Source organism: Serinus canaria, chromosome 24, assembly GCF_022539315.1.
Source record: "Serinus canaria isolate serCan28SL12 chromosome 24, serCan2020, whole genome shotgun sequence".
NCBI lineage: Eukaryota > Metazoa > Chordata > Aves > Passeriformes > Fringillidae > Serinus > Serinus canaria.
The window spans coordinates 6,800,684-7,018,764 of record NC_066337.1 but is presented as its reverse complement, the minus strand read 5'-3'; the positions used below and the strand labels follow the sequence as shown (position 1 = coordinate 7,018,764).

Below are 218,081 nucleotides of genomic sequence, written 5' to 3'. Positions count from 1 at the left end.
TCCGCTCGTGAAAGGGGGGAGAGACGGAATACTGCTGGGGAAAACGGGCCCGCTTGGTGCTCCAGGCCGCCCCGTTCCCAAAGGAATCCCACATTGTAATGGTTCTGCCAAAAAACAGCAATTAAAAAACAAACGCACGAAAATGGCCCCCCCCCAAAACCCGTAAAAAAATCCCCAAACCTGACACTAAGATTAATGCTTTCCTTAAATAAATCAGATACATTTGCCACATAAACACAATAAAAAAGTATCGCTCGAAATCCATGATTACTCACCAAATAAAAGTCAGCATATATAACTTTATACCGTCTTCCCGCTGCAGTTGGCTACCTGTCGCTTACAATTCCAATTGAGCCAGAGTCTCCTGTGCACCTATGGCTTTAGTGGTCATTAGCACGCTCGTTTCAACACAAATTCCCGCGTTTTACTCAGCAGGTAGAAAAAAAGGCAGTTTTGTTCATCTGGCCGCTCTCCAGGTCTGGGCTCACGCGTCAGAGGAGCTTTACCTGCTGCCTCCGTGGCCGCCAAGCGGGGAGAGGATGAGGAGAAGCCCCCGCATCTGAGAGGGCTCTGCCTGCCCAGCAAGGACCCTGCTCCTGCATCCCCACGGCCGAGCAGTGCCTCTGCTGAGCTCCAGCCCATTTCCCAGCCGCCACCATCGAAAGCACCTGAAACAGCCACAAAAGGGGGCTTGGGGGGTGTTATCCGAGCCCTGACGGCAACAGGGGAACGGGACGTGGGCACACTGAACTGCAAACTACGCATCTAAAATGTGCTGGTTCTCCTCCGATGAGCTCGAGTTCTGAACGGAAACTGGTGAAGAGAAAAAAGGGGAAACACCTTCAGAGAAACGCACCTACTCCACGGGGTCCCAGCTGGCAACTCCAGAAACAGGAAAGGGGAAACGAAGAGCCACAGAAACCCGAAGGGAACTAACGCACAGAAGCCCCTCTTCTTCCCAGCCTCCCCCCGACCCGAACAAACAGAAATTAAACAAGGCACAGAATCTTCTGCAAATGACTTCACTAAACTAAATCCAAGCTGGACTTGGCCAAAAAAAGAAAACCCAAACGAACTGAGGTGTCGAACAGCAGAGTGTACTTTACGAGGAATATTTTTACACAGCAAATCCCAGACCTTCCCGGCCTCACCGCTCTCCACCCATTTGCTTTTTTTTTTCCTTAAAAAAAAAAAGACACAAGCTGGTTGCAACTTCCAAGATCACTTTGTCTTTGTAGCATTTAAATAGGGCCAGTAGTAACCGTCCACAGTTGGACACCTCATGGGAACCAAGGCTGCTCTAGATGAAGTACTCTTTCTTTTCCTCGGAGTTGTTTTGTCCCCCCTCTGCGTTGATGATGGCTGTGTCTGCGTCGGCCGCATCATCTGCTCCTTTGGCTTCGTGAGTGAAGTATGTACCTGCAAGGGAAGTGGGGGCTGCGTGACTCCCTGGGGGTCTCGGTGTGGTGCTGAGGAAGCGCTCAGCAAAGGAAACAAGAAGTGCCGCTGGGAGAGAAAGTGGGGCGTGTGTCCTGTCAGACATGACAACACCGCGACTGAGGGGACACACGAGCCTGGCCTTTCATCCTCCAGCTTTGGTCTCTGTCTTACCTTTATGTCTGGCAAAATATCGCCCTAAAATGATGAGCAGGCAAAGCATTGCAAAGACGACGACGGCCACGACGCCACCAACCACGGCATGGTCCACGCTCCGTATGGCCCCGTCCTCACCTGCGCGGGAATCTGTTGAGATCACAAGAGAAATAAGAATTGGGGACTTACTACGATGCTCTCGGCAGGCTCTGGCTGCAGCTGCTCTCAGGATGGGAAGAGCTGCCCTCAGGCTCTCCAGAGGAGCAGGGGTGAAGCACGGAGCTAACTAGACAGATGAGTTCAGGCAGAGGAGCTTTGTCCGGAGCCGAACTGATCTGGTGGCTCGACTCGCGAGGTGTTTTCCGCTAAAAGCAGCAGCACTATGACTACGCACGTGGGAGACAGCTGGGAGAGGGGAGGAAGGGCACGTGGAGTTGGTGGGGATCTATTTTGGGAAATTTCCCTAGAGTGCTCCCCAGCCTTCTTGGAGGATGGGACATAGAGAAGAGCAGTATCATATGGGAATATTAATCGTCAGCTCTGAGAAATGTCATTAACGAGTGCCCTGTTGAAAGCATTTCAACTTCCCAAAACATTCCTTGCCCAAAACCCAACCCACCCAGCATGGAAACTGTGTTTACAACCATCCTCTGCCATGACTGAACTGGGTTCCACCGTGAACCCCCACCTTTACTGCTCAGTCCAACCCACGAGGACACAGCACTCCTGACCCAAAAGCTATCACCCAGACCAAGCCGACAGTAAGCAGTAAGTGTACAGTGCCTCCGACTGCTTTACTGCGTTTATTTAACTCCTCACCACACAATTAGTTTCCTTTCAGAAGCGCCTCTCCCTCGGGATGCCGTCACCTGGGAGAGGGATGACTGATGTGGTGGAGGAACAGCTCCGGAATGAACCCCGGATGAGCTATGGCCATGTAAAATGAATGTATAGCAGTGTAAACAATTTTAATTTAAGAACGCAGCTACATCAACCCTCGATGCAATCCTAATGGCAACTGAGATTTATAACGCAGTAAAAAACAATTATTCTCCCGCTGATTAATACATTAACATTTTGGAATAGAAGCTAAACCATTGTCTCTTTTTTTTAGTGAGTCAAGCGCGACACCTCTATTAAAATGATTTACTGGCCATACCTTACAATTTAAGCACAGCAGCAACAGAAACGGTAAAAATCTTTTAACTTTACATGATTTGTGAAGTCATATGTGAAGGATTTACCATTTAAATCTTTCACTACAAGAAGCACATGGCCCATAAATCTGCCCTGCCTGCGCCTGCCTGGACACCTCGGAGAAATGCGTTTTGCCAGGACGACTGAGAGAGCAAATGCAAGTCAATTTTTAAGAAAGATTTATCTCCGTCTCCCTCCAAAGAACAGAGCAAATCTCTGAAGCCTCCACCTCTAATAATATTTGAAGTTTATCGATCAAGCGTATAGATCCGTGACAGCTAAAGGTAATGGGGCTCTTTTGAGCTGAGACCTGATACAAAGCTTTCGAGCAGCAGCTGGGATTTACGCTTTCTATCGATATTTCCAATTCTGCTCCAAGATTAAGGACTGAGGGACCCAAGTAAATAACTGGGGACCAAGAGCACCATAAAGCGCCTTTTAATTAAAACAATTTAAGAAAAAAAGTCCCTTTGAGTAAGCTCTGAGAGCAGAAGCCCCAGTGTGGGCAGGGAAATGCTGGGATGAGCTGGGGCATGGTGAGAGACACTGTGGAGACCCTTCCAGCAGCTTGGCTGATAAGGTAAAAAACTGCAGCCAAAAAAGATTATTCCCCTGCAAACTAAAGGCACAAAAAAGGAGGACTTTCTGTCCCATCTCCAGTGGGAACAGATCATGCTGTGATCACTTCTCAGCATCTGCTGTGTGGCAAGCGGCTGAACATCCCTGCATGCTGAGGGAAAGGTGCCCACGGACACTCAAAGGGTGCTGAGCTGATCCCGTGCCCAGAGACAGGATCTGCTGCTTGCCCAGGGTGGCAGCTGGGGAAAGCAGGTCACACTGGGCATCCTGGGAGCCCCCACTCTGACACAGCCTTCCCACTGCCATTCCAGCTTGGCTGATCTGGCCTCCATGAACCTGCTCTCTGCAAAGCCACTAAGCTGGCTCATCTGCTGGAGCAGCTGCTTTAGGCATGCTTCACTCCATTTTCTTCTGATTTTTTCAGAAACTTTCGCCCAGTTCCGCTCAGTTGCATTCGGAGCAGCCAGCAGCATCCCAGCCTGGGCGGATGAGTGCCTTGTTGACATCTGGAACAGCTGAGGGGCATAAACATGCTGAGTTACGGCTCTGTAATGTGCTTCCAGCAGGATTTTGCATCAAGAGGCATTTTTTCTTCATCATCATAAATTAAGGTTCTGGAAAGACGAAGCTGTGTGCTCGTGCCGGCGGTGGCAGCCTCCACGCTGTCCCAGCGACCCACTGCCGCAGAGATGGGGCTGTGCCAGAGCCCCGTGCCTGACACATCCCTCCTGTCTTCCCTTTGCCTGGCACCATGCCAAGAGCGGGGAGCGAGGGCTCCCCCAAGAAGGGACTTTGGCCTAAAGCCTTGCCAGCTTTGCTCAGCAGAGTTTGTGAAGTGTCAGTTCCTCTGCTGAGATGTGCACGGCCATTTTTCTCAATTTTTCCTCTTAAGGAAGAGCCCTGTGAGGTGCCAGCCCCAAGTTATTGCAGGTATACACGTGGCTAAATACATCTTAAAACGTTCCTCCTGCAGCATCTCCTGTCCTTGCCTCCAGCCCTCATCAAACCCCGCGTGCTCCGAGAGCTCTGCCTGCAGGCAGGGCAAAGCCCAAACCCTGTCTGTGTGCCACCAGCACAGGAACAGCCCCTCCACATCCTGTCCCTCACTTAATTCTGTGGTAATTAACAAAGTGTCAGGTCTATGGAACAAGGAATAATTCTCCAAAGCCAAGGAGAGACTTGACCTTAACAACCGGAATCTGCTTTAAATGCTGTCTCCAATTCACCCAAGCTATTCCTGCCTCCTATCTCTGATTAAACCAGAAATCACAACTTTATTGCTGAAGAGGGAACAGTTGAGATGGCAGGAACTGACAAAATGCCACATTATTTGCTAATCCTAATATGTTATTCTTCCTCAAGATTTGCTTTTCTCAGCACCAATTCAATTACAGATGCTACAAATCCTTCTGACATTTAATTCCCTCTCGTCAGGGCGCAGTAAATGTATACATGCAGAGCTATCCCATTAGGATGTTAATATATATTGGAGCAAGCTGGATCCTGGCCTCTCCAGCCAATCACCAGGAATTTTTGCCTATTAGGGTTTTGTTTTGGGTTTGCTTGTGAATTTTTGTGGGTGGGGCAGAAAGGAGGGAAGGGCAGGGAAGGAACAGACATCACAGCATGTTGTCAGCAACATGCCCCCTCAGGCTACTCTGCAGTGCAGCTACAGTGCACCTTGGCTGAACCGTTTTTGGGTCGATGCTTTGCTTGGCACCAAAGCACCTTAAAGGAAAACTGCAGTGGTAGTGGTACAATCCACTTGCCAGCGCTGAACTCATGCAGGAAAAAAAAAGATCAATTTGTCTTTCCAAGTGCAGTGCTGCTCCCCCAGGGGATTGGCACGGCTGCATCCCACAACAGGGGAGGCCAGAGTTTCATGGGATGCAGTACTGGGCCCGTCTGCCCACGGTGCAGATCACTGCAGAGCAGCAGCAGTGCTCCAGAGCCCCTTCTAGGGTGGCCAGAAGGAGACTTGGGTAGCTTGAAATTTATTTTTGCTGATTATTTTTACCAACTGCTCATGTAATCAACAAAATAGTGATTACACACACTGCTGGAATGCCAATCTTGAAGTTTTCCTTTAAACAAAAAATGCGGCTCAGCAAACAGCACAGACAGGAGAGAAAGGGGTTTGGGACTGCTTCCTACTCATCACAGAACTAAGGAACTAATTCCAGAGGTTAGGAGCAGTACGGAGCAGATGCTGAGCTGGGGATTGTCCATCTAAGTATCAATAATCATCATCTGCATCTCACACCTGCAGGTTCTCAGCTATGGGGGCTTTGGGGGACTCTCTTAAAAAGTGAATGTTCCAATGATCTCCAGGTTGCTAACATTTCTGCCAATGTAAGTGCTAAAATCAGCTTTCCGTGGGCTCTCAAGATAAATGTTGGTGATGGTGAGAGGAGCACTCTGACAGTCTGGGTCAGTGCTTACACTGAGGTTTAGCAGAGGGAAGACTTCTCTGCTCCCAACTTCTCAATGAAAAGGTTCCACCTAATTCCACTTTAATGAGGCTTTAAATATAGATGTATCTATGAATATTCCACTCTTTTCGTCAGCAGCAGCATCTCAAGAGTAAAAGTAAGACTGGCTTGGACGGGGCTGCCTGTATTTTAAATCTCCTTTCTGCCCACACTAACATCTTCAGACCTATCTGGGTCAAACCACTCCAGGTTTACCTTCAGTGCTCCCCAGGCTCTCAGCAGCGGCTCCCGCGAGGCTCAGGCAGCAGCTCTGGGCTCACCTTGCTGACGGGAGCCCTCTGCACACACGAGCATCCTCGAGTGCCCGGAGGCAGCAGCTCCTTCCTTCCAGGGACCTGCTGCAGCCGGGAGGAGCCGGCCCCACCTCTGCACCGCCGCTGGCACCGCTCCTGGCACTGCTCCTGCTGCCAACAGCTCCTTCCCTGCGTGCTCCAGCACCCTCCCCAGCCGATTACGGCTCTCCCTCGGCCCAGGGCCAGAGGTGTGGAGCAAAGGCAGCCCTGGGAGATGCAGCCTGTGCTGCTGTGATGTGGGAAAGCCCAGGTTTTATGGAACTCCTGCTGTGTGGTGCTCCTGACTCCTGTTCTTCCTTCTCGCCTCCCTCCAGCTTCACATTAGCCCGACTGCAACATTTTGGGGTATCTCTGGAGAGCCCTGACCTTCCTCTATGTGCATTTCTGCTGTAAAAGCAGAGAACAGAGGCAGATTTTTAAGAAAATGTAGTTAAGACATTATTTTTAGCACATCAGGATTTATTGCTGCACTTGCACAAAAATTTACCTTCTATTTCTGGGTGAAAATTAAGGTCAAGCTCCTGACATTGGGCAGTGTGGGCTGAACTTGTGGGCAGGTGCAAGCTCATACACACCAACCCCACTGAAGCTCCTGAGCTTCCCAGATGTGCAGGTAACATCTGCATCACAGCAGGGGAAAGGAAACCTACGCCAACACCTTTGAAGAATTCCTAAACAACTGATCTCTTCTAAATTGGATTACAGTTTAGTTTGTTAAATGATTATCCCATCAGTACGCCTGAAGATCCCACAGGTCACGATTTGGGTGCTTAATGGTTTTAAGTCATTTGAGCACTCCTGAAAACCTGGTGAGCCAATTATTCCTTCTCCCTGGAGGCAGGAAACATCAGGACTGCACTGACACCTCCCAAATGAATCTGGGGTCAATTCTTTTGTGGAATAAAGTTTTTGAAATGATGTAGCAGCACTAGAGGTTGGACTTGGCAGGGGGTGCTGGTGGAAGAACAGGCTGCTGTTACTCTGTGAACACTATAAAGCACTTAGCCACGACATGGGAGGACAGAAATCACTGCCTGTCCATGACAGGATGAGCAATAATGTTATTCATTCCCACAGCGTGGCATGGAGCAGGCTACCCCTCCTCGAATTTATTGAGGGGCCGTTAAAGAGCAGCGTTAACCTGCCTGTCGTATCGTAATTGAATTTGGTCTAATTTAAACCAGAGAAATTTGAGGAGTTCATCCCTCTTCAATCAATAAGCTCCCCTTCAGCGACCCATTTCAAGATCGCTTCATAAAAAATACCGCGCTTTGTTTGAATAAATGTGCTCACCGTGGCAGAGCTCAGAGCTGCACGGCTGCTTCCACAGACTCCTCTCTGGAGGAGGGAGCCCCGCTCGCAGCCGACGGCCATCGATCCACCAGCATCCCCTCTGCAAAGGCCCTGATCCCTTCTGGTCAGGGAACTGTTCCCTGGCTCACAGGAGGTGCCGATGCTCTGGAGCGGGGCCAGGAGAGCTTGGGGAGTGTGGGGGTGGGTCCCTGGAGCCCACGGCAGTGTCTGTGTGTGTGCACCTGCATGCACAGGTGTGCACAACACACACACACAGACACTCGCTCAGGTTTGCCCCCTCAATGCCCGGTGCTGCAGGAACTCTGCCTGCTGGTCTGTACCAGGCTGGAATGAGGAACTGAGAGGTGCCAGGCCAGCCCTCTCCGTACCCTAAGGGCTCAGGATGTGAGGAACAAGAGGATTGCAAGAGGCACGGACACACAGAGCTCGGCCGGGAAGAGCGAGGCCGGCTCTGGACTCAGGCTACCTGAAGGGCGGAAGGCAAGGGATGCATTACTGAATTGCACAGTCGGCAGAGCCTCGGTTGAAGCTGTGGGTGGGACAGATGTACCTGGAAGGAACAGCACACTGAGCAAACACAGCAGCAGCACCCACGCCCGCCACGCCAGGGCCCCCGTGGGGGGGGGCCGTGCCCTGCATCCCCCAGGGTGGTGCCCAGGGCTCCCGGTGCCCGCTCTGCCTGGAGGGGAGGGCGGCGTTCCCGACAGAGAGCTCAACTCCAGCACTCACCTGGACCACCCATCTGAGAGCCCCCATGTGCTGACCCCGGGCCAAAAACGTGACCTGGTTTCAGTCTCCCGAAACTACGGGCAGAGACCACTCTGTCTGTAGCATGGAAGGGCCTGGGGCTCTCTCTAGTGCCTCCCCTGCAGCTCACCCAGAATGATCCTGACCACACCTGACCAGGAATGATCACCCTTTGGGCAGGCAGGAGTAACCTAAAGAGCAACAAGCAAAATTTTGAAATTCTTAGGGAAAAAATCAGTAGCCAAACCAGATGCTCTGAAAAGACTGCTTGGCAGCACATGATGGGTGCTCACTGTGGGCAGCGGCTCTGCCTGAGCTGGGTTCTGTAGGGCTGGGGAAATTCTGGCTTCCATTCCAGACTCAGAAAAAGGACTACACTGAGCAGTGTGCTCTGGGAAAGGTGTGAGCCCCTCTGAGCAGCACAGGCTGGGGAGCAAACACCCATTCTGGGCAATTCCTTTGAATTTTTTCAGGTTCTCCTCTTCATTCACCAAAAAGGGTATTTTTCCTTAATAAATAGAACTTTAAAAGGAAAAGAACTTAGAGCAAAACAATTTCCCCCATCCACTCAGGGATGTTCACCAGAGCCCTGGTGCATCTTACCTATGGGATCTGTCCCAGGCCTGCAATAATAATTGTTAGCATTGCTCAGTGTTAGAAAACATCCAGAATGAATCCATCATTTCTGACCTCTTGGCCACAGCACACCTGTAGTGGCTTATGGGATGAGACGTTCCTGCTTTGATTGGGTGAGAAGGAACCATTTGATGGAAGAAGATGAGGACTCAGAGGTTTTTGTGGCGTATTGTTTTGCCCCATGCTGAACTGAGAGGAACAGCACTGGGCTCCAACCCCTTGGGCTGGGCACTTCCCAGGGGGACAAATGGCAGCTCCTGCTCTATGGCCAGGACTGTGCACCCTGCATTGGAGGGGCCTCAAAGAGCCACAGAGCCCAGCAGGTACCAGGAGTCTGCAGGGATGTTCTGCAAGGGGGGAAAAAAATAAATAATAAAAAAAAAAAGGTGCATTTCTATAAGAAAACATGAAAAAACAAAGATTTAGGTTTGTACCTCTGGTAGAGGCTCTGCTCTGAATGCACCCAACTGCATCCACTGAAGATGCTGTTATGCTTTAATTTCAATCAGCACTAATTGGCAAGGACCAGCCATGAGGAGCATTTATGGCCCTTTCAGACCAGGGTGGATAAAAAGAGGCTGGAACCATTTACTTGGTTTGGCCTCACTGATGAAACAACCACCTCCTTTTTACTGCCAATCTGATGCTGGTATGATGAGGAACCCCTGAGCAGCCAAGGGTTAGTGCTGGCCACCTGTTTAAAGGGGGGTTTCACACAACATGGCAGAGTCAAGTGGTTTACAAACAGAGATTAAACTCAACCGGTCTCCAATTCAGCGTTCAAAAAATCCCAGCCAGGAGGGAAGCACAATGGTTGGCCTCGGTGCCCTGCACCTCCTGCCCCGAGGATGCCACACAGAAATGGGTGCCAAAATAAAATTAAAAAAAATAAAAAAAAAAAAAAAAAGGAGAGAACCCCAACAGAAAGGAGCGCACTTCCAAGCTGCAAGAGCGTGGGGGAATGGCTGCACCATAGCAACTGCACAATGCAACATGGCCAAGATGCAGAAATCAGAGTGGAACCAGTGTCTAGCGAAGGAGAGCAGCGGGTTACCTACAGACTAGCCCTTACCTGAGAGATCCCCAAAGTCCAGCTCCTCGGCCGAATTGGGCAACTGAGTAAAGCCTTACAAGTAAAAACAGACTCGTTTTTCTCTGCGTTTCTCAAGCGACAAAAAACAACACACTTAAGAACCGAGGATGAATTTCTTGAGGGGGAAAAAGAGAATGTGTCAGTCACTTGCCACCGTCTGCCGGTGTGGGCAGAGGGACCGTGTGACACCAGTGCCATGGTGGCCTTTGTTACAGACAGAAACGCTCCTGGCTCTACACTGTTGGCACACGGAACGTGGTATTGAGACCACTCATAACAGCATGCAGGGCCCCGGCTCTGCCTTTCGGCCGTCACCGGGACCATTTCCCAATTTAGTCCAGGCTGATTTCAGCCCTGCATACAGAGAGCAATGCAAAACTTGCCACCAATTTTGCAACCGATCCAATTAGTTTTGGTCATGGTGACAAGTCAGGACATTTACCAATGACAGAATATGAATGTTGTGCAGTGCATGTCATGGCCTGTTTGCAGGCTGCGGGCTGTGTCCTCTGCCAAACTAGCGGACAAACCGGCTTTCTTTCATTTGCCCAATGTGATGGATTTATGGGAAAAGCATCTGTCCTCAAAGCTGTAAAGCAATCAGGGAGGCACGTGGTCACGGCCACCACGGGCAGCCAGCGCTGTCTGTGAGGGCATTAGTGCTGCTTGGTTTGGGAGTCTGAGGAAGCGCTGGGGTCTGCAGGCAGAGCATCTCCAGGGGTGACATCTCAGCACCAGTGCCACGGCAAAGCAGAGCCAGGAGGCCACCCAGACTTACTGAAATGTGGGGTGGGGCAATGTTACCCTGTGGGCTGCGACTTCCAGGACTCACTCTTGCTGCTGGCCACTAAAAGCAAATGCATAAGCAAAGAAAAAAATTCCCATGAAGAGATCCCGTATCCCTGGGCACTGGGGAACCTGGGATCATCAGCTCACAGACTGCTACCACAGCTGACTCTGTTAAATAGCCAAGCTGTGAGTGCAGTATGGTCAATGTGCAGACTTGGCCCCACTGCAGAGCAGCAGTATGTGTATTTTTATATATACACTGCCCTTTAAAAATGAAACTAATTTTCAGTGACTGGTTTTTAAATGCATCAAATCATCAGGAAGCTACGTTGGCATTACCTCCTGAAGTGGGAAGCCATTTAGATTAATAGCAGGAAATAGTGTGCCACTCTTGGGTTTCAGGGAGTCCTTTTCAGATTTTCAGGAGCATTTTTCCTATAAATGATCTATAAATACAACAGCTGACTCACAGAACCATTGACCATGCAAAGCTGTACTTGGCAGAGGGGCCCTTCAACTTTTCCCTCTCCAGAATTGCTTCTGTAGAGAGTCCTCTTTCAAGGAACTATATTTTCTCACTGATGAAAAAGGGCAATGTTGCATTTTTTATGAAGGAAAAAAAATCCTTTTCAGAATAAAATTTGCAACAATTCCACAATTTTGCTTCTCCCTGCACCTGGGACACTCACAAATGCCACCGTCCAGTGTTAAAACCTGTGGTGAGGCATTTAAATGGGTGGTAAATAACTTCTTGATTTTTCTCATTAAACTTTCATATTGGCTACTAAAGCTCCTTCTTTTCACTTCTGAGGGGATGAACTCAAAGTCTGCCACTACTCCTGTCAGAGAAATGAGAGGGAACTTTCACTCTGCTCCATTTCCCTGGATGTGATAAATCCTCGGCGGGCAGAGCCGGCACGGTGAGCGCATCCTGCAGCTCAGCCAGGTGCTCACACAAGGACCAGGCACCCCGGGTATATTTAGGTTTCTGTGGGCTCCCACGCTACATCCAGTTCTTTAGGAAAAGCCAATTTCTCTCCCCTCTCAGGCTCTAAATAAGCAATTAGGGATTCTGTTTCATGCGGCGCTGCGCAGACCCTGTGATGTTTTATTCACCGCCCCGAGGATGGGAGCTGTAAAACAGACTGAGGAACGGATTCACTATTAGCTGCACTTTTAAGTAGGGCATTTCCAAGAGGGAAGGAGGCAGCTGGACTAGCAGAGCTGCTTGGTGATGGCAGTGCAGAAACCCTTTTCTGTGGCACCTGGCAGGACGTACGAGTGGCCGGCGCTCTGGTGCAGCCGGGCTTTGGCTTCAGCCAAGCATTTTCAGGGACTGAGCACTATCAGGAAAAGGAATGAGAGAGTAACACAACAGTGCTACCTACTCTTGTACCAAACCTGCTAAGGCCACAATTAAAAACTCACACAGGCCTTCAGGGAAGGGTTTCCAGCCTGTAAAATAATTTACCTGCAGCATTATGGGCCAAGTATTTTCTTATCACTCTTCATTTGTGACTGGGGTGTTTTCCTTATTTTAACCTTCACTCCAGGATTCCTGCTTTGCCAGCTTCAGAGGAGGCTTTTCCAAATGGCTCAAAACCCTACCTTTCCATGGGAATGAGCAGAAATTCTGCCTGTGCTGAGGCAGCACTGCCTGGTTCTTGCCTTGCCGGGGAATGGGGAGCAGCCCTGAGCCCCTCATTGCTGGGCAGATGGATGGACAGGGCCTCAAGCACTATGCCCTGTGTGGGCAGCACCCACATCCTGGGGAATCACTCTGAGCATTTAGAGCTCTCTGCTTACACCAGGGTAAGGGCAGAATTTGGAAAAAAATGGACACAAAGTCAGTGTGTCCCAGGTCACGGCTGCTTAGAGATGTCCTGTTTGTACAGGGGGCAAACATGAGCAGGGCATCTCACCTGAGGGGCTCCCCAAAGGCCAGCACCATGTGAGGGCTGAGCTCTCAGGCCACTGAGGGGCAACAGGGGCCAGGACATTAAGAACTGTCACATTGATTATGGTGGGGAGAGGGGCAGGGAGGAAAACTGAAAGCGCGTGGCAGAAAAAGTGCTTTCTCCCCAGACTGAGTGGTGCAGACACTCCAGGTTGTTACACTCCTGGCTCCACCGAGTTCTGCCTGTATTCCAGCTCAAACAGTGGGACCTGTGACTCCAGCCCCACGGGCACCCTGACCCACAGGGGCACACCGAGAGGGAGGAGGGCTGACGCTGGGAAACCCCAGCTTGGTGGGGTGCAGCGGAAGCACAAGCCTTCCTGCTGGCCATGACCATGCTGTTATTGGAGCTCTGGCAATGAACAGTGCAGAGAAAGGAGAAAGTGCATCAGAAAATTCACAGTTAAGCTCTCATTTTTCAACAAAGAGTTAACAACGTTCGTGCGTTAGGTCATTCATGCATCGCTGCCGTCAACTCCATTCCGTGAGGAAACAGGAATGGCAGGGCCTTGGCTGCTGCTGGGACATGCACACACACACAGGACTCCTTCCCCCCAGTCCTCTAGGATACACTCCAAAACTTTAAATGGCTCAAAACCCTCTTTCCCCGATTGAAGCATTGTGCTGGCTCCACACTGGCCTTACGTTCCATTTTCTTTGCTAGCAAGCTCTTTTTTGGGTTGGTTTTTGGTTTTGGTTTTTTTGGTGTTTTTTTTTTTTTGTTTGTTTGTTTGGTTTATTTTCTTTTTTCTTCCCCCAATTCATTTTAAATTGTTTTTGGAGAAAATCCATTTGGCTGTATTCATGCCCATGCATTTCTAGTCATTCACAGACATGCTCACTCCCATCGGACATCAGAAAGAACAAATGGCCAACATACAGAAACACCTGGTATACTCCATACACACTCCAGCAACACAAGCTTGGAAAGAAATCCAGAGTCTTCACAGGAAAAGCACCCCACAAGGGCAAGCAGGGAGGAATTCAGAACAAACTGGCTGGTTTTAAGGCAGGAAAGTTTGTGGCAGCTCGTTTGACTGGGACAGGTTGTCATTTCAGCTGGCCACCTCCCAGCAGTGATCCTCCACACAGAGGGGAAGTCCTCGAGTTAAGAACAGGCTTTTTATGGCTTCTTCAGAGCAAAGAAAAATAAGGAAAGACATCAGGAATTGCTTTAAAAAATGGGGCAAGGGTTAGCCACTGAGCATCTGCCCAGCTTGTCCTCATTGCAGTCTAATCCATGCCTACACTGAGCCTTTCCTGATGCAGAAATAACACCTAGAAAGGATGCTGGGAGTTGTGCCATCACTGGGGATACCTGATCTTTTTCAAGTTTGGGGATCAACATCTAGCCACAAACATGTAGCTACAAAATCAGCAACGTTGGCTCTTGACATTTAACATGCATGGGGAGATCGACACAGACAAAACACAAGTGTGCCCGAAGATTTCTGATCTTTATGCCAAGTGGGAAAAAGCATCCAGGTAGGTAAGTGATTTGGGATAAGAAGCCTAAGCCCCTCCACCTGATATGGCACATTGCTACAGAATGATTGCTTCCCTCAGTCCTGCCTCTGACCTCACCCAAGCAACGCCTCAAGGGGAGCAGGCAGGAGAAGGGGGGGCTCTGTGCTAGGGATTTCTGTCAGTAAAAAAACAGTCAATTTATCAGAGTCAAAAGTAACTAGAACAACAAAGTCCAACATGGATTAGCTATAATTAAAAATTGTCAGAGGTTTTGGTTCTTCAGCTGAAAAGTAAGCTTGTGCCAAAAAAATGGGATGCTCAACTTCCAGCCTGCAGCGCGTACGTAGGCTCGCCGGGGAATGGAGGAAGCTCAGGAAGCTGTCAAGCTGTTAGCTAGACTGCCTGGAGCAGACGAGAAGGGTTACTTTGCTAGACTGCTATGCTGAGAGGAAAGTGTTGCTATTTGTTTTCCCAATCTCCTTCTGCAGTGTAATAACGCAAACTTCCCTGCCGACCTTGGAGGCGAGCGCTCCTCTGTGGAGCATCCCAGAATCCCCAGTGCTGCCCTGAGCCAGCAGACCCGCTGGATACTCTTAAAAACTAACTCAGAATCCAGGAAAAATGCTCAAAAATCTAAAAAAAAAAAACCAAACCCACCAAAACAAAAAACCCAAAAAGCCACCAAACAAAAACCCTAAAAAAAGAAAAAATTAATTCCTTTTTCATGTGTGAAATGATTCTCTCAGTCAATAGCTGGAGAAAATTGGCATTGCTTGGACCTGGATGCCACTTCCAAGGGGCTTGTGCTTGCCTGGCACCAGGATGATCAGCTGGGGAGCTCACAGCAGAAATGACAAGAGCAGACAGACTTTCCAGCCTTAGAACCCATGTTGTATTTATGAGATGAGTCCACCTGAGACACAGTTTTCCCTTGAAGACTCCAGTTCCCTTTTTGGCCTCCCCTTCCCAGGCTTGTCTTGCCACTCAGCAGCGCTGAGAAATAAGATAAACAGGAATGTGATACCAACCGTGAACTGCCGGTTCTGTCGTCGCCGTTGTGTCTACACACGGGAACAGAGGATTGGAGGAAGGGAAGAAACAGGAGGAACAGCATGCAAAAAAAGGGAAAATGGAAAAAATGGAACAGATAATATATGAGCAAGCTTTCAAAGAACATTGCGTGACAAGCAATAATAAAATGAAAGGCAAAAAGCATTTGAAGTGAGTTGCACTGTTTAGAAGACATGCCTCCAGTTCAAAAGCTATGAGCCTGAGGAAAACAGTAAATTTTTCTCTTTTTCCAGGTCCTTGCCAGAACAATTACTGGTGGTTGCAAAGTCAGGGGAACAGGAGACAGGGGAGAACACCGACACCAACGGTTTGGTTGGTGGGGACAAAACAGAAGCTCCAGAGCAGGATGAAGAGCTGAGGCTCGGCACGTCGCTGTTACACACTCAAACGCTGCCTGCCTCATCAGAGCACCCCTGGCCAGGGAACAGTCTGCTCCTGCCTCTCCTCCAGCTTCCCAGCCACCACCTGCACCATGAACCATTTTTTTCAGCACAAAAGATGTTCTAGAACTGGCAACAGTGGACAAAAATTACCAGTCCCTCTGCTGCAGTGGGTAGCTGGTTGAACAGCTATGGGTAATTAAAAATCCTGGATGTTTTTTTTGCTGGTAAGTCTGAAGCTGACTTTACTCCATATGGACTACAGCTCACTGCAAATTTCTTGGGGGGCACTGCCTTGCCAATGGAGAGATGCTTTGTCTCTTCCAGGAGTTTGCAACAGGCAGTTTTAAAAGACTGACCAAATCTGAAGGCTTTTACTGACAGTTATTTCCACCAACAGATCTAAACCAAACGTTACCCAATTTACTGGCTTATTTAGCTGTTGCAGGCTGCTTGCTTTGCATCTGGAGGTATTCTGTGGCAGGGGTCAGTGGCTGGAGGGGGCTGGCTCCCCAGAACGTGTCACTGACCCATCCCTGGAGCCAAGCCCTGCCTGGCTGGGGGCAGGCAGTGTTTGAGTGGCAACACCGGGGGTGAGCAGCGCTGCACCTGTGGCCCCGCAGAGCAGCCTGGAGCTTGGGTTTTGCAGCACGACAGACAATTCACAGCGGCCTTTCCCCTCGCTGACATGCTGGCACACAACCCGGGCACGGGGCCCCTGCATGGGCAGAGGCAGCAGTGGAATAAACAGGACCTGTTTCTTGGCAATTTAGCTGAGGACAGCCCAGGGCTGAATTCCTGAAGCAGCAGCAAAGACAAGAATCATACAAGGAATACATAATACTTACAGATACAAGGTCTACATGCTTTAATTATGGAAGCAAAACAAATAAACCCCGCACAGTTTAACAAACTGCACCAAGATTTGCATAACAGATTATCAAGCCATCATTAGCCTGTTTCCACTGCCAATGTAGGCTGTTCTCATCTTGGCAACCAAATCAGGCACCCTCAAGGAGGCCAGCCCTTGTTCTCCTGCGGGAACTCTGGGGGCTGCAGGGGAAACCTTCCAAAGCCACGAGGAGAACAAGAGCAGGGCTTTGCTTTGGTTTTGGGTAGCAATACCCATTTGTTTTAACCAAGCAAATGGTGGAAGGGGAAATGGTGGTGGAGGTGGGGGGAAAGCCATTGTTTGGAAGGGGTTGTAAAACTGAGTACTAATTCCTGAGATAGCATCTTGGCATCTATAAATAGTCTCAATTTACTGTCTTCCTGAAATAAAAAAAGTTATGTCAGCTTTTACAATAAATAGAGAAACTGCTGGAAGCAAACTTGTATTGATGTGCTGGAAGAGATTATTAGTCAAGAAACAGTGCAAACTGGACAGTGCATCTCGCTTCCCCGTCCGGGGACAGAGACCGACAGGTTACACAAAATAAAGTTCTCAAGCGGTTGTAAGTGCGAACAAATATCCACGTCAAACAACATGTTGGCTGCAGCTGGAATGACAAAGTTATGATTAGCAAATGGTTTGGATGGTTGCAATAGGAAACACAGACCGGTTAAAGTTTAGAGTGAGCTTTCGGGGAGTCCTGTCCAGCCCCAGTCCTCTTTGGGAAGGAGGATTACACACCACGCTCCGCGGGGAACGGCCCCGCGCTCAGGACATGAACGTGCTGACACTGGTGTTCTTCTACATCATCACGTGGCAGAGGAGAGAAAACTGTCCCTGGGGCTTTGGTACCAAATCAGTGCACTCCTGTAAATCCACGTGTGTGCCAGCCCCGCCACTGCCACTCCCCACCTGGGAAGGGACAGCCCAGCCCTGCAATGCTGCTGCTCACATGACCCGTAACTTTAGGCTGGACTGGCTGACTTCAAAGGTGCTTTCCTGAATCCTGGGGTTGTGCCACCAGCTTCTGCTTTGCTTTCCAGAACAGCCACACTTCCACGTCAGAGCAGGCCCACCGCACCCCAGGGATCAGCCTTCTGCCCCATGTCCTACAACAAAAGCCATCTCCTCTCCCCAAATGCTGACCAACAAGAAGTCTTTGATACACTTCTGACTTAACTAATATTGACCAAAGCCAAGGAAAGGCTCTGCCATCACAAAAAAAGCATTGTTCTGGTCCCAAGCCATCAACATGCTACACCATCACCCAAGGCTGATAGCTATCATTTAAAATGGAAAGCTGGTGATGAAGAGGGGGCTGGTTTACCCAGTGCAGCAAAGCCAAGAGGACACAGAAATCACATAACAAAACAGACTTGGGATTCTCTACCTTAAAGTCAAGGCTTCTATTCCCAATGCCAATCAGGAAAAGAACTAAATACGCTGTTCAGGAAAAGCAGAACAATGTCAAGGCCTTCCAAAATCTTCATGTACAAAAGCTCCTCTGAGGCCAGGTTTATAGTTACAGAAGGTACCCAAAGGAGTAACCACTGGCTTCTACAAAGCTGCAAATTTCACTTTATTGGAATTTCTGTGTAGCACTGGCTGTAAGAAATAAATATCTGCCAGCCAGGACAACTCAGATGACACCCAAGCTCTAGGCACTTACCACCCCATTAGGCAGCCACGCAAGGGCACACACACATACACACACGTATTTATAAAATTACTGCATGGAGGCAGCTGGGCAACATTTCTCAGAGTTATGAGCTCCACTGCTGAGCCTCCTCGTTTTCTCAAATGGATTCTCTCCAACTTCAAACTGTTTGCAGAGTGTGACAGACCAGGCCCTTTAAACTTGGCCGTAATTAGTCCACAGCCTCAAACAGAACAAGCACGATGGAGGAATATTAAAACCCCAGCAGCAAAATTAAATTCCCCTGGTTGAATGCTGCAGCCGCAGTGCTGCAGCCTCGCAGAGGTGCTCGGTGCTGGGGCTGAGGAGCACACACAGAATTACAGCAGCACATCCAAAATATAACGGCAAAACACGCTGCTGCCTTTTAAATTTAAAGAGGCTTTAGCAAGTATAGATATCCATTCAATATATTGCTTTTTAAATTGCTTTCTGAACTGAAACCAAAAGCCAATCTGATCCCTGACGCGTGGAGCTCTTATTCTTCCCGATTTTCCAGACTACTTCACATGCACTGACCGGGGCGAGTGTGAATTCCTGCACGTTGCCTTCGCAGCAGCCCGAGGGAACAGCCTGCAGCACTGCCAACGGATCCCTGCCTTGGTTCAGTCCTTGGGGCTGATGGAAACACCTACAAAACCCTTCCCAGTGTTCCCCTGGATGAAACTTCTGCGGGACACCAGCACGGAAGTCACATCCCATAGCAATGCACGAGCTGAGGAGTGATGGGGCTCAAACACCAGAGTGCAGTGACCCACCCATCCTCATCCCTCCTCCAAGGACGGATGGAGATGTCCCTTGCATTCCTGAGCCTCCTGATCTGCTCTGTACAGCACTCCAGGTTGGCACTGAGTGCCCCGGTCCAGGCGTGCTGCAATGAGCCCTGGGGACAGCTTGATTAGCAGACCAGATGTTTCACAAAAATCATCACAATCTGTATGGATGTTGTGTGCAACCAGAACAAAAATAGTCTGAAATTAGCACAGTGGCTGCAGCCATACTTTTGCATGTTTCTCCATACAGATTTGGGAGGATTTGGGTTTGATTTCAAGCCCAAGCTTGCAAACAACCCATGCTTCTGCTCAGCAAGATGATGGTTTGTGCACTGCTTATGCTGTGTCACCAAAAGTAAGGCCATGTATGACAGGTCCTGCCTGCTACTGGCTGGACATGAAACTGAAAGACTGAATTTTATTTCATTTTATTTCCTGTGCCAGGCCTGTCAGCTCTGCCTTTAGCCCCTTTAATGCAGACACATCCTGGATGAAAATGTCAGAAAGGCGAAGAATCATCTTTAAATTAACTTGACATTTTACCAGGGACAGGCAGAACCTTCAACAGAAAGCAGAAGTTAAATAATAAATAATTTGGGGGAACAAATCCCTGGGCTGCGTCCCTGCAGAGGGGCATCAAGCACCTGAACGTGTCACAGCTCCACACCAGGCTGGGAATGCCCAGAGCAAACCGGGAGCCCTCCAGCTGCTGCTGACGTGCCCATCTCCCGCTGGCAGCGTGGGCACCTCCACATCCCCGGGAAAGCCAGAGACTGTGAGAGAGTGCAGACAGCCAGGCTGAAGCTGAGCACTCTGAGCTGACTGGGGAATAAAGGTGTTTTCACCACTAACTTCCATCACCGGGTCAGCAGCTGCAGCAGGGGCCGTACCTGAGCCGGTGTCACCATCCTGCCAGGACAGTGCTTCAGCCATCCCCACGCTGCCTCTGCCTCCCACAAACCCACTGCAAGGAAACCTGACAACAGCAGGACTGGGACTGCATTCTTCCTGCCCACCAGCCATGGGATCACTGCTGGAATAAACCTCCTGCAACTGCAGCTTTTCACACCACTGGCTGTAATTAGGAAAGGACAAACTCCTCCTGAGGATAAATAATTTTTCTTGTTTTGAGGAAGTTTTTCAACATGTGAAATGCTCCAAAAACCTGCAACTTATTTTTGCTCACAGAGTTCACGTTTCCATGTGCTATTATTTTTAAAGCACCTGGGCTGACACAAAGGTGTGCTTCTCAGGAGACAGTGTCTGCCCCTGTGGGTGACAGGAGAGCTCCACCACCATGTGCCTCAGCTCAGGAGCTGATACTCCAACTCAGCATCAGTTCTCAGCTCTGGCTTTGGAGCTCACTGCACACCTCCAAGCCAAAGAGATTTTGCTCCTGCTCGTATAAATCCTGAGCCTCAGGAAGGAACTCAGAGCTGTTTCCATAGGATGCATTTACTGAAGGGCCTGGAGCACCTCTGGGAATTCTCAAGTGAAAACCACTGCCTGCAGTGTTACAGCCCACTGAAATAAACACACACCCACCCCCAGACCTGCTACTCCAGTGGGATTTAAAATATGCTCTGAATGGGCATTCCAGGGGGGACATTGGGAGCCCCCAGCCTGCTGCTGAGGATGGAGAGCAGCGCCTTTGCAGAGCCAGCAGCATCTGCTGCAGGGCTGGCACACTGGCAACCTGCACGTGCCACCCCCAGGTCTTCACCAAAACCACTGCCAAGACACCTGTGCAATTCCACCTGTGGAGAAAGAGTGGGAAATGCAAATGTGCACCTGTGGATGATGCCCTGGTCCTGGGAGGGGGTGTGCCAGTGGCTGCAGGGAGGCTGGGACAGGTGGGTGAACCCCAGATAAGGGCTGGGCTGTGATTAAGGACCTTTATTTCCCAGGAAACAAGAGCTGCCCGAGCCCAGCATTTCCAGGAGCCACTCCAGGGTAATTCAAATGATGCTGTTTGCTCTGCTGTATCGTATTGTACATCTTAATGAAGAAAGCCACAAGGACAATTTAACTGATAAAAAAGGGCTCGGCAGTGATAAGGGCTGAAACACCAAAGGATGGCTGGAATATCAATGCTGCTGCAGGATACGTGGAAAAGATCAAGCTGTCACGCAGGAAATCTTTTCAAGCACCTACACTAAAGTGACAGAGGGAAAGCTCTAAAGGTCGTGGTGTCTGGAAACTTCACTGCTCAGCTTGTCCTTCGCTGGAGAAAGCATCAGGTCAGCTTTCCAAGAGTTCCCCCAGAAACTCCCTGAACCAATAAATCAAAAGGACAACTCCAAGGGCAGAATTTTCTAGGGTCACCTGCTAGGAACTGCTTCAGCACAGCCTCTTTCCCCATGTTTTATTCAATTAAAGCGAGACAATTGTTTTTCAGAACTACTCCATGGTTCCAGGGGACATGAACTACGTCAGGGTTATACTAAAAGTAGGGGGACAACAGCAAAACAAAGCAGATTTCAAACCCACCTCATCCTAAGGACTGGATTCCACAGGGCTGGCTCCTGATGCCTGGATTGCCAGCAGCTCAGAGAACAACCTGTTGTCTCCCACCTCTCCTCTGTCAGACAGCAAGAACGCTGGAGCATTTGGGTGAGGATGGGAATTAAGGTATCAGGTGTCTCTCAAGGCTTTGAAAAGTGTTCCAACACTACTCTGCTATGTAATTCTAGAGATTATGTTAATTTGACCTAATTTTTTCCAGCCACAAAGTCTCTTAACTACTGAAGGGGAGAAGTTGGTGTGGCTCCACGCTCCTGAGCACTGACTGGAGAGGACACACACGCAGATCTCTGCACAACAGAGGGAGGAGAAGCCTTGGCTGCTCTGGGTGGGAAAAGCACACTGAACTCATGGGCACAGAATGGTAAGACACATGTCAAGAAGACTCAGTGCCAGGGAAGAAAATAATAATTTCCCTTATCAGCATTAGCAAATCTTCTTTTGACAAATCGCGAGCAGGAACTGCTGGAATCAGGGAGCAATATCACATCATTACTTTTCCAGCCTCCTCAGCCGTTCAAAGGCAACACAGAAAAGCACCAAGAATGCAATGAAGACCCACTGAGATCCTCCACCACTGCAAAGCAAGGTGAGAGAGCAATGCTGGACAGTCACGTGCTCCTTACCCCAAGGGACCTCTGCCAGGCTGATGACACGGCCATTTCCGACTGCCAGAACCATCTCTCCCCTTATTTTTAATATAAAAAAACTGGAAAGCTATGTGAAGGGAAGCCACTGAGCATCCACAGCCAAGCTGCAGCAGGACAGCAAACAACCAAGCTGCTGTTTATTGGGAAGAACCAAGCACTGCTGCGGGACCTGGCACAGCCCGTGAGGACCAGCGAGGACAGCACCGGCTCTGGAGGGCAGTGCTGGGGCAGCCCCTAAAACGACAGGCTGACAACAACCCAGCTCCCAGAAAAAGGACAGTCCTTTAGGTTTGCAGGCACCAAGATTAACTGAAGGGGTTATCCAAGCATCAAGACACATGGTTCCATTTAGCCTTCCAAAATTCACTGAAAGCTCGAGCAATTACCGTCAGAGAAAGAAACCTGTGAGCACGTCCAGGTAGAGCCCGTGGGACACGGCCGAGCTTCTCTGCCAACAGCTCTCAGGGAGGCTGCGAGAATGCCTCAAACCTCCTCTGAAACAAAAGCGGGTTAAGTCCAGAAATCAACACCAGGGGAAGAGGGAGAGCCGTCCCGAGCAGGCCGGGCTGGGTGCCTGGAGCTGGGCTGACGGGCAGGCACCTGCAGGGAGGAAGGAGAGCACGGCGAGGGCTGGCAGGGTGATGGTGCCCGCGGTGAGGCACGGTGGGAGAGAGGCTTCACCGGCGCGTCCGTGCCAGGGGCCTGCCTTGGGTGCAAAAACCTCGAAAGGAAAAGAAGCCACGAAACGCCCTGGGCAGGGTGGTGAGAGTCAGCTGAGCAGCATCATAAAAGCAAATAAAATGTGAAGGCATTTACACAAGGGGTGGTTTACAGCAACAGTAAACGTTGTGCCATTAGCTATTCAATGGTCCATCCTCACCTGCCGTTTGTCACCTCTGCCTCAAACAAAAAACAAAAAACAAAACCAAACCAAAACCCACAAAAGCAGCAAGCAAAAGCAAAAGCAGCGGTTGGAATAGGAAAGGTCAGAGAAATGACAATGCGAATGGTTACAAATAAATCAGAAGGGTTTTCCTGATGAGTCAGGTCTGTGAGGAGGTATGAGGATGTGTCAGAGAGGTGTCATGATCTTGCTGGTTGTTTTTATTCATCTTTTCTCGAAAGACACAGAAAATCTCACAAGCTGAAAGGCAGCTCCTCAAGAAGGGGCCTATGGATGGCATTCACACAGTAAAAATGACTGGTGGAATTCCCTTTTCTGGGAGAGTGAGGGAGAAGCTTATCACAACGAAATACCAACATCTTGGCATGAGAAAAAGCATCTTGAGTCACATCAGGCGAATTGAACTGCCAGAGACCAAACTTTCTATAAATTGCTCAGAAACTGATACTAATGGGATGGAGGCTGGAATGACTGCCCATGCCAAGGGAGCTCTAAGGCTTCCTGCATTTGAAGTACCTACTGATGGCCACCAGTAACTGAATTAATCACTTTTCCTGCCATGACAATTCCCACATTTCAGGAACACCCACACCCACGGCAAGGACTGTCTGACACGCCGAGCTGCTGGACCAGGGCTCGTGCTGTGGGTGGGCGTATTTGAGGGAAAAAAAATACTGCAAGTGATTGGTTTGTTGTTTTTCCCCAGGCTTCATGCTCTGCTTATATACATAAAAGACAATAAACATTCAGGACATTTCCAATGGTTATGAAGGTACCATACCTGTGATGGTGGTAGGGATGGTGGTGGTAGTGGTGGTGGTTGTTGTGGGAGGAGGGATAGTTGTGGGGGGATCTGGATAAAATATAAAAAGGAAAATAATAAAAAAGCAAATTAAGAAAAAAACAAGCAGAACACAACAGCGGTCAATCGTGATCAGAGGAAAACAAGGATGCTAAGAAGCAGCACGGGGCTGGGGACCCTTCCCTGGCTAAATCCCAGGGGGGAGCCCAGCAGGGACAGCGGGGCCAGATCCTCCACCCATGCTTACCCAGGCTGGAGAACCTGGCCCCAGCCTCTCCCCCCTTTTGGCCTAATACAGTGCTAAAAAAAAAAATAAATAAAACCCAGCATAAATTAGTCAATGAGAGAGAGAAATGGAATGGGAGAGGCATAAGGAAAATAAACTGCACGCTTTCCACAACAAAAAGACCAGTTTGCACATACAAGGAGAGACACAGTGGTGCTTTGGTGGTTGTCTACGGATACATTTGCAAACCCAGGTGGGAGGGTTGTGTGAGAGGCCCTGCTGTGCTTCACAGCCTGAGCATTAACAGCACATGAACAGATCTCACTGTCTTCCCAGGGCCCTGAACCTCACTGCTCTTCCTCTATAAACACTCAGCAGCAGGATGTTAAAAACTACTTCAAAGATAGTAAGGGATACAGAGAAAGAACAACACTACTGCTGAATATCAATTTCCAGGTATGAGGAATTCCACCAAGATCTTTTAATTTAAAAAAAAGTCAATATTTTTCTGACAATTTCAGTTGCACACTCTTGTTTTTGCTACTAGGGCATCGTTAATGAGATGTTTCTCTCTGTGACCATTTCTCAGATGGACTGGACCTGTTGAGATTCAAACCCTGCTGCTTGTCACGGGATTGATGTTACACACAGGGACACATCCTTATCAAAACTATCGGGCAGGAGTAGGTAGATATGAGAAAATGTAAAAGAAAAAATATGTATCAATGCCCAGATGATCAAACTGAATGCACTTAGTAGTCAGAAAGACTTTGAACTACGGATTCATTCGGCAATAATAGAGCATGAAACCTTTCATGGGCTTTTGATTTTAGGTTTCCTCCATAGCACGTCAGCTGTTCCTCACTAACACATCTGCTACTCTTTTATCTCTGAGCGAGCTCCCTTGGATCCCCTAATTAAGATATCTGAACTTTAATTATATACTGCACCATTATTATATTCCATCCAACTTCCCAAGAGTTAAGGAACATCACCTCATAGTTGGCTGTGCTATGAGCAGTCACTGTCTTTCCTCTACACCCCAAGGATCTCAGCCCCTCTGCTTCTCTCTCACCCCTGACCTACACATCTCCTGGGAGCAGTGGGGACCCTCCCAGCTGAGGCACAGCAGCGCTTGGGGAGGGCCCCCAGACTCACAGTGACCACAGAAAAAAGCTCTGGAGTGCTAATGGAGCTGGAAGTTTCTAGCAATGTATCTGCCCACGCCCATGGGGACAAAAAGCATAAAATGAATTTTAGAAAGGAGCGTGTGTCCAGTGCGTGTCAATGTGATGACACATCTCCCTCCCACGTGGGCAGCTGGGGAGGGGCTGGGCACAGCTCAGCTGCTGAAGCCACGTCACACCCTGGAGCTGCAGAGATGCCCCTTGGAATGGGACTGCCTGAGTGCTGCCTCTCCTGGGGCTGTGCCAGACCCTGCTCCGTGTCTGCAGCCCCCAGCTCTCACCCTGACATGCCCTGGGAGCTGCCACAGCTGGCCTGGTGGGGACAGCGAGGCACAGCCTGCCCCAAGGCTCCTGCCATGCCCACAGAGACAGGGCAGCAGGGACACAGACCCCAGGGCTGATTTGGTGGTGCAAGGAGCCACGGGCCAGAGGTGTAAGTGCTGAGTAGGGTGAGACCCCCGTGCTGAACCTCCCCTCGGCAGCAGCTCCAGCTGGGCTCTGGACCAGGAGGCTTCAGCTGATGGACACAGCCCAAACACTCCCTCCCCACTCTGGACTTCTCCCTTTTAAATCAAGAGTTAAAAGGATTCCTTGTGCTGCCCAGAGTGGCAGAGCCCAGCAGGATGATCCCAAACGTGCAGGACTGGAGGTGGTGGGGTGTGTAAAACCCTTCTGTGCCCACGAGCAACCCTCCTCTACATGGACAACACATCTGCCAGATGCCTAAGCTGGAACCCACAGTCTCCATCCCCTGGGAACCTGCATCTCCTTCCAAGTAATGCTATCCCGGGTCTCCTCCTGGGGATTTAATCCCAAGAGGAAGCAAACCCAAGGAAGTCCTGCGCTGCCTGTTCTCGCTGACATCCAAAATGCAGAGTAATTATGTGAGATTTCCCACGAGCTCTAAACCTCAGGTCAGTAATGCTGGGGAGGTCCCCCCAGGCCTGCCCTGGCCCAGGATGGGTGCACAGAACTGCACCCACCCCACAGCTGCTTTATGGCAGCAGCTTTCATGGTCTCCATCTCGTGGGGAACTGCCTGTGTCCTATTCCAACTGCTTTGCTCTCTGCAACATTGGTTGTTTCTTTCAACACTGATGTAAACAAGTGGGTTTTTTTACATAGTGAGCATGCAAATTACCAATCAAAAATGCCTATCTGACTTCATTTTGTAAATTGGAGTCTTGTGGAGCGAGAGGCACTAGAAAAATTACCTGTATGATGGGGTACATGAGTTTTGTATAAGCTCAAAGCTGTCACTACCTTGAGTCTTTTTAGGTGAGTTTCTAAGACTGGGCTTAAAATCACTCCTGCAGAGCTGGCATTTGGAGAGGTATGGGAGGTTCTCCCCTTTGACTGGATCAGAGCAACTACCAGAGAGCTCAGACTGCAGAGCTTCAAGTGGCTGTTGCAGGGAACAAACTTCAAACCCAGTTTCTGTCCCATCTGAGTGGAACCGTAGCATCGTCCAGGTTGGAAAGGACCAAGACCCACCAGGACCTCAGCCCAGCCACACACAACCACCCTTGGCAGAGAAAGTTTAAATATGCAGCCCAAGGAAGAGCTCATCATTAAACTGGGGGATTGCTCTGCAAGTGCCTCCTGAATCTCCATTCCGTGCAACACCTCACAGCAGGAGCATGAGGCTCACAGCAATGCCAAAGTAACGCAGAGGAAGGAAGAATTAAAGCAGGTACTTAACAGCGCTTTAAAAGATGCTGAGGCATGCTTTAGTGTCTACCCAGCCACACAGGCTGAGGGCACCTCATTCCTCCAGTTTATTTACTGGATGCTGGCTGATTAACTTGCTAGTGAAAGGCTCAGAACCCCTTGGACCATTGTTCAGGCCACTGGAGGAGGTGTTACCAGAAGGACAAGAAATCAGTGAGAAGTCCAAGGAGAACTGCACAGTTCTCCCCACGCCCCTGCTCTGGCTTTTCCTTAGGCTTCACCTGGCAGCACGGGGTGGGAGCCCCCCAGGCTGGGACAGGCTCTGTGCCCGATGCACACACCCAGAGCCATCCCAGCCCCTTGCCAGCCCAGCACAGCGTCGGGGCGTCAGGAGCTGCCTGCAAATCTGGCATTGAGCAAATGTTAAGTTCTGTCACAGCTTTCCGAGCAGGGCATGTTGCAATTAGGTGTAAAGGAGTCTAGAAGAACGGTGGTTTTCTCACGTACCGTATACAAACAGCATGTAATCCGCATGTGATTTCCCCACCGCGTTGGAAGCCTCACAGCGGTATGTACCATTATCTGTTTTGTTTAGGTTACTAATGAGAAGGTTTGAACCAGACACTACAACGTGTTGAGGCATCTCATCATCTACTCTTAACCACCTCATGTCCGTAGGCCTACAGAGGAGGGAGAAAAAGAAACAGTCACATTACTATTTTCCTATGGTCAAGATGGCATCTTCAAAAGTTCATCCACAGACAGAAAGCCCAAACCAAGAAAAACTGTAAAGAAACAACACATACTTTTTTGCACTACTCAAGCCCAGATGCTGTCAGGCTTCCTCAATTTAAATTTATTTAAACCCAACAGGAAACTGTATCCAGAGCTTAAATTTTCTGAAAACACTAATGCAAGCAGGAAGAAAGTTCATTAGTGGTTAATCATTTGCTTACTCAGCAAACCTGAAAGCTCTGAGGCTACAGACTCAGTGTTCATCCACGGGGTGCTCTGAGGGCAGAGCTGGACAGCAGAACAAGTAAGGTTTTGTCAAGTTTGAACCCTTCCACAAGCTGCCAGGGACCTGGCGACCTCAGCAGGGGCTGTGCTGTGCACTGAGGGAGTTCCAGCCCTTCTCCTGTCCCCCAGCCCGCCTGGCAGCCCCTTCCTGCACCCCACACTGATGGAACGCACGTGGGCAGGGGGTCTGCATCATTCAGGGAATGAAATGAGCCTGGGTTGTTAGAGCTGGTAAAGACTGGAAGTGCTGAAGGGCTTTGTGGGGGTGTGGGCAGCAGGACCTCCTGAGACAGCCCAAATGCAGTTTAACTTCAGTATGGGTGGGAAGGGTTTGAATGCTCCTGGCTAGAGTTTCTAAAGGGCTCTGTGTGCTGTGGAGTCCCCAGGTGATACACGACACAGCAGCTGATGCTCAGAGAAGTGTGTCCCTGATGCCTCACGAGTGACCATTTCAGCATCTTCCCACTTCTGTCATAGTTTTAGGGGGTTGTGTCTAATGTAACAAAATATCTGTATTAATACCAAATAGAAATTTCTCCTCTCTAGTATTTTTTCCCTCTGAGCTTTCTTGCCCCAATATTTATGTTGCCAAATTTTGCAGAGAAATTACTTTGCTTAACTAGAGAAACCTCCCCCTTAATCTAAAACCCCTGTAAAAGATTCCATGAAATCTCTTTGTCTTAAAAAGATGGAGCCAAACCCAGCTCATTATTTTACTGTGTATTTTCTTAGCTTTGGGAGACCCAGGTGAAGTGACCTAGAGAAGCCAATTCCCAGCACATCACCAGCACCACGAAACGTGCAGCGGCAAGCTGCCAGGGAGATGTGTCTGTCCTATTCAACATGGGAATGTCTTACTCATAGCCTGCAAGGAAAAAATGTAGAGAAGCCTGTTCATTAGATTCCCAGCTGATAGCAAATGGGAGGCACTGCAGGTACCCAGGGGAGCAGGAATGCAAAGGGGCTTGGCAGGCTCTGAGCAGGGAACAGCTACTAAACGGAATTCAGCAGGGACATGCCAGCCTCTGATGCACGGGGAAGGGATTGGCCTCGTGCCCAACAGAACAAACTGGGAAGTGGGAATCAAGCAAGCACTATGGGAATCAAGAAAATACTGTGGGGATGGGGATGTAGGCTACCAGGGAGGATGAGGGCAGCCTGAGCCTCCTCGGCGCTGGGTGCCTGCCCTGCCCACAGCGCCGAGCTGGATGGGGTCCAGCTCCCCCACCCCAGCTCTGGGCACACTGCCAAGGAGGCACTGACAGATCTCAGGAATGTTTGCAGAAATCTTATGGACATGATGAAAATAAGGAAGGATAGTAAATACTTGACAGCCATAAATCCAAGTGGAAGAGAAAGTATTTTGGAAAAAAAATAAAGCCGACAAAACTTAAATTAGAACAGCAATGAAAGTGTGAGAAAATCTACCCTCCCTCGCCAGGATTTTCCTGATGCATAAATTTCTTCAACTGCCTAAGAAAGCCTCAAGGGCTTGGCAAGAAGAGGAGAGAGAATAAAACTGGTATTCTATAAAAACCACACGAAGCACCAAGGGGGAGCAAAACCATCACATAGTCAGTATGAACAGAAGGATGGACTGCCTTACCTGGGGATCCATCCCACTTCCCCAAGGGCTCAGTGCTGTGGTGCTCGGCTGGCATCCATGCACTGGCACCTCCAGGGGCCACAACTGCAGCCCCCGACCTTGCTCTTGCAGATTAACCAAACCCACGATTAATTGCAGATTAATGCCACCCAAGCCATTCCCTGGGGGAAGAGGTGTCCAGGTGGGAGCCCTGCCCTGCTGCACCCAAAGGCTGCTGCATGGTGGCCAGGAAGAGCTCGCTCAGGCGCTCTTCCACTGGAAGTTCCTTGGCCATTAGGTGCACAGGAATAAGTGCAAGTCCAGCAGCTGTTTGGGTGCAGGAAGCATCTCTCTCCTTCACTCTGGGACATTGTCTTTGCAGCAGAGAATGGCAGCAGGAACAGTGGCCACGCAACGTCCCGTCACCACCGGCCAACCCTGGGAGGGTCCAACTTACTGTGGCTTTCCAAAGGCTGTGCACGTCAGCTCCAGCGGCTCCCCTTCTCTCGTCAGGCCTTGCATGGGGTAATTCTGAGAAACCCGCACTTGAGGCTTATCTGCAGGACACAAAACACGGCAGGTGAGCCCCGGGTGGCGCCCCGCGGTGCCGGCAGCAGGAGCAGCTGGGGCTGGCGGCACCGCGAGTCCCGCGGCCCCTGCCGCCCGGGCAGGGCTCCTGCTGCACAGCTCCTCCCTGAGCTCGCTCCCCCTAAAAGGAACCCCTTTGTCCTCGTGCTGAGGGGAGGCTGGACAGTGTGGGATGGAAGGGTTCTCTGGGGTATCAGCGACTCCTGCCCCACAGCCCTGGGCTGGACAAGAGATGCTCGTTAGAGACACAAACAGAGCCACAGCCACCGCTGCCTCTGTGTGAACAACAGGAGGCTGCGTTTCATCCAGATGAAGCTCCTCTAAATCCTACAATAAACAGAGAATTAAAGCATGGATAGTTAGGGAGCCAACTCAACAACACTTTAGTAAGACCCTGCAGGAAAAAAAGAGCCAAACCACAAACCTAGAGTCCACAATTAAAAAATTCATTACCTCCCATGACTGAAACAGAGATTAAAAACGCAATCTGAGCTGTAGCTAAAACATTATCAGTGCAGGAAATCAATTCAAGGCTACAAGTGCCATTAAGCCATAGATATTTTTCAGGAATTTACTCAACTGTAAGGAACAAAGGAAGGAAAAAAAATCAGTATGCATAAAGGTTGAAACCATTTAAATGTTTCTATTTCCTTTGAGAGTAACTGCTACCCAAAATATTGGCTGGCTGCATTTTATTAACTGTGTTTAACTCATTAACATGCCTCCTATGGAATAATAGAGATTAGGAAAAAAAAAACCCGCATGTCAGGATTTAACCAATTTAAACTCTCATAATTTTCAGTAATGGAATAAGCTACACAAGTAAATCCTCTCCCGAGATGACTCTACCACAACATTTCATCAACTAATCCCTGTTACAGATGCTTCCTGCAGCTCTGCAGCTGGGGTGCCCTTGTGGGCTGGGGGTGGTGGCAGCACTTTGGGGTGTCACTGGCTGTGGGGACAAGTCCCAGTCCCACGGGACATGGGGCAGCTTCGGCGTGCCTGGAAACGCCCTCCAGCCCTGAGAGGCAATAGCTCTGCACAAGGAGCACGGGAGGACAAGTTCACCCTGGTGTGATGCAGCAAATAAATCACCTGCCACATCCTCGGCACTGCGCTCACCACTCCCGTCCACAATTCCCACCCCACAGCATCTGCTCCCCACTTCTCATGTGCTCTGCAGCAGCACCACCAGCCCGTGCCAGGAATGTGGATGGTGTTATATCCGTGCTCCCCAGCCCAGTTTACTCAGCACACGGGGACTGAAACACCTCCTCTTGCTGTTTGCCTCTCCTGCTGCATCCCCTTTCCATTAGGTGAGTTTAGTATTTCTAATGAGCTGTTTACTAATGACAATTACTTATGGAAATGAGGAGGAATACACCCAGGCTCGCTGTACTGAGCACAAACTGCCAGCTCTGTGAGCTCCCACCAAGCTGGGCGAGCCCTTCCACTTCACTGCCACTTCCCAGCCCCACGAGCTTCATCACACCAACAGTGGCAGTGAAGTGGACCCGTCCCATTGGGATCCAGGCACTGTGGAGGTGTCACCTGCAACAGCAATCTGGGTTTATCAGCACATGGGTCAACATTGCTGAAGCCAAGAACTTCCCAACAGAGTTACCACAGCAAAGGACTTGCCAGCACGCTGGGAGTTACAGAGGGCACTTAGGAGAATGGACCTGAGCCTGAAGGGTGCAGAGGGATGGCTGGACACTCCAGAGGACCTGCTGGCATTGGGCTCACGGCATGCAAAAAAATTTCACTCAAAAATCTGGAGGGGCAGTGGTGTCTTTCTCCCTCTGTTTAAGCACGTGCCTTTAGACAATCTTAAATTCTCCTTGCAGTGCTCGCAGCCTGCCTTGCACAAGTCAGTGTATTTCCTGCAGATTATGGACTCGGAGCGCGGGTCTGCGAAATGCCGAGCGCCCTGGGACCCCGAGCCAGCTCCTGTGACATTTAGCAGCACACGGACAGAGCTCCGATGGCTCCAAGGATGCTCCAGCCGTCTGCCCCTGCCCTGTAACACAGGACACGTTCCAGCAGTGATGTCTGCAGCTCTGTAACGTGGGGTGATGACCATCTCAGATGGTAACACAAGACACCAGTGTGCTGCCACCAAGAAGTGGCAATTTTCACCGCCAAGTGCATTCCAGTGCCTGAAAATCCTCAACTTGGAACTTCATAACATCACACCACTGGATTGTTGCATAAAAATAAACACTTGCATCTGTGCACCCCAGGCCCTGCGTGCTCCATGGCAGCCAATTAGACCCAACAACCCACAGCTATTTCCTACTACGCCTCTTTCTAGCAGCTTAAAAAAAACAGCCTCGTAATTTAATAAGGCACCTTTATTAAGCTAAATTCATTCAAAAGCTCAGAGTGATATACAAGGTTAAATACCAGTCGTCTAAAGGTTACACTGTAGCAGCAGCCAATTTGAAAAACTTATTACAAAGCCATTCTGCATTTGATGAGATTTCTCTCACAACAGGCACGGCGCGTGCCCGTGCACCGGGGTCTGCTGGGGGCCGCAGCCCCCAGAGGGACCGTGCACCCCAAAACCCTCACCTCCCCTCAGGATGCCACTGGCCACCGAAGCCTGCACCCATTGACTTTCACAGCTCTCAAGCTCCGTGCTTGGGAGCTTACCAAACCACTCCAGTTATTCTGCATTTGTCCCAGTTCTTCCTTTTTTAGCTGCTCGCCCCATTTTTGTGCCATCAGCAAAGATTATTAACAGTGACTTTTTAAGAACTTCAAATGTTTCAACTGAACAGCATCAGGCCAAGCACCCAGGCCCCTGCGTTCCCTCTAAAAATACCAGCACTGCTGATTACTCCCTAATGACTATCCTTTGAGATCTGCCAGTTAGTGATTTCTTAATCCATTTAAACATGCACTTCATCGATAATGCTTAGATGTCATTAATCAGCCGAGATAAAACATTACACCGAGTTCGGGGCCTTACAAAAGCCTAAGCCCATTATTTCCACCCGTTTCCTTCCATCAGGCCAGCCCAGGTTGGAGCTCGCTGCCCCCAGCCCGCAGCAGGCAGGCTGGGCAGGCAGGGCTCCCAGGACTCGGCCGTGGGACCCTCGCTGACACCCCTGGTGACAGCCCAGCCCAGCCTGTCCCGAGGACACGCTCCCTGTCAGGCTGGAAACAGCCAAAAGGCTCTTCCCAAGGGTTGGGAAAGCAGCACGTGGTGCTTTTGGCAGCGCCCGGCCCCAGCCAGCAGAGGAGCTGCCAACGTGGGCTCTGCCGGAGCTCCAGCCGAGCAGGCTCTGCCTCTGCCAGCCGAGGAGCTGCCGGGTCCAAGTCTGAAATCCCTTTTCTGATCCCTGCGTGAATTGCTGACGTACATCTTGGCAAACCTGAGGCCAGATGGCATCCCTGGGAAGGGATCTGTGGGCCAAGCCGTGTTCCTGCCCACCGTGGGTAAATCCAGCCTCAGCATTTCCCAGATAATGCTTAACACATCTCTCTTCAGGTGGGCATGGCTTCATCCAGCTCCTCATCCCTGCTCTCTTCTGTGCCAAAGAGAGCTGCTCAAAAAACTGACTTGTGGGAGTCTCTGATCTCACTTGGGGAAGAGCAGGAAAAATGTGTTTTTCAATATTAAAAGGAGTCAGCAAAGTTAACACTGATCCTCAGGTGTAAACAACAGCCACCTTTATTCCAAAATCCAGTGGGGCTGCTCATCAGGAATGCACTCTGCGTCAAAGCCAGCCCAGCCTGGCAATCCCCTGCCTGCTCCTCACCTCTGACAAGGACGAGAGGCTGCACTGCTGATTTTCAGCCAAAATACAGAAATCTATTCAATAAATAGATCCCGTGTCTAAAATAAGGAATGAGCAGGACTGGCAGATCACAGCTTGTCTGGAAGAGCCTGTCAACCCCAAACACGACTCTGCAAAAATCACCCCTAACCAAAGCAATTTAATCATTTTGCTTGTTGCAGGAAAAGGAATGCCAGAGCCCGACAGGCATTTTTGGGGATAAACACTTCTCTTTTAATATTTAAGCACACTCTGCTGCTTAATGCCTGCAAATGGCAGAGCCCTGGTCGCCCCACACGCTCTGTGCTCCCAACAACATTCCTCCGAGAAAACCTTATTAATGAGCTCACAAACGAGCACCCAACTGGGAAATGTCACAAACAAGAGTGGCTAATGCCCCAGAAAATCAAATAACTGAACACTCGGCTGATTGTGGTGCTTTTCATATTCACTAAAAGAAAAAAAACAGCTTTAAATCAAAGTTTCTGAAGGGGTCAACACCTCACTGAACAAAACAACTCATTTATTCGCTTTTAGCGATCTCCAGATGATAAATTACATTGATGTTAATAACTTCACTGCAAACTACGCAATTAATATTTGTTCTGGACGGAAATGTAAGGATTACTGGAGATGCAGCAGCAAACGTATGTGGCTGATTTTAAACATAATTGGGCACAAAAAGTTCTCCTGTCGCAACAGCAGAGGCTGCAACAAGACTCCACTGGGGCAGGCTTTAAAGGTACACATGTAGGTATTACAAAAAGGAATGCACAGGTAATTATAACTTCAGAAAAGGACAAAAAGCCAGCCCAGAGAAAAGGCCAAAATCCAGGTCCGACGCTCGCTTCCAGTGTCACGTAATGAGAGCAGCAAACACACCACAAGGGCTCAACTCACACGTCTCCCTGAATATCTGGTGCCATTCAGATCCTTAATGACATTTTAATGCATTTTGTTGCTTCATTTCCTTTCTAAAATTACACCCAGTGCACTGGTCTCCCATTGCTCACTGAGGGATCCACAGAAACTCAGCGGCTGCAGCAGAGCTGGGGACATTTCCACTCCAGAGCCACTGTGCCTGCCAGGGCTCAGGGTGCTCCTCTGTGGCACTGCGAGTGCACCAAGGCAGTCAGCCCTGCTTTGCTTTTGAGGAGTGCTAGGGGAGGGCTCCACACATGTTACACTGCTTGTTCACAGGGATTTCTTTTCAGTAACACACCCTGCAGCCACGTGAAGGCATTCACCAAGGGCCACGCTGTACCAGGGCAGATATGCAACAAATGGTTTGCTCCATAAATAGGACAAATTAACACCCATTGTTGTTTTCTGCTTTTTTTCTTGGAAAACAAACCCTACAACTTTTTAGCTGCATCTCAGAAAAAATATCTCCCTACTCTGAAATTTAGTCAGACAAAAAATACCTCATTATCTGAGCAGGCTCCATCCATCATCCTCCTGTCCTTCCCCAACACATTTCATGCTCCAGTTGGATACATTAAGTGCAGAGAAATATGACATCTGCTGAGAAAAACATTTTCTTGTGCCCTGCTGATGCTGTGAAGGGGTGGATCCACGAGGGGAGCGGGCAGGATTTGAGGGGAGAGGATGTCAGAGCAGAGTGGAACAGGCAGCCAGGTAACTGACCTGCTGCAGGGAGAGCAGCCACATCCACAGGGATGAGCCAGGAATTCCCAGTGTCACTGCAGCACAGACCTGGTAGCTGGGTGCCTGCAAGGACACGCCATGGACAGTGGAGGCACGGAGAGCAGCTGGAGAAGCATCCTCTGCTGCACAGTCCACATCCAGAATCAGCTGAGGAGGTGTCAGAGCAGGAGCCCCAGCTCCCCCCAGGGCAGAGCTCGGTGGGAGCACCGATGGAGACGCCTGTGTGCAAGGACAAGAGGCTCTTCCTCCTGCCCACACTCTCCCACTGGCCAACAAATCATCACTGTCAGACAGCAGAAGCTCCAGGGTAAGAGCTTGCTCTGAAACTGCCTTTTCTTTAAGCTAAAGCCCTGCAGCAGGTATGAAATGCAGGTGTCTGGCCTTGCTCCAGCCCATGGAGCCACAAGGTCAGAATGCAGGACAAGTTCTCGGGCTGGGGCTCCTCTCAGGCCATCTGCTGCTGCCCACTCAAGGAACAGACTGGGCTAACGGGGTCAAGTCCCCACATTGGAACATAATTACTTTTAACAAGCTCAGAGTTTAATTCAGAACAAAAACCAAATCAGTCTGAACTCCCTCCTCCTGCTCATCCCCGTTCCCTCCCGAGGAGGCTCCGTGCCTCATTCCCACAAACAGCTCTGGAACAGTCCAAGGGGATGCAAAAATCAGCACTAAGGGCAGAAACCTGTGCACAGCATGCAGCAGGGCCTCCAGGGCAGGAGCTGAACAAAGAACTGTGCTTTAGGGGTGCTGTGCCCTCACTGCACAGGCAACCCCTAAGGCTGCAAACTGAAGTGGCCAACGAGGGATTTGAGGAAGGAGAGAAGAAATGTTTGCTTTATTCCCCCCAAAGCAGTGGCATTCTCCTATTCCACCAAATCACCAGGATTCCAGAGGGATTTCTGAGAGAAGCCTCAAGGTTGTCCAATGCCCTTCCAGCCCAGCGAGTTCCAATCCCCTCTCACAACAGGGTAGATGGCATTTTTTGCTCTTCCCCGTTAAGTATTTGATCACGCCTCACAAAGGTGCTAATGTATTATTAAAGCTAATGGAGCTCTGCAAGAAATGTTAATGGACATTAAGTTTGCATAAATGAATTACACATTAGCACAGTCGCAAGAAATCTCGGATCTGTCAATTTAGGCAGTATCTGATCATTCCTGTTTTCCTCATTACAGGAACATTACTTCCCGCTAGTTTCGGAGATACGAGAATTGTAACCAAGATGTTCATAATGAAACTACATAATGAAGCAGATGAAATGAATTAATACCAAACTTCCTCTCCTCCTTTCAGTGTGATGTAGGTGAAGGGACCCTACAAAAACAAGGGCTTTGAATTGTCTCAGGGCCTGGCTTTCCAAGCACACGGCCTTGCTGTAGGGACCATCCCCCTCTGCTTTTGGGAGATGTTTCAGAACACAGGGATGCATGTACACACTCCAAAATCTCCACCAGGTGCATTTGGGACCACAGCTATTTCCAGGTACCTGCTTGCTGCTGTCATGTACAGTGGAGCAGCTCCTGAGGGAAGTGAGATGCATTATTAACAATGAACATGTCAGGAGCAGTACAGGAAATAGGCTGGCTTCAATCAGTGCTGCTACCACAGATTCCAGAGAGCTCCATTCTCTGATGTACAAATCCAGCTGATGCTGTATGTTCACAGTGCACAGCACTGGGCTTCCCTTGCACAATACCCAGTCTTTGCCAGTAAACTCGCCACGGTGGCCAGTTGCTTTGGAGGGGAGAAACACTTTCCAGAGGTAAGTAGGCTGCTAGAAGAAAAATACTCAGATTTAATCTGTTTTGACAATTAAAAAACCCGGCCAGAAACCTTTGATGCAAATTCTATGTACAGAGAGTTACTTCATCAGATAACAAAGTATTTATGGTATCACCAAGGGCTGGGAAAGTTGTGGCTTCACCCATGAAGTGTTACCTTGCACTGTGTTTATGATTTCAATGTAACAGGATATAATCGTTATCAATGCTGGAATTTGAACACGTGGGGAACGGTTCCTGCACTCCCAAGCACACAGTTTTATATATTGAGAGAATTAAAGGTTCTGCTACTCACACATGACTTCCAGGTAACGCTGTGTCTGCAAGTCCTTGACGGCAGGGTGATCCACCAGGCAGATGACGGGGACGCCGTCGTCCTCGCGCCCCACCTTCAGCAGGAGCTGGCTGGTCACCGTGTACATGTCGGACCACCGCTCCACCTCCGACTTGCCTGGGGCAGGGGACAGGGACAGGGCAGTCAGGGCAGGGGGAGCACCCCTGCAGCCAGGCCACCTCCCTTTGGACACCCATCCCTCCTCCTCCCCGTCAGGCTCCGGTGTTACTGCAACGATTAACACCATCCCCAAATCCCCAAACTCTTAAATCAATGAGCTACAAATCCCCTCCCACTCCTGAATCAACAATTAGCTACAAAAGTGATTTAACAGATTGAATTAATTAAAAGCAGTACGAATAGGTGGGAGCATTCGCAGTGCTCTGTTTGAGGGAGGGGAGCCCAGCTCGGGACTGGCTGCCTGAGGGATGCTGTGATGGAAACAAGCAGGAAGACAAGACAAAACGAGACGAGACAAGACAGCAGAAAAAGGATTTATCCAGGAACTCAGCAAGCGCCCGCTGACAGCGCAGTTCCGCTCTGATCTGTGCCTCTTTATTTAAGAATTCACAGGCAAAATTGCTAAGAGTAACTTCTGTAGCAGAGCTCTTCCAGACACCAAATATTGCTGTATAATATATGAGAGTGAAACAGGTGACACATGCAGACACCCCTTGATATTTGGAGGAAAAGCTTTCCCATGGGCAAAGCCACACTTCCTGTGATTCACAAACACAGCCAAATGTTTCAGTCTCTACTCTGTTAAAAAAAATCTGAAGACTGAGCAGGGTGAGGTGGTATTACATGAAGCTCAGCATTCTTCCCAGGGAACTCAAAGCTGGGATTCAACTGCTAACACAAGAAAACTCAATCAAGAAGCTGCACAGGTCAGGCAGAAAGGGACAAACACTTTGTCCTGCTGCCCACTGGCATGGTGAAGGGAAGCAGAACGGGATCATTAACTCCCTGCACACCACAGTGCTGGGACACAGCGGGGCACCACTGGGCCAGGCAGCAGGTTTGCATCCCACCTGTACCAGCATCCTCCCAGCTTGTGGCCTGCTCAAATGCTCTGAAGTGCTGGGCTTAAAGAGAGGATTTTATCCTGTCCTTGCAGGGGAGTGGGTTTGAAGTAATGAGTCTGGACTTCTGCAGAGAGTCCGTCAGTGTCTCAGACTGGGTAAAGCACAAAGGTGTTGTCAACCAAGCTCACATCTACATGCAGACTTAAACTAACAGCGTGTCACATGCAATCAGAGTCAGTGACTTGAATGTGCAAGTACTGGGAGCCACCAGACTTCAGGGAGTCAGAGAAACCCATCTTAGATGAATATTCAACTGAACACAGGGAAAACGCTCTACAAACAAGGGAGAGCTAGACATGAAGGTGAATTGCAAATCTTTACAGCCCAAAGCACAGACGATCCCTCTCGTACCTGAAACAGGGCAGAAAGCTACACAAGCCATGCAGAAATGAATTCAGTGCACAGCCCTGGGCTCCTCAAGGTCACCTGCAGTTACAGCAGGACTCCAGAACCCGGCACTCGAGGCTGGCAGGTAGGCAGAGGACCAAATGGAGTTCAGCCCCCTGCGTTAGGGAATAATCTGTCTGCCCACACAGTCCTTTGTTCCTCAGCTGGTGCTCAAAGAAGCTCGCTCTACTTTTCTTACTTTTTTTTCCCCTTCAACTGGCAGCAGAGAACAAACACCCAGCGTTACATAAATCACTTCAGCTCCCTGAACAAAGCAAGGGACTGAGAGGACACATCTACCCGTTAGCTCCTTGTTGCCTTTGAACCATCTGATGGTGGTGGCTGGTCTGCTGGCCATGGCGGTGCAGTTCAGCTCGATCTCCTCTCCCTCCACGGCCGTTTCTTTCTCGATATCAATTACCAAATTGCGTGGTGGCACTGGAATGGGAAACACAGCACAAACCGGATGAAAAAAACCATCTTTTGATCACTACACAGGACAAAACCTTGAGGAAAACCTGTAAAATCTACTGAAGGAAACAAGCAACCAGCATTTATTTGATCTTTCAATCAATCAAACCCTTTGATAGGCGGTTTTGCAGTAATTGGAGTGAGCACTTTCACTCTCCACCTAATAATCACCGCAGCCTCACAAATTATTACTTATCAGGGTTGTAACTTTCTGTTCCCTCTCCCAAGCAGGCACGGTTCCAGGGAGAGCCGCAGCCTCCTGCACTACTCGGGCGTGTGCTGCTATTTAAAAATCCAGCTTGACTCCGTGCACATTTCCTGACTTCTCTGACAAGGAGAGGAAACACAAAAGCTGACACTTGGCACTGCATTACTTACCAAGCCTCTAACCTCCACGGCAATTTCTCTCTCCTGCTGTTCAGCTCCACGGTTCAGCCATGAGCATGGAATCAGGCCAGCAAACATCAACCTCATTTAAGATGCTCGAAAAGCCACTCAATACAAGCCTGGAGTGGAACACCATCCCTTGGGAACAGCTCTGCCCCCCATCACACCCCCACAAACCACCCAAAGAGAGGAGGGAGCTGGCTCTACACCCAGCCACAAGTGCCATATCCTTTGGGGTGGAGATCTGCCCAAGCACACATCTTCCCTAGATCAGGAGTCTCCCAAAACACAAAGCTGGAAGACTGTACCAAATGAAAAATCATCCAGCAATACTGAGAAACAGGCTGTAACTTCAGGGGTAACAACCACTGCAGCACAGCCCAGAAATTGGACAAATGAGCTTAAAAATTAAGACATGGGAACAAGGGAATCTCTTTCCCATGAAAGCACCAGCAGCAAGGCAAAACCCAAGAAAAAGTGAACAGCGAGAGCTCTTATGGCAGAGTCACGGCTTCAGAAAATCCCAGAACTTCCAAAGGAAACTCAACTTTGCTCTGATCAATGTGATTAAGCAACTGCACAGTTCAGATGTGACTCACAGGTCTTAAAGCTAATGAAGAACAAATATGTATAAATACCATCCAGATGATCAAATGGACTAATTAGTCACTTGTGGCTTCTCTCTACAAAGAACAGAATGAGCTACATATTTGAGACTTTCACATGTTCCAATTAAGCATGAATAAATCTACATATTGTGTCACAGAAGACATGAAAGTGCTGAAGGAAACGTGCAGCTCCCCCCGAATGCCAGCTGCAAAGGGGGACACCTCAGCACCTCCCTCTGCTCTCCCGAGCTGGCAGCATCAGAGGCAGGCCAGCAAAATCAGTCCTTGATACATCTTCAGCTCTGTCAAAGGCTGGGTGATGGCCACGAGATTTTTGGTGGGGAACAAGTTCCTGGGAGGACCAGCCAATGACAACACGGAGTGCCACTCCTCCACCCTGGCTCATTAGTTCCCCTAATTAGGGAGCCAATAATAGAAAAGACAGGCAAGACAAGCCATCCCTGGTATCACAGTGCCCAATCTCTCCATGCAAGTACTAAGACCCCTCCTTCATCTTCTGCTAATAAACCTCCCTCATCCTTGCCTGCTTCCTGAGCTGAGGCTTGACCTGAGAACATGACAAAGGTGACAAGACACCACCTCCTTTATAGATGTGGGGTAAGGCAGCACACACACTGGCCATGCCACAAAGGCTTCTCAAAACCAACTGAAGTACAAGGCAAGAAAACTGACTTTTCCCTCAGTTCTAAAGCATGATTCATGCTTTAAATAACCCAACAAAAACCTGCATTATGTCTCCCACTTGAAAGACATGTGGTGCTGGCTTACAGGTGAATGAAATGAGTATTCTCCTTTCAAACACCTTCTCAGCATTGCCAGCAGTGAAATCAAATCCAACGAACTGTTTTTGCCTGTGCAGGATTAGAGGCAGGAGCTGGAAGAGCTTCCTGTGCCTGTGAGCGCTGGAAAGTGCACGGAAACTTTGAAGGTGTTGATAACTGTAATAGCAGGAGTAAAACTGCTTACAAACATCACTTAACAACGTAGAGAAACCTAAGACCCAAATCTCATTAAGCAAAAGAAGGAAGATTTAAACTAATCAGCAAGTGAGATCTTACATTAAGTCACCCTCCCCGCTCCAGGTTCTCCCACTAAGAGAGCCTCAAAAGCTGCTGCTAATCAGCAGGAACAGCTCAGACAGAGCAGGAGCTGCCTCTGCCAGCACACTGCTCCTGTGGCCACAGTGCCTGGCCACCGGCACTCAGGGCTCAAATCCTGGCTTCCAATCCCTCTCCCATTGGGACTGGAATGGGCTGGAGCTCTCCCATGGCTGCACAGAGCCCACCCCAGTGCCCCTGTGCGTGCAGGGACTGCGGGGCTCCTTACCCAGCACCGTGATCGTGGTGTAGATCTCCTGGGGCGGGTCGGTGTAGAGCTGGCAGAAGTACCTCCCCTCATCAGAGATGGACACGTTGGTCAGGGACACTCGGAGCTCGCTGTTGGAGAAGTTCACCAGCTGGAACCTGCTGTCCTTCAGTGCTGTGGGGCAAGCACAGCCTGGTGACTGCACGGGGAGAGGCAACGTCCCCTTCCTGCCACACCACAACCCCAAAGATCCCCACAGACAGCAGCACACGTGAGCACCCCTGGGCTCCTGATTAGCTGCTTCCTACCTTGAAGCTGGACCTATAAAATCTTTTGGTTCTCAGATCATTCCAAATAATCAACATGAGCCAATCACCAGGCACAGCATCAAATCTTTGGACATAGTTTTATTACCAGGTGACTCAGGGATGTGTAGGTAAAATGCTTATGGTGTCTATACAGCCCCAGCACCAACTGCAGGCACTCAGGGACAGCCTAAATGAGGAAGGAGTTGGGAGAAGTAGAATTTAAAGCTTTTTTCCTGTCCTGCTGCTTCCTGGGCAGAGAGTACAGGTGTGTCCCCACAGTGACACTAACACAGACCATTTAAAATGTCTCACTGCAGCTGCTGTGGCACTGTCACCACAGGACAGATATATCCACTGGACATGCAAGCGATGAAGAGATTTCAGTTTGGGTATAAAGCAGCACAGATTGTCCTGAAATTTTCAGTCTTTGGTCTGAAGAGATTACTCCTGAGAACACTGCGCTGTCTCGGTGTCGCCCTGCTCAATTTGTTTGTGTCAGCTAAATATTTGGCATTCAATTGCAATTCACCCTGAATTACAACAATCAATTCCCACTGCAAAGTAAGATGCTCTGACTTTTAGAGGGGACTGTGAAGTTTTCCATTAAGGGGAAGATTATGATTGTCTGTCTCACCTACCTTCACAGAACCAGTGAACTGTAAGTGCCCAGCATTGCACAAACAGGAGGGATCTCAGCAGATGCTGTGTCCTGAGTGCAAGTGGGGCACAGGAGGAGTCATGACCAGCTGAGCAACCATAAACTTACGCCTGAAATCTCTGAAATAGATGGTCTGCCTGTTGGGGTTCAGGAGCTGGATCACGGAGTCGTCGCTGTTCTTGACGCGGCAGCTGATGGTGGCCACGTCCCCCTCCACCACAGTCACATCCTCTGTCACCAAGTTCTGACCATGACCTGCAGGACACAGCAAAGCGGGACTCAAGGTCAGAAATGACACCAGTGGGTTTCACTTGGGAATGGAAAGCTCCACTCCACCAGTGGAGAAACATCAGCCAGTGAGCCATTGACCCTGGGTCCCCAGGCAGCTGGTAAAGGAGCAATGAGAAAGGAGCTCTGTGATGGGAACAGAGGAAGGAGGACTGCTGCCCTACACAGAAACACCAAATTCCCTTCCTCTCCCAACAGAAAAATCATGTTGGATTACTTGAAGGAACAACTCTCTGTAAGAAGCACTTATCCTCTGACTGGAGCAGGCAGACTTGAGGGAATCAGTCCTTACTCACTCTGTGTAATCAGCAGGTGCTATTAATGTCCAGAGGCAGGGGAAAAAAAGGATCCCGTGCAATTATGGTGTGGGAGCCTTGTAATCATTTACAGGTCACCACCCTGGAAACTCTGCTCCTAATGAGGCTGAGACACCCGCCCTGAACGCCAGGGGACACGGGGGATGGCCTGGGAACTGTGCCTTGCATTTCAATTCCTCATAACTACTGGGAACCACAGGGGCAGAAGTACTGAGACTTTGATTGGCAATGCTCCAATTGAAGCCAGGATGCCACAGGCTGGGTGGTCAGAGAATCCTCTGCTGCTCCACTGCTGCCTTGGCCACCAGAAACCCAAAAATGAAGGATTATGATAAAGTTTACACACAAGAAATCTGGGGATCATATTTAAACCCCAGGTTTTCTCTCACCCTGCATTTCCTTCGTTTATCTTTCTTTCCAACTTGCCTTTATAATTTGACATCCCTTGGAAACAAATGTTTGACAAAAAGGTGCATCATTTGGAAACAGAAAGATTGATAAACCATCAGACTCCTCTCCACACCTGATGGGCAGAAAGCTGAAGTCTGGGCACATTTTTCTGCCCTCTCAGTATAAATTTTAAATAGATTCTCCAGACTGATGAATTTTGAGGAGCAACAAGAAGATTTACTATCAAACAGTAGCACCCACATTGGAGCACAGACCCTCAGCCCCAGTCAGAGGGGCAAAGAGCCTGTCCCAGACCTCTGCCTGGCTCCTGCTCCACATTCTGTGTGTCGGGATGAAGCTGGTCCTGCTCAAAGCCCTGTGATCAGAAGATGAGCATTCAGCCACCCCACCACGCTACCAGCACCCTTAATGGGCTGTTCTTGAACCTTGGGGACACACGTTAATGGCTGGACTCAATCTTAGAGGGCTTTTTCAGCCTAAATGATTCTGTTCTCAAATCCCAAAGCACTGTGCAGACCCAAGGGCTGAGCCCTGCCCTGCCTGTGCCACAGGCTGCCCTGGAGGTGCTGGAGCAGCCCTGACAGCCACAGCCAGGCCCTGGCACCAATGAAATCAAACATCTCAAAAGTGGTTCAAGCAAAAATATTAAACATTACTAACTGCTTCTGGGGAATAATTTTATCAAACCCATTCAAAACAAGGTTCTTGCACAAGGATCAGCTTGATATGTTCTCATAAACGCAATATTCCCTACAAATCATTAACAAAGCTATTAAGATTCGATTTCCATCTAAGCAATAATTGCCAGCATATTTTTTTACATTTATTTTAAAAGACTCAATCCTATTTTCAATTCATTAAACTGTTCCTTGCGTTTACTGAATTTTACATCAGCTTAGAAGACTATTTGAATTAATAAGAATTACAGTAGAAGTAATTTAGAAATAAATTATTTGAAGTTCAAGGCACTGAAGCTTTTCACACCGGGATGCTGCTGCATTAAACCTGCCGATGGATGGCTGCAGAGTCCAGCACCTCGGCTGGGCTGGCACCAGATCCCTCTGCAGAAGCTTTTACCCGGGTTAATCGTGGGCAGGGAGCACATGAGGACACGCTGAGCCCCTCCACAGCTCGCAGCAGCCTCAGCCTCCTGGGCTCTGGCTCTCTGTTCTCCATCAAAGGGTGTCGGATCAGTCTGCTCTGCTGCCCTGAACGTGCTGCACCCAGCCAAGGCGGGCACCCCTCCACATCCTGGGGCTCCTCTCTGCTCCCAGGAAAGCTATTTCCACCAACAGCAGCAATGACAAACTGGAAATTAAATAAAAACACAAAGCAAGAACTCCTCAGACCCATCCTCATTGTCAAACCTCGGCAAGTTTCTCAGTAAATATCTACTGTCACTGTATACATATTTTGAGGAGCATTAAATACACACACAGAGCATGACAGCATTTTGGAACAGAAAGGGACAGGCTGGGGAGGGCAGATGAAATTTATGGACTCAACAGGGAATCTCAGGAGCTAAGGGAAGCAAAGGAATTACTGTTGAAAACCAACATTAAATCCCTGGCAATGCTCTGGAGGGGCACAGCACAGGGAGATCCAACAGAAAGCCCCCAACAGAATGATATGGGACAGATCTTCATCTGTCACACGTGAAGGGACTACGACAGCACAGCGTCCATGGATCAGACCAAAGCTTCCTGTTGGGACTCACACAAGGGACAAATCCTCATCCCAGAGTGTGATGGACAGACAGCAGGACAGACAGAGTCCAGGACTGGGCTCAGAGCCTTGACTTGGAGCACAAGGGATTGCTCCAGAGAGAGTGGAACAGGAAGGGAAAGGAAGCCCCATCCTGGGGGGAGTCTCTGGGGTGAGCCCCTGTCTAACACGTGCACCGGTGTTAACAAGCAAGGGAAACACCCCAATGGGGTCTGCAGTGCCAGCAGGGAAAACACAGTGTGTGCTTCCTTCATTACCCAAAGCAATTCTCCAGCCTCATTTACTGCATCTCCCTTTGAAGGTGAAAATGACACCTTCCCTTATCCTGCCTGCAAGGGGGGTGAGGAGGGGGCACAATGCTTGAGGGACGCTTCGGCTGCAACCTGTACAATTAATTTTTGCACTTGTCTTCCTGCCTTAGACCACTGCAGTCTCTCCTCCTAGGGCTGAGACAGACTCAGACGAGTAAATTGTGTTTCAAACAAGTTCCCCCCAGCTGGACACAGCCCAGGGACCTTGGCTCATATTCAGCGGTCACATTTAAAATCAATTCTTTCTCCGCCTGTAGGACACCGGGCTAGAGGGAAGCGTCAGGGAGAGAAGAGGAAAGATTAAAAATACGTGCTGGGGAGCATGGTTTTTCAATTTCTATGGAATTTCTAACCACAGGTGCCCCAGCGTGAGCTGCAGCACTGCTGGCTCAGTCTGCAGGATCCCGACACAAATGCTTTCCAAGGAAGAGAGGTTTTCATTACACCTGAACTGTGTAAGCCCCTAAACCTAAACAAAATTCCTCTTAATGGATTGACTCAGAAGAAACAACTCACACAGATACACAAACTGCCCACGTGCTCAAGGAAAAAAGCGACACTAAGCTCCATTCCCAGAATTAACACAATTTGAATGTCAACATTCATCTATCAGTTTCAAGTACCTAAAAGGAACATGGTGGTTAGAGCAGAGACAAGAGGGTTTATAAACACTGAGCATTCACCTCCCCAGAAGCTTTGTCTCCTCTGCATTCCTTCCCTCCCTGAGCTGAGCAGCTCCTCTGCTCTCTCATCCATCACTGAGAGCTTCATCTCTTCCCTTTGACACAAATATCACAGTCTGCTTTCCAGGAACAGAACCAGAACCAGAGGCTCTTGGTCATGGTTCAGACACAGGAAAAGGAGGGGACCCAAAGGCCATTTAACTAGCCTGCAGATCAGCCTCTAGGAGGGAGAGGAGAAGTGCCAGGCAGTGCTGGGAGAAGCCACTGGAGCTCTGTGCATGCAGGCTCCAGTCTTGAGAGAACGCTTTGAAAAGCTGCAGTCGTCACTCTTGAACTTTGGAAAAGAACAGACAATCCACACTGATTGTGCTGGCAGGGAAAGGCAATTGCTGCCGATGGAGTTAATTCCATGGCATCTTTTCATGGGCAACAGCTGGAGACCAGGCTGCCCAGGGAGCCCAGGGACACACGTGTGGCCCTGGTGGGCTGCAGCAGGAGGGAACAGGCTGGGGCAGAAGGCAGCACTGCCACAGCCCCAGCACAGCCAGCCTGCATCCTCCGTCCTGCTCACAGCCCACCAGGACACAGTGGTGCTCACCCACTCCCAAAAGGGCACTGTGGAAGGCTGGGCTGCAGGGAGGGCAGGAGAAGAGGCAGCTGTGCTCCTTCCACTCCTGCACAGTCCCCAGGGCAAACCCTCCGAGGCCACGGAGCCTGAGCCAGACGTGGCACCTCCGAGCAATTCTTCTGCCAATGCTCTCACCCCAGAGGAAAATGTTGTTTTCCACCAAGATTCACAACTAACCTTGTGCAACAGCAACTTTCTCTTCTAATAAGATGTAATTACCAGTTTTGTGACCCTGAGTCAAGCCTCTCTGAGATTTTTCTGTGTTCAAGTAGCTCTTATTCCCTCTTCAGCACCTTCTCCATGGCCAGAAACAGACTCAGCAACTCCAATTCCCAGGCAAAGAGCTCTTCAAAAAAAGTGATGGTGGCAAACAAATAGAATTCTAGAAAGATCTCCCTTTTGAGTTAGTTCTGTGCAGGTCTGTCAGCTGCAATTCAGCACTGGGGAGTTTTGCCCATGAAAATTCCTTGCTGAGCACAAGAGGAGCAGGGACTTTCCAGCAAGGTGCAGCTGAGCCAAACTGCCAAGGCTTGCTCAGTGATGATGGGAATGGGGTTTGGCAGCTCCAGGTCTCCCTCTGAAGCACAGACTACAGCAAATTGATACAGCAACGCTCACCTGGCATTTGGATTTTTACTTTCACATTTAATGCATGTTATCCTTCCTTTATGCCACAGCCAGGTAGAAGAGAATTGCTCTGAGGAAGGGCTCTACCAACAGAGACAACTTTGCTGTGCCAGGTTTGGGATCCCCTGGTGATGCTCAAAGCCCCAGTTTCCATTTAGGAGGGGAAGAAGGAGAGTGGGAGGAATTAGCATGCACAGAAACCGTTCCCAAAACGTTGATTTCCTTGAGTCTCCCTGGCACTGTCTGCAGGGACAGAGCCGCTCCTGCTGCCAGGATCTCATCCCTGTCACAGGCTGTGGCAGCCCCAGCAGCCCCAGGGACCTCTTTCCCCTCCTTCTCAGCACAGATTTTCTCAGCGCTTTCGGCGCCTTCCCGCAGCGCCCGCTCCTCTCCCCGCTTGCAGTCACACTTCCCCTGAGTTACTCTCCACACTCAGAGACAGCGTGCAAGATGGTGCTAAAAATTACTTATTGTGAGGAGCAAGTTTACGCTGTGAAACAGCCACTTCAGAGAAATATACGGCAAATTCAAGCGAGTTCTGCACAGATATTAAATTTGTGGAGAAAAAAAATGCCATTGCCACCTTTATGGCTTTTCTGGCTTAAAGAGGAAGAATAAAAAATGACAATAGCTCCGAAATTACACTGGAGGCTGCACTGACTTTAAACATAGTGAATATCTATGTGATGCAATGGCATCAGGGAATTCTTTCCACTGGCTGAAACCACAATGGTACAGGAACAAAAATCCTGTGTTATGCCCAAATTAAAGTATTTCTTTGGATCTTAAGAACAAAATTCTTTTTTTCTGCCATGAAAGCCTCTGTGGCTGTGGCCAGAGTGCATTTCAGACTGGAGCAGCTCCTTCACCCTGCCCTCCCCTCACACTCCTGCTGCCGCCAATCGCCCCGTCTGCGCAGATTTATGATCTGTCACTGGGCTGGGATTAGATGTCACCCTTGTCTTTCTATTACCCAGATATTGATAGATCAAACTCCCTGGCCATACGTCGCCTGTCCCTTCAAAGGTTACTGCTGGCGGACACTGAGGATCAATATCCATCTGCTCTGTCACTGACCAGAGGGACAAACGCGGCCAGGGAGAATTCGGGATGGCAGCACGAGTCTGCTGCCCTGCACATCTCAGGTTTGTATTCCACATTTCCAATACATTTCTAAGGAACAGAAGCAGCTGCTCCCTTGCCTTGTTTTCAGCAGCTGATGGTCCATTGCCTAGACAGTAAAAGGTCACTTGCTAAAGACTGTCCTTCTCCCATAAGGTCAGGGGTTTATCCGAGCATCCCCCAAGGACCCCGCCGTGAGCGGCTCCTCGGCTGCACCAGGGAGACAGAACATCTTCTGTGGGAGCACCTGAGAAGGGGAGGCTGCTGAGGACTCTGAGGGGGCTCTTGGGGGACACTGAGGGACAGAAGCAAGGGGGATCAAAAGAGCAGGAAAGGGCAAAGCTGTGAGTGGCCCCTCAGTAGAAAGAGTCAGGTGCCCTTTTCTTGTGTTCCCCCGACACTCAGCCATCACTGGCAGCCAACACCCGCCAAGGACATCACCTAAAATCCACCCCTGCCATGCCCCAGCACTGCTTGGCAGCAGCATCAGCAAGGGAGAAGCCTTGACTACATGAGATGGTCCCAGCAGGCCGCTGTCTCTGTTCAGTGTGTTTAAATAACACTCAGTTAGCATCAACACACGTTTATTATTAATGGAGCCCTAATACAGAATTCTTATCTGCATTTATCTTCCAGCTACATCGCTACCAAGGACACCCACAGCCCAGATCCCAGGAAGGAGACCTTGATTAAACCCGAGTTTCAAACACAGGTGGAATTTCCTTTCTCTGCCTTGACTTGCTCCATGGGGAGCTAAACCCTGACGAGGAGTGTAAGAGGAGGAAGCCCAGATCAAATATTCAGTTTTCACAATCAAAGAGCATGTTCTGTGCATTTCCCTGACCAGAACAACACCTGCTGCCTCACACTCCTTTCTGTCTCTGCCACGGGGGTAAAGCTGTAGCAGGCCCTGCCAAAACCTGAGCACAGGAGGAGAGAATTTACATGTTTGCAGGTTTGTCACCATCATTGTCACCTCTGTTTTTGCCCTGTGGTGGCCAGCAGCTGCCACCTGCCTCTCACAGAGCAGGGCACTGCTCACAGCCCGAGCTGGCACGTGGAGCTGTGGAGGGAGCTCCCATCTGCTCTGTGCCCACCTTGCCCTCAGCACAGATCCCTGCTCCGGGGGTGCCAGCCGGGGGCTGCAGCTGGGCAGGGACACAGCGGGGGAACGTCCATTGCACAGCACTGCCCAGCAGCAGGGAGCCCTCCCAGGGACCCCAGCACTGCAGCCCCTCAGCTCAGACCCCCTGTGCCCCCTCCAGGCCCTCTGGGATGATGCCATTGCCAGCGAGGTCTGCTCTGGCACAGCTCAGTCTCTGGAGCCGACAGCACCTGCCCCAGGTGTGCCCAGAACACCGACTCCCATTAGTCAGAGCCACGGGGTTCCCAGGAACAAGGAATCCTGTTTCAACTCAGATGATGGGTTTCATTTTACTCTAATGAGCAGATATGTCTTATATCCATACCTGTAACCCATTTCTTGCAGACTTTTTCACATCCTTTCTATTTTTTACTGTCAGTAGCATCTGTCACAACGTGCGGCTTAATAATCTCTTTTAAACCCAAGAAATCTGTATTTCCATAAAGCACCCACAATGAATTCTGATCAACATCAGCCTGGTCTCTTCCCTATAAAAAGGACCTCCTTTCAACTGCCTGCATATTTAAGTTTGAAATCTTTAACTCACCACTGAAATAAGCAATAAATAAATGGCAAAATTAATGACAAATGCACAAACCTCTAGAAAACGTTCTCAAAACAAAGGACCAACAAAGAATACCAGGAAATACTGTTGTTTTTTGGGGTATCCTGGCCTGTTCCTGCCCTTTGGCTCAGCATGCACCCAGCCTTAAATCCCAGCACTGTCCTTGCCCTGTCACACACAGGAGCGACTCTGTGAGCCTTTGACAAAACACCTGCCCAGCTGTAATCCCAAAACTGTGGTGTAAAAGCAGAAGAGGAAGCATTTACCAGCTGGAATGACCAAGAGCTTGCACAGTGACCCGTTTGCTTCCAGCCCATCTCGAGGATGAGCCCTCCTCCACAGATCAGGCTGAGTTCTTTTTGCCCTTTGAAGTTAATTCCCAGTTTGCCATCAGGGGAGGAAAGCTGATGTCACTTTTCAGGAATTCCCAGCCTTTGGAATGGCTTTGCTCACAGGTGTTATCTGTCCACTCCCCATCTCCCTGGGCAGATGGGAATGCCACAGTCCTGGATGTTGGAGCCCTGCTTGCCCACAGTCATTTCCCTGCCCACCCAGCACTGCAGGGACTCCAAGCCATGAAGATGGGCACTGTCTTTAGGGCTCTTTCCCTTCACTTTCTTTTCACTCAAGTATGTCCCCCCCTCTCAGTTTTTTAGAGACAGCAGACAAGACCTTTTCTCAAAGAACAACAGACCCCTACCAGCGCCAGACACTCCCCCACAAAACAAGTGAAAGGATCTCAGCAGCAACATTACCATCAAAGCGAGGACTCCTTCCAATTTCTACTTCCCAGAAAGGATAAAAAGGTATAAGAGAAGCCTTTAGTCTAGATCCCAGATCAGACATTATGATGAATGCTCACCTAAAGGGCAACATATTTGTAAGTTTTAAGTCTCTTGCAACACCAACTGTCCTGATTCATCCCCACGATAAAGGCAGCTCTGAGAGCTATTTTACCATATTTATTATTTTACAGAGGAGGAAGAAAAAATGTGGAATCAGCACCCAATCTGCCACCCATCGGATTTATAAATGTTAGTATAGGACCAGTGCTAATATCTTTAAACATTAATCTCCTCATTGCAGATCCTGCACGTCCCCCTTCAGCCTCCGCCCGCTGGCTCATCCAGGCTTGGGGAAATAAAATGCATCTTGGTATTTTTTCCCCTTCATCTATAGGATTTGTTTTGACTAAACCCATGAAAAGAAGAGAAAGGGCAGATGCTCCTGAACACATTCCTGCCTGCTGTCAGTGCTCTGCCAGCTGAGTGGAAGGCACAAAGCTCTGCTCCAGTGTTTATTTTTAAAGATGCAGCCTGCCTGATCCACGCTCATTCCTCAAGCCTTGTTTTCTATAGAGGCTCTGTTTTCTTTGCTGGCTGCCAGGACAAAGGCAGAGCTGGGAGGAAGGGAAGAGAAACCGTGTTGTGCACACAAAAATAAACCCTTGGGTTTATAAACTGCATTAGCCCAGTGCCTTTCAGTGCCTCTGCAGGTGCAGCAATAGGACTGTAAAGCATATGACCAAAAAAATACAGTAAGGATGAGAGAGAAGACAAGTCTGGATACAGTCCTCTTCCCACCTTCCTCAAACCTGCACCCAGACCATCCCACAGCAGGCACACCGAGCCCAGCACTGCTCTCTCAGCAAGCTCTTTGTAAATTTTATCACTTATTTCTTAAAGTTGCAATTGCCTTTTAAAATTAGATTGTATTTAGTTCTTAATTAAATCGTCATCGTTCTACAAAACCCCACAGGCTCTGAGGTTTAGATTGTCATTTTAAACAAAAGTAAAATGGTAAATGCCTTTTCCATCCAACACCATTAGGTATAATTAAGCAATGGGTAAAGCATACATCGTGCTATAAATGTCATTTAGTTTTACAGTGAAACTCATCAACATTTATCAAAACACTGCCTCGAGAAAGAACGAGACAGCTCCAGAGAGTGACTTCCATTCACTGCTGCCTTTGAAGCGTCTGCTCTGAGGGAGAGCTGCAGCAAGAAAAGCCTTCCCATTACATATTTTTATCTTTTGGGCTGAAATGCTCATTTTCTGCCAGGCTCCCATATGTGGCAGGAGGGGTGGTGTGCAGCCATCGTGCACCAGTGTTTGGGAAGGGTGTCCTGGCGAGCCCCAAAGGCAGGGCTGGGATGAGCAATCCCAGGTAGAAGGGAGCCCAAGGAAACACCAAACCCGGGGCCAAGGGAATTTATGGTGGGGCAGGACAGAGCCACAGCTGGTCCCTGGGGACAGGGTCCCTGTCACAGCACCGCGGGGCACTGGGCTGCCCAGCAGGCTCACACCTGTCCCCACAGCCCTGCAGCAGTGTTCTGCAGGCTGGAAGGGTGAGATAAATGGCATTTCATTGCTGCTTTCAGGTGAGCCACCACCAAAGGGATGTGAACTGTAAAGAAAGACAAACACCAGCAACGCACAGCACCAGGCACCGCCGTGCTGCTTCTATTTTAAAATCTCTACGTTTCTTGTGTTCTCCCGAGAAGCATTAAAACAGTCAAACTGAGCCCATTTAGAAGCAATTTTCAATTTAGTGCTCCTCCTTGATACCACACGGCAAACATCAGCAGGCACCGGCTCCATCCGTAGGGATCTGGGCACCCTGCTCCCTGTGCCGAGCCTGACGCTGCAGCTCCAGGCACCAGTCAGAAAAACAGATTTGAAATTGATGTTTCATCATTACCCGTCATTAAAAAATTATGCTGTTGTACAATCTCAGAAGCAGCAAGGAGTGAATGCTGAATGCCTCTGCCAGTGTTATTAACTCTCCCTCCCCGCCGGGGTGCAGAGGGCTGTTTCTGGGGCGGTGAGGTTCTCTCCTCCTCCCTCTCCTCCTCCTCCTCCTCTCCCCGAGCATCGCGGCATCGCCGCAGCCGCGCTCGGCTCCATCTCCTGCGCGGGGTTGGCAAGGCAACAGGAGCGCAGGGCTCCGGGGAGCCGGGGAAGGGCTGAACACACCCCGGGCAAGGGCTGAACACACCCCGGGCAAGGGCTGAACACACCCCGGGCAAGGGCTGAACACACCCCGGGCAAGGGCTGAACACACCCCGGGCAAGGGCTGAACACACCCCGGGCAGGGCTGAACACACACCCCGGGCAAGGGCTGAACACACCCCGGGCAAGGGCTGAACACACCCCGGGCAAGGGCTGAACACACCCCGGGCAAGGGCTGAACACACCCCGGGCAAGGGCTGAACACACCCCGGGCAAGGGCTGAACACACCCCGGGCAGGGCTGAACACACACCCCGGGCAAGGGCTGAACACACACCCCGGGCAAGGGCTGAACACACACCCCGGGCAGGGCTGAACACACCCCGGGCAAGGGCTGAACACACACCCCGGGGAAGGGCTGAACACACCCCGGGCAGGGCTGAACACACACCCCGGGCAAGGGCTGAACACACACCCCGGGAAGGGCTGAACACACCCCGGCAGGGCTGAACACACCCCGGGCAAGGGCTGAACACACACCCCGGGAAGGGCTGAACACACCCCGGGCAGGGCTGAACACACACCCGGCAGGCTGACACACCCCGGGCAAGGGCTGAACACACACCCGGGCAGGGCTGAACACGGGCTGAACACACCCCGGGCAGGGCTGAACACACACCCCGGGCAGGGCTGAACACACCCGGGAAGGCTGAACACACCCCGGGCAAGGGCTGAACACACCCCGGGCAAGGGCTGAACACACACCCGGGGAAGGGCTGAACACACCCCGGGCAAGGGCTGAACACACCCCGGGCAGGGCTGAACACACCCCGGGCAAGGGCTGAACACACCCCGGGCAGGGCTGAACACACCCCGGGCAAGGGCTGAACACACCCCGGGCAAGGGCTGAACACACACCCCGGGCAAGGGCTGAACACACACCCGGGCAAGGGCTGAACACACCCCGGGCAGGGCTGAACACACACCCCGGGCAAGGGCTGAACACACACCCCGGGCAAGGGCTGAACACACACCCCGGGCAGGGCCATTCCCCGGCCATACCCAGCCCTGCCACAGCCCTCCCTGCCTGTCTGTACACAACCATTTCAATGGGACATTTCAATGGCCACAAAGCAAAGGTGACACCAGACATGAGAGAGCCACGTACTTATGGGAAACCTCCCAAAATCAGGGAAAAATACACAGGAAACTCATTCTTCCCCAATTTCTTTTTGCCCTTCTTGTTCTCAAGCGTTTTCCATCTCTTATGCTCCCTCATAGCCGTGGGAAGCCCTTGCCCAGATTGCACTGGGATGTCCTTAAGATCAGGGCATGCACAGGGGACAGCAGGAGGACACACTGTGCTGCTCCTCTGCCACGTTTCCAAGCTCAGTCACAAATGAATTTTGGTCAGCACACGCCTGTATTCCCTCCCAAACAACCCTCCTCCTGTCCACAGGCAGTGTCAGAACTACCAGCAGGGAAACAAACCCTGATCTCCAGCCCACTGCAGTGCCCTGAAGGAGAAGGGAATATGGATTTACAGGTGGAGTGAGCAGTACAGCCAGGGATTTTGGAAATGGACACCACATCCAGCACCAATCCTCCAGGTCACCTTGTTTGAAAACTGCAAATACAGAGAGGCCACCCCACCAAAAAATCCATCTTCTTAACTGCTTGAAACTAAATTTAAAATGCATGTATGCAGTGTTCCTCTCTGCTCGCTATTCTGAGCTTCTCCTTTGGCCTTATGATAAAAGAATGCAGGAAATTATAGCCAACCTTCCCCCAGCCCGGAAAAGGGAATTAATTACTGCAAGCACAAAGTCAGCGCTCTTCCAATAAACCAATGCAATCCATCCAGGCACTGAAAAGCAAGGAAAACATCCTGGGGGCTCGATACCTTGCTAGCCATTCACAGCATGCACCGCCGTGGATATTGCAGAACAGCTGTGCCTGGGACTATCACAAAGCCAACATTATCTCTGCCATTATTAGAATTAAATAAAGCCTCTCCTGCTCGATGTGCCCAGGATTACAAACCACCTCAAACCTCGCCACGCCTGGCCCCAGAGCAGCTTTGCCTCCTTTAGCCAGGATTAGATGGACTGCAGTGACCAGGGACAAAGTTCCTCAACGTGCCAAGCTGCCACCACCCCCCAGTGCCACCCACAGGGCTGCACAGCAGCTCTCTGGAACATTCTGAGGAGCCCATGGGAGGGATGTGGGGCTGGGGGGGTCACTGCCCACATCCCAACTCCACGGCTCTTCCCTGTCCTCCTGGGCACAAACCTGGGCAACACAGGGAGCCCCCAGAAAAACCTGGCACACTGCTTTTTTTTGCTGCAATTTTGGAGAAACCTGCTCTCTCCTGGCCACGGGGCAGCACGGGGCAGCACGGGGCTGGTGCTCGGGCACCCAGCACTGCTGCAGGTGGAGCAGCACACCAACAGCCTCCCTTCCTCCTACTGTACACACAGTGAGTGTATTTCAAATAAAAATACACTCCAACCATCAAAGCTGGGCAGGCTCCAACCCTCCTGCTGCCATGTCACAGGAGACACGAGACCTTTTACAGATGTTGCCAACAGCAGCTGAAAATCTACCAGACATTTGCTTAGCATTTCTTGAAAGAACAGTTTCAATTAGACACATTCTTCACAGTTCTCTTCTCAAACCCCAACAGTTTGAAGAGATCTCCTTGTTTTTGCCAAGTTTTCATGAACTGTAAGCCTGGCCCCCTTGCACTCAGCACATCAAGGGTAAGATATTTAAAACAAGGCTCATTTTCAATGGAAATGCTCCACAATAAATAACTCAGCAGTGCTGTTGTGAAAATTTCAGATTTCAGCAGTTGACTTTTAATCAGGAGCTGCATTTGCACCTGAGAGCAAGAGAAACCCTCCCCTTAATCACTTGCATTTAAAACCACTTTATAAAACCTGCCCTAACTGAGCACAGTCTGTCCAGAACTCCCCTCCTTAAGCCCCAGCAACTGCGACCTTCCAGTAAATGCTGCTCTCTCCAAACTGGATGACACACCACATTCTGGAGCTACAAATGAAGGACAATTCCTCACGGCTATTTTTCTAGCAAGGCACTGAAATGACAGTCTGGTTCAGGCTGGCTTTTAGAAACGGTTTATAAACGTTAAAAGGGTTTTTGCTGAGGAGCCACTTGAGCACATCCTGTAGTGAAGGTGCTTTTGGGTTGGGGATTAATTTTTTTCGCTAAACCTGCCAGGGCTGTGTGTTACTGAAAGGTTTGCAGGCAGGCAGCTACTCTGGAGCATGGGTGTCATCAGACCCTGGAGTCAGGCACTCACTGGGCTCTGCCTCCCAAGCGGCACCAACACCTCGCCCAGGCTGAGCCCCAGCACCTCCCTGCAAGCACACTCCTCCCTCAGCTCCCCTCCTCACACTGTGCCTCGGAGTCATCGCCCTGGGATAACCATCCTGTGAATGGAATGCATTAAGCTCAGCTGATGACATAAAACACTCCAGTTTTGAGGAAAAATGCTTTGACACAGACACCATATGCTCAACACCCACAACGAGGCAGGTGACTTCAACCTGCAAAATTTCCTTTTCCTACTGCCTGCACCTAATTTGGGAGCAGCTCGTCCTGCTCTCATCTCCTGAACACAGGGTCTAAGCGGTGTGCATGGGAATGGATGGTGGAGCACAACAGGCTCTTCTCCAGCTGGGGCTGAATCCTCCTCGTGGATACCCCGCGGCAGCCGCGGGTGATGAACGGCTGAGGAGTTTGGGCTGCTTATGAGAACAAAACAAGCCATCTTGAATCTGAAGGTTTTATGGGTATGCTGTTTCATGTGATTTTCAAAAAAAAGAATTCCACTCTGCTCATTAGCAAACGCCGCTGCACAAAGCAGAGGGCTCTGCAAGAGGATTACACGCGGCAGCGCGGGGACAGCGGATAACGACTCCAGTCAAATTCTATTTTAATGTGCCCAAAGAAACAATAGCGCAATCAAACGGGGGGAGGGAATCAGAAAAGAAGGAAATTCATCTGCCGTACTCTTCCTTTCCATCCGAAATGCAATACAAGGAATTAAACTTGTCACTCTCAACTGCAAACTGCACGACAGAGCGGAACCACGCGTGGCTGCCTCTGGCATCAGCGAGCCCAGGAATCTGTCCTTGCACTGCCAGCCAGAGCGTTTGGGAGTGCTGGCCTGCAGGATGGGAAGCATCCTGAACCTTGCACCAACTGTTTTCCCTAGGAAAACTGCAAGTTTGCAGTCATCTACCCTGAACTGGCAGAGCCTCGTGGAGACAGGCGGACACACAATGTTATTACTGGCACTGAACTGGTGCCATGCCTCAGACTGAGTCACAATCCACTCTGCACCTGTTCTCTTACTCAAAATCCCGGGGACAAGTGTTTCACTCCAGCTCAGAGGGTTTTTGTTTGTCTTCTAAACAAACACCAACAAAATGCTCTCTGATAGTTACCCACACAGACACGAACAGCCCATCTCTGAGCAGCCTCAGCAATAACTCACTGCAGAAGCCAAAGAGGTTCTTATTCAAACTTCACTTCTTATTTGGAACCCACCAAACTCTAGAGGAAACATTCAAAATAAGGAAGCTTTGACACACTCCAATACAAATCCCAGAGTTGTAAATAAATGGGAGCTCGGCCACAAGGATGGCCACCTGCCTACACGACACGGTGCCTGTCACCCACTATCCCACTGCTGCTTCCCAAAGACCAGATCTTCAGTCCTGAAGATTCCTGGGCATCTTCAGGAACACCAAGCTCAGTTAGAGCAGCTCCTCCATGCCCTGCCAGCCAACAGCTACTGAGCATGGTGCTGGTGCCAAAGAAGCAAAACCTTCTGAAGCAGCAGGCGAGTGTTTGGCTATGCTGAGACTCACTCAGCTGACACCACCACTTGCAGCATTTTTCTGGTCCAGAAAAGGCTCAGTTGCGCCTCGTCCCCATCGCCAGAAATCATTAATGGTGAAACCCCAAAGAGCTGCAGCCTCTCAGCCCTCTTCCCTTGCTGCCACCCCGCTCCCTGGCCAGAGCCTGGTCACACTGCCAGAGCCGGAGGGAACAGGGAATGTTCCCAATGGTGATCCCAATTAACAGGCCCACAGCTATTCACGTTCAAAGGCTCCGCAGCTTCCATTGAACGTTTCCCTTTTGTCTTCCTGTCCCTTCCCAAAGCGAGGGCTCATTACTGCTGCAGCCCCGGCTGTAATTGCTTGGGAATGCGGCTCTCGGCACAATACCCCAGAGAAGCTGCTTTATGAGGCTCCTCATGCTACTGAAGAATGCCATGAAAACCCCAATCCCAGATGTCTGGCTCCGAACCAGGGAACTTGGCCGGCCTGACGAGATTTCCATCGTGCTGCTGCAGCATCCTGCTTATGTAAGGGTGGCACTCAAAGGGACACTGTAGGACAGAGACTGCCCTGGGCCCGCTCCCCTCGCAGGGAACCAGCTCCTTTTACCTTTCGTGTCCTACACAGCACCTAGAATGGAATTCAGCACCTGCACTGGAGTTTTGCCCAAGTGAAACCATGAAGGCACCTTCTGCCCACGGGGAATCAGCAGTCAGAGCATCTTAAAAGAGAGCAGGGTCAAGACACACCCCGCTGCCTGCCAGGGTAGGGGCCAGGTGTGCCAAACTCAGGGCAATTTGGGCAGTGTGGATGCTCAGAGTCATGGGGCAGCCTGTCAGCTGTTCCTCACAGAAGACCAACACATTACAGCAAGGAAAAATACCTTATGGGTGAGCTCTTCAGCATCACAGAGGAAAGTGAACAGTCTTTTTAGAACAGAGAAACAGGTCAGGAACAGCCTCAACTGCAGCAAGAGAATCACTTGTGCACGAACATCCCCCAGTAATGGGTGACCAAAGGACACAGTGGAATTACCCTGTTAACAGCTCTCACGTGGCTTAGAGCACTTAGAGCAGGGTTTGGACCACGGCCACACGTTCCAGTTTCTGCCTGAACTGGAAGGGATGACCAAGGGCAAGGGGAGGCAGCATCACCAGAAGAGCACTGGTTTCTCTGCAGCAAGTTGTTGCTCGGTAAGAATCCTGCTCCTGTCAGGACAGCCAGAGATCAATTGTGCCATCCACCAGCAGAACACAGGAGAGTGCTGCCACAGGAGCTGCACTACCCAGGGTGTCTGCAGCCACAGCACTTCGGTGCCAGCAGCACTCTAGGAACAGAAAATAAACACAGTGAAGCCTCTCAGAGAGACTGCCAAGCTCACAAAGCCAGACCTCCATGCAGCACCAGGAGCTTCCTCAGCATCCCCCAGGAGGCTTTGGCACAGCTGGACACACAGAACTGCTGTCCATCACTAAGAAAATGGTTTTTCTGAGTTCAGCCCATCTTCCATTATTTTTGTCACCAAACACAACCCACGCAAGACGTGCTGATCCATCTCAGGTACAGTCTGCTACATGCAATGCACAGGGGGCTCTCCAAGCCATCACTTCCCAGCCCCAAAAGGCACCTCCTCAGCAGCAGAGGAAAGCAGCTCTCCTGGCTCAGGGGGCAAAGCCAACTTTCCCAAACCACCCTCACTGTCCCACCAGGCAGGAGCACTGCAACCCTGCCACGGACAGGGGAAAAGGAGAAAGTAGAACTGCCAGGGAATAGGAAAAAGTCCTTAGCCAGAGGCGGCAGACCACAGGAAATGCAGGTCTTTACTCATTGAAGACAATGCTGAATTTTCCTTGTTTGTCAGCTCGGGTCCTGCCACCACATCCCTCCTTCCCCCGGGGGGTTAGAGAGGAAGGTTTTCTGAGAGTGACACCCATGGCGTTTGACAGATTGTCCTTCTGCGACAGGGAAACGGAGGATTGGGTTGCTAAAAGCATCAGCCTGCTTATCAATCTACGAGCAGCATCTTTAAAGGTCACAAGTGGGGAAAAAAATAAAAAAATCAGCTACTCATTCTAATTCCTCACAAACAGGAGCTCGTTTTTCACAAATCCACCCTGCCGTGCTCGGTAACGTGACCTTTCACTTACAAAGAGAACAGCCAATTTCTGACTCTCATGCGTAGTTACCCTCCCTTCTTTTCCATAAATTAAACACAGCCTTTGTACCTCCTAACAGGCTTTTCCAGCAGTTCCCTAAAGCTGCCACAGCTGTTCTGGTTTTGGTCCTGCTGAGGGTCTGGAGCCCACTCAATGGGCAAATAGGGAAAAACAAAACTTCCCTGAAAAATGGGTTCTGTCACCACAGGAGTGCTGGATGCCAGTCCAGCCCCCCACTCTGCCAACACTACCAGCATGATACTGGCCTCTTCAATGGGAATTTTTAATGGTACCTGCTGTACATGAAGACAATACAAACCAAGGAATTTCATAATAAGAACATGACCTGTCCTCTCCAAATCTTTCCATTTCTCTGCAGCAAAAAAACCCAGATCAAAACTGGAGTCAAGTTGGAAGACGTGAAAGTGGAGCCAAGTACAACCTGCAGGACTTGTGGAGCCCTCAGGGGAGATCACAGTATGCCTTTTTCAATCCTTGTCTGCTTTTAACTACTCCAGACTCTCAAACCCAAACCAGTAGCACCCCAAAAGCCACTTTAGAACTGGGGGTGCTGACCTGGGCTCCCACCCAAGGAGGCAAAGGAACAGAGTCCTCAACACAGTACACAACCACAAAGAGGTTTAACAGGATTTGCCTGAAAAGCCACATATTTAACACCATCGCCACGTTTTGGCAGTAACAGATGTTGGCATCTGGAGGAGAGGTTGATCTTCAACTCCTGTACTTACTCATAAGAACCTTCATTGTTTGTGCACTCTTTGCCCACTTGCCTGCACAGCTTCAGCTCTTACAGGAGCAGCACCCATGACATTTACCATGGCTGCTCTGCAATTATCTCTGATTTCAATTATCTCAGCATTCTGATGCTGAAGGTATCTGAAATGTCAGCACGGGATTCCACCCACACCCGTCACTGCCCAACTTCATTTTGGCCAGAAGTGCTCCCACATCTCCAGCCAGCCTGACAGAACAGCTTGAGAAGGGGCTCACGCTGTCCTAGGAACCATCCTTCAGCCTGGAGATGACCAAGGCCCTTGAGGCCTGAGAAAACCACCACTACCTCCTGGAAAACTTTATCTGTCAGTGCACGCCAGGCTGGACAGGAGGAGAGCACCTGAAGTGAAGCTGCAGCTGTTCACCATGCACTGTAAGGCAGAGTGAAGGGAAGACCATCCTGGTCCAGCCAGGCTGTGTTAGTGAGCAGATTCCATAAAAATACCCCATATTCCTCCAATCCCCCAAAATGGGAAGGTAGTAGCAGCCCTCCCTCGGCTCTGCTGGCGGAGGAGGGCGGTGAGTGGGTTCTGCTGAGCCATCAGGACCAACACCATTGGAGTGCTGATGAGCGACGTGCTCGCAGCCCAAGGCAGCGTAAGGAGCTGTGGGAGGGGAACAACTACATTTGCATCGAGTTGTGGGAGCTCTTGAGGGGGATCTGGCAGCTGACTGCGCTCCTCTCCACCCCCGTCCTCTGGAGGTGAGTCAAAGCTGAGTCAAGGGCTGCGGGCAGGGGTGAGCACGGAGCAGCCACGCTCGGCCGAGGCTGACCAGCAACATCAGCATCTTCCCCAAGCCATCGAGCAACCTCGTCTCCAGAGCTAATGCTCTTCCACGTGTCCATGAATTATTGATCCCAGTCGCTCTATCAATTGCGGGAGGCAGAGGAGATCACAGGCAATGCACCCTGTGTGAAAGCAACGCTGGAAAACTCAGTACAAAAGAAAACGCCTCATTTTACAGATTTCAGTTTAGTTGTGTGTTGCCAGCAACTCCCTTCATCCATATCGTTATCGCTGGTATTTCATATCGGCTCTGTGCTTTTAATCCTAACTTTGTGTGGAAAATATTTCTGAGAGCAGCCTTTGTTTGCCACCCACCACTGCAAGGCTGCTGCCAGCTCCCGTAGCGGCACCGCCGACAGCATGTGCCAGATGAAGAGAATGGCACGTACCTGTCAGTCTTTGTCAGAGCAGCTATTTCTGGCCTAGGTTTACATGCACAGCCTCCTGCAAGCTGCTTGAAATCTCCATTTTACAGAGGGATCTGATGCTACCTGAATGCTGGCAGGTATCGGCACGCTGACAGCGAGCGGCCAGCACCATGGGGTCCAGGCTCAGGTTGGAAAGGGCTGACTACAATGCTCAGCTCACAGCTCATTTCTTCATAGATTTAATTAACTCCAAAGCCTTTTGCCTCCACACTTGCAAAAAAAAAGCATTTTACATCTTAAACTAGGGATAACAAGGGCAGTAGGGCTAAATCTCCAATCGATGCACAGACACTGCAACGCTTGCGAAGAACTGATGAGAAACCAAATAAAAATGCTCTTTTGTGTTCATCAGCCTTGTTACGCTCCAACGTTTCATCCTCTGTTGTGCTTCAGAGCTCCAGCACAGTGGTCTGTCCTGGGGAAGCCTTTTGGACCAGATCTTTTGATGTACCTTCCTGAAACGTGGCCTTGAATGACTAAATACGGGATGGAGAAACACAACCACACCCCAGTGCCTGCCCAGGGAAGGTCCAAGGATGAACGCCTTCCCCAGACAGTGCTCAGCTGCTGCTGAGGCTCAGCCTCCTCTGTCTACCAAAAAATATAAATGGGAAAACGCTGAAGATTTGGGAACCAGCCCTTTGGATGTCCAGCACCACAATATCCTCACGACCACCCTCCCAGAATGATTCTCTTCTGAAGACAGAAACAGACTCCTGTCTGCAATGGGAACACTTTAAAACACACAGAGGGAAAACTTGTTTTTGTATTTAAGCATTTACGAAGTGTGCAGAAGGATTCAAACCTGGCTGAGACACCTGTATTACCACACAGGAAAGACCTCTCAGGACAGAGCTCCCCACCTTATAGAGCCATCACAACTTGTGCCCACCCGAGCGGGTTCTGAGGCTCACAGGTGTCAGGTCCTGTTTGGAGGGGGACTCCTGCACATGGATGCCTCATGCTTTTCAAAGCCATTCCCAGCTGTGGCACTTCCCAAAGCAGGACCTGGGGACACAGCAGCCCTGGGAGGGCTCAGCTGAGCACCAGTGCCAGGAACACTGCCTTGGAGGTACCAACAGCCACATCCCACAGAGCAAACACAGTGTCATGAACAAAAGAGATGCTTCAAAGTCCATCCCCTCAAGTGCACAAGGAGAGAGGTCCTGCAGCTCATGGGCAACACAGGCACTGTCAGTAAAACTTGGGGTTGTTGCAATTTCCCCTTAGGCAAGTGCTTTCACAAAGTTCCCATCCCAGGAAAAGTAACAGATTCTGGTTTTCCCAGCACAGTGATAATGCTCTATTCCATTTCCACAGAGCTACTTCTCTTCAGTCATGGCTACAAACTCTGATCCTTACCACAATCTGCCAGCTCACCTGCACCAGCATCATTTCAGGATGAAAGCTGCAAAGGTGAAAGAGTTTCCCAACTGAAATTGTGAGAGCAGCCTCGAAAATAGCATCACACTAAATCCCGCAGCCGGTGAAAAGCCTCAAAAGGCATTTGCTGCACGTGGATTCTTTGAATCCAGTGACTTCCCTTTTCATCCCCTCGAGTACACTGAGCAGCAAGAGAAAAGTCTTCCAAAGGCAGTAAAATAAAGTTCAGAGGGAGGTGCTGAATGATTTTTGTGCTCAAGTCACACATTCCGATACTGGAGCTGGAACATCCTTTAAGTAATTGTATGAATTTTTTTCTCCCACCTTCCCTCAAAGCCCAGAGGATACTGCTGAGGGCACAGCTGATCCCTTAGAGTACACACACAACTGCTCATCACATATGTATTTTTTAAATTATACGACACCAGGAATGGCTGAAACCATTGTAAGTGTGCAGAGAACCCATCAGTACAGAAGGTGCTGTTGAAAGCCAGAACTGCCTGGTTTCCATCTGGAGCAGAGCTTTAAGAGAGGCTGTAGGAGAACTAATCCACCCTTCTGCAGCAGTTGGGTATCTGGGACAGCAGGAGAGTGGCAGCTGCGGGCTCTGCCACTGCCACTCCCCCAGATGCCCAGCTCCTGGAGCCGTGCATCCCAGGCACGTCAGCAGCTCGCACAGAGATATTTTATCCTTCACTCTATCCCAGCTGGGACCGCTCTTGCAGCCCTCAAGACCACAAAATGTTTATGGGCTGGAAAAGGATTCACATCTGCTGGTCTGAAACTGGAGGACAGCAACAACAAAGAACAGGAGCTGAAGCCAAGTTGCCGTGGCTGAGGTGGGAGCGGATGCCGAGTGCACCAGAAATCACGAGGGGAATGCAGAGGCTGCTGTGGCTCCCTCTTCCCTCCTGCAGGCAGGGAAGAGCCCACCAGGCAGTGGGACAGGGCAAACAAATCACCAGGTTTGAGCATTCCCTCCCCTACGGAAGCCAAACACGGGATTCCAGGGTAAGAAAACAGGGATCAGGGCATCCCTGGGGTGGGGGAACCATCCTCAGCACGGCACCCCCGGCTGGGAACATCCCCCTGCACCGAGCGGCGTCAGGGAGCCTTTTATCAGGGATACACCGGATAAAAGCTCTGCTTCTGTAGAGAGTGACCGAATCTACAGGGATATTCCCTGCAAATTGTCTGGTTAGAATAATAAATAGTGGCTTCGCCTTCTAATGTCGGCCGCGCCAACGCGTTCATTTGTGATCCGAGGCTCCGATTTAAGGGAGGAAGAAAGGATCCTCGCCTGCCTGGAGATAAACTTAAGTAAATAATGTTTGCCATCAACTCCAAATGAAGAATGACAGTTAAATTTTATAATCATCTTCACAGCTCCAGGACTTACTTTATATTTTCTCAGGCTCATGACCCAGGGGTTGTCATAGCAACTAGGAAATCCTACCTTATCAGCCTCTTACATTTACATTCCTTACGGCTGCTTCCCTTTATGAATTAAATCCATCACGGTCTTCTATTCTCCAAATAAGAAGTTCTTAGGATTATCTCGCAGAAACAAGGATCAAATGCTTTGATTGAAACACTATGCAAAAGCTAATTCACTGGTGGTTTTCTTTAAGGGAAGATTGACTGTGCTACAAATAAATGGCTCCCATCCAAGCGTGCAGTTGGCAGCCGCTTGCAAAAAAAGTTTAGAGAGCAAACATGATTTCTGCAGCGTGTTCATGTCGCTGGAGAACGTTTCTACATCTGGACACTAAGAAGGGCACCTGCTCGGCTGGGATCTCTCTCCTTTACAGAATGTAACAAAGATTCAGAGCTCCAGAGGCAGAAATCTAAACATACCAAACACTCATGGCCACCCAGCACGGGACAGATCCCAGGCATTGCTGAGAGCCCGACACTCCACACACACACCAAGAAACACAAGGGGGGCTGGCTTACGGACACTGAGCCCATCAGCCTGGGTATCTGTTCAGAGACAAGATGTCACCAACAAAGAGCATAAAGTCCCATTTTATGTAGTTATATATATATTTGGGTGGGGGGGGGTGAGACCATTTAACTGCTTAAATTAGATTTTTCCACATCCAGTGGGCCCAGGTTCAGAGCCCAGCTCAGTCTTCAGAGACCAGCAGCAACATCACTTGTCTCTGTCCTAAACAACACAGGAATAAAATAAACTTTAATTCCCAGAATGTTTTCTGCAGGAGTCTCTTGATTAACAGAACTCCTATAAACTGTAATGAATTTCAGAAAGGCAACTCTGCAGTTACAGACCTGCAGGCATCAAGAGTTTAATTTACTTAATGTACTTTTTATTCATTACTGGTCCTCCACGAGAAGCTGATCACCAACTTGCAGAGTGCATTGCTTAATTATCCATGCTGCACTTCTTCAGATGAGAACTATCGGAGCTGCCTGTCAATACGGCGGGCGGGGATCGATTGATGCAGGCAGGGCCGTGCTGCTGGAATGCCAAAGACCAGCAGCGGCCCCGTGGAGCCTGCACGGAGCAAAACAATCAGGAACTCATCTCGCAGACTGAAAACCCTTTCTGTTCCCAGCGATGCTATCTGCTGCCTTCACAGACGGTGAGCAGAGCCCAGCGCTGCTCCTCATGCGCCGTACGTCTCTCTCAGTGCAAACAGCTCCTCAACACCTTGTCCGGGCAGCCTGCAGCAGCACTACTCATGTTTTTGCTTTATCTCTGTCCTCCACACAGGGAGGACAATGGAAATGTGTGCTCCAGTCTCTGCCAGCTCCCCCAGTGCCCCAGGGAACGGGTGCTGAAGTCAGAACTGGTCCCTCCAGAGGTCTGCTCACCTACAGAGGCCAGGTGAGGCTGAGATTCAGAGCAGCACACTATCACCTCAAGCCAGCAACTCAGTAAACACAAACTACTGTGTTCCTTTGGCATCAGCAAACACAGACAGAATCTGCACTTCTGAGGAGTAAAGGCCCTAGGAAGCTCCAGAGCTGACCTAGGGTACCACTCTGCAGAGCTCTCCCCATCCAGACTGAAATGCTGCCCTTCAGCACTGCTACACCCTCACCAGCTGCAGTGCTCCCTGCCTCACCTCTCCCTTCCCAGCAGCAGCAATGCTGGTTTGGGAGAGCTGTGACAGCCTGAAGGGTGGCTGAGGATCTGTGCCCTTGGAGCCACGTTCCAAGGACGATGCCCAAGGAGCTGTGCTTGGTCTGAGACGTGGCACTGTCTCAGCCTGGGACAGGAGAGACTCTGCTGGGCCGAGGGCAGGGCTGGATCCGCTGGGCAGCCTCCATCGGCTGCCTTCCCCGGAATATTCACAATCAGGGGATCAATAATTCATTATATAATGTGATAAAAGGTAATCCACTGTTTGAAGTCAAAGCTTAAACAAACTCCACTGAGTTACGGCACGGCAAGGTCTCACTGAGCTCAAGATAGCCGGCAAAAGGCAGGAAGGGGCAGTGGGAAGGGACAGATACATCCCTGCTCCAAAACTTCCCTGCCTCTGCTGAACAGAAACTATTCACAGCTCCAAGTTAAGCCAGAAGCCCTTTGCAAAGGGATGCTAATTCAATATGAAGTAACATAAGTCAATATTCTTGTTTCCCCTTTCATCCTTTCAGCCAATATAAACTAATACAAATGATAATGACATGGCACCCATGACCCCTTCAATATGCTGCTCATGTTGGCAGCTGGGTGTTGATTCTCCCCTTAAGCAGACAACTCAATTTGAGTGAAAATTAACTCTGGGTGAAGGAATACCTAAATTGTGTCAGAGCAGAGCTGCTGACACACCCCAAACAGCAGCACCACATGTAACGCCCCTTTCTGAGGCTACACACTGGATTTTCAATGCCAGCCAGATGCTTTGCTTGAGCAGCCAAGGCTGGAACTCAAGCACATAACGCAGGGACACAAAGCTGATTCTGAGGGGATTGGATCAGCCTTGCTGTCATTTCTGGACCATTTGCCAAAGGTGTCAGAACTGGGAATATGAAAGGTGCTGAAGCAACCAGACCCTGAAGTCCCAGATTGTCAGAGGCAAACACAGCCTGCGCTTCCCCTTGGGCTCCTCATTTGCCTCAATTCATCAGGAAGACCTTAAAAAGGTAAATATCTCTACCAAAAAGGGTTTCCTACATTGCAAACCACCTCATGGGCACAATAAGTGCTGACTGAGAGAGGCACGTGAAAGGGAAGATCAAGCCTCCCACCTCTGCTGGCATCCTCCGAGCATCTCAAATGCTCTAGCCAAGCTGGTGGCCACAATAGGGGCTTGTTCTTTGCATAAAAGGCCACAACAGCACACAAGAAACCCCGCTGATAGTTAAAAGGCACAGATCCAAGGTCAGCCAGGCTGGGAGCCAAGGCTCTGGCAATAAACTGCCAGGTCTGTTCTGAAGTGGGGAAAGTAAAAGACCTTGTAATTGTAGAGCTCTAGAAGTCTTCCATATTAATTTAATGCTCACCTTGAAAGGTGATCCCACTGCAGACCCTTCGCAGACCACAGGGGATGGGGGAGACCACTGGCAGCAAGGAGGAATGCTTCTCCCCAGTGTTTATCACGGGATAACCAAGATCGTGAGACAGAGGCCACCAAACTGATGTCCCAAAGCCAGCCGTCATGAAGCCAGCATGCCCAAAGCTCCTGCAAGCCTGCTCACACCTTCACACCCTGCCCCACTCCTTCCCAACGTGAACATCCATCCTGCACCTGAGGATCTGTGCGTTCTACAAAAATAGTTACCGTGGGAGAGGCTTTGTTCGTAAACTGAGTGAGAAAGTTCATTACACGATAAAAATTCCAACCGTGCTACCGGGATGTAAATTGCCTCCGTACCCAGAGCTGACATCTTAAACAGTTTAATTTAGGTACCGCTCTCAGCAGCTTTGGGTGTCTGCAACAGAAACAGATGCCTTGAATCATTTCAAAGTATGCTCCTGTCAGAAATGTCCTTTCTGACACCAAAATCAATTTCCTTCTCCTTTACTAACTACTTTTCCAAAAATAGAAGGGGAAAAGTTGCCTCATTTTATCTATTGTGAGCGGCACAAGACGTGCTTTAGGCTCCAAGGAGGAAGATGGCAGCGCGCGGCACGTGCGGCTGCGGTAATTAGTGCTATTTTGATAGAGCAACTGGCAACGAGAATGAACCTGATCCATCTTCATTATGGAGATCTATAAAACCTTTGACAAGCCTGGTGTAAAGGCAGACAGGCGGCTTCCTCCATCCACACCGGCGCTCCCGCGCAGGCGGCGGCTCCGGGAACAGCGGCGGCAGGGACGCGGCCCCGCGCGCTCCCCCTCTTCCCGGGAGCTTCCCGGAGCTCAGCCTGAGCAAACGGAGTGCACGGGGCCGGAATGATTTTCCACTGATGGTCAGATGAACACCTCAGCAGTCCCCAAGACTTCGCTGTGCATATTTGAGCAGCTGTTGTAAATCACGGCTCTTCAGCAGGCTGCAAATCCAATTAAAACAAGAGGCACTGCTAGCCAGCGATGTGCTGGGCACAAAAACATCCTTCCACCTCTAACAAGCTGCACCAATGGAAGCCTTTCCTTGCTCTGAAAGGCTGGCTGCTGCCCTGGCAGCCCAGTCCAGCCCTGTGGCTATGGAGCAAAGGGGACAAGTACCACCACTCCTCCTCCACATATCCAGCCCAACACAGAGCATCCCCCTGCCCGAGGTGACGGTGCTGCCCAGTACCACCAGCAGCCTCCCTGCTCTTCAACACAGCTGAAACCTGCCCCATTCCCACCTTCCCACAAGTTCCCTCACCTCTGCTCCCACCAGGTGTAAGTCAATGGCCCTGACATCCCTGGGAAAGCCCTTCAGCAGCTGGAATTGGAATTCACCAAGAATTTGGCTTGCTCTCTGCCAGCCTAGCACCCAGACATCAGCAAGGTCACCTGGTACCTTGGGAAAGCCACCCCCCTCTTAGGGGCAATGAGAGGCCAAACCCCACCCTGTCTCCCACACTGGAAAATCTGCTCAGGAGCCCCACAAAGAGCCAAGTGTTTGGGTCACACAGAAAACAAGGGAGGCTCCTGAAAACGGCTTCCCTGAGGATGCCAGCACTGCCATCACTACACAGGTTACTGGTAGAGTTGGCACTGCTAGGAAATGGCTGGAGTCAATGATCCTAAAGGTCTTCTCCAGTCTAAACAATTCCATGTGATTCTGTGATGCTGGCTTCAGGAAACCCTCACAGATCCTCAGCCCATGGACAACGTGTCCATTGCCAGCTGCCTCCTCCAGCAATTTAAAATGCTCCATTAGTTTGACTCCTGCCCAACACACCAAAGTATTTCCAAGACTCCCCTGCAAACACACTGTGCCAGGGTCTACAGCCAGCCTTCCCCCTGCACTCAGACGTGCAAACACATTTCCTAACAGTAATTTTTTTTAAGCTTTACAAAGGAAAAATCTGTGAGGATTTGTGTTCTAAAAGGAAGCACGGTCTGGAAAAAGAAGCTCAAAACAAGCAAAGGGACAAAACCTCCGGCAGCCCGAAGTGGACGCTGCTGACAAACGGCTGGCGAGGTTGGGAACTGGATGGATCAGCTGGGCGAGGGCATCTGCACATCCCATCAAGGGCCGGGAGAAGGGGCCCTGGGCAGCCACTGCCCGCCCTGATATTGCCCGTTTATTTTTCCTTGTCCGCGCAGCTCCCCAGGGCAGGGGGTAATGATGGCACTCCATCACCTCTGTCAGTGGCACGGCTGGCACCGCCCTGCCCGCGCCAGCTGCGTCCCCAGCCCGCCCGGACCGAGCCCTGCAGCCATCGCTCACCCCGCACCTTCATTAACAAACTGCCCTTAATTACAGCGCTAATTGCGAAATTATATCACAGCAGCAATTATTCTTCTCTGCCCAATCCAGGCTATTTAGGCAGGGCATTGTCTCCAGAAATGGCACCGAGCCAGCTCATCGACAGCCCAGGGCTCTGGCTGTGCTGTGCAGCCCCCAAATGCAGCACCCCAGGATGGCAGCGGGGCAGGGGGAGTGCTGTGTGCCCGGGGGGGTCCAGCCTCAGTGTGGGACCCTGTGTGTGCCAGGGACAGAGTGTCCCACCATGGGCAACCACCCTGTGACGAGGGGGAACAAGGAACTGGCTCACGAGAGCAGAGGAAAGAAAGGTCAAGAAGGGACAAGGCCCTTTGAAACCACAACTTGGAGCTTTCCTGCAGAACTGCTGGTTTTCAAAGTTCACCATCTGAAGAATGATCCCAGATCATCTTGTAACAGCACGAGATCAAGACAAATGGGAGGTTTTCTCCAAAAAAGACTACAGCTTTGTTAAAAACTTCCCATAGATCATCCTTGTAACAACTTTACAGCCAGGAAGTGAATCTATTTCATTTTGATCATTTCAAATACTCCATTAATGAGAAAAATTGAGGCATATTAGTCAGTGATCTGAAATACTGAGGAAGCACAAGTTCAGGGTGAGGCTGTGAGCAATTCCCAAGCCTGACAAGTCAGGGGAAAGAAAAGGGGATGATGATGATTCACCAGGGGAAGAAATTGGCAGAGGGCAGGATTAGGTGGGATATTGGGAATGAATTCTTCCCTGAGAGGGCAGTGAGGCTCTGGCACAGGCTGCCCAGGACAGCTGTGGCTGCCCCATCCCCATCCAAGGCCAGGCTGGACAGGGCTTGGAGCCTGGGACAGTGGGTGGCACCCCTGCCTGTGGCAGAGGCTGGAATGGGATGCTGTCTCCAGCCCCTTCCACCCCAACCCATTCTGTGATTCACTGCCTGAACCCTGCTGCAAAAGCCTCGGACTGGTCAATTAATTCCACACTCCTCCTTGCTTCTGCTGCTTTCTAACATCTGAAGTAACTATGGCAGCTGCCAGCGTGCAGAGGAACACCCAGCATAGACAAATTCATGCAAAGTTTTCATGTAATAGAGGGGAAAAAAAAAAAAAAATCAAACAGCAAATCAACCTGCCATGACCTCAGCTCCTCTCAGCTTCCCGAGTCCTACACACCAGCCATGCTACAATGCATCTTTAATGCCTGACCTGGTTATGTATATGCAAATATTGGAACAGCAGCGTCTCCAGGGCTCTGGGTGTACCTGATCTGCAGACAGGAGCTGGCTGCTGCTCTGGGTTTCCAGCCCATTGCGTTTCTCAGTCCCTCCTTGCTGTGCTGCCGCCAACGCCATCTCATCAGGCTGGTGATTCCTACAGAGAGATGTTTCTGCAGATTGAATGCTGGGGCTTGGGGCTGTTTTGAATCCGTGTAATTTTGGAAATTCTAGGGTAATTTTGGAAATTCTAGGGTAATTTGTTTGTCAATTTTATTAGAAGAACACAGCACAGACCTGCCTCTGCTCAGGGCAGTTGGTACAACAAGAACATTTCCCTGCAGAATCTCATCCTTGGAAAGTGCTGACGGATGCAGAGGGGGAGCAGGTGACTCTGCTCTCACAGCCAGGCAGCCAGGGCACAGGAGGTGCCAGCTTGGCCAATGCCAGCCAAGCACCTTGGCCAAACAGGATGGAAAATATCAGCACCCACCTGAGGGGAGGTGCCCAGCAGGCAGCGAGGACACACGGCCACTGACACGTGTTCTTTCAGAGCTCAGATATTTCAAATCACAATACATTTATCATCACGGTGTTACTGCACTTCTCAGTCAAAGCAGAGACATTCAATAATCACCCAGAAAAGCACCATCTGTTATGCCTTATAGCTTAATTAAACTAAAATACAGAACTCCTTAATTCTCCCAGCTCATAAAGATAAAGGTCATCCCACAGCTTTACTGTCAGGTACCCTGTGCAGAAAATGCAGAGGTTGGAATTTCTCTCACCCAGACATCACTCAAATGTGGCACCATCTCCCCAGCACACACAAACACTGTTCCAGCAGTGTGACCATGGACTGATGTGTGGCTGTTGGACTGACAGCCGGGGGGACAGACACATTTCACTCCTTCAGTACAAGGGGGCTGCCTGGGCCTGGCCAGGGTGGGCACCCTCCCTGCCACCCAGAGCCCTCCTCATCCTGGCCCCCAGCACCTGGAGAGCACTGCTCCCAAGAGCTGGAACAGCAGCACCAAGGACTGTGCCTACCCACAAGATGCTGTTAAAGGCTTTTGCCCTGCTGCCCCATGGAAGTGCCCACAACAGCAACACTGATATCTGAAAGTGCCCAGCACCCCAGGGTGCCCCATCCTGCAAGTCCTCCATACCAGGATGTTCCGGACAGTCTCATATACTGGAAACCATCCAAAAATTCAAATGAGAACCAAACACTGAGCACCCACACAGGAGTGATGGCTCCAAGGCAGCAGTGGGACAGGAGAAGATGACAGAGCCACTCATCATTTTGGGAGTGAAACAGGAACAGAAAGGTTCCCTCTGAAGAGGCCCTGGAGAAGCCACCCAAGCTCTGTTTATTTTCTCTTCTGCATTCACATGCAGGGAGAAGGTAAACAAAACTGAATGATGGTCCCCAGCCTCAGCCCCACTGCAGGCACTGCCAGTGCCCCTCCACCTGCAGGTCCATGGGAATGGGAAATTCCAGCCCTTTCCATCCCCCGCGCCCCCTGCCCAGCCTGCCTGCTGTGCCACCATGGGTATCCATCCTGCTCCTGTGTTCCCGTGCCATTGACTCCAGGCTCAAAGCTCCGCTCTCCCCAAAGCTGTGATTCCCCAAACCTTCCTGCACCATTCCTGCTCTGCTCAGAAAGATCTGCTTTGTCTTCCAGCACAAACCCCAGCAGAAGCCTCGCTAACGCAACCAAAATTCAATTATTGGCTTGTCAGCGTTTCCTTGTCGAGGCCTGGGCACGAGGAACAGGGAATTAAAACCTGTCTGAGAGTCATGGAGCCTTCAGGCTGCCAGAGCACCTCCAGGAGCAGGGCAGTATGCTGCACAGAGAGGGATGAGCTGCTCCCCTGAAAGAAGAGGGCTAACAGAGTACTGTGTCACTCTGGGGGCTTTTCTTGCTCTCTGCTTCCTGTAGGTGGAGGCAAACTCCTTGTTGAAAAGGAGACAGACAGGAGAACAGCCAGAGGTACCTGCAGCAGCTGCCAGAGGAGCCTGCACATCTCTCCTGCAGTGGAGAGCTCTCACCATGCCACCCACCCCAAAACTGGCTCCCAGCTCAGGGATCTGGGCAGCCCCACCCTTGTGCAACAGCCCCAGACTGTGCCCGTGGGTGGCTGCCCCACAGCCCTCTGCAGAACACCTTGCTGCTGTTTCTGCCAGCCCAGGATCACCAGGGCACTGGGCAGGTGCCATTAACTCGCCCATCTCTGGCCTCCCTGAGGTTTTCAAGCTGCCCAGCCCGTGCAGGGGTGTCATGCCCTCGCTCCCTGGCCACTGGCACAGGCAGATTTTCAGCAGCAGAGACATCCCACCCACCAGCCCCAGCCTCCAGCTGCACCAGACCCTCAGCACCCAGCACAACACAGCAGGCTCGGCCAGGGGACACTGCCAAACCCTGGGGTGGAAGGCTCCCTCCCCCCAGAGCCATTCAGCTGCCTTGAGCACCACCACAGCCCTAACGAGCTGCCTAACCTTGCCCCTCTTCTCCACCCAGGCTTTAAAATTTAAAGCTCCAGCCAGCTCAACATGAATAGATGAGCAAGAACATCACACTGCTCTCAGTGTAGGTGCAGTGCTTTATATCTTCATTAATATTTCAGTCTCTCCCATCTCCTCCTCCTCCTGCAACTGGCCTCATTTTATTTATATCTGCAGGATACCACTCTTACTTCTTCCAAGTTCTTGTTTGCTTGGAGCAAGGCTCCCTGCCGAGGGACTGTGCCTTCCCAGCACCGCCTCCGTGTTCTGGCACGGGGAGAACTCCAGCCCCGAGGCCAGGGGACCAACGTGGTGCCTCTGCCACCATATGGATCCTTCCACTCCTGCCAAATAAGTGACATTTGGGGTGGCAGAACCACCCCAAACTGGTGTGGGTCTGCCCAAAGCCGAGGGCAGTCCCAGGTATCCAAGGTCACGCTCCACCCATCGGATGGATGGAACAATGGAGGTCTCCCAGCCCTGTGGTCAGTTGATACTTTTCTAACTTGATTATGAAGAAATCAAATTATACAAATATTTCATTAAATATCTTTTTAAGCCTATTAATATTAATATCAATTCCGCCTCTTACGTGCCTGGCATTTAAAAATCCACTTTAAAATCTCAAACTAATTTAAGATTTATATCCAGAATACAAATCAGCGAGCGAGACTCCCCGCTCTCTGTTTTGCCTGGCACCCATATCTGCCCAGTTACTCTTAGATGTCACCCGGTGACACTCACACAGGATGAATATTCAAGGCGTGCTCTCGCCTGCAAATGTTTTACAGCTTTCCGGCCACTGAATTTGTTTAAAGCCGCAATTATGCCGAGCAGCCAGCCCCTGCAAGACCAAAGTACTCTGTTTGTCTGCACGCCACCACATCGCTCCACGCTGATACGGCTCCAAATTAATACTCAGAGCGCTGTGCGGAGGGAAGGAGCGGTGCTGCAGCGCGGGAGAGTTTGCTCTGCTGTCAGATGGAGCCCTGAGGAGCAGGCAGAGATGCCAGCACCTGGTTCCCCTGCGATAGCCTCGCCTTTTCTCCTTCCCCACTGAACTGCCTCCGACTTACAGCCCTTCTGCTTATTTATTCCAAGAGCCACTTTTTCTGCAACCGTCTTGCACGACACACAGCTTCTTTTTAACCATCCAGAAGCCCAGGGAAAATGAAAAAATTATCTTTCCTGAGCAGCCATCCAACAAATGAAAGGCGAACAGAAAATTAGCATCGTTTAAACCCTGGTACATCAAGGAGGACAATTGGGAGAGGCTTCTCATGCTGGCCGAGCTCTCCAGTGCCTGAGCCCCTGCTCAGGTTCTCTCTGAGGTCAATATTCCCTAGCTAGCACAAAAACAAAGCTATTAGTGGCCCAGGCACTTCCCCTGACACTTCCCTGTCTCACAGGCACTCCAGGCACCAGTGAGGAGCATTCCCAGGGAGCGCAGACACTGAGGAGTGCAGAAACCCTGCAGGGTTATCCCAGTTCATCTCCTTCGGTGGCAATGCCTGTTCAGTTCACATGGTGACAAATGACAGTGGAAGGACCCCACAGGCCATGATTGCTGAAGGCCACACCTGTACAGACCTAGAGGGGACTGCAGGGCAGTCACTCATCCTCAGGGAGAGCACCTGGTTATTGCACAGGGAGGGAGCCTGCCCCAGGTATGACCAAGAGATGCTGAGCATCAATCCACAGGGCTCAGGGTTAGTCCAGAGCCTGTGCTGCAGCCCCACTCCTGGAAGGACAATGGGGAACCCCACAGGTGCCACATCTCCCCTGCTCTGGGGGCACCAGCACCGCAGTGGGACCAAGCTGCTTCTCGGAGCACAGTCCTCTAACTCAGACTCAGCTGCCTGGGAAGCCACAGGCAGCTCCAGTGCTCAGACTTCCTCCCTTTTACCTCCGATGACTCACGAGCTTGTATCAAAATATTTTCTTTATAGCTGGCAAAATCTGAAGCCAAATTTTCCTTCCCTCTTACAAATTCAAGTGTAAGCTTAGCTGCAGATGCAGTCAGGGAGCTGCTCCTCTCCCATCCAGCTCCAAACCTAAGGGATCACACGACGCATTTTGAAGGGCAACACCCAATTAACATCATGCTAAATAAAACCTCCTTTCATGCAGAAAAAACGGCACATCAGCAACCCATGGACCTCACACCAGCACTGCCTGGCTCACAGTCAAGGCAGAACACAAGCAGGAACTCTGTGGGAGAAGCTGGACCTGCACCTTGAGCTCTGTGCTGACCACATCTCCTGGCACTTTGGCAAGGAAGGAGAGGAGCCAGGCAGGAGAGCACAGAGCAGGCCAGGACTGGGGGAAGGAGCTTATTCCCATCAGCACTGCTGGCAATCCTTGAAACATCTCTCTGCAGCTTCGTGCCAAGTCACTCTGGTTTCTGATGTCCTCTCTGCAGCTCCTGTCCGTCCCAGTTAGCCAAGAGACAGCAAAGGAAGGCCTTTCTCTGCATGATCTGTCCCTTAAACCAAACACTGCCATCCTCCTGAACCAGAGACACGCAGCTACAAGAGACATTGCTGGAGAGAAGACTCGGGTAGCACTTTGGTATTTGCCTGATACAACAAGGGCTGGCATGTGTGCCCTGCCCAGAGCCACCCCGAGCTCTACCAACACCCTCCCCTAGAGCCCCAAAACACACAGGGTGTCCCATCCCAGGTGACAGGCAGCATCCCTGATGGAGCATCCCTGCCAACCTGGCCACTGCCCCGAGCACCCGTCCTCCCTTGGGGTCACCCTGCCAGATACACACACCTGCTGCAGCTCCATTCTCATGGCAGGAAAGGCAGAACAAACCCCAGCCATCTTTATTTCATGGATTATTTCTCCTCCCATCTAAATTACACAGCAACAAGAAACTGCCGACGAAGTTCACCGAATTTCACTTTATGGCACCAACAAGATCAGAAAACAATTCTCTGTCTTCTTGTCACGTTAAGTGTTTCAATATCCAACTCAGTGTTTCCAGTCTAAAAATTTATGAATTCAGTGAGCAGCCTGTGCAATATCTTCCCTTTCTATCCATCTACTAAGGGAAGAAATTACACTGGCTATTTGTCATGATTGTCATTCCAAAGATAAGTAACAACTGAAATAATTTTAACTTACCTTAAGACCTGCAGCTACCATAAAAAACAGCTGCATGTGCAGGTTCTGCCATGCTGTAATAAGAGATTACTTTAATTTGATTACTCAGAACAAAGGTAGTAGAGGACCTAAAAACCAGGGCCAATTTATCATACTGCAGAGCCACTGTTATGTTTGGCTCATGAACCTTATCAGTGTGTAGCTACAAAACACATCAACTGTGTAAGAGAATATACAGAACTTGTAATTTTCATCTAAACAGCACTGAGGAAATGTGATTTGGGCTGGGGAAACTCGAGTTTCATTCCCAACTGGAAACAGCACACACATCCCTTCAGTTTCAAAAGTAAAGGGCACAGGTAGTTGTTTTTCACAAGTAAAAAGCAGAAGGGAATATGCAAAGTGCTGTTATTTAAGAAAAAAGTTGCTGGGAGCATTTTTGCTCACCCAAAAACCTGCTGGCGTCTGGCAGATCCCAGCCCAGAGCAGAAGGGGCACATTTCCCCCGTGGGCAGCTCAGCTGGGCCGTGCCCACGCTGGGCACCCCGTGGAACTGATGGCATTTGCACAGATGTGTTTGGGGCCAAGGCACGCAGGGGCAGTTCAGGGGCTGCAGGAGGAGGTAAGGGGACAGCCAGTCCCTCCCTCAGCTGCACGTTTAAGCCTAGCAACAAATGCTCACCTGCCACCAAGCAGCATTTCAACACTCAAGAGGGCTTAACTTCACAAGAGATGGGGTTAGCTAATCCTGGGATGCCACCAATTTCTCCTCATTAGATATGCACACCAACTGATGCGGGATGAAGGGCTGGAGAACAAGGAACAAGCAGGCAGCAGAGACAGGAGGAGCTGAGGGAGATGCTGGGGTTTCCAGCCAGAGCCCCCAGCCAGCTGGGGAACAGTTCAGCAGGGTCCCTTTGGGAAGGACCAGCCAGCTGTGGGCAGTCTGTCACACCAACGAGGTGACCAGAGCCACCCCATCATCTCCAGACACCCAGCTCCCCTTCTCAGCAGGACAGGGAGGGTTTGTGCCCCACCTCACACATCCCAGCCGTTTATCTGCCCGTGCACAGGCACGGTGGAAGCAGCTGGGATTTGTTCATTTGGAGCAGAGCCCACACCTATCAAGGGTCAATTAATCTGCTTGTCCAAATGCAGAGACAGGAGTTCAAATTAAATCTTGCGGCTCAACTGCCTTAAAAAATTCCTTCCCCCGAGGGCTCGGCTTCGAAAAGCCATCACAACACAGCAAAATAATTAATCTCTGCTCAAACAGGGACTAAATGAGACTATGGGACTAAATGAGTTGAGGAATGTCTGAGGAGGGCTCTCGGAGGAGCAGCAAGGACCAGCACGCACACAGTCTGTCAACACTGATGCTCACCAGCACCAGCTACAAAATTTCTTCAGATCAGTGGCTCCATCCTGCACCAAGAGATACAGAAAATTCACCTCTCTGAAGGCACAAGCACCAGGACAGAAAGAGAGCAGGGCACAGCCCAAAAAGGAGAAACAGAGTCTCCAGGTTCACTTCTGCAAAGGACCCAAGATATGGCACGCCAAGGGCTCACTTCATAAAAAACCCAAGCTTCTCTTCAGCATCACTTTGCAGAACTTCACATCTGAGGCAGAAACCAAGGGCAAAACTAATCAAAAGGATACGGATGCTACGCGTGGAATGGGTAGGGTGGGGGAGAAGGAGGGATGGGGGCTCTGCTCCCTGCTAAATTTAGGCTGATTTTCATCTGCCTTGAAAGTGTCAGCACTAGGCAAGGAATAAAACAAGGTTAAAGAATGTGAAGTTGAAAGTGGATGTCTTCGTGTTTATCTACAAAAGCTGCACAACTTTTAAGAGCATCATCCCAAGCGAGCGCCACGCAACGCTCAGCTGCCAATTTGCATAGCAAACCAGCTCAGAGAGAGGCTCTGCCAGCATGCCCACAGCCTCCCAAACACCCCAGAACCCTCCTCCTCCTTGGTGAAATCCTCCTGACACCCACAGCGCAGCACAGTTTAACCAAAGCAATTCCCCATCTGAGCAGGGCTTGGCTCGTGCCCTCCCAGGACGGTGAAAGGCACTAAAATAAACACAGAGAAAACAAACTGCTCCTCAAGTTGTCTTGGGACTTTTAGGAAATTCAAGAGACTTTTAAGTCCCTGTCACTGACTCAGTGCAGTGCTTCCAGCACATCAGCACTGCAGAGCCAAGGAAACTCCAACAGACCTTGGAGGAGTCACTCCACAGCTTCTCCCAACTTTCGACAAGACTAGACTACATATGGCTACTATTTTCTTCGCAGCGTGTCTCATACCACCGCTTGAGAGAAGCCCAAAAATCCCACATAAAATCTGTGGACGGGCTCTAAGTCGTGGTTAACCACTGAGGATCATCTCAAAAAGAAATCCTGGGGGATTTGGCAAAGCAGGCGGAGAACCACCAGCAATCAAAACAGGCTTGTGACTCATCTGTGGCATATAACTGGCACGAGGCACCATGTACAAGTGGAACAGTCCTGGAGCCTTAATGAGCTTGGCTCAAGATAGGAATACCAGCACTTCATTCCTGGGAAAAATGACACCAGCTACAATAAAGGTGTCCAAAATAAGGAGGCTTACAGTGTTATTGATAAGTTCTACAAGTTTGTTAATAAAGGCTGCAAATTACCAGGCTGAAATCTGTCATTTACTAATCAAATTTAAGACTCATTTTCCTCCTACAGACACAAGATGAATTATTAATTCCTTCATATCACTGGTTGAGGAGCAGCCTCCAACATTGCAGAAGATGAGATCTTGGAAGCTTCCCACCAGCAGCACTCAGGGGGAGTCACTGCAGCCGACACTTTGGTGAGCCTGGGGTCTGACAGGGTGGCACTGAGGGGCCCATGACACCAATTTTCACTGGATGAAAATTTCACTGATTTACAGCAAAACCCAATGCAAACCAGAAGTGCCAAGAAGGAATTCCCCCACCCGTGCACTTTAACACTGCCAAGGATTTGGGAGTCATCAGGCTTCGGAGGCTGTTTTATTCCAGCCTCCAGCGAGCATCCTGACATTGTGACACCAGGATTAACTACCCCAGGCAGATCTCCCTGAGCACTTCTGAGTTCTGTAGGATTTCCTACAAAACTGCACACAGAAGCACAGCTTTAACCAAGACTCTGCTGTACGAAGCCATCAGAGCCTGACGCTCAGGGAAGCCCAGATGACGGCCTCAGCCCCGGCGTTTGTTCTCCGCGTATTAGATGGAAAGTTCCATGCTAATGTGACATTTTACTGTCGTGAAGAAAGCCCAATACTAAAATTAGAACATAAATCAGGCACAAATATTCTTCCAGACACGCAATCAGCTCGGCTTTCCACTCATCCTCCTTCATCCACCGGGGGGTCGCAGCGCATTCCGTGCCGTATCCGCGAACCGCGCGCGGCTCCCTCCGAGCCCGGCGGAGGCGCCCAGGCAGCTCCAGAGCGCTGCAAACCACACCAGTTGGCTGCAGATAAAGCCTGTGATTAGAGAGCTTGGAAATATCCCTTTAAAATCGAGATTGGAAGATAAATCCTGCAGAGTCTGGGATATTTATCCCGACGCGTTCCAACCGCAAGGCACGCCGGGGAAGGAAAGGCTTTAAATGCAGCATCAGCTCGTAAAAGCAACAGTGCTTGCCCCAGAAAGGCCATGGCGAGCCCTGGGGCTGCTTGGTGAGCAGGAGGCAGCCTTGAGGACAGGCTGCACACAGAGAAATTAATCTTTGAATTAATCCAGTCAACCTGCACCAAGCCCTACAAAGTATTACCCGTTTGTGCCCAGACCTGCACAGCCAGTGCGGCCGATCTGAGGACGGTGTCCCCACCAGAGGGAAGAGCCCATAAATCCAGCTGAAATTCCCTGGCTATCAGGGAAAACCACCAAACCACATACAAACACACACTTTGAATCAATATGCAATGAAATATAAGCAGGCCACCACAGGCCTTGCAAATTAAACAGCATGTTCACAGCGCATCACAACTCGGCGCATTAATAATTAGCATGTTCTTTGTTTCGAATTCAATGAATTTATATCATCCTTCAGCACTGTTTAGCCAAAGCAAATAAAAAACAAGAAAATCACATTACTTTTTCCCATCCATACAGAATGATCTGGATATTCACATTCAAATTTGCCATCGTGGATTAGCTGAAGGCAATTACTCGACTTGCTGAATTCTTTTACAATAATTTAAAAAGAGAACTCCAGTCTGTTCTAATAAGAAAAATGAAATCCCATTAGCTGCGTCTCCCATGTATATTAACATTTCTTTTGTTTAGAAAGGTTAATATCCCCCAAATAAAGGAGCACAGACTGCCTGTTAAAATAATTACATCATGACATTTCCAAAGGGCTGGCAGATAGACATGGTTTCCAGCAAAGACACAAACAAAATAAGAGAGCTTTTATAAAATTATCCAGACTTAAAATATGGGAGGAATCGGTGTCTGGACATTCCAATAGCTTTTGCATGGCTGGACTCATCTAAAGGAAACACCTTCCAGCCCCTGCTCCCATGATGCACAATCAGGGTCTCATCTAGTTAGGTGGTTTGGGGAGGTTGGACCTTCAGCAGAACCCTGAAAAGCCCCAGATCCACTGGTTTTCTGTAAAACTGTTCAAGACAAGAGCAGAGAGAGCCAGGCTGAGCTTCCACTCTCTGGGGAAGGGAGTCTTGGATCCCATAACACAGCAGAATGTCTGAGCAGCACAAGCCAAACGCTCAGTCAGAAACCCAGCAATATTTAAAACACTGTGATCCCAGGAATTCTCAGATCTGAGGGGTCAGAGCCTGTCAGTGCTGCTGAAGGCAGTGCCAGCCCCTCTTGGCTGATGCACAGCAGCACCAGGAGAAACAGCCCCGTGAGAAACCCCCTGCACATCCCTTCATCTGGAACTGGGAATGGTTCCTGGTCATCTTCCCACCACTTGTTTAACAAATTCCAGACAAGGAGAGCAAACACACTCTCCACCTGCTCAGTTCTCACCTGTGATTAGACCCTGGCACCAACCTAGGAACCCTCCCCGTCCTCCTCCTCCCCACTCCTTTCAGGGGACCCAGTGGATTTGCTTTGGGCCACCTCTAAAATCACATTTGGCTGGAACACCATTTGTGGCTTCTTGCAAAAATCAGCTCTCTTCATTGCATGAAATATTTGCATATTTTAAAGCGCTTGAAAAGCAACAAATGTTACAGTTTCCAAATGATTTTGGAACAAGCACATGTAATTAGCCCTGTCTAACAAATCTGCTCCTGACTGCAGTAGTAAACAACTGAATTTAAGCCAAAACCTGTTTCAGAGACATCAAATGTCAAGGTCTGACTCCTGTTTGAACGCCCCAGCCGGAGCCTGGCAGGGAACACCTCCTTGGGGCTCACTGCTGTGGCCAAGCTGTGTTAGAGGATGAGATGCCCTCACTGCTGGGGTTCCTCGAGCAGGAAAATGCACCTCGGGGCTCTGCAGCCTCCCACGGCAATTCCAGCGGGGCACAGACCTGATTCCTGGGCTACAAACGCCAGCCCAAACCTCCCCAAAGTGCCACCCCTCGTGCTGGGGCTGCCCTCCTCTTTGGGCACCAAGGCAGCAGCGAGCCGTGAGGACAGGGCTGGGAGTTAGCTCAGCCTGGCAAGTTCTGGAAGTTTCCAGAACAAATCTGCTCCTGATGAGAGCAGCCAGCGATGGGTTTGGAGGCAGAGCTGTCTGTGAGCCCTGCAGGCAGGCTCCCACTCCCACAGCAGCACCTCGGGGGGCAAACAGGGTGACAGAAGCTGACCCACTGCCACGGGGAGCTGGCAAGGTGAGAAAAGCTTCTCAAGGCACTGCCAACCCCAAGCCTTGGGACAGGAGGTGACTTGTGGGGCAAGAACCAGGACACCATCATTGGCTCCCTCCCCTTTCTGCTCCAAAACAAGGAGAGAAAATTGTTTTTTGGCAGAACCCTCCTCAACATGATTTCTGAGACAGCATTGGACCACAATACTGCACTGTAAAGAGGTTTAATACTGATGATGAAAATCCATCTTTTCTTATTGCCTCTTCCATGGGAGAATAAAGACTGCCTTCATCCTGAAAAGGTCATGTTTGCATTTCTGGTAAACACAACACATTGTTTTTTCCTCTCCACCCAATATGCTCAAGTGAGTCACATCTGGCTGACTTGTCAAAAGATAGTGAAAGTTTGAGGAAATGGTGTTCCACAGATGTTACAGCCTAAAAATAGCCTTGCCACAACTGATAACAATTTTCCAGCTCAGTGGCCAAATATTCTGCTCCAAGGCATGTATTGCCAATTGAGATTATTGCAGATGCCAAGTTCAGCAACTTGTTTCTTGCCCTGTAAAAACTTTTCTGTCCTACCATCTCCTGTCAGCACAACCACATGAAATCATTCCAGGATTTCAGCACCCCTACTGTTCTGTCACAGAGCCGAGACCTATCTACCACAAATATAAATTCAATGCTGCTTAATCTTCATCTTCCAAAGGAATCATTTTCAAATCAGGTGCCTGTGATAAACAGTTGTTCTCTCACAAATTCATACAAAGAAAAGTGCAGATTTGGCATCTCGGGGTAGCATCTTTCCAAGCTGTGTCTTTAGCAGGGACACAGAGAAATAATCACATTAGAGTGTCAGCCAATAAATACTGGAGGAGCAAAGCACAGACAAAGCAATTTCTGCAAACTCTGCCCGGATTGCTTCTACAGTTATTGATAATGGAAGAACTGGATGCAAACAACGTCAGGCTGGCACAAATAAGAAAAATATTTTCTGGAAAAAATTCTGTAAAATGAATCCTGATATCCCATTGCCATCTAAGTTAAAACTCTGCAGAGGATAAAGAAACTTCAAAAGCCGGTGCATTTACTGTTGAAAATTCTTTACATTCCATGACTAAATCACCAAGGGCACGGAGGTATTTCCATCTCTGATTCTGCTGATGCTCACAAAGCCAGCTGTGCTGGCGTGGCTCACGCTGCCAGCAGAGCCCCTGACTGAACACCGTGTCATTCACCAGATAAAGTGTCCAGGAGGCAATTCACCAGGCCTTAAACAGGAAAGAGAGATGACCTCAATCCCCTTAGGAAGGATCTCTCCCTAAAACGCCTTCAAAAAGTGAGAAAAAAGGATTCTGCAGGAATCCATCATCTCTTCCCTAAGTAGCCAGCCTGAACGTCTGGCCTGCTGCACTCCTGGCCTTGGACTGTTCAGCACTTGAAGGGATCCCTGTGCTCTCCAACAAGTGGCACAAGCTGCCTGCAGGACACGGAGTGCCCCTGCTCTGCCAGCAGCCCTGGGGCTCAGGGGCTCGCTGCTGACACAGCCACAACTGCAGTTCAGAACACAGCCCCCCAAAAGCCAGCTGTGCTCCACCTGATCTTCTTCTCCAGAGAGGAAACACGCCCTGGATGGCACCACGGCACCAAGATGACTGAAATCTATCCAGGAGGGACTTTGTACTCAACACGATCCCTTCTGTTTGCTTTTCTGATTACTGCTGAAATTCAGAAGCCTAAGAAACAGATGGAAAGAAGGTATTTGCTAGGTCTTTCACAAGCATCAGTTTAACTGATGGAACCAAGATCTTTTTCCTCAGCACTGCTGAAAGAAAACATAAAAGAATTTTTAAATCCCACGGCAGTTCCTTCCCTCCAGAGGAGATGGATATTTGATATTCTCAGTCTCCCTGCAGCAGAACTGTAGGGAAAGCAGAAGGCAGGGTTCTCAGGGGTGCTGTGTGTGCTGTGGGGCAGAGGGAAACACCCTGCAGCCCCATCTCTGGGTCAGCCCATCCAGGCATCCCCACGGCAGGGTACTGATGGAAAATGAGGGATGGGATGGGGCAGGACCTGCAGCAAGGACACTGCTGCAACCCTGCTGGGACACTGCTGCAACCCTGCTGGGACACTGCTGCAACCCTGCTGGGACACTGCTGCCCACCCTGCTGGGACACTGCTGCCCACCCTGCTGGGACACTGCTGCCCACCCTGCTGGGACACTGCTGCCCACCCTGCTGGGACACTCTGCTCCCCAGTCCACAACCCTGCTGGGACACTCTGCTCCCCACCCTGCAATCCCACTGGGACACTCTGCTCCCCAGCCCATGGCCACTGCTAAAACCTGGCAAAAACTCCGAGGATTTCTGGGAGGTTGTCTGCAATTTAAAGAGAATTTAAGAGGCAAGGAAGCAGCACCCATAGCTGTGGTGGCCCAGAGAGCTCACGGTGACAGCCTGACACCCCAGGCAGCTCCTGCAGCAGAGCAGGGCACACTGCAGGAGGCACAGCCCAACACCAGCACAACAGCCCAGAAATAAACACCTCGCAGAGAAAGTTTTGTAACATCTCCCATGCCTGTCACATCCAAGTGCTCTCTGCAGAGACAGATGGTCCAGGCTTCTATTAGCAATGAATAATGAGATGTGAAGTGGAAGGTGTGAGATGCTGCTTAACCTTGCTTCCCCCCAGCACCCTCAGTCCTGATCCGTACAGCGTTTGATATTTCTGTGTTGTAAACCACCAAGAAGCACCACGACCATCACAGGTTTGCCATGCACCTTGTTTTGCTGCCTTTAAACACAAACCTGTTCCTATTTTAGCCTCCTTCGAGACTGGCAAAGCTGAACCATCTGCCACGGAGTCAGGCTGGAGCCAGCCACAAACCAAAGGAGGCACCCAGTGAGCATCCCAGCATCCTGCCAAGGCCCACCAGCCACCCAGACAGCACCATCCTGCATGAACCAGGGGTGCTGGCACACCTGCTGGCTGCCACTCCTCATGCTGGAGCAACAGAGCTTTCAGAAAGAAGGATCTAAAACTATTTAAAGCGTTTTGTTCAAATTAATGGGCTATTTCACACAAAAGTGTGTTCCCTAGAGCCGTGTGCATTTGCAAACGTGCCTGCTTAACTGGTTTTAGCAATTTGTAGACAAAAGTTTGGCAACACGATACACCCATCTGGGGAATACACATTATGTCTTACTTAGATAAACAGATGTAATAGCAATTCTCTTTTCAGCCCCTCTGCTACCACCTGAACTGAGTAATACCCACAGAGGGTCACTGCCTGCCCAGGGAGGAATGTCAGAGCAGCCACCAGGGACCTGTTTCACCCTGCAAGCCCAGAGAGGCTCCAGCAGCATTTCTGGGATCACCAGACAGACAGACAGGGCTGTAAATAACCTGAGTTGCCTTGAAAATCCACTTACAGTGCTGCCAGAGCACCCCCACTGCCCTTTCTCTCTGTGTGACAGTAATCCCCAGGGGCTGCTGGGTTTCTCCTGTCTTTATCAAGAAGTGCTGGTGGAATTTCTGTGGGAAACCAAAGGATTGCCTTGATTCCACCCGGACACTGACAGTGCTGAGAAGCCACACAGTGAGTGCCCTTCATCCCAGAAACTCTTCCTGTTGGGCAGGCACAGTGAAATCCAGGGCCCGTGGAATGAAGGGTCTGCCCTGGGCTGTAAGTGCACCACGAACATCAGCAGCTCTTGTGTCCTTCCCCAATGAGATGAGAGATGAGTCAGTGAGTGACCAACAGGAACGCCACACTGAAATCAGGAGACACCAAGATTAGGGACTGTTCCTGCCTGAGCAGCCCACATCCCAAATTCTGACCACACTGGGACACCTGAACGAGCAGATCTTGCATTTGCCTTCTCTGTCCACACACCCACACACAACACACGAGTGTGAGTGTGTTTATTTGTGTTTGTGATGGGAGGGAGGGCCCCAGCCACTATAGCAAATCCTTTCTTCAGGGCACATAAAACCCTCTCGAAGGAGCAAGTGTTTTAAATCCAATTTGCCACAACAAACAAAGGCATGAAATGCTGTGTAACCTCACACAGGCATTTACATTCCTCATTGTTAATTTGGAAAGGAAACCACATTTCTCCCAGGCAGATGAAGCCTGGTCTCGTGATCTCAAGAGCTGCTCTGCCAGAAGGACAGCTCCTAAACGCTGCACTCAGTATTAATAGGTTTGGAAGCCTCATGGGATCAGAAGCAAAAATTAATCCAGTTTAACAAAGTCTGAGGGCACAGTGTGCTGCTATAAACTCCTGGAAGTTCATCTGAAGGTAATCAATAACTTAACAAGGCACTTCCTACCTGCTCCATATTAAAAACTGCAAAAAGGCCAAACAAAATGGTTTTTTCCCTGCAGTGTCTTCACTGACAGAACGATGCAAAAATTCTATTTCTGGGCAGCCTGGCACTCACCACGGAGATGTTCAGAGCTGACTGACCCTTTTCAAAGCAATCTCCTTGCCAAGGCACCTCCCTGTGCCTCTCCCCTTCCCACAAAGTTGCTCACAATTCAAGCAGAGAATTTCTTCTTTAATCGGGACCCCAGTGGAACCTAAACCAACTCCTCAGGGCATCCAATGGGCCCTGCTGGCCCAGAGAACTTGCACCTGAGAGGTAAGGCTGCCAGCTTTACTGAGCTTTGGTGAGATATTTACAGAGGGATCTGTCCCACTCCTGATGGATGCAGGGACACATCCCCAGGAGAAGCGAGGGCTGGGAGCTGTGGCCTCTCCCAGCTGGGGACAGACAAGTGACACCTGGCCAGGACCAGCAGTGGCCACGCTCCCCACCAGCCCAGGGCCCCCTGCCACCAAGGCTCTTCCACAACACCGTGGGTTTAAATCTGATAAAACAAACTCTGAGCCACAATTTTAAGTCCAATGTTAAACCTGAACTCGTTACAGCTCCTGGAGTACAAAAGCCAATGAAAACCCCCAGGGAGCACAACCTGTGACTACACCCCAGAACTGGAGATGCTCCATTCCAGCATTCCAGGTGGGAGGGGAGGCAAACCCCCCTGGGGCAGCCTGGGACAGCAGGAGCACCCACCCCTCCCTGCCACAGAGAGCCCACAGCATCTCCTCCTGCCACCAAGCTGCTGTTTTGACAATAGCTTTTTTTTTAACGAGACATTTGTCATTAACAAACTTTAGACAAGGTTAATGAAAGTTCTGTCACTTTAATGTCTCGCCTGCTTTAAATTACAGATGTCATCTGCCATGACTAAAGAAAGGGCACTGAGCAATAATACCATAAACTATCATCTCCAGGGACACACAGGTAATTGCATAGCTCATTAAAAAACTGTTTTAATTATTAATTGACCGTGTCAGAGTTGTCCTTTGAAGTCAGTTTTAATTTTTTTTCCTTGCAAGCATGATGATTCCAAGCTGACCTACACAACTTTCTCCACCACCTCCAGGACTGGAGGGAAGGTTTGGGACCTGGCTCACAGCACAAGCGTGGCACACACTCAAACATTCCCAAATCACAGGGGTACTGGTGTGAAATGAAAAGACTTGAGCAATGAACTGAAAAAAGCCTCCTAAATGCTGGCTGGCCACCAAACCTGAAAGAAATAAAAAAATCTGAATGGTTGACAGGGCACAGACACAACAAAAAATGCAGGAAGACTTTTGGTAGTTCCTGTGGCTACAAAACCATCTAAGTCACCTTCTCTGAATGGCTCCAGCTCTGTCCAGGTTGAGGGACACACAGCTGAATTAAAACTTTCACTCTAGAGAGGTTATCCTGGTGTTGCCCCCTGGAAAAGCCCCGTGAGCCCAGGATCCAGGGAAGGAGGCTGGGAACACACACAGAGGCAGCTCTGCTGGGCACTCAGTCAGACTGATAAGGAAATTAAACACAAACCACCACCTGCACAAGCCCTGCCAAAAATACAGAGGGAGAGCAAGACACAGACCAGTCATCCTACAGAGCTGTGCATCCAGGCAAATTCCAGGAGGGGAGAAATCCCAGGCGAACGTGTGGGTTGGGGTTTTTCAGCTTCTGTGCTGGGTTTTGTTAAACAGCCAAGTGAAAAAGCCCCAGGGAAAGCAGAATGAGCTCACAGGTTTCAGCAGTCTACTGGGGCCTCTTGTCCTACAGCCCTGAGCTGACAGGAGATGTTTGTACTGCAGGGAGGACCCGAGCACAGACCCACGTCCTGCTAACCCTGGGGTGAATCACAGCCACGCTGGCTACTCACCCATCCCCTGCATCCCACCCAGCAGTCAGGCCTGGGCAGCCACCTGGACCTTCACACCAGCCCTAGCAAGGGCAAATCAGCTGAACAAAGAGCAGCAACAACGATTTGGGAAGAAAAATCACCTGTTTCCAATGAGGAGAACACAAACACGTTAACTCTTCCCTGCACGTTTCACCTCAGCAGGTTTTGGGAGCTTGTTTTGCACAGAAGCAGCACAGTGAGCACACAGCACCCCTGAAACACTGACAGCAAAATGCCACGTGAGCCACTGGGCACAGCAGAGGCCAACACTTCCCCTTCTCCGAGCCACAGCATCACCAGGGACTGCAGAAGCAGGTAAAGATCAAAGCACAGGCATCACACAGTTCCTTAATTGCCAAGCACCAGGCTGGGAGGAAAAGAACAAAGTTTCAGCTCAAGATAAGAAAACACCTTGCCCACAAGCACCAGGTAATTGCACACCTCCAGGAATGCTGCAGGAAAAGGGGTTTACAGTGGCAATCCCCCTCCTGCTCCTCTGAACCTCTCACTGAGGCAGGATACACAGTTCACTGCTCCTGTTTGCCTTGGGCACCAATTAATTGTGCAAGGAAGCCCTGCAGCACAGCCAGCTCCATGCCTTGGCCTTTTCAAGCACCTCCTTTACATGCCAAGAACACAACTCCTTTCTTTCTGGGCACAAGCAGCACACCCACCCTCCCGTGCTGACTGCAGCACAGCAGCCCAGGAATGCACCTGTGACCCTGTGAGCCAGCACTGGCACTGCCAAAGGGCTGGGTCAGGCTTCTCCCTCTCCCAGTTCCGTGTACCCAAGGCAGGGAATGCCAGCACCACCTCCCAGCCACCACCCACCAAAGGCACAGAGGCAGCCCAGACGCCCGGGCTGGAAGGAGCCCCAGCTGGGGATGCACACCAACCATCACACACACACACAGCAGTGCACAAAGGCAGCCCCAAAGCAGCTCCCAGGTGGGTCTGCACACAGGCCAGGTGTGATGGGAACGGGAGGGTTTAATGAAAGTGGTGTTTTTATCACAGAACTCCATAAATCCACATCCCACTGCCCCACGAGCTCCCTTCCTACCCAGCTATTTGCCAGGGTAATTGAATCCTTCTCCCAGACTCTTTATATTCCACTCTGGTTTGGGGACAATGCTGCTGAAATACGTTTACCATCCATCTTTCTTAACGTGTTTAATCTAAATAGAAGACTCAAATCCAAGATTGTGCAGTTGATGGATAGCTCACCTTCTTCCACCAGCACGCCTTAAATGCCTCCTGCTATATTGCTCTCAGAACCTCACAGAAAACCTGCATTTGCTGGGATTTCAGCCTCTTCTGCCCAGTGAGTGATCATATATTCTTATTACTGTAGAGTACCATTAAAAATTGATAAGGTTCAAGGAGCTGCCACATGTAAGACAGAGCTATGTGAACACACTTAACAGACCCCCAGTGCCACACGAGACTTTCAGCAGCTCCAGGCTGCAGAGCTGAGCCCACGGCTCCCTTGGGAGCCCCTGAGAACTGGCAGTGCTGTTCATGAGAGTGAGGGACCTTCAGCAGCTCCCCAGCATCAAGGTGTGCTGGGCTGCCTGAAAAGGGGACAAAAATAAACCACGGGTAGAAAGCATCCCCTTGTTCACTCCCCGAATTGGGCAAACACAAATGTCCCTCCCACACACCTCATACCAAAATACCATGTGCCCCATGAAGTCCCAAGGAATTCCTAACAAAAATTCAAGCATGAAATCAGCAGAGGTAATAACTCTGCCCTTCCTGTCGATGCCCAGTTGTAACTGTGAGGGTGGTGAGGCCCTGGCACAGGCTGCCCCATCCCTGGAATGTCCAGGGCCAGCCTGGACAGGGCTTGGAGCAGCCTGGGACAGGGGAAGATGTCCCTGCCCTGGCAGGGAGTGTGGAATGAGATGAGCTTTCAAGTGCTGGCCAGCCTGAATCACTGTGGGATTCTGTGTTTTACATATTTAGATGCACAGCTGGGATATTTAAAGTATTACACTGGAACGAAGAGTCCATCACTGATGCCACACAGTGAGAAATGCACTGCTATGCACCCAATAAAACCCTGTGTTAGAGGCTGCCTTGGGGACTCTGGATGAAATGCCTGTGTTTGCCTGTCTCCAAGGGGCTGGGAGTGCTGCATTATGGCAGCACTCACAATGAGGGGAATGCAGTCCTGCAGCTCCATTGTGCAGTGCTCCACGGAGCCCTGTGTTCCCACATCTCAGACAAGCACATTTTTCTGTGCTGCACACAACACTGCCCGCTCTCCAGCCACCACAGCACGGTCCCTGCAGCAAGCAGCTGGCAGCCCTCCACCTCCCCTGGATTTTCTACATAATCTCTGCTTAATCCCAGCCCCACCCTGTGCCCAGCATCCAGCTATTACAGCCCTGGGAACACCAGGGTCAGCCAGGGTCACTGTCCTGCTCCCAGCACCCCCAGCCAGATGTTCAAGTGACCACACTGAAGGTGAGCTCTGGTTCCTGCCTCAAACCTCTCCCCTGCACCCCTCAGGGCAGCGCTTCTCCAGCCCTGAGCCAGAGCTGGGCCTGCTCAGCTGCCCCAGGGACCCTTCCCAGCCCTTCCCCATGTGCTGCTTCCCCTCTCTGAGTTCCACAGTGCCAGTCCCAGCTCCACCAGGAGCGGGCAGCTGTGCCAAGGAAGCATCTCCCCGTCACCCTTAGCACACCTGGCAGCAGATGGCTGTTGGACAGTGCCCAACACAGCCAGGACACCTGCCAGCATCCCAGGGACTGACACCAAGTGACCCTTGCTGGTGCCCCAGGCTCGCTGGATTTTTCCTGGAAAGCTGGCTATGTTAAATAAGTGGAACAGGTGTTTCACATCCCAGCACAGGCTGTGCTGTGCCTCTTCCCTGCCACGCAAGCCAGCAAGGACCACCAGGAGAACAGGGATTACATGAAGTCCCAGAGTGATGGGACTCCTAAATCCTGGTGGAGTAAGGCAGAAGCAGATCCTTCCCAGGGGAAGCAGAGATAAAGCAGAAAAGGTGCAATAATGAACTGAAACCATTTGTATTTCTGGGAACAAAGCTGACTCACCACTCTGTTCCTAAAAGCTCACCCTCACTTTCACAGCACAAGCAAGAAAAATCTATGAGGTCAATGTCTCACGTCAATTTTGCCACTCCTCCTCAGTCAATGAAATGGTTAATTACAGTTTTTCTTCTGGTTTAATGCAGGGAGAAGAGTTGACCACTTCATTTAATAATTTAGCTGAAATGTGTCCACACAAGAACACGTTAATTTCTCATTCAGTTTTCAAACTGAATCAATGCCAAAGCTGCCAACAATACAGAGCAGAAATGCAAACCCCCCCACGCTGACAGCAGAGCAAAGTTCCTCGTCCTTTATGAATGACTTTTGTCTCCAGGCCTGCAAAAGAAATCAATGTACATCCCTGCCTGGAAACCCTGAACCCACCTGCGCCAGTCAGGGGGAATTGAGCACAATTAGACACACAGCTCAGAGAATTCATCACAAGGAACAAAACCAAGGCCATGTCCCATGGGATTCCTTAGCTCCTCTCCAGGAGAACCCTGCTGCATCCACGGGGGGGATGGCAGAGGGCAGAGGTGTGTCGGGGCTGTGGCTCCAGCTGAGGGACAGAGGAGGCACCATGGACACCCAAGGAGGCTCCAAGCATCAGCCAGCTGGTCACCTCTCAGTGCACTGACCTCTTCTCTGTGCCCTTCCCATGGGCAGCTCCACACAACACACACTCCTCTTCCCTTTCCTCAGTCTTTCTTCAGCAGGACTGGCTGACTCCTTCCCATCCCAGCCCCATTTATCCCCATCTCACCTTACCTGGCCCTTGCACGACCACCTGAGCTTTCCTCCTGGCAACAGGACCAGCAGACTCCCAGTGCCTCCTGACCAGCCAGCCCACTCTTTTATAAAACCCATGCTCATTGGACCTAGACCGTGACCCCATTAAGGGCAAGGCTGTTGCTCCTCTTTGGCAACCAGTACAGCTGCAATTCATCAGGGGAGATTGCCTTCACTAGTATCCCTGTTCTCTTACAAGGCATCCTCCCACAGCTGAACACTGATTGCAGCTGAGCACCAAGATCCCAGCTGAACAATGAGATTTCAGCTGAGCACAGATCCTAGCTGAACACTGATCCCAGCTGAGCACCAAGATTCCAACTGAGCACCAAGATCCCAGCTGAACACCAAGATTCCAGCTGACCACCAAGATTCCAACTGAGCACCAAGATCCCAGCTGAACACCAAGATCCCAGCTGAACACTGAAATCCCAGCTGAACACTGAGATCCCAGCTGAACACCAAGGCTCCTCGATGCTCTTCACAGAGCTGTGTCACCCTCTGCCTCCTGCCACACACTCCCATGGAACCCACAACAGTGATCTTAGACTGAATACTCTGCTGCAAACCTCAGTGCTTCCCTAAACACTTTTTTCTAGAAAGATCTTTACCTAGAACTCACTGGCTCTAGAAGTCAAATTAATTTTGCCATTCCTCGCAGCTCCAGAGCTCCCTGACTTTTCCTGGAGCCCAGGGACCAGCATGCTGGCCAAGGCACTCAGCTGCAAGGGGAAGCAGGGGGATAATGAGGATGGTTTGTGTTCAGCCCATGGCTGGGCACAGCTCTGGTGGCTGTGCCCAGCCTGTTCCTTCCACACCAGCCTGCACCTCCAGTTTGTCACCAGACCCTGCACACACCCACACTCCTAACGACACCCTCCATTCCCAGGTGGGAGCTGTTAACTTGACTAACTTTGGATGCCATCCTTCAGAGGTTGTTGCTGCATCTTTTTAAAGCACTGTCACACATTTGGGCACAAACAGGAAAAGAGTTGAGTTAAAGCTAAGAATTGCTGCTCCCCAGGTCACACCTCCCTGGTTTTACCCCTCCACCTTCAACTGAAAAAGCTCAAGACTAAAAATGGGCAGAGCACTAAAAGGAACAGCCCTCAAAGTTTTCTCTAAGTGCTGCCCTGTGTCCTCAGGATCTCCTGAGGTGGAAATCCGAGTTACCTTATGGCTCCACGTCCTCACCTTCCCCAACAACACAGCTGGCTCAAACAGGTCCAGGGTAGGATGGAACTGAGTAAAGAACTAAAGACAAAGGGCACTTGTGATGCCAGCACTCCTCTCCCCATAAATCTTCTTCCTTTTATATTAAAGGAACCCATTGACAGCAAATGCATTTTTCAATATTTCAGCCAAATATAGAATTGCAGTGAACTCGGTCATAAATTCCCCAGGAGGCAGAGGGCTGGCTGGGGAGGGAGGGAGGGAGGGAGGGAGGCTGCTGTTACACAACGGCACAGGATGCCCTACTTCCACAGGATGCTGTGCTGCCAGCTCGCTCCTTCCCCTGCCTGGCCAAAACACCTTCCCAGAGCAGGGGCCAGGATCCCAGCAGTGTGCACGAGGTGTCAGGGCACTCTCCTTGCACAGAGCTGTCCCTGCAGGCTGCAGCCAAAAACAAACTCAGGCTGCCAATGAACCCAGGAGGAGCAAGGAGCCCGAGCAGAGCTGCTGCTGCTGCTCCTTTTTGAAGTCACACACTTCTCAAGGCAGAGGAAAGGTGCTCTGAGACAATGCTGTTCCTTACAGCCTCTTTTTAAGCCTGTCTCCAGAGGGAAAACTCGTGTTTGTTAAACCCCAGCACATGTGAGAAGCCACGACAAAGCAAATAAAGCCACGGAGGTTTCAGTTGCAGGCAGGACTTTACGGTTTATGGGTCGCAGAGATCTGCACTTACTCATCTCCTCTCCTATTACCAACTGCAAGAGGAAAATGATCCTTAAGCTCTTAAGAAGCCAGAGGACAGGGAAATTGCTTAAGAGAGAAAGGAAGTGCTGAAGCACACGCTCTACAAATCAGTCCAGCCCTCGTTTTATTCCCTGCAGGAAACCTAAGGGATAAACAGCAAGGAGATGCTGCTCCTCTGACTCTGTCCCAGCACATGAGAAATCCCCTCCAGAGGCTTTCCCAAGGCAGGCAAGTCCCCCCTGCCCTCGTTGGGCTGGCTGGCTCCACATCAGGCTCTTGTCCCCCGTTTCCCACCTGCCCTGTGAGCCCTGCTGAGGGGGGAGGCCAGGAGCCAAGGCAGCCTTTCCCCAGCGTGTGCAGAGCTGTGCAGGACACACACACACCCCACACATCCCTCAGAGTGCTGCCATGGCCACTGGCTCTCAGTGAAGCTCAAGCTGCACAAAGATCTTATTAGTGCTCTACAGGATTTTATTAAAAATACATGAAATATGCAGAGAATGGCACTCCTGGATGCAGCTCCACTGCCTGGAGCACCTGCACAGGGAGGTAATATTGGAGCAGCACCAGCTCTCTGTAGCAGCCTCTCTGTTTTTATCATCTTGGTTTGATGTTCAGGAGGTGGCTGAGCTGGAGGCAGTGTCTCAGCAGCACCTGCCCCGAGCTCCTCTGCTGCTGGACCTGGCACCTGGGAGTCCTGGGGCAGCTCCCACCTTGGAGCACACAGCCTCTCACCTGCTGCGAGGCAGGAAGGAGCAGCAGCCCTTCCAGGGGAAATCCTCTGCTTTGGGAAGTGAATTGCATCAGTCTGGGGCCAGCACAAATGAGCAAAGAGCACCATCAATGGCAGCACCCACTGATCGATAGCCCAGGTGTGCAGAATCTTCTGTTCCATCTCACTGCCACGACACGCCACCCAGCCAGTATCTCTGTGACAGATAATCAAATCTCTTGTCTACCTTTCCTTTATTAATCCTTGCTTAATCCTCTTTCACATTTCAGCTGCAGCTTTCATTAGGGAGAGTCTGATTTCTGAAAGGCACCAAAAAGCATCACCTTGACACCTGTCACTCCAGACCCCCGCAAACACACCTTCCACAGAGCAGCAGTGCTGCAGCAAACCCGGGCTCTGCTGCTCCTGTGTCCCCATCTGACACAGGGCTGAAATCCCAAAAAGACAAACACCTGACACTTATAAAGAGGGCGAGTTCCCCCAGCCCCCAGCCCTGCTGTGTGAACCACAGGCTGGAGGGAAGGGTCTGCTCCTCCTCTGCCATGGATTCCTGACAGTGCTGGGAACAGACTGGGAACAGCAGAGTTGGAGCTTTAGAGGGCTCAGGAGCAGAGCTGCTGCACACCAGGCTCGGCTGGGACGGGTGCCTGCAGTGTGACCGGGCAAACGCACCCCAGCCCTGGCTCCTTCCCTGTGCTTTATTCTGCTGCATCTCCCAAGGCCTGGGGCTGTTTTTTCCCTGCTGCTGATCATTCCTAATGTCATCTTCCAGCCCACATTCTCCTCCTTTGCCATCCCGTTGTGAGGTCACGATACATTTGTGACAAAGTTTCCATGGCAACAGACTGATGACATAAACATAAGCCGAGGATTTCTCCGCAAAGCGGGAGGAGCAGGAGATGGGCTGCTCCTCAAACAGCTCTCTGCACTGAGAGCTGGGGGAATAGAGAACATTACTGGCAAAGTAAATTGCTTTTTGTGAAAGTGTTCTCTTTTTTGAAGTTTGCCCCCATGCGAAAGTCTCTAAGCCAGAACCTGCCCATTATTTTAATGTGCCGCTCGGTATTTAATAATCTTCTGCCTCAGACACCAGTCTGTTGCCATGGGAATGACAGCAGCACAAATACGGGATTAGGGCTATCAGGCAGGAGAAGAGAAATTATGAATAAGCAGTTATGTTCAATAATTAGCAACTCCATGAAAAAGCCCAGAATGATGAATTCAGATGGATGCGTTTATCCCCGTGTTTGAACACAAGCACGGGTGCCTCTGCTCCACGACGGGATTCCCACAGCACTCACGGCTCCTGGGCTGAGTGGGTCCTACCTGGGAATGCAGTTTATCCTGCTCCTGTTCCTGTCTGTCCCTTCTGCCCCCACACAGACCTCTCACAGGTCTGCATTCTGCCATCCCCACTGCTCGGGAACGCTGAGGCTGGGAGATGCAGCCTGGGGCTCAGGAGGGCACTTCTGGAGCAAGGAACATCTCCTGCATGTCCAGACCATGAGCTGCAGCTCACTGCAGCAAATTAAAGCTTTTAAGTCTTTCTTTTTTTAAAAACGGGAAAAGCTTTCTGCTTTAATTGGGATTAGTTACAGCACTGCCGAATAAGCGACCTTGAATGGCACCTGCAGCAGAATCCTGGGTCATTTAACCAGATTCACAGGCAAAAAGACACTGGGAGCATCTGTGCCCACCATGAGATGCTTCTGTTTTCCTGCAGCGTGCCCACGCCTCGGGAAAAGGAGGAACTTCCCCTCTGCACTCAGCTGCTGGGGGCGGTGGCACGTCTGCTAACGCAGCTCACTCACAGCCAGGGAAGGGTGTCCCAGAGGGAAGGGTGTCACACAGGGAGGGGTGTCCCACAGGGAGGGGTGTCCCAGAGGGAAGGGTGTCACACAGGGAAGGGTGTCCCAGAGGGATGGGTGTCACACAGGGAGGGGTGTCCCAGAGGGATAGGTGTCACACAGGGAAGGGTGTCACACAGGGAGGGGTGTCCCAGAGGGAGGGCTGTCCCAGAGGGAGGGCTGTCCCAGAGGACACTGCCCAAGGTCAAACGCCCTCCCTTAGCCAAAGGAGCAGGGTACTTGACGGGGACAAACAGCCACTGTCACACACCCTGCACACCAGGCTGGGAGCCCTGGGGATGCTGTTCCTCCTGCTCATTCCTGGAGGGTCTCCCTGCACCAGGCAGGGACTGAAAACCAACGGGAGCTGTTCCTTTCCTCTGGCTTTGCTGGGGAGGTCCACATCTGTGTCTGTGCCACAAAAACATGCTCTTGGAGCTGGGAAAGGATCTCCTGCTCACCAGCCTGCACCTCCTATTCACCTGAGATACCTCCCTTTTTGCATATCTGTTGCTATTAAAATTCCTCTTCCAGCATGTAATTCCCTCTACTAGCTTTTCTTGCTTATTAGAGAAGACAAAAAGTACTCTGAGCATCTGATCAGAGAGATCTCATTTTCTCCAGGCACTCCTCTGAATTTAATTCTAGATTAAGCATTATTTAAAAAAACAACAAACCACCCCTGCTGCCTCCTACCTCCTCACGCTCCCTTTCAACACGAGGCTGAAGAACACTCCCAAGCCCAGGAATCCAGCTGCATTTAAAAACTACTCCTTGAAGAGTTACACTCTGAAATATACTACAGAAAATCAGAAACAGAAATCACAAGGCAGGAAGGGCTGTTTGGGTTTTCCCTGCTGTGCTGTGAGAGGAGAAGTTCTGAGTCCTCCTTTCCTTATCCAAACACGAGAATCCCAGAAAATCTCCAAAAGCTGTTGAAGCATTTTTTCACAAGCCATCATTTCTAGACTTACTAATGAAGCATCTGCTGGCTGACACCTGCCTGAGCCGCTGTCCGAGCCCCAGCCTGTCCTGGGCCAAACACCAGCCTTCAAATCCCACCTCCGAACGGCTTCACTTACCTAGAAAAAGCCAGGAAAACAAAATTAGCACAAATGTAGCAACTTGGATATAAAACCCTGGACAAAGACAAGTTTCAGTCCAGGGAGGTGTTGGCAGCTGCTCCTCCAGCTTCACAAATTCAGAAAAAAACACACAACCAAATAAATCCTTGTCCAAGTAAAGCCCCTGAAGAGGAGGAGAGGTTAATAAATGCTGAAACAACCTTTGAGGCCTTTTTATTTATACCTACATACATATGAGCACAGGGATTTGACGAATAATACTTCTCAAATCACTCCTACGGTGTTAACACTCCGGAGTATTAACTTGCCCGTGCCTGAAGGAAATGGGTCAATTTTAATTCTTCAAACAATTCTTGGCGGCACAATAACTCATTCTTCAGGCTGCAGATAGTGAGTGGTGCTCTGGTGTGCTGGCTCCCAGCACAGCACAGGGAAGGGGGGCTGCACCCCCCAAAAAGGGGCCACCAGAGGAGCCTGGCTGCCTTATCAGAAAAAAACAACAGAAAAATCCACTCGAAACCAAAAATAAAGGAATTATAGAGTTGTGGGAACTCTTGATTGCAAAAAGAAAAGAAAAATAGCAAAGAGTGTATTTGAATAGCTGCCTTTGCCAAGACATCTTGTCAGTGCTCAGGGTCACCTCCAGGAGCACAGCCCTGTGGCTGCTGGCACTGAAACCTGCTCCCAGCACGGGGCTCCAAACAGCCACAGAGCTGTGGGATGCTCCCAGGGCCACCTGGGTGTCCCCAGCACCGGGAGGCTCTCTGCCTTAGAGACACATTTTGTCAGGTACCCATAGGTCAGAATTTCTCCCTTTGAGTTTTCCTTTTTGGGTTTTTGGTTTTCTTTTTTATTTTTTTTTTTTTTTTTTTTGTATTTCCTCTGCAGCACCAACTGCAAACACAGCAGTGTCACAGAGAGAGAAACCACCCGCTGCTCCAACGAGCCCTGTGCACACAGAGATTAACAGGAATTACAGCAGATACAAGCAGCTGCCTGGGAAAAAGGCTCCCTTAAATATCACACTTCAAAGGCTCCAGGTGTTTAGGTGGGAAAAGGAGGAGTGCAAGCGAGACAAGTGAGAACTATCCAAGCCTTTATGGTGGGCAGCTGCAGGATGCTGCAAGCACATTCCCATGGTCTCAAGCTCCCTTTCTCCATGTATTTTGGATACTGGGCGCGTTGCAGCAGCCCCGTGGGCAGGACCCCAGCCCAGACCCCAGACCCTGTGCCAGCACGGTGCCCGGGCTGCCACCCACCCCTCACACCACAATTACACACAGTAATTACATATTTAATTGTTGAGCATTAATATCACCTCAGCCTACAATTACAGCTCATTCATGTAAACCTAATCAAGGAAAACCAGCATATTTGCATAAAAGTTGTAATGAAAAGTATAATGATTTCACTAACAAGACGTGGATAAGAACGCGTATCTGTGACAAACACTTTGTGTCAAGGAGAATAGAAAACGATTTTCTTTCCTGAAGATTATTTCAGGCCCATTTAACACAATCTGTAGCACTCCGGTGATGTGCAGTATCTTACCCACATCCAGTCATATCTCGATAATGTTCCTGACTTCAAATAAAATTTCATTACTATATTTAGTTCTGGGATGGTTGGAAAGGGTTGCATTGTTAAACTTAATAAAAATTGGAATTTGTGGAGTATTGGGCAATCCTCAGTGCCAGTTTTCCTCCTCGTGGTTTGCGTGTGGCAGCAGCTCTATCCCAGCCCCCCCGTGCCTTCGTTTACATCCCAGCTTCATTTTCACCCATAAAACAAGCAATTAAGAATAAGTACAACTGCTTTGGAGTTCCCGAGGCCAGAGATAAAAATAAATTGGCTTTTATAAATTCACTTTTTGCAATGGTAAAACAAAAAACAGCCCTAATTATCAGTAATTTGTTACCTCTAATTTCAGCAGCCAGGCAGACGGATGCGTGTGTCTGGATCCTTCCAAGCCCTGCGTGGGGTACAGGCACAGGAGGACATCTCCTGGGCAATCCAACTGCAGCAGAGGGGCCAGACTTTCAGGGTGTGGATCATCCTTTGCTCAGACATGGGGCAACACTCACTCCATCCCCGGCTTCACCTTGCTCTCACAGCTCGGTGTGAAGTTTAGAGCCCTGGACTTCACACCCTAATTCCAACTTTCTATGGAAACTTTACGGAGATCACTTAGACCTGCTCAGCATCAGGAAAGCACCTTCAATTTCCCACTTCTTAAATGTTATTTCCTCTCCAATTACAACTGCTTGCATCTCATCTCATCTCCTCTGGTCATTATCAAGGTGGCTCCTTAGAAAACCACATTATCAAGGTAAGCAGAGAATTTCCAGAGCACAGATAAGAGACAAGGGAATGATTTTGCTTTTTGGTGCATATTTTGAAATCTATAGTGTAAAGGTAGCAGCTGTACACAACATCTGGAAGCCTGCACTGCCTCAGAGTGCTTCTAGAACAAGGAGGAATCGTGCCAGTCTCTCCAGCACAACCTCTGCGAGTTCACGGGCTTTATTTGTCTCCTTGACAACGCGCAGCATGACTCAGTCATCGGCTCCCTGGTAATTAAGAATTTCATTTTGAGCAAGAGGTCAAGACAAGGGAGGCAGCGTGGCTGTCTGCAGAGGGGCGAGCCCGCAGCTCCGCGCAGCCCAGGGAAGGCAGCGGCAGTCCCAGACAGTCTGTGGGAGTGCAGCGAGCTGCATTTCACGTTCTCTATTGCTCCACCTGCCACTCTGTTTAAACACTGAGCCTCAGCCCGCGCCCGGAACAATTAGCACGAGCAGCAGCTCCGTGGAACGGCGCGGGAGCGCGTGCGGGGATGGGAAAGCCGTGAGCAACGGCAGAGGGAGAGAGCAGCCTCCCAAACCTGCATCGCTGGCCAGTCCTCTGCCCCCCGATCGTACACACAACTGGCCGTGGGCATTGTCCATACCCAACGTGGCACAGCGTGGGGCCAACAGCAGCAAGAGCCCAAGGCCGGCGGTGATGCCGATGGAACACGGAGGCAACCCGAAGGAATGCCGGCCATGGCAAGGCCAGCAGTGCCTGTCCCTTCTGTCACGTCAACAGGCAGTTCCCACGCCCTGGTCTGGGCCAGATCCCTGCCCTCATCCCAGGCACAACTGGCTGTGCTGACCCGGAGCTCCCCCACCACGCCTCGCCCTGCTGCGGATTAAGCACTTTGCACCATCTGCGCTCCCCTCCTGTGTTTGTATTTTGCCCTTACCTATTATGAAACCGTGCGTATAATCTCACCATCAGTTCATCAAGGGAGAATTTAAACATGACACACCAGTAATTGAACTGCAGCAGGACCTGGCTAATTCGCGGCGGTGATTAAGAGCCACTGCAGACTAGCGAATTTTACAAGCGAGTGAACATGCAATAAAAATCTCGCTCATTTGTTTTGACAAGTGTCACTTCATATTAAAGGTACACTCCACCATGAACTCCAGTCTGGGAGCACAACTCTATTCCCAACATGGCCCCTCATTAAGTCCCAGACTCAGCAAAATGTTCTGCCATGTGCTCAGCTGTAACTGGGAGAGCTGCAGGGACAGGGGGTGAGATCCTGTCACCAAGGGGACCCTGCCAAGTACCACGTGCAAACAAAACACCTTCTTCTCCATTCTCCATTTCATTTTTCTGCTCTCTTGTCCTTGTTCTTTTGCTGTATTAGGTCAAAACCAGAGTCAAGACTAGCAAAAAATCCTTTGGTGCACGTTACCATTTCCCAGAGAATGAGACCAGGACTGAAACACAGCGTTCGTGGATTTATGAAACAGGCCAGAGCACTCTGTTGTGTTTCTCAGCTCAAGTTGCTTACACTGAAGTGGTTGGTGAAGGACACAGGCAGCACACTGATGTTCCAGCCCCTGCCTCAAGACAACACCAGAGTCAGACTCAGAGGAGCAAAGTCACCTTCAGCACCCAGGAAACACCAGCTCTGCACCCCACAGGAGGTCTGCAAGGACACCCCAAGGGCAGGGGCAGGCTGCAGCTCTGCCATCAGGGTGAGTGATCTGGGCTTCATTTACTGACACACCTGCCTGAAAGTCTCTGAGCCCCCTCCCCGCCTCTGGAAGTTCCCATTTCTGGGATTCTGGGGACCATTTCCGAGTGTGGGAAGCGCCAGTGGCAGCAGCTGAATTGTTGGTGACTCAGCTGCCGTCTGGGACAGAGCTGTGCCTTGGGATGCTCCTACTCAGCCCAAACAGGAACAGAACCAGGAGCCAAGGAGCTCGCCCATCACGATGCCACCAGATGGGCACAGACAGAGCACTGGAGCTGACATGGAAACACCTCCAACCAGGCCCACACCCGGCATTTCTCTTTTTTTTTTTTATTCTAGGAAACTCTCCAGCTTGAGGAAACCAGGCTGCCCCAAATTGTACCTGTCAGTGCACACCCCCGAGGGTACCTGCACACAGGGCTGCTCACAGGCTCACTGGGAAGAGCCACAAAGCAGAAGCTGAGCCCTCACATAGAAAATCTCTTCTCAAGCAGCGAGAGGAGCTTCAAAAAGCCAACTCAGTTTCCACTGAAAAGAAACTCATTCTATGCTCCTGCCTGAACAAATTGTACAGCTTTCCATCAGGCACTTTCATACCCGTGTACTCAACAACTTCAGAGATCATTTAAAAAGAAATATGTTACAGGAGCCCTGCCAACCACAAAAAGGTCTTGTGACTCAAAAAGATCAAATCTGAGAGGAAAAAAAATACTTAAACATTTTTACACAAACCATTTGAAGTCAAAAGTTCAAAAATTAGTATTTTTACATGCCTGCTCACAGGCAGATGCCCTGAGGTTATTTTCTCAGCCTCTCTATCTCCAGCTATCTCCTTGTAACACTCCGCCTTCCGTGCTGTCTGCATCCAGGCAATTAACTTCAAAATTCTGCTACAGGCACGGGGTGCTTTGAAAATAAACAGGAAGATCTTTCAGAAGCAGCCATGACTGAGCTAGGTGGGAAGGAGATGAGCTCCCAAACGGGCTCCGGGGTGAATATCCTCTCTGCACAGCCCAGGGCACCTGGAGGAGGCTGGCACACGCCCCAGAACAGCCTGCCTGGGGCTCTGCATTCCTGGGACAGCCTCACCCAGCTGGCCCTGCAGCCCATGTCTGAGCCAGGGAAAGATGCCCTGTAAGGGGTTTGGGGAAGCCCCCAGGAGGAGGGGCAGGAAAGCCAAGGCCAGCTCTGTGTCACCATCAGTGTGGAGAGAGGGACAGGCTGAGAGCGGGGCAGCAGCACCCAGCCCAGCTGCCCCAGGACAGAGCCCCAAGGAGCTCCAGATGGGGCTGGGGAGCTCCCACAGGGAGTTGCTCCCAGAGGCAGCAGGAATGATGGACACTGCACAGGCTCACAGCTGCTCTGGCACAGAAAAGGCCCCGCTCAGCTCCCACAGCCAATTCCTGCAGGACCACCGTGCCCATAGAGCTCAAGGTTTGATGCTGCTCTAAGTTTATGGTCCAGGCTCACCAACGGCTGCACAGCCCAGCCTGAAGTGGGGTTAAAGCCAATGGTCACAAAGCTGCTGGGGTTCCAGGGCTTTGCAAAGCCGAGCTGCAGGAATTCCCTGGAGCACAGCTCTGCTTTGCTGCCTTCCAGCCACCTGAGCCTGTCCTGACTCACCCAGCACCCAACAATCCCCTCCAGAGACTTCTTCTGATGCACTGAGCTCTGGGACACCACGAGTCCCTTTGGCTTTCTCCTTCCAAGGACATCCCCACCCTGGAGAATCCCTGCCCACGGGGAAAGGCCTGAGGAGCACAACGCCGTGGGGTGCCCAGCCCGGCAGGGAGGGTGAGTGCTAAAGGCTGCTACAAGGAGGGATGAGGCTGAAAATCCTGCGTGTTCCTCACAGGATGAGGCTGCCCAACAACGAGTTTAAATTCCTCGGTCACACTCCAGAGCTAAAGCTGATACCCTTTCTATCCCAAATCCCAGCCTGCCCTATTTTGCATCTTATGTTTATACGGCACATGGCAACACTAAGTCTTGCGAAATATCCCAAATTGCTTTCGAAGGGGTGAAATGAAAACAGAGGCAGCCACCAGCAGGATTAAGCCTGAGATCTGCCAGAAAAAAAAAAAATAATAAAAAAAAAGGATTAACCTTCTTTGTTGGTAATTTAAGAATATCAGTAATTGAAAAAACAAAATCTCATTTTCAGCCTATAAACCAGGAAGAATAAAAATGTGCTGCCTTTAGAGCATTTCTGCTGCTTGGTCCAGCACACCCAGCCTCTCATGTGGGGGGATCAACAGCTGACTCCTAAGGAACCTTTCCCAGACCTCCAGCTCCCTTCGGCAGGAGCTGCTGGGAGCGTGGCAGGCGTCCATCCGTCCGTCTGTCCGTCTGTCTCCGGCCTGGGGCCCTGCCAGCAGCAGCCACGGCTCCCAGCCCAGCCCAGCCCAGCAAGTTTTGTCTGGCTCCAGGCTCCCCATGAATTGCAAATCCTCAGGTTGCCACAGAAACTCTCCGGGTGCCACGCAGCCATCGGGAAGCATCACGGTCATCTTTTCCATCTTGTTTGCTTTGCATCAGAGCACTTTAAACTCCCTGTGGCATTGGTGCTCCGCAGAACGATTCCCTCCACGCAGTTATTCCTGAGCAGTGTCCAAGCCGCAGTGATTAATCACTCCTGCTTCCTCCGCTGACATATCGAGGTGGGGAAACGACATCCTAAATGAGCAGAGCTGATTACCTGGGAAAGCAATTCTTCAAGATAGCACAGCTAACTAATAGCTCCATCTGCTACAAAAACACATTCCTGAGCCCCAGAGTGGTGGCAGGGTACAGCCAACAATTTTGTTGCAGCTGCCAGATTTGAAATTGTTTGTCACAAGTTGCCACAAAAACGTGGGCAGCTCTTCGTCCTTCCTCTCCCTGTCTCCTGGAAGAGCAGGGAATCTCAATCAGAAGGTCTGTGGGGACTTGTGACAGGGACGCTGAAGGTGAGATCTGGACTGAAAAAACAACCTGATGTTGTGTATGAAATGCTTTGCCAGAACCATCCTTTTTTATCCCCCTGACTCCCAGCAGGCTCAGGGAGTGCCCATCCCCGTGGGGGCACAAGAGGGGCTTCAGCCACACCTGAAGGGTGGCACTTTACCCAGGTTTACCCAGCCCTGCCACTGCCAGGTGAACCCACATTTAACAGGAAAACCTCCCAGGCCCGGCGCTGCCTGTGCCCCCTGCAGCCGCTGCCAGCGAGCAGAGCATCTCTGTCCCACTGGAGCCCTTTGAAATGCAAATTCGCCCTAGTCAGTTTTATTTATGTTTTCTAAGGATGTGGATACTTCACTTTGCAACATCATTGCAAACCAGGCAATTCACACCGATGACCACTCAGTGTCACTTTCAGGGTCACTTTCATACAAACAACTGGCTGCTCAGGATTTCCTCAATTCCAGATTTTTCCCTAGGATCCTAATATTGGGGTTCCTCCTCTTCCTGTTCTCAGCCCCTCCTGAAATCCCAGCTTCAGGGACATCCAAATGACTTCTGAAGCTGAAGCTGTAAGGAAGAGACTGACTGGGAAACTCCCTTGCCTGTAATCTCCATCCATCCACCCTCCTTCCCTGCTCAAAGCTCCTGAGAAAAGCTCCCCACAACTGAAGCTGCACTTGGAGCTTTGCTGGTGCAGACCAGACCTCCCAGGAGAGGCAGCTGCCCCTGCTGGGACAGCTGGGTGGGTTCGATGGCTTCTGGTGTTTTAACTCCAAGCCACCTGGCTCTCCTTGGCTCCTCAGCACATCCATTTCCCTGACAGCCCTGCCACGCTCCCATCACGTGTCAGCAAAAGCCAGGAGCTCTAAATTAGGACCATTTGAGTGATTTGCTGGCTGTGGTTTATTTATCACATTGGTGAAATAAGTAAATTACCATGGTATCCAGTGGAATGATAGAAGTTCAATCACTTAAGAAATTAGCCCATCAAACAGAAACCACATGACCCTGATCTCGAGTTCACAACCTGATTTAATAACCTGGTTGTGCTGGTTGCTCACATTCAAATCATAACTGAAGGGTTATACACTTCTGTAATTAATACAAGAAAACAGTGAAGGCAAAAGCATTCTCCTAAAAATTACTTAGCTTTTACCTAAACATATCTGTTGTGTTTCCCTCTGCCTTGGAAGGAAGGAGAAAAATGCCTCAGGAGCAGAGATTTCATAATTTCATTCAAAAGTCACCACTCATGTGTTGTACTGTTGACAGCTAATTAAGTTCTCCCAAGGTAAAATAAATGTAATGTTTTAAAGCTGCTTCCTTGCTTTAAAAAAATCTTGACTGATATTTCACTCACTTATTATTAATCAAGGAAATACAATGAAATAGGGAATTTGAATTCGCTTCAGCCAGAATCCCAGCACCTTCTCCATCCTGTAAGTAGGTCACTAATCAGGTCTGGGTTTAATTTTGCTCAGTTCTGTTTCTTGGCACTGGCAACCCTGGACACAAGTCCTGACTCGGCAGCTCCGGAGATTAGACAATAAACTCCATCTTGCTGGGTAAGGGCAGAAGGTGTGGGGAGCTGAGCAAAGGAGAGGAAAAGGCTGAGATCCAGCACCCACACCACGCTGTCAGTAGGGCTGGGGGGTTCCTCAGCCCACTTGGAGAGAAAGCCTTGGATTTGTGCTGCTCCCAAGGAGAAGGCAGACCCCTGCACAGAGAGGGGAGCCCCGTGATGGATGTCCCACCCATCCCTGGCTGGGACAGACCCCTGGGGCTGCCTCAGCACGCTGCAGCTCCCTGCAGGGCAGGGCAAAGCAAAACCTGCTCCACAAACCACTGCACAGAGACTCCTTCCTCCTCCTGGGCCGCTGGCCTGGCCTGAGCACACTGAGCTCCACTCATGATTCCAGCACATCGACTACTCCAGCCAAAAGCACTGGACACCTGAGAGCTGCTTCAGAGCCCCATTATCAGCTGCACCTGCTGGGCTGTTTTTAAAAGCAGTGAGGAGACAATCTGTGGAGCCACATCCCTCTGTGAGAGCATTATCCCAGTGCCCTCAGGGCAGCACAGAGCCCTCTCCTCATCCCTGAGAGCCCTGGGGATGGTATTCCAGCTCATCCCTGCCCAGAGCCCTGACACACCCGGGAGCAGGGCCAGGAGCTGCTGCCAGGGCTCTGCTCAGGTGAGCAGCACTCCAGCCCAGCCCAGCCCAGCACCCAAACACCAGGCACTGCAAGGGCAGGCCCAGCCAGGTATGGCATCATTTCTGCTCCTGCCTCACCCAGAGCAGCAGGGCAGGAACCAGGGGAACCCAGGGAAGCCAAGGTGTGCCCAGGGGTGACAGGGGGCACGTCAGAGCACAGGGACAGAGCGCTGGGGCTGCTGTCCCCAGGAACACAAACCATGTCTTTGTCACACACCTGCCATGTGGCACCTCGGGGTCACGAGGCCCAGGTGACAGGAGCCACCAAGGCAGCCCCCACAGCCTCTCTTCCCAAGCAACCTCATCCCTCAGAGGGGCTGGGAAGGGTAAAGCCAGGCAAGGCAGGGAGGCAGGGCAGCTCTGCCAGGGCGCTGCGCTCCAAAACCTCCTGCAAACAAAAATAGACCTGTTTACTTTGCCAAACCCAAGGAACTTCATGTCCTCCTTGTGGCGAGTTATTCCAAGCTGGTTTTCACAGGAGGCTGCCAAGGAGAATGTGAGTTTGTGGGCTGTGCGAGGGGGGTTTGGGTGCTGGGGGAAGCGATTGGGCTGGAGGTTGTTTTTGAAGTTCTCTGATTTGCTCAGATTTCCCCTGAAGTGACCTACAAAAGCAAAGGGGAAGGGAAGAACTTGTGCTTATTTTCTTTAGTTTACTGCTGTCAAAGACACCTTAAAAGCTGTCGGGAGATATTTTTCCTCTCGTTTTCTTCCTCCGTGTTGTAAATTCAGGTCAGGCCTCCATTTGAAGATTATCAAAAGGCAAACTGGAGAAACTGTCTCCTCTGAAAAAGCAACAGGGGCTGCGTTTGAAGTGCTGGGGGCTGCTCCAGGAGGGCCCATTGTCCCAGCTCAGCTGGAACAACAGGATCCAGAGATCTGACCCAGCTCCTCACTGGGGACACAGAGCAGGCAGGGCCAGCACCCATTCCAGGCTGACACAGCTCTGGGAATGCTGCAGGACCCTGGGCAGGTCTGGCATTCCCTGCATTCCAAGATCAAATCCCAGAGGATAACAACAGCCTCCCACTGAAATCGAGGTGCACCAGCCCAAACCAAACAGGGAGCGAGGACAAAACCCACTCACAGCCACAAAAAGGCCCAGAATTGGAAGGCAGATCTCCTTGGTACAAGTGCTGTGCCTCTCCAAGCCCTGGCTGCTGGGAAGCTCACAGCTCCACAGCCAGGAATCTCAGCTGTGTCAGCTCCGTGATGTGCCGAGGACACTCCAGGCTGCCTTTCATGTTTTCTCCTGTGAGTTGGGGACAGAGGATGAGGGAATTCTTTACCCTGAAAATACTCAATTATTTTAATAGGATTACATTGGAGATTGACAATATTTAGAACAGTTCCCTGGAATTTATTAGCCTGCCAGCACTCCAGATAAGTAATTTGAATGCAAAGATCTCTTAAACTAAAGTAACTAACTGGCAAAGAGCCAATTCCCACCCTCCATGGTTTTAGGCACAACACTAAATTTTGGAAGTGAGCTCCTGAACTCAGCAGTAAAACACCTCTGTCAGCTCACACCCCAAACCCTTCACAGAGATCTCTTCTGATGATGTTTTTGCCTGATTACAAACACAAGGGCAGAGGAGCTCAACCCAGAGACTAATCCTCCTCTTTAAACATCTCCCATCAAGAGCAAACCAAGTGATAAATTCATGGAACATGGAGTCCAAAACGACACGGATGAACGTAGATCTTCTTCTGCACAAGAACACTGCAGCACAAAATGGAAGGACATTTAACCTGGAGCTGCTGTTTTGGAGGGACATCATCCTTTCTGAGTGGCCCCAGAAGAATTCCTGGCTGTGAGGAGGTGGCATGCCCTGAGGGGCTGGTGGCAATGTCCCCTGCTGCATTCCCGGGGACAGCAGGCAGCCCCTCTGCCCCCCTGGGCTCAGCACAGCCCTGGGCAGGGGCTGCAGCTGTGCCTGGGCTCAGAGTGGCCCTGGCAGGGGACAGGGAGCTGCCCTGGCAGGGGACAGGGAGCTGCCCAGCCCAGCACCAGCCTCGCTGCCTCCCCTGGCCTCACACAGCACGGGTTGTTTACTGGGGGGAGGGAATTAATAAAAGAGTCATAACTGCTATTTACATAAAGCTTGACATACCCAAAGCCCTGTGCAAACATTAATCCTTAACAGCCCTCAGAGGAAGGTCAGAGTTATCCTCTGTCTGCATCAAGGCAATCTGTCTGCTGGCAGCAGCTCTGGCTGCCCCAGCTCTGCTCCAGCTCACCAGCCAGGTGTGCTGCCACACCTGCCCTCAGACCCCCATGCCAGGGACACCCCCATGACCAAGGACACCATCCCATCTGCAGGTCTGAAATCCCGAGGGCTTTTGGGTGCCTGGCTGACACAGCAGCTGGGGAGAAAATGAGGGCTCCAGTGGAGATTGTCACTTCTGTCACAGAGCTCACCTTCGGCTTCTGCAGACAGGACAGGTCTGCTCTGAGGGCACTCAGGAGGGGCTGGCATGGAAAGCAGCTGAGCCCCGAGTGCTGCCAGCCCTGCTCAGTCCTGCTCAGCCCCCACGGGATGTCCCCAGAGTCCCCTGGACATCACATCCCTGTCCCTGAAGTGGGGCCAGCACAGGGAGCCACCACGGGGCTGCTGCTGCTGCCAACTCTGGGGGCAAAGGACGGGTTACAAAACACAGTGGGCACCAAAAGGTCAGCTCAGGAGGAAACAAAAGGGCACCTGGGGTAAAGGCACGGAAAAATGCACCAGCAGTCAGCTCCTGGAGCCTGGCTGGGTGCACAGTGCCACGCTGCTGTCCCTGCAACCTGCAGAGCCCTGGGCAGGCACAGCTCTCCCACCTGGCAGGGCACTGCTGCTGACCCACAGCAGATAAAGACAGCCCAGCACCCCAGAGCTCCCAAACACAGCCCAGCACCCCAGAGCTCCCAAACACAGCCCAGGACCCCAGAGCTCCCAAACACAGCCCAGCACCCCAGAGCTCCCAAACACAGCCCAGCACCCCAGAGCTCCCAAACACAGCCCAGCACCCCAGAGCTCCCAAACACAGCCCAGCACCCCAGAGCTCCCAAACACAGCCCAGAACCCCAGAGCTCCCAAACACAGCCCAGGACCCCAGAGCTCCCAAACACAGCCCAGGACCCCAGAGCTCCCTGGGTCCTGTCTGGGCACTAAAGGATGCACAGAGCTCCCTGGGTCCTGTCTGGGCACTAAAGGATGCACAGAGCCCCCCTGGGTCCTGTCTGGGCACTAGAGGATGCACAGAGCCTCCCTGGGTCCTGTCTGGGCACTAAAGGATGCACAGAGCCTCCCTGGGTCCTGTCTGGGCACTAAAGGATGCACAGAGCCTCCCTGGGTCCTGTCTGGGCACTAAAGGATGCACAGAGCCTCCCTGGGTCCTGTCTGGGCACTAGAGGATGCACAGAGCCCCCCTGAGCCTGGCAGTGCTGACCCTGAGCAGGAGCAGAAGGGTTGGGACCCTGCAGGAGCCCCAGCCTGGCCCAGGAGGGCTCTTCTCCAGAAAATGAAGAGCCCGGGTGGGTTTCAGAGCCAGAACCCTCCCCGGGGAGCAGAAACACCCACCTGAGCCTGGCTGTCTCTGGAGCAGGGTGATTTACAGCAGGCACTGCCATTCCAGCCCCGGGCTCGGGAGGAAAAGGTCCATTAAAAGATTGCTTTTAGTATGAAATTTCACCGGAGATACATTTTCTCTTGTCAAGGGCAACAAATTGCCCACGTAATTTCAGACCTCTGTAGTAAACATCCTAAAAATACAGACTTTTGCAGCAAATCACATTATCTTGAACGGGTTTGCTGAATTGTGTTCCTCTCCGGGCTCAGGCTGGAGCTGGTGAGCCCTGGCCTGGCCCAGCACTCTGCACTCACCTGCTGAACCCACTGAGCAGTTTTACAGCACTCACCTCTCCAGCAAGGGAGGGTTAAACACAAGAGCTGCAGAACTCAGGCACACAACAGTGCCAGGACAGATAAACACCTGCAAAAGCTGCCAGGAATGTACCTGCAAATGGAGACTTTCAAAGCTAAATTAGAAAACATCTAATAGTTCTGATCCTATCTCAGAAATAAAGATAATCCCTTTCAGCCACCCTTCCATGATCTTGGGTGCTCACAGCAGGAGAATTTTGTGGAGTGCCCATTCCCAGGTGGCAGGAATTTGATCCTACCCTCCCTCTGTTGCTAAGAACTCTTCTCTTGACCCAAACCCCAAACTCCACCCTGTGATCCCTATAAACCCCTCCACCCTGCCTTTGCCTGGTCCTTCATCTCCATCCCACCCCTCCTCCCCGGGGTAATAAATGGATTCTGGAGCTTTCTGAAACCAAGGCCCCTCTCGTTTGTTCCCACGCCTGGTGCTGCAGCTGCATTCTCCCTGCAACTCAGCTGCAACAGAAATTGATGGTTTTAGATGCATTCCTTAAAATGCAGAGGTGCATTCTGCTCCCAAACAAGACCCAGGGAGGCTGTTTGGATCCTCTGCTGCCCAGTGCTAAAAATGAGTTTGGAGCTGATGTTAACCTGGCAAGTGTTTGGATAAACTTCTTCTGCCATTTTTTGAGAGGTCAAATTTGACAAATTTGTCACAAAATCTCCTCTGAAAACAAAACACATCCTCATCTCCCCTGTTTCCTCTAGAGGAAGTTGTGCATCTTTGTTACATCACAAGCAGCAAGGAGAGACACAGCTCAGCAGCACCTCTCAGGCTCAGGTGTGTTTATGTGAATATTCACCTATCCATCTGCTGAAGAACCTGGGAAACTTTGGAACCTGTTCCCTCTGCTTAGGAAGGTTCATCAAGAAACACATTTATAGCACAGGGAGAGAATCCCAGCAAAGCCCCCGGGCCTGTCCCTCACCCAAACCTTCCACCATCTCCTGGAGCCCAGCCAGGGCCAAGCACAGCCCCTGCCAGCTCTGCCCAGGTAACCCAGCTGCCCCCAAACGACCTCAGCACATGTCAGAGCACCCACAGCCACCTCTCCCTCCCCACTGCAAAGGGAGCCAGCAGCTGGAACCCTGCCTGCTCACCCAGACCTGTGTCCCCAAGCAAGGGGTGAGGACAGCCAGGCTCCTCACCCGGTGTGGTGTCACAGCAGCCCCAGGCTGTGCCCACCCAGCACTCCTTCCTGCCCTGGGTGAAGCAGCAAGCAAAGCTTCAGGCACGAGGCTTATGAAAAATACCTGCATAGAAATGCACATACATTACAGCTACAGACCACTGGGTACCTGCCAAAAATGATGGAACGCAGCAGAGTTTACTTATTTCTTCTTAATGGCTCCAACATTCCACCTGAAAAATGGGTCCTGGAGCTACATAATTGGGGATAAAAATTAAGCAAGAGTTGCCATTTGTCACCAGGGAGGCTGATGGCACCCTTGGCTCACAGCATCACGCAGAGCACACCTGATCCCCAGGTCCCTGGTGGCTGAGAGCCAAGGGTGCTGCAGAGCCAATGCCTCAACTGAGAGCCCAAGGTAACATCAAAGCATTACAGACCAGTAAAAACGTGTTTATTGAACTGGGACTGAGCTGCTTTCTTCCCCTCCCAACATCACCTGAACATCCTTCAGTCACAGGCTCCTGCCTGACCAGAGTCTTCTCACGAGGCATCACAACTGGGTCCCAGGTTTAATGTAATTTCATGGTTTTCCTGTGACACAGAATCAGGAATGGCTTGGGTTCAAAGGGACCTTAAAGACCACTCTGCCCCAAACTCCCTGCCCTTCCACTAGACCAGGCTGCTCCAAGCCCTGTCCAGTCTGGGCCTTGAACACGTCCAGGGATGTCCTTCCTCTCACCCTCTTTTCTTGTGGTCAGTGGAGCACAATTCTCAGCCCAGCCCAAGCTCCTCCAGAGGCAGAGTGACCCCAGCACCAGTCTCAGCCCCGGCTCTCACCGTGGGAAGCGCTGCCAAGCAGAGGGCACCAGAAAGGTGCCCTGTTTAGTGGTGCTCCCCCTACCCCACACGCATGCAGGAAGCTTCTCCTCTACCTTCCTTCCCTCCCTGACCTCATGGCAATGCCAGAAAGTAAAAAGAACCTTTTATTTTTTCCTGCCAAATCCATTCCCAGAGACTGCCACAAGGCTGGTCCCGTTATCCAGAGCAGTGGTGGGAGCCTTTCATTCCCACTGCTTCAGCCCAGCTCTAAGGAAGACCTGCCACAAAGGAAGACAGTTTAACACCCTTTAATATGTAAACAAGTTTTCAGGAAACTGGAGCAAACACAGAGGAAGAAAACCAGGTTTTATTTACAGGTTTCCTGACGCTAGGAAGGCAGATTTTCATTTCATTCCCATACAAACAGCTCTCCGCTGGGAAGTTCCGCCTTCATCTCCTCATTCACTTCTGTCTGTCCTCTCCAAGGAGGCAAGGAAGTATCTCAATCCTCACGCTTTTTCCAATCAAAAGCAGCCCAAAATAAACACGAGAAGGCTCTGAACCAGTAAATATTCTTAAGTACTTGACACCCAGTTCCCTGGGAGAACTGCACAGATTGCACATTCACAGAATGCCGGGATTCTTCACACATTTTCCAGGCCATGTTTCCCAGAATTTACAGTTTCTTCCAAAATATTGTGCAACATATTACACCACCAGAACACGCAACTGCTTGGCTGGACACACAAGATTGGTTCATTTTCTCTTTTTAATCTCTTTCGGGTGATGTTTCCATTATGATTTTTTCGGCCAAACCAACAATACAATAAAACCATTCCCTAAATCCCCGGAAGAGTTCAAACCATCATCCATTCTGCACCGAGCACCAACTCTGCGGAATTTGTTCTAGCAGAGTATTGGAAGTGAGTCCAATAAGTTGAAAGTCAATTTAATTCTTTCAAATTCAACTACCAGAGATCTCCAGCCTCACTGGGGAGAGAGAAAATCATATATATGTATATATACACATATATCTATACACACACAGAGCTCATCTCCCTGCCCTGGCTGCTCCTGCTCCCACCTGCGAGGCCCAGGAGCCCAGGTAAGGTGGCCAGCGCCGCCAGCCACGCGGCATCAGCGCAGTTATGACCACAGAGCTATTTTGGTTTTATGCACAGACTTTACTACCACCTTATAAAAGAAGGATTTCCAGAAGGCAAATGGACCGACGTCTCAAAATAGAGTGTTTACATTAACGCTTGGCAAGCAGAGCCTGCAAACAGAGATGAATAGAGATAAGCTATAAAAAACACCGTGGACGTTTACTTGCTGGAATAGGAGCTTGTAATCCAATTTCAGGTCCTTCTGCCAAGTGTTACACACAGCATCTTTGTGTGTGAGGATTCCAGCCCCGTCCCCCTCCGCCAGGATCAGCCAGCCAGGAGAGGAGAAGCGGCAATTCCGGCGGAACGCTCCATTAAAGAGCTGTTTGGATGGGCTGGCTATACCCAAACTCACTGTCCTTCCATTTGTGAGAGCATTAAAAGATCAGGAAAGGACAATAAATGCTGCCTGAGAGGCACGAGGGATGGCGGAATGAGGGCGGGAAAACAAACCTTTCTGCACCTTTCTGCTGTTAATGGAGAGCAAACAGGCTCTGCCTGCGTTTGGAGGCTCACCAGAGCCCCGCCGACGGAATTACTGCTGGTAATTAAACCTGTCTGTTGGTTCCACACACAAGACACAAAGTCACACAAACCAAGGCAATCCCAGCCAGCTCCTCCTGGCTGAAGCAGAGCAGGATCACCTTGGGCACAACCCCAGTCCCACTGCCCAGAAACCAGAGCAGGGGAATTCAGCCCCGAGGGCCAACTCCACCCTCCAGAATTTTGTACTTCTGAGAACTCCTATCAGCCCTGATTACACTGGGGTTTGGTGGCTTTAATGCACCAAGCTTTGGTTTTAGAGCTTCCAATATCACCTGACATCCGGGAAGAATTCTTCTTCCTCTGGATTTTGGTTTGACACAACACAGCAGAGATCCCTAATTCAGTTAATCGCTCATCACATAAACAAAGAAACCTCTTGAGAGCCAGGGAGCAACACGCACATGTATTTGCAATGCATAAGAGGATATTTTTTTTAAATGGTAACAATGCAATCTATTCAGTGTGAAGAGTCTGGGAGGCCAATTAAATACTTTGGGTTCCATAATTATAATTGCAGTAATGAATAAGAAGGAGCATTACAGCTTGCACAATGCAGTTCCTCCTCAAGTCAATGATTCAGTTCTTGTCTGCTTTCAACTAACCTTTTGTGTCTCTTCGTATCAGATCTTGCAGATTACTTTGAGCAGAACAAAAATATCCCCAAATATCCCAGGTAATGTAATACATTTGGCATCCCTTGATTATGCCTACACACAGCCTACAGAAGGGATTATGCACTAAATGGATAACACTCATTTTGATTAATTTTAGACGTTAGTGAAAATTCAGCAAGGCACCAGCTACCATCTGAATGCCCCTGGCAAGCCTGTGGTGACAGGGGAAAGCTGAAACTTGATTGCCTGGGGTTTTTTTGAGGTTTTCCCCCCCTTTGGAAGAGCTTTTCCTGATCATCCTTTGCCTGGAAAGCGGCTTTGCTAAAGGACTCTGCTCCCTCATTTTCCTCCTGCAGCAGCTTTTATCCTCCATGTGTCTGCAGAGATCAGCCTGGGGAAATTGAGGACTCACTCCCAGAAAAGTTAACCCCAAACTGCTCCATTTCTGCTCAGACAAGTAAGAAACATGATCTGGTTGGTTGGGTTGGATGGTTTGGGTATTCTGCCAAGCTTTCCTAGGACTCCCCCAGTCTTGCTGCCCACTGTACTTGGCTGCATTTTGAGAATCAATCACCTTACAGAAATCCCTTAGCTTTTGAGCATTCCCAAATACATGAAATAAGGGACTTTTCCCACAGAATTATCACATTTGGTAAAACCTTCCCATGATTTCTCACACAAAACAAAGCCTGAAGGACAAAGGGTTAACAGGGGGCTGCAGCTGCACAGGCACCAACTGCCCCCCTTTGCTTCCAGGGAATGAAAACAAGAGATTTGAGCAAATCCAGCTTTATGAATTCAAAACATCAGACACTGCCTGCAAGAGAGCAAAGCAACATCCTTCATAGATGCACAGAGAAAGGGAAAAGTTAATTTTATTGATGGAAGACCCAAAAAAAGGCAGATCCTAATCTGTGGGAGTGAAAAATCTCCTGCTCTGTACAATAAATGGGACCTGGAGCACCAGACACTGCAGGGATTTATTACCTGAGGATACAACAGAACCCACCTTCTCTCTGGGGTTAAAGCAAGGTGCTTTGGGACTGTCAGTGCTCATCAGGAGCCCCTCTGAGGATCTGCTCACCAAGGAACACCCTGCACACTGCAGTGTGTTCTGCGTGTACCACCACGAGAATCAGGCCTTGGGGAGTCCTTCTGAACCCCGTGCCTGCCTCCAGAAACACACCTGGGCACCCTGCCCACCTGAGCACACCTTCAGTCACGCCCAGCCACCCCTGCCCTGCTTCTCTGCGGTGCTTTCCAGACAAAGTCTGACTCCAAAAGCCATTCCTCACCCGGCTGAGGATGGCACAGGCCAAAAGGAGCTCTTCAAGATCACTAATTATTGACTTAGTGCCTTCTGCCAGGGCAGCTCCAGCAGTGTCACTGGGCTGGAAGGAGCCTCACCAGGAGCCCCACGTCTCCTGCAATTAGTGCAGCCCTGGGAACGCAGCTGGGTCCGAGCACACGGCCACGAGCTGACATCTCCTGTTGACTGAATTAGAGCATCTTCTAATGAGGCTCGCTTCAAAATCATTTTACATCCATTTGCTCATGTCAGCATCAATGTATTCAGCATTATCTACCAATTAGTAAACCGGAAAACATTCTTTAGATAATCTAAAATCTCGCTAAAATATTCAACGTGTCATTCATTTACTACAAACTGCCCTATAAAAACAAATTACTGGAACCAGCTGTCACAAAGCAACAAGTGTCTCAGGACAAAGTGGTTTTTAAACCAAGGGCTTTCCAGGACACACGTGATGCTTTTCTGTCTTCATCTCCAGCAGATCTGGTCACTCCAACACTGTCCCTGTCCCCAGCCAGCAGGTGAAGCCACTACAGGCATTGATAGCAGCAGGAGGATGCACATCACTGTCTTGGATTCAGAAGGACATCCCAGGGATCAGGGCTGAGGGCTGGGAAGGAGTTCACCCTTTGGAAGGATCCCCAAGGGGTTTGGGGCTTTTGCTTTCTGGCTCCTTGGACCACTCCAGTAGCGAGGATGCATCGCCATGGAGGAGGCACGACCTGAACCAGGCACCTCCTCAGGTGTGCAGCAGGGATGAGCTCCCCCAACATTCCAGGCTTCCTCAGGACTGACAGGCTCCATGGGAAGGTGTTTTCCACTACATCAGGCTGGCAGGGACCTCCAAGAGCTCTCCCTGTTCCCGCCAAGCTGGCTGAGCAGTGCCAGGGCTGCAGCTCAGGTAGGGCATGGGGCCAGCCCCACAGCAGCACAGCCCAGCCAGGGGCCACTCCAGAAGGATTCCCAACCCAGCAAACACCCTGGCAGCAGCTTCCAGGCAGGATCATCCACCACTGGGGCAGCGCACGGGCTCAGCAGGGCGAGGCTCCTCCCAGCACACCATCACACTCCTCACTGCCATCACACTCCTCACTGCCAGAGCCACCCCAGATCGTCCCCCCTCTGCAGCTCCACACGTGTTAGGAAAAGGACTCTGCATGCCTTGGCAAACACTGGGCAATCCCATTCTGTTTGGGGTTATTTGGGTTTTTTTACTCAAAAGAGGCAAAACCCCTTGGTTTTCCCTAAGTTCTGGAGGCACAGGAAGGGTGGTTTGGAGGATGGCTGTTTTTATTTTTAATCTCTTGAGCGTGGCAGAGCAGTAAATCTTGCATTATGCTCTGAAGACTGTCAGGTTTGGGCTTCATTTTGGTCTCAGATTAGACTCCTGAAGCAATGAATCTTCCATCACGGAGGCCATTACCAACCCAGCTTTCCTTCATTTTGGACTGCTTTATCCCTGATTGTGTTATCAAGCTCACCTCCAAGCGCCTCAGCCGAGAGGGGCTCAGCAGATCCTGCACCAGGGGAGGTTTAGGTTGGATACTGGCAAAATTCCTTCCCTTCAAGGGTTGTCCAGTCCTGGCACAGGCTGCCTAGAGGGGCCACCACCCCTGGAGGGATTTTAAAGCCGTGTGGATGTGGCACTTGGGGACAGGATTTAGTGGTGGCCTCGGCAGTGCAGGGTTAATGGCTGGACTCGATGATCTTACAGGGCTTTTCTAACCTAAACGATTCTCTGATTCTAAATTACCATATGCAAATTGTGATCATTAAAAGGCATTTATAAAAATCAAGTAAAACAGCCCATGAATATTGAAAAACGTTTAAGTGTTAAGTTAAACGACAATTTTCAAAACACACGAAGGAAATCTGACCGTAACCAACCAGTCCCATGAAATACCATATCTATCATCAACTTTTTAATTACCAATTGATCAACATGTAGACAGCGTAATAGCTTACAGCTTTTAATTACTGAACTATCAAAATTCCAACCAAAAAAGGAACCTCCAGAGATGAAACTGTAATGCTTGATTATTCACTGCTACATAATGAATGATTTGTTTTTAAACAAGATGTCAAGTTCCTCATGTAATCCATCTGGATGTGTGACTCCGCAAAGCTCACACTGCCCATACTAAGTACTTGGGGCTCCTCTTCTCCTTCCCTCCTGATCCCACAAGTGAAGGGGTTTGGGGGATTTTCCCCCTTAAGGCAAAGCAGTCCTGAACGGAGGGGCTGGCAGGCAGAGCGGCTCCAGCTCCCTGCAAGGGACAGCTTTTGCCTGGGAGGGAACGCAGGCTGCTTCCAACTCGCCTGTGCTGCCGAGAAAGCAGCTCTAAAGCGAGGAGCACACGCAGGGAGGGCGGGCAGGACGTGCTGCCTCTCGCTCCGTGCGGAGGATTTGGGATGCAGCTCCCGCGCTCTCTCCGCACAGCCCGAGCCCAGCGAGGATTTAAGTGTTGGCACTGCACAGAGAAGCACTTCGGGGTGGGGAGAGGCTTTTATCTCTGCCCTAAATTCAGCGCTGAGCTGAACATCACATCCACAAATCCCCTCCGCGCACAACACAGCTGGCCTCTCCTCCCATGTTTTATCCTAATAACCGCTCCAAGCTCAGAACTCCAAATCGCCCCCACAAATCTCCCCTTCTGTGGGCAAACACTAAAGATCCACAGGTTTTCAGGACCGTGATCAAGATCGCAGAGCCCTCCACAATCCTCACCCCCTGGAGAGGATTCTGCCAAATCCAGACTTTCTGCCTTCAGAGAGACACTTCCCAGAAACACTCGTCTGCTAATTCAGGGTTCTGAGTATGGATGAAAAACATTCTGGAAATAAGACTGTTAAACAAGGGCGGTTCAAGCAGAGCCTATTAGTCAATCAAAAATAAAACTACCAGCAAATAACACATTTGTTCCATCAGCCCAGTGGCAGGGATGAACATCCCTCACCCGGAGCCCTGGTGTGTAACCCTACAGATGTTCACTATGCATATCAGCCCCGAATAGCTGCTCCACAGAACAGCATCTGTTCCCCAAAAACAGGGAACAAGAGCCTTTTATTTTCCCTTCATCACAGCCTCGGAGCCCCCGTTGTTGCCAGCCAAACCCGACAGTGCTTCCCCCATAAATTCACCCACTCCAGCCACATCTGGGCTTTGATTTCCACACGGAAACCACAGGCTCCTTCCTCGCACTTCCCTTGGGAAGCTGCTCGCACGCCGAGCTTGTACAGATTTCCACATAAGAAATTCAGTAATCAGTCCAGGAGCTGTAAGCACTTATGACAACAATATCTATCAACACTTAACCATATTTACAACTAAATCATGTAAATACCAGGCAGCTCTCCTCTGCATGCTGATAATCTGGACAAACCAAGGCTGAGAAAAGCCACTCCAGGAGGAGACCAGACAAACAGAACCACGTTGGGTGGGAAACAAGCAGCGCTGGCACTCCAGGATCACTGAGGACATGACAGCAGAGCCCCCAGGGCCACCCTGCCTGCCACAGCCACGAGGCCCCAGCCATCCACAACACCTCCCTGTGCTTGGCTTTGTGCATTTTCTGTATATACGTGTGTATTTCATGTCCATTTCGTAAACACTCCATCTATGGGATCTGTGTATTTCTCAGAAAACCAGGGACGAGCTCCTTCAACAGCTACCCAGAGCTCTTCCCTCTCCATCTGCCTTTGAAATCCTTGTAAACCCTAGGAACCAATTTAAAATTAAAAGATCCCAATTTCAGAGAGGCTTTTCTGTCCCCCTCCCTCACCACCCCCAAGATGGACCATTTTATTACACCCATTAAACTGACAAAAGTGACTTTTCAGCTGGTTCACTGAAATGCCGCTTCCACAGCAGTTCAGGCAAACACTTTCCCAGACCTTTACAAAGGAAAAGTGATTCCGTATGTAATTGGATTTTTTGGCACAACAAAAATACCAAGTTATTAAAGCTCTCACATGGCTTTGGATTGTGTCTTTAATGGACGCCAGCATCCTCAACTGCTACAAAGACATTTTACATAAAGCAACGAGGAGCTGCATTTCCAAAGGTTTCCCAGAGGATTCAGAGACAGTTTTCAGCAAGATTTGCTCTTTGGGCAGTGAAATCCAGGAGGAGGAGAATTCCACCACTTTCCTCCAATATCCTCCTTGTCCATGCACACCCACCAACATCCACATTAATTGTTCCAGCACAAAATCCCCTCCTCCCTCAGGACACCCACTGGATTGGTCACTCCACTGGGAAGAAGCAAATGACCAGGCTGAAAATAGCTTATTAATCCTCATTTGTTTCCTGCAGGATCATTTCAGCCACTCCCTACGTTCAGGCAGGATTTTACACCCCCACAGGCCCCATCACCCATGGAGAGCTGTTTTCATTTCCTTATCCTGCCTTGTCCAAAGAAGCGAGGATCAGAGGGGTGCAGTACATGAGGGGAAGGAGAGGAAGAAGCAGTGGCTTGTGAACACAACAGGTTATCCACAAGATATTTATTCTTGTAGGAACTGAAAAAGAGTCATTCTGTAGGAAACAAACACAGAAATCCCATTTAATGGGACTCTTGCTAAACCTCCCCCTTCCAAAACAGGAACCAGATCAATAGACCCACCCAACCTCAACAGAAAACAGAGTATCCTAAACCCAACAGCTGGACCGACCTTCCTGAGCTGCATTCCACACACATCATGTTGTGTTAACATGAAAATTTTGGATCCAATTTGCTAATGAGACCCTGGAGGAGCAAGTCATCCTTTAACAGTGCATCCAAAATTCTCCCAGAGTGATTTAAGAGCCAGAGCACTGGGTTTGCTGTAAAGCCTCTGTTTACAAGGCTCCACGGATTCCTGCAGAGCAGTAAGTGATTTGCCTCCAAGAATTTCCTTTATTCCTCCTCTCGGAGCATCTCCCCCTCTCCCTGGCGGAGTCTGAAGGGAACACTGTTAATCTCCCGTCTATCCCACTTTAATCTCCACCCTTCCCAGGGAGAGGCACGGCTCTGCTCCTCGTGCTGAGGAAGCAATACCTGGCAGTTATGGATTCGGGGAGTTGATTAAACCTGTACCTTCTGTTAAAGATTCTAGAGAACGATTAAGGCTGTAAGACCTTTAAATCGAAGGAAAAGCTGTTTGTGTGGACAGAGCTCAGCAACCTCAGCGTGGGATTCGCTTTCGGTGGTTCTGCCTACTCAGGATGAGTAACATCTCCTCTGGAGCCACCCACAGACCAGGAGCTGAGGAAAACTCAGCTCTTGAACTGTGACAGGGCAGGAAAAGCCACTGAGCGCCGTGACCCCGCAGACACAGACTCTGAATGATGCCAGTCTTCATTGCAGGCAGTCTGTAAAATCACGGTAAATGAAGAGCAGGAAAGTACAAGAGCAGAAATCACACTCACATTTTATGCACCCACAGAAACCTTCCCTGCAACCACCCTGAACAGTGACTACGGACAAGAAGCAGGAGCAGGTTACACAGCTTCTGCTCCATCCCAGCACGAGTCACCACAAGCAGCTGCATGGGACAGAGGTGTCCCAGAGCCTGACTGCTCTGGTCCAGACAGGGATCTGCTCTGCCTCTCACGCTCCAGGACAGGAATCCTCCTGCAAACCTGGGGAACCACTCGCTGCTCCTCCAGACTGCGCAGCACAGCCACAAATGAGGGTGGCAAAGGAATGGATCTGCCTGCAGAACCAGAGCTGCTGTCAAGCCAACACCAAGACAACTCTTCCCAAGGCAAGCAGGGGTTTGGCTTCGTTCCCTCCTGCTGAGCCCACCCTGGAAAAGCTGGCTGGCTCTGAGGAGTCCTGACAAACCAAGCGTCCCCCAGCAGCTCCGCCTGACAAAGCTGAGGGCTGATGATGACAAGCGTTGAGGGCTTTGATTGTTGTCAGCAGCTTCCCCAGCACCAGGGAGCCCAGCCAGGCTGTCACAGGAACCATAACAGAGATGGCATCGCTGGGATCTCACAATACCCCGTCAGCCACAGCCCGTCCCAGCAGGGCAGGCAGAGATCTGGCACAAACCAGCACAGAGTGCTTTCTGCCCAAAACAGCCTGGGAGTGCACGGCAAGGCCTGTCCTCCAACAGCTGAAAACAGCACCTGATTCCATACAGAGCGGGAAAAGCAGCAGCAATAACCCTTGGGAGCTTCCCTGCTTCCACCAGGCTTCTACCACCATGTCTGCATTAGCCAAGGGGAATGAAGACATCGAAGAGGCAATGGGAGCACAGACAAAGAGGTCCAACCGTGTTTCCAAGCAAAATAGCTCAGAATGAGAATGCAAAACTAACCCAGCTACACCAACAGCTCTCTACACGTGGATATTTCAGGTTCTCATTACTGTGAAACCAGTCAGGATCAGCAGAACAACCTCACCAGCAGACCCCATGGAGCAATGCAGGGTTTCTGTGACCACAGGCACTGCAGCAGGGCAGGTGACCATTCAGGTGCTCTGGAGCAGTGCCAGCATCAAGAACTGGCATGGATGGATGGATGGATGGATGGATGGATGGATGGATGGATGGATGGATGGATGGATGGATGGATGGATGGATGGATGTCCACTTGCACCCAGCCAGCACAAAGGCACTGCATGAAGAGAAGCCTTTGCAGCTGAGCCAGCAGGTCTCTCCCCTGGTTTGACCCAGCTGGACCATTGCAACACCTCTCTATAGACAGAGGGCAGCTACTGCCCAGAGTTATCCTGTGCCACACCAGGGCAGCGAGGCAGAAACGGCTCTGGAGACAGCCACTGTGCTTTTCCAAGGTCAGGGATGTACTGGCATCACGGAGCACATCCCAGAGCAGCATCACTGTGATAAATGCAGGAAGTGAGAGCGCTCTCTCTGCAGAACTGGGGACAGATGTGCCTCTGCTCGGCTACAAAACCAGGGCCGTGGGGGCACAGGGAGCCTTTATTTCTGTGTGTTAGCCCAGAGGCTACGCAGAAAGTTCCCTTTCCAGCCCAATTCTCACGGAGCCCGACTTTGCTGCAACCCCAGCTCCAAAGCTGAACACGAGTAATGTTGAAAGTGCTCTGCCAGGGAAGCTGCCAGGCAGCCTCATTTAAAAACAGGGAAGCAGCAACAAGCAGTTCCTCATGCTTGATCCGATTACTCTGATCTCTCTTTTGACGCTGCAGACTCAGACTCGTATTTCTATTGCTGCGCGGGGGGAGAAGGGGAGGGAGGGAATGTCACTTTGCTGCTTCATATTTCTGTCTTCCTGTCACACTCTGGAGAGGGGATATACACTGCAAGAGCTGGACAGGAGCGGGGGTCTGGGGTGCACCCACCTCGCAGATGAGGTGTCACACAGGCCAGTGTGACAGGACCCCAGTGGAACCCCACCCACAATACCAGCACCCCCAGACCAGCCTTGCTGGAGCTTGCCCCAGTATGGTCTCATGCTCTCCATGAGAAATTCATCTCTACAAAAGCATTACTGCTCTATTTCTGTACCAAATGTTGAGGTCTCTCAGATCCAAGAGTCACCATCTTTGGGACTAGCACCCACGTGCATCCTGGTGAAGGGAAGGCCCCACAGCCAGAGAGAGCCCTGCTGACAGCGAGGGGAATGCAAGGACATTTCCATTCTGGAAGCAGACCTTGGAGGAGATCATAAATCAGATACAGGCTCACTAACTGCTAAAAGAGGACACCACGAGATCAGAGCAGTTTATTCCAGACGTAACCTGAACCCCAGGGTTTATGCACCCAACTCCTCCAGTCTGAGCACAACTTGAAGAGGCAATGTGACCCTGTAGGCAGCCTTGGCTCTGACGGCTCATTGGCATCTCCCTGATCTGCAGGTAGACATCTCCATCCCCCACGGCTGCCACGGCTCAGCCAAGGGCTCCAGAAAATGGGACATTTCCTAGGGAAGGCTCGAGCCAGGAGTGTAACTGCTGAGGGCAAACTTCACAGCTGGGATTGGCAGAGGAGGAGAGTTTCCAACACAACTTTCTCCCACTGCCAAATGCACACCTGGGCTTTAAAATCTTTTGGCAGTCGTTTACTGTAAAGAGACTATTCCCCCTCCAATGCTGGCACCTGAGAGGTACTGCCACTAAGAGGGGAGGGGGGATCTGGGCTGTGTCATTTGGGCAGGACCAAAGCAAACCCACCACAGCCCTGCCAGCAGGCAGTACCTGCCTATGAGACTGTCAGCAAACCGACAACACCAAGGAGCTGCCAGCACTTCCAGGGACAAAAAAAAAAAAAAAAAAAAAACTAAAAAAGCAAATCTAAACACATTTTCCAGTTAAGCTACAGCCCACAAAAGTTTTCTATCTCTGAGCAAAGGGATGTGCCTAAGTATCTCTTTGATCCTTCAGACTGGAACTTAATGGGGTATCAAATATTCTACTGATTCACCTTGAGAATTTGGTAAGGGCAGAGTCTTTGTAATGCTCAAGTTTTTAAACCACAGAAGAACACAGTAAATTAAAACCACACCACAGGGTAAAAATAGCCAGCCCAGCCCTACAGAGGGACATTGTTGGTCTAAAATAACCAGGAGTGGAGGGCAGCAAACGTCCCTGGTACAACCCAGCCAAGTGTTTTAAATGCAGGCAGCCACCAGGCACATACTGCAGGTGAGCGTGTGGTGTGGGCTCAGCAATGGCTCTGAGAAAGCCCGAGAAGCAAATCTCCTTGGGGATCTGTATTCCTTGCTGGAATCTGGGATGGGTGAAGGAGACTGACACGAAACTCAGGTTTTCAGAGCCTCATCCAGCAGCATACAGTGGTTTGCAGGGCTCCCCAACACCCAGCTCAACACCCTGCAAAGATGTGAGAGCCTGATGCGCAACACAGCAGGAAAACTGAGAGGTTCAACAGGTAACGAGGACCGCGGGAAGAAGAAAAACTGTTTCCAAGGCAAAAGAGGCTGACAGCAGGCGGGTGGTGGTCACACATGGGCAGGGCCATCAGAGGAGTCGCCTGCAGCCACAGTATCGCAGCTGGGGCTCACCCTGCCCTCGCAAATTAAAAACTGCAATAACTAAATGCAGCTCGTGGCTGAACCACAAACGCGGCTCATCTCGGCGGGGCAGGGCAGGCACCGCGCCGGCCGACAGCTCCCTGCGTCCCAGTCAACAGGGCTGGGAGGGAGTGAAGCCTCGTGGCACTTCCCTTCCACCCCGCCTGCCACACAGCCAAACCCACCCTTTTCCCCAGCACGCTGCCCCGAAGCGCCTGAGCCCACGCTGGGCGACCTTCAAAGCATTTGTGGTGGAGCTCCCCAGGAACCGCAGCAGCAGCTGCTCTGCAGCGTGCAATTACAGCCCGGGAAAGAGACTGATTTATGGAACTTAAACAAGTACATACCACTCCTAATTACAACATTCCACCTAGGGTCTCTCCTTCATGGCAGGTTTCCACAGCATCCCTTTATTTAGCGCCGGTGGGTTTGCACCTCACAATGTCCCCCGGAGGAACAAGCAGAACTTATTTTTTTAACATGTAGCATCCAATTTCACAGTAGACACTGGCTGTGTGTCCAGCTTTGCTTGTGCTCTCAATGCACTGTGTTAAGTATTCACTTCCTGGCTCAGCTCCAGGGAAGGCTGCAGCCTCATGCTCCTCTCCTGGAGCCTGCTCAGATCTGGAGCCGCAGACAGGAACCGAAATGTTTGGATACAGGAGGGAGCCCCTGCTTTCCTGACAGAAGTACCACCAAGTGCCACCAAAACCCAGAAGAGGAACAGGTTGTCAAAACCCCTATACAAAGTCTGACAATAATCCCTAGAAAAACAGCCATTCAAGAGAAACATCCAGAAAACTCTGCCTACATGCAGGAAGGTGGCTTTGCTTTTTATGAGCAAATGTGTTCTGAGGAGTGCTTGGATGGTCCGTTCAAACAGAGGGTGTATCCAGGCTGGAACACAGGTTTTACTCCGGGTGGCCTCAGCAGATGCAGGGTTAAGGAGCTGACCCATTTTCCAGCCAGCAATAGGGCAGAGAGCTCACCGATGGCACAGGCACGGCCCCACCGGTCCTGGCAGGGCCGGGGCAAGGCTCGCCAAGCGCCCGGCTGACGAAGCCAGCACTGTTTGATTACAAAGCCTTCTTTATTTACACACCAGGAAAGACAGCGCAAGGCAAACAAAGGCGACGGCAGCGCAGCATCAGCACAACGGCCGCTGGTACGGCCGGGGGTCCCCGGGGAGCGCGGCTCTTCTCTGGCCTCCTGTCACCGCAGCCACCAACGGCGGCCACCCGTGCCCAGGGACACCGGCAGCGTCCATCCAACAGAGTCCACCTGGGGATGTCCATCCTGCAGACAGCACTGACAGCCGCCCCCTCCTCAGAGCGGAGCACGCACGGAGCAGAGCGATCTCCTCGCCTTCCCATCCTCAGGAGCCTCCTTGGCAGTGGTTTCAAACCAGATTGTCGTGCTTATAAACCTGGGCTCAACTGCCTACACGCAAGACAAATGAGCCCAAGCTGCAACCCAGATGGATCGCTTTATTCCCCAGCCCCTTCCCCGCCGGTGTTTGCGTCGCATGCAGAACGCAGCGCGCGTTGCTGAAGGCCAGGGACGAGCAGACTCGCCTCGCTTGCATACAAAGGCTCCTTGGAAACTCACTCTGTGTTTACAAAGGAGCCTGGCTTAGCGCAGCCGCGCTGGGAGCGCTCGCTGCCTTCATGGGGGGCTTCTCCCGGGCCGGTCTGGTGTCGGCAGACACGGAGGCTGCAGCCACAGCCAGCCCTGGCCAGCCCCTCGCAGCTCCGTGCCATGGCCAGGTCACGGCTCCACACCAACGCCGTCTCCAAACACCTCCTGAGGCTCCTGCGGGAAAGTTGCTCTCCCTGAAGTGCCGAGTGCCAGCGCTGACAGACTCCGAGATCCAGCCCAGCGCTGCCCAAGCAGAGTGAGCCGGGAGCGCTCCTCAGCCCTCGCCCTGCTGCACAGGGGCATCAGGAGCTGCACGAATCGCAGAGCATGGAGAGAGGCTAGAGAGGAACCACAGACACAGGGATCCACGCGATCGCACAGGCTCATCCCAAACCCAGCCTCGCTGCTGCCTGTTGCCGTTCCAGTCGCCTCGGTGAAGGGAGGCAGCAGAACCCTGAGCTTCACTCTGCATCACGGGGTGCCACCACGGCGGTGACACAGCGCTGGCACTGCTGTGCCTCGGGTGGCAGCCGTGCGGGAGACACAGCGACAGCACTCTGCGCTCAGCGCAGATGCTGCTGCCTCTCACTAATTCTCTCTTCGAAGAACACTGAAACTAACACTGTTAGCTTGGAAAAGGGGGAGAATGGGGGGAAAAAAGGAAAAAAAGGTCCTAAACCATAAGGAAATTTTTCCTAAATGCAGACAGTCTGGGATTTTATCCTGCGATTCACAACGCAGCACCGCAACCACAAAATATCTGTCTTACCACAACCTCAGCTCACGCTGCACAGTGCTTCTCACCCCGGTGCTCGGGTCAAGCACAGCCACTGCGAGCCAGCATCCAGCCCTGCTTTTGTTTCCCTTCAGCAGCTCTGCGACCCCAAATCACAGTTCCACCCTCTGGCTGGGCAGCAGCGAACAGGCTGAGCCTGCCGGGGGATCACTGTGGCCTCCAGTTAAAAACTGCTCTTAGAGAATTTGAGGTGAGCAAGACAGCAAAACAAAGGATGAACGCGGCCATCCAGGAGCCGGGCTCGTATTCCCAACCTGGGAGTTTCTCAGTGCCAGAGTCCCCAGGTCACACCGGCGGGAGACTCACCAGGCAGCGAAAAGCACCGAACACACAAACAGCACCTTGTGACGAGACATCTGAGAAGCTCCAACACAGCGACCGCAGGAAGCCCGGGCGCGGGGGAGCCGGAGCGGAGCGTTTCCCCGGCTCGCAGCGCTAAGAGCCGCCGCGGGGGCTCCTTTCCTTCGCTCCGGCTCCCCGGAACGGGCTCGGGGCCGCGGAGCGCCGGCATCGGGGCAGGGTCGCCCTTCGGGGCTGCCCAGCGCGAGCGAGCGCAGGCGGCAGGCGCAGCCCTCGTCGGAGACGGCGGGCGGGCACCAGCCCCGGCCCCGTTCGCAGGGAGAACGGGCTGAAAACGACCCCGGCGCTCTCCCCCCACCACCACCCCACCAAAAAGGCCGCCCGGGAAGAGCGGGGAAGGCATGGACATGTACACAGGCTGTGAATAAAGCTCTTTGTTCGCCGGGCTGGCGGCCCCTTCGTCCCCCCTTTCCTACGAGCGGGATTCAACAGATCGTTCAATGGCCTCTTGTTCTTCCCAAACATCCCGGACACAGCACCGCTCCTACGGCCGTGTGGCACCGTGCCGCCCCACGGACATACTGGAAACGTGAGCGGCGTTAACGGGGGATGCTCGAACCGAAGCCACCGGACACGAGCGCAGGTCGCTGCTGCGGCTCCCGGCTCGGCGGGGAGCGAAGGCAGGCGGGGTGGGGGGATAGCCCAACGCACGGGGGACACCGCGGCCCGAGGGTGCCGCGGAGAGAACCCAACCGGCCCCGCTCGGGGGGCCTCGTTAGCCACATTTAACTAGCGCCCGTTCCAGCCGCAGCGCCCGAGCCGGGCGATCGCCCCGAGCGCGCCCAGCTGGGCGGGGGGCGCGGCTGCGGCAGGGGGCACTGGGTGAGAGAGGAGAGGAAGGAGAGAGAGGGGTGGGAAGCGAGGAAGAGAGAGAGAGAGAGAGGAAGAGGGAGAGCGAAACGTCGCGCAAGTTCCACTCAGATTCCAACAGGTTCCCCGCTCCCGCAGGGGTGCAGCATCCCCGCGCCGCCGCAAACACCGGGGGGGCGGAGAGGGGGAAGATAGAGGGGGCGAGCAATGCAATTAGTTTTTAATTGCGGGGCCGCTGATGACCCCCCGGGCAGCAGAGAAGCCGCTTCCATGGAAACCGGCAGCGGCCGCCCGCGCCGCCACGCGCGGGTGAGCCCGCCCGCCGCTCCCGCCGCCGGGGGCGCTTCCCCGGGACCACCGAGCGCTCCGGGCACGGCCCGGGGCGAAGGAGGGCGGGCGGGCTCGCCCCGCACCCGCCGCAACCGGGGGTACCCGAGCGCCGCCGCGATCCCCGAGCGCGAACCCCCCTCCGCGCGCCGCCCGCCCGGAACCGCCCGTCCGCGCGGAGCCCCGTGCGCGGGGCCGCGTCCTTCCTACCTCGGGGGATGATGGCGGCGGCGCAGAGGAGCAGCAGGAGGAGCGGGAGGAGCCCCGGGGCACCGCCGCCGCTGCCCGCGGGGCCGCTGGGCTGGGCGCGACCCGCCATCGCCGGCACCTGCCTCGCTCTGCCGCCGCCGCGCGCCGCCCGCGGGAGATGGCGCGTCACGGGGCGGGGACACGGCGGCACGCCCCGCGCGCCGCCCCGCGCGGAACGGGGGGCGCGGGCGGCACCGAGCGCGGCCGGCCCGACCCCCGGGCGGGTGGGGAGCGCTATGCCGGGGCCGTGCCCCCGCACCGCCGCCCGGCCCGGCCCCCGCACCGCCCCCGGGTCCGCACCAACCCCGGGTCCGCACCACCCCCGGGCCCCCGCCCCGCCCCCGGGCCCCCGCACCGCCCCCGGGCCCCGCACCGCCGCGCCCGACCCGCGGCTTTCACCCCCTTCCCAGCCCTCCCGCTTTCCAGGGTTGTGTGTCCCCCTCCCACCCCACAAAGCATCCTTCCTCCCGCGGCGCACCCTCGCCAGCGCTCTCCGTCCCGGCAGTGTGCCCCCAGCATCCCCGCGTTCAGCAGCCTGCAGGTCCCCCAGTGTCTGTGCCCCCTCTGCCCCGGTGCATCCTCCGGCGGGATCGTGTCCCCCGGCCCAGCCCCGTGCCGCTCCCCGCCGGAGCGGGCCCCGCGCCGCTGGAGGCGGTGTTGAGCCTTGGCGGTTCCGGGGGAGCGGAGAGGCCGGAGCCCACGAGCCCCCCGGCGGCGGCGATCGGGGCTCGGTAACCGCAGCCCGGCAACCAATCCACTTTTCTGCGGATTTCTCACCCACGCAACGGATTTAAACGGAGCAAATTCACAAGTAGAGCCCCGGAACTGCGCCCTGCCGTTCCCCCGAGTGCTCAGCTGTACCGTAACACACGGGAAATGGAGCGGCCGGGGTCACCGGGGGATTCATCCCGCCCGGGAAGGGTCCAAGCTTTCCCCCCACCCACGGCACCAGGAATGGAACCACATAATCGCTTGACAGTGGGTCCATGCAAGCGTTAATGGAGCAAATGCAGAGGATGTCGAATATTCCCAACGTTATTAATTAGGTTATTCCAAGTTAACCTGAGGCAGGTGAATTGTCAGTTCAACTTCATCATCCCAGATTCTGCCAAGCTTGAGGTTAAAACCGCCCAGGGCAAGCACTGAGTCACACTGTGGGTCTGGAGAGAGCTTTCACCCTTTGGAATGTGAAACCAAGCTGGTTTCACACCCAAGGAAACCCAAAATGCTGCTGCCTGGGACTTGGTTTGCCCCCCTCCCTGTACCCCCACCTCCCCATGCCACTCTCTGTCTCCAAGGATGATAAGCCTTTCTGCTCCACAGCCATGCCAAACATCTGTTTCCTGCTCAACAAGTCGAGTTTTGGTCCACCATGGCCAACACAATTCCAGAACTAAGCTGCTTCACCCCAGTGAGTGAGAAAGCACTTGTTTTGTGCTGGGACCCCAAATTCTCTCCTCTCCAGGAGAACTCCAGCCCCACCAAACCCTGCAGAGCAGCTCCACTGGCCACTGTGCCATCCCACATCCAGGCATCCCGTTGGCCTGTCCCTAAATAGCCAGTGCAGCCCCCCTGCAGGATATCACACACTGCAACCCGCTGCGCTCAGACATCAATGGAGAGACAACCCCTATTAACTAAACAGGTTTATAATAATTCAAGTATTCTGAGGGTGAGGACAATAAGTAGTAGGAAATACAATTTGCATAATAAATATCAATATCACAACAGCTAAAGCAAACCATGACAAATTATCTGCTGGTAAATGGCTGGGAGATTATAGAATGCAAATTGCAAATCCTGAACTCTAGGAAATGACTGCCCTAACCTCCCGCGTCTCCTTCGGCAGACGGACGGGGACTCGAGCCAGGCTCAAACTGACGATGCTCCTGCTGGAGACGTCTCAGTGCCTTCCATTATGCATCAACTTTAATTTCGAGAGGAAAGCGATTTCCTCTGTCCTGGAAGCTTAGCCTCAGATTATTTGTCACAGAGTGTTTAGCAGTGATGCTGCTGCAGCGCGAGGCCCGCTGGCAGTGATTGAAAGCTGCATTAAATCAAATCACCAGCAGCCAGGGACAGCACGGAGCCGGGAGTGGCACGGGGAGCGTGGGCACAGGGCAGGGGCACGAAGGACCACGGAGACTGACCTGAGCCACGAGCATGGGGGGTGTAATCGAGGGTCTTACAGGATGAGGTCACTCCCTGAGTCCTGCTGGCCAAGTGGGCACTCACTCCTGAGACTCACTTATGCCAGGGATGCTGGAAAGCCCTGTGCCAGCTCTGGAGCAAGGCTTAAGGCTGTGGCCAGGGAAAACCCAAGGGCCAGCAATGCCTGTGGATGCCTCTCCAGAACTTTGCAGCAGGGTGAGGAGAGGAGCCAGGGACAGAGGAGAGCCCCCAGGACGCTGCTCTGACCTGCCAGCAGTGAGGACTGAAGTGCAGCATCCCCTGAAATCAATCTGTCCCCAGGTCACCAGCTGCAGCTGTAGCAATGCCCGCTCCAAAGATCAGCTTTCCTTGCCTTGACATGGGACAAGAGCGGCAGGAATTCCTCCTGGAGCCTCACCCGTGCCACTTGGAGACCCTTCCCATGTGTCATTCTGGCTCCCCCCGCTGCGGCTTAGCACATCTCAAAGACCAGATGGTGTTTTTGCATTTTAAACCAAATAAGCCATTGTTTGTTAATTCAGCCTTTAAATCAGAGCAGAAATGAACTTAAAAATGAGAATTCCAATCTGTGGTATATTTCCAGAGACAGAGCCAAGCCCCACAGTTTCAGACACAGAGAGAAAGGCAGGAGAAGGATCAAGGCGATTTGTGCTCTATCCCTCTGCGGCACAGCACAGGACAGTGGCTTGGACATGCTTGGAGTGGCATTTGGAAGCAGGATGAAGCCTTAGATCCATGGATGAGCAGCAGCTGCTGCCAACACACTGGGCCAGGGACTGGAGCAATCCTGGTGCAAGCTGCTGCCAGTCCTGCCACTGCCACCATTGGGAATGGTCTTAGGGGACACAGCATCACCCAAGGAGTGGCTAATTACAAATAACTGGCACTAATTACATCCACTGCAGAAGAATGTATGGTAGAAGCCATTTTTGGATGGGATTACCAAACCAATGATCAATTAGTTCCCTTTCCTTGATTTCACAGATGGACAAAGGGACCCAAAGTGCTGTTCCCTACTTCCCTACATGTAAGAAAGGAAAAAGGAGCCAAAGCCACCCAGGTTTTCCCTCCCAGGAAAGGGCAATCCCACAGAACTCGTGCAGGTACAGCAGAGTTGCTGTTCCTGCATGGCTCTTTGAGCCTCCCATTAAAGGTGCTGCAGAGCCCACAACCAAACCTCTTCCCCCACCCTGGCCGTGTTTGTTCTCTCACCATTTTCTGTCAAGAGAAATAAAACAGTTGTCGATCTTGGGGAAAGCGCCAGCTCTGAAATTTTCAAAGAGCTGCATGGAACTTTAGCCACACAATTCACATGAAAGCAGCGCGGGGCTAAATCCTGTGTAACTCTTTGAAAATGGAGGAGTTTTGTCACAAGGAGTCTGCAGGAGAAATAATCAAGTTATAGCATTTGGGATTTAATGCCTTGCCTAAAATCCATCTGGGCTGGGTGTGCCGTGTCCCCTCCTCCAGCAGGACCCCCCCAGTGGGACCACAGAGCTGCTCCTCACACCTGTGCCCAGCCTGGGGAGCCTGGAGATGCCTCTTGAAAGACCAGGTAACAGTGCAAAGTCTAATTTCCAGGCTTTCATGTGCTGTGACAAAGTTGTCGTTGGCCACGCTCTCTCTCTATAAATTCAGGGTTTAGTTACAGCACAAATCACTCCCAATATATTTTATTTATCTGCCTTCCACTGCAATGAGCAACGAATTTGTTCAAAGTTTCCAGAGGTAAAGAGGAAGCTGAAGCTCAGAGCTGTGCCAAGGGCAGAGGGAACGTGGGGCTCTCCAGCTCCGTCAGGGCTGGGAGCTCTTGGAGCAGTGGTGTCACCTCTGTTCCACCAGACACATGCTGGGAACCTGCTTCAATCGCCCAATTTTCACACAGAATCTGCACAATCTGCAAATTCACATGGAATCTAACCCAACACCCACTGGATATTCCCATTAGCCCCTTTCCTGCAGGTGTGGGGGGCTGTTTTAAAATTTTCATTTTTGTTTCTAGAGCCAAAAGATTCCATTTAATTATTTTTGAGCCACGAGTGTGACAATAAAACGCAAAAGTCTTTTGATTTTGGAGCAATCCTATTGAAGATCTGAGGGGCTGTCATCAGTGCAGCATCAGTCTTCATTATCTGATTCTTTTTTCAATTGGCTGAGCTTTACAGAGCACAGGGCTCTTTCAACAGGATGATAAAGGGGTATTTGAAATAAACAGAGAGAGTCCCCAGCCAGCGAGTACCTCGGATTGCTGCGGACTGTGACTTAATGCTAACTCCTGTGAACTCCAGCTTTTTATCTTTTAATAAAAAATCCATACAGATGGGATTCTTTGCTCAACTAAAACCTTTGTTAAAAAAAAAAAACCCACCAAACCCTAAGGAACAACAGATACTAGAAGTATAAAAGTTCTCCCTGAGCAAAGTCTCTTGCATGGATTTATTCAAGACCTCCCAAAAAAAAAGAACATTTCCATGGCACTAATGGCTGATGTGTTGCTGTCCCAGCCCTAAAGATGAGTGGGCTGGCACCAGCTCTGCTCACACCAAGCTGGGGTGAGAGACACTGCTCTGACTCCCCCCGATACGGGGCAGGGGTGTTTCCACCCCTGGGACACCTGAGTTTACCCAAAAGTCTCATTTTTGCCCCAGATCCAGCCTTGTGTTTTGGCACAAGGAGCTGCTACTACTGTGGCATTTAGTGCCTGATAAGGTGTAGGCTCCAAGCACTCATTTTCTTCTCATCTCCAACAAGCACAACCAGAGAGTTTAAAGCTCCCCAGCCTGCTGAAACAAGATGAAATATTTTCAGATGGTTTTAAAGAAACCAGATTATTCCCCAGCGTAAGGGTAAAGCAGGGCCAATCCAGCCAGCCTGGCTCCCCTGCCAGCCCAAGCTTTTTACTGCTGGAGAATGAGGAGTAAGCTATAATTCAGAATTTAAATTTTTTTTTCGTTGAACACGTATCTAATTGAGAAAGAAAAGGGACAAATCATTTTATGCTCTTGCATCATCCTTCCTGCAGATGAGGATCTAATGCACCCGCGCCATAAACTGCAGGAACTGTGCCCTCTGCATGTTGTCGTGACAAATTCCAAATCAAGAGGGTGCTTGAATGGGATTTATTACAATTGGAAGACAAGAAATGGTAATCTTTATGAGCCAATGACACAGAGCCTTATAATAGGAGAATGAAGTATCATTTTAAATGTAAAGCAAATTAGATTACTGGGGTCAAACCCTTCTACAGAGACATCATGTCTTCAGAGTGCCTCGCACATTTGACATCCTCTTTTCAGGTTTCACATTAGCATTTAAGTGTTTTTTAAGTGTGTTTAATATTCTTATAGGAGAAAAGTGCCTGGAAAAGTCAAGACACTGAGATCACAGGGAGGAGAGGAAGGAAGACATCAAAATAAGTGCCAGGGAAGCCACAGCCCTGTGTGAGGAGGGCTCCAGCACCACCGACACTGGTTCAGCACAGTCCCCTTGTGAGCTCAGCCTGTGTCCTGCAGCAGAGCTGGGGTCAGCTCCACTCACCATCCCAGCACACAGCTTTCAGTGTCAGCATCTGCTGGGAGCAGCCAGGGACTCTCTGGCACTGCCAGCCCAGCCCCACGCTCCAGACAGGCACCACAGCAAATCATTTGGGGTTTTTTTGTTTGTTTGTTTTATATAAGCTGCTGAGAGAAAAAAAATCCCCCCTTTTGATCCCATCAAAGGCCTTATCTTCCCCGCCACATGATGTCTCATGGGTGTTGTCTGCCTCGCCCAAATTCCCAAAAACCCAGCTCCATCCCAGTGGTGCTGTTTGACCCTGGGGTTTGGAAACATCCAAAAGGTGCAGAAGCAGCAATCACTGGTTCCCCAAATGACAGTGCAGGGTTTGAGCCTGCTAAAACATTCTGCTCCTCATCTGCACGAGGTGAGCCTCATAAAGTGACCTCTAAGGACACCAGCAAACCCAGTAAGACCATCCTCTATAAACACACCACTACCAGTAAAGGACTGGTTTTCCTTCTGGTCCCTCACTGCTGCAAGAGGCAGCAGGTCCTGAGCCAGAGAGTGAGGCTGAGATGATTACACCAATGTGAATAAACACCTGAGCACACAATGCAAAACTGGGGCTGTTCCTCTGATTTCAGAGGTTTCACATCTTAATCATCTGTCAACACCGCACGTACGGAGCGCGGTGCAGAGGAAAGGTCTCCCAGAAGGGATCCAAACTCCGCACATGAAAGGAAGAGCCTTACTTAGCCTAGAGGGAATTTCAAATGAGGTTCAGCATTACTGCAGCTCTCCCTGTCAGGAGCAGTTAGGTTTTCACTGACTCCTTTTGTACCAGCCGGGCTCGCTTTGAAGAATTCGCAAACATCTTCACCTTCAGCTCCCATCTGCGCTCCGGCTCATTCCTGGCGTGTGCTCCAAAGGCACAGCCAGGGCTGGGACCCAGCTGCAGCAGGTGCTGGGCAGCAAACAGGAGTTTACCATGCCTGCCCCAGAAAAGCTGGGGGCAAAGACAAGCACTGTAAGCAAGGGGCCAAGACAAACACTGCCGGAGGGTCAGAGGAAGAAGTGGCCGGCCCTGGCACGCTGCTGGCCAGAGCTGACAGCCCAGGAGCGTTCTTGGTGCTGCTCCAGGACACACACCAGGGTCACCAACCCCTCAAACCAGAACAAGGAGGCTCTGTTGAGACTCAGTACTTATCTGTCCTCTCCTTTCCACCTGCCCTCCTCATCACTGGGGAGCATCCTTCTTGTTCATCACCAGAGACAGGCTGTGGGCATCAGCACAGGCTGGGAGAGACAGTGGCTGCCATAGACACACAACAAGCAGGGGAAACCTCAGTGAGCACCTTCCCTGAGGTGAAGTGCAAAGATCTCACAGTGGTGCTCACAAAAGGACCCCAAACTTATCTTCTTAAGCAAAAGGCTTTGCCTGACTGGGGATTTGGGGGACAGAGAGGGGCAGTCCAAATGGGCTTTGGGAGATAAAAAGAGAGCTGTGCTTTCCAATGGGGCTGCTGGGCTTGTGCTGGCCACCAGGCAGGATGCTGCAGACAGCATTTGCAGGTTGCCATTGCAGAGCTCCTGCCATTCCCTGAGCTGGATGGATGAGACCCAGCAGTCCCTGAGCACAGCCACCCTCTGCTCAGCATCCTCCATGTCCTTCCTGCCCTGCTCAGCCCCCAGCAGCACACCAGGCTCTGTGCATGGAGCCATTATACATAAACACAGCACATACACACACACACGGGGTTTTAAACATGCATCTTAGCCTGGTAATTGCGGGGCTTTTGTAAGCTTGTCTCAACTTGCCGACAGCTACAGAGGAAAACATAATTCGTTAACTCTATGCGAGTATTAAAGAACAAAGCTAGAACTCCCATACAATTATATTTTATCTCAGAGCAAGGTGAAATCATTAGATATTAGTGAAGTGCAGTGGCACAAAAATGATCTGTTAGCGGGGGTTCATTACATTGTATTTCCAGAGCCAGGAAGATCAATGTGTTCATGCATCATGAATTAGTCTCATGCCTTCGTCTTCGCTGCTCTCCGGAAACCCAACATGATCTATCGCCAGCCATACATCATTGTTCCAGCATCGCACAGCAATGACAAAGCTCCAGCTTCCACTTGTCACACTGACCAGCTGCATTTTTCTGCACAAGAGACAAAAAATGTCGAGGAGGAGGAAGAGGGTCATTTCTGGGCCAGGCTCTGCAGTAAATTTCAGCCCTTCAAACCTCTCCTGTTTCTGTAGATCCATCACTTTTATAATCTGTGCCTAAACTTGCTTTCCTTGCTTATATCCAAAGCCTGGAAGAGCTGATGGAAATTGAAGGAATAAATCCATTAAGGGATTCTGCTGAGCGCCTTCCTGCTGGTGCAAAGCTCTGCCTCCTTGGGTGCATCCTCTGGGCTTGTGTCTGGAGCAGAGGGGTTCCCATCCCTCAATCCATTTGTCCTCTCTCCCTCTGAGTCAATAGGAAAATATCACTTTCCCAAGCATCTGTCAGTGTGAGCTCTCTGGAGGAGCCTCCTCTGCTCTTTCATTGTTCTTCCCTCAGACACCCAGACCAGGAGGTGCTGCCTACACCTTTGCTCACCACTGGCCAGGGCAAAATCCTCTTTTTCCCTGCTGTCTAATCCAGTCAGAAGTTTGAGTGTTCCCTTTTCCCTCTTGGCCACAGAAGCATCCACGGCTGCACACTGCAATTAATGATGGAGAGACAGGCAGAGCATGGCCCTCGCATGGCTTCTCCCACTGCCAGCTCTCCCCCCTGCCCAGCCCAGAGCAGCTGCAGAGCCCATGACTCTGATGTCCCCTCACCACCCCAGAGCACCTCTGAGATGTCACTGTCCCTATTTCACAGGGCACTGAGCTGGGGAGAGATGTGTTCAGCCCCACAGAAACTAAGACAACACCTGGGTCTCCACCACTGTCCCCTTTCCTGCTCGTGGGCATCCAGGCAGAGCAGAGGGGCTGTGCCCTGCTCAGCTGGAGGGTGGGTGGCTGGGCAGGAGCTGCCTTGGCACTGCCAGCCCCACCACCCAGCCAGCGCTGCTTCCGGGCACGCAGGGGCCAGGCGGCAGCGTTTGTTTTTTTAAACCCATTGATCAGCACTGTTTGAAACATGACAGTGTGCCAATACTTCCCTTGTTACGTGACAGATGAGTGCGCGCACCCAGGGCTAATGCTGCTCTCGCTCCTTATTATTCACTAATGCTCACAAAGCAGCTGACAGTGGGCTGAGCTCTTTAGGGCAAATCGTTCCTTTCCTGGCCTCGGATGCTTTCAAGGCAATGATTCAGCCATGGCTGGTCCCTCAGACTCCATTTGGGATTGTCTGAATACCTGCCCTCCCTACCAGGAGGGAGCTGCCAATCCTTCTGTGTCCTCTCCAGAGAATCCTGGAATCACTGAGGTTGGAAAAGACCCAGGAATATCAAGTCCAACCTGTGCCCCATCCCCACCTTGTCCCCAGCCCAGAGCACCGAGTGCCACATCCTGTCCTTCCTTGGACACCTCCAGGGATGGGAACTCCAGATCTCCCTGGGCAGCCCCTGCCAAGGCCTGACCACCCTTTCCATGGAGAAATTCCTGTTGGTATCCACCCTGAGCCTCCCCTGGCCCAGCCTGAGGCCATTCCCTCTCCTCCTGTCCCTGTTCCCTGGGAGCAGAGGCAGAAGGACCCCCTGATCCCCCTTTTCTCCAGGCTGAGCCCCTTTCCAGCTCTCTCAGGCAGAATTACTCTCCCAGTCCTCCCCATCACCCATGATCCTGCCCCTGCCCAGCCCTCGGCGGGGGCCGGGCAGGGGCTCCTGGCCAGGGCGGCCTCTCCAGCCCTGGCCCTGGCCATGGCTATTGACGGCAGTGAGCAGGGAGCCTTTCAGTGCCTCTTTGTTGGTTTTAAACAATGACTGTTGCCAGAGCTATTTTCGCTTCCTCTCCCCCGCTTGCCCCCTCCATACAGCGCTGGGGTTCTTTTTTTTATTTATTTTTTTTTTTTTTAAATCAATGGGCTCAGATAGCGCCGTACTCAAAGTGACCTTTCGAATCCCAGCCGGAGCCAGGTCAGCTTAAATTGTGCTCTCCGCCCCCGCAGAACATGAAAGCCTTTTCATTCCTGGCTGAAGGGCCGGGGAAGAGCGCGGCTGTTTTGAGGACATCCACTGTGAGCCCGGGCCTGGCATGAACAATAATCGGTGGCTTCCTGCCCTCGGCAGTGCTGCTCCGCCGTGACCGGCACCATTATCTGCTGCATCCTGATTTTTTGGCCACCCTATTTCTGCACTTGGAACGGCAGCTGAGATATCCAGCAGAAACCCTGACACCTGAAAGCACGTGGAAATCCAGACAAACCTGAATGTTGTCTCCACAGGGGGGTTGGCAAGCTTCCCACCGAACATGCCTGGCAGGGAAGCGCAGCTCTGAAAGGCTCCAAGCCTTTGCAGGGCCCGCAATCAGGCAGGTATTTTGTCTGCTGGGGAAACCAGACACCTCACTTTCGTGCCCTCCAGTCCATAATTCTCACACACACCACTAAATTCTGGCATCTGCCTCAGCTGCAGCACCACAGAGCAGCGCCCCGTGAACTACACGAGCCCCATGGATTCCCTGTGCCCCCCGTTTCCAGGTGAGACATTCTCCTCCAGCAAAGAGAGGGAACAGAGCGAGACATGCCGTGCTCAGCTCAGGCAGGAGCAGCTCCTCTCACAGGGAAGCAGGAACAAATTGCTTCTATTTCTTGAAACCTCTTCCCAGGTGTACTTTGCCCTTTCCAGATGGAAAGGGGAGTCAGCTGGGCTCTAACAGTGCTCTGAATTCCCCTCTGTTATGGCACCACAGACAGCCCCTATCAAACACATTCAAGTGCACAGACGTTCCTGAATGGAAATGGCCAAATATGCCTTGCCCAGGATGCTCTCCTTGGGGAGGAATATCTCAGGGCTCTGCTTACCCAGCCCTCTGCTGCCTCTGGCAGCCCAAACACACCCTGTGTGTGACTGCTGCCAGCATCACCTCAGCCCTTCCCTGGAATGCCGTGCCAGGCCAGCTCGTTAGTGCTCCACCATTAACCCAAGGGCCAGAAACGCAGGGAGCACAATGGAAAATGAGCAGTGCTGCACTGATGCAGTTTGGGAAAAGCTGTTTGTTCTCTACAGTAAGCATCCTGCTCTCCCAGCAGAAATCCATCTTCTGCTGCCTGAAGTGATTTTTTTCTCCATTTTATTTCAAGAAGATGCTCAGCATCTTTCAGCATTTTACTTGAAAGTAAGGACCTCAATGTCTTTCATACTCAGAGCTTAAATGAGTGGCTTGCTAATTATTTACTTGACCACTTAGGCTTCTAATATCTGCAAACAGGTTTCAATTTTCTCATTATTGGGAATTAGTCAAAAAGACACTGTGTCACTACAAAAAATCAATGGCTTTGATCATATTTCCTTTGCCACTATTGGATGTTTACAATTGAAGCTGTATTAAATTACAATTGGCTTCAGAGGTCCAGATCTTATCTGGGCTGATTTGCTTGGCGAGTGGAGGGGTCGCACAGTTGAACTCAAGACTTGTTGGACTTGCTCCCAGCCAGCTACTGATAAAGAAAACAAATGTTTTAAAGATAGGGAAGGGGTGGGGACAAAGCTTATCTTCAGCAGGACTGGTGAGTTGTGGGCATTATCCCAGAGCTTGCCATGGCTCCAGCGAAGAGGAGCTCCAGGAGATGAGGTGGCTGCTCCTGCAGGGTGTCTGTCCCTGGGAGCAGAGGGGGACAAAGCTGGCACCCCTGGAGCTGGGGGTGTTCCCTTGGGAAGGTGGTTCCTGGGTCCCTGCACGTCCCACTCCTTGCAGACCCTGACCCCAACAAGGGTCCTCCAGGTGGAGCAGAGGCCCCAGCAGCCACCCCCACCTGCCCAGGTCCCCAGGGGTCTGGGGGACCTTCAGTGTGGGAGTCAAAGCAGGGGGTGACCAATGGTCACGGGCAGGCTCTGGAGTGGCATCACACAGAGATGCAAACCCTGCTCTGGACATTTTATCTGATTCCAAAGCCTCAGGGAACGCAAGCCACAGCACAAGGTGCTACAGGGCTCCATAAATATTTAAAAGAACAAAAAGCAGGCTGGGTCTGACAGGGACCTGGCTCGCTGTGACTCAGCCCTCATCCTCTCCCTTGCCTGGGCTGGGATCCCGGCCACCCTGCATGTTTTAAATTAATATCCATGACTCTCCTGCCTCCCTGGCAGCACCTTGGCTTCTCAGTGAGTCACAGCAGGCCACCGAGCTGGGACAAAGCCTTGCCTGTGTATCTCACTCACCTCTCCAGCCTTTGTATGAGGCTTTGTCTCCGCGATGCTTTTGTGGAGAGACATACACGGGCTTCTCTTTCCTCTAGAGCCTCTTCACAGGCTGATTTGGACTGAAGGGTGGAGGAAACAAGCTCGTTTTTCTCGGGCATTGTGTTAAAAATACCTTCACCTCTGCAAGAAGCAGCTGCTGTTCCTCACCGGCATCTTTCTCTTTCAGACCCTGGTGCCCGTGGTTAAAGGGACAAAAGCACAAGGATAAATTGAAGGGACAGTGCTGCAAGAGAGCTAAATATAAGTGCCCCAAGAGCAGTGTTTCCCAATTTGAGAGTTGTTTGCTGCTGGATTTCTACTCCCCTGACAAAAGGTCCCTTTCACAAGCCTCCGAGAAAGCCAGCGAGCCCTGGGAGCACATGGCTAGAGGGGACGAGGACTGTGGCACACAATGGCTCTTCTCCCAAGTGCCAAAAACCAGACACATTTCACTGCCCACGCCTGGGAATGTGTCTGCACAGCCCTAATGAGGCTCGGTGTGGGCTGGGGGGCCCCAAAAGCACCCGAGCCAGGAGGAGATGTGATCAGCAAACCCGAAACTTGAGGGATTTTAAGCGCTTTTGACTGGGCATTTTATTCCCGTGTAGGATGCATCCGAGAGATCTATTATGGCTGTCAGGCAAGGCTGGGGCTGCAGAGGAAGAGGTAAGTGATGCCCAGTGACACTTGCTGTAATCAGATTTTCACATTGTTTGAGGAGATACAGTTCCTGAGCTCCCCAGCTGTCCGGCCTCATCACCAAACACATCTCCCAGCGCAGGTGGGACGCAGCTGGCACTGAATTCCTGAGGAGGCCACGGCGCCCAGCACCAGTCTGAGAGGACCAGGACCCTCCTGGGGCAAGGTAGTGCTGTGATGGAAAACCAGATCACCAGAGCTGCTCCCCTTCCCCTGTGCATCACCTGCCATGGAGCTCCCCATGGAAGTGGGGAATGTTCTCCTCAGCACAGCCACCAGCTCGCAGGCCAGGCAGGGCATGAGCCCGGCTGCAGCCCTGGCACAGCACAGCTCAGGGGCTCAGCCACTTTCTGAGGCCAACAATTTGGGAAAGAACCTCAAATCCCCAAGTCACACACAAGTTACTGGGGTTTTTCCTTTCTGTCTCCCGGACAAAGAGCTCTCTGGAAAACAGGAGCTATAAAAGACAGGTTTGTGACTCAGCTTGTGCACACCTCAGAGCTGGAACCCTGACTGGAGGGTGCTCCACTGAAACTGGAGTCTGGGAGCACTGGGCAGCCCGGGGTGCCTGTGGGGATGGCCAGTGGTGACCAAGCCCTGGACACAAGGCATGGCACAAACACAGCAGTGCAGCCCGGAAAAGGATGGGGGCACATGAAAGGGTGCACGAGTCGCTGGCAATACATCCCTGCTGGTGGTGCAATAAAGTACATAAAGCCCTTATTTTTCTTAATTATTCCTGATATTTCACCTGTCATGTTGTCAGCTTCCTCTGAGAGCAACGATAAATAGTGCTTCTCATCTCACACCCTCAGGGAAAGCTTGCTATTTATTCCTGTGATGGGCAAGACATCATGACTAATTAGGAAAAATGGGAGCCCGCTTGCACCCCAGCAGGAGAGGTGTCCTCAGTGGCTGCTCTGGGGGAGACAGGTGGGTTTGGGCTGGGGACCTTCAGCAGCTGCCCCTGAGGCATTTGGTTGCTGCAGTCTGGGAGAGGGGAAGGGTGGAGAAGGGGTTCCTCCATCTCCCAAGGATTGAAATCACAGAATTAGTGGATTTTCCATCAGGTAAGTGGTCCTAAGTGGGCAGATGCATTGTCAGACAGACTGCCCAAGAGTTAAAATATCTAATTATGGAACTCCATCCCCACTCAGCCCCTCACAGACCCAGGGAGGGTCTCTGCACTCCTGTTACAAATCCCAGGCAGCAGTGCAGTTCCAGGGGAGGGAGGATTTACTCCTTTTCTTCCCCTGCCACAACCCACACTCCCATCAAAACAAGGTCATGGAGATCACGCTGCAGAAGACAACTCGTGGCAACTGCAAATACTTCAGATTAAAAGTAAGGAAAGTCAAGGCAGAAGTTGCTGTGACCACCAACAAGAACAACATCTCAGATGTGCACTAAGCACCAGAGGCAAGGCAGCCTCCTCCCTTCCCTTCTCCCTTCCTCCAACAGAGGTGGATTCATCCTAATGAATGTCCTAAATGCACACCCAGGGATAAAACCCTCCTGTAGCTGCAGAGACCAGGCTGGTGCTCACCAGCACCAGTACAGCTCCCTGGGGAGGGGAAGGAGGCCCCCACAGCCCCAGCCAGCCACAGCATCTGCACAGCAGCTGGGAGGGAGCTGGAGGAGTCTGTTCCCGGTGACATGCGGCGAGGGCCGGGCAGAGCAGGAGTCTTTACGTTGGGAAAACTAATGAGCACAAAACTCCTCTTGTCACCGTCACGTCAGCGAGCGCCGGCGGATTGTCGCAGCCTGTTCCGCACTGTCATGTCGGGTGAGAGTTATTTGTTTGCAAATTCTACCTCTGGGCACCAGCCCCCTCTAAATAAGCTGTCAGAGGCAGCGGCGGGTGGGAGAGGTGCGTGGGGGAACCTCCTCACAAATCGATGTAAAATAAGAGATCGCAGTTGGCAAATCTCTTAACTGGGAGCTCAAAGCAGGCGCAGGGCACAGGCAGCCGCGGGGAGCAGCAAGCCTGGAGCAGCATTGCAGCCCTGCCACGGGCCCAGCAGCACGAGTGGCACTGGATGGACTGGGAGAGAGCCAGCCCCAGCTCCAGGGGCGACACAGGGCACAGATAACTCTGCGTCAGTGCCTCCTTCATCCGGGATTTATCTTGGCTAATGTGCCAAGGCTGCCAGCTCTGCTGCGTTCCCACCCATCCTGCTCCGGGCTCCCGGCCATGCTCTGAGCATCCAGAACTCCTTGGGAATGAGCAGCTTCCCCCAGAGGCACAGGGCCGGGAGGGAGGGGAGGTGGATGGGACCGAGCTGGAGATGGGCAGAGGAAGAGGTGTGGTTCCATCATCAGCCCTGTCTTCCCAAAGGCTCGGGTGCCAGAGAGCCGCCCCTTTCTGCCAGGCTCCGCAGGGACCCGGGCACCCATCCAGGCAGGGAGCGGGTGGGAATGTGGCTCCTCCAGCCGCCGCCGAGCTGAAAGGCAGCTCACACCCTCTCCCTCTTTTCTCACGTTCATTTTGGGCTCAGCGCTGCCTCCATATGCCACCAGCATTCCCCATTCATAAAACCCCGCGCCTCGCTCACATCTCCACAGAGACACTGAGTTTGTGGAAGGAGCCAGGCACCAAAGCCTGCCTGCCAAGCACATCCCAGAAACCAGGAAGACTCCAAGAGTTGTGAGAAAATATGGAAATGACGTCTTCGGGAGTGCAGGTGGGTGGAAGGAGGGAGATGCCCTCTGGGGCTCTGGCACCTCAAACTGGGCCAGCATTGGCCCCATTCAGGATCAGCTCACTGCCTTCCCTCCTCAGGGCTCAGGAGGGAATTTGTCACCTTGGGCACAAAGTATCCGCCCTGTGCTCAGAGCATCCCACAAGCAAAGATTCTGGAGCCCCTAGAAGGTGAGGGAAAAGTTTCTTCCCTAGGAAGGGGAGTAAAAAGGAAAAGAACCCAGAAAATATTGGAGTACCCAGACATTTCTTCACTCAGCAGGGACTGGTGGAATTCCCGTTTACAGATACAGTTCCTTACAGCAGGCTGGTAAATTAAATTAAAGCTATTTACTCTGTATTTACAGGCTTACAAATAAATCTCAGAAAACATTTTAGCAAGAGAGGCAGGGGGAGGAAAAGCATTTTCTAGGCCGGATATAAACAAACAAGGCCATGAACCTACTCAAAATTCCTTATTAGTTCAGGGAGAGGGGAGCTGGGGGTTGCAATGGTTGGAATAATGCAGAGCTAGGGAGAACAGCATTCCTCATTTGCAGGTTACAGGAAAGAAAAACCAAAGTGGTGCTGTGTAAGGGAAGAGCTCTCCTGATCCCACATCTCCTGCCTTCACTGACTGTGGCCCCAAAGCACATCACCACCACACGTGGCACCACCAAGGCAAACAGACCCACCCCAGGGCCAGTCCCAGGGGTTTAATGGGTTAGGAGCACATTTTCCACCTTCAAGGAACAATTGGCAGTCACCATCCATTTTAGGTTATTCTAAGCAGCATTAAAGGCTTCTCCTGGGTCATCCCCAAAAGATCCAAGGCAAAGGCTGAGGTTGCTACTCCTTTAGACCCTTTCCACCTCTGCAGAAGCCAAAGAAGAGATGGTGTTAGCAGCTCAAGCACTGTGGGATCCCCACACTCCCAGAATGAGTTTTCTTTCCAGCCAGAGTCTGGCACTGATGGTTACCAGGCAGGAAGGAGCAAGCTTGGCTTTGGCACTCACTGTCTGACCAATCTCTGCTGTCAAGGGGCACAAAGACCCAAGCAGAAACCCCACCCTGGAGCCAGGAAGCCGATCCACATACTTGGGGCATGAGGTAATGAGCTTAAAGCCACACATCTAAAAATACAGCTTGTAAATGATTAGCCCCATGTAATGAGGCTCTCTTTGCTGGTGAGGCATTAACCAGTGAATGTATGGCCTTCCTGACTCCAAGCAGCTCTTCTCTCCTGAATTCTTGGGTTTCCCAGGAAATTTGAGATGAAAAGCCCCATTTCAAAGCCATTTCCCAGACTTCCCCTAGAGTGAAAGCAGGTGACCCCACAGTCACAGCAGGCACTGTCAGCGCCCCTCAGGTCACACCATGTCCCCTCTTCCAGAGACTGATTTCAGCACTGGAGCTGGATGAGGCCGTATCAGAGCCAGCCCTTTTTGAGGCCACACACCCAGCTTTGCAGGTGTTCACCCTGGCCCCCAGCTCTGAACTCTCCTTTCTGCTGTGATTCAAACCAGGACAGCCAATTCCTCCTCTCCTCCCACACCCAAACATATCTAATGCCATGTCCAACACCTCCCTGGGCTTCTCCCACAGGACACAGGAGCAGTGTCCATCCCATCTCCAGCTTTTCCAGAAAGAAACCCCACCACACCCCTGCTGCGAGCTGCCCCAAAATCCTCAGGCCCATCTCCCCCTTTGGATTTTTTGTTCAAGCACAAACTCAGAGCTAAATCAATCCTTTCCCAGCGCTGTGCGCCGGGCCGCTCGCCATGCCCTGCTTTCCTTTGAACCTCACCTGCTCGGAAATAAAGAGCTTGGACTAATCTATAAAAATATTTTGGATGCTGTGTTCAGCAGCTCTGGGTTTCTGCTTTCTTCTTGTCCTCCCCGATTGACACAGGTGTCTAAGAATAGTTTACATTTGATGGGGTATCATTAGTGATGATCTGGCAGGCGCTGCTGGTGCTCCGCCGCGTGCCCGGGGAGCCGGCGCCGCTTTCAACCTCCGGCTCTTTGTAGCGGAGCTGGGCTCCGTGCGGGTGCGGAGCTGGGCTGCTGGGGATGTTTGCTAATCAGCCTGGTGGCTGCAGCCATCCCGTGTGCTGATAATCAGGCTCCGGCAGCTCTGTCTCCAGGCAGCTGTGGTGCAGCTGGATCTGCGTCGCTGCCACCGGCCGGGTCCTGCACAGTGGGGAGCACTGGAAGGATGGAGCTGTGGCTCCTCAGAACAGAGCTGGACATGCTGCAAGCAGAGAGAAGGGAAATGGGAGCACAGCAAGGCCTCTTGCTCTGAGTGAGCCTTTCTCCAGAGGAGGATGGGGAGCAGACAGAGCTGGCTGGTGGCTCCCGACCTACGGCACTGAGTCCACGGCACGGCAGACTTGGTGCCCGTGGCCTCTCCGGATGAGCTCAGCACGTTCAGTAGCACTAAAGAGCTTGTTAAGCAATCCCTGGCTTTTCTGCTGACTTCTCCAGCTCTTCTAGATGGAGGCAGAGCTGGCACCCATCCTGAAATCCCAGCATCACTCTTGACTCCCTACTCCCAGGACAGGGCACTGGTAGCTCCGTGCCTGCCACAGCTCCTGCAGGAGACAAACACCCGGACAAGCCCAGAGCCCTCTCATCTCCCACAGCCTGGGAGGGCAGCAAGGGACCAAGGGGACCAAGGGGACACCACACATGGGTCAGGGCTGATCCTCATCGCTCGTCCTGTAGGAGGGAGAGCAATGACCTCCAACCCTTCAACTCCAGGGTGAGAGGCACTGGCTTGGGCCCCATCACAGGCACTTCCAGCAGGGGATTCTCAAGCAGGAGCACACAGAGGGAAGAAATTAATGTTTCAGCAGCAGACCAAGCAACAGGCTCAAAAACTCCCTGGATTTTCCTCCTCCCTGGAACAGAGTGCGTGGAATGCTGTGTGCGAGGAGCAAGGGCCCTGCACCGAGCAGGCTGCTGGAGAGGTTGTAATCCAAGCTTAAGGACAAACAGCTGGTGATTAAACAACAGATGGGAAGGAGGGAGAAGGGGACAGATTTCTTCCCTCTCCCCTGGTTTTGTATTTTCTTTAATTTTTAATCCACCCCCCTCTCAGACAGAACGCAGAGGAGAGGGAACCCCCCAAACACACTCTCCAAAGCAGAGGAAGGGTTTAATTTGCACAGATGTTCAGGAACAGAGAATTTCCCACAAAGTGTTACAGCCTTTGGGGAAAGCACACACTTAAAATAAACCCATTCCTACCTCTTCCCAGACCAGAGATCCCCAAAGCTGTAAATTCTTCCAGGGAGAAGACCAGGCAAGAATCTGGACTGGCAAATAGTTTTCCCCCAAAAAGCCCAGCTATTTCAGCCCTGAGGCCTCATCTGTCCAGGGATTTTCAACTTCCAAGGGAGCGCAGAAACCCCTTCCTCAGCATCCCAGAAAAAGAGATCAGACTCTGAAAGAAGCAGGGTGCCATAAAATGAGAGCTGGATCCCACGCTGCTCCTCTCCCCACAGCCCTTTGGGATGTCTCCCTGCACAAGAACAGCAGGGAATAAAGCCAGCGATGGTTTTAGCTTGGGTTTTCTCCCTTTTCTGCAGAAAGAGCCCTCCTGTGCAAATGAGCACCATGATAAAGTATGCAAGACAGGCTTCCCTTTGGAAATGGGAGATTACAGCCTAGGGATCACAGGAACACATGCAGAAAGCAAGGCTGCCGCTTCTTCCCCAATTATTGTGCACTCTCGGCTCTATTTTGTTGACCTCGCACATTTCAATCAGGCTCCAGCACATTCTGCCTTCACCTGCTCTGAATCAAAACCTGGAGGGCTCAGATCTCCCTGCAAAGGAACCCTTTGATAAGCTTGTTACGGATGCCAGGCAGCTCTGGTTCGGAGGGAGCTTTTGTACAACACCATTGCAAATTTATGTCGTCACCCGAGAAAGTTGCGGGATTTACTTGGCAGCGTGTGGGAAGGCGAGGGAGCTGAGACACTCCTGATTTGCTTCAGCAACAAAGGGCTGGAGAGGAGAGAGCACTCCCCAGCAACCACGGCCAAGGGGAGAGCTGCTGGAGCCAGATCTGACAAAAACACCCTCAAATCGAAACGTGGAGGAACTGGGGCACTCCGTGGAGGGTTAAAGCCCAAACATATGGCGTTGCCACCACATTTGGGTTGTCAGGCAGCCAAAATCACTGTGGCTGCTTTAAAGAAACACTCACCCACAGCCAGGGTGTTCAGCACTGGGGCTCCAGGAGCACTGAGGGGGCACCTCTCACAGTATCTGACTCCCCCTTGGGCTCCCAGCTCACCTGCAAGCCCACCTCTCTGCACCCACCGGGTACTTCAGTGAGCTCTGCCTCTCCAGAAGCAATCTGGGCTCCCCACTGATGGCTCGGCACTCAGGCACCTGAAAGGGAAGGGCTGAAGCTGTCTGGGTGCAGCCTAATTCCAGCTGTGGGCTGCAGAAGGTCGAGACAAATTCCATCCCGAGGGTTGGACTGTTCTGCTCCAGCACTCAGGGACTCTCCCACTTCTGCTGTGTCCCAGGCAAAGCCAGCTCATTTTTCACACACAAAATTGTTCTTGTCCATCTGCACAGCTCCATGGGCACCGGCCACTTTCTCCTGCTGCTTTTCATCTCTGTGCTAAAGCTTCCCTGATATTTCAAGCTGTTCCCCATGCCTTTCCTCAAGGTCTCTCCGAACACGTCCCTCGCCCTGTGGCAGAGAATTTAAGTGATATGATGGAAACCTACCACACACCATTCCCTGCTTCATCCTCTCAAGGAAGACAGTGTGGCACAGAGCTGGGTTTAAGAAACCATTCCATCCTGTTTTCCTTTCAAAGGCAGAAAATCCCACAAGGTTTTAACACTCCTGGAACATCCCCCTGCACCCATCCCTGGCTGCACGGTGCAGTGTCCAGTACCCTCCCTCTCACCCAGGAGGGGCTGCAGTCCCAGCATGTCCCCTTCCCTGCCCTCCACATCTCTCACTTTCCCTCTGCATGGCAGAGTTTATTTTTGTGATGCAAGTCCAAACTGGATTTTGTGTTTTTCCATGGTTGTGGCTGTTGGCTCACAGACTCTCCACAGCAGTGAGGGAATCCAGCCCCTCCGGCACTGAGCAGAATAACCCAGCACATGCAAACTCCACAGGGTAATTGGAAACATTTGCTGCTGCTGCTCTGTGGAGGCACAGGGGCACCAGGAATGTTTTCCTTCTCCCCCAGGTTTGTCTCATGGAGCTCCAGCACCCGAGGCTGAAAGAATTTAGCAGAGTTCATGACCTCTACAGCCCCCAAACCCAGCGGTTCAGGCATTTTTGTGTTCTGAGTTGTCTCTTACCTGAAGGGACTCTTGTCTTTCAACCCCATGTTCAAAGAACTGCTGAATCCATTACTGAGCTGCAACCAGGCTCCCTGCTCTGAGCAGGAAGTTATCCCTGGACTTGTTTGGAGCAGATAATGATGATAAACCTGAGTGTTGGATTCACACCTGGATGTTCTGGGTACAGCTAACACTCAATACCCTGCAGGTAATTTTGGCATCCTTGCCCTTGTCCCTTATTCCACCCCCACCCAGCCCGGTGACGAGGGCAGCCATCACCACACTGCTCCTTTGTCTGCTCCAAATCTCAGGACAACCCCTAATTTCCCATGGCCATGGGTGAGATGATAGGGTAGAAGAAGCATCAGAGATTACAGCTACCAGGCAGCACAGGGTTGTTTTGTGCAGCAGGAGCACGTTCCAGTTCTGTCAGGATGCTCCCTGCAGCACGGAACCCGCAGCCCAATACCAACACCGAGCTGAGCAGGGTGGTCTACAACACAGCATTTCCTCTCCAGCCACACCAGTGCCTCAGGGGAGCAGGGAGGGAGCCTCAGACCATCCATCCATCCATCCATCCATCCATCCATCCATCCATCCATCCATCCATCCATCCATCCATCCATCCATCCATCCATCCATCCATCCATCCATCCATCCATCCATCCATCCATCCATCCATCCATCCATCCATCCATCCATCCATCCATCCATCCATCCATCCATCCATCCCCCAGCACTGGCAGTGAGAGCACCAGCAGAGCTAAAGGTTGTTCTGCACCTCAGCCCCCAAGAGCAGATGGAGCCAAGGCAGGATTGTGTTATTTCTACTGTACTGCAGCAGAGCTGAACTGAAAACTGTAATAAACGTCTCAGAGAACGTCCCTCAGCACAGGGCCGGGAGAAGGCAGCTCAGCACAAGGGAGCTTAGGGAAGCCACGCTCCAGAAGGCGAGCCAAGCTCTGCCAAGCCAGGGCCCTGGGCTCCGGATCACACACACTTCCCCCTGACTCCCTACAATTTCCTGCTCTCTACTGCTGCGAGGTGTAGGACTGCATGAAGGAGGATAATTCAGCTATCGCTTCGCTTGGCCCTGATGAATGGGCAATATCAGGCTGCAGACACAATTAAAATCCTCAAACATGTGCAAAGCCAGAGACAATTAGTTCGTTCTCCAAAATAACTTTCCCTCAGCCACAAATGAACATGCCCAAGTGCCAGAATAAGTCTTGAACTTGCAGATGCCCCTGCATGAAATTTAAGCCCGGCTTTCCCTGTTCTCTCCGCCCAAAAAAGCCCACTCTGAGCACGAGAGAAGGCACTGCCAAAGCCAGGGATGCTTCAGTAAACGAGATGCAGGAGCCAGCAGATCGTTCCAAGTCCTCCCCCGAGAAAGCAAGCTGCTTGCAAACAGATTTGCAAGTAGTGAAGGGGATAAAAAAAATAAAAATCTGCCAAGTTACTCATTCAGGAGACATTCAAAGCAGCCAAAGGACAAATCTCTCCACACTGTGCAACATGGTGCAAAAATCCCTGAGTATTTCATCAGAGGCAGATGTGTCAGAGCCATCAGGAGGGCAGAGCCTGAGCTCTCTGCCCAGGATGGTGCAAAGGGTACAGGACAAAGTGGAGCTGGAAATGTGAGAAAGACCCCTCTCCTCTATGCCCCTGCTGCCAATTAACCATCACCAGCTTTACCCTCGGCAAACCTGCTCTAACCTCTCAGTGAACAGCCTCAGTTTTGTGCAGTGCCTCCAAAGTCCTTGTCCAACCTCGGGAACACCTGAGCAAAGCAATCACTCCAGATGCAATCTGGATGGCCCTCCCGGCCCAAGGATGGGAGTTTATTAGGCTGCGGCCCACATCAGAGTTATTGTGCTGTGTTAAATTTATTGGTACTATCTCACCTCATTAAATGCTTAAATAGACCTGACAAGACAGAAAAATGGGACTTAAAAAAAAAAAAAAAAAGTAAAAAAAAGAAGGAAGCTGGTGTTCACATGCTTGGAGTCACCTCTAACACAACAGCACCCGGAGCAGACAGGGAAGAACAGCAAGGAAAGGGATGTTCTCCATCAGTAGGACAGTTGACTTGCTCCTTCCCAGGAAACCCTGAGAAAGCTCTGGCATCACTCCAAACTCCACTGCCCTCTCCAGCCAGAGCAGAAGGTTGGATGAGGAAGGAGAGAAGGGAGGGGACAGGATCCATCCCATCTGTGCTGTTAAACTTGGCTCAGCCTGAGCAGGACAGGGCTCTGCTCTGCCCTCCTCACACCACACTTGGTTCTGGTTTAGGGGGACAGCTCAGCATGAGGGCTGTGGGAGCCCACTGCCCTGTGCCAGGGCTCTGTTCTGCTGCTATTGCTTCATTAATTAACCACCAACAGACTGTTAATTGTAGGAGGCATTTATTACAGAGGAGAATCAGCTCCCAGGCAGTTAAAGGGCAGTGACAGGTTCAGCTCCTCAGCTGGGATTTGTCCCCACTCCACACCTGCAGTCGCTGTCCAGGGAAGCTCCATCCCAAATCCCCGTGCACACGGAGGTGACAGCCCCTCTCTGTGGCCAGACCTGTGCCTGCATGTGCTGCTCTGGCTTTCAGAGCAAATCATGGGCCAAGGGGCCAGGGAGCAAGGAGCTGTTATTTCCCCATTCCAGGGTTATTACAGCTTCAGAGGGAGCAATGCCATGGACTGAAGCAATGAAACTCTGCTCCCCAGCTGGGATCAGATCCAAAACAAGGAGTCAGGACAGGAATTCCTGCACCCTGAGGACTGCAAATGGCTCCAGGCATCACCAACCCCACAGCACAGAGCAGGACAGGCAGATGAAGTGCCCTGTCCTCATGGCAGGCAGTTTGTGGCTGGAGGGAGCCATGAATTCCAAGCTGTGCATCCCCAGACAGTGCTCAGCCCGCTGGAGTCTCTCAAGGAAAAGATGCGCCTGAAATCTTAGGAGCAAGTTGTCACACCAGAATTTTATCTGTCCTGGGAGAGCCATCGCTCACTCCAGCAGCCTCTGAAGCACCCGTCCCCGTGCCAGGCGCTGGGAAATGCCATCCTGGGCTCCAGCAAGGCTCCTTCACCAGGCAGGTGTGCTCCTCAAAGACCAAACACCTCTGAATTCCCGGGAGCAGCCATGCCAATCCCAGCTAACTGCAATCGGATGGCCTTTGGCACTCCTCAGGTCACTCCCTGCCTTTCCAGCACACTTCAAAGTGACTCCAGGCCAGCGTGTTCTGCTCCCGAAAGGAGCTGCAGTTGGGAACGGGCTGCATTTCCCACAGAACTGCCTCAGTCTCACAATGACTGCGAGATTATCTGAAGAGACCTTCGCTCTCATTTAACAAATTAAATGACTGGATTTTTCATGAGTTCAGCATCTGAAGTACTACGCTGTTTTTGAAAATCCTGGCTGTAAATGTCATCACGCTGGGCCCTTTAGAAAAACCTGACTGCAGGAGTGGCTGGGAACCTTTGAAACCCAAATCCTGCGCCGCTGAAGCGCTGACCCTAAATCGATCCTATTCAGGAGCAGACACCCATCTTTGGATGTGAAATTTACTCTCTACCTTCATTTTTATTTAAAGTGGAAGCATTATAAAAGGAGACAAATAATGAAAGGGCTGAGCATCCCTTTTCCCCTCGTTTCTGATCCAACAGCACCGAACAAATTTCACACAACCAGGTCCCATATCTCACATCCTCCTCTTACTTCTTGGAGCACCCATGGGCAGGCTCTCACCTTTCCCAGGATGGCTCCAAGGGCAGCAGCCAAGGCTGTCACACCCTTCATTAACACCATCACTGTCCCTGTGTAAAGTCAGAACACGGACACAGAGGATGCCCTTTCCTCTGGCGATGCAGAGTGCTCCCTTCTCCCCTTAGAACAGGCTGAGAAACCTTACACAGAGCTTGTTCCTCCCCATTCCACATCACTCAGGGATCACACAGGAATGGCAACAGGCCAGGGCCCAGGGCCTGCTCAGGAACTGCTGTTGTGGGCAGCCGAGAGGCCAGAAGGAAAATCCAAATTAAATATAGAAATAAATCCCTGGATAGAAGCCGGAGAGACCAGCCTGCCTCACATTTCAGCCTGTGTTTACAGCCTTGCTCCCAGCTGCAGAGGGTTTGGGGGCCTTTGCCGGGAGCAGCCTTAGGTGCACACCCGTGCTGCCCAGCAGGTCCTGGCAGGAGCCCCCAGGCCCACTTTCCTCTGCTTTGGCTCCAGCTGCTGAACTTCCCCTTGCAGCAGGCTCAGACTGCAGCCCCGGTCTGGCTCTGCTCCCTTCTGCCTTCCCCAGGTGAGCTATTCTTATCCCTGCTGTCGCCATGGCCTCAGCCGGGCCCAGGAGCAGCTGTGAGGGAGCCAAGCTGGGCCTGCAGGGCCCTCACATCTCCTGCCTTGGCCCCTTGGCTGCTGCACCCCTCCAGTCCTGCTTGCACAGCTGGCAGAGCACCGAAGAGCAGCAGCATTCCTGCTGTGGCAGCTCCAAAACCACCCTGAGTGTCGGGAGGAGGATGCTGAGGGCCTCCCTGGCAGCGCTTCCCCAGAGAGGCTCCCAGGGCACAGCCCGGCCCTTCCCCTGCCTCCAGAGCCCTCACCCGGCGCAGCAGCATGCCCAAATACACCCAAGAGCACAAACCCTCCTGTAAACCCACAAATTTATTATGCAGAGAGTGAATTCTTTAAATAGAGCCCTAAAAAGCAGCCTCATGCTGAAGGAAAAGGGGGAGTTTGGCGTATCGAACAATAATAGCAAGATATTATCAATGTAGAGCTGTGATTGTGCCATATAAAAAATAAAATACACACTAGTTAATCAAAGAACTACAGACACTTTTAAGTAATCCCAACTCTGGCTTTGCATAACTCCATATACTGCCAGCAGCACTCCTGTCGACCACAAGAGACCATCATATACATCAAAAATTCTCCTTTAAATTTATTTTCTGTAAAGATTGGTCTTTTGAACTGCAGTGGTGGAAGCTTAAGGGTACAAAAATCTGCCTTTTTTGTCTCTCCGTCGCGTGGAGGATGCTGATCTGTGGGGAAAGTGCTGCCACAAGCCTCTGTGCCTTGTCAAGATACCCGTCCTTTTCATGGATCACTTCTTTTATCAGCCTCTTGATTAAGACATTAAAAGAAGGAAGGTGAAGGAAGGTTGTGCAGCAGGAAAAAGGCAGCGAGAAGCTTCCTCCCCCTTGAAGGCTGCATAAAAACTGCCTGCTGTCCTTCCAGGAGCTGAGCTTACTGGGGAGCTGAAGCAGCATCCACCTCTGGAGCCATTGCTCCGGCCCTGGCTGGGGCGCAGAGCCCCCAGGGCCAGCAGAGGCACTCCAGAGGGACAGCCCCGAGGGCACTGGCTGGGCTGCTGGGGCACCTTCCTGCTCCAGGCACGGTGGTACCCTTGGGATGGTGGTTCCCGTGGGAAGGGAGTTGCTGCAGGCTCCTGTCCAGCCCTGGCCTGGCTCCTGGCAGCATTAATGGCTCAGGCAGCAAAGCTGTTGGTCCTGCTGCATTAGAATGGGAACAGGGGGTTGGGATTTTATTGGCTAAAAGTGTCAAAAATAGTTATGGCCTGAAGGCACAAGCACGGCTGGCTGGAAGCCCTGGGGGTTGGAGGGTTTGAGCTCAGATGTGGGATCTCTCTCAGAGATAAAAGTGGGACATCACTGCCTCGACTTCCCTGAAACCCAGCTTTATGTGCGGTGCTCTTACATTGTCAAAGAAGTTCATAAAAGTTAAATTAAATACTTTCACTTCCCCTGTGAGGCATCAAAGCCCTCCTTATTGTACCAGTGGGGACACCAGAGGTGGAGGCAGAGCCAAGCCCAGCATTCAGGGGTGTGTTTGAGAACATGCACCAACACGTGCCTGGTATAAACATGGTGTGTAGCTGAGGCTTTCATGTGCTGCACAAAGCCTGGAGCACACAAATCCCTGCTCAGTCCCGGGTGTGGTACCAAAGGCTTGCTAAAAAAAAATCCATTTCAACTTTTTTTGTGCAGAACATGTTTAGTCTGGACAAAGAGATGAAGTGATTTTCTTTCACAATGACTGGGAGGCAGAGGAAGGATTGCAGGAACATCAGGCCTCCCACCGGCTGTGAGCTGCCTGAGCACCCACCAGGAAAAGCAGCCAGGCTGGAGAGCAGCAGCAGGATACCCTGGGAAGCCCTGCCTGGAAAACAAGCACCGAGCCAAGGCAGGGCTGTGCCGGGCAGTGACCCCAGCACAACCAACCCCATCCAGCCCAGGGCAGAGCGAGGGATGTCCTGTGCTGGGGGGCTGAGGCCCTGGCACAGGGTGCCCAGGGAAGCTGCCCCAGCCCTGGAAATGTTCAAGGCCAGGCTGGACAGGGCTTGGAGCAGCCTGGGATAGTAGAAAGTGTCCCTGTCCATATCAGGGGGCAGAACCAAGCATCTCCAAAGTCCCTTCCAAGCCAAGGCCTTCCATGACAGCAGCAGCTGCACTCCCGCTCCCCAGCTCCTGTGGGGAGAGCTGGGAGAAGATTAGGGCTGGGCTCATTTATGAAAATCTTGGCTCCAAGTCCCAGTAGAGGCTCCAGACTCCCCAGTGTAACCAGTGCATCAACGGGGGGAGGCGCATCCCTCCAAATGTATTTAGTGCCTTTAATAATTCATCCTGGCAGGCGCAGCCCAGATCGAGCGCGGCCCCTCGGAAAGCAAAAGCCTTTCCGACTGCATGGATCCAGCTAATGTCTTCATAAAAGGTTCTCAGCCAGACCTCCTCTCCACATCAGCAGCACCAAAGGAAAACTAATAGCTCCAGCTGGCACTCGTTGAAAAGTCACTTAATATTTCACAATGCAGGGAGCTTTGTTTAATGGGACACGTTGTTTTTCCCTAAGCAGTTGGAAAACCCCTTGACATCATATTAATAATGTCAAGTTTTATTGGCACTCTGATTTGAAATGATATTAAACTTTTCAGACTGTCTCAACTGAAGTAGGAAGCTGTTACGATGCAGACAGTTTGGATAACTGGAAAAATAATAGGTCTTGTCAGCCACAGCTTCCAGACTGCAAGGGATGATGTGAACACCAAGGCATGGCCATCTATTCTCTGCCCTGTGTAGGAGATGTGATTTCTGACTGTGGACACTGGCTGGGCACGGCAGATGCCATGGCCAAGGGAGCAGGAGTCAGTGCTGCAGCAGCTGGAATGCAGCACAGCTGGGTACCCAGAACCTCCTTCCCGAGCGCTGCCCCTGAAGCAGAATTGACTGAGGTGTTTGTTGTGCCCAGGAGGAGCTGAACAAGCCTGGCAGTGCTCAGTCTGTGAGACACATTCCTTCCACACACACCTGCAGCTTGCTCAGGCACCTCCTTCCCCAAGGCACAGCTCTGCTGAACTGCCTGTGGTGGTGAGGAGCTGCACAGGGAAAAAATAAGTCACCTAAAAGCACGATAAACTAGAAACTCTTGTATTATTTTCATAGACATGTTTCCAGCTTGCCTGCTGTCAAATGACTCTTCATTACCAGTTTATTCTGGGCCACTGCCTTAAAGAAATGCAGTTTTGACAACCAAAGGCTGCTCGCTGCACCTGAAGGATGGGATTTTAAATTGCACCTTTTCTCTTGCATGACATGAAGTGGTGATATTGTAACTGGGTTTCTCGGGAGGCTGGAGCAGCCCCTCCCCAGGTCCAGTCTGCAGCCTCTGGAGCTGATGGGATTTACTTGGCTCCATTAAGACGGTGCAGAATGTGCTCTGGCTGCTGCATGTCAAACAGCTGCTCTGAGCAGGGGCTGAGCCTGTGCCCGCTGAGCTCACTCAGGGCATAAATCGTCCTTGCACCGCCCAACAGGCCACTCTGCTCCTCTGAACCTTCACACATCTTCACCAGAGCTCAGACTGCCTTTCAAGCCAGCTCCTCCACAAAGAGCGAGCAGACATATGGCCCTGCCCCAGAGGGAACCTCCCTTTGCTCAAGTGCTTCCTGATGAGTTCATTTAGATAAGGCCATAATGAGCAATATTGCAATTGCAGGTATGTTACAGATGCAGCTTGGTGGATGTCAATCCACTCTGAGCTGCCCCAGGGAGCCCCCACCATCCAATTCCTGCCTTCACCTGACCTCCCAGCCCTCCCCCCGCCCCAGGGCAGCAGCACTGGTGTCCCCAGATGCCCCACACGGCAGCCACTGCTCCGGCCATGGCAGCCCCTTGGCTGCCTCTCTGCTGGCAGTGGGTGGCTCAAAAAGGCAGCCTCTCATTTTGATTATTTCCCACAACTGTGCTGTAAATCTCATTTCAATCATGGTTTTCCACTTTACCAGGTGAATAGCCCTGTTCTTGCTGACAGAATAGCCAAGGCAGAAACTTGAGCTGTGCGTGGGTAATTTACAGGACAAGCTCAGCTTCACTCATGCAGATTCTGGCCTTTACTCTGTGTCAGATTTTATCAATTAACAATTAACAGTGTAATGGACATCTCATAGAGCCCCTCTTTCCAGTGACGTCTGTTCCAGAGCCCGGAGCTGTTTGCTGGCTGATGTGCTGTCCTTCCCACTGCAATGTCATCTGCTGCTCCCTGCATCCCTCCTCTCCACTGCCAGCTCCTCTGGGGACCACGAGCCACAGCCCCTGACATCCCACAGTTATTGCAATTAGCCACAAGGTGCACAAGAAAATGGGGCACAAGGCCAGTGGCCAAAGCCCCAGGGGCCCACGTGTGTGGGTGTGAGTGAACACACTGGGAGACCAAAATGCCAAGAGCAGAGGACAAACCAGGCACTAGCAAATGCTCTGTACAGCTCTATAAAGGAGGCAGGCAGGCACTGCTCCCAGGGAGTTTGGGACTGATAGGAGCAGCATCAAGGTAAGGTCCCAGCTCACCTCTGGCATGCCATAGATCATGCATCTTCCTGCTAATTGGAATGCACGGCGGACTCCAGTGTCTCCAGGTTTATATATAGGCTCAGACGCTATTGTTAGCAAATTTATACAGCCACACTCGCCGGCGCTGCGCTGCTCCAGAAATTAAACAAACTCGCTCTCAGTGGGAGAGTTATAAATAAGTGACTCGCCCACTCACAAGGCTGATCCTGCTCCTCTCCCAGGCAGCAGACACACAACTCCTCGAGCTCCTCCACGCAGGATTCAGCAGGAGGGTGATGTGGAGATCTCCCCTCGCTCCCAGCTGGGTACAATGGGCTTGGGGACTCCAGTGGGAGCATGCCCACCCCCCTCAGTTCTCCAGCTGGAGCAGAGTGAGGTGGCAGTGGGTTATGTGATGCTGCTGGCCCAATGCCACCCCCAAATCCATCCTCCTGCTCCTCTAGGGGGGACAAGGTGGTCACACCCACCAGCAGGACCCTGTGGAAACCACAGGGATGAGCTGAGAGGAGTCAGCTCATCAGCACCAAAGCCAAACCCATTACCCGCAAAGTTCAGTGTATCAGAGTGACACAAGAGAGAAGTGTTATTAAGAGTCTGAGGTTAAGAGAAATTACTGTTATTTGGTTTATTTAAAGCCTGTTAGATGTTGTTTATCAGGGCAAAAGTTCAAAGTTCATATCAGGTTGCCAGAGGTGAAGAAGGGATTTTCCCAAGTGGCTCATGAGGTTCAGAGCCCAAACCGCAGCACTTCCAAGAGTATTTCTGGAATGTCATTAACATACAGCCCCCGAAGGTCAGGCTGTGCTCAAATAGCTCAATTTCTGACTTTAAACTCGATGTCACTGGTCCGTTTGGAAATCTTGACATATAATTTCAAATTAATCACTCCCCCAAACCTCCACATCTGCCATCAGCAGCTTGCTCCAACCTGCCTATTTGTACATCAAACCAGGGAAATAAACATTTCTGGTTATGCAGATGAGGTTCTATTCTCCTGGATAACCACAGGTAGGAGGCTGTGCTTGCAAAGTGGGGGCACAGTGATGAAAACATCATCTGAAATTAAACTAAGTGCAAATGAAAAGAATTTTGCAAGTGCTCTTTAAGTGCATGAAAATGTAACAGGGCCGAGGGCTGTTTGGCTTTAGAATGTAATAAAAATGCTTGACTTGCTGAATTCATTCTACTTGTATGTAAGGGGGATGAAAACATGCCTTAAGGATGTTCTTACTGGGGGTAGATTTTTATTTTTACCCCCCACAGCAATATTAAAAAGTGTTCCTAATTATCATTATCCTAAACAGGAGCATCTTTAATGGGGAACCGTGTGCCACAAGCCAGGAGGGTTTTGAGAGAGAAAACAGCCCTGTGCAGGTTTTTGGAGTGATTCAGCTTGGGGTGAGTGTGGGGGCCTGCCAGCCCCAGCAGGACTGAGCACCCCTCAGTCACACACAGGATTTGGGCACCCCAAGGTGTCCCCTCCTGCCTGGGACTGCCTCTGCACGGGCCCAGCCACAACGTCTGTTTCAAGAGCCCCCAACCTTTAATAATGGTTTCTACTGCTATCTGAACACTTCCTAATTCATCCCCTTCTGTCCCTGAAAATCTAAATCCTATTTAAGTTAATGCCCTTCATTTTCATTTATAAAGACAGATACAAAATAATTATTTCCTATCTCTGCTGTTTCCTTATCTTCTGTCCTAATAATTCCTCACTGTCTCCCTTTCATCATCTGTCTGCCGTACAAGAAACTTTTCTGTTAGTTAAAATATTCTGTGTGTTCGTTTTCCTCCTCTTTCATATCTCGCTGCTTCTCTTCCCACCTGCCCTGGCTCCCCCCTCCCCAGCCTGCCCCTGCTTTTCATGCTCACCCTTCCCGCTGATTTTCACATCTCTGCTGTTTGCATTTCAGCTGGCAATCGCGTATGCAAATCCCGGCATCCCACCTCTTCAGGCTGTGCTTTGATACCCCCTGCCCTGCCTGGCTGAGGTGCTTTGCATCGGCATCCGCTCCAAAGGACGGCCCCGTCCTTACCCTGATGAAAGCAGCGAGGCGAGTGGGAACAGACGTGTCTCCTGGTGACAATTTGATTAAAAGGAAATAAAGGTGTTTTGTGTGGGAGACCAGCCCTGCCAACACCAGGAGAAAGAGCCCCCGTCCTCCAGCAGCCAAGGGCACGGGGCTGTTACGGAGCTCACTGGCACCAGATCCCGGAGACAAGAGGCAGCAGAGTGTCAGAGGGATGGCCCTGGCCGAGAGCCAGCAGGGCAGGCTCAGTCTCCCCAAACCCACTGTGCTGGCCTCGGCATCCCCAGAGCACTGGGGCTCCTCTTTGGGCTCAGCCCAACACCATCAGCAGTGATTTCCATCCTCTTTGTGCTCCCATCCCATTTCCAGGGCAGCCCAGTGCCCTTCACAGGTGTCCCAGTGCCCTTCCCTGTGCAGAGCCTGTTGCAGCTGTGAGGCCAACACCCTCCAGACTCACAGGAATTACAAATATCAGCCCTGGTGAATCCAAATCACAAATCCAACAGCCTCTCAATCAACACAGCAATCCCTCAGAGCTGGCTTTTGGGGGGTACCTGGCAAACCACCTTCCTTTAAATGCTTGTACTTGCTACATGCCATCCCATGACACACTACTAAAAGCTTGTTGTGTGTGTCCATACACATTCATTAAATCCCTTTTCTCTCCCTCAGCCCTCGGTGTAGCCTGTCTGCTCTTTTCTCTGCATGGTGAGTTTTCTCTCACTCTGGCTGGAGAGTGTTTGTGTGTTTGCAATCAAAAGAAATGGGAGCGTAAGTGTTCCAAAATTGACAGCGGAGCTCAGAGCACCGAGATGCCCAAATGCATTTCTAACAGCATTCCCTGGCTCCAGCCTCGCCTCTGCCCTCACACTGTGGAAAATACTGCATCCTCAGCACCCTACCTACCCTTTACCAAAACTGCTCCAGCTTCCCAAAGATGTTAAAGTTGATTCAGAATCATCTAATCACGGGCAGAGCTGTAGGGCCCCAGTAACAGCTCTCGGTAACCACGTAGCTCTGGCCAGAGAACAAAGAGCTCTGTCTAACGCTGTCTAGCACAGAGCCATCGCTGCTGATAAATAATTTTGACTAGTGACTCATCAGCAGCCTATGCAGGAAGTATATATTTAAACCTGTGCAGCTTAAACAATTGTTAAAGATGTCAGTTTATCATGCAGACAGTTTTTATTGAAAGAAGAAGGAAAAATATCATTTTTTAAATTAATGAGAGCAGACCTTATCTCAGCTGCTTTTACTACACTGTATTTTGGAAAATATTCTTTCATTGTTCACAATTGCTTCCCTTTGTTGGACCCACATGCCAGCAGCCACATTTCAAAAGGCTTTATAAACATTAACCAACAAAACCTCAGTGCTGGGTTTTGTACAGAAGCTACAGAAGTAACAAGTGCAGAAAGAATAATTCACCTGCCTGAAGTTATATTAAATCAAACCAAACTCATGAGCAGCACTTGTGTTTTGGCTGCCCTGTGGTTACCAAAGCTGTTCCTGTGCTGCCATCTGGTTTTCCTACCCCAGACACTCCAGGGCACGGCCAGAACACCCTGCCCCGCTCAGGAGGGACCATTCCCTGAATGTTTTACCCAGCAACTGGATTATTTATTTTTTTCAGCTGCTGTGTCAGATCTAGGGTCAAAGGTGGGCCCTTCCCCCTTCCCCCAAACTCCCTAAATCACTCCCAGTGCTCTGCAGAGGACCTTGAAAGTCCATATGGCTCCGAGCATCCAGTTACAGGCTTTGATGAGCTTTACTGCCCTGAGAGAGGCGAGAGTGGCACCAGCACCTGGGCAGGACAGCAGCTGGCCAGGCCAAGGCTGCCCCGGGGGTCAGCAGGATGGGGGTGAGGTGGCAGCAGGACACCAAATGCAGCTCCCTATCCTCCCAGGGAGCAGTCTGGGAGGGAAAAGCCAAGCCTTGCACCATATGGGATTTTAAATTAATCCTGTCATCTCAGCTAACGGGGCTGCCAACATTACAGACAGCTCGCTGAAAGCTCCTGCTCCGCCGTGAAGGGCAGGGAGGCTCCTCCAGCTGCTGGCACTGCTGCTGGGACGGATCCTGCATCCCCGAGCCTGCAGGGCCTCACCCATCACCCATCGGCCCTGCCCGCCTCAGAGCACAGCCCAGAGAGGCAGGGCTGGTCTGAAGGAAGGGCCCTTATCTCAGAGGTGTCCAGGAGCCTGACAGATCCTAAAAGATGACACTCTGCCTTTGGAATGGCAGCTGCTAAGAGGAGGCAATAAAAAGGCAATGGATGGTCCGTAAGAGGTAGAGTGGGACTTCTGTGCTGTCTCATAACACACAAGAACTGGGGCTTTCAATAAAATCAGACAGGAGGAACGTCCAAGCCGATAAAAGGAAAAACTTCTCCAGCACAGTAATGAAGTTGCTGAAGTTATTGCCAGAGAAAATAAGGACAGGAGCTGAGCAGGACTCCGGAGGGGCTCCATGATCACACAGCTACCAGAGCATCCAGGCTCCTTCAAACACACTGTGAAATGATTCTGAGGAGTATTTTAAACCTCAGCTTTAACGGTGAAGAGCAGCTTGGACTATAGAGAGGCTGGGATGAAGCCTCATGCATGGGGCAGATAATTACACATTTATTAATTTGACCTCGAGTTCTGTGACAGCAGCGATTGTGAGAGCAGCACAAACCGTGCTGGAACCGCTCAGGATGCACCCCGATGGTGGAAGGGGAAGGGGCCAGCAGGTCTCAGCACCCAGGCCGGGGAAGGGGCAGCTCCTGCCCTTTCCTCCCTCCCCAGCCCAAGAGCCGCTCAATCAAGCCCTAATGGACCAGCGTGACGCTGGCGCTGATGAAATCCGTGCAGCCGTGCGTGCTTGAAGGGCTGAGAGAACTCTTCAGCCAAGTCCCCGCTGTGCTCTTTTCAGGAGAGGTCCTTTTAAGTCGCTGCTATTCCCAGGCCATGGCGCTGATTTAAATGTTAACACGCTCTCCAGGATGCAGGCACCTCCTGCACGTCAGGGCGCAGGGATGACGGCGGCAGCAGCCGGAGCCGGCTCCGAGGGGCCCGAGGCTCCCTGGCCGGCCCGGACGGGCACAGCACCCCTGGGAAGCGCTCGCTCCGCCAGAGAAACAGAGCTGCCAATTTCCAGTAAATAACGGCGATATTTACTAAACACCTATTGCAAATTGCGGCAGCGATCGGAAACAAAGGCGACAGGAAGAAAAAGGCACTCAGGAAACAGCCAGGACATCGTCTGGGGAATATACTCGGAGATTTGCGAAAGCTTAAGCCTGGGACACAAATCCCTGTGCTTTGTCCGTGACAATAGGGGATAAAGGCTGGTGTAGTTCCCCGGCTGCGGTGGAGGGATCAGGGCCAGCTGCAGAGATAGGATCTGGCTGCCGGGGCCGGGGTTCACATCCCTGACAGCGGCTGCGGGATCAGCGGCCGCGGATTTTCTGTGACAACCAAGGGAAAAGCCCTGGTACAATGTAAGACAGGCATTACCCGAAGGGATGAGGCTGTAAACCCTGCTTTTGCTCGGAGAACAGGGTTTGAAATAGGATAGAGAGGGGCAAATCCCAAATGTAGACAAGCAAGAGGAGGTCAGGAGCTGCCTGCTCTCCACGGAGCTGGGACGAGCTCCCACGAGGTGCCTGGAGATGGACACAGGGCAGGGAGCTCGGCAGGACGGGCAGGGATTCCCCTGCACGGACCTTGCCATGGGAACAGCCTCACCACGAGGTCTTAGACTCAGAAAAGGCCTTTTATTCCCTGCCCTGGCCACTCTTCTGCCCCGGGGATCCCCTGAGCCACCCACTGACACCCTGCTCTGGTGCTGCTGCAGGAGTGTCCTCGCAGGAGGGGCAGGACAGGGCAGGGCGTGTCGCTCTGGAGCTCTGCAGCCTCCTCTCCATGCAAGATTTCCCTGTCTCTTCCCTGCTGGTCTCTGCAGCAGCACGGAGCGTCTCTGAACAAGGTTCCCTGTAATCCATCAGAGGTGCTGCTGCCCATTCATGCTCCACAGGAGCTCTGCCTCTCCACTAAATCCCTCAAGCCATCTCCAAATCACCTAATCTCCATCTCCTCCACTCCCCTCTCTTCAGTGACCTTCCTCCTCACAACAGTATCTGCAGGCTTCCAGATAACTCCCTCACATCCTTATCTGCAAGAGTAGTTCAGCTGCTGTCCTGGCACTGTGCTCACACAGCAGAAGGGACACGCAAGGCAAGCACCAGGAGGGTCCAGGAAGGGATGGAGGAGCAGCAGTGCTGCACCTGCTCACCTGAACCCCCACAGCACCTCTGGTTTCTCACTCAGGACAACCTGCAGCATCCAAATGCCAAAGCCTCCCAGCAGAGGAGGGAGAGGGTTAGGGTTAGGGTAAAGGGATAGGGATAAGGATAGGCAGCAGCTGCACCAGCCAGTTAAACCAGTCAGCAAGAGCAGGGTTCTTACAATCCTGGATCTGGGAGGGGTCTGAGGAGCAGGCAGGCTGTCCCAGGACTTCCAGTGCTCCCCACACAGCACATCCTCTTACACCAATGGCCATCCCAGTAGCCCTGACACCTCGAAGGCTGAGAGCAGCTGCTCTATTAAACTGGAAGATGTGTGGTTTGCAAACGAGACAGAATTCCCAGGTCTCTCATAACCCTGCTTTCATTTCCAGCAGCACGGAGCCTCCCTCAGAAGTTTCCCCACTGTAAACAGACACCATGAAGGAGACAGATGTTGACTGTGCCACATGCTGGTGTTCTGGGGGCAGGAGGTGAGGGCTGGTCCCTCCCGAGGAGCTGGCGGGTGCAGAGCAGGGGCTGCAGCACAGGGGTTACTCAGAGGTTGCACACAGCCTCTGTTCAGCGCTTCAGCCTGGCCTCTCTGCAGCTAATGAATGTTACAGGAGGAGAGGCTGGAGGGAAATGGAGCAGAAATGCAAGGCTGCCATCTCAGATATCGTCTGCCTCCCTCCAGACAGGCTCCCACAGAGCCACAGCACAGCACCCGTGGGAGCAGAGGCCAAAAGGGGACCTGGCCAGAGTGGACATGGGCCAGCCTCAAAGCTGTGCCCACATCCACTGCCACGAGCAGAGGAATCCATTTCCAGTCACATCTGTGACTGAAAACCAGAATGATACTGAACTTTGTGTTCACCCTGTGCTGAGGCAGAGCCCCAGCTCTCACCTGGCCCAGCCACTGGCATCCCCTGGACCCTGCTGGGGCACCTTTCCAATCACACTGGGGCTGCACCAAGGGCTCTCCCTGCCCTCAGCACTTCCCAGCATGCAGCAAATTGCCAGAGCCAAGGCAGATTAAAGGATGGGCTGGGGATCACAGAGGGAATCTGAACGCTGTCCCCACACTGCTGCCCCAGCAGCTCACCCTTCTGCTCTCCCTGGTGTCCCTGCAGCTCTGTACCCTGGGCACGGCTTTCCCACAGGCAATCACAACACAGAGGCTCTGGCATTTTCTTAGAACACCTCAAATTGCTTTTTTTACACCTCACTGCTCGGTGCCAACCCCAATTCGTGTTATTTGTGCATTTGCTTAGAGAACATTATCTGATCGGTCACCCTGCGAGAGAGCGGCTGGGGAAGAGGCTGAGGCTTCTCCCTCTCACCAAAGCGGGTTGGGAACAAGGGAATCTCTGAAAATGTTGTGTTCAGCAGCCTCCCCGTGTGCACAGGGAGGCCCTTGCCAGGGTCTCGGGCAGGGGATGGCAGGGCCTGGGACAAGGGACAACACCAGGGCTCTGTGACTGCTGCTCCCATCTGAGCAGGGGCCTCTGAGCAGGAGAAAATTAGAGTGGCACATTTCTGTGCATTCCCTCTGCTGGCAGAAGCTGGAAAAGGCAACACCCAAAAGCCTCAGGAAGATGTTGGGACTTGCAAAATGCACCTACAAGTTTCTGTATTGCATCCCTCTCCATGGCACATCAGCTGCCCACTGGGAACTGCCCGCAGGACAGCACGGTCTGGTCCCTCCTCCTAAGGGGGTGAGGGAGGCCAAGCACAGAACCCAGCACGCTGCCTCCTGAAATCCCTGGAATAGCCAGTGAGGCTCCCCAGCACAGAGTGAGGCTCCCTGGGCCAGCCAACCCTTCCCACTGCCCACATCAAACCAACACCTAGCAGGCAGGCACCTTCTTGGGGAAAAGATGCCAGAGCCACTGCAATTAATAATTCTGTATTAGCCCATCCCTCCAAGCTGTTCCTGCCTCACCATCTGCATGTCCTGAAATGCGAGGTTTTAGTCATAAATGCCAGGCCTCGTTTTGGAAATTTATAAGCTGTTTTGCTTCCATTACCTGAACAGCTTCCAGCTACGGTATCCAGGCATTTTAATTCCCTCAACTCCACCAGAAATGGCACAAACTTCACAATACACAGCTCTGGTGTGACAGACACCAAAGATTTCATCATTCCAAGGAATTTCCTCCTTCCTCTGACTAAAGCCAGGTAGCCAGCAACCCGAACCTGGGCTGAAGCACACCAAGGCTCAGGGATCTTCACAGGAACATTTTGGGATCTGTGCTTTAGAAAATCGACTCGTTCCAACTCCCATATTGCAGCCACAACCCCTGATGCACCATCAATTAAGAGCAGCAATAATTACGAATGGAAAACTGCAGACCTCAGAGCAGATAATGTGTTGCCATTAGATTAAGTAGCGATAGAAATCAAAAATAAAACCTATACTTGGGCTAATTAAGCCCACTCACCATCTGATGAAGATGTGTTGTGATACCATGAAAAGCACCAAGGAGCCATTGTAAGCAAACCAACACCACTGGGTGTCCGTGCCACACTCCCTGGCACAGGGATAATTGATGTGCCAGTGGCACGGCCATCAGAGCTCAGGCTCTTAGAGCAGTGGTTGGGGGAAATAAAAACAGCCTGAACCCCTGCCCCTGCTCAGTCCCACCCCTGAGCTTGCTGCCACATTCATCCAAACAAAAAATAAATAATCCACATGGTGACTGTGGCTGTGCCCCACAACATCTCCAGTGCTCCTCAGGGTTTGCTCTCAGGGCCAAAAGGAGGCAACAGAAAGAAGGATGAGGTTTGCAGATGTGGCAGCACATCAGGGAAGAGCAGGATGGATAATGACCCTGACACTGGAAATGTGATCCGGGGGAGCCCAGGAACTCTCAGGGTGCAGCCAGGACACTCGGAGGAACCTGGGGCTCCTGATGGTCACAGACTGACCAGGAGTGAAGAGCAGCCCAGCAAGAAGCAGCCTCTGGCACACTGCACAGGACAGGGGCAGCTGCGCTGTCCCCACGCTGCTGTCACAGCACCCAGGCACTGCTCCTGGCCCAGGACAGCTCCCCTGAAGGCTGTCCTCTGCTGTCTCCTTTGGGCTCCATGTTGCCATGAAATCTGTTATGGAAGATCCACAGAACAAAGATAAAAGGGGCATGACAGTGAATTTAATTAAATATTCGAGGATTTGGTTTGGCATTATTTACTCAGAAAGGACTCCAAGCTCCGGGTTCCAGGTTTGGTTGTTACTGTGGAAACCAGCTGAATGTGATGTATAAAAAGAAAGGGCTCATCAATTAAATCATTTAAAAAGTGAAATGAAGCCTCGGGAAACACAACATGACAGGTTGTTCTGTACTGAGGAGTCTCTGTCCCGATGCTTTGCTCCTGGAGGCAGGAGGACTCCAAGACCTCGAGCAGCAGTTCCTGGTAACAACTTACAGGGGACCCAGTGGGCAATATGCTTCCCAAAAACCCTGTGCCAGTGGAGCAGGAGCTTGTAATTGGGCAAAGGTGCAGGCTGCAGAGCCCTCACCCTGACTTCCAGCTCTCGATTCACTTCAGCATAGGTGTGGGTTTTTGTCTACCTTTAAACACTCCCTGATCCCACCTGCCACCTCCCTGAACCTCTGCAAAGGACTCAAAAACCTTCAGGTCCAAAGAAGTGTAAGATAGTGCAAGGCATTATCCAGCCCCTCCTCCCAGCCTGCCAGGGGATTGAGAGCTAAACCACTGCTTGAAATGGCAAATCTGAGGAAATGCAGATGGAATTTGAGGTCAACCCAGGATTTACACCTCATCAGCATTCAGCAATGAAGGCAAATCAGCAAGTGAGGGTTATTAGGAGCTGGGAAGGCCCCGCGCCACCTGTCACCCTCCTGAGAGCCTGACAACCCCCCTGCCCATAGGAGGAAGGGTCACCATCCCTGCCACGTCTGTCCCTCGGGGTGCCTCGGCCAAGTCCCCCAGGGAGGAGCAGGGAGGGGACTGAGGAGCCTGTGGTGGGTCTGGGGGCATGGGGACAGCTGGGATGGCCACCCCCATCTCTGCAACACGAGCTCCCCAGCAGCTGCTCAGGGCTCTTCTGGCCTGGGGCATTCCCTTCCCAGCAGGAATTCTGCAAGTCCCACCTGGCCCAGGGAGGGAGGGAGGGGCTGCTGCACCTGCACCGGGGGTGATTTGTCTCCCCTCCCAGAGAACAATGTGCTCAGAGGAGCTGAGGCCACGTCTGACAGCACCCATAAGGTTTCCTGTCACACTATCCAAAGGATATTTCTTTACTGTCTGAGGACCAGCACCATTATTTAACAGTGCCAGAAGATGGATTTCCGTTTTGTTTCCTCCGGTTCAGCTCCCCATCCTCACTCATCACTGCAAGTCCAGCCTGCCCAAGCGAGCTTTCCCATCTGTCACAGCAGGGTCAGGGAAGATCCATACCCCCAGACCCCAAAGGGCAGCAGGGGAACACGGCTGATGTGTGCCAGTGCCAGCAGAGGGTGGGTACCCTGCACCTCAGCTCCAGTGCCTTTCACCAGTCCAAAGGGAAGCTCAGCTCACACCCAAGCCCTGAAAACCTCCTCATCAGAGGAAGCTGAGGCATGAACTGCCCCCCAGGAAGGGGCAGAGCTGCCCAGAGCCCCCCAGGGCACACATGGCACAGACATGTCTCCCCCAGGAGCCGTCAGAGCAGGAGGAACTGGCAGCCAGTGCTCTTCATCGAACAGTTTAAACATTGATTTTTCCTACTGGCTGGCACCGAGGCCCAAACCCCAGGCAGTGCAGACATGATTAAAAAGCAGTCTCTCCTCAGACAACTAAGACACCATTCTCCTCCAGCGTGGAAGCAGCAGATGGAAACTCAAATGAGCTGCTGGGTCAGCTTTGTTCCCAGCCAGAGGAGACAAGGGGAGTGCTGCATCAGAGAATCCTCACCTGCCCCCTCCACACAGAGGAGAAAGATGGAGCGGGTTTACAGCTACACATAAGCTCTCAACCCTGGGCTGAAAAACTGCCCAGCACCACGGCTCTAAAGCCAGGAATGCCCCAAGCAGCTCCTGACACGCACTCTGCATCACCAAGTGACAAACCCTGACGGGGAGAGGGGGCAGAGCGGTGCTAAAGGGATCAGAGGCTGCCCAGCCCTGCCAGCTCCCTCCCTGTAAGCATGACGGGCTCAACAGCGCTCAGGGAGGGATGAAGGGCTCCAGAGGGCTCCTCAGGCTCCCCCGCAGGAGGGTCACGCTTCAGAATGGGCTTGTGAATGCCTGAGTCCCCTGGAGCTGCAGGAGCCTAAGCCAGCTCTGCCTGCTCTGCAGTGCTCCTGCCCCGAGCATCCGAGTGAGCTGGGGGCTGGCAGCTCCCCCTGCACCTGGGAAATCTGCTCCAAAGCCTCTGTAACCCTCTTTTCCCTGCTAGAGGATCAGGCACCTCACTGCTGGCCAGCCTGCAGGAGAGGCCAGGACACTGAAGCATTTCCCTCTGCTCGCAGATGTGAACTCGCTCTAAAGCCAGCGCAGTGCTGAGCACGGCAGCGGCACCTGCAGAAATTGAAGATGTGCTTTAATGGCTTTGATATCGATCTGAAGATGGGGATTTTGCCTTTGACATTGGAGCACCAATGGGAAAAGGAAAAAGGCAGCTTGTGTCCAAGGGGGAGGCTCCTGAGCACCCTGAGCTGCTGCTCACAGGTACCACTACACATGGCTCACCTGGGCTCTGGAACAGGAGAGCCACGCAGGGCTGGGAACAATCCCTGCCCCCCTTTGAGGTTCTGCACCCCTGAAATGGCATCTCCTGAGGTCTGCTCCTCAGCCACAGTCTCAGACTCTTTGGAAAGCACCTGACAACCATCCCAGCAGCCACAGCAACTGGGCAGTGCAGCTGAGGCCTCCAAGCAGCAGAAGAACAAATCCTGAATTTACAAAGCTGAACCCCAGCTCTATATCAAAACAGCCCCTGAGCTTCATGATACCCAAACACCAATGGAGAGGATTTAACAATCTTGTATCTCTTCCCAGTAACCTGGAACTTCAAAATAATTTTCTCTTTTCCATTTTCCCAGCTTCCCTAAAGAGAACAAGTGAGCCAAATGGACCAACCTATCAGGAAATCTTGATGCACTTAAATGAGAAAGCAATTAAACACTTTAATAAGGTGAGGGTGGTGCAGGAAGGAAACAATTAAAGCAAGCTCAGGATGACCTTAAAGCCTTCCACTACTGTGGCTGAGAAAGTTCCTTTTTAGCAAGTCTGGGTGAGGACCAGCACCAGCACCCATCACCTCACAGGGGCAGCACAGCCAGGCACAGAACCTTCCCCAGGCCAACCAACCCTACTGTTCCCTGCTGGCTGCTTCCAGGCACTGTTTGCCCATCGTTTGGCAGGGAGAAAAGCCAAGGCAGTGCCCAAACAATGCCCTCCCTGGGCAGTAAAGCCAAGTGCACAGACCTCAGGTGGCCCAGAGGGTCCCAGCCCACGCTGCTGCCCCATAGCCACCCACCTCACGTAGTGATGACAATAAATGCCTTCACTGCCACGGCACTTTAACAAGAGGACATCAAAGCCCTGGCAGACTCAGAAGGCCTGTGACACCCTTAACAAGTACATTTTTAGTCTCAGTTTTATGGATGAGGAAATTGAGGCTGGGAAGTGGAATGATTTGCCCGCACAACAGAGGAAAGGAAGAAAGGCTGGAAGGAAAAAACACAGGAGCTGTCTCTCAACCCCCACCGAGAGGAGCCCCCGGGGAGCTGCCTCCCTGCCAGGGCTGAGCTCAGACCACCCAGCCCCTCCTGGGTCCAGAGGCAGCCCCGGGAGCTCGGAGCACTCCTGAGCACTCCGAACGCTCGGGATGCTCACAGAGCTCCCGTGCTGAGAGCCTGAGACACGAGCAGAGGCCTCTGTGCAGCGATTACACGGGAAAAGGGCTTCACCAAACAACCACTGCACAAGGGTTATTTGTTCCTGCATCAGCCAAACACCGGGCTGGGGACCTGTAGGCAGCAGCTGCTGTTGTGTGTAATTTGCACAGGCCCCCAAAGAGCAGGGCAGAGGAGGAGCTGCTCCTGCCCAGCGCCTGCTGCGTGTCCTGCCAGCCAGAGCACCCCTGGGCGCAGCAGGGGCAGAAGGGGAGGTTTCACCAAAGGCTGGCCGAGGGCAGGCAGGGCAGGGGTGACCTGGGCAGGGGTGGCCGGAGCAGCCCTGTCCCCCACGCCTGGCTGTGCAGGGCAGAGCATCCCAGCCCCCCTGGAGCAGCCTCATTGACGAGCCTTGTCATCGTTCCTCAAGACTAATTTTTTTAAATTGCAAAATCTTACAGAGCTATTAACCTCAAAAGAGTTTAACATATGGCAGCGCGAGTCTCCCTCTTACCCTAATTATAAGGCTTGCAGTAATGGGGCTGTCTTTTAAGTTACAGCTGCTATGCTTTTGGCTTTTCACTAACATTACATCCTATTAAGGAGCTACATTTAATGCATGCAAATTGCCAGAACACCGAGTGCCTCGGACCAGCGAGGGGATGCATTTAAGCAACAGCAGCAATATCCCAGGGTCAGGCTCACCCTGCTGAGAGCTCCCTATGATCCATCAATCAAACTCCTCTCATTAATTAACTAATTCATTAAGTATCTTCCTAGATGAAGGTTCTCCAAGGCGGAACATTGTGTTGACAGCGACGTCCTGTCAGCACTTAGCAGTGCAAGCCCGCTCCAAGCCCAGACACCCCAGACTCAGGGTGGCTTCAGCAGCGCTCCACGACCTCAGCTCCAGGGAAAGAGCTGTCCAGTCTGCCCCACCTGGCCCAGCATCCCCCAAAAGTGCTGGAAAAGGAGAGTAAAACCCGGGGTTGTTTTTCAGGAATATTGATAAAGTTTGCAAACAAAAAGAACCAGTAATTAATAAATTAATGACAAAGGGATTGGAGAAGCAGGAGGGGCCCCCACTGGAGCTGCAGGTCCTGCAGCCCAGCAGTGAAAGTGCTGCCACGGTGCTGTTCCCTGCCAGACAGCCCAGAGCTGTGGTGGGCTTTGCTGGGAATGGCACAGCTTGGAGCGGGCCTGGCTACAGCCTGGAAAGGCTCTCCCGGGGGAGTGTTGGGAAAGCCTGCCCTAGCAATGAATGGCATTTTCCTCCTGTATAAACAAACCCACAGCAGGCTGGGAGGGAGCTGGGCACTCGTGGGCGCTCCCAAACCCCCTGTGAGCAGTGGGTGCCCCAAGACTCACCCCACTGCCACCCTGAGACGCACTCCTCTGTCACCCTGAGACCCTCCCACTGTCACCCCGGGCCCCACCCCGCTGTCACCCTGCCCAGGGCAGCCGTGCCACTGTGTCTCAGCCCGCTGCGCTCCCGGAGCACGGGCACACCACAGCCCTGGCTCCGGCCCAAGCACTCATTTACTTTCCCGAGCTGGAGCTCTCCCAGGCACATTAAAGCGGAGCGGGAGCCGCTGCCAGCCCCGGTCTAGACAGGGGCTCGGACCCGGCGCGCCGCGCTCCCGGAGCCCGCAGCTGCCAGCGCTGATGGATGCCAGCCCTGCCGCCTCCCGGCCCTTCCCCAGCGGGCTCCCACCCGCCCGGGGCCGGAGGAGAGGCAGCGTGCCGTAATGGTCACCTCTGCGGCAGCCCCTGCTCCCTGAAGAAAAGCCTCCTGGCTTCAGTGCCACAGGCTGTAATACTGAAAATGGCTGTAAATGTGAAAAATTGGCACATTGTAGTCCAACAAGACAATTTCTGAATTGCTGCATGCAGCTGTGCAGTTCTAGATGCGATGCTGCCTGCATCCTAAGCTGGGAACTGGAGCCTCTGAGATAAAAAAAAAACCAGTCTGGGGCTGGGGTTTCCTTTCTGCTGGTCCCGAAGAAGGAAGAAGAGCGACCCCAGAGCACAGATCAGTGCAGGCTGAGGAGGGGTGCTCAATGCACACAACATCCCTGTTGTTTGAAGAAGCTTTCCTGGGAGGCCTTTCTGCCTGTGTGCTCTGAAGAGTCAAAATTCCAGAATAAATAAATTGTGGGAAGATGAGATGGTGAAAGAAAAGAAATTGGTGTCTGGAGGAAGGGGAAAAACAAACCCTCATTTAAGCAGCCATAAGGAACCACTTCACGCCTGGTTTCTCCCGGTGAGCAGGGAGTGGGGAGGGTTTGTGGATAATACCTGGAAGTCAGGAGCCACACTTTTACTGTAATGTTCTTCTTCGGGGAAGGCAACAAGTCCGGCTCATTAAATTTTAGTGTGATCTTCGTAGCCCTCTGCATTGTTTGATTAAAATTTAATAACTGATTTGGTGGCTTTTCCTGGAGTCTTGTCCATCCCACCGGCAGCTCTTCTGGCTTTGGGGGGCTGTGGGGTGCGAGGTGGCAGGGCTGGGGCTCAGGGAAAGTTCTTCCCCCAGAGGGTGCTGGCACTGCCCGGGCTCCTCAGGGAATGGGCACGGCCTCGAGGCTGCCAGAGCTCCAGGAGAGCTTGGACAGTGCTGCCAGGGATGCCCAGGGTGGGAGTGTTGGGGTGTCTGTGCAGGGACAGGAGCTGGGCTGGAGGATCTTGGTGGGTCCCTTCCAGCACTGGAGGTTCCAGGTTTCCATCACGGGAGATTCCAGGTTTCCATCACGGGAGATTCCAGGTTTCCAGCACGGGAGATTCCAGGTTTCCAGCACGGGAGGTTCCAGGTTTCCAGCACGGGAGGTTCCAGGTTTCTGTGACCTGCAAGCCTGGCAGCAAAGCCCTGTCCCTGCCCGTGCTGAGCCGGAGCTCCTCCGGAGCCGGGCTGGGAGCACAGCCCGAGCTGCTCTGCATGGAAACGCTCTCGGGGAAGCTCCAGCCAAACGAGCAGGGTTTTGCCGAGGTGTCTGAGCGTGCATTGAAATGAGGAATGCCCGGAGCTGTTTGTCTCCGGGATGTAAGGAAAGGCTTTGTTGATCGCTCCGTGCGCTGGGGGTGCGGGCGGTGCCGAGCAGCGCTGCTCCCCCGGCATCCCCGCCCGGGGCTCTGCCCGCACACCGGCAGCGAAGGCTCCGCTGAGGCTCAGCCCGAGCTCCTTCACGGGGCCACCAGCGCTGCTCCGGGGGGCCACGAGCCTCCCTCAGGCTCTGCAGTCACCCTGCTGCCCTGAGGGCCCGAATCCCGGGAATGGGAGGCTGTTCTGTCACCCGAGATGCCCTTGGATGCCCTTTGCAGGCTGGCACCGTCCCTGTCCCTGTCCCTGTCCCAGTGAGGGATAGCACCACCCTCCAAGCTTGCCACCCCCTCTCCATGGCATGAGGGAACCTGCCACGTTTCGGGGTGTTCCAGAGAAATGGGAATTGGGAATGTGGGTGCTCCCACAGAGCCCCTAGAACCCTGGGGACAGCCTGGCACAGCCCCACACCTCCCCCAGGGCAGCACGGCTGGACCAGGTACCAAACTGGCAGCCTTTCACTTGACCTCCTTTTTGTGCAGCTACAGTGAACCTTTCTTCTCTTCCCCTCCCTTTTATTTCACAAAAAAATCTGAAGCCATTTCCAGTATTACAGCTTTTGCTGCATAAACCAGGGGGATTTTCTTCAGGGAGCAAAAAATTGATTCCGAGGTTTCCATTAAGTGACATTAGCACAGCACGGCCTCTTCCAAGGGCTGAGCTTGGCAGTGAATGTGTTGGAAAAGAAATGGGGTCTTTGCAAGGCCTGACTTCGGTGGAATTGGGCTGCAACAGCCCCATTAAGCTGCTTTTACAGCAGGGCATGGGAGCTGGCCTCTGGGGAGGGCCAGCCTGGCACTGGGATGGGGCTCTGCTGGCACTGCACGGGCTTCTCCCCCTGTCTGGAGAACCCCAGGCCTGAGGAGATGAGGTCTTGGCTGGAGTGTGCCCTGCAGTGGGGTCAGCTCCTGGAGCACAGCCCTCAGCCTCTTCCCGAGTGTGCCCATGGCTCCAGCATCTTCAGCAGCACCCCTGCTCATGGCAGCCTTCTCCTTCTCCTTCTCCTTCTCCTTCTCCTTCTCCTTCTCCTTCTCCTTCTCCTTCTCCTTCTCCTTCTCCTTCTCCTTCTCCTTCTCCTTCTCCTTCTCCTTCTCCTTCTCCTTCTCCTTCTCCTTCTCCCTCTCCCTCTCTCCCTCTCTCCCTCTCCCTCTCCCTGCTGCGGGGCGGGCCCTGCCAGGCAGGGCAGTGATTGACAGTGCAGTGACAATGACGTGGCTTCACCTTGGCACGGCAGTGATTGTGCCAGACAGAGCTGTTTAAATACCACCAGACAGAGTGTTACTCACAGGAAAACGAGGCCTTAAATGTCATTATTTGTGTCATTATTAATAGCCCCTAATTGTGTTCTCTAATCATCATGAAATTATGTTAATATTAATATTCACATCAAAACTGCCTAGGGAAGGAGGAGAACTTTTTTTTAAAAAAAAAACCAGCCCTACTCCGTGTCAATCCCCATTAATGGGAAACACTTGCCTGGCATGCTGGAGACACGGATCACTGCAGGGAATCTCTGCTCCTCCCAGCCGGGGAAGGCTCTGCCTGCTGCCATCCCGGGCCCTCTGACACCCTCTGAGCCCATCGCTGCTCTGGCAGGAGCTCGATTTCATCCAGGAGCACTTCCAACAAATCTGCTGGAGGGAGGGAGGCAAGACAGATTCTTTACTTACACTGGGAAATCTCAGAGGTGCAGAAATATCACATTTTGTACCATTACTGGCTTTTGGTACATGTTTTTGCTCTGCTGAGTTTATTCTTTTCATTGTGTTTTTGCCAGCATGAAAATCCACCCGAGAGAACAGCAACAGTGTGAGCCCACCAAAGAAACCTTTGGAAAAAGCCTTCCAAAAGCTTTCATTCATTAACTTCAATGGCTGTTGCTCAAGAGCTGAACTCTGGGATGCTGAGGACATTTGGCACCCTGGACCATCATTACAGTTATTTTATCAGCTCCCCAAGGGCCACATTGAAGCCTTTACCACTCCACAGCCCCATGGCCCAGGTGATGCCCATGAGCTGCAGCCTCTGCCCCCACCACTCCTGTCCTGACCATCAGGTGTCCTGGATGAAGGACAAGGAACCTTTTTTTTTCCTGGAAATACATGGTAATCAGAAGAAATGGCTTTCTCTGTAATTTTCTCCATTTTCCAAGCAGCTCTACTTGTGAGTACCCAAACGCCTGGCTTAATAAAACAGAGGGCTCAGAGTGGCAACTGTTAAACCTCGAGTTAAATATAACTGAGAGCTTGAATTAACTGCAGAGCACACGCGGGGGGAGCTGACAGGGGCATGGTTTGGGGAGCAGCTCCAACAGGTCCCTTCTGGGTGTGGAGGCAGCTCAGGAGCCTCCCCTGCATCCCTCAGCAGCTGCACTGCCAGCCCGGCCGGGGCAGCTTCAAATCCCTTTTTCCCTGGGGGTGGGGGGAAGGAGTTTGCGAAGGTGTTTAACACTTCCATGTGAATGATTTTTCCATAAAATATTAATGACGTGGATATAACCTAATTGAGTCCTTAGGGCAATAACCTCTGACAAAACGGCCCTGATTAGGAGATAATTGACTGTGCGATGGCTTAGAGAGCTTAATGTTGGCAATGTCCATTATCTGGGGATAACGACCCCCTTTTGCCAGGTGCCAGGCCACTAGGGGGGCTTTGGGGGCAACAAATCCTCCCTTACCTCTTCTGTCCAGTACTTTAGGAATGATTCTGTTATCCTGTGATTGGACGGGGCAGGGTGACAGTCCTGGTTCTTGTCCTGGCCCTAAGAGCCCGGGACAAACACAAAGCACAAGAGATGGTGTTTTCCCCCAAAACCAAAGGTCTTCTGTGCTCTCCCCCAGACCTGCACATATAGGGACATTCAAGAAAGCATTAATATAAACCACCATTGACTTCAATTTATATTAATACACTGTGCAGTGAACTGAGGTGGCTGATTCACAATCCTCATCAGATTTCAGTGCGCCGGGTAAATCAGCTCCCTTGGTTCACTGTAGTTTAATTATAAGCAAATTGCAAGTGAATTAAGATAAATCGAATTAGAGCCACTCTAATACTGAACAAAAACGCCCACCGAGGAGTCTGTGGAAGTTTAACTGCTCCCCTTCGAGAGGTGACTTGGGACACATTGGGCAGGCACTCAGTGAGGCTGGGCTGCGAGGAGCTGGCTCCAAGGGGCTGCTGTGGGCAGGGAGAGCACGGGAGAGTGGCCACCGACCCCTGGCTGCCCCCTGGGCCCGGCCCTGCGGCCACTGGACCTCGGGATGGCCACTGGACATCGGGATGGCCACAGGACCTCAGGATGGCCACTGGACCTCGGGATGGCCACTGGACATCGGGATGGCCACTGGACCTCGGGATGGCCACAGGACCTCGGGATGGCCACTGGACCTCGGGATGGCCACTGGACCTCGGGATGGCCACTCTCAGGGCCAGGGAGCAGAGCCAGAGCAGGGAATGGGAGGTTGAAAGCAGGGGAGAGGAGGAGCTGGAGCAGACTGCTGCGGCACAAATTGGAAGCTGGGGTGGCTCTTTCTTCTTCTTCTTCTTTCTTCCCTCCCAGGGAAGTGTCATTTGTACAAATTGCCCGTCCGTGCCAGCTTGGGAGAGACCTCACAAGGGAAACCTGGAGCCTTCCCCGCTTTTCATGTGAGCGGATGCCCCTTTTATTTCTGAGCAAGGAGTAAGTGGAGAAGAAAGGAGCTCCTGTCAGCCTCCAGGAGACAAATTGCTTCCTGCAGCCCGAGGTGCCTCCGCTGTAACAACCGCCCGCTCCGGAGGTGAGCCGAGCTGCCCCCAGCCTCTCCCCTCTCCCCAGCTCAGCTTTTAAATCGAGCCCCGGATAAGTAACCAAGGCTGCCTTTCCTTTTATCTGGCCAGGATGATTTAGTGGGCCACAGCTCGGGCGGCAGGAGCAGCGCTGCCGGGACGCAGTGACCCCGGTGCCCGGGTTAAGGACAGCGGCCCTGGGCGCTGCTCCCATGGGCTCTCATCTCCCCGGGCCTCTCCTCCTGAAGGCAGGTGGGCAGCAGGGCACGGCAAGCCATAAAGTTATTAAAACAGCGGAGGCAGCAAAGCGGCGCGGCTTCCCCGCTGCTCTGACATTTCCGAGGGTGAAAGGTAAAAACGCGCTCTATAAAACCAGCCCGGGGTTTGCGGCTGCTGCCGGAGCTCTCGGAGCAGCTAATTAAACGGGAGGGGCAAAGCCGCAGAGAAACTTCAGCCAGCAAATGAAAGCCCAGGCTGGCAGGGAGCGGGGGCTGCGGGAAGGACACCCCCTTTCTCCTTTGAACCTCCTTTTTGGGGGAAAAGCGGGAGCGGGGCTTGGCGTCACCGAGCGGCTCCATCCACAGCCCCTAATTATCCCCAAACTCACAGCGCCGAGGCCGGGAGCCAAACCACAGGAAAAAAGGGCTGTTGGTGGCAGAGCTGCAGGGGCAAGAGGCTCATTCCCACAGTCCAGCCCAGCTCGGCTGGGTCCTGCCCCTCTTGGCTCTCCTGGGTCCTGCCCCTCTTGGCTCTCCTGGGTCCTGCCCCTCTTGGCTCTGGGCTCCGTGACCCCGGGGGATGGAGGGGGGTGCACCCATGTCTGCGGGGTCGGCACAGACCCCACAGATCCCCGTGTCCGATTATCTGTCAGCTGTCCGCCTGCCCCCACCGCTAATGGCCTCGTTAGGTAGGGGAAAGGGTTGCCGAAGTCAATTTATGATATGGAAAAGAGAAAAACCAGCAAAATCAATAATTCTGCAGGGTCAGGGTAGGCTGGCGGGGAGGGAGGGGGCCCGGGGTGAGTTCAGGTAACCAGTGAGCTTCAAACCCCTGTTCCCGGCATCTGGCCTTGTGCTCCATCCCTGCTCGGCAGCATTCCATGCGGGTGAGGCAGCCTGTGCTCGCTGCTCCCGGTCCTCCTCCAGCAGAGCATCCCAGGCTGCTCTTCCCCCGTGGGGCTGTGCCACAGGCAGCTCCTCCTGCCGGTGGTGCCCAGGCTGCCCTGGCACATCCCGAGGGGCCAGAGCTCACGCAGGGACAGGGCAGATGTGGCAGAGCCCCTGGGGTCTGCCTGTGCTGGGAAGAGAGGAACTGATGGAAGTGCCTCAGCAGTGTCCCTGTCAAAGACATCCTGCAGCTGTGGCAAGGCTCCAGAGCTGGAGCCAGACAGGTTTGGATGAGTCAGGAGGTGGGAGTGATCCGTGGCAGGAGTGATGGAGGGTTTCCTGTTCAGGAATTTTGTGGAGGGATTTGTCCTTTTGAAGCCTGCTGGAGTTCATGCAGCAGTTAATCTGGAGCAGCCAAATGTACTGGGCTGAGCACAGAGGGATCCCAAAGGTTCCCTCTGATCCATGATCCAAAACCACGAGCCCCCTGTGACATGGGCTGCTGTAAAGCCTCTTGCCAAATATCTCTGTTCAGTGGTAATTCCTATTACAGCTGATTTCTACCATGTGGCTGCACACCCCGTGGTTTACAGGAGCTCTGGAACACTGGCAGAAAGAGAAAAATGAGTTTGGAAAAATAACTAGAATGGTGAATGTGGTTTTTTGAACTTTCCTCATCAAATTATGGCAACAAGAGGAGTCAGAGGATGCCCTCCATGCCCACCCTGGCTCACGGCCACTCGTCCATCCTCCCTCCCTCCCAGTCTGTGCTGCAAGGCACACACACCTCAGTTCCATCTTCTCTGTCTCTCACTGTTGTTTTCCCCCAGTATAAATTTTGCATTTCTAGCCTGCTTGTCATATTTCCTACCGGATTGGGTGTTTAATTAAAATCATAATTAAAATTGATCTCCTCATTAGCATGCACCTGCTCTGCTGCTCGCGTCCTGGCATTTAATTATACGCTGAAGATGTCAAGTCTGACAGGCGAGAACGAGACCCCGGCCAGTAACCCCTGACAGGACTTCCCAGTGACAACATCTGGATACTGGAGCCCATCTGCTGGAATGGCCTCGGTGCTGGACAGGGGGACGTGGGCACTGCTGGAGCTGGGGGCTGGCAGCCCCCAGGGTCAGTGGGGTCTGCAGCCAGCAGCCTGCACACCCACTCTGGAGATTTCTGACATGGAACGTGTGAGGACAGTTTCCCCAGCTGCTGCAGAGCTCTCTGTACCACTGGGCTCACCAGCACCAGTGTGGGGACACCAGCCAGCCTGAGACCCAAGCCTGCTCTCTTCTGGAGAGGCCCAGCAGCCCGAGTTGCTCTCCCTTCTGTGGGGAAAGCAAAGCTCCCCTCACCTTGCCTTGGGGTGGCCATTAAGGGAATTACCCGAGTTCTTCCTGGTTCTGAAAGTGCATCTGCTCTTTTCCCTGTGTGCCAGGCAATAAAGCTGCCAAAAGGCATTTTTGGGGCTGTTATCCATGAGGAGTTTTATTCCTCTGCACTTTGAAGTCTCTCACTGATGGATGTGGGTTCAGTGGGATCTGTGAAGCAATGAAAGCTGACACCAAACGTACCCTCCGAATTTAAGGCTCTCCCTATGGCTCCCTGGGGACCCAGCGTGTTTGGAACCCAGGATCTGCCTCTCCTCCTGCTCTCGGTGTGGGATCGGGCTTGGGCAGTGCTGAGCAGTGTCTCCAAAGCCTTTCCACTGTGGAAACCCCAGCTCAGCCACCTGAGTGCTGCAGGGAATGCTGCTTTTCAGCCAAGTGGCTTCCAGTGAAGAGCACAGAGGAGAAGCCCTTTAAATCCCCTGCTGTACAACTGGTTCTGGCTCCTGCCCAGCCAGGGGTGGCTGGTGGCACACAGCAATGCTCCATCTGTGCCAGGGACAGGCTGGGGGACAACCCCTCCAGGTGGAGTTGCCCTTACCTTTTTATGGCTCCTTTTACAGCCAAGGCCATCAAACACCACATACAGAGACCTTCATGCCTGGAGAAGTTGGAGCTGAGGCTGGAGGTTTATTGCAGCTGGGCTTCAGGAGTACTCTGAGTGCCAAGGGGGGAACGCTGTGGGTGCTGTGGACACGTGGGGACAGAGTCACCTCTGCAGGAACAACCTTCACACGTGGCTGAGAGCGAAGCAGAAATGTTCCCAGCTGGGAACACAAAGGGACCCTTGGCAGTAACAACCACTGCAGTGTAAACCCAGAGCTACCAAAGCCCAGCAAAACTGGCCCAGAGCTACCAAACCTGGCCCAGAGCTACCAAACCTGGCCCAGAGCTACCAAACCCAGCAGCAGCCATCATCTGACCGCTCCTCACAAAGACAGCCCAGCCCTTTTGGCATAAATAAGGCACTTGAACGTTATGAAGAGAAATACACAAGCGTTAATAGCCTGACAGCAGCCCAGCAGCCCTCTGGGAACATTATTTATGAGGCTGTAGCACTGCCAGTCCTGCTGCACGGATGAGATGCGGGAAGGCTGCGGCGTGCCTGGGACAGAGCAGGGTCAGCCAGGGCAGCGGGACCAGCTCAGGGCTGGGGACACAGCTCCAGCCCAGCAGAGCAGCACTGTCCTGCCAGGCCCTGGGGTGCCACATCTGGGCACATCCTCCATGGTTTTAATGAGATTTTGCATGAGCAATAATTCATCAGCCTGGAGTACAGGCCAGGGAGAGCTGAAGTGTGGGCACTTGCCAGGCCGTGCTGGGAGCAGGGCCGTGGCACAGGGAGCAGCTGGACACCCTCGTCCTGCCCTTGGAATGGGCCCTGGAGAGAAATGGAGCCTAAAGAAACATTTGTCATTTGAGCTGTAATTACACAATTACGTAAATGCATGATATTAGTAGTCAAGAGCCTGGAGTTTTCACTAAAGAGTCCCTTAAGTAAATAAACATTTTCAAGCGATTACATTATTGGGATGAGATTTTTTACAAAATAAAATGGTAAGAATTGTGCAGGATGACACTAGAAAGCAAGAGGGAAAACCAAACCAAACCAAACCAAACCAAACCAAACCAAACCAAACCAAACCAAACCAAACCAAACCCCAACCAGTGACTGTCAGGGCAGCAGGTGAGGGACACATCAGGCTCTGCAGTGGTGGCTCATTTTTGGACTGCTGCTCCCAGAGACAGGCTCTAGATAGGAAGGCAGTGTGGATTAGAGGAGTGGAAAGACAATTCAATTTAATTTTAAGAGATACCACTGTGGAGAAGGCACATGAGGATGGTAGTTGCAATGGAAGTACAGAATATAAATAAATACATGTGTAAAAACAAACAAAAGCCCATCAAAACAAGCAAGAACCAAACCCAATCCCTGCATTACACTCAGTAATTAAATATTTATCAGAGCAGAGGAAGTAAAATCCATTTACTGCTTTGGGCCAGTTACAATCTTCCTTTTAGAAATCCTTTGCAATTAGTTAATTCCTCCCTGAGAGACAAGAACACTGGAACAGTCTCCAGGTCCATCCTGAACAAACTGGAACATTTTCTCTCCTGATTTGTGGGTGTGCACGAGGGTTCCAGGGAACTCTGAGCAGCTCAGGCCTTGCTGCCGCCTGTCCTGAGTGCAGGGTTACCTGCAGGTGGGAGGGACTGCCCTGGTGTTTGCCCTTAATCCTGGTGGGGTCACTGTCAGCATGGCTTCCTGCATTTCCTTTATCCTGGGAAAGGCTCCAGAGAGCTGGGTCTAAGCAAGGCAGATTGATCCAAGCTCCTTCCAGTCGGATTTTGGGGCCAGGGCTGCCTCAGCCTCCCGTGCGATGCCATCTGGTTCAGGGTTCCTGAGCTAGGACACGCTCTGCTCCTGTCCCTGCCATTGCCCATCCCTTGAGGAGCCCAGCTGCAGCATGTATCAGCACCCAGGTCCTGTGTCTGCCAGGGGTTCCAGCAGCACAGGTGACAAGGGGCACAAGATGCTGCCGGCACCAGGAGTGGGGGCCCAGGGGAGAGCCCCCTTCCCCTCCGTCCTCCACGAGCCAGGACGCGAAGTGCGGTCGTGGAATCTCACATTTGAGATAATTGCATTAAGGTAATTGCCACTGCAGCATTATTTCCCGTTCCTGGGAGAGGCTGAGAGCAGGCTGAGTGCATTGTGTCTGCGTTAGCAGATTAATAATTACAGCCCTTCGGAGCGGCGCTGCTGTGTATGGATTCGCAGCTGCCGCATCATTACCCGCCACACTTGAAGACGCCCTATAGGAGCACAACGCCGTGCTGCACAGTGTGCTGCCTCGGCTGCTGGGTCCTGCCTGTGCCACGTTTTCATCAGACTCACAGCTTGGAAGAAATAGAAAACATTTACAACCTGAAGCAAGCCAGCTCGGGAGCCGCGTGGAGCCGTCGGGGATTCTCTGGCGAATGTCTTCGGAAGGAAATGTTCGGTGCCTCAGAGGAAAACTTCACCCTTCCCAACACAGCTTGGTCCTTGGGAGGCTCTGGGTGCATGTGGGACTTATGTGAGCCCACAGCACTCCCCGTGGTAAAGGAGAACTGAGGAGATCTTCCCTCACTGCAGAGCCACCACTGCCTCTGCAGCAGCTCTGTTTGCTGCAAAATAATTTAGGAGAGGGAGCGGAAGGCTCCTGTGGCCTATTGAAAAAGATGAATAATTTAGGGAAGCTGGATGAAATTAGGGAGCAGGATAACTCAGCCTCACAAAGAGGATAACAAACAATCTCTAACAATCCCATGGCATGAGGGAACAGCAGTTCTGTGTCCTAGCTGGCAGAGCTCATCCCCACCTGAACAGTGGGCCATGGAACCAGGCAAACTGGGAAGAGGACACGGATAGTTCACAGAGGCAACTGCTCTGTTTAGCTCTTCTTCATGATTAGAGCAAACTGAAAAATATAAACATTAATTGTGAACAGAAAATTAGATTGATAAACTGATTTCAGTTTTCACAGTCTGGGGTGTGAGAGGGCAAAGAGTTTCCTTACTGAAAGTAAAGAATTCTGTCCTCCCTAATGGTGTCTCCTTCATGTATTGATCAATGTCTGTATGAAGCGAGCATCTCATTTAGGACACAAACAATATTGTATTTCTTCTGCACCTGGAGGGATTTCACAGGGAAATCTGCAACTTGCTCTATGCTCTTTAGCATACAGCAAGTGCCAGTGACTCAGAGGTGACACAGTCAGGACAGCACACCAGGGAGAGGACATGGGTTATTTGGGAAGGTCAGTGAGTATGAGGATGGAACTGCACATCCATCCATCCATCCATCCATCCATCCATCCATCCATCCATCCATCCATCCATCCACCATCCATCCATCCATCCATCCATCCATCCATCCATCCATCCATCCATCCACCATCCATCCATCCATCCATCCATCCATCCATCCATCCATCCATCCAGCCATCCAGATCCATCATCCATCCATCCATCATCCAGCCATCCATCCATCATCCAGCCATCCATCCAGCCACCATCCATCCATCCATCCATCCATCCACCATCCATCCAGCCATCCATCCATGCACATCCATCCACCATCCATCCAGCCATCCATCCATCCATCCATCCATCCATCCATCCATCCATCCATCCATCCATCCATCCATCCATCCATCCACCATCCATCCATCCATCCATCCATCCATCCATCCATCCATCCATCCATCCATCCACCATCCATCCATCCATCCATCCATCCATCCATCCATCCTGTAGGAGAAGAGCAGGGGGCAGGAGGGAGCCTGAGCCCAGCATCCCCAGACACCCAGCCCCAGCAGCTCAGGGCGGGCAGTGCAGGACCATGAGCACAGTGAGGCAAGCTGGGGAAGCAGCTGCTGGACAGGTGGGGGTGCTGAGCTCTGCCAGGGGTGCTGAGCTCCTCGTGGCCACCCCAGCCCTCCCAGCAGCAGCTTCACTCCCACTCCCTGCTCCGCAGAGGGACTGGATCAAGCTCTGAGCCGGGTAAGTCCTTGTCGGAGCACAAGGCGCCCGAACAGCCTCATGGCTTGACCTCTGTACCTTGGAAATGATATTCCAATCTCTCTACAACACCCAGCGGAATACCAGGACTGAACACCTACAACCACTGCGGCAGGGAAGGAGGATGACAGCTACATCTGTAATACCCAGCAGAGCAGAGGAGGCCGCTTCCTCTCGCTCTCCTCTTCCCCATTTTTACATATGCAATTACAGCGCCGAGCGTTATTTGGATTTGCCTCCGCAGCTGCTGCTGTCCTGCAGCGTGCTCCAGCCAAATTACATTTCAGAGATGGCATTTCCACTCCCAGCAGCGCAGCAGCCCGGCTCCCCTCGTAAGGGCGAGGAGAGGGGCGATGGCTCCAGCATTTGTTCTTCCAAACAGGCAGGGTTTGTTCTTCTGCAGGCAGCAGCAGGGCCCGGCTGCCTCTGCCCTGCGGCTTTGTGGGGAGCTCGCCGGGACAGATCGCTCCCAGCTGGAGAGCCGGGTCAGCGGGAGCTGCGAAATAATGGGAGCTAATCTGGCTGTTGAATTTATTAATTCCCATTTACACTTCTCTCTCTCCTTCCCTGTCCATCAAGGCTGATTACACCAAGCTCACCACCTCAGCAGCCGGTGCCCTCCAACCACTGCTGTACCATCACCAGATCCTTATCAGCTTTTCCGCAGCATTAGGCTAATGGCTGGATTCAATGGTCTTAAAGGTCTTTTCAGACCTAAACGATTCAAAGATTTTAGAAATTATCATCTTTAGCAGAGCAGCCTGCCACCAAGGCACCTGTAGCGAGGGCTTTGCCGTGCTCATCACCGCGTTACCTTTCCCTGCAGCCACACTAATTGCTAACCCTGGGCAGGAAAAATGTATTTTCCTTACTGTCAAAATGACAACCTCTAAACAAATCCCAAATCCTGTTCTGTGCTTCCAGCAGTGTTTTATCTTTCCGCTGCTGTTCTCTTGAGATTTATGCCTCATGATCTGGAGGAACCTGCAGCATCCATCCCTACCTGTTTCTTGTCTATTTAAGTGGCAAGGGCTTGTCAAGGCACGGAAGTTTCATTGATTTACTGTAAGATGCGGGATCAGGCTGCTGCAGTGAATCGCTGGCTGTGCTCCCACTCGCAGAAGCTCCTCTCGGGCTGGCAGAGCCCAGGCAGGCCCCAGGACTCAGTGCACTGGGGGGGAGAGGGGCAAGGGATTGGAGATGGAGGGGGTCTGTGATTGTGCCTTCGGCTGAATCTCCAGAGCTGCCCCTTGGAGGGGAACGGGGCCCTGTCCTTGTCCTGTGACACTGCCCTCAGGCTCTGGGATGCCCTGGAGCAGAGGGACTGGGGGATAAGCTGTGTTTGTTTGTTTTTACAGCCCGATGCCACGTTCAGGTGCACGGGCCCCATTAAAGGAGGAGCAGCCTGTAAATCGCTGCTGCAGTGAAGGGTTATGTCTCCCTCGCTGCTGCATTTCATCCCGCACAATCAGGGAAGGGATTTGTCCTGGCACTGTGGAAAACGAGAATGGAACCACGTCCCTCCTGCTGCTTCCAGGCTGGAAAAGGGCTCCTTTGGCCCCGGCAGCTCAGCCCTCCCCAGAGCTGCCATGAAGCTCTGGCTCCCCGTGGGGAGGGATGGGGCAGCACCAGGATGTGCTGGAGATGGAGCCCGTGGACAGGCAGTGCCAAGGCTCCCTGTCTCATCTCCAAGCATGGAAGGGGTCAGGAATCCTGAGAACTTGTGCCGGGAACAAATGATTGATGCTGTTATTCTCCAGGGTGTGTTAGAGGGAAGATTTATCATGGTCCTGAAAAGGCAAAAGATGTGACAGGAGAGCTCCTGCCTGCTGGAAAAAGGAGACATTTAAACCCTGAAGTGTTCATGCAAGATGGATTTGATATTCCTGTGCCCTGGACTATCAGAATAGTGCCCCCCTCATCCCTTCCCTGTCCTCCATGGCATCTTCCTTTGGCTCAAGGATGCACGAGGATCCTGCGGCTGCTCCCAACCCTTCTCAGTATCTGGAAGAATTACTCTGAGGTCCTCCAAGGAGAAATTTAAGCAGCAACTTGATCCTCTTTCTGTCAAACTTCCTGGGAAAGCTCCACTGTAGTTCAACAGGAGATAGATAAAGTGCATTATTGTCACCATTACACATAAACACGGCCAATTCCGTAAAATTCATCTGCGCCGAGTCCCGTTCCCGTGCAGGGAATGAATCAGGTTAGCAGCTACAGCCCTGGGCTCCCAGCAATCCTCCCGCTTCAAAAACATAAACAGAAAATTGGAAGGGAAATGTCATCTCAGTGAGTTCATTCTGAATCACATGTTTGATGAAAGACTCTTTACAAACCCTTAAACTGCCTAAAGCCATTCACCTGAAAAAAAAATGTAACATTCCTCACAGGAAAAGAACAATTAGCAATACAATTAGTTTTCTAAGAGGCAGCGATAAATAATTGAATTTTTTCTTTGACGGGGAGGGACGGCACTGACAGTTCTCGGCTCCTTGTATTGACAGCAGAGGAAACGGCCCATGAAAGCGGTCGTTTGCGGGGAATTTTGATCTATCAATTGCGAGCGAGGAGAACAAGAGAAGCATGAAAGAGCAGCTCGGCTGTCAGCCGGCAGCTGCAGCCTGGCTGGGCTGTAGCACGGGCGGGCAGGATCCAGGAACGCTTCCAGAGGCTGCGCACATCTGGCCGGACGCGCCGCGCTCCCGCGGCTCTGCACAGCTGGGATGGACCGGGCGAGCTGCGGCTCTGAACGAGCTCCAGGCGGCCTCTGGCCGAGCTACCGAACTGGAACAGCCCCAGAGCAAGGCAGAGGCTGGATCCCAGCACCGGGAGCGGTCACACAGGGCTCTGGATGGGGATTCCAGTGGGAGGGGAGGGACAGATTCATCTCTGCCACGGGAGAAATGAGCCAGGAGCAGCAGCGCAGTTCTCAGTTATGAATTTGTGATCGATCCCTGTTGCCATTGATTCCCTGCTCGCCGGAATGAACTGATTAAGGCAAGCACAGCTGATGCCTCTTGGCCCGTGGCTCTGGCCAGGCACTGCCAGGGTCCCCAGGTGGGCACGAGTCACTGTGAGCTCCCTGGCCATGCGTGGGTGCCAGCCTCAGGTTTAAATGCCAGCCTCAGGTTTAGGTGCCAGCCTCAGGTTTAGGCACAGCCTAAACGAGTCTCAGGGGTCTTCTGCCCCTGTCTCCCACCAAACTCGTGCTTCTTCCTGGCAGCACATTCTGAGCAGGAGCCAGCCCTCTCAGACCTCAGGAGGACACACACATGGAGAAAGGCCAATATTTTCAGCATCTCTTAAGCTTGGGACCTTCTCCTCTATGTTAGTGCCTTTGTACCTGCTCCTCCTCTGCCTTCCCTCAGCTCCCATCCTTCCCTACTCCTTCCAAAGAGAGTGAAAAATACGCCTTTTGCCCCCTTAACTGCTTTCCTGTGAAATTAGAATTCCCGTTGGCTGACCCTGCTGTGGCCGAATCTCAGCCTTTTCTCCATCAAACCCTTCCTGCAGAATTTATTGGGTGGTGCAGCATTACCCTCATAAAAAGGCAATAAATGGCCCTGTTTGCATTACACTCCATAATGGCTGTAACCTCATGGCATTCTCCTAGAGCCGCCTCAGGAACAAAGGGGCAGAAAAGAAGGCTCCCAGAAATCTTTGGGATAATTACACTGCGGGAGTGCTGGAATCTTTAAAATCACTTTAAATCAAAGGAAACACGGATTTTAAATCTGAGGTTAACAGCACTCGGGACATTTGCAAAACTCCTCAGGCTCAGCAGCTTGCAGCATCCCTTGGGATGCTGTCAGCCCCCTCGGAGGGCGGCTGCGGGGACTGGCAGCACTTCAGGGACCTGGGGATGCTGCAGGTGGATCGCGGGGGCTCCCGGCTGCTGCCAAATGCGCGGCAGTTTTTGTTCCCTGCTCTAAGACCCCAAGAAAAGAGAGTTATTCTGGATCATGGTGGGATTGATTACTCACAGGATGACCAGAACCTCCCTATCAGTTTGTCCAGAGCAGGTCTGCAGCTCGTCCTTCTGCCCATGTCCCCAGGGCTGGCCTGGGGACCGCCACCGCCTCCCCCGGTCCCCGGGGACCTCCCAACAGCGCTGCAATCACCGGGAGCTGCAGCTCGGGTGCCCAGTCCAGCTCTGCTAACACTGCTGTTTGCCCGACCCAGCAGCCTTTTATTGCTCTTTCAACGGCCCCTTCTAAACATTATGGCTCACTTAGAGTTTAGGAAGGCGGCACTTCGGAAATGTGGAGTTTGCTGTTTCAGCCAGGATGTGCATTACCTGTCCCTCATTTCTTTACTGGCTAAAGCAGTTTTATCCTCTCCATGGAGTTAAGTTATATAGCAGAGATGTACAGTCACAGCCGAGGAAGAGTAAAACAGGGCTGGGATGAGGGAGAGGAGGCAGATTTTGGGCTGAGCCCCTGCAGCCCTGCCAGGCTGGGCTCTCAAGGGCACTGAGCTGCTCTGAGCTCTCAGCCCCCTCCTGCACGTGCCACAAGGAGCAGGGCACACCCAGAGTGGCGACAGAGGGGACAGGGCTGTGCCAACCCCCCTGCTCGCCTCAGCACCTCAGTGCTCCCAGGTGAAGCCAGCCCTGCCAGCCCCAAAGGCTGGGTGAGAGCTGCCAGCCCCGAACCCAGCACAGGGACTGGATTTCTCCCCACCAGCCCCGGGGCAGGGCTCCCGTCCTGCAAATTCACCAGGATGTGGAAATGAAAACAAAGAGAGCATGAACACACCAGCTCGCGCTGCTCTGCGAGGCCGGTAATTGAAAACTCCTGACGCTAAACAGAAATGAAAATGTTAATGGCAAACACCCAGAGCAAATGGATTCCATATGCAGAGGATTGCCATAGGCTGACAAATACAAATGCTGCCGTGGCCACGGGGGGAGCGGAGGCAGAGAGAAGGAAGGGCTGCGCTCCCTGCCCGGCAGCACCTGCAGCTCCCAGAGCTCCCCTTCCCGTCCTCACCTGACTCCCCGTGCTCGGGGAGAGGCTGGGACACGGGCAGGAGCCCTGACCCTCGGCCCACTCAAAAGGGACGAGCATTGTCCTGTCTGGGAGGGAAAAGCCATCCGGAGCCCCATCCATCAGCGCGGGCACGGGAATGAGTGTCATAAATCCATCTTGTAAGAGCTCCGGCAGGAACACGAGGTGCAGGGTAACGACTTAAGAATAATACACAGAAACCCAGCAAGAACTCGAACGCCTGGTGGAAGCCCAAGGGAAATTAGCCTAATGCTCAGCAAATGTTGGAGAGCGAGGGGATTACTCTTCCCCCGGGCCGGCTGCTGCCGCCGAGAGAGTTTGCAGCACTTTGTCATTTATGGCTGGAGCTCTTGATGGCTCTGGGGCTTTTCATAGCCAGAGTGGTTCCTCCCTGCATCCATCTTGGCTGTCACGGACACGGAGATTGGAGCTTAGGGCACCAACCCAGGGCCTGACAACCCCGGGCTGGCTTCAAACCCGGCTCCTGGGCAGCTCTGCCATAAAGCCACAGTGAAACCTGGGCCGTGGCACCTGCTCAGAGCCCCCAAACCCAACCCTCGGGCTCACCTCATTTCTGGAGATGCAGGTAGAGCTTTTTGACACTCCCGGGGCTTTCCTTTCTTCCCCGTTTTTCCCGGGCGTGCAGCCTGCCTCCAAAGCAGGCAATGTTCACACTCCTTGGGTTTCACCACCAGCATTCCTCCCAGCTCCATCTGTGAGCCTTAATTAGCGAATTTACTGACAGAAACTTTATTAATGCAGCATTTAGCTCTGCTGGCAGTGTCTTGCACCCTTCAGAGCCTCCTGTGCAGAGAAACACCAGCTCCCAGGGCCTCGGGGGGCTCTCCTGCCCTTATTTCCCCTCCTGAGGGCCCAGGAGCCCCCAGGCTGTGCTGCTGCCCTCCCCTCACTGCCCGTTTGCAGGGACAGTGGGACACAGGGCTCTCCAGGAATGCACACATGCTGGGAGCAGCAAAGAGTAGCCAGACAACACCCTGGCACCTGCTCCATCCCCACTGGCAGCAAACCAGAGCCCAGGTGCCCAGCTCTGTGCTGTGACCAGCCCCATCACCTGCCCGTGTGCTAGGCACACCCAGAGACCACCTCCTGCAGGACAGACCCCACCAGCAGCTCCCACAGAGGCACCAACCAGGATTCCTGCCACATCTTCCCTCTCCCTTCTCCTTCTGGTTGTTGTTTTTTTTTTTTTTTCCCTCAAAGACATTAACCAGATATAAAAAGTTAAATGTGAAGTCGAAACAATAAGGCATGGAAATAGCAGAAATAACTTAATTAAGTTTTTAAAGATTTCCATGCTTGAATAAATTAGCCTTCCTGCAAATGTCACAACAGGCAGAAAAAATGTGTAATCAATGGAGCACAATGTTACTTTGCTCTTTAGTTAAATGCAAGCTCCAGCAGTGTGTTCTCCAAGCTTCCCTCTCTTCCTCCATGCTCCCTACTGCATCTTCCCCACAGGCTGAGCTGCTCTGGGGGAAAGCTCCAGAAACCCCAACATCAGTTTCCCCCTGTGCAGGCAACAAGCCGAGAGCTCTGCTCTGCTCTCTCCCCTGAAGCACCACGGGAAAGCACCAACAACCACTTCCATCTGCTGGTGACACAACTGCGAGGGAGGGGACACTCCTAATTTTTCAATTAGGCAAAAAGAAAAAGGCAGAATCAGCAGGAATAATCTGTGTTTTTCACTGGGGAATTTGCCAAAGCTTCCCAGAGCCACCCAGGTTCCTGCCCATCCTGCTGCCCAGAGAGAACACCACTCCTGAGGACACGAATTTATCGGGGAGGGCTTGGGGGAGAGCAACCAGGACAGGCAGGGAGATAAAACACTGACACAGGATGGAAGCAGAGGGAATTTTGGCTTACTTATCCTGGAAAAGAAAGACGAGGCGAGACACGCAAACAGCCTTCAAACATTTAAAGGAAAGCTCTGAAAAGGGAGAGAATAAACAGGTTTTCATGTTTGCTATGAGGATGACAAGACAAACATAAACTGCAGCAAGGAGCATTCATGTTCGACATCAGAAAGGTGCCTGTGATGCCGGGGTGGGGCTGGGAGTGATGCCACTGGCTGGGCTGTGCCTGTCCTGGGGCAGAGCCCGAGGTCAGCAGGGACAGGCTGGGCTGACAGAGCAGCTCCCGTGGCCTGACAGAGCCCTGGAGCCAGGGACGGACTCTGTGACCCCCGGGCTGGTTGCCCAAGCCCCTGTTTGGCAATACCCACTGGAGGGCAGCAGGCAGGGCTGGGAGAGCCAGGAACCAGCTGGGAATGGGTTAAACCTTGCTGCTGAGCCCGCCTTGCCTTTTCTGGTATGGCCAAGAACTGCCAAGGACTCCAGCTCAGCAGCTGACCCGGGGCATCCCTGTGTTTAGTGCAGGGCATCACTCGGGCTTTAAACAACCGGTGCTCTGGGCTGCTTCAGCTGTGTCACCTCTGACCCCTGACACCTCCCTGCGCTCCCCCGGGGCTGGAGCTGCCCCCGGGACACAGCCAGCTTCAATCCCCCCGGACAATGACAAGGGTGAGCTGCACTCTGCCTCGCCAGGAGCTGTGTCCCAGGCTGGCAGTGCTGCTGTCTGCTGTGACACACACTTTGTTAGAAAGTGAGCCGGTGGAAAGTATTGGAAATTCTTCTAAGACCGTTTTGATTGTCCTCGAGGAATCGGTGGCTGAGGCTGGAATGCCGGGAGGACAAAGGCGGCTGCCAGATGAAAGTAAAAAGAAAGGGTTTCTCCTCTGAATCATCAGCCAATTAAATTTTCAGCACAATAAAAGCGCAGGGCAAACGGCTCCACTAATGGCTCTCGCAGCTGATCCCATTACCAGGCAGGGCAGCGGGCTGGCAGGGCCCGAGGGGGACACGGGGACATCCAGGAGGCTGAGGAGCTACAGGGAAGGCCAGCAAGGCTGGGAGCAGCCAGGCAGAGGGCACAGCAGCAGTTATTGATGCCCACCCCTGCATCTGACACCTCGTGCACCTGAGCCCCCCCTCTTTTGTCCCTTTGTGTCCTCACCGTGATGGAGGAGCTGCGGAGCCAAGCCTGCACAGAATTGCTGCTTTTTCTTCTTTTGCCCAAATAGTGCTTCATTTTATTGGAAATGAGCTTGAACAGGGCCTTAGGAGTCTTTGTTTAAGTTGAAAGGAACAACCCTTGCTGCACTGGCTCCCATCTCTGATCCTGAGATCGTTTTGGGTTTGAAGACACGTCCCGTGCGTGACTGGTGCCAGCACGGGCACACAGCGAGGCAAATGTCCGAGCCCTAAAGAGGATTTTATTTATGGTTCTTGATTCTGTGCTGAGCTAAAAGATTTGCAGTGACAGAACATTTCTTCCTGACTCTGCCCTTCGCCCCCTTCAAGGCTGCTGAAACATATATATGATCTGAGGAGGGAAGATGGATCTTCCCAGTCCTCACAGGTCGTTTGACAGTGAGACAAAAGCCTGGAAAGCAACCTGTGCTGGTTGAGGAGAAATCCTCCCTCCCCTTGCAAAATTTGGGATGGAGCATTGTTGCTAATGACCTCCTTGGATCCGTGCCCAGGATGTGGAGATATCATCTCCTGCTCCCGGTAATAAGGTCACAACTGATCCTGAACAAATGGCAAAGTTATTTAATAATTATTTTGGAAGGTCTGCTCGTGACCTTTCAGCTCGTCAGGGTAAGTAGCACGAATTTATCACCGGTGCCACATGAAGGGCCTTGATTATTTGAGTTGTTTTTCCTGGCAGGAATTTGGTTTTCCCCCATTTTCAGAGCCATTCAAGGTGTGCACCAGCTGGGAATACAAACACGGTTCCTGCCCACGGTGTGATGGGGTTCTGCCTGGGGTTGGGGCATCCTTGGAAGGGATCCAGCACAGGATTTGTTCCCACACACATCGGTCTGAGCTGGCACCTCACTGGAGCAGGTCGCTGAACGCAGCGTCCCAACACCTGCTCTGCCAGGAACCTCCTGCCAGGGGCTGAGGCTGGACTGGGATGGCAGGAGGTTTGCTGCAGAGCAGGAGGGGCCCCATTCCCACTGCCCCAGGAGCTCGGGAGCTGCTGCAGAGTCTCTGGCTGCTCCCTTTGGGGAAAGCTGCCCAAAGCCTCTTACAGCAGTGCCTGGAAGCGCCCCTTGGCTGTCCTGTTTGGATAACTGTTCGCAGGCAGCCTTGCCTTTCATTTCCTTAATCTTAAATTGCATCAAAAGGCAGAGATTAGAGGTAAAACCTCAATAAAAGACGGAACAAAAGCCTCTGCCCACATTGGATTCTCATACCCAGCTTTGCTGTGGTTTTGTTCTCCTCTTGTCTGACAGGCTGAGTAGCCAAACCTTAAAAAACTGAAAAACCCCCTAAGATTAAAACACTATTTAGAAAAGGCCATGCCAGTCTGAAATCACCTGTGGTTCATACATTAAACATCAAATGTGTGCTAACTCTGAATTATGGTCATGAAAAGCAAATCCTTTAATACCATTTTCTGTGTTACACGGGCTGGAGCTTAGCACTAAGAGTCCTGGTTTCCTCGAGCCAGTCAGTGGAGCAGGACATTCCCACCTGGAGTCATCCCTCTGCCCTTGGAGGTGCTGGGAACTCCCTGCCCTGGGAAGGAGCAGAGCTGCAGGAGAGCAGAGAGCAGGAGTAGGAGCCTTGCCCTCCCAGAGGCTTCCCAGAAGCTGTGGCAGCTGTGGGGCCTTTCTGGCTGCTGGAGGGGATTGGCAGCACCAAGGAGATGATGCTCCTCTCCAGTAGGAGTGAGCAAAACGGAGCCAGGAGGAGAGGAGAGGCAGAGAGGAGAATTCCCAGCCCTCTCCATCCCAGTGATGCAGGAGCGTCACTGCCAGGGTGAGGGATGCTCCTCACCCATCCCCAGGACAGCAGAGAGAGAGAGGGGCTGATTTGATGGGGCGAGGGCTGGGAGCAGTTTGGTTTTGAGAGTGTGTCAGCTCTGTGTGCCATTTCCTCACTGAAGAGCTGCGTTTGCAGTCAGCAGCTGATGGGCAACAGAGCAGGGAATGACCCATCCCCCAGCCGCACTTGTGTCCTAAAATAACCACAATTAAAGGCAGCAGAGCAGCAGCCACACTTCAGAGGAGCAAAGCAGAGTGTCAGTCGGAGCTATCCAGCCAGGCATCCTCCCGGGTGACAGCACTTCCCAGAAAGTGGTGGCTTAACATGGAAAGGGAGAGACCAATCCCCGCACTGAGCAACCGGAATTACCCTCCTAGGACAGAGGAGCCAGTTCCTGCTTTTGTTCCAACTTCTCCTGAAAGTTGTCAGAACCAGTTCTGCTTTTCTCTTTGGTTATTTTTCTAGTTCTTAACATGCCAATAAAGCACCTCAGGAGCATTCCCAGCAGGGCAGCCTCATCCCGGCAGGGTCATTTATCAGCTAGGGAGACAAACCTTCACACCAGGGCTGCCCCATGTTCCCCTTATTGTCTTCTCCCGTTCTTTTAGTCCCGGGGTATCTGCAGGGCCCCTGGAGAAGCAGAGGGCTGGCACGGAGGTGACATTCCAGCTGCCCAGGGACCCGCAGAGTGACCCCAAGGGCAGGAGGGAGGAGCACCACCCATGTGCCATCCCCGCCTGTGTGCCACCCCCATCCCTGTGCCACCCCAATCCCTTTGCCAGCTCCGTCCCTGTGCCACCCCCATCCCTGTGCCAGCTCCGTCCCAGCCCCTCCTCCGTGCCACAATTCAATTATCTCCTTCCCATCCGTTTCACCTTGAAGGCAGCGCGGGCGCTCCCCAGCACGAGCCGTTTAGGGCTGCCCTGGGCACCACAGGACAATTTGAACCTTCATTCAGCACATCGCTCCTCATATGTTACATTTCATAAGGTCCAAATGACCCGTGGATCTTCCTGGCTTTCCCAGGCACGGCTCCGGCTTTTTTAACCCTCTCTTTGGAGACCCCTCGCGTTTCCTCCCCAGGCAGAGACCTGGCTCCTCTCTAGCTCAGCGTTTCTGATTTTTGTTTTGTCACACCCCTCCCCCCCCCCCCCCCCGCTCTCCTCCTAATGAGCTGTTAATGATATGACCATTACCTATGCAAATTAAGAGAGTGGATTCCGAGGATGTTTTTTACCTGGAGAGAGAGGCTGCTCCCAAGGCTGAGAGCTGATAAATCATGCTGGTGTTTTTATTAAACTGCCGTTCTTGGGGGACCTGGCTCTGCCCAAACCCCCCATCGAGCAATCAACACCTTCCTCCGAGCGGCCCTGGACAGGCGGGGAGCGCCGCATCCCCCTCTGCTTTAATTAGGCAAACAAATAAAGCGCGATGTCCAAATCCCCTCGGCGGGCAGAGCCTGCCCAGGCGCGCCCGGCTCGGCTGCAGCCCCCCGCCTCTGGGAAGGGCCGGGATGCTCGGGCAGGCTTTGGCCCAGGGCCGCAGGGATGGAGAGCCCAGGTGTGAATATCGCCTGGGACATCGGTGGTGTGGCAACGTCCCTGCCAGGCCAGATCCACCCTGCCCCCGGGCCCAGAGCACAGAACTGGTGCCCAGGCACCTGCAGGAGGATTCAATCTCAGTTTCCATGGACCTCCAAGCCTGGCTGGCTGATAGGAATTTATCTCTAAAGCACTCATCCTTCCTTTTCTTTTTGTGGGCTTTAATTAAATATCTCTTTGTTTGAAGCAGCCACTGGTGGCCATGAGCTCTCCTGAGCTTTATCAGTGGCAGCAGGGAGATAACTGCCCACAATCTCCCCTGACCTTTCCTCAGCTCACAAGAAATGGCATTGGGTGGCTTCGTTCTTCTATTCTTTCCTATTATCTTTGCTGCTTCTCCTCTCTGCCGCTGCCGAGGGTTCCGAGAGCGACTCAGTCACCACCAGAAATATTAAGAAGAGACCCTAAAATATCCCTGGCAGTTTAACGGGCTGGGGAGCAGAAGGGCTGGTGTCTGCCTGGCCAGGGTGAGCCATGCTGAGAGCAGCAGGGTCACACTTTAACGAACTGCTGAGAATTAAACAGAAGGAATGAAACTGAAAGGTGCCCCAGTGGCTTGAACCCAGTTTAAAGAACCCGACCTTTGGAGCGAATGAAACAATTCCTTTCCTTAAGCGTTCAAGGTTTGTTTTTTATTTCCTCCTGAGCTGCCTGACGCTCCTGGGATGACTGGAAGTGGTGGCCAGAGCAGCAGAGCTGGGGCTGGGTGATGCCTTCTGCTTCAGGGCTTCCAGGAGCATTTCTAGAGCTTTCCTGAAGCTGTGCCTGGGCAGAGGGGCTGGCACAGGGACAGCCATGCTCTCCCCGTTCTGAACTCTTCCCTTCTCTTGTGCCTTGCCAGGCCCAACAACAAACCAGAGGTCAAAATGAGGCTGGTTCCAAGGAAGGTGGAGTGGGACCTGCATCACACCCAGCTCATGGTCCTGGTGTGCTGAGCCTCATCTCTTCCAGGCAGAGACCAGCCCTGCAGTGTCCCCTTGTTGTTGGGGACCCAGGCAGAGCAGCCTGGTGCCAGCTCCAGCCTTTGCTGCGGCTGCACGGGCACAGCTGGGGCTGGACAGAGCCTAGGATGGCAGCTCCAGGCCTGCCACCTGTCCTGATGGCTCCTCCACTTCCCACAGGCAGCTGGGGAGGACAGGGACGCTGAGCAAAGTTGGAAAAATACTAAATCCCATTGAAGCTCTCCCTCAGCACGATGGGTACTGGCAGTGGCACAGTGAATAAATCCATTTTAATGGAATTATCCATTTCAGTTCCCAACTTAATTGAGCTTTGCCCTGTAACTCAGCACAAGGGGGCCTCCCTTCATTAACCCCATGGAGGCTGCAGAGTGTTCCACAGCCTCTCACATCCACAGCCAGGGGTTTGCTTGGGAGCTACATGACAGGATTTATCCTGCATGGAAACCAGTGCTGCTCCTGGAGCTCCAGCCTGGGAACACACTCCATGTGCTGCTCCTGGAGCTCCCAGCCTGCTCCCCAGCTGGGCACACACCTCATGTTCCTCAGAAGGAGAAGTGCCTCACACTGACGAATTCCTTCCTCCAGGATGGAATCTCGTGCTCTCAGGGGCAGTGGAGCTCGAGGAAGCCTGTCCAGCTCCCTCACAGGCAATGGAGGATGTGTGGTTTAATTAACTCACCCCGAATTCCGCCTCTCTCTCTCCCATTTCTCTATTAATGTTTTTCTCCATCTGATAACGCTCCATTGCTAATTTTTTCTGGGTTTATAATGAAGGATGCCGTGCTGAAAGGCAGGTTGGCCTGCTTCGGGCAGGGTTCATTATCCATCTGAACAGGTGACAGAGTCATTCCCTGCTTCTTCCCCCTGCCCACCCCACCTTTCCTTGGCCTGAGGAATCCTCGTGCCCCTCTCTCCTGCCCAGGGGAGGCAGGGACAGGCTGCCCTTCCCCACAGCACAGAGCAGAGCAGGGGGCACAGGAAGGTCCCCCGCTCCCCAGGGAGGTGACAGCACGGCCCAGGAGCTCTCAGAAGGGATGGCACTGCCAAGGCCAGCACACGGGGTCTGGCACAGCCCATAAATCCAACACTTCCAAGGCTGCACACACGCAGCAGCGCGGCCGTAAATCAGAACCAACTCGGAGCAAAACTTTCCTCGGGTGTAAATAAACGGCTGCTTTTACAGAATGCACCAGGAATGCTGATCCAGCAGGAGGGCTCAGCTGGGAGCCCAGGCCGTGCCCTGCAGCCAGGGGCAGCTCCGGGGGGATTCTGGGGGGCAGAACCAGGAGCTGCCATCAGAAGCATGGCCCTGCCCTGAACCGTGCACGAAGGCAGGGGAGCTGAGGGCTCCAGTCCTCCTGTCCCCAGGGCCAGGGCTCCAGCCCCTCCCCAGCCCCTCCTGCCCTGTCCCAGCCCAGCAATGGATTTGTTTTCCTGCTGTAAAACCTGAATGGAAATGTCACGAGGACAATCACCATGGTGACATTTCAGCAGCTCCATATAGAGCCACGCAGGAAATGAATTTCAAAAATCCCTATTAAAAATGGAAGGGCAAAAACAATTTTCTGGGGGAAATTTGTTCTGAGAGAGCTTATGGACTTTTTTTTTAAAAGAAAAGGTCTCCAGCAAAGAAAGTTTGAGGCGTGCTGGTTTTATACGGCTTCATTTCTTCCTGAAAGAACAGACCTTTACCAAAAGTGATTTTCTGTATGAGTTTTGCTTCGGAAACTAAACTTTGGTGCACCAGGTTCTTTTTCCCAGCCCGGCTGCTGCTTCAGAGGATGATCCCAGCCCAAGGTTTATTCTTCAGCCAGGCAGAGCTTGGCAAGGCCAGGAGAGAGGCGGGTGATTATTTCAGTCCCTTGTTCCTCTGACTGGCTGGTACAGCACAAAAGAATGCTAATGCTCGTGTCTTTATGAAAGCACTCGAGTTCATCAGCTTTGCAAAGAAGAGAAATTAAATCAAGATTTAATTGGGATATGCATGTTTTATTCATGGTACTATCCACAGGAGAAGCCAGACAGCTGAAGGTAAAGAGGGGGGGGGGGAAATCTTTTGAAAAGTTGTTTCTCTCTGATTAAATAGAGATAGTTTCCCACTTCAAAGGGAGGGTGCCTTTAATGTATTTTAAATGCTCCAACGTGCCATTCCGTGCAGCAGCCTGGCAAGGGCAGCACTGGCCCCTTGCTCTGCTCCTCTCCCCAGCCCCTGGAAGGAGCCCAGAGCCCTGGAGTGCCTCCTGCAGCAGATTCCGTGGCCTGGGGATGACCTGAGCATCTCAGCAAATGCTTGGTCTCATCCCCTCACTGGTCCCCTGGCCCAGGGCTGCTGGTCCTGCCTGCTGAGCCCACCTTGTCAGCCTGGGCTGCAGGGCACACGGCCCTGGGGAAGGGGGGACTGGCAGCTCCTGGAAGGCACCAAAGGAAGGAAAACCCAGCTGGAGTTTTCACACCCACCTTTGAGAGTTTGGTGTCTGGGAAGTGAATTGTTTCTGCCTCTTCTGTGTCTACAGCAGGAGGGGAGGTTGGATCTCACTGCTGGAGAAAGCCTTCCTGTGCTTCCCACATTTTCATTTCTTCTCATTTCTAGGACAGCAACAGGTCCCAGCCCTGAGGCAGCTGGTGCAAAAAGCTGTGTGGCTCTGGTAGGAATATCTCCAGCCACCTGGAGGGCCCAGCATGTTCAGCCAGGGTCTGAAGAGCAGTTTGTGGAGCTGATCCTCGGGGGAAGCTGCAGACACTGTGAGAACAGCTCTGCTTTCCTCGTTACACCCTGGCAGTCAGGGGAGAGGCAGAGCCAGCAGCAGGACAGCAAGGGGTGAGGATGAGACCAGGGAGGGCTCCAAGCTGTGCTGGAAGCCTTTCCCTCTCTGCCTTTCCCAGTATCACCCCATCCAGGCATGGAGAGCTGGGTCTCTCCCCAGGGATAATGCAGGAATGCCACTGGAGCAGGGAGTGGGGAATGCAGAGGAGAGAGGCCAGGGGAGGGTGGGTGCCACAAAAGCAAGGATTTAAGGACACAGGGAACTTCTGGTTGGCTTTTCAGATTGCAATGTGTATGCGAGGCACTGCAAGATAGTGGTTGTAAGGGAGGAGGGGATCTGGCAGCAGTACTCCTATCGCTCCTGGTGGGAATTTCTCTATAAAGGACCGATTGTTCAGCGACGGCGCATGACAAAAATACAATTGGAAAAGTGGGGGAGAAGAAAAATAAGGAAGAAAAGAAAATCTTCTCTGTAACTTGTGCCCTTCAGAAGCAGCCCCTGTCGCGTTCCGAGCCTGGCGGAGCCGCCGCTGCCTTGGGAGCCTCAGGTCTTTGTTAAGAAAAGGACACAAAGAGAAACACGAGTTCTCCCGAAGGCTCATTATTCAAACTGCTCCAGACCCGGCTCGGCAAGTGCCGGTGACTTTGGAAGATGAACAATCTTATCTCCCGGGTGAAAAGGACCATTTGTTGTTTGCTGTCCGGGAGAGAAAGCTCACAAAAGGCACGGGAGAAACTTGGAAATGTCTGAGCCAAACTTGGGAGATGTGCAGAGGAGGGAGCAGTGCCAGAGCCCCACTGGGATTCCCTGGAGAGCAAAGCCCAAAGCCCTGGGGCCAGGATGGGAGCACAGGGTCCCTCTCCATGGAAGAAGATGGCCAAAGGAGGGAAGGGAAGCTGAGGAAAGCTCAGGCTGAGCATCCTCCCACACTCCCCAGAGCCGAGCCCAGCCAGGCTGCGGCGTGCGCTGGCACAGCCCTGCCCAGCTCTCCTGGGCTGATCTGCTGGCAACTGTTTGCCTTTGTCACTTATTTGTTTTGGACCCTGCAGTGCCTGTCCCTGCTCAGCGGGGCCTGGGGAGGCTGGTTTGTGCCGCTGGAGCTCTGCAGCCCAGGCTGGCCATGGGCAGGACTCGCTGAGGCACCGAGCTCATCCCGAGAGGCTTCGCACCCCTCTCCCCTCCTGAGCAATCTCTTAATGATAAAAGTCTCCGTGGTTTATAATTACCAGTTTGACAAGTTCATGAGTTCCTGTTAATTATTATAATTAGCTCTGGCTGAGTGAGAATGCAGCAGTTCAACAACAATATTAACGATGGGAAAACTATTATCGAGAATTAACGAGAGCGAGCCTGCAGGAAGGGCTGGCCCTGCTCTCCCGGCCTCCCTCTGCTCAGCCCAGCCCCAAACTGCCCTCCAGAGAGCAAAACACTGCTTCTGCTCACAGGAAAGGGGAAGGGAACCCAAACTCACCCTGGGCTGCCCGAAACAGGGTGAAGATTTGGGTCAGTAAAGGCAATCCTGTGGTAAGGCTGCTGCAAAAGCAGAGGCTGCAAAGGGACGGGCAGGAGAGACATCCCAACAGAGCAGCACGAGACTCGGGCCCTGGGAACCTCTGTAACTCCTCTCTATTTCTCTCAGGATCCTGTGATTGAATTCCTGCACAAGCCTTTCCTCCTGGGAGAGCGTGGCAGGAGACGCAGGCCTGAGCAAATATCAGAAAACTCTCAATTTTGGGCACCCATAATTCGCTGAGAAGAACAGATTTGACTTCTCAAACACAGCATGATCCCACCCAACAGAGCTCAGCTTCTGTCCTCTTTCCCAGTTCAAATGTACACAAAAGGTTTATCTGAAGGTAGGAGCACACCTCAGTGCGAGCTGGGACCCTTCTGTGGGAGGTGGCAGGGACAGCCCCAGCCTGGGATGCACCAGAAGCCCTGGAGCCATGACACAGCTTGGCCAGCCCACAAAACCCTGCCCTGCCACGGCCTCTGCCACCCAGGGAAAGAACCACAGCCCCGACCTGGTGACATCCAGGGCTCAGAAATCAGGCCCTGATATCCCACGGGAGCCGTGGCCTCCTTGGAGCCGGGGAAGCTCCAGATTTCTCTCCTTTGCTGGGAAGCTTCATTTGCTTTTCAGAGAATAGCTTCTGCACACCAAGAAACTCCATTTCAAATACTCACAATCTCAAATACAGACACAGTTATTTATTTTTTTAACTGTAAACAGGTTTTGAAGAAAAGATCAAAATCAGAGGGAAACATTTTGAAGCTGTTGGGATGAAGTGCTCCGCTGTACATGATAGGAATTTCCTGGGAGTAATTTCTGTTTGAGGGATTTACATTTGCTTTTACATCCCAAAAGCAGAATGGGGGGGAAAGGGTTGAAGTCAGGAGGATTTGGAGGGGGAGCAGAGGCATTTCCCAGCTACACCGGCTGAGGGATCTGGCCTGGGAAGGATCAGCTCCCACAGCCTCCCCTGGCCACCCACTCAGCATTCCAGCCCTCGTCCCTGCTTTCCCTGCAGCATTTGTAATGCACCCACTGCATTCCCAGGGGAGCAGCTCCCTGCAAACACCTGGACCCCGCTGCCAGGGCCCTGCACAGATTGCACAGGTGGAAATGCAGAGGTGCTGAGGGCAGGGCGGGCTGTGCTCCTGCCCTGCAAGCTTCCTTCCCCTCCCAGGGAGGAATTAAAGGTTTTGCACCAGGGAACAAATAATTTCAAGCAGAGAAATCCCTCTGGCTTCGTCCTTGCAGACAGACAGTGGAGCAGGAGCCTCGGCGCTGGGTTCCTCCCCTCCCTCAGCCTTCTGGGAAGCTCCTTTGAACACTTACAACATCAGAGCACAGGGCCTGATTTGTTAGACAAGCCAGACTTTATTATTTTTTTAAAAGGGGGATATTATCTCCTGCCTCCAAAGGAAAGGGGAAGAGGAGAAAGCCACTGATATGGAGGGGGGTAGAGACAGACACAGAACCTCATTATTAAACAAAATAAATAAAATATACTAGCAGAAAATGTGTCTTGGCTTTATTACTATATTCTGTCCTCTAAATATTTCATTTCCAACTGATGCCCAAGCCAAATGGAAAATTTCAAGCAAAACTGTACTACTTAGAATATGCTTAATTATTGATTCAGCCAGGAGGGAAAAAGAAGAAAAAAAACCAGAGGGGAAGAGAAGGCACTGAGTCGGTGCGACTCCTTTTTAACCCGTGCAGCATCCCACCCTTCCTCCTGTGGGAAGGGAGCTCTGCTGCTGTGCAGGAGTGAAGAAACAAAACACCTTGCTCATTGTTTTCCCCTGGCTTTTCCCTCCCTGCATTTTCCTAAAAGTCCTTTTTAATCAGTGTAGGCAATTTTGGGGGTAAATCTTGTGGTCCTGCATGAAAGGTAAAAATGTGGACTTGGAAAAGCAGCCAGAAGCTGTTTGTAATTCACAAAAACCCCATCAGCTCAGACCCTGCTTGCTGATGTGCCTGTCGATGCCTCTGACTGTATCTGTTTTCCATCTCCTGCCTGCAAAGCGATCCACCTCCCATACCCAAACCTAATCAACTGATTCCTGCAGGAGACACAGGTATTCCACAGGCACAGGAGCTGTTTTAACCCTGGAGCCCACCTGAGCTGGAGTTTTCCTGCCACCTCCTCCCTGCAGCCTGTCCCCCTGCTCTGGGGGATCCTTCAGCCCCCATGATCCCTGTCCCCTCTGGAGGCTCAGGGCTGCAGGAGGGCTCCCAGCACCTCCAGGGGACCCTGGAATGGGGGGAGCACTGCTGGGGGGGTCACACACAGGGCCTTGAGGAGCACTGTGATGTCCAGGGGATGCCAAACCACCGAGGGAGCACAGCCTGCGACAAAGGGAGCCACACACCCAATTAGGAGTTTCACTGAAATTTCAAATTACAGGCCTTTGTTTTCTTTATTCTTTTTAAGCGACAAAGTTATGCCACGTTCCAGAGAAAGTGACAGGTAATTTGGGACACCGAGGACTTCTCAGGCTCTGTAGTTAATGGGGAGTTTAGCACCAATTCCTCTGTAATTTGCACTTCTGAGAAACCACATTATTATAAAGTCAGAAATCTCCAGCACTTTTAACTCCAAGATCTGCCAGGCTGCCGATGACCAGGAACTGAGGGGGCCCGAGTGCACAGGTCACCATTTCAATATCTGAGCCCTGGTGCCTTCCCAAAACGGCCGCTCCGACGGCCGAGCCGAAAATTGGAGGTGACATTCAGAAGTCTCTGAAAATTATAACCCTGACTTCCTCCTTGAAAAGCTTATCTGAATCCTGGCTTATCCTTTGATGAGGTTACTGAAAAAGCATTCTGCTCAGAGTACTTGAAAGATAACAGGCAATATATGTGAGCGGGTGCGCTCCTCCCGGGGGGAAACACTATCGAACTCCAGAGCATGGGACACTAATTAAATGGCCTGAGCCCTGCTGGACACTCAGCTCCTGGCTGCTGGGCTTAACCCATTCACAGCCTGCCACACCTGCAGCAGGTGGGCACATCCCTCGTGCTCCCGTGGCCAGGTGTGCTCCCAGGCATCCCACTCCATCCTGCTCCAGAGCCCTCTGTGGGAGTGTTCCCTGATCCCAGCTGAGGGAAGAGCATCCCCAAGGAGCTCCCAAGACCTCTGGTCACTAAACAAAACCCACCTGGAGCTGGTAGCTCACTTCTCTCCCCAGGAGATGCTGAGCTGGGGCTCTGCCTAACACTGCCCATTGGTAAGGATGCAGCAACATTTAAATTCTCATGGAAGTTGAAGCAAGTGCTGGAATTTCTTGGATGCTAAAGCCACAGCTGGGAGCAAGGGTCTTCCCAGGCTTTGGAAAGAAAGGGAACATGGGTGGAGACAAAAGGGAAAATTATGAATTCAGTAATGGTCTGAAAAAGGGGCAGGGGAAAATGATCCTGCTCTGCTTTGGAGGGAAAATAACCAGGCTTCCTTTAAATGTTCTGCCCTCAGAACAGCAGGCACAGCCCCATTCCCAGGAAAATGGGAAGAACACCCTTGGTGGGCAGGACTCAGTGCCAGGGCTTGTTCCCAAGCACAGCCACCCTCCTCCTCCTCCTCCTCCTCCTCCTCCTCCTCCTCCTCCTCCTGCTCCTCCTCCTCCTCTTCCTCCTGCCACAGACGGCCGTGGCTCCCCCGGGATGCTCCTGCTCTGCCTCTTCCCTGCTGAGCCTAGCCCAAAAAGCAGGGAAAAGAACAGAACTGTTTTAATGGCATAATTTATTTTAAAATGAGCTGTCTCTCCGTGCTGCCCCAGCCCCCAAACGCCAGTAATTGTTGGTTGGTTCCCTGCCATCCCCGCCAGCGCCTTCAGCGTCTCAGGCGCTGCTGCATGAGATTAGCGGGAAGCATTTGGAGTCCCGCACATCAAAGGGATGGAAAACTGGAAATTTAACAGAACCTATTATGCAGGTGAGGGGAAAATAGGCAAGTCCTGTTAAAAAGGATGGCTCTTTTCTCCTCTTTCTGGGGCAGGGTGTAAGGCAGCTGGGGAAAAAGCCCCAGTTTAAAGAGATGAAAGACCCAAAAGCCAAGACATGTAAAGAGAAGGGAGAAGTGCCTGAGGTCCATGCAGGAAGGGAGCAGAGCTCACCTGGGATGGGGTGGGAAGCCTTGGGTGGCCTGTGACAAGTCTCTGGTGCCCCTATGAGGGCAGCCCCACATCCCACATCAAGTCCTGTTGGGTCAATAAAGAGGGAGGGAGAAGGGGAGATGAGAAAGGAGCAGGGGAAGATGAAGTGGTGGAACTGAAGCCTAGGGTGATGTTTTTCTGATCGCCTGTGACACGCTCCTGTGGTTAACACGCCCCTGGGCACTTGCCCTGGGCTCACAGTGCCCTGGGCCTGCTGCCAGGGGCTGTGCCCGGGCCGGGGCAGCAAAGCCCAGCAGCACCAGGGGAAGCATCCAAAGGGCCTTCCCTGAAAACGCTGAGTGCTACTTGCACAGCCCCTTAAACAGAATAATTCATTAGTCAGCTCAGAACAATCAATAGCGCTGCCGACAATTTATACACCAGCTCTGTTTACCCAGCAGACCCTCTTTGATAATATTATTTATGATTCCAAATAACTCCATCGGTGTTCAATAGAGCTGGGAGGTACCTGGGGGACCGGGGCACAATCAAATTATGAAGACATATGGTTTACTCAGCGCTGGAAATGTTCAACTGCATTTCATTACCGCTCGTCCTGCCACAGCACCTTCCCAAGCCCTTCCACGGCCTCCTCCAGCTCTGCTGCTGAATGGGAGGGCTTATTCAGGGATAGGCTCTGGCTCTGCTGATGGAGAGATGTGGCTGTAAAGGGGATTTCATTGTGCCCGTCCCTGCTAAAGGACACGCAACTAGCACAACACATCCCAGGCCACTGTGGCAATTAAAGCGTGGTGCCGGGGGCTGGCGGAGGCATGGGCAGCTGGGCCCAGTGCTGTGTGAGGGGCTGGGCAGCTGGGCCCAGTGCTGTGTGAGGGGCTGGGCAGCTCTGCCCAGTGCTGTGTGAGGGTCTGCGCAGCTCTGCCCATGCTGTGGAGGGGTGGGAGCTTGCCAGTGCTGTGTGAGGGGCTGGGCAGCTGGGCCCAGTGCTGTGTGAGGGGCTGGGCAGCTCAGCTCTGCCCAGTGCTGTGTGAGGGGCTGGGCAGCTCTGCCCAGTGCTGTGTGAGGGGCTGGGCAGCTCAGCTCTGCCCAGTGCTGTGTGAGGGGCTGGGCAGCTCTGCCCAGTGCTGTGTGAGGGGCTGGGCAGCTGGGCCCAGTGCTGTGTGAGGGGCTGGGCAGCTCCTCAGCTCCTGCCTGCATTCATGCTTGATGCCTGGGCTGTGCACTTTTTAATAAAGCGCTTCTGGATGCCCACAGAGTGGCCAAATGCTGAGTCACTGTTATCGACGGAGCAGTGGCCGAGTCCGCGCAGAGCCTGGGGCGGAACCAGCCCTGCTGCTGGACTGCTCTGCAAGCTCCATCCTCCCTGCAGAGAGGCAGTAATTAATCAGACAATGCATGATATGCAACAAATTAAAAAGATTGAACTTCCCAGCAAAAACTATAGGGCTGGAGAGAGACGGGCTGGGCTCAGAGCGAGCTGTCCCTGCATCCCATTTCCATTGCATGTGACTTCCACAGGACACGGGTGGGTGCTGCCAGCCCCCGTGGGGTGCCCCAGGATGAGCTGTTCCTGCATCCCATTTCCATTGCACATGACTTCCACAGGACATGGTGGGTGCTGGCAGCCCCAGTGGGGTGCCCCAGGATGGGAACTGCCCAGCTGGCTGCCCCAGGCAGAGGGAAGCCAACACTTCTGCTTGTGAATGTGTCCTGGGAGCTCCTCCCCACACGGATCCTGCTCCTTCCCAGCTGGTGACTAGCCAAGACTCTAAAATAAAGTGATAACAGTTATCACTGTGGAAATACAGTTTCTGAGAAAATCCCACCAGACTAATAATTAAAACAGAAACTGAAGATTCTGACAACCCTGGATTTCTTCTCTGGTTTCATCTGTTTCTGCTACACAATTCCCTCTAGGAAAATCTGAATCTTCCTTTCACAGCAAACCCAGACACTTCAGGACCCATTTCTGTTCCCCTTGCAGCAGAATGGAGAAGTGAAGAGTGCAATTTCCTGTGGAACAAAAAGAAAAAACATTCTAAACTCAGAAACAACAGGGGTTTCACTTCCATCTCCCAAGTGGATAACTGTGACATGGATGGACTCCTGGCTTCTGGTGGGAGCATGTGAGACTGGGGAAGCTCCTGAACTTGGGCAGGACAAACAAGACATTGCAGACCTCTCCCTACAGTCCTGAGACAGAAAGATCTGGGAGCAGGAGCGTCACAGAGTGTGCAGAGGAGGGTGAGGATGGGCTGTTGAGATGCTGAGCCCTCTGACCATCTTTGTGGTTCTTCTCTGGTCTGGATGGTGAAGGTCCACGTCTGCCTTCTCCTGGGGACTCCAGAGCTGGATGCAGTGCAAAGGTGGGGTCTCACCTGAGCAGAGAAGAAGGGGAGAAGGTGTGCACATGTTTCTGGAGTCAGCCTTGGCTACCTTGACTCTGGGAAGATGAACACACTTCCCTTCCACGGTCACTGCCCTGCCCTCCAGTGCTGAGCCAGGCTCAAGTTCAAGGAGGCTCTGGGCTGTGCACACCACGCTGCTTCTGTAGCCTAAAAGGAAGTGTTTGGATTTCTATATTTAGTTGTCCTCGCTTCCTTCCCTCCTTGACATTTATGAATTTTAGATGTCTCTCATGCTGGGCCTCTGAAGGGCATCCTGGAGAGGTGGCCCTGGAGCTGCATCCCCTGGTCCTGCAGGGATGTGGCTCTGGTCAGCTGCTGGCCTGGCCAGGGCTCTCTCAGGTACCACAGGCACTGCCAGGATACTCTCCAGCCTTTACCAGGCCTGTGGGGCTGCTGCTCGCTGCACAGCTGCTGGAGGAAGGGAAGGGGAGGGAGAGATGTCTGGGAGCACAGTGGAAAAAAACGAGATTACAAGGGATCAGGGAGATGCTGTTAAAGTACATGGCAACTTACAGATGAAACAGGCAGCGGCTGCCTGGAGCTGAAGGCAGGTTTGACAGTGGACTTGTGCAGGAGACTGTCATGGAATTAGCCTGGCTGGAATGTGGGTGGGATGGGGACCAGGCAGACCCTGCAAGCACGCCTTGTGCTGGCTTGTTGGGATGGGTACCAATCCTACCCTACCAATGAACCTCACCATTGCACTAACCACTGCCTTAAACACTGCCTGAGCCTGAGCCTAAGCCTGACTGCATCACCAGGCGTGGTTCAGATAAGAAAGATGGAGGAGCAGCAATGTTGGAGCCCTGCTGGGATCACCTTGGCATGCCTTTTCCAGCCCCAGGCTGGACAAAGAAGATGGAGAAAGGGGAGAGACTATGGTCAGATCCTTCCCAAAAGCCCAGGAGACTGATGGCCAGAGTGGCTCCATCCCTGCTCCCCATCCTCCTCCTCAGCAGAGCTGCAGAGGTACAAGAGGCCTCTGGTGCACAGGGACAGGCAGGGAGCCAGCAGGGACTTTTCCATCCCAACCTCCACGGAGACAGACACCTGTGTCCCTCCTCTCTGCAGGGCCGTTTTTAGCAGCCGTAATTATACCCTTTCAATCTATGTATAAATAACTGGAATTCCGGGCAAAATGTCGGGTTGCTTGATTTACATCCCCAGTGAGCCGATAAGGTTGCAGCAAGGATAAATCACAGCAGAAGTGCTCACTCAGAAGATCTCAGAGGAAGAGAGAGGAACTTCTGCCCCCCCCCCCCCACTCTGCCATTACTCATGCTTGTTTGTAAAGTGGCCAGGATAGTTTTGGCATTAAACAAACATTGTGCGATTGCCCAAGTATTCCATCATTGTCCTAAGTGCCCATGGGGAGTTACAGGAAGAAGGCACTTGTTTTTCCTGCCTGCTTCTGTTTTCAGCCCACCAAAGGCAGAGCTGCAGAGGAGGTGGCTGGATGGTGGCTGCTGCCAGGGGTCCTGGTGCCATCGACCCACCTGGCCTCTCCATGTCAGGCTGGAATTTTCAGAGGCAGCCATGCAGGACCCACTGAGAGGTGGGGAAGGTGCTTTGGTTCCCCAGGCCCCCAGCCCTGCAGCGTTACCTGCGGCTGCTGCATCTCTGCCCAGCTGGCAGCATGGCGGGGCTGCAGCGGGAGACGGACAAGTCTGTCCTGGAGGTTTTTCAAGTGGAGATTAACCACTGAGTAGGTTGTTTTTATTTAAGATGCCATATGTCTCTTCCCTCTAAATATCTCTTCTATCAGATACCGCTGTGATTCCCACTCTGCCTCCCAACCCTGCCTTTGAGACACTATTGCAAACACTTCATAAAACCGTGTTAGATGGGAGATGGAAATGCTTTGAAGCTCCTTCTGCCCCCTCCCTGCAGACGCCAGACCCGACGCGTGCGCAGCTGCCCTGCCCAGCCCTGCCCAGCCCTGCCCAGCCCTGTCCGGCCCTGTCCAGCCCTGTCCAGCCCCCAGCGTGGCTGGGGAGTGGACAGTGCTCCCAGTCTAGGTCGTGGCACCCATTTGGCTCCTGTGACTCATTGGATTATGCTGCAAAATCCCTTCTCCTCCTGCTAAAGGGGATAGCAGCGTTATCCTCTTCCCCTGCTGTGAGCTTCAATATATCAAGGATTGTGAGGCACTTAGTGCTATGTAAATGGGAGACGTATCAGCTGTGCCTCAGATAAATGAATTTCACTTAGATTGATGGGTGTGAAGCACTTCCAAAATTAGGCCTATTCTTCTTAAATCAAACAGTTTCCCCAAGCCAGTTCAGCTCCATTGAAGTAGAGGAAGTCATCAAGCTGCGATTCATCATCGAGCTCAATCACAGACCTTCAACACGCTGACCCACTGTGAGCTTCCTCCTCTTGGCAGGGGGAGAGGAGTTTGGCCAGGCACAGGTGGAGCAGGACCCTTCTTCTCCTCCATGCATGGGTCATCCACAGCTTGGGCTGCAAACCCCTGTGCTTGTTCTGACCCTTACACCGAACCATCTTTATGCCCTTAAATGTTCTGTAACATCACAAACTTAATTTCATTCCTCCAGCCAAGAGTAAATCCCTCATGCATAGGAGCACCACCAAACTGCAGCTCTCTGAGTAACTCTGTAGTAAACCCACCAAGGGGTTTGTAGCAGTTTTTTCGCCTGTTTTGTGGGGCTGCCACCCATCCCAACCCCATGGGGTGCTGGAGGGTAGCAGGTCTGCAGGCAGCCCATCCTCTCCAGGCTGGCAGCCCTCCTCTTCCCTGTGCCAAAGCCAAGCACCTCCTGCCTGCAAGGATCTGTCTGGTGTTTATGCGCAGAGCAGCTCAGCTCCCTCCAACTTTTTAACTGCAGATAATCAACAAAGCTGCGCAAATAATTTAGCGTGTGTAATTTATTCTATGAATTTTGATTCTTTGCCCACAAGCAGCTTGTGCTGCTCACCAAGGTATTGGTGTTATGAAATTATGCAGGGGAGCTGCTGCCTTGGCCCGGGCCTGGTTCAGATGGCTGGCAGCGAGCAGGACACCCTGAGCACGGCAGTGCTGGCCTGGGATGTGTCCCCCTCCACCAGGGGCCTCACTCGTGTGGCATTTGTCCTGCTGGTGGCCTGGGAGGAATCCGACCTCAGAGGGCAGGTGGGTGTTGCTGGCAGGAACTGTCCCCACACACCGAGGACAGCGGTTCCCAGTCCCCAGTCCAGGACTGGGCATCCAGAGGGGAGCTACAACAGTCCAGCAGCTGAGTAATTGTCGACACATGGCCGCATCATCCATATGTTTGTACCGAACTGCCCCACACTGTCATTACATGAGGCTAAATATCCCTAGGAGCAGCAGTAAGCACAGCTGTGATGTTTTTCCCCGTTGGCAGTGGAAGGAGATGCTGCTGCTGCTGCCTCATGCGTGGCCACCGTGCCAGTTACGAGCTGGCCCGGAATTCCACTGTGGAAGTTGTAAAGTGTTTTTTGGTGCTTTGGGCCGTGTTTGCAGCGTGCCTCATGTCTGTTGGGCCAGTCCTTGGGCTGGGCTGGTGCTCCTGTGCCTGCTGTCAGCCTTGGGGACACAGCCATGGCCACACACAGGGCAGCACGTGGCCCTGACGCTGTCCCCAACCTCGCTCTGCTCCGGCCGTGGATCCAGCAGCACCTTTGTGTCTGACAGGAGCTGGAAGAGCTGACGCGAGTTTTCATTAACAGTTCCTCCGAGGTGGGAGTTAACGTGTTTGCAGAGAGGATGTGTGGCTGTAAATCATCCGCGGGCCTGTCCCCGTCCCTGGCTGTTTGCCACCGCCGGCGGCAGGGCGTGCACGCGGCTGTCACTCTGTGGATGCCCTCCAGCCCCTTTCTTTATCTCCTAAACATTGCAATCTTGTCGTCTGCAGCAAGAGCTACAGCCCTTCAACTTAAATGTGCCTGCCAAGAAAAATGTTGATTTTTTGCCTCCACCTACCTTCAGATATCTGATTAATTCAATGCAAGGAGCAAGGAATAAAGTTGGGGTTTTTTTAAGCTGAATGCAGAAACATTGATGTAGAAAACCACTGTGGCTGTTAGAGCTGCCTGGTGACTGAGACAGCCTTAGAATGCATTTTAGGTTGACTTGGCATGCTGGCTTTGAGGAGCTAAATGGAGAACTGAACTAATCCCAGGTCTTAATGAATAATGTTCAAATCCAACTTTCATTTTCCAATGCGTCCATACATTCAAGAATGACTCACAAGGTGTTTGTTGTGCGGTGGAAGAATAGCCAAGCTGGGAAGGGTATTTTTATGTGTTTGTGAATCATTGTATATGATATTTTCCTCCACTGTGCCTCTCTGTCCTGGCAGTTTTCTGCAGAGAAATCCATTCAGCTGCACTGGAAATGTAGGCACTTTATAGAAAATCTTTAATAGCACCAGCACAAATGGATGGCTCTTATTTCCTCCCCGCAAAGTGGCGATTTGCAAAACCACCGCTAACAAACAGTGACCCTCCTCCCCCAGCCATCGAACAGAGGCCGATGGAGCCACCTCCTGCCCCGCGGGGTCGGGCAGAGCCTGGCACAGGGACAGGAACCTCGTGCCCCCCGGGTCTCTGAAGGCACAGCTATCCATGGATGGGGACACGGGTGTGGTGTGGGATGGCCCAGCCCGCTCTCCTGCTGCCCAGGGTGGCTGCCGGGGGCCAGGTGAGCACATGGCTGCACAGGTGCCAGTGTCTGTGCACACACACAAGGGAGAGAGAGACAGGAGCCTCCCGGATCCCTTCCAGCCCGCTCTGTCCTGGCTCCCGGGCCTGTTTGTTTTCTGGTACGCTCGTCTTGCTGGAATTTTTAACATTTAATTAGTCGAACCAGCTGCTTCTGCTTTGCAAAGGGCTGGGCAGTTCTGCCTGGTTTCAAAGGCGGCTTTCTTTGTTCCCAGGATCCATCCAGGCTCTGGTGGAGGCACAGAGCCCGGTCCCCTGATCCCAGCACTGCTCCTCGGAGCACTGCACTACCGTGGCTGGATCAGGGACAGGCTGGGAGCTGTGGGCTCTGCACGGCACTGCCAGCCAGGGCTCCAACTGCCTGGGATCACAGCAGAGCTCAGAGCTGCCATACATCCCCTCTCCATCCTTCTCCACTGAACTGCAGCTGAGAGCAACCTTCTGCTCCACAGATTATTGTCCCTCGGAAACAGGATGGAAACCAGAGGGCTCACCCAGGAGGAGAAAGAGGCCCGGAGGGCTGAGGACTAGCAGCTCTGGGCATGGCCACACTCCCTTCCTGAGCCACCCTTCCTCACCTGGGCCTGGCAGAGCCCTCCCTCCTTCCCCAGCACCCACCCAGCCCTGGAGGGGCACGGAGCCACCGGCCCCATCAGAGCTGCAGGACAGCCCGTGGGTTCTGGGGGAGCTGGGACTGCAGCCTGGTTATCGCCACTGCTGATGGAAACACTTCTGAGGCGTTTGCCTTCAGAAAAAGTCAGAGTGCCTCAAATGTCAGGTTTCAGCAAAGCCTTTCTGCAGCCCTGCCCGCTCCCCTCTCCCGCCTCAAGTGACACAAAGGCCCCTGCACGATTCTATTCAGCCCAGATACCATCTCCAGCCTTTAAAGCATAGAGAAGTTTGCCTGCAAATAGAGACGTGATCTTTATTCTGATCGTTCTAATCATTCCTTTTCCCCCCGGGAAATAAATTTTTAATTGTTCTCATTCTTCCATAGCACCTTTGAAGTGCTTTTACATTCAAAGTCCAGGATAGAAGAATACTTTAAACTTTCCAATTTTCAGACCCTGGCAAACCCATCGCTTCTGACATAAACAAACAAAGCCCAAACATGTTTAATGAAACAGTTTCAGTTTTTAAAATGAACGATTTTGTTTTGATCAAAAAGCCATTTGTAGCTCCAATCCCGAAGACGTTTTCCCAAAATCCATTTAAGCCAGCTCTAAAAACCTCTTTGCAGAGAGAGGTGTGACGTAGTCTTGTTTGCCAGCCTGGATTTGCTTCCCCTCATTAGAGCTGCCAGAAGAGAGACCTGGGGTTTGGGGGATGGAGGCCTCCCGTGCTGGTCACAGGTGATTCCTCTGACAGGGGGGACAAAAGCAGAGCCTGGCAAACAGCGTCCAGGAAACAAAAATGTGCATTTTCCCTCCCTTGGGAAACACCAGGGATCAAATCCATAATTTTCTCCCGTATCCCAGTCTGTGCATCTCTGACCTCGTGCAGGGATTTCGGTCCCGGCTGCACCTCCCGCTGCTGCCACATCCAGCTCTGGGCTGGGGCCAACAGCCCCGCTCTGGATGAACTAAAAATTCATTTCTAGCAGGCGCTGCATCCCAAAGTGCTGCGCACACAGTTGTTGCTGCCAGCGAGCTCATTAGCACAGCGACTCCCGGAGCCAGCGAGCCGGGGACGGAGCCTGGCCACGGCTGCTGAGGGACACGAAGCGCTGCCACCTGCCCGGGCAGGGGACAGCGGCCACCTCCCGGGGCCAGGACAGCGACACGAGCAGGGCCGAGGGGCCCGCGGGCTCTGCAGGCGGTACAGCAGAACCCGGGGGCTGTTTCTCTAGGAGCAAAGCTGGGACTGCTCGAAGGAGCCAGAGCTGCCCCACTGCAAGCAGGAGCATCCCCTCCCTGTCGCTTCCCCTGCATCCCTTGGAGGACCCGCAGGTTATCCCTGCATGGAGCTCTGAGGGAATCCCTGCAGCTGCTCGGGGAGCTCTGGCTGTGGGGCAGGGAGCGATTCCTTGTCACCATCTATGTCACACCTCTGCTCCTCCCTCGATGATTACCCTCTGACCCTGCCCTGGCGGTGCCGGGGACAGCCCCCGGCTCCCAGCGGTGCCTGCGGCTGTGGCAGAGCCCGGAGCACCATCCCAGCTCCGGCAGAGCCATGAGCACCATCCCAGCTCTGGCAGAGCCATGAGCACCATCCCAGCTCCGGCAGAGCCATGAGCACCATCCCCAGCTCCAGCAGAGCCATGAGCACCATCCCCAGCTCCAGCAGAGCCATGAGCACCATCCCAGCTCCGGCAGAGCCACGAACACCATGCCAGCTCCGGCAGAGCCAT

The 218,081-nt window shown here is 52.0% G+C and overlaps 1 protein-coding gene across 6 annotated transcripts; it reads right to left on the bottom strand.

Moving 5' to 3' along the window:
• Window positions 1-1,076: 1,076 nt before the first annotated feature.
• CADM1 (cell adhesion molecule 1) lies at window positions 1,077-131,241 on the bottom strand. 6 transcript variants are annotated; one of them, XM_030230981.2, is made up of 13 exons: window positions 131,133-131,241; window positions 43,037-43,183; window positions 41,984-42,136; window positions 39,471-39,608; window positions 37,660-37,815; window positions 29,994-30,093; window positions 27,439-27,611; window positions 23,828-23,899; window positions 15,186-15,218; window positions 9,924-9,977; window positions 7,935-8,018; window positions 1,612-1,743; window positions 1,077-1,419 (listed from the first exon to the last, which is right to left on the bottom strand). In XM_030230981.2, the coding sequence occupies exons 1-13, from the start codon at window positions 131,239-131,241 to the stop codon at window positions 1,301-1,303; spliced, it is 1,470 nt and encodes a 489-aa protein (XP_030086841.1). In that variant the 3' UTR covers window positions 1,077-1,300. The 6 variants fall into 6 exon arrangements, with proteins under 6 accessions (XP_030086841.1, XP_030086843.1, XP_030086842.1 ...); XM_030230983.2 differs by lacking the exon at window positions 7,935-8,018; XM_030230982.2 differs by lacking the exon at window positions 9,924-9,977.
• Window positions 131,242-218,081: the final 86,840 nt, after the last annotated feature.

Bases quoted from the DNA above. Each gene is read 5' to 3' on its own strand.
- CADM1 (XM_030230981.2), bottom strand. From the start codon at position 131,241: ATGGCGGGTCGCGCCCAGCCCAGCGGCCCCGCGGGCAGCGGCGGCGGT. The intron at 42,137-43,036 runs GTAAGTTTATGG...CTTGCCCCACAG, and splicing joins CTATTTCAGAGATTTCAGGC to CACTGAAGGACAGCAGGTTC. The intron at 30,094-37,659 runs GTGAGTAGCAGA...TGTGTCCTGCAG, and splicing joins GCGTTACCTGGAAGTCATGT to ATAAGCCTCAAGTGCGGGTT.